Here is a 284,247-nt window from a genome sequence, read left to right as displayed (position 1 = left end):
CACTAATTATTAGAGAAATGCAAATCAAAACTACAATGAGGTACCAGCTCACACCAGTCAGAATGACCATCATTAAAAAGTCTAAAAACAACATATGCTGGAGAGGGTGTGGAGAAAAGGGGACCCTCTTACACTGTTGGTGGGAATGTCAATTGGTGCAGCCACTATGGAGAACAGTATGCAGGTTCCTTAAAAAAACTAAAAATAGAATTATCATATGACTCAGCAATCCCACTACTGGGCATATACCCAGAGAAAACCATACTTCAGAAAGACACATGCACCCCAATGTTCACTGCAGCATTGTTTACAATAGCCAGGTCATGGAATCAACCTAAATGCCCATCAACAGATGAATGGATAAAGGAGATGTGGTACATATATACAATGGAATATAACTCAGCCATGAAAAGGAACAAAATTGGGTCATTTGTAGAGATGTGGATGGGCCTAGAGACTGTGAAGCAAGTGAGAAAGAGAAAAACAAATATATATTAAAGCATATATGGGGAATCTAGAAAAATAGTACAGTTGAACTGGTTTGCAAGGCAGAAATAGAGACACAGATGTAGAGAACAAACGTATGGACACCAAGGGGGGAAAGCGGGGGTGGGGGTGGGGTGAAATGAATTGGGAGATTGGGATTGACATGTATACACTGATATGTGGATAATAAGAACCTGCTGTATAAAAATAATAATAATAATAAATTAATAAATACAAAAAAACAGAATTATCATATGATCCAGCAATTCCACTCCTCAGCATATACCCAGACAAAACTATAATTCAAAAAGATACATGCACCCCTATGTTCATAGCAGCATTATTCACAATAGACAAGACATGGAAACAATCTAAATGTCCATTGACAGATGAATGGATAAAGAAGATATGATACACACACACACACACACACACACACACACACACACACACAATGGAATACTACTCAGCCATAAAAAAGAACAAAATAATGCCATTTGCAGCAACACAGATGCAACTACAGATTATCATACTAAGTGAAGTAAGTCAGACAGAGAAAAAGAAATATCATGATATCACTCATACATGGAATCTAAAATATGACACAAATTAACCTATTTATGAAGCACAAACAGACTCACAGACATAGAGACCAGACTTGTGGTTGCCAAGGGTGAGGGGGAGGGAAGAGATGGACTGGGAGTTTGGGGTTAGTAGATGCAAACTATTACATATAGAATGGATGGACCACAAGGTCCTACTGTATGGCACAGGGAACTATACTCAATGTCCTGGGATAAACCATAATAGAAAAGAATATAAAAAAGAATATATATATAACTGAGTCACTTTGCTGCACAGCAGAAATTAACACATTGTAAATCAACTATACTTCAATAAAATTTAAAAAAAGACAAAACAGGGCGAGTACCAGGTGGAGTTGGTCCCCTTCAATCCAATGGGTCCAGCCTCTGTTCTTCTTTTCCCCCTTCTGCACACAGGTGAGTCTGTCATTGTCCCAGATGACCAAGCTCTGCATGAGGGATGGGAGAAAATACTGGTTTGCTCTAGCAACATCCTCAGGTATTACTAGGGAAGGTGCCAAGGTAACCTTGCAAAACTAAAAGCCTGTGTCATTACTTTAATTTTTACCTTGCATTTTCTGTTATCCAGGCCTTTGTTATCCTCATCAAATTCTTCTCCAACTTTAAATTTCACAAGGTAGTTCCTGAAGCTGCTGTTCGTGTGGATGGTAAAAGAATCCCCATTCTGCTCAATCACTTTCTGTGGTTTCAGCAGCTTGGCTATCTTACGAGTGGCAAAGTCAATATCTTAAAAACAATTTTTTAGAAAGAAAAGAAGACATTTCAACATTTCCTTGAGATGCAAAAGCTAAGAATTTGGCAGCTGTCCTCAAAATCATTGCATTTGATGGCCAGTGTTGCTTTCACAACTTCAGCATCGTTTCCTGACAAAATTGCATCTACAGGGTCAGCTATCCTGGCAAATCTCCTTCCAGAGGCTGATTAAAAATCTTGAACAGGGCTTCCCTGGTGGCGCAGTGGTTGAGAATCTGCCTGCCAATGCAGGGAACACGGGTTCGAGCCCTGGTCTGGGAAGATCCCACATGCCGCGGAGCAACTGGGCCCGTGAGCCACAACTACTGAGCCTGTGCGTCTGGAGCCTGTGCTCCGCAACAAGAGAGGCCGTGATAGTGAGAGGCCCGCGCACCGCGATGAAGAGTGGCCCCCACTTGCCGCAACTAGAGAAAGCCCTCGCACAGAAACGAAGACCCAACACAGCCAAAAATAAATAAATAAATAAATATTAAAAAAAAAATCTTGAACAGCTTTCAGGAAAAGTTCATTTGGCTGGCTGTGTGTTAGGTGATGGATTTGAAGCTGGGCATGGCAGAGACAGTTCTGGGAATCCCCTCAGAGGTTGACAAGAGGACGAGGAAGCCAAGGGGGCCGGGTTCAGGCCACAGTCACAGCGATGCTGCCTTTTTCTGCTTTATACGTTTACACTTCCAATTAAGACAGCATTTGAACAGTTTCTGAACACTGGGAAAAAAACAAAACAAAACAAAGCACCTCTAACAAAAAAGAAAAACAAATAGGGAATTCCCTGGCAGTTCAGTGGTTAGGACTCGGCGCTTTCACTGCCAAGAGCCTGGGTTCGATCCCTGGTCGGGGAACTAAGATCCCGCAAGCTGTGTGGTGCAGCCAAACAAAAAATTAATAATTTAAAAAAATTTTTTTAATTTTAAAAATTAAAACAAGAAAAAAAAGAAAAAAATTAAAACGAAAAAAGAGGGGAAAAAGCACCTCAAAAAAACATTGTAATCATGCAAATACTACTATACATTGAGAAATCTTTAATAAGCTTTAAAAAAGAGTCACACACTGAAACATGGAATGCTGAGACGATCAGCGTTTTGGTATAGACAGCTCCCATTAAGTGGCTTTCAACCCATTATGTACTAGAGGTAAGGGTTGCTATTTTATTTTATTTATTTATTTATTTATTTTTAACATCTTTATTGGAGTGTAATTGTTTTACAATGGTGTGTTAGTTTCTGCTGTATAACAAAGTGAATCAGCTATATGTATACATATATCCCCATATCACCTCCCTCTTGTGTCTCCCTCCCACTCTCCCTATCCCACCCCTCTAGGTGGTCACAAAGCACCCAGCTGATCTCCCTGTGCTATGCGGCTGCTTCCCACTAGCTATCTATTTTACATTTGGTAGTATATATAAGTCCATGTCACTCTCTCACTTCATCCCAGCTAGGGGCAGGACAGGAATAAAGACGCAGATGTAGAGAATGGACTTGAGGACACAGGGTTGCTATTTTTTTTTAAATACATTTTAAAGTAATAACTAGAATTATGACTTATAACATTATACCAGAACATATAAGATTTTTAGAAATTTCATGTAATGTCTGAAACATTTATATTAACATATTTCCATACAAATAACCCAAACAGGGTTGCTTTTTTTTTTTTTTTAATTTATTTATTTTATTTATATATTTTTGGCTGTATTGGGTCTCCGTTGCTGCGCGTGGGCTTTCTCTAGTTGTGGCGAGAGGGGGCTACTCTTCGTTGCGGTGCGCGGGCTTCTCATTGCGGTGGCTTCTCTCGTTGTGGAGCACGGGCTATAGGCACACGAGCTTCAGTAGTTGTGGCATGCGGGCTCAGTAGTTGTGGCTCGTGGGCTCTAGAGTGCAGTCTCAGGAGTTGTGGCACACGGGCTTAGTTGCTCCGCGGCATGTGGGATCTTCCCGGACCAGGGCTTGAACCCGTGTCCCCTGCATTGGCAGGCGGATTCTTAACCACTGCGCCACCAGGGAAGCCCAGGGTTGCTATTTTAAATAGGGAAGCCAAGTGCCATTTCAGCCAGAGCTGAGGGAGATGACGAAGTGAGCTGTAAGCTGTGCAGATCTGGGGGGAAAGAAGTGTAAGACAGAGGTCACAAGGATCCCAGGAACGGCGTGCAGGATGGTCTCAGGAACACCCAGGAGCCTGGGGTGGCCGGAGCAGAATGAGGGGGAATGAGGAGGAGGAGGGGACCTAGAGATGAGATGCGAGGGGACAATAAGGACCATCGGACTTTAACCCAGAGCAAGATGGAGTCAGATGGGAGCCACCGGAATGTTTAGAGCAGGTGACACGATCTGACCTGATCAGGCAGCCACAGCTATATGCTGGCCCGTCACCCTGGACAACTCTATGAGTCACAGGGCATGGTGCTCCTATTTAGGGATTGTCCTATTATGTATAATAAAGTTTTAGGAATCTTCATTTCAGAGACTTACGTACCTCATTGCAGGTAGCTTGGTCCCAGAGTTGACCCTTGTTTTAATTTGTTTCCCTAACAGATTCGGTTTTTCCTGACACGACTGCCACTTGGGGTTAGCTGTGCTTCCCAGGGCCGGGCGCCTCATATTTCCATTTCCAGCCTAGAAAACATGGCCAAGCCCTGAGTAGGGGTCCTTCAGCATCTCATTAGCCCCCACCCATTTCTTTTGTCTTCTTAAAAAATTTTTCTTTTTTTGGCCTTGCCACGCGGCTTGCGGGATCCTGGTTCCGTGACCAGGGATTGAACCTGGGCAGTGACAGCACGGAGTCCTAACCACTGGACTGCCAAGGAATTCCCAGTCCCACCCATTTTTTTTTTTTTTTAATTTTATTTATTTATTTATTTATGGCTGTGTTGGGTCTTCGTTTCTGCACGAGGGCTTTCTCCAGTTGCGGCGAGCGGGGGCCACTCTTCATCGCGGTGCGTGGGCCTCTCACTATCGCGGGCTCTGTTGTTGTGGAGCACAGGCTCCAGACGCGCAGGCTCAGTAATCGTGGCTCACGGGCCTAGTTGCTCCGCGGCATGTGGGATCTTCCCAGACCAGGGCTCGAACCCGTGTCCCCTCCATCGTCAGGCAGATTCTCAACCACTGCGCCACCAGGGAAGCCCCCACCCATTTTTAAGCTCAATGATAGTGTAAATGTTTTAGAATGAAATAATGCCATTTGCAGCAACATGGATGGACCTAGAGATTATCATACTAAGTGAAGTAAGTCAGAAAGAGAAAGACACCATATGATATCACTTATACGTGGAATCTAAAATATAAATATCTACGAAACAGAAACAGACTCACAGACATAGACTCACACCTCTCTTGTGGCTGGCAAGAGGGGTGGAGTGGGGGAGGGAAGGATTGGGAGCTTGGGATTAGCAGATGCAAGCTATTATATATAGGATGGATAAACAACAAGGTCCTACTGTATAGCACAGGGAACTATATTCAATAACCTGTGATAAACCATAATGGAAAAGAATATGAAAAAGAATACATACATATAACTCAATCACTGTTTTACAGCAGAAATCAACACAACATTGTAAATCAACTATACTTCAATAAAATTTGTTTTCAAGTTTTTTTTAACCTAGAGCTCAAGTTTTTAGCACGAAATGCAAATGATCCAGTCTTTACTTGTTTTCAGCAATGTTTAAACATTGAGGCTAAACCCTTAAAATATTTATCTGATTATTAAAATGACCAAGCCAAATTTAAAATAGTTATCACTGACTTTCCTTAAACCTTATTCTGTATGTGGAACAAAAACAAACAAGAGGGCTTCCCTGGTGGCGCAGTGGTTAAGAATCCGCCTGCTAATGCAGGGGACACGGGTTCGAGCCCTGGTCCGGGAAGATCCCACATGCCGCAGAGCAACTAAGCCCGTGCGCCCCAACTACTGAGCCTGCGCTCTAGAGCCCGAGAGCCACAACTACTGAGCCTGCGTGCCACAACTACTGAAGCCCACCCGCCTAGAGCTCATGCTCCACAAGAGAAGCCACTGCAATGAGAAGCCTGCGAACCTCAACGAAGAGTAGCCCCTGCTCACCGCAACTAGAGAAAGCCCGTGCGCAGCAACGAAGACCCAATACAGCCAAAAATAAATAAATTAAAAAAAAACAAAAAAACCCCAAACAAACAAGAATCCAAACTTTAGATAATTACTTTACATCAGTTATGCTTTTACCATCAGTGAGATGATTTGTTGCTAGTAAATTTATAATTAGTACTACTGTTACTGAAAGCTCGGCCTCTCCGTGCACCGGTGCCTAATCAAATCCCGGAGACAGAGTTTTGGGTGAAGTAGAACAGGAGAGCTTTATTGCTTTGCCAGGCAAAGGGGCACACAGCGGGCTCTGGCCTCGAAAAACTGTGTGTCCCAACCCCAGAGGATTTGATGAAGGGTTTTATAATAGTGGTTCAAAGGCGGGGAAGTCTCTGACAATATTAGGGTGTGAGCAGGGCTTGTACTTGCTTAACCTCATCTCAGGTGGTCGTCTCCTCATCTTAACGAGCTTCTCTGGTCCCTGTAATCTCGCCTCAGGTGGTTTCTTGGCTGCTCCTCCCTTGACTAGCAACTTTTTGAATCTGTGCTTTGGAACTCAGGGAAGGTCATGGAGGCTGGAGTCTTGCCTACAAGAAATGGTGGACACGGACTTCGCTGGTGGCACAGTGGACTCCTCCTGCCAACGCAGGGGACACGGGTTCGAGCCCTGACCCAGGAAGATCCCACAGGCCACGGAGCTCTTAGTTAAGAGCATGCGCCACAGCTACTGAGCCTGTGCTCTAGAGCCCGCGAGACACAACTACTGAAGCCCACCCGCCCTAGAGCCCATGCTCCGCAAGAGAAGCACCGCAATGAGAAGCCCGCGCACCACAATGAAGAGTAGCCCCTGCTCGCTGCAACTAGAGAAAGCCCACGCGTAGCAGCGAAGACCCAACACAGCCAAAAATAAATAAATAAATAAATTAATTAATTTAAAAAACCGGTGGACAGGGACTTCCCTGGTGGTCCAGTGGTTAAGAATCTGCCTTCCAATGCAGGGGACTCAGGTTTGATTCCTGGTTGGGGAAATAAGATCCCACATGCTGTGGGGCATCTAAGCCCACGCACCACAACTAGAGAGGAGCCCGCACACCGCCACTAGAGAAGCCTGTGCCGCAACAAAAGATCCTGCATGCCGCAACTAAGACCCGACACAGCCAAATAAATAAATAAATATTTTTTAAAAAGAAGAAGAAATGGTGGACAAAAGAAGGCCTCCGTGCGCAGGCCCCACTCGGTTTCACTACCACACTGTAAGATTGTCACTTAACAGATTTGCAGTTGCAAGGCTGGCCTTTTTAAAGATCAAAATTTAAATTAGCTTAAGTTCTGGTCATTTTCTGCCAGGTCTACACTTACCATGACCTCAGTGGCCAAATGGCTTTAGTGCCCATAAGGCTTTTGTCTAGGTCAAACCATGCTTTTCCACACCATTAGATTTTTTTTTTAAATTTATTTTATGTATTTATTTATTGGCTGTGTTGGGTCTTCGTTTCTGTGCGAGGGATTTCTCTAGTTGCCGCAAGCAGGGGCCACTCTTCATCACGGTGCGCGGGCCTCTCACTGTCGCGGCCTCTCGTTGCGGAGCACAGGCTCCAGACGCGCAGGCTCAGTAGTTGTGGCTCACGGGCCTAGTAGCTCCGCGGCATGTGGGATCTTCCCAGACCAGGGCTCGAACCCGTGTCCCCTGCATTGGCAGGCAGATTCTCAACCACTGCGCCACCAGGGAAGCCCCACACCATTAGATTTTTTTTTTTTTTTTTAATTTTACTTATTTATTTATGGCTGTGTTGGGTCTTCGTTTCTGTGCAAGGGCTTTCTCTAGTTGTGGCAAGTGGGGGCCACTCTTCATCGCGGTGCGCGGGCCTCTCACTATCGCGGCCTCTCTTGTTGCGGAGCACAGGCTCCAGACGCGCAGGCTCAGTAATTGTGGCTCACGGGCCCAGTTGCTCCGCGGCATGTGGGATCTTCCCAGACCAGGGCTCGAACCCGTTTCCCCTGCATTGGCAGGCAGACTCTCAACCACTGCGCCACCAGGGAAGCCCCACCATTAGATTTTTAAGTAGGAAATAAGACATTCCAGCAGGCGGAAGAGACGATCTAAACGATGCACATCCTATTACAAGGATGTGTGTGAGCATACACATTTTAGGGCAGGATCTCAAAGAGGCCAACACAACATATACTTTTCTAAACTTCATCTGTTCACATTAACCCTTCATCCCAAAGCCACTTCTAATCTTGAGGCAATGTGGGTCTTGGAGCCAAGAGATACTGGTTTTAAATCCAGTTTATGTGGTGACCTTGGACAAGCTGGTAACATCCCTGCCTTCTCATGTTCATGAGATTAAAGGGGAGTCCAGACAAGACCGGTCAAGCCCTTGCAGGCATTAGCACAGCGTTCTTTCCTGCCTAGAGCTTCACACCTTGGGTCTTCCTTTGCTATTGTGGGGTCCACCAAGAACTCCCAGATCCAGAGCTAGCTCCTCCAGACTTTAGAACCCAAGCAAACTTTCTTCGATGTCCAAAGGACAAATTGCCTTTCTTCTCCCTGCAATTTGGCAGAAGCTAGGAAAGAGCAGTATCAGAGCCATGTTGGGGAGTTGCAGGATCAGCCCTAGTCAGAAAGGAGTAATTTTCCCCCTCAAAAGAGATGCTGGGGGACTTCCCTCGTGGCGCAGTGGTTAAGAATCTGCCTGCCAATGCAGGGGACACGGGTTCGAGCCCTGGTCCAGGAAGATCCCACATGCCGCAGAGCAACTAAGCCCGTGCACCACAACTACTCACAACTAGAGTGAACTTGCACTCTAGAGGTTGTGAGCGACAACTACTGAGCCCGCATGTCACAACCACTGAAGCCTGCGTGCCTAGAGCCCGTGCTCCGCAACAATAGAAGCCACCGCAATGGGAAGACTGCACACCACAAAGAAGAGTAGCCCCTGCTCGCCGCAACTAGAGAAAGCCCAACTAGAGAAAGCCCGTGTGCAGCAAGGAAGACCAAGTGCAGCCAAAAATAAGTAAATAAATTTATAAAAAAAAAAACCAACCATAAACATTTTTAAAGGGAGAATCATTTGGGGAGGGGGTCAGAGTCTTTGCTATCTTCCACAGTGCGCAGACTTTCAGGGTGGTGTTCTAGGAATCTTGTGCTCAGTCTGAAGTTACCATCCTCCACCTGGGTGGAGACCTTAGTTCCTGCATAAGAACTCAAAGGTATTGTTATGTATGTTTCTTGAGGAGGAACAAGGACCCTGCCCCAAGGCTACACTATTGTTTCTTGACTGCTCCTCCTTTGTTTCTGCGTTCCCTCCTTTCCCTGATAAGCAACTTGAATCTGATCTTTGGAACTCAGGGAAGGTCAAGGAAACTGAATGAAGCCTACTTCCTACAAATAAGAAAGGAGGGACACAGAAAGGATTTGTACCCATGAGGGCCCCACAGGATTCTACTCAGTTTCAGAATCACCTAAGAATCTGGTTGAATGCAGATTCTGATTCCATAGATCCAGGATCTGGGATGAGGCACAAGTGTCTGCATTCTAAGGAGTTCTGCTGGTCCTTGAGTAACAAGACCCTACAATCATCTGGATCTGAGCTCCTATTTTGCCCAGGAAAAATGCATTGACCCTGGAGTCTATGTTTTTACACGTGGAAGGCAGAAGAGAGTGTTTGCCACACAAATAGCCATGTGTGCCAAATCATTTTCTTCCCAGGTTTTTGGCAACTGGCAATAGGTTTCAGGCTGATTTCAGCTATTGTATAAAATGCTAATGTAAGCAGATAGGTTAGGGGGTCCCCCAGAGAAAGAGAACCAGGCATGGCTTTCTTGACATAAGAGAAACCATTTTTAGCCTTGCCATTTTTATTTTTATTATTTATTTTTTTAAAAAATTTTTTTGGTGTTGCCTTTTATTTTTATTTTTATTTTATTTTATTTTAGTTTTTGGCCATGCCATGTGGTATGTGGGGTCTTAGTTCCCCAGGGATTGAACCCACGCCCCCTGCATTGGAAGCACAGAGTCTTAATCACTGGACCGCCAGGGAAGTCCCATGGCCTAGACTTTTTGTGATCTAAACCTGGCCATATTGAGTGCCCTTGAGCAGGTCTTAGTAATTCAGGAACAAAGGAAAAGCAGTCAAGAAAAAATAGCTCAGCAATAAAACAGAGTCCTACTTCTGTAAGCAGCTATTTTGTCCCTTTCCTGCTTGCCTATTTCTGTTCCCCTTAAACCTTAATTATGACAATGAGATCACTAGGTAACATTTAACCTAACTCCTGACTTATGCTCTACTAAATGTTCACAATGCCTTGCCTAACCTGTTGATTCTTTCCCTAGATTAAAAGAAGTAGGAATGAAGAATTAAGTAAAGAATGACTAGTTTTCTACCCCCAGCAACTCCCTGAGCAAATTTACAGGCAGACCACACAGGCAAAATAGCATCCAAAGGAAGATCAGGAGAAGTCAGCAGGTTTGCAAGCAATGGAAAAATGATGAAGAATCTGACCTCCTACCTTAATAATTAACTGAGATTTTTTTTCCCCTTTTTCCCTTTAAAAACTTTCATGGCTGAGCATAATCTTTGGAGTTGGTTTTGGGACATGAGTCCACGTTCTCCCCAGATTGCCAGCTTTTCTGATTAAAGCAACTTCCCTTTCTACCAACAGTTGCCTCTTTAGTATTGGCTTTTGAGCAGGAGAAGCTGAACCTGAGTTTGGTAACAATTCCTCCTCAAGGAATATACAGAACAATCTGATACAGTCTTAGTTCCACAGGAACTAAGGCCCCCACCCAGGTGGAGGATGGAATGATGGTGTTGACCCTCCTGAGGTGAATCAACTAAAGCTTGGACTCTGCCCAATTCTATGCTGAATTCTCCTCTGCTCAAACCCCTTCATGAATATGCATATACCCTTAGCTTAAAACTTCACCAATTTTGCTATTCAGGGAGACACTGCTTTGGGAAAGATCCGCAGTGTTGTCCTTACTTGCTGCAAGAAATAATAAACCCTTTCTTCTCCTGATCTTTGGCTTGGTCACCCACCAAGAGGCGAACCCAGTTTTCAGGTAACACTAAGAGATCCCTTGGTTTGTATTTTAGACACTCTTTAGAATATCAAATCTGATCCAACCACCTCTAACAGATGAGGAATCTAAATGAACTCGGAGGTTATATGACTTTGATTCTATTACCAACAATCGGCGGCTAGTTATCTGGGTTTCCAGTTTGATGCTCTGTTATACTAACTAGCCTCTACTCCAGCATCCTTAGCACACTTATATGTCTTTTGGGAAACAGACTGCAAATAAGAGTTCATTTGTTGTCTGGATCTAGTATCTTTCTGGAACCTGAACCAAATGTAAAAAAAGGAGTAGTGATGCAGGATATTGACTCAATATTCCACGGCTTAATCCTTTGTGAAGTGGGTTGGATGATAAATGAATATAGCTAATGTAAATAAATAGCCTCTGTTGGCCTCTAGGATCTAATACAGTGGCAGATAATTGATAAGCTTCTACTGAAACCACGAAAAAGAAAGTATCAAACAAGGGGTCATAGCAGAGCGTAAAGAAAAGCAGGACAGTACTGGGGACAGGTGAAGGATTCCATGAATACACATTTGAAAAACACTAATTACAACACTCAGAAGGCTGCTTTGCGGTACGTGACAGGCTTAACAAAAGATGTCTTTGCACACTTGAAATGTTGACTCTGACTCCATTCCCTGTTTTCTTCTCTAAGAAATTTGCTCTAAAAGCCATGGAGGGCCTTCCCTGGTGGTCCAGTGGTAAAGAATCCACCTTCCAATGCTGGGGACGTGGGTCAATCCCTGGTCGGTGAACTAAGATCCCACATGCCACGGGGCAAGTAAGCCCGCACGCTGCAACTACTGAGTTCGAGCGCCTCAGCTAGAGAGGCCCCCTGCTGCAAACTACAAAGCCCAGGCCCTCTGGAGCCTGTGCGCCACAACTAGAGAGAGAAAACCTGCATGCCACAACTAGAGAGACGCCTGTGTGCTGCAACGAAGAGCCCGCACCACAACGAAAGATCCCGCATGCCGCAACGGACCCAACACAGCCAAATAAATAAATAAATAAATGCCAGCCATGGAAATGGTTAAAGAGAAAGCATAGCAAGGCAAAATTCAAAGCCATCTCCCAATCTTTAGCACTTTATCTTCCATAAAGAAGCCAGATACTAGCCAGAGAAACCAGGGAAGAAAGCACTTATGGTCACATGTCGCCACTAATTTGGGGGTGAGGAGATAAGAACATTATCAGGATTTACTGCCTTTGGGAAAAATCATCATTAATTCCTTCTTATGAATGGGAAAGAGAGGAAATGAGATTCAGGTGAAGGGTAGCAGAATATGCCACCCTCAGATATGCCACTTTGTCATACTGACTATTTTGAAATGAAGACGATTGGGAAGCAGATAGAAGAAAAACTCTCTGCCCTTCCCCCAGAAGCAGGACATAACTGTGTAAATGTGTCCCCCCCGCCTCTGTACCAGGTTGGACAGAAGTTAGGGAGACAACACTAGATTCCTATCAGCCTAGAGATGGCATCAGAATTTACATAATAAACTTTACTAACTAGCTCTCATTTTCCATTAGTTCCTCCATGTATTTATCTTCCCACAATTTGCCACCCCTAGAAAGTCAAAGCCCTTTTCTTTGTCTTGTCACTTCTCTACAAAATTATTACTCTTTGCTAAGATGCCACATAACCAAGTTCTAACCACTCTGAGATGCTCATCACTGAATGTTCCTGTGTGTATTCACCGTGCATGTGCTAACAAACTTCTCTTTGTGTCTTGTTACTCTTTTTTAAAAAAATTAATTAATTAATTAATTAATTTTTGGCTGCGTTGGGTCTTCGTTGCAGTGCTCATGCTTCTCATTGTGGTGGTTTCTCTTGTTGCAGAGCACGGGCTCTAGGCACTTGGGCTTCAGTAGTTGTGGCACGCGGGCTTCAGTAGTTGTGGCATGCGGGCTCTAGAGCGCAGGCTCAGTAGTTGTGGTGCACAGGGCTTAGCTGCTCCGCGGCTTGTGGGATCTTCCCGGACCAGGGCTCGAACCCATGTCCCCTGCATTGGCAGGCGGATTCTTAACCACTGGGCCACCAGGGAAGTCCCTACTCTGTCTTTTTTAGTCTAATTTACAGGGCCCCCAGCCAATGAACCTAAAATGGGTAGAGGAAAAATACTTTTTCCTTGCCTATGAGGTTTTGTGTCAGTATGAATCAGATTTAGCTTGAGAAGTTCCAGACTTCCCTACTTAGTGTGAGAAAGGGAGGGGAGAATCTTACCATAGGCTGGGAGATCTTAAAAACACACGGGAGGGCTTCCCAGGTGGCGCAGTGGTTGAGAGTCTGCCTGCCAATGCAGGGGACACGGGTTCGAGCCCTGGTCTGGGAAGATCCCACATGCCGCGGAGCAACTAGGCCCGTGAGCCACAACTACTGAGCCTGCGCGTCTGGAGCCTGTGCTCCGCAACGGGAGAGGCCGCGACAGTGAGAGGCCCGCGCACCGCGATGAAGAGTGGCCCCCGCTCGCCGCAACTGGAGAAAGCCCTCGCACAGAAACGAAGACCCAACACAGCCAAAAATAAAAACAAATAAATAAATTTAAAAAAAAAAAAAAACAAAAAAACACACGGGAGCCTCAGAACCGTACGTTTCAAAGTGGTTAAAATGGCCGATTTTATGATATATTTATTTTAGCACAATTAAAAGAAAAAAGAAAAAAAAATGGACCCCCCCCCCCCCGCTCAGTTTACAGATGGAGAAACTGAGGCCCAGGTCAGATAATGAGGAGGCGAGCCAGAGCAGCCCCCAGCCCCCTAGACTCCCAGCAACTCTGGCCCAGCTGTCAATAGTGCCCCTGATGGGTGTCATTTAGGCGAAAGTGCTTGGCACAGAGTAGGTGTGAACTTACTCTGAACCATCAAGTCTGAAGAATTAAACTAAGGGCAGGACGAACTAAGAATCGGTACGGAAGGGAGGCGTTCTACAGTCCCAGCAGGAAATAAACTCTTGAGGCCCTCTGGGAAGCAAGGTCATTGGCGGGGGCCCCGCCGCCCCCCTACGCACCCTGGAGGACCCCGCGTTCCCTTCCCTCCGAGCCTAGAGCGCCGGAGCCCAAGCCGGGCAGGGGGCGGTGGAAGCGACCCCTCCAGGCGCCCACCCACAGTCCTTCCGGCTGGAATTGGGCCCCGGGGTGGGGGGGACGGGGTAGTGGCCTCGAAGGGCTCTGGGTTTCTTGACCCCCCTCAAGACCTCGAGGTTAGGAGAAGCCAGAAAAGTAAAGATTTCAGACGTAGCTCCCGAACTCCACCGGGCACCAGAGTCACGTGGGGGCGCGGGCGCGGCCGGAGACCAGCTGGGGAAGGTCCTCTGGGGCCCGCGAATCCGCGTCCCGGACCAGCTCCAGGTGATGCCGGTGCTGCCGGCCGGGACCTCCCCGGGACCGCCACTGGACTCGCGGAATCCCCGGAGCCTCGCGTTAAAGCGGCTGAGCAGCGAGGTTCTCCCGGGAGGGGCTTCGGGCCGGGGCGCCCCCTCACCCGGGTGGACCCCCATCGTGTCCCCGAGCCTCCCAGCGAGGTGGGCCCATGCCACCCGCGCCCCCGCCTCCGCCTGCTTGGAAGTCCGCGATAGGACAGGAGCCTCGGCCGCGGGGTAGAGACGCACGGGGCACCGGCGGACAGACAGAAGGACACTTAGAGAGACTCGCGGACGGGGGAGAAAGGACGGGGAGCGGGTGGGCGGACGGCGGACAGGAGGGAGGACGGGAGGGACCGGCACATGGGCAGGCGGGTGGCAGGCAAGGGGATGGGGGAGACCGAAGGATGGGGGACAGCAGACCGACTGGAGGACTGACAGACGGACGAGGGTGGGAGACCGACGGTCAGACGGACGGACAGCGAGACGGAGGATGGACGGGGGTGTGGGGAAGCGGGGGAACCGGCGGATACTCAGGCAGACGGGGGGACGGACGGACGGACGGACGAGGGTGAGGGGAGACAGGGAGACTGACCCACAGGCCAGCCCGGCCTCCTCCGCCCTGAGCCGGACGCGCGGCCGGAGCCCGAGGCCCCCGCACGGCCCCCCGGCCCTACCTAGGGCCAGCATGTAGCCCTCCAAGTTGTCGCTGCTGAGCAGGTTCCAGGTGCCGCTGAGGTCGGCGGGCATGGCGGGGCTGGGGCGGCACTGGCGGTGGGCGGTGGGGACCCGGGAGGTAAATGTGTGGCCGGGGAGGCGGGACCGGGGCGGGGCCGCGCGGGAACCGCGCCGGGAGGAGCTGTGCGGGGAGCCCTCCCCACCCGAAGCCTCCTTCGCCACGCGCTCCTGGATTTCTGCTACCTCCCTTTTGGAGATAGCTCAGTTTTCCCTTGGGTTTCCTCCTCTCTGCTATAACTCCAAACCGTGATCACGGCCACACTGTTTTCTCTGCCTACACGTTACTAACCAAGGGATCTCCTTCAAAGGCATGGCATTCATTACTGTGTCAGCTGCAAATAATATGCCAATAAATCCAACTCTAGCGGTCTCAATAAATAGGGGGTTATTTCCTTACCTATCAAGCAGTCCTGGGATAAGCAGTTGCCGGTGATGATACGGCAGCTCCATTGTCACGGAAGTGGCACCTCTCTGCTTCTCCTGGCTCTGTGATTCCTGCCGGTTACCTCACTGGGATGAGTTGGCTGCTGGGTTTCCAGCCGGAACATCCACATTCAAGGTGGGAAAGAAGGGGTAGAGTACCACCTGCCATTATCCCTTCATCAGATTTCTGTTTACCCTCATTGGCCCAAACTGTGTCTTATGCTACTTTTAACTGCAAGGGAGCCGGGGGAATCTAGTATCTAGTCTTTAGCCTTGTCAGTACAGAAAGGCCAAAGAGTAAGGTGTTGGGAATGTGGACTAACCTATAATATAGCCACAAACACTCTCTCTATAGGCTGGCTCCAAGACTTATCTGTCCATTTCTTTTCTTTTTTTTCTATTTAAAAAAAATTTTTTTTATAGTATAGTTGATTTACAATGTTGTGTTAGTTTCAGGTGTACAGCTTATCTGTCCATTTCTGATCTCTCCCGTGAGCTCCAGACTCAAGTATATTAATAGCCAACATTTATTGAGTGATTACTATGTGTATTATCATTTATCACAAAATCCTACCTCTCCAATAGTTACTTTAGTATCTCCATTTGACAGAGACAAAACCTGAGACAAAGAGAGGTTAAGTAACTTGCCCAAGTTCATACAGTTGGTGGAAGAGTCTGGATTCGATCTCAGGCAGCCTGACTCCAGAGCTCATGTGTCACCTCTCACTGCTTAAGATGCCTCTCGATGTCTCCCCTTGGATGACTTAAAGGCATTCGAATGTAACATATCCAAGGCAGAAAGCATAAAACAAAATTATTCCTTGGCTTTCCTCATCTCCATAAATTGTACCACTAGTCACCCGGTTGCTTAAGCCCAAAGCCCATTTAGACACTGGAGTTCTCCCTTCTCTGCTCACCCATATCCAATCCATCAGCAAATCCTGTTGGTTCTTCCAACCTAACCCAAGCCACCATCCTGTCTTGCCTCTTCCCTGGACTTGCTGCTTCAACTCCTGATCCCACCAAACCACTCTCCATCCTGCAGTCAGGCAAGCTTTTGAGAAATGTAGTTCAGATCTTCTCACCCTCAAGCTTAAAATGCTTCAGTGTTGTCCCGCTTTTCGTAAGAGGAAATTGCACTCCCTCCCATGGTGCATAAAGCCATTGCTGATTGGGTTTCTGGATACTTCTCCTACATCATTACACTCTGTCTCCCTCGGCCTCTTCCTGGGAGGTTTTTCCTCCTGGTTTTTGCATGGTTAGCTCCTCTGGCTTCCAGTTCAAAAGTCACTATTAGAGAAACAGTCATTTTTAACCATGCTCTTCATGGAGAAGAATTTTCCCTAAACACCCTGTTTTGTTGTTTTTTTTTTCCAACCCTATTTCTTCCTCATGGAGGTGGAATGAGTTACCTGGTTGGGAGAAACTAGGGTGACCACCCATTACGGTTTCCCCAAGACTGAAGGAGTCCCAGGGCATGGAACTTTCATTACTAAAACTGGAAAAGTTCTAGGAAAACTGGAATGAGTTGCTTGCCCTACGGACAACAGCCATTGAAGAATTTTATCCACTAGGTAGTTAGTCTATCAAATATTGTAAACACAGGGTATATCAGTATTTTCTTCTCCCTTTTGACATGGACTTGAGGGTGTGTCTATTTCACAGGCCTGAACTTTCTCTCAGATAGACTGCCTAGATTGGGGGAGTTAGTATATCATTTATTCTTGCCTCTCCCAACTCAATGGCTTAAAATAATACAGGTCATTAATTGGCTCACAAATCTGCAGTCTGGGGAGGGCTCACAGGGCATGGCTCATCTCAGCTCCATGTGGCATTAGCTGGGGTACCTTGACTCCAGTTGGGAGGGCTAGAGAAGCCACCTCCCAAATGGATCCATCTCACGGCTATCTGTTGGCTGGGAGCCCAGCCAGGCCTGTGGGCTGGGGGCCAGGTTCCTTTCCATGTGGGCCTCTCCATGGGCTGCTTGGGCTCCCTCAAGCAGGGATAGCTGGGCTCTAAGAGGGAGCATCCCAAGAGAACCAGGAAGATGATGTACCATCTTGACCTAGTCTGAGAAGTCATATAACATCACTTCCACCAAAGTCCAAGGCCCACTGTGATTCAAAGGGAGGGAACATGGACCTCATCCCTCAGTGTCACACTGTAAAAGGAGCACGTGATGGGGACTTCCCTCCCTGGTGGTGCAGTGGTTAAGAATACACCTGCCAATGCCGGGGACATGGGTTCGAGACCTGATCCGGGAAGATCCCACATGCCGCGGAGCAGCTAAGCCCATGCACCACAACTACTGAGCCTGCGCTCTAGAGCCTGCGAGCCACAACTACTGAGCCTACGTGCCGCAACTACTGAAGCCCGCGCGCCTAGAGCCCGTGCTCCGCAGCAAGAGAAGCCACTGCAACGAGATGGCCGCGCACCGCAACGAAGAGTAGCCCCTGCTCGCCGCAACTAGAGAAAGCCCGCGTGCAGCAACGAAGACCCAATGCAGCCAAAAACAAATTAATTAAAAAAAAAAAAAAAAAAAAAGGAGCACGTGAGATGGGAGATTCTCGTAATAGCCATCTTGGAAAACACCATCTGTCACAGTTACCAATCCTTCTTTTGACCCTCACACTAAGCTACAACTTCTAACCTGGATTTTATCAGTCATAAGGGTGCTATTTTGGGAATTCCCTGGTGGTCCAGTGGTTAGGACTCGGCACTTTCACTGACGGGGCCCTGGTTTGACCCCTGGTTGGGGAACTAAGATCCCGCAAGCCTCGAGGTGTGGCAAAAAAGGTGCTATTTTGGTTCTCCACTTATTGTTTCTTTTGTCTTATTTTTCCATTAGTTTAGACGTTGAACAGAGAAATATTTGGATCTCTTCAAATATCTGAGTCACCTTCTCAGAACAGCCTTCTGATCTATATTTACTCTGTATCACATCTCTGCTTATATCCTTCATAATTATCATAATCCATAATTATCTTTTCTCGCTTTGTTTACTGACTACCTTTTTCATTAAAATGTCAAGGGCAGAGACCATGTTCATCTTATTCACCTCTATAGTATCCCCAGTGCCTAGTACAGTGCCTGGCAAGTGCTTAATAAATGTTTGTTGAATGAATGGCTATGACCTTTCCAAAGGAGAAATACCATTTTTATTGAGGAAACCATAGTGGCACTCACTGCCTTGCTCAGATGAGGCTATTGATTCTCCTAAGTATGAAACATTGATTCCTTTGGTGGAACATGACAGGATGATATCAAGTCCTGGGATTAGATATACTTTGCCACGTAAAGGGCACAGAACGAAGAACTCTGACCAGATTTCTGGAGCATGAAACCTGTTTAAATTCCAGATGACTAAAGGAACAGGACATGGAGAAATCACATTTCCTTCCTATCCTTAAAATCTGATTGTTCTAAATGTTGGCCTGAATATGAAAGTCACAGAAATAACTAATAATAGTTCTAGCAGTTGTGCTGGTTGGTATGGCTTTTGGCCAGCTTGAGCAAGGGCCATTTATTAGGGAGAGGGTTGAATTTTAGTTGAAGTGGACATAAGACTGGACTTGCCCATGGGAGGAGGAATCATTTTCTCCTCTGCAATTTCAAGATCTTTCTTCTAGACTGAGACCAAAGTTATCTCTGGAAAGGAAAGAGAAAGTTATCTGCCAAATTTGAGCCCTTTCTTTCCTTCTATTTGATACTGGCAAAGTAAACCATAAAATTAGAGCCAAGATGAGGTCCTAATCTGGTGTACAAGCACTGCTTCTCCTAGACAGTAATGGATGGGAATGATGAGGGACACGTGATGGAGTCTGATACTGGTCCAGCAAAGAATGGCGTGGACAGTAGTAAACTTCACCCCATCCATACCTCCCCTCCCTAATGCAAGGAGGCAACACCATCAGGAAGCTCGGTGCAGTTCCAGGGATAAGACCTGGATACACAGGGGTTCATTATACTTTTATCACTAATTCTATGTTTGAAAATTTCCCTAATGTTTTAAAATGTAATTGTCATCATGATACTCACTGGTTTGGAAAAACTTATCAGGCAGTTTAATTTGATTTGGGAAACACTGCCTGCTGTATCATTCAGACCTGTAAGACGCTTGAGGCAGAAATGGATCAGAATCCCAACACTGAAGTCCCCTCAGCAGGAGGAGGGCCATCGTCCCTCAGGAGGAGCCACAACAGAGAATGGGAATCGCCACCACACGCCGGCACCACTGCAGCAGGCCCGAAACCCCACCTGGACCCTTCCACGCTCCCCTCCTATGAGCCGCCACATCCCACCCCACACGCCTGGCCTCGGTCAGGCTGGCTTCCTTGCTAAAGCCCATGGTCACACGCCTGCTCTTCTCCATACCTCCTCTTAGGTTGTTCCTCCTGCCTAAGGTTGCTGGAGTTGGCAAAAAAACAGACCAGAAACAGGACTCCTCAAATTTCAGATAAACGACAAATAATTGGTAGTATAAGGAGTTCCACCTGGAACACCCTCTGTCCTGGTTTCCTGACTACAGGAGCCCCGGGCACTCATTTTGAGGAAGCCTTCAGGAGCGGCTCTGGAGAGTTCCCTGCTGATGCTCCAAATGCAGCATTTCTCTGCCCACCCTCCCTAACTGCCAGCAGCCTGGCGACAGAGGCTGGTGACGGGTGCTGAAGGATGCTCCCTTTAGCACCTCAAGTGATGAGTGTTCCGAGAACTGCTTCCTGGTCATGCAGAAGGGTGGGGACACGTGGTGAGAAGCCAGCGTGAGTGGCAACGCTCCATCAGGGCTACAACATTTCAGAGCCGGAAGGGGCCTCAAAAATCATTGTTTTGGGGACCTCCCTGGCAGTCCAGTGGTTAAGAATCCGTGCTTCCAATGCAGGGGACACAGGTTCGATCCCTGGTCCGGGAACTAGGATCCCACAAGCCTTGCAGTGCAGCCAAAAAAAAAAAATCATCACTTTTGTTTACAGAAAGGGAATCTGAGAGACATGTGACTGCCCCCCATCGGCTGACTGACATGCCTGGAGCTAGAAACCCGCCTCCCAGGCAGAAGCTTCTTCCGCTGACTCACAGGCAACAGTGCTGCAGGGTAACGTTCTGGTACCAGCATGGGCAGCTGGGCGCCCTTCTTCATCTTTTTGTTGGTTAAGAGTGAACTGCGGCTCATACCCCTCTTTCCTCTGACTGGGCATTCATTGCCCCAGTTCCAAGGAAATGCTAACACTGTGAATTCAACTTAGTCCATCCGTATGGGTTGAACACATCAGACATCACCATCAGACTACCATACTGTTGAAAGTTTTATTTTTTTGTACTTATCTACTTTGGGTGGATGCAAATTTCAAGATTTGGCTAAAACCTCATTCTTTGAAAAGTAATACATTACACGAGGAGTAAAGAGGTTAAGGGCACAGGTTCTGAAGACAAACTGCTCGTTCAAGCTTCAGTTTTGCCATTTACACCAGTCACCTAATTGTGCCCATTTCCCTCATGATATAAGGCACATGTTAGCACATGCCGGGCACAATTATTAAGTGCTCAATAAGTGCTGACATTATTAAGTTCAAACAGCACCACTGGTGAACTAGGTACGGATTTTAGAGATGGATACTGTCTACGCATTCTCATAGTTAGCTGGATGCTATGGTGAACATCTTAGACCAAGAGGCCTTTGGGAGCAATTATGAGAATGGTGGAGGAATGGATGTCCTGTGGCACCCAGAAATAAATGTTAAAGGAGCCCATTTCATAATACAGCAACTTCTGGGCTCCCAGAGAAGTGACCTGGAGAGGGTGGGGTAAGGATGACAGCAGCCCCACCACTGCTATGCATGCTTACCCTGGGGGGAGGCTTCCTTCTACCCTGTAGTGAGATACTCAGGGGGGCAGAAAAAGAAAGAGCATCCTTTGACGCAGGAGATGAAGCTAAATCACCCCCTTGGCTCAATCGGACTAGGCATTCAGTGCCCCAGTTCCAAGGAATGCCAACAAGTGCTGTTCACACTTGTCCACTAACCAGGCAAACAACAACACAAATCTCCCCATATGCTGTAGGCTCAACTGAATGAAGCTGCAGTAAAGGACTTCTACTGAACGTTCTTCTGCTGCTTCAAATTAGACAATGTAAGAGGTAAGGGAGTACAACACATAAAAAACACCAGCATCAAACAAAACACCAGCTCTACACATTTCCTAAACTCTTAAATTCACATTACAAGAGCCAAGTATGAAAAAGGTATGGTAGGGAACAAACAATGGCATTTTTTCCCTCTTCCTCAACAGAAGCCACAAGAGTTACTGATATTTATTCCCTTGTGAAATTCATTGTCCTATTTCATTCTCCAAAGAGGAAGTTCTGTCCTTAAGGATGCCCTCAACTACGTTATTACTTTGTGGCATTAGCAGCATCCTGATACTGGGACAAAAAGGCAAGCAGCTCCTTCCATGTACAAAGTTGTTGATCCACAAATAGCACAACAACAGGATCATTTCACTGTTACCAGGTCTCCTGGGAGGGTCCCCACATGCCTTACCCAGTGGGCCCTGAGGTCAATATACTCACAGCTAAGCAGACTGTGGGCACTTCTAGGCAGGAAGGCATCAAAGTAGAAAAGAAGTTTCTAGCACTGGAAACTTCCTGCAGTTCACACACAGTTCATATAAACTAAGTGTAGTTTTCCAGGAGAAGAAATCAAAGTTAAATTTTGATAACTTCATCTGTTTCTAGATGGTTGTTTTTCAGTACTGCTACAATTCTTAAACTCCAAAAAGCTGAGGAGCGGAAGAATGAGCCTCGTCTCTACAATCTGAGATTATAACCTTTCATTCGTTCAGCAGATAAGAGACTGAAGCTATTGGGTGCCAGGCTTTGCGCTCCTCCGTCTTTGAGAAGTCGGCACGTTGACTTTATAAGAATAAGTCACGAGTTGTAGAATTTACATTTGCCAACTTTATTTAACATTTTCCTTTTTTAAATGGTGGCTTCAGATCTGACTAGCCAACTGCACAGGTATAAGTACATTTTTTTCTTCTGCAGAGGTATAAATCCTTTAGAGTGGTGTAGGTATGAAATGTAAATTATTAGATGTAGGTATGTAAAGGTAAATTATTCTACTTTCTTCCTTTAAAATTATTATTATTATTATTATTTTTGAGGGCTGCATCGGGTCTTTGTTGCTGCTTGTGGTCTTTCTCTAGTTGCAGTGAGCGGGGGCTACTCTTCACTGCCGTGCACGGGCTTCTCACTGCGGTGCCTTCTCTTGTTGTGGAGCACAGGCTCTAGGGCACACGGGCTTCAATAGTTGTGGCACGAGGGCTCAGTAGTTGTGGCGCACAGGCTTAGTTGCTCCGCGGCATGTGGGATCTTCCCAGACCAGGGCTCGAACCCGTGTCCCCTGCACTGGCAGGTGGATTCTTAACCACTGTGCCACCAGGGAAGTCCTTATTCTACTTTCATTAGAAATTTAACTTTAGTCCTCTTTCTATCACAGAGTGATTTTCATGAACCATAAAACTATTCTAGAAAAAGCTATTTCTGGTCTTTTTGCTTTATTAATTGGTAAAACTTCCACAAAATTTTAATCAGTAGCAAACCATATAACAAGTTTGTGTTTTTAACATAACGTTATGACTTCAATTATTATTTGAGTGTTCTACTTTGGGTAAAGTTCCTACAAAAGGACAAGAAGAGAAAAAGTATAAGAAAACAGACTCTTTTTCTGCTTAAATCCACAAATGGCAGGTTCACAGTGGGCTGGAATAGAAACAGCAGGGGTCTTCAGAAACTCGAGAGTTTTAGATTGAGGCTGTGGAGATTTCTTCCACAAGCCATTCATCAGGAACCAAAATTCTGAGCTAAAGGAACTGCTGGGGGGCTTTCCTGGTGGTGCAGTGGTTGAGAATCTGCCTGCCAATGCAGGGTACATGGGTTCGAGCCCTGGTCTGGGAAGATCCTACATGCCACGGAGCAACTAAGCCCATGCAGCACAACTACTGAGCCTGTGCTCTAGAGCCTGTGTGCTGCAACTACTGAGCCTGCATGCCACAACTACTGAGCCCACGTGCCACAACTACTGAAGCCTGCGCGGCTAGAGCCCGTGCTCCGCAACAAGAGAAGCCACCACAATGAGAAGCCCGCGCGCCACAATGAAGAGTAGCCCCCGCTCGCTGCAACTAGAGAAAGCCCGTGCGCAGCAACGAAGACCCAACGCAGCCACAAAAAAAAAGAGGAACTGCTGGGCTGGTCCAGTGTGGCATTTCTCATGTCCTTTCACCATCTGATTAAGCTACCAGTAAAGGCTAAGAGCATTCACACCTCACAAAAGCCTTGAGTGAGATCTCTCATTCTCTGTGGTTCTCTCTGTTTCAGGTAGCACGACATCCCTTCTATACAGAGATGGCAGATGGCCAGGGCTGGACCACGAGCCACAACAGGGCTGTGCTAAGAGAATCTGTGCATAACATGGGGAAGGCAGAGGCTCCCTGCCTCTCAAGGGCATCAGAAACACCCGTGTACCGTTCTAAACATTCCAGGGCTCGGACCCGTCCCCCTGCCTCTACAGGTGGGGCTTCAGGCAAGCGTGCCTAGCAAAGCTTCACTGGCCTCCTGATGTGTGCTGGAGAGAACCAACTACTGGCATAGTTTCTGCCAGGACTTCACAGCCGGTATTTTGCACAGCTGGAGATCTGATCAGTGATGCATTTTACAAGATCACTATTTTAAGAATTCTTTGGCCACCCTGAGTGAGGGCTGCCCAGGAAGAAAGGCATGCATAAAATGTTCATTCCTTTCGTAACTAAAATTAGGATCTTAAATGGTCTCTTTACTTTTCATACTTCTCTTTCTGTGGTAAAGCCAGGATGTCTTTTGAATTCTTTTTGTACTTAGTTTGATTGAATGTTCTTCTACAATGTTCTTCTAATATTAGTTCTGCTACTAATCTCTTGTTTTAAAGATAAAGGGGGGACTTCCCTGGTGGCGCAGTGGTTAAGAATCCGCCTACCGAGGAAAGTCGAGGAGATCAGAGCAAGACCACTATGAAACAGACTACACGATGGGTGGCGGGTCCTGCGATAAGCTGGAGGAGGACTGATCAGGGAATATCCACCTATCACTTCAGATCAACAAAGACAACTCTGTTTCATGTTTGGTAATTGCAATCATTGTTGCTTTTGTTGTGGTCATCCATGTACAATGCTTGGTGTCAGTCTATTTATGTCTTGTAAAAATAAAATACAGTGTGTGTGTGTGTGAATTTAAGAATTCTTCCAGCTACTAGAAAAGCTTCTACCCCATTTAGTTCTTTTGAATCAACACTACCATCATGCCAGTTCTCTTATTAATGGGTTCATTAAATCTGTGCCATATACTCCTTTTAAAAAAAAAAATAAATAAAAAATAAAAAAATAAAAAATAAAAAAAAAATAAAAATAAAAAACAAAGACAACTCTGCAAGAGGAATTTTGACACTGGCCTGCAGGGATACAAGAGCTTACAAGCGGAACTTGATGAGATCAATAAAGAACTCTCTCGTCTGGATAAAGAACTGGATGACTATAGAGAAGAGAGTGAAGGATACACGGCTGCTGCTGCTGAACACAATAGACTGAAGCAAGTTAAGGGATCTGCAGATTGCAAAAGTAAGAGGAATTACTGCAAGCAGCTGAAGAGCAAATCGTCACACATTAAGAAGATGGCTGGAGATTATGATTGACGGAAAACATAGGCAGCAGATGCCACATTGTTAGGTTAAGAAGCATCTGACTGACATCTCTGCATTGTCATCAGGTGTCAGAATGACTTTGGACTCTAACCTGGGAGGCCAAATCTTTGTGATCATTACAGAGTTTTGGTAGTTTTAATATCATCAGTATTGAAGCATTTTATAAATAGCTTTTGATAATCAACTGGGCTGAACACTCCAAGTAAGGATTTTATGCTTTAAACATTGGTTCTTGTATTAAGAACTTTTGTTTGAGGTTTTTAAACCTTTAAGGAAGGTCCTGGAGTAGACTGTGCTGTGAACTTTCACACCCTAAGCAATCAGGTCTTAATACCTAAGTATGCTCATTGGGTCTTGCAGGGGATAGTTTAATTCTCCCAGAATTCTCCCTTCAGATAACTGTTACTTATAATCATTTATTTTCAGATAAGGAAACTGGGGCCCTGCAATAAAGTCTCTGAAGTGAAACTGCTTGTTGCCTAGCTTGCAGTTTTGGTTAAGTCTGTTTTATGACTCCATTGATAAAGTCCCTGGCCTTTTCCTATTTTAGCTACTACGGAAACTGAGTCCTACCAGTCTCCCTATTGATTTTTTTCTGTGTATAAATGCTTAAGAGCTTTTTATTTCATGTTATCCTGGTAATAAAGATCAGGTAAAACTTTTTTATAAAAAAAAAAAAAGAATCCGCCTACCAATGCAGGGGACATGGGTTTGAGCCCTGGCCCGGGAAGATCCCACATGCCGCAGAGCAACTAAGCCCGTGCGCCACAACTACTGAAGCCTACGCTCCAGAGCCCGCGAGCCACAACTACTGAAGCCCACGTGCCACAACTACTGAAGCCCACACGCCTACAGCCCGTGCTCTGCAACAAGAGAAGCCACCGCAATGAGAAGCCTGCGCACCGCAATGAAGAGTAGGCCTGGCTCGATGCAGCTAGAGAAAGCCCGCACACAGCAACGAAGGCCCAAAGCAGCCAAAACGCAGCCAAAGATAAATAAATAAAATAAATTTATAATAATAATAATAATAAAAAAATGATAAAGGGATTTGTATATTCAATGTTCTTCTATAATGTTTTTCTACAATTAGCTCTGCTACTAATCTCGTTTTAAAGATAAAGGGATTTATATATTCCTAAAAAAAAAATTGAAATCATTCATCTTAGTAACTTCTGATAAAAAGATAAACCTGATTTTAAATTACTACTACTACTTTTTACCAACCTTTTAAACTTTAATTTATTAAAGAGGATCACAATTCCTTCCCCCATTTACTAACACCCACACTGTTTCAAATTCCCAAAAGGGAAGTCCACAATACCATGCTGGAGAATTTCTTATGTGTCAGCTTCTGCAGTTTTTCTCTGCAAAGGAGCTAGGATCACCCCAACATTCCTCTCCTCACTCTCGGAGCTATACAAACTATGCTTTTCAATATATTCCTGGACAAGGTCTGGTACCAAGTAGCGAATGCTCTGTCCCCTTCTGAGGGCTCGCCGGATCTTTGTGGATGAGATGTCATTGGTGATCCATTCATTCACCAGGTGAATGTTGTTCTGGTGTTTCCACAGCACGTCGGATTCATAGATGAATTTCTGAGCATCATTTCCAGCCCGAGTAACACATATAAGCCCATAGTCTCCCACGATTTTGGTGATATCCTCACCCTTCCACAGATTGGGCACACCAAAAGACTCCAAGAAATCTGCTCCACACAGCAACTTCACCTTTGGCACACCTGGGAAGAAGAAGAAAACAGAGCTTCAGGGTTTGCCTTTTTTTTTTTTTTTTTAAATTGATTTATTTATTTGGTTGTGTTGGGTCTTAGTTGTGGCAGGTGGGCTCCTTAGCCGCAGCTTGCAGGATCCTTCATTGTGGCATCCAAACTCTTAGTTGCGGCATGCATCTGGGATCTAGTTCCCGGACCAGGGATCGAACCCAGGCCCCCTGCATTAGGAGTGCAGAGTCTTAACCACTGCGCCACCAAGGAAGTCCCAGGGTTTGCCTTTTTAATAACTCCCTGCATCAAAATGAATGTGTATGTGTGTTCTTCTGGCTAGAGGGGTCATAGTTTCTATCAGATTCAGATTCTCTAAAAAGAGATCCAGGATCCCTCAAAAGTTAAGGTCTACCTCCTGTAGGAGAAATAAGCTCAGGGTGCCTCTCACTCTCCCTTCCCCCCATCATAAAACTAACAAGGGGTGGGGAGTTCCCTGATGGCCTGGTGGTTAGGATTCTGGGCTTCCACTGCCATGGCCTGAGTTCAATCCCTGGTCGGGGAACTGAGATCCTGCAAGCTGTGCAGTGCAGCCAAAGGGAAAAAAGAAAAGAAAAGAAAACTAACAAGGGGCATTTTCCAGGCACCCACACATATTGAATATGAAAGTAAAATACAAAGGGGGCTTGCTCAGCCCTAGAGTCTTATCAGCTATCATTGGTAAGTCCTGGCAAAACACACAGACCTTTCGTTTTTGTTTGCTCTAGTGATTTCTTTTGACTAAAATCTTGTCTTTGTTCAGCCCACTTCCTCTTCCGTCCAGGCCTTTCCAGTACAGGTGAGTCCTGCTGGTGATCACGGCTACTGGCCTCCAGCTTCTCTTGATGGTGTCTATAAAGCAACAAAGCAACAGAACATTTCTCTTTCTCACAATGCTCAACTGAAACGTCATCCCTCTGGAGATGCCTAAGAGCCTCTGATGCAATGTTAAAGGTTGGGAGCTATTAAACACATTTAACCACAGGTACAGACAGTGCCCAACTACTCAGAATGGATGCCTTCGAATACATAGTACTGCTGGGTCAGAACGGATGCTGGCCAGGATATGGCAGCCTTGGGCTCTGGCTGTCAAGAATGGAAAGCAAGGAAAATCCTGGGAGCACAGCAAACGGTAGCTATTACTATTCTAAGCTGTATGTGTCTGTGTCATAAAAACAAGCGTTAACATTGATTACAGAAAGTAAGTCCCTTAAATACCAATGAGGTCCGTTCCGAGAGCACGTTCGTAAGTCCAACAAAGTTAGCCTAGGTACCCAACTAACACAATCGGCTATACAGTACTGTACTGTAATAGGTTTATAATACTTTTCACACAAATAATACATAAAAAACAAACAAGTAGGGCTTCCCTGGTGGCACAGTGGTTGAGAATCTGCCTGCCAGTGCAGGGGACACGGGTTTGAGCACTGGTCTGGGAAGATCCCGCGTGCCACGGAGCAACTAGGCCCGTGAGCCACAACTACTGAGCCTGCGCGTCTGGAGCCTGTGCTCCGCAACAAGAGAGGGCGCGACAGTGAGAGGCCCGCGCACCGCGATGAGGAGTGGCCCCCGCTCGCCACTACTAGAGAAAGCCCTTGCACAGAAACAAAGACCCAACACACCCAAAAACAAATTAATTAATTAATTAATTAATTTTTAAAAATTCCTATAAAAAATATTAAACAAACAAAAAAAACAAACAAGTATATACTGGACCCTGACAAGTAATCTCTTACCATGTCAGCGTGGTGGCCAGACCCTATAGACTGGGACAGTTCAAGAGCAGCATCGTTGGCAGAAGCAGGAACAGTTTCCTGAACTCCAACTGCAGCTAAGGAGGCATGACCTTGAAACAAGCCACCACTTCTACTCTTCCAGCCCTTTCCACATTTCTGCATGAGCACCTAAAATCCCTTTCTGCTTAAAATGCTCAGAGTGGTTTCTATTTCCTATCGTAACCCTAACTGATATGGTTAGAACCAGAAGGTTCGAACTCTAAGAATAGATATTAGACAGGTTTTTCCGAAAGTCCTGGTGTTCTATACTCAAGAGAACATTCAGTAATCATTAGATGTTACTCACTCTGGTTTCTGAACCCTTAAACTGGAGCTGTTTCAGAGTTCTGAGCACGGCGATTTGTGTCAACCCCCATATGCTGTCAGGGAAGCAGCTCCCAAAACCAGCTCTCTCTGTGATCAAGCATCACGGCTTCTCTTCCTTAAATTACCAGCCTCTCTCTTTTATACTTAAGAAGACTGACCACAGTAACATCATCTTACAACTTTACCTTTCTCACTTGGGGCATAGACAGGCCAGGTGTGCTTCCTCTATTCTTTAACAGGGATATACAGTTAACAAGCGTGCAAACATCTCAAAACACAGTGACAGCCATAAAGGCTGAGCACCACCCACGCCCTGTTACCGTGTGATAACCTCACACAGGAATGGCACGGCAGAGCTGACTGCACCATGAATACCTTAGCACCGTGGCAGTCTCTATCCAATCCTGTTGAAGACTTTCCCATGTATCAACTTCCAACCATTTTGAGTTCTTGGTGGCGAGTTGTGCCATGATAACTCGGTGATGGGCAGAGATGAGTCCTTTCTTCTTATATGCATCGCCGACGGGAGAAATTATGCCTTTGATAACTTCATATTTTCCTGGGTAAAGAATTAGATTTGATATGAGGTATTATAACAAATCAGATTTTATGCACAGGAAATATCATCAATATGGTTTCATAATCACAGATTCCCCCCCCTCCTCCTTTTTTCACAGGGATTCAGGTTTATTTATTTATTTTTAATTGTGGTAAAATATACATAAAATTTACCATTTAAGCTATTTTAAGTGTACAGTACTGTGACATGTTGTACGACCATCACCACCGTCCATCTCCAGAACTCTTCCAACTTCCCCAAGTGAAATTTTTGTACCCATCAAACACTGACTCCCCATTCCTCAGCAGTTTAAATTTTTTTTTTTTTTTTTTAGCAGTTTAAATTTTGATTGATATTGCCAAACCGCCTTGTAAAAAGCCTTTATCTATTTGTATATGCAAGAGCCCATTCCTTCCCAACACCTGATATTTGACATTATCAAGTTTAAAAACGTGTGTCAATGTGATGGGCAGAATATATCTCATTTTTTATTTTAGTTCCCTGATTATTAGTGAGTTTGGACACCCATCCACCTATCAGCACACAGCATGATCATTTATGTAACAAAACAAAATAAATCTGTGTGTATGTAGGGAAGAAAAAGTTTTCCTTGACCCTCTTAGGGTCCCTGGTGGGGTGTGAAACTGACAAAGATAGATTAACAGGAGAAAAGCATACAAATTTACTTAATGTAAGATTTATTATGCGACACGGGAGCCTTCATAAGGAAATGAAGACTCCAAGAAACAGTTAAACCTAAGTACAGTAAGTCCCCTACATATGAACCTTCGAGTTGCGAACTTTCAAAGATGCGAACATGTGTTCGCATGTCCAGTCACATAAGTTAGTTAACATGTCTGGTGTACATTGTCACGTGCACCACATCCTCTACAAGTGGTTGTGCTTTTGTGTACTCTACTGTACAGTACTGTAAGGGTACAGTAGTATAGTATCTTTATTTATAGCTAGATTTGCAAGAGGACGACTTCACTGAACTCCTTGCTGTGCAACACAAGGAGCTTACTAATGAAGCTGTGATGGAATTGGAGGCCCAGAGAAAGGACAGAGAGAGAGGAGAGGAAGAAGTAACTGAAGAACTGAAGAGATTCACGACGCAGGAAATGGCAAGGGGATTTTCTTTATTTGAGGCGGCACTGTTAGTTTTTGAGGCACAGGACCTGAACATAGAACGGTACATGAAGGTTGCGGCAGCCGTTCAGAATGCAATCCAGTGCTACCATGTCATCTATGATGAGAAAAAAAGAGCTACTACCCAGACATCACTGGATTGTTTTTTCAAGATGGTAGATGGAATTGAATCCAACAAGGAACCAAGGAACCAGAACCTGTGCCATCAATGTCAGGTGTGAGTGAAATTGCAGCTTGCTCTCCACCTCCTATTGCTGACCATCCTTCAGCTCTACCATCTCCCACCTCCTCTCCCTCCTCGAGTCAGTAACTCTTCTTGCCTGTTCACTTGATGCCAGCCCCTGTATACCAGCTGTTGTACTGTACTACTGTACTTTTCAAGGTACTGTACTGTAAGATTAAAAATGTTTTATTTTTTGTGTTTGTTTGTTTTTTATGTATTATTTGTGTGAAAAGTATTATAAACCTATTACAGTACAGTACTATATAGCCAATTGTGCTAGTTGGGTACCTAGGCTAACTCTGTTGAACTTACAAACAAATTGGACTTATGAACTCACTCTTGGAACGGAACTTGTTCTATATAGGGGACTTACTGTATTTTTATGCTAGGTTGGATGAAGGGTAGACAGTCATGGCGAAATATGATAGGGCAAAGAGTACAAGGTAAGTGTAGAAAACTCAGGGGAATTTAGCAAAGAATGTTTGTTTGAATTCCCTTTGTCTTCAGAGATAAGGATGCTCCTTTTCTCCCGGTTTAGCGAGAGCACCTCTCACATGAACATTTTACGATCTGCTTCAGGGAAGAGGGGTGGAGGGAGGAGGTCAGAGTGACCTTCCTGCTTCTGCTGTTTTATCAAAGTCCTTCCGCTTAAACTATCCAATAAGCCAAAGTGCTGTATTGTAGGGTAGTGCATCCTGAACCCCATCATTGCTTTTGGTTACTGTTCCTACCTGTTCCATTCATGTAGTCCTTGGCCAGCTCAAACAGCCTGAGGTGCATATTGGTGATAGGATTAAAGGAACCACAAGCAAGGAGAACCACTTCTGTCTTCTCTGAGTTTTCCATGCTGAGAATTTGAAGTTGTCGATCTAAATGGAAAACTCTGACACCTCTCTTACTGTCTACAAAGGAAAAAGAAAGTAAGTTAAGTTACAGGTCTTCTGATGTCTTTCCATGTTCTCATTCCAAATATGTGGAATAAATAGTTGGCTTCAGTGACTGTGCTGGGTGAATTGCAAAAATGGCCCCTTTTCTCCACCCTTCCTTTTCAATGTGAATTTGCAGCTTTTACCATAAAGGGATGGAACCTCCTTCGCACCCTTTGTGACTTGCTTTGGCCCAAACAATGTGGCACGTGGGAAAGTGTTCCCATTCTGAGCCTAGGCCTTCGAGGTGTTGTACACTCCCACTCTCTTTTGGACTCCTGCTCCTGACGTGAAAACAAACCCAGACTAGCCTGCTGGAGGATGACAGAACTTGCAGGACAGAGCTCCTGCTGACAGACAGCTAACCGTCAGCTATGTGGTTGAGGCCATCCTAGACCATCCAAACCCCAGACAATCTGCTTAGATGCACAAGCAAGTCCAGGTGAGATCAGCTGAGCCTGGATCAGATCAGCGAACCCACAAGCTGAGCTTAGACTCATGAGCAAAGCGAATGTTTGTTTTGCGACTGCACTATTGTCGCCGTGGTTAACAGATACAATGACATTATCACCCACCAAATATAACTCTGCAACACCCATCCTTCAAAACCGTATTTTGCCTCTTAGTCAACATGGTCATATTATCACTTTCAACTGAATAACAGTTTACAACAGACAAACTCTTTTTCATATCAATTATTCCATTTGATCCTTCCATAACCCTAATGAACTAATGCAAGGCAACTGATTTTAAAATTTTGTTAAAATTTTTTTATTAGGGCTTCCCTGGTGGCGCAGTGGTTAAGAATCCGCCTGCCAATGCAGGTTCGAGCCATGGTCTGGGAGGATCCCACATGCCACGGAGCAACTAAGCCCGTGTGCCACAACTACTGAGTCTGCGCTCTAGAGCCCGTGAGCCACAACTACTGAACCTGTGTGCCGCAACTACTGAAGTCCACGTGCCTAGAGCCCACGAGCCACAACTACTGAGCCCGCATGCCGCAACTACTGAAGCGCACGTGCCTAGAGCCCGTGCTCCGCAACAAGAGAAGCCACCACAATGAGAAGCCCGCGCACCGCAACTAAGAGTAGCCCCCGCTCACTGCAACGATAGAAAGCCCGTGGGCAGCAACGAAGACCCAATGCAGCCAAAAAATAAATTAATTAAATAAATTAAAAAAAATTTTTTTTAATTAAACAAACTCACATATATAGATTTAAAATCATAGGGTGACAAAAGGCCCATAATGGAAGCAACAGTCATTGCCCATATCTCACCCACCAACCCCTCCAACCAAATCCCTAAGAGGCGACCACTTTTAACTTTTTCAGCTATTTCTTCTGGTCGAATCTATTGTAATTCTATATTATGTGCTTATAATGTTATTTCTTAATTTATCCAAAGAGTGTCTGTTTACTTTCTCTCATGATCAAAGAAGATTAGCTCATACACCCCCATTACCCTCAGGCTATACATCTGGGAAGTTTGGGAGAGAGTTGTGAGGGTGTATGAGAGTTAATCCTCATAGATTATGTATAGGCGGGAAGAGAGAGAAAGAATCTCTAGTCTATGTTGAAAATCACCTTCTCCCACAATTCTGAAGGCATTGCTTCTAGACTTCAGTGCTAACAGTGAGAAATCCAAAGTCACTTCCAGTAATTCTGATCCTTTTAATGTGGCTTATATTATTTCTCCCTTGAAGCTTACGAGAACTCTGTCCACAAATGTTCTGAAATTTTACAGTGATGTCCTCTAGTGTGGCTCTATTTTCATCTATTGTGCTGGGCCCTGAGCAGGCCCTTTCAATCTCAGAACTCATAACCTGCAGTTCTATAAAATGTCCTTGAGTTATTTCACGGATGATTTTCTACCTTCCATTTTCTCTGTTCTCTTTGGAAATGCCTGAGTGTTAGAGCTGAAGCACCAGGACTGGTCTTCCAATTTTCTTATCCTTTCTCTTCTCTTTTCCATCTCTTACCTTCACGCTGTAATTTCTAAATATCCTCAAATTCATCCTCCAATCCACCTATTGAGGTTTTCATTTCTGCTATTATACTCAGTTGTTTTGTTTTTTTTTTTTGCCACATCTCGAGGCTTTCAGTATCTTAGTTCCCCGACCAGGAATCGAACCTGGGCCCTCGGCAGTGAAAGTGCTGAGTCCTAACCACTGGATTGCCAGGGAATTTCCAATACTCAATTTTTTAGACCTTTGTCCTCTGAATGTTCCTTTTTATGGTATTTTGTTCTTGCTTCACCAATGCATTACGCTCTCTTATTTCTCTACCAATATTAATGATATATTTTAAATTTCCTTCAAAGAGCTGATAGGAAGTTCTAAGTGGGTAGGTAGGGCTTTTGCACAGTGGGCTTCATTGTAGGGGAACTTGGCTGTATTACAGGTCTTTCTCCTGGGACTGGTCAGCGTCCACAAAAAAGTATCCTCCAACCTCCTGCCTATACAGCATAACAGTTACGAACCCCTGCTCTGAAATCAGGCTGTCCAGGTTCAAACCACAGCTCCAATACTTACATGAGCTGGATGACCTTGGGCAACCTAACCCTAGCCTAACCTTCCTTTTGCCCCAGTGTTTCTGTCTTAAAACAGAGAAAATAATATTACCTACCTCATGATTATTGTGAGAATTAAATGAGACAATACACATATGCTACATAAAGCTGCTTTTGGCAAGTAACGAACACACTATGAATACAGCAATTATTTATGCTGCATATCATGTTGCTGTAATTCAACTCTTTTTTTTAAAAAAAGTATTTATTTATTTATTTTTGTCTGCGTTGGGTCTTCATTGCTACGCGTGGGCTTTCTCTAGTTGCAGCGAGCGGGGGCTACTCTTCGTTGCGGTGCACGAGCTTCTCATTGCGGTGGCTTCTCTTGTTGCGGAGCACAGGCTCTGGGCGCTGAGGCTTCAGTAGTTGTGGCTCACGGCCTCTAGAGCACAGGCTCAGGAGTTGTGGCACACGGGCTTAGCTGCTCCGTGGCATATGGGATCTTCCCGGACCAGGGATTGAACCCGTGTCCCCTTCATTGGCAGGTGGATTCTTAACCACTGCGCCAGCAGGAAAGTCCCTCAACTCTTTCTGATCTTCAAAACAAATCAATTTCAAATGGTTCAATCAACTATTATTACTCTACTGAATCTGTTTTTTCATGGAGGCTTTTTTCCTGAAGTTCCTTCTCTAATTTGGGCTGAAAATCTCTAACCCATTTGTGCATCTGTCATTCTGAAATATGACATTTCATCTCTCTCCTAAGGGAGATCCCCTATTTCTTAGAACCATGTCATTGTCTTTCTTGTTTTACTTCCTAATTTTTCTGGAGCATATCCTCAAATAGCTTCATAATAAAGGGCAAATGGGAGATAAAATAAATCTGTCTTTATTCTTCCTTAACTGAGAGAATTCTAGGCTGGAATTTTCTTTTAAAATTATGAATGCATTCTTCATTGTTTTCTGGCACCGAACACTGCTGTTGAAAGTCTGGTGCTATTCTGATTCTTGTTCCTTTCCATGTAACCTGCTTTGTCTTTTTGGAAGATCTGAAGCATGTTCTTTTTATCCCCAATGCTCTGAAATGCCATAATGATGTGTCATAGTGGGGGTCTTTTTCATTCATTGTGCTGTGACTCAGTGAACCCATCTCTAACTCAAAGCACTCAGTTCTAATTATTTCTTTAATAAACACTCCCTATTAACTATCAATAAATAAAATACTTTCAGGAGTTCCCTGGATGCCAAATTGCTCAAAGTGTTTTGGGAACTTTTAGGGAATCACCTGCAGAGCTTGAAGTATTTTTATAATTAAAGCTGAAACATAACGAATGACAATAAAGAAACCAACATTTGGGAATTCCCTGGTGGTCCAGTGCTTAGGACTCTGAGCTCTCACTGCCGAGGGTATGGGTTCAATCCCTGGTCAGGGAACTACGATCCCACAAGCCGCATGGCACGGCCAAAAAAAGAAAAAAGGAAACTAACATTTATATGATACTTTCTAACTTACAAACTACTTTTCATGCACATTATAATTTAATTCTCACCATAAAAGAACAAAAAATGGCCAAAGACATTTAGTTTGTTCCAAATAATAATCTATTGTTAGATATTTAGTTTTTCCAGTTAGTCGTCTATCATCGGTCATTTAGATTTATCTAATTTTTCACTATTACAAATATCTCGAAGAAATAATAAGTTGAGAATGAGTTGGAAATTAAGGCTATAAAACATCTCACTGTGTACCTGTCTTGCCAACACTCAAAAGACCTGTATCAGGACCATTTATTTGTAGCCCAATTGTGTTCAGACCCAATTGCTAGTTTGACCAACTTACTTTTGCTCAGATTTTATGCTCGCATGAGACAAAGTTAGTGAGTGGCAGAACCAGGGCTAGAATTTAGGTTTCCTGACTCCTAGGTTCTCTCTCACCAAAAAAGAAAAATTCGAGATAAATTGGAGCTGTGTAGATTGGAAATGAGCCCTTCTGGCTGAGGAGTTGCAGAATGTGAACTTCAGTTCCTTAGACAACAGGAAGCTTCGAAGGTTTCTGAGCAATGGAGTGACAACAGGGCTCTAGAAAAACAATGCTCTAGAAAAATAAGGTGACATGAGTGTTTAAAATCCTTATATGGTTGTATGATCTTGACCTGATCACTTAATTCTGTGTCTTAAGTTTCCTCATCTGTAAAATAGAGATCATGATATGATACGGCAAAGTGCTTATGACAGTGCCTGGTGCAGTGTTAAAAGAAATGGTAGCTGTTATTTGTGAGGAAAGTGATAATACTGATGATGGTGATGCTATTGGATTAACTGGAAGGGGCAAAACAAGATAGGAAGGCCAGTTACAAAGTAAAGAAAGCTTCAATTTAAGTACAGTCAGTGGGAATGGAAATTAGGAAACATTTATTCAATAAATACTTGAGGTCTACTCCAAACAGTGGCAGGGATCACAGGGACACTGCTAATTGTTAATAGGAAATAAAGGAGAGAAGGGTCAATAATGCTCCACACAGCATTAAAAAAATGAGTTCACTGGTTAGAATGATTTAACTGTCCTACCTTTCAATTATCACCCCAAGGATGATACCAGGATTCACCTGGGGCTTGTTCCCCCCCTCCCACTCCTTATCTGCCCCCCAATTCCCATGCAAAGTACCTGTGGTATTATGGGGTGGCCCTGGGCCCACAGGGAAATCAGGGTATCTGGCCAGCTACTGAGCATGCTCTCAAGGACCGTGGTGGAGGGGCTTGATTCAGCTGGAGTCCAGCGTCAGTTGCAGCCCCATCCACCTCAAGTTTCAGGTACCACTCCCCAGGGAGACTAAGCTGTGAGCTGGAAGAACAGTAAGCTTGACAGCAGGAGGTACAGATCCCCTAGGGAGCTGCTGGCTGTGCAGGGAAGGATGGAACAAAGAGCTTGAAGCCCCTCCCTGACCTTGGGGGTGAGCTCAGGTTTCCAGGTCCTCCCCAAGGGAAGGGGTGGGGAAAGGGCTGGGGGAAGCTGATCACTCAGCTTAAAGGAAGCTTTCTCTCTTTTCATATTCATGACCTGTCTCAAATATCCAGCTCAGTTCTATTAATTCACTGTTAACACAGCCAGCTTTAGACTTTAGATCCTCAAAGCCATAGAAGAATTAGGTTACAGCGAGCTTCTATCATAGCTTACAGTGGCTTTCAAAGAACAAGGATCTGCCCCTCTCCATTGGAGAGTACTTCCTCCGTATCCCCGAAGGGTTCGTGTGGAGGGCAGGGGGCCTCGGCAGGGGAAGAATGAGTGCAGAAGAGGTTTGGAAGCTCTAACGGGACTGTTCTGGGTCGTCCTTGCCCTTTGCTCCAGGCGCTCAAGGACCAGGGCCACCATGATTCACTTCTGTCTGGCTCACACAGCCTACCGCTTGCACTGCTGGCTGCCGAGATCTCATCAGCTCAGGCTGTAAGTGTCCCTCCCCAGCCCACTGTGGCAAAAAGTTCGTTGCTTCCTGAGGCTGTCCTGAGGTTGAAGTAAAATTTACTTTCAACTTTAAAATCACTGACTTTAAGTTTCAAAAACATTGATGTGTAAACATTAATGAAACATTTTGTAAACATTAAGTCAGTTTTTAAAACATTAACTTAAAAGAAAAACTGTTTGGCTTTTCTTGTCACACTTCAGAATGCTCAATATAATTAAATCTATTTTGACGACTGTTAATGCAATTGCCTTGACAACTTCTCAGATTTACACCTCTAAAGGAACACTATTCCTTTTAAAATAGTAACCTTAAACATGTAACCATATTCTAGTTCTAACAATGTGCCATTGCTTTAGTCTGGGGGTATATTTTGAAATTGCTTTTTGTTTTGAGTACCTTCACTGGGGGTAAATCTTTGTCTTTGGAGGGGAGATTTAATTTCTACAAATACCCTAAAGTCGTTCAGTGCTAAATCCAATTAATAAAATAAATAATGAAGGTGAATAACAGTTTACAGTGAAAAGATAGAACTATTAGTTAATGAAGATTTTTCCTATAGGTGTGGAAACTATGTACGTGTAATCTCAAAAGAATTTCAAAACTGAGCGGCAACCACAGACCTCATTTGGTTGTGTAAGTTGTGCTAGGTATGTTAACTCACTCAGTGTGAACCACCTGGCTGGAGGGAGAGCAAGCACAGTACAGGGCCATAGGGTCCTAACCATGCTGTAGCTCTCCCTCTGCTATAGCTCTACTGCTCACTACTACTAGGTGTTTGTCCTCAGACTAGACATTTAATGCTTCTGAGCCTCAGTTTCCTCATTTATAAAATGGGAAACCACAGTCCCATTTCATAGGCTTGTGTGCATATTAAATGAGAAAGTGAATAAAAAACGTGACACATCTGTCTATTAATTATGAACATTAATAATTCTTACTATTGCTCGTGGGTTGTCTTATGGCATTGACTTACAGCCATGGTAAAGAAACAAAGGTTCTCAGGGACTTCCCTGGTGGTCCAGTGGTTAAGGTTCCATGCTCCCAATGCAGGGTGCCCAGGTTCGATCCTGGTCAGGAAACTAGATCCCACATGCTGCAACTAAGAGTTCACAGGCTGCAACTAAAGATCCCGCATGCCGTAACTAAGACCCAGCACAGCCACAAATAAATAAATAAATAAACAAATAAATAAGAAACCAAGGTTCTCAAGATTCCTTAGAGACCAGTAATCACACTGATATAGTAGGAGCTCAATAAATGGTAACTATTATTCTTACTGAAGTATTATTAGACATAATTTTGCTGTAATGGGATGGATCTCAGTTCATCTTTGCTATGTTTAAAACTTTTATTTCTGTGGTTTGATGTAACATTATCATGAAACAGAACTTGAATTTGGTTTCTTGAAGGCATTTTATCACTAAAAAAGTAATGTATAATGTAACTCACTGTGTCCCATGCAGCCAAGTGACAGTGCTCCTGTTTGGGATCACCATTCTGACCCTCCAGTTCTATGTTCTGCTGAGGTAAGTTCTTTCTCCAGCCAGCCCCCTCCCCTAGCAGCTCAGCATGCACGTCTTACCTGTGCAGATGGTTCGGGTGCCCTCTGCCATTCCTGTTATGTGTTTAATTGCATCCTGCCCCATTGTTTTGCCCCTATTATCAATGGTAGTCACATGCTTCACCTCTCTGAAGAGTCACAAATCTCAGTACAGTGAGGAGAGCTGGGATTTGGGCAGATTGAGTTTAACTTTTAATCAACAGTTATTTCTTCTAGTATAAGAAGAGGTCAAATGGGAAACAATGAGAGCACCGACGTTTCAATTTATGAATTCCCCAGAGAGCAGTCCCAACAGCCTAGCATTAGCTAACATCTGCAAGGCTGAGGGTGACACAGGCACACTCAAACAGATTATGACTTGATCTGTTATTTCAGATTCTATGTTGGAAATTAGTTTTGGCCGAAAAAGTCAGTTAATACCTTTTTCGGGCAAACAAGGCAAATGCAATTTGATACATTCAAAATAAACTGCAGTTCTAAAAATGTGAAAATTCTAAAAAAAAATCTGAAAACTTAAGTGATGGGAAAGGAATGGAAACCGTGATACTCCTTGTAATTAGCCTAATTCAAACTTGCCAGCTTCTACTATAAGAGGTTTGTGTGTGGTAGGGCATATTTCCTTACTCCAGAAGGCCAGAATTTCCACAAAATGTTTTTTCACCAAAATATCAAATTAACATGAATTAGAAAAATGGTAAACATTATTTGTCCACCAATTAAGATATTAATAACTCTTAATAATATTTTTATTAATGCTAGCATTAATTAATTTGCAGTCACAGTAAAGGAACCAAGGTTCTTAAGAGCAGTGAGTTGCCTGGAGCCAAATGAACCTAGTGCCACAATTAGAATTCAAGGGTCAGTGCCTTCTGGTGTTACACTAACAGCGTGGATTTCTTCTAATAAGTAATCAATTAATGTATGACCCAGGGTATTGATTTTTAGGCCCAGATCTTCTCGATACTGCAGTCAGCCTCTCCTCACCAACCTGGTTGGTAATATCATCTTTACTTTCTTCACAATTGGTAAGTGTGCAGTCATTCTGTCAAGCACTTATTAAGTGTCTACTATTTGCCAGACACTACTAGAATAAAAACGGGTAAGATAGGACTTCTTGCTCTTCAAGAGCTCAAAGACTGAAACCTAAGAAGAAATTCACGTTTAGAATTCAGGTGAAGGAAATTCTTTTTTTGGTTTTGGTTTCTGGCCATGCCGCATGGCATGTGGGATCTTAGTTCCCCAACCAGGGATCGAACCCGTGCCCCACTGCAGTAGAAGAGCAGAATCTTAACCACTGGACCGCCAGGGAAGTCCCTGAAGTGAATTCTTAAAAAGTTCCTTAGTATCTCTTTTAGTCATCCTACAACTTGAATATGAACCCAAATTAAATTAAATACTAATGTCTTGTTTTGATGTTATAAAATTCTTTACAGTTATAAAAATATCAGATTTATCCACTCATTCAATAAATAGTTACTAAGGAGATGATATAGGTAGAAAAACAGGGACCCCAACTAATTGAAGTCAAAAAATGACACAGAAGAGTTGGACTCTGAAATGTGCTGAAGTTTTAGGAATACCTTAAACTAATATATTTTAGTTATATTTTCCTTTGTATGTACTTTTAAGAGTGATGTGCACTTTAAATTAAGACTATGTCTAAATTTTTATAAAATGAAAAAAGTTATTGGGTGCCTTAACATGGTTCTAGAAAGAGTCTCCAGAGAATTCCCTGGTGGGAGGCCAAACAGTCATCCCACAACAGCAGGAGCTACTTCTTCTCTCTGACCTTCCTTGCCCTCATTTCTAAAACGGAGATAAAAATACCTGCTTCACAGTTTTGCTGTAAGGTTTAAATGAAATAATGGGGGAATTAAAAAAAAAAAACTCTCACAGTTATTATCACTAGCATTGCCGATAGTAAGCACATGACCTCGATTCAAAGGATAACCTTAGCCTGGCTAGGTTTTGAGCACTTTTGTTCCACAGTAGATACACGAGGAAACACCTTCTATTTAGGGCCTGCATTCAACAATATATTTCTGAATGAAATAATGCCATTTTGCAGCAACATGGATTGACCTAGAGATTATCATACTAAGAGAGGTAAGCCAGAAAAAGAAAGACAAATACTAAATGATATCACTTATATGTGGAATCGAAAATACGATACAAATGAGTATATCTACAAAACAGAAACAGGCTCACAGACATACAGGACAGACTTGTGGTTGCCAAGGAGGAGGGGGAGTGGGGGAGGGAAGGATTGGGAGTTTGGGATTAGCAGATGCAAACTATTATATATAGGATGGATCAACAAGGAACTATAATCAATATCCTGTGATAAACCATAATGGAAAAGAACATGAAACAAATATATGTATAACTGACTCACCTTGCTGTACAGTAGAAATTAACAAGACATTGTAAATCAACTATACTTCAATTAAAAAAAAAGGAATATATTTCTGAGATAATTCAACCCAGTAAACTGATGCCGTTCTGCTGTCCTTTTAGGTTTTACCGTGCTGCTTACTCAGATGGAACCGGTCCCACAGGCACTGAAGAGGATGTTTTCTGTATTTGGGGTGGGGTCCTTCAGTGAAGGGGTCTGCACCGTAGTGTTAACATTTTTGGCAACCGACTGTGTACGTTTGTAAATACTGAATTTCCAAAGGCTCATCTTAACCTGAAAGCTTGGCTGTATACAATGCACCATTAGTCTTCAACATTTATTTTCTACTTACACTAAGAATAGAGATGGAGAGATAGAGCTCCTAAGTAGACACATCACAGTTAAAACATTTCAACAGGGAAAGTTTAAAAATTCCATGAGAGATTTTTCTTTTTGTAGGGTGAAGTCTGCTTTACTAGAATTAAAAAAAAAAAGTTAAGACATTAATCAATGGTGGAAGGAACTGCTGGACGGGGTTGGCACATTAAGCAGCAAGCTTTCCATCTCCTGCTAAGTTGGTGCCTTTGTTTAAATCCTTTCAGCAAAAACATTTAAAATATGTATTGCAATTAAAAGACAAGTATTCCTGGGGCTTCCCTGGTGGCGCAGTGGTTGAGAATCTGCCTGCTAATGCAGGGGACACGGGTTCGAGCCCTGGTCTGGGAAGATCCCACATGCCGCGGAGCAACTAAGCCCGTGAGCCACAATTACTGAGCCTGCGCGTCTGGAGCCTGTGCTCCGCAACAAGAGAGGCCACGATAGTGAGAGGCCCGCGCACCGCGATGAAGAGTGGCCCCCGCTCGCCACAACTGGAGAAAGCCCTCGCACAGAAACGAAGACCCAACACAGCCAAAAATAAATTAATTAATTAATTAAAAAAAGAATCAATGTCTGATCATTGTTTAAAAAAAAAAAAAAAAAAACAAGTATTCCTAACAGTGCTTTCTTCCTCCCAAATATAGGAAAAAATGACTCCTGAACTTTACTACTTGTCTGTGATGCTTTCAGTAAGCAGCGTGGTTTCTACAGGTAAGCAAAAACTTCCCACGTAACCCATACCTATTTAAAGGCTCACCAGTCCTTCAAGGGAAGTAAATGCTCAGCTAGGATTGTTACATTGCAAGGGGAATGTATAGCTCCTCTTAAAGCAGGAGCTCCAAGAAGCTACAGAGTTTTAAGAGCAAAGAAAAAGCAGAGAGGGTTAGAATGGGATATAAAAAGCCATCCTTCTCACATTATTTCCACTCCATTTAATTAGATCCCATTCTTTATCCTACAGTGCTTTGCTCAAGCCTGGGGCTGACTTGGCTGGCCAGTGTAACCTGTCCAAGGCCAGATGCTAAATCAACAGTCTGAAGCTGACATTTGAGCCCTGCTGGTCCCCTGCCTTAGATACATGTCTTGGCAGGTTGAGCCTTTTCCAGCAGCCTTGTCATCTGACTACTGCCAGCAAACATGTGACCATCTCCACCCTGCTACTCCTAGATGAAGTGGTCAGCTGAACATCAGAGCCACGACAACAAGAAGCACATCAAAACCAGTCACTGGGAAGAAATCTGTCAGGTGACAACATTAATGAGCACTGACAATGGATAAAAAGGAATCGTTCAACCAAAATCACTGGGTCGACATCACAACCAAATTCAGCCCCAGTAAGGATCTCCTATTAGATACTTTCAAGATTGTTAGTACTTTGACTTTCTGAACCTCCTTGTTCTGTTTCAATGAAGTTAGTAGCATCAGCTGGATGGCTGCTATAAAAGTATTGAGAAGGAAAAAGAAAAATATAGATCTCAGTAATCAACAAAGGTCTAGTTTCAAAAGAACACAGTGATCCAGACTGTATATTTGAACAAGGTCAATCTATCACTTCTTTAAAAGTGCAGTGGGAGGGGCTTCCCTGGTGGCGCAGTGGTTGAGAATCTGCCTGCCAATGCAGGGGACACGGGTTCGAGCCCTGGTCCGGGAAGATCCCACATGCCGTGGAGCAACTGGGCCCGTGAGCCACAATTACTGAGCCTGTGCGTCTGGAGAGGCCGCGATAATGAGAGGCCCCGCGCACCGCGATGAAGAGTGGCCCCCACTTGCCACAACTAGAGAGGGCCCTCGCACAGAAACGAAGACCCAACACAGCCATAAGTAAATAAAATAGTGTTTAAATAAATAAAAATAAAAATAAAAAGCCAGCTTGTATATCACCTGCTCTTTAAAAAAAAAAAAAAAGTGCAGTGGGAGATTTTAGAGTAAAAATCATCACGATCTCCCCGACCTGGGCTACACCAATCTCTTGCATCATGACAGTCAACTGCTGTCTAGAGATAATAGCCAACTGACCTGCATGATGCTTTGTCTTTTGACTTGTTCTGTGTGCACAGATTCTGAGGGACTTTAAGTAGGAGCTAAATACCCACAGATGCTCTCAAAGTCTTTAGTAAGTGGAGATAATGCCATTTCTTCAGGGGAAGAACAGTATCTCTTGGCAGAAGGAACAAGTTTAATACAAACATCTCCCAACACATCTATGACAGACACAGATCTTCACAAATGGGAATGATTGTTTTCCATCTGCGTCTCTGTTCAGGTGATACTTGCTGCAGGGGAAGTTACCCACCAACACACTATCCATCCACCACACTGACATTTTCTGAGCACCTTCCACATTCCAGACATAGCGCTAAAACTTAGGAGGTAGAAATGCGAGTAACTCCTACGTTAACAGTGAAATCCCCTGAAATAATTCTATTACTATGGTTAACAGAAACTATTTAAAAATAACACAGCCTTTTACATTCTCTAGACGTCATTAACCAAATATTAACATGTCAGACGAATGTCAACTTATCTCAAGATAGGATTTTTATCAGAAGTTTCTTTTTTTCTGAACTATCTTGCCCCTCACCCCCAAACCTGATCTACTTGAAGATCTCAGCTGATGACAGCCCCATCCTTCCAGTTGCTACAGTCAAGTACCTCAAATCATCCTAAATGCATTGTTTTTCTTTCCCCACACCCCATCAGGAAGTCCTAATGGCTCCACCTTCAAAATACATACAGAATCCAACCATTTTTCGCTAGTTGGAAATTTTTAACTGACTCTTTCTAAATGCAAGAGGCTGCTTCTTAAGACCAAGGCTGCTTGGTACTTTTTTAAAAAATTAATTAATTTATTCATTTGGTTGCTCTGGGTCTTAGTTGCAGCAGGCGGGCTCGTGGGCTCCTTAGTTGCAGCACATGTGCTCCTTAGTTGTGGCTCCAGGGCTCCTTAGTTGTGGCACACGGGTCCCTTAGTTGTGGCATGTGAACTGTTAGTTGCAGTATGCATGTGGGACCTAGTTCCCTGACCAGGGATCGAACCCGGGCCCCCAGCATTGGGAGCGTGGAGTCTAACCCACTGTGCCACCAGGGAAGTCCCTGCTTGGTACTTCTGTGCCTTGAAATTACGCAACGTTCTTAACATAACTCCAGAAAACGAAATTCTGTTTCTTAATTGATAAGCATAACTCGAAGCATAATTTAACCAGCATCTTAACCCATAACCTATAAAACTGAATTTTCATGCACTTTTATGCTTTTATCATTTCCTCCAAAACCAAGTCACCAGAGTTAATTTCATTAAGAAACATTTATTTTATGCTACTGATATCATATGAAACACAAAGCATGCTCTTTCTCCACACAGGTGAAAAGTATAAAATTCTAAAACTGCTATTTTTTAGCCCCTCATAACTTATAGACAGCCATGATCAGCAATCGTCCCTCACAGACTGACAACACTTTCTGCTATAACCCATGTTTGCTCCGAGTGGAAAACTTTTGCTTAGCAACTTCGTGGGGGATGCTTTGTTTTAGCGGTTCTCAATCTGGGACCTGGGCTTCAGAGGTACAAAGTCTCTGAAGTTGTAAGCAAAATGTTGGGCATGTACACCTATGAGCAACTTTCTGGGAGAATGTCAAAGGAAGTTTGAGAAAATAAAAACATTAAGCATTACACTCATTAAATTTACTATAAGAAAAAAATTACTTGATGTTTGACATTCACTACTCTCCATTTTTTTTTTTAAATAAATTTATTTAGTTAGTTAGTTAGTTTTGGCTGCATTGGGTCTTCGTTGCTGCACGCAGGCTCTCTCTAGTTGTGGCGAGCGGGGGCTACCCTTCATTGCGGTGCGTGGGCTTCTCATTGCGGTGGCTTCTCTTGTTGTGCAGCACGGGCTCTAGGTGTGTGGGCTTCAGTAGTTGTGGGTCACGGGCTCTAGAGCGCAGGCTCAGTAGCTGTGGCACACGGGCTTAGTCGCTTGGCAGCATGTGGGATCTTCCTGGACCAGGGCTCGAACCTGTGTCCCCTGCATTGGCAGGCGGATTCTTAACCACTGCGTCACCAGGGAAGCCCACTACTCTCCATTTAAAATTTAAAAAACAAATTTAAAGTTAGTCTTCACACTACTTTTTCCACAGCTGCTAAACCCTAGAAGTGAAAACTTTCTAATTACTAATTGAATTGAATTGAATATTGAATTTCTACATGCTCACCTAACCTGAAAGCTTGGGTATATTCAATATACCATTAGTCTTCAATATATATTTTCTACTTATATTAAAAATAAAGATATGTAAAAATGGAATTCCTAATTAGACATATGTCATAGTTAAACATTTCACTGGAGAAAGGTCAAAAAATTCCACAAAGAATTCTCTTCCTTTTTCTACTTTACTATAATTCTTTTTAAGTTAATATGGAACTGTTAGAAGATTGTTTTAGGGTATCCCCACCCTCAGAGTTTGGATTTTATCCTGTAGGGAATGGGGATGTTTTAGAGGGCTTAAATAGGGAGTAATATATCAGTGCACTTTAGAAATAATTCTCAGGGCTTCCCTGGTGGTGCAGTGGTTAAGCATCCGCCTGCCAAGGCAGGGGACCTGGGGTTGAGCCCTGGTCCTGGAAGATCCCACATGCCGTGAGCAATGAAGCCTGTGCGCCACAACTACCAAGCCTGCGCTCTAGGGCCCGTGAACCACAACTACTGAGCCCATGTGCCACAACTACTGAAGCCCGCGCACCTAGAGCCCGTGCTCCGCAACAAGAGAAGCCACCGCTCACCGCAACTAGAGAAAGCCCACGTGCAGCAACGAAGACCCAACAGCCAAAAATAAAAACAAATAAATAAATAAATTTATTTTTAAAAAATGCATACGTATAATGGCATATTAACTAATGGGGCTATGAGTAAAACAAAGCAAGGCAAGAGGATAAGGAGTGTTGGAATTCTAAATAGGGTGGTCAGGAAAGGCCTCACCATGTGACATTTGAGCAAAAAATTAGAGACAAGGGAGTGAGCCATGCAGACACCTGAAGGAAAAATGTTCTAAGCAAAGGAAACAATGCAAAAGCCCTGAGGCAGAAGCATGCCTGTCCCGTTCCAGGGTCTCCAGCGAGATCAGAAGGGCTGATCAGGAGTTAACAGAGGAAAAGAGTATTGGTAGATGTCATCAGCGGTAAAAGGGAGCCACTGCAGGGTTTCTGAGCAGAGGAGTGACATGACCAAACATATTTTCAAAGGATCTCTCCGGCTGCTAAAGCTGACAACAGAATGTAGTGGGAAATAGGGTGGAAGAAAGGAGACCAGATAGGAAGCTACTGCTGTAACCCGGGTGAGAGCTGATGCTGACACGGACCAGGGTGGTAGCAGCGGAAGTGGTGAGAAGTCATTTGATTCTAGATATAAAGGTAGAGCCAATGTGATTTGCTGATGGATGGAATGTGTGCTGCGACAGAAAGAGGAGTCAAGAATGACTCCAAAAATTTTTGGCTTAAGCAACTAAAAGACTAGAGTTACCTTTAATTGAGAAGAGAAAGATGGCCATGGAATAGGTTTAGGGGAAAAGATCAGTAGTTCAGTTTATAAAGAAGTTAAGTTTGGGATGTCTATTAAATATGCAAATAGTGGGGTTAAGTAGGTAACGCAGAACAGAGCCCAGTTCAGGGGACAGGACGAGAGATTTACTAGATTTGGGGTCATCTGCATATAGATGGTATTTAAAAGTCATGAGACTGGATGACATTTACCAAGAGAGTGAGTGAGACAGAATGCAACAGCAATGTGGGCATCACTGGGGAACCGGTTAGAAATACACAACCACAGGCCCTACCCTAGGTCTACTGAATCAAAATTTGCATCTTAACAAGATCCCCAGGTGATTTGTATGCATCTTAAAGTTTGTAAAGCTCCACTGGTCCAGGTGAGAGATAATGAAGGGTAATAACAGGAGGGATGGTGTCAAGGGTTTACAAGTAGATGAGCTGAGTGAATGGAGGAGGGAAGGAGGCGAAGGGAGATTTCTGACTTAAGTGACCACTTAGATGGTGTGCCGAGAGTCAACAAAGAGATTATTAGGGGACGCACAGGTTGGGAGGTATGGAGGCAAGGCATAAAGAGACACACTACAGTTTTAAAGGTGCTGCTGAACTTGAGGTATAGACAGGACATCCGAGTAGGGAGATCTAGTAGGTAGACAGAAAAAGAGAGAGACTAGAACCTGGCAGTAAAACCCAGAGACACTAAAGACTACCTTCAAGGGGATATCATGGTTAAAAGAAAGCTGTTTATTTGATTTGACTTTTTTTTGAAGAATAGAATTAGAACGTTGGTTGGTTGAGGGAAAAGCACAATTAGGAAGCCACAGAACCTGCAAGAAAGGTAATAATTGATGGAGAAAGGTCCTTAAGGAGGCCACACAGAAAGGATTTTAGGTACAAATTAAGAGCATAGCTTAAAAATAATGGGGAGAGGGCTTCCCTGGTGGCGCAGTGGTTGAGAATCTGCCTGCCAATGCAGGGGACATGGGTTCGAGCCCTGGTCTGGGAAGATCCCACATGCCACGGAGCAACTGGGCCCATGAGCCACAATTACTGAGCCTGCGCGTCTGGAGCTTGTGCTCCGCAACAAAGAGAGGCCACGACAGTGAGAGGCCCGTGCACCGCGATGAAGAGTGGCCCCCGCTTGCCGCAACTAGAGAAAGCCCTCGCACAGAAACAAAGACCCAACACAGCCAAAAATAAATATAAATAAAATAAAAATTAAGAGCTTTGAGATATAATTAAAAAAAAAAATAATGGGGAGAAATGAAAACATACGTCTACACAAAGAATTGTATGGTTTGGCTTTATACGTAATAGCCAAAAGCTGGAAATAACTCAAATGTTAATCAAGAAATGAATGAATGAATGAATGAAGTTTATTATTATTATACTCAAATAATGGAATACTACTGAGTAATAAAAAGGAAGAAACTACTGATACAAATAACATGGATGAATCTCAGAGACATTATTTTGAGAGAAGGAAGCCAGATACAAAAAAGAACATGCTATATGATTCCAGTTATATGAAATTCTAGAAAAGAATTTAATCTATAATGACAGAAGACAGATCAGTGGTTGCCTGGGGTGGGGGAAACTGACAAAAGAAGGGCAGAAAGCTTCAGGGTTCCTGCTATGGAATCCTTATTTCTTCTCCTGTGCTCTTCACTGAATGGCAATACATTCACCCATTCTCTTTGGATGGACTTGTTTCTCATAAATAAATATCCAGTTATGCTAATGTAACTATAATGATGGTGACAACTATAACAGTAACATCCATTGAGTTCTTCCTGTGTGCCAAGCAATATACTAAGCACTCATGTGATCCTTACAACACTCCAACAAAGTAGGTACTATTATTATCTCTTTTTTTCTTCCTAACACATGAGGAAACTTAAGCTGAAGGAGGTTGATTAACTTGCTCAAGATCTCACAGCTTGTGTAACAACCTTGACTCTAAAAGTTCATGCTCTTAACCGTTACACAAGATTTACAATGGTACGTTATCTACTGGTAGACATTAGAAAGAGGTCCACGCATTCAGAGCGCCTTTGGCTCATGGTACTTCTTATTAGCCACTCAAGTTTCATCTGCCCCTGCATTTTCCCTACCTAGTTGGAGCAACTAGTGTTCTCTGGACTCCCATCCCAAGTCCAGGTTGAGGTGTCCTTAACCTTCCCAGCTGCCAAGTAGTTATTTATCTGGTTTTCCAGTTATGACTCCCAGTTCTGAGCTTCTTCCCCAATGCTCTCTCCTGTGACTACCTACCTAATATTCATTCCTCTTTTCCCAACATCTTCTCTTCCCTCCCTATTCCCCCTCCAGGCTTGGATTCTATTTTTGTTTGAGAACTGGAACCCAAACCAATTTCTCTTGTCTATGCACTAGGAATACATTTTCATTATCCATTAGCTCTAAACAGAACTCAAAGGTATGTAAGAATACTCTCAGCATAGAACCGCTGAATCAGATTGTCACCGAGAAACAGCTGGCAAATACAACGCACGTATGGTGAGGCCTTTCCTCCACCACTTCTAAGACTGTACACACTAAAACCAACATAAATGCCTAAATAGAACACCTTATTATCATCATCAAAATTAGGGGATGAACACAGTGAGAAAATGTTTATTCAGCAAGTTCTTCAAATGATGAAAGAAGTATATTTTCCAGTTTTGTTTTGTGTGGCACTGGCCCTAACTATTTGTCACTGAGAGTTCGATATTACACAAAAACGTTGACACTTCCACACATATTCACATGTCAAAAATTAGAGCTAATTATATTAACATGACAGCCACTTACTTTTACAAAGGATATTCTGTGAATCTGAAGCGTTTTGCAAGATAGGCTATTGGAACCATTCCAACTGGTGTGTCAACAGTCTTCTCTAAGTTGGATTTAGAAAAGTGGTTTCACACGCAAATTGTAACTCTGAGAAACAATTTACGGTGATAAATTAAGAAATTCTATAATTGGACAAATAATTCATTCTGGTGGAGTTCTACAGTAATCTTGGAAGTTTGTCCCGGGCAGCTGAAATAGAATTAACTTTAAAGACAACATCTGAGAAACAATTCCGCCGGAAACCCTGATGTCGTCTTGTGGACTAATGACTTCAAGGAGATGGGCTGGGAACACCTGAAAATGGTTTCCACCTAATTTCTGAGTAACTTCTAGACTGTTGCCAACGGCTAGCAGTCTCCTTCTCAAGAGGAGTGAGTGTCCGCTTCCAGGAACGTGGATCTAGTCTTTTATAGATTTGGAAATTAAGGATTTCAGAAAAAAGAGGAGTGCCCCGCCAAGCCCAAGAAGCCTCTAGAAAAAGATTTTTTTTTTTCCAGGGTGAACTCACCTGTTCCAAAGGCAAATTTACCGAGGTTTTCGGTTCCACAGAAAGAAACAGAAAGAATGAAGGGGCAAGACTCCCTGTTCCAAACTTCAATGTGACCTAGCTTCAGGGACAGTTGTACCTGACCCTCAAAGACCCTAAGCAGTCCTGAGCTGACTCCACCACAGGCGGGTTTTTCAAGAGCTCGGGGAGGGGACTTAGCCCCTCCTCAGGGCGGACGGGCCCGAGCCCTCCGAGAGACGCCCCGCAGCCCGGATGCTAATGAGGGTAACACCCGCGACCGCGCCCTCATTGGCTCCAGGAGGCCGGAAGTGCATGCGTCTGACGGAAGTGCTCCTCTTGTACGCGTCCGCCGAGCGGGGCCCCTCAGGTAGGCGGGGCCCCTGGCTCCGAACTCTGGGACCGAGTGGTGGGTGGAGGCGGAGAAGGGACCCCGAGGGCCTGAGGAGGTGGTTCGGTTTCTGGTCTGGGAAAAGCGGAAGAGTTTCGGGGGCAGCGGATTCCCGGCGACCTCTGGTGGCAGTCGGGCCTAGTCGAGCCGGCCGCCGCAGGACCCAAATACGGGAGCTTCATGTTCCCCGGTGGGAGATGGGATTTGGGGCTGTGATCGGGGCTGCTCCCTGACCGCGTCCGGATGGTTGAGGTCCAGACGCTGCTGACTTCCAGCCGGGAAAATGTATGCGCTCCTTTTCCGTGCTTTTGGATATGACAACTTCCTTCAAGGCAGATCCGGGTGCGGGGTTTTCCTGAATAACACTCTCGGCCTCACTAGAAAAATCCTCAGAAAGACTGCCAGAGGCACAGTCGAAAGGGAAAACGGGTTTCTCCTCCTCCTCCACACCCCCTCCCGCCCCTATGATGTCGTCCTAGAAAGAGAGGGTGTGTTTCAGTTGCAGGCTGCCCAAGTGGCAGTTATTGGGACTGCTTTAGGTATACGTTTATATATAGTAAATAAAACCACTTGTTAATGGTTTCCCTTTCCCCAGCCAGCTCCACCCCCAGGTGGTTTGAACTTTGAGCCTCTTATAGTCCTGATGAACAGTTCCGCTTTCCTCAAGTTTAAGACACTTGGAACTTCAAGAATTGGAGGTTTATGCAATTTGAGACCGGTCAGCACTGAGCAGAGTTCAGAGGACTAAGAGACAGGTGAGCATGAATGAGTACCTTAATTCTCAAAAATTACAGTTTTTGAGAGTAATTTTGCAGTTGCGGTAAAAGGTGCACCACCTTTATTGAATACTAGGTGGTGCCCGCGAGTTAATCTTTCTGGGATAAATCTCAAATAATGTAGCATGAGAGTGAGGTTTTTAAAGCGTCTTCATCTTCCCTGAAATTCATTTAGAATAGCTTTACCTCCTTACAGTACGTTGTGCCTTTATACAGTTCATTCAATTATCGAATATGTAGTCTGTATTAAGTGCTTGAAGAGGCTAAGAAAGAATCAGACCCATTTTCTGCTCTCAGTTTACAGTCTGGAGAGGAAGACAGACAAATAAACAACAAGCTATAATGAAATCACATATAATTCAAGGCAGACATAGGGTTAAATGGAGACTAAGATGTAGAATGCAGTGGAAAAAGCAGTCAGTTCTCATTATTCATTTACCAGTTATTTATCCAGTACCTTCTACCTGCCCAGCATTGTGCTAGACGCTGGTGTATAAAGAAAATGTAAAATCCCTACTCTTAAATAACTCACAATGTAGTGATTGGGAGGGAACCAAGGAAGGCATTATGGAGAAGGTGAAACTTGACCTTGAAGAATGGATGACTTGGCCTTGATAGGTAGAAGAAAATGCGGGCTCAAAAGAGAAGGATGAGGACTTCCCTGGTGGCGCAGTGGTTAAGAATCCGTCTGCCAATGCAGGGGACACAGGTTCGATCCCTGGTCCAGAAGATCGCACATGGCGCGGAGCAACCAAGCCTGTGCGCCACAACTACTGAGCCTGCGCGCCTAGAGCCCATGCTCCGCAACAAGAGAAGCCACCGCAATGAGAAGCCCACGCACCGCAATGAAGAGTAGCCCCCGCTTGCCACAACTAGAGTATGCCCGTGCACAGCAACAAAGACCCAACGCAGCCAAAAAAAAATAAGTAAAAATTTTTAAAAATTAAAAAAGTCTTCCCTGGTTACGCAGTGGTTGAGAATCTGCCTGCCAATGCAGGGGACACGGGTTCGAGCCCTGGTCTGGGAAGATCCCACATGCCGCGGAGCGACTAGGCCCTGAGAGCCACAATTGCTGAGCTTGCGCATCTGGAGCTTGTGCTCCACAACAAGAGAGGCCGCGATAGTGAGAGGCCCGCGCACCGCGATGAAGAGTGGCCTCCACTTGCCACAACTAGAGAAAGCCCTTGCACAGAAACGAAGACCCAACACAGCCATAAATAAATAAATAAATAAAATTTAAAAAAAAAAAAAAGATTCAACTTAAAAAAAAAAATTAAAAAAAAAGAAAACAGCCTCAGGAACACAGTTCTAGCCAGTCTTTAAAAAAAAAAAAAGAAGGATGAGCTTCTTCTCTGGTCCCTTTAATCTTGCCTCAGGTGGTTTCTTGGCTACTCCTCCCTTGATTAGCAAATGTTCGGAATCCGCCCTTTGGAAGTCAGGGAAGGTCATGGAGGCTGGAGTCTTGCCTGTAAGAAATGGTGGCTAGGGACTTCCCTGGTGGCACAGTGGTTAAGAACCTGCCTGCCAGTGCAGGGGACACGAGTTCGATCCCTGGTCCAGAAGATCCCACGTGGCGCGGAGCAGCCAAGCCTGTGGGCCACAGCTACTGAGCCTGTGCTCTAGAGTCCACGAGCCACAACTACTGAAGCCCGTGCTCCGCAACGAAGAGAAGCAACCACAATGAGAAGTCTGGGAACCCCAACAAAGAGTAGCCCCCCTTCTCCGCAAATAGAGAAAGTCTGTGCGCAGCAACGAAGACCCAACACAGCCATAAATAAATAAATTTATTTTTTAAAAAAGAAATTGTAATAACAACCCTATTTCCGATATTAACAAAAAATACAAGATATCTAAGAACATCCAATGTATAAAGCCTTTGTAAATAAAATAATACTTTTTTAAAACTAGAGATCATAAAAGAAAGCTTTGATAAGTGGAGAGATACATTGCTTGATTGGAAGTTTCAAATTTCAAGGATACAGATTTTCTCCATATTAATTTTAATGTAACCCCTGTCAAAATTTCAATTGAGGGACTCCCCTGGTGGTACAGTGGTTAAGAATTCGCCTGCCAATGCAGGGGACACGGGTTCGAGCCCTGGTCCGGGAAGCTCCCACATGCTGCGGAACGGCTAAGCCTGTGCACCACAGCTACTGAAGCCCGCGTGCCTAGAGCCCATGCTCCACAACAAGAGAAGCCACCGCAATGAGAAGCCCATGCACCACAACGAAGAGTAGCCCCCGCTCACCGCAACTAGAGAAAGCCCGCGCACAACGAAGACCCAAGAAGCCAAAAATAAATAAATAAATAAATAAAATTAAAAAAAATTTTTTTCAATTTAATTTTTTTGGGGAATTTGTCAAATTGATTCTTAAATTCATCTAGAAGGGAAAATGTACAAGAATAGTCAAGAATTTTGGGGGAAAAAAACAATAATAGAGCCAACTCCTTATCAGTCATCAGTATACACCAGCTCTAAAGCTATAATAATTAAAATAGTAAAGTAATGCCTTAGGACCAGAATATTATCAATGAAACAGACTTGAGTCTGTTTTTATTGAGTCTCAATTAAAGGTAGCATCAATAAATACTGACTAGTAAACAGTGTTGGGGCAGTTGGCTATCCATTTGAAAGAAAATAAAAGTTAGATCCCTACTTCACAGCATTAACAAAAAAATAGTATATTTTTGGGAATTCCTTGGCAGTCCAGTGGTTAGGACTTGACGCTCTCACTGCCATGGGCCTGGGTTCAATCCCTGGTCAGGGAACTAAGATCCCACAAGCCCCGCAGTGCAGCCAAAAACAAAAACAAAATAGTATATTTAAAAAAATCTTGAGATGGTCAGGGCCTGCTTTCATGGGACACAAAACTAAGAAGACATAGAGGAGAAGATAGGTTTGGCCATTAAAAATAATAATTTACCATAACAAAAAATGCCATAAATAAAATTTAAAGTCAGGAGACAAGAGGTAATATTTGCAACATAATTGCAAAGATTTTATATCTATGTTATATAAATCAGTAAGAGAAAGATAATCCAGTAGAAAAATGGGCACATTTCCAAAGAAGAAATTCATATCAAAAGTTGTTCATGCCCACAAGTCATTAGGTAAATGCGCATAAAGACCAATAAGATAATACTAGGAGTATTCTGAGTCCTGGAGTGTACTTATTAAGAATGAAAAAGAATGTCAAAATGAATCTTGTAAAGCAGAGTCACGCCTGATCTGTTTCTTTATAAATCTGTATTTTCATCTATCAAATATGTTTAAAGTAAGATAGACTAATAGTTAAAACTTCTAATTAATTTGTCAATTCAATTAAGAAGACTCCCAGGCATTTTTGTGGGGTGTTACTACTATATGCGTTTAAACTTTTATATATAAATTGAGATTTCTTTTTTTTGCACAACTATCTTCCCCACACCTGTAGCTCAGAAAGAGTATAGCCACTTTTTTTTTTGGCTGTGCCACGCAGCATGCGGGATCTTAGTTCCTAGACCAGGGATCGAACCAGCGCCCCCTGCAGGGTAAGCGCAGAGTCTTAACTACTGTACCGCCAGGGAAGTCCCCACCACTTTTTTTTTTTTTTTGAGTATAGCCTACTTTAAATTGCTTTATTGTTCTACTTAGAGAGTAAAATGGCTTCCAGAGGAAAGACAGAGACAAGCAAATTAAAGCAGAACTTAGAAGAACAGTTGGATAGACTAATGCAGCAATTACAGGACCTGGAGGAATGCAGGTAATAGTATAATTGTGTGCTGCTATACTGTAAAATGGCTTTTTTTTCTGCAGCTAGATTATAAGCTCCATGTGTGCAGGCCCATGTGTGATTTTGGTTTCCCCTGTAGTGTTCTTCACAGTGCTTTGTCTGCTGGAGAAATAAACTCAGTACTGGCTTTGGAGTTAAAAAGGCTGGGATATGAAAGTATTTAGATTAATTACAAAGTGAGTGTGAACTTGGGCTAAATATTTAACCACCTTAAGTTTCCATTTCCTTGAGTGTGAAATGGAAATAATAACACCCACCTTGTCTTCAGTATTTAAAGTAGCCCTGCCTGGTATCAAGCTGAGAAGGTACTGCTTGAACTTCTGGTGTGTCTTCAGCCTTGACTGCTCAAAGGACTAAGACTGCTCATTGCCTTTTTAACAGCCTTGAAAGATTATTGTAAATATTGCAGATGAAGGGAACAACACAGTGCTTGGCCCAAAGCAGGCACTCAATAAATGGGAGCTGTTTTGTAGTTAATGTTTAATAAATGGCTTGTTTGGAGTACTCAGATGGCAAGTACTGCATTGCTGTTGTATTTCAAGGTGCATAAAATTTTACCCACCATTAACGATAATGATGGTAATAATAACAGCTATTTATTAAGTACCTATTATATGCCAAGTACTTTCCATATTTCATTTAATGCTCATAGCAACCCTATAAAGTAGGTACTATCGTTATCTGCAGCTTATACAATAGATAAAAAAACTGAGACTTGGCTAGTTAAATATCTTGCCCAAGGTTATACCATTGATTCAGAGACTGCTTAAAAGGAAGTTATTATGTGGTTTAAGTATGTCTCATTTTGGTTTAAAAAAAAAAGAAAGTTTAATTGTCAGAATTGCAGGAAAACGCCCATACTAATATGTGAACACATCCATCATTAGTATTTTGATATTTCCTTTCAGCCTTTTTTCCCCAGGATATTTTTTGTATATATACGTATCTGAAGTCTTAGTGTATAAATACTAAGATTGTTTTTTTCTCTTGGAACTCTATATTTTTCTATATTATGTTCATTGTACTTCAGAGAGGAACTTGATACAGATGAATATGAAGAAACCAAAAAAGAAACTCTGGAGCAACTAAGTGAATTTAATGATTCACTAAAGAAAATTATGTCTGGAAATATGACTTTGGTTGATGAACTAAGTGGAATGCAACTGGTAAGCATAATTTACTTACGTTGGTGACACAGTTTGGTTTTTGTTGTTGTTTTTTTCCAGTAAGTATATTTAAGATAGAAAATGTACCTTTTTTGGGGTTTAACTTCTAGAGGAATGTCTACTTATGGATAAAACAGCATTTGCTTCCAGATCTTCATCTAGTTACATATTTGACTCCAGTGACATGCACAGAAATAGCAAATGGATACTAAAGTTGTAACACTGTTTGATGAACAAAGAAGACCTATTAAGAATTGAAGACCCATCAATCAAATATTGTAATATCTGATTTGTTGGACTATTTTGGTTAGTTTTCACCTTCTTGTATTTCTAGGCTATCCAGGCAGCTATCAGCCAGGCCTTTAAAACCCCAGAGGTCATCAGATTGTTTGCAAAGAAACAACCAGGTCAGCTTCGGACAAGGTTAGCAGAGGTAAAGTTTCTTTAAATTGATCCAGTCCCTGTATGTATTTCTTTTCTCAGCCCAAGAATTTGCTCATGTTATTCTGCTCATGTTATTGCTTATGTTATTCTGAAGTTTAAAAATTGGTCATTTGAAAATGTACAACACCAAGAGTGAACCCTAGGGACTTCCCTGGCGGTCCAGTGGTTAATACTCTGCGCTCCCAACGCAGGGGGCCCGGGTTCGATCCCTGGTCAGGGAACTAGATCCTGCGTGCCGCAACTAAAAGAGCCCACACGCCGCAACGAAGACCCGGCGGAGCCAAATAAATAAATAAATGATTTTTAAAAATAAATTAATTTAATTAAATTAGAAAAAAAAAGAGTGAACCCTAATGTAAAGTATGGACTTTGGGTGATTATGATGTGTCAGTGTAGGTTCATCAGTTGGAACAAATGTACCACTCTGGTGGGGATGTTTATAATGGGGATACTATGCATGAATGGGGACAAGGGGTGTATGAGGAATCTCTGTACCATTTGCTCAATTTACTGTGAACCTAAAACTGCTCTAAAAAATAGTCTATTTCAAAAAAACTGGTCAGTTGACTTTAGAGCCACAACCCACAACTAGGTTTCTGACAAAATTAGTCCTTTGAGCAGTTGTTGTTGATAACGAATGTAGAGGTTTAACCAGCATATGGCAGTTTAAATTGCTACTGACTGCTTGTGCTACGACTCTACATTCAAAGTTTTACTATTTATTTCTGGAGCTCTGAATTGAAATCCCATCTAGCATTCATTAGCAGCCATGCTTTATGCATGTGCGGCCTTTCCCATCTAAGAATTTCAAACATCTTTATAAACCTGACACTTGAGGAAGTCTGTTTATAGACTTGAATATAGTTAAGACATTAATAAGTTATTTGCAGCCATTGGTAATTTAATAGCATAGTGGTTAAGAGCATGGAGTCTGGATTTGTACCCCTGTTCTACTATGGACGTATGTGATGTTGGGGGAGTTATTTTCTTCAACCTCTTTTTTTTTTTCTTCTTCTTTTTTCTTTTTTCTTTCTTCGGCCGCACCACGCGGCATGTGGGATCTTAGTTCCCCGACCAGGGATCGATCCCGCGTCCCCTGCATTGGAAGGCGGATTCTTTACTACTGGACCACCAGGGAAGTCCTTCTTCAACCTCTTTTTGTGCCTGTTTCCCCATTTGTAAAAAGGCAATAATGATAGTCCCTACCTCTTATGGTTGTTATGAGGTTTAAATGGAGTAAAATGTGTAAAGCACATAGAAGAGTACCAAAGCATAGTACATGCTATCAATGTTTCTGGTGGTAGAGGTGATATTTAACCAAAGGTCCAGGAGATCTGTTACCAGCTGTCTCATTCAGGCCTTTAGACCACACTTCAGTTTAATGAAATAGAGTTCTTAGAGGATAGCTCCTCTTTAAAGAAGCTATTGACCTACTAATTCCTCAGTAGAGTTTATAACTAAGACAATGGTTATGATTAGTATCAAGATTTATTAGAACTGTGTAATAACATTTCCGTCATGTTTGCCTTGAGTTGTTTCTATAGTTCTTTATAATATTAATTGGTAGAGGACCTTTTCTTAAAAAAGTACATCTGAAAAGCTTGATTTTATGCAAAGAATGCTTTTAACTTAAATACCATATACTTTACATTCATCTATTACAGATGGATAGAGATCTCATGGTAGGAAAGCTGGAAAGAGACCTGTATACTCAGCAGAAAGTGGAGATACTAACAGCTCTCAGGAAACTTGGAGAGAAGGTACTTGTATTTAATTTAATATATTAGGTATAAAGAAAAAGTGGGAAATATTTGGTATAGAACTTCTTGATCTGTGATTTAGTTTGTGGTCCTAAGACATTCTTAACAGTGATTCCTAGAGCCACTTTGTTCACATTTGAACTCAGTCCTTTGGGCTTTGTTCTGTTCATTTAGCTGACTGCAGATGACGAGGCCTTCTTGTCAGCAAACGCAGGTGCTATACTCAGCCAGTTTGAGAAAGTCTCTACAGACCTTGGTGAGTACCCTCGTATTTCTGAAAGCTGGACATGAATTACTGCTCTAGATTGACAGATGGCACGGGTGAGATAAAATGATGGCCTTTTCTTGAGTTTAGAGGTGAAACCAGAATTGTTTTCTTTATAAACCTCTTTTTAATGGGTTTGTTTTGCAATACTATTTAATTAAAAATAATCAAGTTAATATAGCCTAATGCTTTAAAAATATTTGTCAGCTAAATGTAAATATAAAAGTAAACTAAAATGTTACATGTTCTATTTCATACCTGAATTAAAGTAAGTATTTGTAACCAGTAAACTGCCCTACGTGGCTGAGTTGTTTGTGCAGGGAAGGAAACTGTCGTGGCAGTGGGGAGGGTCAGGGATAATGCGCTGATAATAAAAGCTCGTTTCATTTTCTGTTTTATCATCTATGTGATAGATTTTCCTCTCTTTACCTGGAACTATAAATGCATTTGAAATGACATTTCTGTTTATTATGTGTCTTTCTCCTTAGGCTCTGGCGACAAAGTTCTTGCTTTGGCAAGTTTTGAGGTTGAAAAAACAAAAAAATGACATGGTGTGAAAACTTGGGACATTGATCGCATTCTTGTTGTAAATGGCATTTTTCTTCCGGGGATTTTGAGTCATGGCAAAGAAGTCAAGAGATTCATGAAATGTATTAATAACCTAAGAAAAGGTGACAGAAAAACATACTTAAGGCTTTTGTTTATGCCCTTCATCATTGTGCTTTGTGTAGGGATACCCACTTCCGTGATCCTGGACTTGTTGGGATGGAGGGGCTCACTGGACCTTATTCATTATGGTTTGTCTGTTTAAGAGAAAACAAAATAGTGTCTCTGCCTGTCTTTATTGAGCCTCCTTGTTTTTAAGTGCTGGTAGTAAATGAAAAGATGCGAACTGACGATTCTTTTCTGTTTATAATTTATCCCCACTTGTTGGAGTAAATAATGTAGCAACATCAACAGACCTCATATGTGTTCACAGAACTTTAGAGTTCTAAGTGATCTTAGAATCATTTTCATTTTACAAACAAGGAAAGTAAGGCTCAGAAAGAGCAAGTGACTTTCTTAAAGTCACATTAGAGACAGAGCTGGGGATAAGACTTAGGTGTCCTGTCAGTTTAGTGTCCATTGAGTTTTATTTCTTTATTTTGTGCTGCTTTTAAAAAATAATTCACACATATCGGTGCAAGTCCGTGTTTATGAAAATTCAGTGTCCCAAAAAAAGTTGTCACTGAGGGACCATTCCCCAGCCCGTAAGCTCTCAGTATGAATGGTGCCCATTGTATCTCTGAGTTTTGAGCTTGGAACAATGGGAGCCCTGTTGAGAGTCTCCTGAAGTAACTTAACCTCCTGCGTTGTTTCACCAGGGAAGCAATTGGAAGTGGCAGCTTGAGGCCCTCCCTGTGTGTGACCTCTTTGCTGAAACCCAGTGGGTGGTGACTGTAAACTACTATTTACTCTTCAGTTTTGGGAGAAACACAAAATAAGTTATGAGAAGAAACCGGTTTCTCTCCTGAGTGTTTACATCTCTCTGCATGCTCAGATATATAGATTTTTCCCATATGCATGTACGTCAGCTTATTTCCTAGGCTCTGGCCACTTTATATTCTTTCATATTTTTCTCAGTATTCTTTTTCTTTAGACTTTATACAAATTAAAAACATTTTTAAAGCTTCTTGTGTACTGTAAACTCTACTAGGTGCTCTGCTAACTGGACAAATTAGGGGACCTCAGCTACATTAATGCCTTACTTGGAACTTTTAATGGGTAATTTTTTATATATTGGTTTATGACGGTCACAAACTCATAAAATTGTGACAAACTAAGAAAAAGCAAATTACCTGTTATTCATCTAGGGCTTTATGGTCAATCGCCATTATTTCATTATTCTGTGTGTTTTTTTTAACTAAAGTGAAATTCACATGACCATTTAAAATTCATCATTTTAAAGTGTGCAATTCAGTGGCATTCAGTACATTCACAGTGTTGTGCAATGACCACCACTATCTAGTTGCAAAACATTTTCATCCCCCCCAAAGGAGACCCCATACTTCTTAAGCAGTCATTCCCTCCTCCTTCCAGTCCTCTAGCAACCGCTAATCTACTCTCTGTCTCTATGGATTTACCTATCAGGACATTTCATATAAATGGAATCATATAGTATGTGACCTCTTGTGTCTGGCTTCTTTCACTTGGTGTAATACTTTTTAGTTTAATCCACATTGTAGTGTGTATCAGTACTTCGTTCATTTTAATGGCTGAAAATATTCCCTTGCATGGATACCACTTGGCGTTTATCCATTTATCTCTTGATGAACATTTGGGTTTTTTCCACTTTTTGGCAATTGTGAATAGTGCTGCCGTTATGAACGTTTGTGCCTAAGTATTTGTATAAATACCCCTTTTCAATTCTTTTGGGTATATACCTAGGAACAGAATTGCTGTTTGGGTTTTGTTTTGTTTTGTTTTAATTCGTAGCAAGATTCCCTTCCAGTAGTAGTAAGACAAGGAAAATTAAGAATATTTTATATTTGAAAGAGGCCTAAATGAATCTGGAGTCCTTAACTTTGGTTTCCCTTAAACTTTCTGTAAGACTAACCTCAGTGAAATAGTTTATCATTAATCACATTAATATATTCATTTTGTAAGTGATGACTAGTACTTAATTTAAAATTAACCTTCGTTTCAAAGTTTGCAGTGCCTAGCAAGACACTGTCAGTCATGGCCGTGTGACCTTTGGTAGGTGACAATATATATATTTTTTTAATTACTTAATTTTAACATCTATTTTTAAATTTTTTAAAAAAAATTTATTAATTTATTAATTTATTTTTGGCTGCGTTGGGTCCCCGTTTCTGCGCGAGGGCCCTCTCCAGTTGCGGCAAACGGGGGGCCACTCCTCATCGCGGTACGCGGGCCTCTCACTATCGCGGCCTCTCTTGTTGCGGGGCACAGGCTCCAGACACGCAGGCTCAGCAGTTGTGGCTCACGGGCCTAGTTGCTCCGCGGCATGTGGGATCCTCCCAGACCAGGGCTCGAACCCGTGTCCCCTGCACCGGCAGGCAGACTCTCAACCACTGCGCCAGCAGGGAAGCCCTGGTGACAATATTTTTGAGCCTCATTTTCCTCATCTGTTCAGTGGGGATCATAGGAGCTAACTATGACATAGGATTACCATGCATTCCCCTCTCTTTCTTAATGTAGAAAGCTTTACAGTTGGAGGTAATCCACCATTTAATAGTTTTTTCAAGGGCCATATGATATATTTTTCACAAATTTGGTAATTTAGAAAAATAATTTGAAAAGTCTATACAACTATAGTTATTAAATGACTTGTAAACTATGTTTATGTTCATATTTTGCTATATTTAATCTTCTAGTTTTTTAGACGTCTTGGGAGGTCTCAAACCGCAATAACTAATGCTAAGGCAGCTTTTTGACATCCTTGGGTCAAGCTAATATTTTAATGAAAAGAATTCCTGCATTTTTCAAAGAACTGGGGTTTGCCGCAGAAATAAATTCCAATGATCCAGTGTCCAACCTGGCTGTTTAATGAAATCTAATAATTTAAAACAATTTCTCTTTCAGTGTTTTGCTTTGTTTTTATCCTGTGAGTGTTAAGTTAGGTAGAGGAAGAAATCAAGCAATAGAATGAGTTGTTCCCAGGAACGAGTTGGAGTTGGGACAGATGGGTTGTTAACTTTGGTCGATAGGCCTTTTATTGAAGACACTCAGCCAAAGAATGGTCATCTTAGGCAAAATAAAAGACTGTGCAAATCCACCATTGGAATAGTATCTTATTACAGTGACTGGTGGATAGTTTGAAATTATTACAGAAAAAATAAACCCAGACCATTTTGCCTAGAGCTTTTCAATCACTTTCCTGTCCACTTTTTTTTTCTTGTCTTTTCATTACTAAGACCAAAGAATACTCTTCTTTGCCTCTCAAATTGTTTTTCAGCATTAATATGTAAATTAAAACTGTCAGCATTCCCACAGAACCCCCGTGAACAAGCTGTAATTGCTTCCAGTCTGTGTGGCCCTGGAATTAAAAAGATTTAGAAACTGGGGAAACTAGTACTTAATATTTTCATTAAGTTGCAAAAAGCAGGTTAGAAATATGGCTCTACTAGATATCACCCTAGAATATGGCCTTTTGACATCCTCACTCATTTTCTTTTTGAAAGCCCTTCTCCCTGCTCACACTAATAGCAAGGTGGAAAGACTGTAATGCTGAAAGGACCTCAGACACAAGGGGTTACTGACGTTCTTAAGAGCTTACAATGCAAAGTCCATGCTGTTCCAAGCAGAGGACCAGGAAAGTTGAGCGGTTTGAGGCTGTCAGTTGGTAGCTTCCTAACACTTGGTTGTTTTCCTCTGAGAGCATCACATTCCTTACAGCCTCAGACAATGGACTACAATTAAAAATAAACAAGTAAAAAATATTTTCTATAAAGGAGGTCAAGGAGAGCCACCAATTTTCTTTTGAGTTAAGAAAGAGGAAGACAGGGACTTCCCTGGTGGCTCAGTGGTTAAGTCTGCAGGGGACACGGGTTCAATCCCTGGTCCAGGAAGATCCCACATGCTGCAGAGCAACTAAGCCCACGCGCCACAACTACTGAGCCTGCGCTCTAGAGCCCGTGAGCCACAACTACTGAGCCCACGTGCCACAACTACTGAAGCCCGCGTGCTTAGAGCCTGTGCTCCGCAACAAGAGAAGCCACTGCAATGGGAAGCCCGCACACCACAAAGAAGAGTAGCCCCCGCTTGCTGCAACTAGAGAAAGCCTGTGCACAGCAACGGAGACCCAACGCAGCCAAAAATTAATTAATTAAAGAAAAAAGGAAGGTAATGCTAGTAAGAGTCCTTTCTAAGATTATGCATCAGTTACAGGTCCTCTGCCCTCAGCTTCTGGCAACTGTGACAACTTCTGAAGCCTTCCCACAAGAACCTCTGATTTTGTGTTTCAGTCATAATTTCAATACATGGTTTAAGAGTTTGTTATCGTAATTATGTCTGTTCACTCTAAAATGTCTTAGTAGTTCAAGTACTATTTTTTTGTTGCTGCTAAATTTTCATATATATACATGGAGCTTTTCTTATAAGAAGAGTTCAGTGATTTTTTTGGCTTGTATGAAAACCTGATTCTTTTAGGCCTGGCCTTATTCCTGCAATACTCGTAAACCAGGCCAACTTGAAAACTGAGGCAGTGACCCTCGATGATAATAAAAAAAATAGGTAATTTAGGTAAAAGTAAATATTTGGCCTGGATTAGGTTGTAAGTGATTGTCTTAATCCTATGGTTGACCATGTTCTTAGAAAATGTGGTGTTTATTACTTCATCTTTAAAAAAAAATTTTTTTTTTTTGGCCACGCCACTCGGCATGCAGGATCTTAGTTCCCCGTCCAGGAATCAAACCCGTGCCCCCCTGCAGTGGAAGTGCCGAGTCCTAACCACTGGACCACCATGGAAGTCCCTTAAAAAAATTTTTTTTTTTAACTTTGTTAGCACCTCAAATTTTACATCAAGTTTATTCTAGGTCTTGGTAAATTATACCTTAGATTTGGTTTTTAAAGCTCTGAGCTTGTAAATGAACTATACTTCAATAAAAATAAATAAAATTTAAGAAAAAAGATAGCAGCCTGTAGGAGGCAATAAATCTGGCACCCTATATCAATACTTGGAAGAGAGTCACCCACCAATCAGGAAAGTCCACTTTAAACTCATAGAAGCAAGAAATAAACTTCCATTGCGTTTGAACCACCAAAACAAACAAGACCTCTGAGCTTATACTCATTTTCTTAAATATTTTGTTTCATATTTACTCAGGAGAGGAGCATTTGTAATTTTCGAGCAAACAGGCAAAATCTCAGCCCCTTAGCCTCAGCCTCGTGGCATTTCTTTTCATCCTGTCTTCCAGAACTATGAGTGGTTTATTCCTCTGCGAGAAAATACCATGAGCAAGAGTCCAAATAAAAGAGTACATGAGACATACCTAAATCTACTTTCCATTCTCAGGAAGGAAAATGTGAACTCTGTCTTTAACTTGTGAGCCTGGAGCAGAAATGAGGGATGCGAGTGTGTGCTCATTCATGTGTGTGCCTCTCTTCTGGGAGCCTGACTGCTCCCACAGTACTCTACGACCTCCCACGGTGCTGCTCTTGCCAGAGAGGGAGGTTGATTGTGCCAGGTTAATTTTGTTACAATGAAGGCACTGGACAAATTGTGTACACTAGACCCTTTTACTTTGACAAACTCAAAATGTACTTTCCCTGGTGGGGATTAGGTCTTGAAAGTGAAGAGAATGGGTTTTAGAAAAATCTTAACAGCAATTACTATGTGGAAGCAAGGAAAGCTTCTATCTGCTACCTCTTCTGATTGTGATGTCATTTATTCTTTCATCAGGCATTTATTGAGTGCTGAGATATGCCAGACACATTACTTGGCTCTTTTTGGTTAAATTTCCTAAAATGGATATTGAATAGAGTGCTTTTATTAAAAAAATAAGACTCTTAAGTGTTTATATGGTTAATAGAAGTTTAGATATCCAGCTGCATCACCAAGAGGTTTATTTCACAATGATAAAATTGTGTTTTAAATAGACCTACCCCTCCCTCCAAATCTGTCACTCCATCATAGTTAGCTGGATCCTTAGAAACATTATTTCAGATGTATATTCACATATTATAAGGAAGATTACACTTGGAAATAATTCTGATCTGTACAATTTGATCTAAATGATCTCTTTCATCTATAATTTTTTACCTCATTTTAAAATCAATCTTGTAGGAAATTCCCTGGCAGTCCAGTGGTTAGGACTTGGTGCTTTCACTGCTGTGTGCCTGGGTTCAGTCTCTGGTCGGGGAACTAAGATCCTTCAAGCCACGCAAAGTGGCCAAAAAATAAAAAAATAAATAAAATCAATATTGTAAAATGCATATCTCACTAAAATACAGTTGACCCTTGAACAACACGGGGGTTGGGGGTGCCTACCCTCTGTGCAGTTGAAAATCCATGTACAATTTGACAGCCCTTGGTATCTGTGGTTCCACATCCGTGGATTCAAACAACCACAAGTTGTGTAGTACTGTAGTATGTATTTAGTGAAAGAAATCTGGGTATAAATTGACCCACACATGCAAACCCATGTTGTTCAAGAGTCATCTGTATTTATATTATTAAGTCACTTTGGAGAATATTAAATGGAAAGAAAGTGGGAATACTCCTGTAGAGGAGGAAAGATATCTTTCCTCTTTTTGTGTTCTTAACTGGGACCCCTATAACAGAGGCAGATTAACAAGAGAAAAGCATACACATTTATTTACTGTAAGTGTTATGTGACATGGGAACCTTCATAAGGAAATGAAGACCCAGAGAAACTGTTAAATCTGAGTGCTTGTATGCTAGATTTGATGAAGGGTGGAAAGTTGTGGGAAAATGAGATAGAACAAAGGTGAGCTAAGTGTAAGAAACTGAGGGAAACTCAGCCAGATCCATTTGTTCCCATTCCTCTCTGTCTCTTCCTCGAATGTAAGGATGTTCCTTCCTTCCAGGTATTGGGGAGGGCACCTCTCACATGAGGGTTTTATGACCTGCTTCAAGGGAAGGTCGAAAGTCCTTACTACTCATGCCATTTCTCAAGTTCCATCGGCTTAAAATAGTCAATATGCCAAGGTGCCATATCGTGGGATGGTGTGTCCCCTGAACCCTGTCACTACATTTCTAATCCTAATTGTGCCACTCTTTTATACTTAATTTTGGCCTCATTTTGTCAAGTCACCTTCCAAATATTCATGTAGATATTTTGTGAAGAATAGTTATTAAATGGTTAAATGGCTTTGAAACTACAGTTTAAGGAACTGTATAAAATTAAATAATGCCACTTTCATTAAAATATTTAAAATCTTAAAATATACATTTTAAGAATACTAAATAAAATGGAGGCGTTGTGTTTGGTTTGACAAAGGGAAGCTTGTGTTCATATCTAGATATTTGAAATAACAGGAAATTAAGATCATAAAATATATTAACTAGGAGTACCTAATGTGGGGAAAAGCCTACGATTCTGTTTCTCCTGTCTTTTCGTTTCCTGGATGTGAGATTAATTTACTTTTAAATTTCCTTTAATGACATAACTTGTGCTACAGAGATCTTATAATAACCCAAGACATCCTAGTGAAAGGATGTTATTGGGTTTGTGGGAATTTGTGTGTTAATATTATAGTATGTCTCAGCAGGGTGTCATTAGCAGCAGAAATGGAAGGCAAATTAAAACTAGTCCCTTTATCTTTTGCAGACACTGCAGCCCCTTTAGCATGCTGTTTCTATGTGTCTTCTCTGAAAAGAAATTAAATGGAAATTTTCTGCTCAAAGTTGTTTTAAAGTCCCAAGTGTCGCCTGTATGCTTGCTTAAGGACTCCCTGCCTCCTCTTCTCTGTGAGCATGTCTTCTGCTTTCCTGAGAAAGCTTTTCTACTTATTAGTAAAATAAGTGTCCCTTTCTGTTCTGTCTGTACTTAGCCACCAATTAGTAAGATGAGCAGAAATGCTGCCATGCTGAGCACCGTGCTGGGGGCATGGAAGAGGCTGACGCTACTTCATGATGTGAGCTATAGGAGCGCCTTTTTATCTCCCAGGAGAGGTTCTCAATAGGTTTGGTCTGCCCCCTGGAGCCTGTAGCTATTTCAGTCTAACTACTCATTAAAGTCAATCTAAGATATTGCTAAAGCCTTTGGATTCTTCAAGTGCATTGCCTCCACTCGAATTCAGCTAAAAATAGTTCACTTTCACTCCCCAGGGCTGCTTCCAAGTTACATGAACTCTCCCCTCAGCCTCACACCCCACCAAAAATATTGATGTCCACAGCAAGACTAGCTTCTTATTAAAGACCCAGGACTATGGCTGTGAATGCATTCCTAACTGCAAGAATGGAAGAAAACAATGAATCCCAGTTAAAGCTAAGCCCAAGAATGTGAGATAAATCAGGACTTTGGGGGGAAAACAGATTTGTTTTCCTCCCAAATAATAAATTTTTAAAAAAAGAAAAGAAAAAAAAAAGCAAAAACCCCCGCCCCCCCAAAACAATAAATTAAATCTAAAAATTGATGAGAGTACATAGCACTGTGCCAGACTCATCCATCATAAATTGAATGCCTACTGTGCCATTCTAAGCTGATAATTCTAAGCTGATAATATTATACAGTTTTATATTCTATCCGGTAAAGGCTTTGGGAAAATTAAAGCAATTGTTTGGGGGCTAAAGCAAGATGGATTAGGACGAAGAAAGCAACAGACTCTACCATGTATTTATTCTCCATCAAGAATGGAATATGCCTTGATGATAGCTGCTTTGATATATTGGAGTATTACTCAACAATTATTTATTCAGACCTTCCTGCCTTGAGGTGGAATATACTTCCTTATCCCACTGTTTTGGGCCTGGCAATTAGACTGAATTTGACAAATGGGATGTTTATGGATATGATTCCTGGAGGAGTCTTCAGTGTGCTTCCACAGTTTGTCTTGGTGCTCTTGCTCTTCTGCCATTCATCATAAGAGGAATGTGCCCTTCGTGGCCTCTGGTTCAAGGAGAATGAGGACACATGGAGCAGACTTAATCCCAATGTACAGCTAAACCCTGTTGATCCCGGCCTAACCCAACAGAGTCACAGTCAACCCACAGCCTGAAGTATACCCACACCAGGCAATTTGCAGGCCCCTGAACAAAAACCACAAATGCTTGTTAAGCCACTGAGTTTCAAGGTGTTTTTTTTATGCAGCAATCACTTGCTAGTACGCAGTTCTTATCCCACTTTAGTCCATTCTCCTTGCAAAAGCCATAGTCATCTATTTAAATACAAATCCAACGATGTCATATCCTTGTTTAAACCTTTTGGTGGTTCTCATTACTTTTGGGGATAAATACTGAATGCTTAGCATGACCTATGAAGTCCTGTGTGATAGGGGCCTGACCTCTTTCCCCATCACTCTGCACTCTAGCCACCCAGCCTTCTGTCTCCATAGTTTGATCTCACCATCCTCTCTTTCCTCCTCATGGCCTTTTTATGGGCTGGTCCCACTGTGTGCTATCCTCTTCTCCCCACTCTTTGCTTAGTTAACACCTACTTATACCTTAAGTGTGAGCTTAAATATTACTTTCCCAGGGAAACTCTCCCTGACTCTAATGCAAGGTTAGGTTCCCAATTATATGGTCTCAGAGCCCATTGTGTTTCAGCTTTTAGCACTTAACTATAATTGCAATGAATTATTCAGGTGTATAATTCATTGGTGTATGTCTTATCCATCATGAGAGCAAGGACAATATGTGTCTGATTTGCTGCTTTATCCCCTGCCTAGCACAGTGACATGCGATTGGTTAAAGAGACTATGCTTGAACAAAAGCCAGGGGATACATAATAGTTCGCGTGTGAAACGTTGATGAAGTTCTGAATCAGTTCAAATGAAAGGTCCCGTAAGAACTTAGAGGAAGGTAGTGTGAATATTGCAACAAGGTCAGAAAAAGACACCTGCAAAGAAAACACAGTCTCTTGTTAGTCACAGAGCCAGGTTAGTTACAGTAATAATGAGCGTTAGATCTCTAAATGTTACTGAATTAGAAATGAAAACTCCGATTGTAAGAGGAAATGTCATTAGCTGCCAGGGGATTGACAATTTGGAAAGGTTGCACTGTAGAACTACCAATTAGTTTCAAACAAGTGGAGATTGTCTAAGAATTTAAAAATAAGATCAAACTGTGCCTCTTTTGAGCACTTAACTTTTTAAAATAGTGTCACAGCTTATGTAATAGGAAGAAACCGTTCTAGGTATCCTGATATATATATACAAAGAAAAAGTAAAACCTACCAGGAATGACACGACGTTTGAAATTTGAAGTGAAAATCTCACAAAGGTTTTAGTACAAAGCACAAAGAAAAGAAAATCAAGGTGGATGGAGCTTCAAGCGTTAGACTTCCAGTGCCCTTAGTGTGTGTGAGCAAGAAAGATGCATCTCGAGGGGAGACTTGGGACTCACAACCTCAGGGTTCACTGGAGCCTACGAAGACCTGGCTGAGCCTCCTCCTGTCACTCCCTGGCCTGCACGTGGCGTCACAGAGGGCAGCCTGTGGAAGCCATGTCATTTTCACATGCCAGTTTTTCAGCAATGGATACAAATATAGCCTAAGTTGCCTTTTTTTTTTTTTTTTTTTCTTTAGACATCTTTATTGAAGTATAATTGCCTTACAATAGTGTGTTAGCTTCTGCTTTATAACAAAGTGAATCAGTTATACATATACAATAGGTTCCCATTTCTCTTCCCTCTTGCATCTCCCTCCCTCCCACCCTCCCCATCCCACCCCTCTAGGTGGTCACAAAGCACCGAGTTGATCTCCCTGTGCTATGCGGCTGCTTCCCACTAGCTATCTATTTTACATTTGGTAGTGTATATATGTCCATGACACTCTCTTACCCTGTCCCATCTCACCCCACCCCCTCCCCATATCCTCAAGTCCATTCTCTAGTAGGTCTGTGTCTTTATTCCCGTCTTGCCACTAGGTTCTTCATGGCCTTTTTTTTTTTTAAGGGAAAAAAGTGGTAGAGGATTTTAAAAAATTCTTTAGCTGTTAAGTATCTTGGTCTATTTCCCTTGGCTCTGTAGCTTGTGTGAATTAAAATGATTTCAACAGAGGATTCTAGAGTGCAGCTTCTTTTTTTTTCCTTTTGCCGCCTGTGTTGGCTCTCATGTTCTTTGCTTAAATAATTAATAATCATTAGTATCTGTTATGCAGCGTGTGGGAGAATAGTGGATTATCTGGGATCCCAGGACATTTGCACTATGCCTGTCCCCTTTGCATAAGCTTTCATGTGAGGCTCTTCATTAGCTGGCACCAGGGTGTAGATTTGCTGCCCTCAGCCTTTAGTGTTTATTAACTATAAAAAAAGAGCCCCATCTGACTTACAACCAGCTGGGGGCAAGTACTGCTGATGGGAAGTAATTTCCTAGAAGAACAGTAATGAAGAAAGTGAGGGGAGCGGTGTGTACAGAAAACAAAGCCACAAAGTTCATTTAGATTGAGCAACCTCTGCTGGACCAAAATGCAAAATCTAAGTGTCTGTCACATTACTGCAAAGCTCGACCTCAGTCTTACAAATAGCAAATAGCTAAACATATAAATGTGGAACAGGAGGGTTTATACTCTCAGGTAGGTTTGAAAATTTCTACTCTTAGCACAGTGAAGGGTAGGAGCAAAGCTACAAATATTTAATAATAACAGGCCCCACTACTTGTTAGCAACAGTAAGCTGGTGGGCAGTGTGTCCATCAGTAGGGTGAGGAAGGAATTGCTTGTCAGGAATGGTCTTTTCAGTCTCACCTAAATACACTGGTAACATTTCAATATCTACAGATATGAAATGCATTGGTTTGTGCAGGGGGGAAAGATAGCTGTTCTGTCATTTATTCCCAGAGAGTAGAGGCTCTTTGCTTTTAGGGATGGTAATTTTTTATGCTTAATTAGACGATAACCAGCCGGGAAAAAAAAGGTGATAAACAGACTACTGTGCTTAAAGGCTAATAGGCTGAACATTTGGATCTAAATTGAGGCCTTATGTTGGTTTGTCTTTACTAGGTGAACATTTGAGGCTCACAAAGTACACTTATTAGGCATGTTGGTCAGGCTTCCCTGGTGGCGCAGTGGTTAAGAAGCCGCCTGCCAAGGCAGGGGATACAGGGTTCGAGCCCTGGTCTGGGAAGATCCCACATGCTGCGGAACAACTAAGCCCGTGCGCCACAACTACTGAGCCTGCACTCTAGAGCCTGCGAGCCACAACTCCTGAAGCCCACGCGCCTAGAGCCTGTGCTCCGCAATGAGACAAGCCACTGCAATGAGAAGCCCGCACACCGCAATGAAGAGTAGCCCCCGCTCGCTGCAACTAGAGAAAGCCTGCACGTAGCAATGAAGACCCAACGCAACCAAAAATAAATTAAAAAAAAAAAAAAGACATGTTGGTCTGTCAAAACACTCAGCCAAAGAAATGAATAATTATTTCTTTATATTGTTCCCAAGCACAGTACAAACAAGGTTCCGTGATGTAGGGAGCATGTACGTATCAGATGCTGCAGAAACCAACACTCTAGGGACAGGTTGGTGGCGAGCCAGATGTTCAAAGCTGCACATACCCCACTCATGACACAAAATAATGTATATCCACTGCTCTACAAAATGCTTTCATCATTGTGTTTAATAATTCCTTATTATCTCCAAAGTAAACTTAAATGACAAGTCACTTGCCAAGGTGAAAGAGGAGAATGGCACACGACTGCGGCATGCTTTGTCTGCTGCGCGCTTAGCCTCCGCGTCGCTGTCTATCCTCAGAGAAGTTAGAGTTGTATCACATGTAAACAGGATGACAAACATAGGGACCGATGCAAAAGACAATTTTTCGAACTTTCTATATTATTGGAAGTTATTAGTGTTTAAAATTTGGTTTTCAAAACACAAAAAGAATTGGTTCTTATTTTTTCTTTACTAAAAAAAAATCTCTTCTTTATTCAGTACAAAGTCTTTTCCTTTCTCTCCCATTCTCACCTTGTACCTGCTCAACTTGTAGGCAGGAGGCCCTCTTATAGGGTAAAATTTGAGGACCACTGTTGCCATAACTACTTCAAAATAGCTTTCCTTCCCTGCAGCCTGCTGTGGCTCCACTGTTGTTTCATACTTGGCCTGAATGTTTTACTGTTAGAGTTATCCCTTTGGTACAGAGGATAGAGATTTTTTTCCTCCAGAAAGCAACTATTTAAAGATACATATATTTCTGGGAGCACAGAGAGGCCTTCCCCAAAGCTGAAAGGGTAAAATATAGAATCATAAATTTATTGAGTGAAGAGTGAGAAGAGGGTTGGTAGCATTGGAGTTGCAGGTGGAGATGGGGAAATAGGAGTGGCTATCAATGGGAGGGAAAGTCCTGGGTTCAGTCTTTACACATTTATTTATTCATGCAGTATTTGTTGAGCATCTACACGTGTCAGCTACTATGCTAGGTGGGAGTGGTTCACAGTGACCTCCTTGCCCTCCTGGAATTTATGGCCATGTTGGGACTGGGGCTGGCCTAGCATAGGTCAAGAAAAGTCTCCTTGAGTTTGGGATTAGCAGATACAAACTACTATATATAAAATAGATAAACAACAAGGTCCTACTGTATAGCACAGGGAACTATATTCAATATGCTGTAATAAACCATAAAAGAAAAGAATATGGAAAAGAATATGTATATATATGTTAAACTGAATCATTGTGCTGTACACCAGAAACTAACACAACATTGTAAATCAACTACACTTCAGTAAAAGGAAGAGAAATGGTACTCATATGTACCAAAGCACAAAGAAGTATCCTGTGATCAAGGAATAGGGAGAGGGCCTGTGTGTGGTGGAAGCTCAGTTGGCAAAGGTAGTTCAAGGTCAGGCTGGAGCCAGATCATGCAAGGCCTTGTAGCCATGCTAAAGATTTTGAACTTCATCAGGAAAACAAAGATGAGTCATTGAATAGCAGAGGTGTGACAAGATCAGTACATTTTAAGAAGATCCCTCTAGCTGCTGTGTGGGCAATGGATTGACGGTGGTAGGGAAAGCCTGAATGAGAGCACACTTGGAAGTTAGTGCTGGAGTCATGGTGAGGGCTGATGAGGGGCTAAACTGGAGCAGAATAGTGGAGAGGGTGGGAAGTGGGGAGATTCAAGGTATGGTCTGAGGGTGGAAACAACATGGACTGAACGTGAGGGATAAAGGAGAGCGTGGTGTCAAGGATACTCTTTTAAGTTTCTGGTATAAGCAACTTGGTGGAGAGGTGCCAGCTATTGACAGAGGAAAGGCAGATTTGGGGACCTATTAAGTGTGAGATGGTTTGTGCAGAGTTGGTGCAAGGTCTACTGAAACCATGGAACACACCATGATAGTTTCTCTCCCTTTCACTTTCCCTCCCTCCAAATCTTGGTCTCTGTGTCTGTCCAGTAACATTGCCTCATTCCTTCAGAATTTTCCATGGGATGGGTGGAGGATAATGCTAACATTTTTGAGGTCACATCCTTACAGCTCTTGATCCAACAGGAAAGAAAGAGCTTCCCTTCATTTCCAATTCAGAAAGTTTCAGAGAAGAACTCCAGTTGGCTCAGCTCAGGTCACATCCTCTTCTTAGCCAATGGTCAAGAGAACGCAGCACTTAAATTGATCAAGCTTGGGTTCATGTCTCCCCTGTTTGTTTTTTTTTGTGGAGGGGAAAGGGTAGAATACTATAATTGGTAACCTCATCAGCACCTCTGGTGGTTAGAGGGTGGGGAGGAGCAGTTCCCCAAAGGGCAGAGACAGTGCTGGGCTGTCAGAATTAACAGATGTTTCCTGCCTCCTAAGCCTTCAGTGTTTCATTCTGCGTTAATCCTGCAGTAATACTGCTATCTAGAAATGCAGAATTTTCCAACTCTGAACTGATGGGGTAGTTAAGGGCCTGGCTATGTTGATGAACTCATTGTAATTTTGAACTATAAAAACAATATATTTATGAAAATTTTGAAGAAAGGAAAAGCATCCACTATTTCACACTGACACCTTTTCATTTTATGCATTCCTTTCCCACATTTATCCTTAAGCATATACCTTTCTTTTTTCTCTCCTTGCATGTGGGAATCTCAGTTCCCTGGTCTCAGTTCCCCAACCAGGGATCAAACCCGTGCCCCCTGCAGTGGAAGCGCAGAGTCTTAACCGCTGGACCACCAGGGAAGTCTCTTAATTCATTTGTTTATTATTTTTTAAAATATTTATTTATTTATTTATTTAGGTTGCGCTGGGTCTTAGTTGTGGCAGGCGGCGCCTTAGTTGCAGCTTTCCGGGCTCCTTAGTTGCGGCTTGCCGGCTCCCTAGCTGTGGCATGCGAACTCTTAGTTGTGGCATGCACGTGGGATCTAGCTCCCCGACCAGGGATCCAACCTCTGGCCCCCTGCACTGGGAGCTCGGAGTCCCAACCACTGTGCCACCAGGGAAGTCCCAATTCATTTGTTTAAACATCAATATTTACATGAAAATAACTTGAATATGTAAGTTTGTTGTATTGGTATGCGCTGGGAAACTTGAGGGACAAGCTAGTAACTGTATTGAGAAATATTGCTCGAGCTCTTGTTATGGGCATGGTAGTCTGGAAGCTGATGGAAATACAGACATCATTAAAATCTATTTCTGGCCTTTAAAAGTTCATAATCTCATGACTTTTGATAAAATTAAAGTATTCCTCAATTGTAACTAAAAAGTTATTAAATCAAAAGAGCAATATGGACATTAGAGGATATAAATACAGTAAAAAAAAAAAAAGTATCTTGTATCCTTGCATAGGGAAGGGAAAGAAAAGTGAGGGGAGTGGAAGAGGATGGGACAGAAAAGGAGTGAAAAGGCTGGGGAAAGCAGGGCAGTAAGGCCTCTAAACTGTGGTTAGTGTCACCCCATGCAATTGTTAAGTTAAATGTTGAAAGTGAGACCACACTTGAAGACACGCGTCCCTTTAAAAGGGAAGGTGGGTGTTCAGAGCAATTCTCATTTAGCCTAAAAGGGGCTTTTTCTCTCTATACTCTCTCCAGACAGAGGCATATTAGCAGACATAGTCAGACTTTCTATAGAAACATTTTAATCAAGGGCACCCTTCTCCCCAGAAAAATGCACTCACTAACAATACAAACGGTATTCTAAGTTTAACCCACAGAGGACCATCCCTGGGCTCTCTGGGCTCGGTGGATCCAGGTTAGGCCCCAGTTCGAGAGTGGGCCTAACTGCTTCAAAGGTAGCAATACTCCCAGCTCCAAGACTCAGGAAGACCACACCTCTAAATGTTTTGCAACCTCGTCCATTTCAGATTTTTCAGGGGTCCTGGGTAAATCGGTCTCACCAAGGATTCCGCCCCATCTGGCTGCTCCCATTTTTAAACACAGACCCGTGCGTGGGAGAGGCCATTATTTTTACGGGATCACGGTGATTCTGGAGCAGCTAGGGACAGGCAGAGTTGCTTTACCACAACGCCGGGTCCATCCTTAGCGCGGGCTCCGCCCTCAGGCCGCCTCCTCATCCGAGCCCCCGCCCCTCCTCCCCTGCCAACCCTCGACCCGCTCCACCCCTTTGCTCTGAGAGCCGCTCGGCCACTACCGGCGACCGGGTTCCACCCGCCCATCTCGTGGCTCCGCCCCGGGGTCACTGGTCCCGCCCCCTTCCGAGGGGGCCGATGAGCGTGCCCGAGCACTTCGCAGCCCCCCGCTCAACTGGAATCCCCGCCTTCTGGCTGAGTTAACCAATGACAGCCACAGGGTGTTCCTGGCCACGCCCACAACATCATCAGGTCACGCCCCCGGCGCGCGGCCACCCCGGGGCGTTGCCATGGCCGCGCCTCCGCCGCCCGAGCGGAGCCAGATGCCGCCCCCTCCGCCGGTCCCTCCCCCGGCGGCCTGGCGCCTCCCTCCCTCCCCGCCGCGGTGACTCACTGAGCGGGAGGCGGAGGCTGAGGCGGCCGCTCCCGCTGCTGCTGCCGTTGCTGCTGCTGCTGCTGCCGCCGCGGCTGCTCGGGCTGTGCGCGCCCCGGAACAGGCCGCCGCGCGCCGCTCTCGGACCCGCAGCCCCCGCCCGCCCGGCCGGGTCGGGCGGCCCAGGTAAGCGCCGAGGCCGGCCCTCGCCCGCAGCGCCTGGGCCCGCGCCGCGCCGGGGCTCGGGGGAGCCGCCGGCCCTTTGTCTCTCGGGGAGGGGCCGTGGAGGGCGCCCCCGACCCCGCTCGGACCCACCGGCCGGACCCCCGGCACGGCGCCCTGGTCTGGGCCGGGCCTCCTGCCCCACCTGGCCCCCGCTGCTCCTGCCGCTCGCCGCCCCCGCGGCAGACCACCATCCAGCGGTCCTCAACCCCCCTTACCCCGGGGGTCGCCTCCACAGGTGTCCGAGCCATCCACTCTGTTGCTCACCCCACCGCGTCGGCGGGGTTGTCACCGTCTATCGGCACTCCAGGTCCCGTGCCCTCTTGTCTTCCCTCACCTGCGCCCTGCTCTCAGCATCCTGACCCTCTGTATAGAGCTCTCCCATATTTTCCCAAACTAAATGCTGCCAAGGTCTGGTCACTGGGCCACGGTTCCTCTCCTTAGTCTGGTTGAACTGTCGTGTCCCCATCCCACCTCTCCTAGTGAGTGTTCCTAGACGGTGCACGTTGTAGGCATAGGTCTCACCTGTATGGCAGGCGTGTGTATGTGAACCTGCAAGGTTAACCACTCAGAGCCCCGGACTGCACTTCTCGTCTCCTTTCCATCATCCCCACCCCGACCACTTTCCTTTCTCTTGAACCTGGTAACCGAGACACTTAGGTCTGATACCCAACCTCTGTTAGGCCCCGCATGCCTGCCTCTCTCATGTGTGCTGAACTTGTCTGAGCAGTACCTGCTGTCAGGTTAGCCCCTGGGAAGGCCCAGGAGGCCTGTGTTGGCCGCAGATGAAGAGTTTTATGAATAATGAGATGTGAGGCTGGCAGCACCTCCTATCTGAGGATCTAAGTACACTATAGCTGTTAATTACTTTGTCTCCTGTCACTCACACTACTTAGGGAAGTGTGCCTGGCCGACGGCTGGGTAAATTGAGGCACCGGGTGTGTGGGCAAGGGACCTGGAGGCAAGTCAGAGTTTGTCCTGTGGTTCTGCTCCCAAGTGTCTTGGCTCTTAGCTCCCTGCTACAACTACTGGGCTCTGGTTCCTGGCTTTAGACTCTAAGTGATACTGATCTCTTGGGCCATTAAAGTGTCCAGAGAGACCAAGTTTCCTTTGATTTAAAGCAGGACTTTGAATTATAAATAAAGGTGCTGGCTGTTAAATGCCAGTGTGTCATTCATGGTTTCCTGGTGGATGAGTGGTCCTTGTATATGTGTCAGGCAGCATTCCAAGCACCGGGGGCTACAGTGGTGAAGAGAGACACAGCCCCTGCCCTCCTGTAGCTGACCTTCTGAAGAGGAGGGATTAAACAAGTTAAGTGGACAAAATAATTTTAGTCATGGTAAGTGCTGTGAAGGTGGGAAGAGCCATTTTGGATTTTATTCCAAGTGCAGTTAGAAACCACTGGAGGATTTTAAGTAAAGAGGTGATAAGATCATTCTGGCTGCTATATTGAGGCTGGATAGTAAAGAGCAGGGGTAAGAGCAGGGATACTAATTGGGAGACAGACTATTGCCGCTGCCGGGCAAGGGATGATGGTGGCTTGGACCAGAGTAGGGGTAGCAGAAGTGAAGAGGTAAAACCAGTCTGCTCCCCCTGAGAGAGGCTGAGAGCTTTAAAGCAAAACTTCAGGGAACACCAACTTCGATTTATACGTCTGGCAGAGAATTTCTAGACCTGACCATGCTCAGGTTTAGCTCAGCAAACCTTGCTCAGCACCTGCTGTGGGCCAGGTACTGTGCTAAACTCTAGAGATACTGATGTGAACAGGGTGAATAGGGAACCGTCTCCACGTTCTAACAAGGTGCTCACAGAAACGTCACCCACCCCCTCCTTGAGGGAAGAGGGTTTGTAGGCTTAAAAATCAGTTCGAGGTGGAGGAGGGCAGAACACACTGGGCTTCATTCCCACATCCGGCTGCATTATTTAAATGAGAGCATTATTGCCCTGCCTCTGCTGTAAGATGTTGCCCAAAGATATTGGGACTGATCTCATGGTGGGTGGGAGAACAGCTCAGTGGCCATGAACTTGAACCATTAACCAGAATAAAACTTGATCTCCACGCTGCTCCAAGTCTGTGCTGTCAGAACATGTCCAAGCTAAAGGACCGTGGGTCCGGGCCCCTCTTACAGTTGGGCACCTGTGGTCCCTAGAGAGTAACTCTCTTGAAATCCCGTAGCAGTTTGTACATTTGCTGACGGCACCCGTCACTTTCTACGTCTCTTTCAGCTTCATGTGCACTTGCATGACCCTAAGCTTTCTGAGGCCAGGGTCTCTATTGGATTCAGCTTTTCCATCCCTCACAGCATCTAGATCCTGCCCCGAAAGTACACTCATCAAGTACCGGTTGACTTGCCTGGGTGTCTCACAGCACCTAGAACTAGAGCCCAGGAATCCTGACCCTGTCCATGTCTTTTCATTAGATTCCTCCTCAACCAGAGTGCACCATGGGGGTGAACCCAGCAGACTCCGTGTCACTGAGCTCACAGCCCTTCCTTGATGGGTCTCCTCTCTCTCCAGCTCTGCCTACAAGGAACAGCTGCTGAGGGTGCTGACCAAGTAGTTTCTCGACACTCGGCAGATAGGAAGCATAGCTCTTAATCAGAGCATGGACTTCCTACCAAGACTATCTGGGTGTGGATCTTGGTTCTGCCATCATGAGCTTTGTGACCTTCAGCAAGTAACTTAACCTCCCTGTGCCTCAGTTTCCCCATCTATAAATATTAATACTTCCTTCATGGAGTTGTTGGGAGGCTTAAATTAAGTAATACCTATTAGATGCTTAGAACAGCACTGAGCACCGTGATGTGGCTTGGTTGAAGTCGTAGCTGTTATTTCACCATTATTTATTTATCTGCTTTTTATCTCCCATCAGAATTCAAGCTCTTTTAGGGCAGAGATTTTGTCTTTTTTTTTTTTTTTTTTGGTCTACAGTTAGACTTTGTAGGCACTCAATAAATATTTCTTAAATCGAATGGCTTATTGAACACCTATTGTGTGCCAGGCACTGTTGTAGATGCTGGGGCTATAGCCAAGAACAAGATCACCAAGTTGCGTGATCTAATGAAGTTTACATTCTAGTGGGAGAGACAGACGGTAAACAAGTATACAAGTGAACAAAATAATGTAGGATGGTGAAAAGAGATGCAGGGAGAATAAAACAAGGCAATGAGATGGAGAGTGCCTGGGTCATAACTTTAGCGAGCTCTGAGGATGTAACTTTGACTGGAGACCCAGCTGATGGGCAGAGAGGACAGTAGAAGCAAGAAGCCTATGGCGGCTGGACTTGCTGAGTGAGGAGCTGGTAGGAGTTGGATCTGTGGCCACGGTGAGGAGTTTAGATTTTACTCTTCAATTCTGAGCAGTGGGAAGTCACTGCACAGGAACCTTTCCTGGGGGTGGTCCATCCGTGGAGAAAGACCCGGACACTTGGAAGAGCAGTGAGCAGGCTCTCCTTGTCCTGGGAAGGCTTTTGGAGGGCAGCAGTGTTGCATTTATTCCCCTCAGGTTTCTCATGTCTCTGGCCTAGGTACCCAGGAGATATGGGAGCCATCAGCTAGCTTGAGGAAGGTCCAGGTGTGTGTGTCTGTGTGTCCTGCAGATTCCATCAAGCCATCTTTCTCCCCTGAGTATGTAGGTAATCGGTCAGTGTTTCTTGAGTTGAATGAATGAGCATCGCCAGCTCTTAGAATCTTGTCCTGTACAGCGGCTTGTCCTATGTTCTCTGCATAAGGAAATCTTCTTGTCATGGTAGTGACTCTGGCATAACCTTGGAGTTTTGCTGCTGTTCTTATGTGCATCAAGGACCTCCACACACCTGTATGTCACAGTGTCTTCACAGTGTTTTGTTTTGTTTTGTTTCTTTGGCTGCACCGCTCGGCTTTCAGGGTCTTAGTTCCCTGACCAGGGATTGAACCAGGCCCTCGGCAGTGAGAGCACAAGAGTCCTAACCACTGGACCGCCAGGAAATTTCCTGTCACAGTGTCTTTTTTTTTTAACATCTTTATTGGAGTATAATTGCTTTACAATGGTGTGTTAGTTTCTGCTTTATAACAAAGTGAATCAGTTATACATATACATATATCCCCATATCTCTTCCCTCTTGCATCTCCCTCCCTCCCACCCTCCCTATCCCACCCCTCTAGGTGGTCACAAAGCACCTGAGCTGATCTCCCTGTGCTATGCAGTTGCTTCCCACTAGCTATCTATTTTACGTTTGGTAGTGTATATATGTCCATGCCACTCTCTCACTTTGTCACATCTTACCCTTCCCCCTCCCCATATCCTCAAGTCCATTCTCTAGTAGGTCTGTGTCTTTATTCCCGTCTTGCTGCTAGGTTCTTCATGACCTTTTTTTTTTTTTTTTTTGATTCCATATATATGTGTTAGCATACTGTATTTGTTTTTCTCTTTCTGACTTACTTCACTCTGTATGACAGACTCTAACTCCATCCACCTCACTACAAATAACTCCATTTCGTTTCTTTTTATGGCTGAGTAATATTCCATTGTATATATGTGCCACATCTTCTTTATCCATTCATCTGTCGATGGACACTTAGGTTGCTTCCATGTCCTGGCTACTGTAAACAGAGCTGCAATGAACATTTTGGTACATGACTCTTTTTGAATGATGGTTTTCTCAGGGTGTATGTCACAGTGTCTTTATTGGAAGTGTACCAAGATTGACTGGGCAGCTTTCCTCCCCCCCGACCCCATCCCCATTTCTCCTCCAGCCCCCTGCTGAGTACCACCAGGCCACACTGTCACCTCTGAACACTTCCTGTATCATTATTTGATCTACACTCCTGCACATCACTTGATCCAAGTATGGTGGTACCTAGAAAGCATTGGCTGTCTTTAGTCTGGGCTGAGTGGAGTTGGGAAGCTCAGCAGAAATGGCATTTCAAACCCAGGAGTTCAACTCACCAGGAATCCAAAGTTGGCCTCTTCAGACTGAGGGCAGTTGGCCAGCCTTTCACATCCTCGCTCAGGCATCCCCTTGTCTGTCAGTGTCCGTGATGCCAACCTGCTCTGCTAACCTTGAGAGGCCAGTGAGAGTTGGTAGGAATCAAATAGGACTTTTGTGCTGTAAGTCACTCTCAGGGTTCTGGCGCATTTCGGTGGCCGAATCGGAAATGCTTGTTAGTCACGTGTCGCCTGTCTCCTTGTAAAAACTAAACGCGAAGTGGGTGCAACCTTTTTCTCTTGTTACTGTTTTTTTTTTTTTTTTTAATTAAGAGAGTGGTATGTACTCATTTAGAAAATGAGAAAATGAATGATGACATTTTCTATACTTTTTCTCATTTAGTCTTCACTGTAGTTTCTGAGATAAGTAGCATTATTACCATTTTGCATATTCAGAAGCTGAGGCCTGGAAAGGTTAAGTACAATAAGCTGTTTGAAGTGAAGATAGTTGGGAACAAAGTCAAGATTCAGACCCAGTCGGTGGGACTCCTGTGTGTGAGTTCTGGGCACCATATTAGATGCTGCCTTTCAGCAGAAACAACAGAGAAGAAAAGACATCTCCCCTAAGCCCAGCGTGGGTGACATTGTGAGGGTGGCCAGAGTTAGCGCACAGGCTGCTGCAAAGGTTTGAATCCTATGCCTTTTCCCTGTCTCATCTGACCTTGGGCAAACTAAGTAACCTCCCTTTGCCTTACTTTCCTCAATTGTAAATGGGGATAATGATCCTTGTGCCTTAATAGCTCCCAGGGGCATTATGATGTTTGGGCCAAAGTGCTTTTGAACTTCTGATATGAAAGGGCACTGAGCCCCAACTGCTGTTATAGTTTGTTATTAAAGACCTATTATGTTCCTGATCCTCCACAGAGCCTTGTTACAGGGGGAAGACAACAGTCCCCAGAGGGAAGGGTGTCCTTCTGTGGTGGGCATAGCTGGAACAAACATCGTTTTCCTCCTTCCAAAGTTTCTTAAGGATTGAAGGTCATGAAAGTTTCTCCATTTTTCATGTTCGTGTTGTTCTGTAGAAGCTTCTGGAAGCAGGCGTGTAAACTGCATCGTAACAGGTTCGAGGACCATTGATGGCAGGGCAGAGAGGGGGGTTATAGGGGTTGGTTTTAATCCCAGCTGTGATGTCTTTGTAATGTAAACCAAGAACACAGAAATAACAAGAAGTGATGATTATCTTCCATTCATCCTTCCTTTCCTCCTTCCTTCTGATGACTCACTGATTCAAGTAATAAATATTTACTGAACTTTTATTAGGATCTGGGCCCCTGGTAGGCCCTGGGAATACTGTGGTGAGCAGGGTAGAATTAGCTCTTATCATACAAAACTTATAGTCTAGGGCCAAGAGGCTTATTATCTAGTTGGAGTCATGTGAATAAAGCAAGAACATGTTGGTGAGTGTTCTGAACTCTCAGGAGGAGAGTCAGGATATAATTTCCAGATGTCCACATCAGCCGCATGGATACCTGCCCTGGACGGACATTACCGTGGAGGGTTGTGTGTGGCTTCCCAGAAGAGCAGGGGAAGAGTTAGTAGATTAGAGCCCTTGTGTGTCACACTTAACAAAAGCTGTGCTAGTGTGGGCATCTGTAGAAACAATTAGCACCTTGGCAGTCCCAGTTAGTAAGAACTACATTTCCACTTAAAGGCTTATTAACCCTTTGTTACCCGAGTTCAAGTCAGGGAAGAATGATCATGGCATTGAGCTCTTTCCACAGTTTTTAAAAAAATAAATTTTATTTATTTATTTATTTATTTATTTTTGGCTGCGTTGGGTCTTTGTTGCTGCGCGCGGGCTTTCTCTAGTTGCGGCGAGCGGGGGCTACTCTTCGTTGCGGTGCGTGGGCTTCTTGTTGCAGTGGCTTCTCTTGTTGCGGAGCATGGGCTCTAGGCGTGCGGGTTTCAGTAGTTGTGGCACGTGGGCTCCGTAGTTGTGGCGCACGGGCTTAGTTGCTCTGCGGCATGTGGGATCTTCCCGGAGCAGGGCTCGAACCCGTGTCCCCTGCATTGGCAGGTGGATTCTTAACCACTGTGCCACCAGGGAAGTCCGCACAGCTTTCTGAAGTTATGCCATCAATCCAGTGCCTTTCTTATGAGAAGACCATCAGCGCTTGTCTCTCCGGAGTTCCCTCTCTGCCTGACAGGTCTCCCTTGGCCAACTTTGGAAAGCAGGCATACGGCGGCAGGCAGGCTGTGGGGCTGGCTGCATCGGTGCTCTCGGCATGATGCCAGGGACACCTGTGTCTGTGAGCCCCCGTTGGGGTCAGTTTATGCAGAGTGTGGTGGGGGAGGGTTCTTTCTTCCCCAGGTTTGCCCAGCCACAGGCCTCGGGATCCCTCCAAAGAGCGCGGTCAGGGAGGCCCAGCAGTTTCTGCAAAAGCACCCAGTGTTCTTCCACTCGCCCTCAGGCCAGGGCTGGGGTGGAGAGGGCACAGGGCTGGCAGAGGTGCCTGCCCACATCCAGAGTGAGAGGAAGGTGCCAGGACAGGGCTCCGCTCCCGGGCAATGTTACTTTCACCAGCCCCTGCAGTGTCACTGCCTTCCTGGTGCTGACCAGCTGCCTCTTCAGTCTGGAGGGCCTCAGAACCATCCAGCATCCGATCAGGAGGAAAAGGCCGGCCTGGCGAGGAGACCAGGTCACTCAGTGCCCCTGGACTTGTTCATGTGTGGTCGGAGCCCACGGTGATGCTGGTTCAGCTGGGAGAATGTGACCCACTTCCATATCCTCTCCCACGTGGAGAGCTGGGTGGGAGGCTTTTGCAGACCAGCTCCAATTAAGGCTTTTTCAGCCTGAGTATCTCCTGAGTATCCAACCCACATGTTTCCTGCTGCTGGAATCCTGTGGTCCGTGTCCCTGAACTGAATAACAACTCCAAAACAGATGAAATTACCGCCTTGTTGTTCTGCAGTTCTGGCTTCCGCAAGCGGGGCTTCCTTCGGGGGTCAGGGTCCCTTTTGGATTCAGACACCTTTCACAGTGTGGGCCTTGTTCTTGTTCACAGTGTGCCACCCTTGTTCTTCCGGCTAAATCACCTGGCAAACCAGGGGCCCAGTTTCCAAAGAGATGGGTTAGCCTTGACCACCCTGCCCAGACCAAGGCCTCCCCACCCCCTGCCCCAGGCAGCCCTGGCTTCCGACCGATCCATCCTGACCCTTGTCCTCACAGTATGTCCTTCTGCTGCAGGAATATGAACTAAAATGTGTTTCGGACCCTCTAGGTTTCTTCCATTCTCTCCAGGTAGAGGACATTTGAATGATTTTCCATTTATAATTTTATGTTTCTCATGCGGCGGGGCTGGGGGGAGCGGGGGGTGGAGGAAGACAGTTTAAACACACGAGGCTGTGGGTGCTGCCAAGATAATCTGGAGATTTTTTTTTTTTTTTAAATTTTTATTTATTTATTTTTGGCTGTGTTGGGTCTTCGTTTCTGTGCGAGGGCTTTCTCTAGTGACGGCGAGCGGGGGCCACTCTTCATCGCGGTGCGCGGGCCTCTCACTGTCGCGGCCTCTCTTGTTGCGGAGCACAGGCTCCAGACGCGCAGGCTCAGCAGTTGTGACTCACGGGCCTAGTTGCTCTGCGGCATGTGGGATCTTCCCAGACCAGGGCTCGAACCCGTGTCCCCTGCATTGGCAGGCAGATTCTCAACCACTGCGCCACCAGGGAAGCCCAATTTTTTTTTTTTTTTTTGGTTGCAGGAGCTCAGTTCCCCGACCAGGGATTGAACCTGGGCCACAGCAGTGAAAGTACCGAATCTTCTTTTTTTTAATTTAATTATTTGGCTGCTCCAGGTCTTAGTTGTGGCACGTGGGATCTTTAGTTGCGGCACGTGGGATCTTTAGTTGCGGCATGCATGCGGGATCTTAGTTCCCTGACCAGGAATCGAACTCAGGCTCCCTGCATTGGGAGCATGGAGTCTTAGCCACTGAACCGCCAGGGAAGTCCCGAAAGTGCCGAATCTTAACCACTAGAGCAACAGGGAACTCCCTCTCTTTCATTGCTATTAAGAAGCAGTATTTTCCTACATGTATCTTTATGCTTTTGTCTGTTTATAGGATAAATCCCTACCGTCTTAGTTGCTACAGCAAAGGGTGCATGTGTTTAAATGTTTAGTATTTTGCCAGGTTGCCCTCCATGGACTTGGTGACCTTTTATGTGCCCACCAAAATTGTGCAAGAACACCTGTTTTCCCCCATACCTTGGCAGAAGTTGATTTGTTGCTAATCTGATAGGTGAGAAGTGGTATATCATAGTTTTAATTTGTATTTCCTGATAAGGAAATAGAGCATCATTTCACATCATTAAGAGCAATCTGTTATGTCATTTGCCCATTTCTTTCTTGGGTTGGCAGTCTTCTTCTTGTTGATCTACAGGCGTTCTTTATATATTAAGGCAGTTTGTCCCATGGCTGTGATATTTGTTGCACGTATTTCCCCAATTTGTCATTGTTCTTTCGATTATATTGTTTTATCCATGTAGAGTTTTGATTTTTATGTAATCAGATTTTAACATCTTTTATTTTGTAACTTACAGATTTCATTTCGTATTATTTCCTTCTCCCACTGTTTTCTTTTAATATACTTACTATTTTGTACTTTTAAAACTTTGCTCCATAACTGAGTGATCCACAAACCCAGCCTCACCAGAAGCAGGGCAGGTTGGCATTGTGTGCCTCCAGTGGGATGTGGACAACGTCAGCTACAATTGTTTCTCACCAAAATGTTTACCCTTACTCCATTTCTAAGGACAACCAGACTAATAGTCAATGGTCCTGGACTCTAAAAAAATGTTAATGTCGTGATAGACAAAGAAAAGCTAGTGAACACTCTAGGCTAAGGGAGAGGAAAGAGCTTGGGAACCTAGTGAAGTTGAGATCTTCAGTTGGATCCTAGATTAAAAACCGGTGCAGGCCAAAGTGAGGGGCGTGGTTGGGAAATTTGGATGTGGGCTGTACATCAGAGAACACTGCTGGGTCACTAGTAAATTCCTTGGGGCTGAAAATAGTATTGGGATAATGTCAGAGCATGGCCTTAGGAGATGCAAAGTATCTGATACCTGCAACTCGCTTTTTTTTTTTTTTTTAATAAGGGCAGCGCTTCAGCTTTCTTTTTTTTTTTTTTAATAAATTTATTTTTGGGGCTTCCCTGGTGGCTCAGTGGTTGAGAATCTGCCTGCCAATGCAGGGGACACGGGTTCGAGCCCTGGTCTGGGAAGATCCCACATGCCGCGGAGCAGCTAGGCCCGTGAGCCACAATTGCTGAGCCTGTGCGTCTGGAGCCTGTGCTCCGCAACAAGAGAGGCCGCGATAGTGAGAGGCCCGCGCACCACGATGAAGAGTGACCCCCACTCGCCGCAACTAGAGAAAGCCCTCGCACAGAAACGAAGACCCAACGCAGCCATAAATAAATAAATAAATAAATAAAATTTTAAAAACAATTTATTTTTGGCTGTATTGGGTCTTCGTTGCTGTGCGCGGGCTTTCTCTAGTTGCGGCGAGCGGGGGCCACTCTTCATTGCGGTGCGCGGGCTTCTCATTGCGGCGGCCTCCTTATTGCGGCGGCCTCTCTTGTTGCGGAGCAGAGGCTCTAGGAGCACGGGCTTCAGTAGTTGTGGCTTGCGGCTCTAGAGCGCAGGCTCAGTAGTTGTGGCGCATGGGCTTAGTTGCTCCGTGGCATGTGGGATCTTCCCAGACCAGGGCTCAAACCCGTGTCCCCTGCATTGGCAGGCGGATTCTTAACCACTGCACCACCAGGGAAGCCCACAACTTGCTTTCAAATCGCTCAGGAAAAGAAGCAGCAGACAAACCTACATCTACCCACAGCGCGGGGAGGCATGAGACAAATGTGACAAAATGTTAACAACTGGTGACTCTAGGGGCAGGGTATTGGGATGTTCCTTGCACTGTTCTTTCAGCTTATGTGTGACTTTGAAAATTTTCGAAATAAGGTGAGGAGAAAAGAGCAACAACAGCTTTGTTCCATCTGCAGTTTGTTTGGGTTGCAGTTCCCTTGGCTTTGCCTGGCTCTCCTGGGTTACTGTCCTGATTCCCGGTTTCTTTCTCCTTCTGTACAGCATGCACAGTTCTCTGTTTCCCTTTCTCGTAGGAACTTCTTCTGTTTTTTGGCTGCATTGGGTCTTCGTTGCTGCGCGCGGGATTTCTATAGTTGTGGCAAGCGGGAGCTACTCTTCGTTTCAGTGCGCAAGCTTCTCATTGCGGTGGCTTCTCTTGCTGCAGAGCACGGGCTCTAGGCGCACAGGCTTCAGTAGTTGTGGCACACGGGCTCAGTAGTTGTGGCTCATGGGCTCTAGAGTGCAGGCTCGGTAGTTGTGGCACACGGGCTTAGTTGCTCCGTGGTATGTGGGATCTTCCGGACTGGATCGAACCCGTGTCCCCTGCATTGGCATGCGGATTCTTAACCACTGTGCCACCAGGGAAGTCCTGGAACTTCTTTTTTGGGTGAGTTATTCTATTTTGGACTTGGAAGTCTTATGACTATCTTTTTGGCAGACTTACATGACTTTTCTAGAAGCAGGTAAGAACCAGTGTGCATTGGTGCCTATATTTTCTGTTTTTGTTTTGTTTTAACATTGTGTCATGTGCTCCAAGTAAATTTGCAAGGAAGTTTAGTTCTCTGAGACTTAAAGTCTTAATCCTCAGGAATACCATCAAACTAATGTGTAGTGTAACTAACCTCTCTCTCCCTAACCTCCATATAAGCTTTTTCCTCTCAGCTGAGAGTTTTTGCAAGAGGTCAGATTTTGCTTGCATTCTGTGGATATGGGCTTGTGATAGGTCCTGGGTTTCATTTTATGAAATTTGACAGTCTGGGGATTTGAATAGCTGGCCTGTAAAACCAGGAGTCTTTTTGCCAGGGGAGCGCTCGCAGGCCAGTTTTGCTGGGAGCTTCTTCTCCCTCTCTGTGACTTGGTGACTAATGGTTTCGTGGCTTTGGGGGTGGAGGATGTCATTACAAATGGATGATGGGGCTTTGGCTTCTGCACTGGATTATCTGGGCGTGCTGAGTGGGTGGGGAGCAGAATATGCCACCCCAAAATATACCACTTTGGCATATTGATTATTTTGAATTATAGTTTCTTGAGAAACAACCAGTGCAAGAAGGGCGCTCTGACCCTCCTTTATCTCCCTGAAAGCAGCAAATAAATCTCCCATGTGAAAGGTACCTTCCCTGTACCAGGGGGTAGAAGGCATCCTTATCACCAGAGACAGGAGATTCAAGGCTGAGAAGGCTGTATAAACAAACCCTGTTACTTCCTCACTAATTTACTACCCCAAGCCCAAACTTCTTTGTCTTGTCAATTCTTCACAAATTTATCATTTCTTTGTCTAAAAGATATAAAAGATGCCTGCTCTGGTCACTTCTTCAAGCCACATATCTTTGGGGCTCTCATACGTGCGAAATTAAATTTGTTTTTCTCTTGTTAATGTCTCCTGTCAATTTAATTATTAGACCAACCAAAGACCTTAAAGGGAAGAAGGGAAAAGTTTTCCTCCCCTACACTGGTCTGGGTGTTTGTGTCCAGCCCATTGGGATTGGGGGTAGTTTCTTTCTTAGAGCTTTCACACAGGCCCCTAAGGCCTCCCATCCATTTCTGTCCACTGTCCTGAGCTTTTCCACTGTGGCCCTGGCCCTGCGCAGGTGAGTGTGGGTGGATTCCTGCTGTTTGGGACGCTGTGTTTTCCCATCTCCTCAGAGCCTGTGCATTTTCCCTGATCATCCCTCCCTTCCCCTCCAGCCTCCGGCGTCCTTGTCTCCAGACTGGATGAGTTTTGTGACCCATCAGAAGTTCTCATCTTCATGCTACTTCCCCAGCAAGTTAATGGAATGAACACATGTAGATTCTGAAGTTGCCTCTGTTGAAAATCTGTTTTATTTTGATTATTAGCTTGTTAAACATTTAGGGAGGAAGGAAACTGAGTGTTCAGCAGCCTCTTAGGGGGAGGTTTCCTTCTTCCTTGGATTATTTTTTGTTCTGAGGTGGCTGGAGGGAAAGGAGAGGGAAGGTCACGGCCTGTGTCACGGAGCAGAAGCAGTTATCCAAACAAACAAACGGTGTGGCTTATGTGACATGAGGGTGTAATGAATGCTTGCAGTGTATTACAATAGTATGGATATGTTTTCGAGGTAAACAAACATAGCTTTATTTTTATGCAAATTAGCACATACCTGTATGCTGAAAGCCTATAGGAAAGAGGAGGCAGTAATCCTAAAACTTATGTTCTTAAGAGTTTATAAGAAGTTTCACCCAGGAGGCCAGACCTGGGGCCTCTCAGCTGGGTCCTGAGGACAGCCATCCCCAGAGCTGGGCAGTGAGGAGGGGGCTGGCTTTGGAGGCCACCCCAGGGAGACTGAGCCCTCGCCCTGCAAGCAACCCAATTGGTTTCATGACCTAATTCTCGCAACAGGAAGCTGGAGGTCTTTCTGGCCCCATTCTGAGGGGATGCAGTGAGCCTGGTCCGGGAAACTTTTTTATTTGAACCGATTATAGGAGACTTCAACGGAGGGAAGGGTTGGAGGGAGAGTGGGGGCAAAGGCAGAAGGGCTGGAGAGGGCGGTGGTTCTTGCCAGCCCAGCCTGCTGGCAGGCATCGAAAGACCTGGGCCGCCTTGTCTGGGCCTGCCCCTGAGAACAAGGCTTGTCCCCTTCGGCAGGAGGCTGGTGTGAACGAGCCCATGTGGCTCTGAGTGAAGGGACCTTATGTAGCTCCTGATAAATAAATAGCACTGTGTCAGTTTTTCCCCTTCCTCTTTAAAAATAAAAAACAGCCCCGCCACCAAAAAACAACAACTTTTAAATTTCCCAATTTAATTAACGTTTTAAATGGTGACCCTGCAAGAGTTGGCATAGCTGTGGGCAGTGGGGTTGATGGAGCTTCCGCGGGTTGAAATTTCCATTCTGGCCTCTTTCTCTGGAGGTGACCCAAGGTCTGTGAAACCTGGCCAGGCTCCTTCCCTGGGATTATTAGGCTTGGAACTGGTCCTTCCGGCCCAAATTTGACTTCAGCCCGATCCCTAAGAAGACTGACCAGCAATGCAAATTGAGTTTTCCCTTTGAGGGGGGTGGGGTGGTGGTAGGTTGTCAGCACGCTGGGGGCATCTCAGATGTTGATCTAGGTCACAGGAGAGAAAAAGTGTCCTTCTGCCACCAGCCTGCACAGGTGAGCTGTTGACACTGCCAGGTGCTCAGCCCGCGGTGAAGGTCGTCCAGCTTGAGAGAGCCTGCCCAGGAGTGGGAGGCGGTGCTTGCACCCTCGAGAGCCGAGAGCCGAGAGCGCCTGCCCTTACATCCACTCATAAATAGACAAGGGCTCTGGAGTCTGCATTACCCACCCCCTTGGAACCTGCAAGAGGCCAAAGGTCAGACTGAATCAGAGGAAAATCCGGAGCCGGATTTTGTAGGCGCGCTGGTTCCTGATTTCAGGTCTCAGGCTCCGGCTTGGCCAGGTTCCAGGGCTCCAGCTGTTCTCTGTGAAGGAAAAAAGAATCTCTTTTTAAATTAGGTCAGAAGATGCCTTTCTTTCCTTCTGTCCTTGTCCCCCTACTGTGCAGGAATAAAACCACCACCTGCACGTCCCTTGGTCAGAACTACAGAGCTTTAGGACTTCGCCCGGGATCGGAGTGTCCCAGTGCAGCCGAGGAAACTTCCCCCGGCTCTGCGTTCCCTTCCTGTTTGCCTTGTGCTGGCTGAACCGCAGAGGCTGTCAGAGCAGGCCTGCCAGGTACTCTTGCTTAGCTGTAAAAAGGACTTGAAGAGACAGTGAGATCTGGGTAACCTTTTCTACCAATCAGGCCAAAATCACAGGATAAAATTTTTCTTTAACCAGAAGTTTTTGTATTTATTATTATTATTATTATTGGCTGTGCCACATGCGGGATCTTAGTTCCCTGACCCAGGATCGAACCCGGGCCCCCTGCAGTGGAAGCGCAGAGTCTTAACCACTGGACCACCAGGAAGTCCCCAGAAGTTTTAAACAGACGCCTTTTACCAATCCAGTTACATCAACATTTATAGTCTGTACATGCAGGCTCCTTCAGTTCCTTGATGTCTTAGGTTCTCTGAGGTGAGGACATTCTGAGGCTGGGGGCTTCCTTCGTGGTTCCCAGGTGAATCTGAAATCTGTTCATTCACTTAACTGTGCATGGGACTCCAGATGTGACTGACAGCAGCAGGAACCCACCAGATTCCTCAGCACAGAGCCTACGGTCTTCAAGCTTTTCGAGGGTCCACAAAAATACTGGAGACCTGAAAAGAAAAAGTATCCGCTCCCTCTACTCATAGGAGTTATATGAGAATTCTATTTAATGAGAGATATGGGTCCATTGTATTATTTATTTATTTATTTATTTGGCTGCACCGTGTCTTAGCTGTGACATGCAGGATCTTTAGTTGTGGCATGCAGGATCTAGTTCCCTGACCAGGGACCGCACCTGGGCCCCCTGCATGGGGAGCGCGCGGAGTCTTAACCACTGGACCGCCAGGGAGGTCCCTGGGTCCATTGTAATATGTCTGTGAGAATAAGGCTGCCTGGGCCCACGAAGGACTTAAACCACCCTGTGGCCTGCCCTCAGAGAGCTTCCAGTTTGGAGGTGGAGATAGAGGCACAGACACCCAGGTGCAGTGCTTGGGCAGTGCTTTGAGTAGAGGAAATTTGGGTGAGTGTGCAAACACAGGCTTCAAAAAGGTAACGATCGAACAGTGAACAGTAAATAGGGAGGAACATTCTAGACTGAGGGTACAGCAGATGTGAAGGCCGTAGGTGCTGAAGGAGCCTGGTGCAAGTGGTGATGAAGGTGGCCACCCGGCAGGGCTACCCATCCTCGGCGCTGTGGGCGTGGGGCTGGGGGGACGGGGCGCGTCCCGTGCACTGTAGGTGGTTCTTCCCAGGAGCATCCTCCCAGTTGTGACAAGCGAAAATCCTCCTTTCTCCAGACATTGCCAAATGCCCCCATCTGAGAACCAGCGCCAAGCAGGGACCGTGGTGGATGGCCAGGGGCTGCCTGCGCGCCCCTGCCCGAGGGTGCAGTGGAGGGAGCCCCTTCCTGTCCAGCGTGCAGGTCTGTGCCTGCCCCCGTGTCCTCTGGTTTGTGTGACGCTCCATATGCAAGAGTGGCTGGCAGGCTCTCTCCGAGGGGAGTCAGGCCGCGGAAAGGAGGGTGCACCCCGAAGCCCCCTTCCCAGGCTGACTGTGGTTTTCTGTGCTGACGCCTTTCCCCCTGTTGTCTGGGCAGCCAGGCAGGGTGGCTGCGCTCTGGATGTTGGGCTGTTTTGAATGATGTCACGTGGATTTGATTTTAATGCTTCGAGAAGTTCACCGAAGGGCCTTCATCAGAGCGGCTCACACCTGGAAGAGAAAGTGCCCTGTTGCTGTGAAGGGGCAGGTGGCAGCTCTGAGGTAGGAGGTGTTGGGAAGGTGGGTGTTGAGAGTTCCAGAATCTCCTGTGCAGCAGACCTGTGGCTGGGGAGGAGGGCCTGTTGGTGTCTGGGCTTCCCAGCTCCTCCGCCCCGGATGAGGGCTGCCCTGGGGCCTCCAGAACAACTGCAGCCTCTCCTGCTGCGACCCCACTTCCCAGGGGCTTTTTAACGTTTTCCTGACCTTTAATTTTGATTTCAAATCTACAGAAAACTTGGAATAGTGCAGTGAACACACCTGTGCCCTTTACCTGGATTCACCAGTGTTAACCTTTGCTGTATTTGCTCACGCACTGTCTCTGTTCATAGTCACACTGACACATACTCACACACATTTCCGCATACACACACACACACACAGACACACATACACACACACACACTCTAACACAAACACATGCATATACACATACACGCTCACACACATATACACACGCGCTCACACACATATACACATACACACATACACATATATACACATACACGCACATAAACACACACACTCTAACACAAACACATGCATATACACATACACGCTCACACACATTTACACATACACACATACACATATATACACATACACACACATAAACACACACACTCTAACACAAACACATGCATATACACATACACGCTCACACACATATACACATACACACATAAACACACATATGCATATACACATACTAACACAAACACATACATATACACACTCACACGTACACACACATATACACATACACATATATACACATACACACACATAAACACATACTAACACATACAAATACACACATACACACATACACACATGCATTTACACACATACATAAACACACACACATATACATACACATACACAATAACACAAACACATACATATACACATACACGCTCACACACATATACACATACACACACACATATACACATGCACACTAATACAAACACACACATATATACACATACATATACGCATACAGCACTGACATATACACACACACACATATACATGCTCGCACATATACACATACATATACTCACACACATGCATACATATACACACACACTCATACACACACTTTTTTTCCAGAACCATTTCAGAGTAAGTTGCAAGCATTGAGACATTTCACCCTTAAATACTCAGCCTGTATCTCTCAAGAACCAGGATATTTTCCAACGTAACCACAATATATTCATCACATTCAACACATATAACATTGATACAATACTAATATCTAATAAATACTCCCTATTAAATTTTCTCCAGTTGCCCAATAGCGGCCTATGACTCCCTCACCTCTCCCCTCCCTGGATTCCATCAAGAACCATTCCCTGTATTTAGTTCTTAAACTGCCTTATTTCATTTTCTGATTAGCAGTTATTTTGGGCTCTGGCTTGCCTTTTCCCTGTAAAGTGGAAAGTTTTCATTTCAGTTTCAGTTAAAATGGCTAATGGGACTTCCCCGGCGGTCCAGTGGTTAGGACTCCGTGCTTCCAGTGCAGGGGGCACAGGTTCGATCCCTGGTTGGGGAACTAAGATCCCACATGCCATGGGGCGTGGCCAAAAAAATAAAGTAAAATGGCTAATGTTTCTATCAGCTTCTGAACTGGACGGGGCTGATAGGATGGAGAGAAAACGTGGATTTTCAAATCCAGGCTTGTCACCTGTTAGCTCCGTGGCCTTGAGCAGGTTACTTACCTTCTCTGGGCCTTGGTTGTCTCATCTATAAAATGGGACTAATTCCTGCCTCGCAGGCTTGTCGTGAGGACCCCATGTGCTGAACAGGCCTGACATTGTGCCTGGCCCTTAGGAATGCTCTAGCAACCACAGTAATTATCACTGTTGTTCTGCAACTTCGCCTGGCTTCACAGAGCAAGAAGGAGCTTTGGGGCAGGTTGGAATTTGGGTTGGTGACCTCAGGACAAATTCCTTATCCCAAGCTCATCACCTAAGAATGGTGCTGCGTCCTGCAAACTGCCTGAGCGGCGGCAGAGCCATCATTACACCTGTTTTGCTCCTGCTGGTGGAGTGCGGTTCACTAACGCCGAGCCTGGCTCTGGGTGGAGGAGGCCGAAATGTGGAATTTATTAATTAAGGTGGTTGCTCACGAGGCCCTAGAGTCTGGGAGGTTGCGGTTTAATTACTGGGAGTGGAGCTCGTGGAAGTTCTCTCTGGTGCCCCAGCTTTGGTGTCGCTGGGGGACCTGAGGTGCTGCCCCAAGTGGGACTCGCAGCCCGGGCTGCAGATGAGGCTCAGGGCTGCCTCCCTCTGCTGAGCGCGTTTCTGTCCACTTAACTTGTTTACTGGAGAGCAGTGCAGCATGGGCGGGAGCCTGGACATTCTGGGTTCGAATCCTGCCCCAGAACGGACTAGGACGGACTAGCTGGGTGAGCATAGACTAGCGCCCTCATTTGTAAAACCTTATAGGGATGCTTGTTGCAAAGACTGAATGATTCATGTACGTGGAGGGTTCAGAACAGCGCCCGGCCAACAGCAAGCCAGAATATATGTCAGCTGTTTCTTTAAAGCAGTGTTCTCACCTGGGGGGGATTTTACCCCCCAGGGAGCACATGGCAAAGTCTGGAGACATTCTTGGTTGTCACGACCAAGGGGGAGGTGCTTTTGGCTGGTAGAGCCCAGGGATGCTGCTATATAACCTCCCATGGGTGGCACAGTCACCGCGACAGAGAACGATCCCGCCCAGAACGCCACTAGCGCTGAGGCTGAGAAACCAAGGACTCCGGGCAGCACGTGCAACACGGAAGGAGGTCCTGTTCCTCACCACCCCCACCCTTATCCTTCCTTTGATCCACTCCCCTCCCCCTCCTCCCCTCGCTGGTGTCCCTCCTGCTGCGCCCAGGGCCCCAGGCCGGCTCCCCCAGGCTTCCCCTGGCTCACCCGCTCACCTGACCACTGACACCTCCTTTTCCCCTCACCCAGCTCGGGGTTTTTTATCACAGTACCTATCTCCTTCCTCCTTACTAGGTTGTTTACCCACTGATTACTTCTTGTTTATTTCATTTTGTCTGTTCTCCCTTCTCCCTAGAATGTATGTAGGGACTTTTGCCTGTTTTTGCACTGCTGTATCCCAGTCCCAGTAAGTGCTCAGAACGTCTGTTGATTGAATGAATGAATGCGTTCCCCAAAGCCACACGGCTGGTACGTGACATGCCAGGATGTCAGTTCTTCGCCGTCACCCATGTCGCTCCTTCTTCCCAAAGTGCCCCCCCAGCCCCCCACCCCATCCAGCGCAGCGTCTCCTAGAAGTGCCCCAGATGTTTCCCGGATCTGGTCAGTCACCACGATCTGACTGTCCCCAGAACACTTTGTGGATGTGCACGGTGGTACCGACTTCATCTGAAGGACGAGCCTGCCCTGTTTCCAGCCAGGGGCTTCTCTGTGGCCCTGGGAGCCCAGCCCCAGCTGTTGGCCTGTCCTCAGGGCCGTCACTAGCAGACCGGTAGCTGGCACATCACACCCACACCCCCTCCCGCAGCCGCAGTGGCAGTCCAGGCTCCGACACTGCTCCTGTCCCGCAGTTCCACCTGCCGAAGTGTCCCAAGCCCTCCCATCCTCACCGTCCCTTCTCCGTCACCCCGCAGCCCAAGCCCCGGCCCTCACCTGGCCCAGCAGGGACCTTCCCTCCAGCTCCTCCCCATCTCTCCTCCACGCCACAGCCACAGGGGTCTCAGGCGTTTCCCGACTCTCCCGCTTGAACCTCTCCTCACCCCCCTGAGACCCATGTGGTCCAGCACCTTGAGCCCCCTCACCTGCCTCCCTGGCCTCAGCTACACCTTCTTCCTCCAGTTTTTCCAAAGGCCCAGTCTCTTCCTGTTTGAGGACCTTTACACGTGTGTGTGTGTGTGTGTGTGTGTGTGTCCCAACCCAGCTCCTCCTGACCTGGGTAACAGCTCAGAAGTCACCTCCAAGGGTTCCTGCCCCCAGGGCAAGGTCAGATTCCCAGCTTCGCGTCCTAGGACACCTTGCACTTACCACCCCCGACCCCCATCATTTATCACCATCTGAGGCTCCATTTACCTGGGTGTGACTTGATTCATGCCTGTCTCCCCTGCTCACCGGGAGCCATCATCACAAGCAGACCATCCCATGCTCGCCTGTGTATCCTCAATGCCCAGCACAGGGCCTGGCATATAATAAGCTGGCATATAATAAAAGATGCTCAGTAATTGTTTGTTCAAAGAATGTCTTTTCAAAAAAAAAAAAAAAATGTCTTTTCCCTCTGCCTGCAGTGCCCTTCCCCATCTTCTCTACCAGCAAACTCCTACTCATCCTTCAAGACCCAGTTTCAGGGTCTTCTGCTGGGATCTGGTCCCTCCCCTTCCTCTGTGTTGTCACAGAGCTTTGCACATCCCCTTACGCTGCCACTTACTACACTGCGTTGAGGCCCTGGGTTTTTTCCTCTCACCTCTGAGCTGCACATGGGGAGGTGCTGGGCACGGCACATTACATGCAGTTGGCACTCTTGGAAGTGTTTGTGTTTTTAACCTGACCTATCTTTTTGGTTCATTGTTACGTATAATTTGTGTTGTTTTCCATTTGCCTTGTGCAGTGTGGTTTCCTCAGCCATTCTGGTACCTCCTGGAAGGCAGGCTTAGTGTCACAGCCCCAGCTTTGTATCTCCTGCTCCCTGAGCCTGACACAGGGCTGTGTTCACCTAGAGAGGTTTTATTTTAGTAAATCTTTCTTGAGTCCATGTCATGTCTACTTAAGGTTAAGGGCCCCTTGGCAGTTGAGAGCGCTTGACATCCTTTCCCTCATTCTGGACTGGCTAGATAGTTTGTGGCACCTGATGCAGGACCCCTTGTTAAAAAATTATTCAGAATTGTAAGACGGCGACAGGAGAGCATTCAACTAAGAGTAGGGCCCTTATGAGTGCTCGGACCTGTGCTGGTGCCCAGGCCTCACGCTCATGAAGCCAGCCCTCATCTCCTTGCGTCCTCCGAGGGAGGACACGGTAGAGGTCCTGATTTCCTTTTGACCAGCGGCAAACTGGAGGGCTCAGAGGGCAGTGACTGACCTCAGGTTGCACAGCTGACCATCGACAGAGTAGAACTGGAAACAGAGTCCAGCTCCGGGAGCGTGCTCACTGTCTCCACCGGCTCTGGGGCCCCAGGAGCTTTGGTCCTCGGTTTCCTCCTCTGTAAATTGGGAACATTGACCTGATCATCGGGTGGCAAATGGAACAGCTGGTGCGAGTCCCCAGATGGTCCCATCAGGAACCACCACGTCCCATAGGCGCCCTCTCCGTCAAGTCATGAAGCCGAGGTTCCTCTCTGCTTCTTGGACAGTCTGAGACCTGTAGACAGTAGGAGGCTAATTGGCTGTTGTGATAGTTGGAGAAATTAAACCCCCTCAGAAGTGGGAGAGGGTTGTCTCTTTTCATCTCTTTTTGAAGGAATGTGGGGACTTGGGTAGAAGGTTCCCCAGGGATCCTTGGTATTTCAGTGCTTTGATGTCTGGAGGAATAAAAGAGCAATTAATCGCTATAAATGTCTTTCCCATAGGGTAGGCTGAGGGTGGGGGAGTGGCAGTGGCGGGTGACTGCTCTTCCATCCCAGGGCCATCACTGGTCAACGGGCTCTGCAGACCAGCGACCCGGGGCCAGAGCAGCATCTCCCTGTAGGGGAGGCTTCTAAATCTCACTTCTTCTGGAAAGCACGTTTGCCTCAGCCTCTTGGGTGAGTGAGTAGCAGAGATTGCTGAAGACAGATGGGTTGCACAGCTCCCCTTGGTCCCCTAGAATAGGTTTCTCAATTATCCAAAGACATCTGTCCTCACCGCAGGGCGGAGAGCCAGGAGTCCACCTGTAAACCAAGTGCTCCGAGGCCCACGCTCCGCAGTGGAGGGGTGGCCGGGCTGCCACGGGCAGGCGAGACTCCGACCCCCTCGCGGGCACCTCCACCCGCCATCAGCAGCCTCCGTCCTGCCCGGTCAACCTGCAGGGGACCCGAGCGACGGGGGTGTGTGCGGAAGGCCAAAGAAGAGAAGAGAATGTTCTCTGATTCCTAGGAGAGGTGTGTTTGGGGCAAGCAGACCTGTGGCCAGACTAGTAGGTTGTAAATTATCTGCATCTGTGTTGTGTGTGTGTGTGTGTGTGTGTGTGTGTGTGTGTGTAAACTTATGTTTCCATATACAACTACAGATGTTCCCCAAGCACACAAACACCATGCAAGTCTGAGCACAAAGTGGGCGGAGCGCCGAGGTAGCTGTGCCTGGCTCGTCGTGTTGTTTGGTGGGTGGGACGCCTTCTCGGGCAGGTGCAGGACTTGCCCATCAGCTGCCCGGGAATGATTCACTCTGGTCCTCGACGTCTCCTAGCACGGCTCTCAATCGGCCTTGGTGACTAACCCAAGGGGAGGAGGGTGTGTGGTGACCTGCTTTGGCTGGAAATGATAGTGCATAGCTGCAGTCGGCACCTTATCCCAGGGTGCTGGTGCAAGTTCCTGGGCTGGCCAGACATACAGATACTTCTGGACCGTGCAGGACCCTTGGCCACGAGCTTCCCGCCATCCGCCTGTATCCCACAGCACCAGCCATGGGCTCCTCCTGGCTCCTCCCGTGACCTGGGTTCTGTGTTTCCACAGGGCTGCACCTTCCTCCTTCTCCCCGGCCACAACCTGCCCGTCACAGTTGAGCACGTGTTTTCCTGAAGGTGATTTCCAGAAGCAGGTAAGGACCCCAGGGGAAGGATGTCTGGTAGAGTGGCCATAGAACGGCGTTGAGGAGAGGGCCTTGGGTACCGGCTCTAGGGCTGACCGTGAAGCTAGCACATCTCATATCCTTTCTTCATCGTCCCTGATAATGCTCATTGCTTCAGCTGTGTGGGTTCTTAGAGTGAGCGTTGCGGTTCTGCTGGTGTCTTCTAGGCTGTTAAGATGTGTAAGGTCTGAATTAATATTTTATATAAGCTCTGTGAATCACACAATTATATGACATTGTATTTTCATGCAATGTGAACATTGTACAGATGAAAATGTACATTTTAAAACATGAACATTTAAAATATATCACTTTTTTTTTTTTTAATGGACAAAAGTCAAGTGCTGGGACCCATGGGGGAGAGGTGGCTTGTATACCTATAGGCCCCCCCTGTTGTCTGGCCAAGCCTGAGGTCAGGCAGCATTTACAAGCAGGTGGTAGACCACCCTGGGTATAAATGTATATTCCAATTTACATAAGTGTGGGTGTTAAACAGCATTAGCTTTAAGTTTATAAATAAAAAGGAGTGCAGGTGGCTGTGTTTGTATTTGGGTTCCCCCCACCCCGGCCCCCTGCCTGTCAAAGGGAGGCCAGCTTTCAAAGTCGTTTATCAGAATGGGTCTGACTTCTGCATGTCCTGCTCTCTGGGTCTTTCCTGCACTACCTCCCAGTTCTTCCAAAGTGAGATCAGCTGTTTCCAAGCTGGAGCTCATGTGCATAGAGATTAGGTCCCTCTAATCTCTGGGCAGGAACGTGGTATCTTACCGACGACCTCGATGCCTCCCAGAAAATGCGGTGCGGCCTCCCAGGCCACGAGCCACGTTTGGAACTTGGTATGCGTCCTTCCCAGTGGTTGGGAACCCCTTCCTCACTGTCTTTTACCTACCAACCTTCCTTCAACAGAGATGCAAGCTCAGAACCAACAGAAGTGTGTGGAAGGGGTGTGGGGGGGTGAATGCATCTGTGTGTCTGCAGTGAATGTATGGACCTCAGTTTCTCTGAAGTGCATTTGTCCCAATCAGGTGTAATTTTCTGGAATCACGCCCACTTTCGCGTAAGCCGTGGATATCTGTGGCACAACATCCACTTAGCCACAAGCCTCTCCCCTCGCCTTTCGTTTGCATAGTTGATAGTTAGTTGCCTGTTTCTTTCCATTTTCCGTTTTTTGGCTCATGTATGCCTTTCCCTGTTTAGCTTCCAGAATGTTATATCTTAAGAGAGGGAGCAGGTCTGTCTCTGACTTGGGCAGTTAACACTGAGAGATTTTCTTAGGATTTAGGATGGAAGCTCCACCATCTTAGGCGGTGGTGTGTTTATGGGGTCGCCAGGAGACCATAACCGAGAAGCAGCGTTACCTTACCTTCGGCTCTCACAGCTGAGGACTGAATGAATAATTATTGTGTCCAAATTCTTTGCAGTTTGGACTTAGGTAATTTAAACACATTTTAGTGGAGATCAGTTCTTGATCCCTACAGGGAAGAATAAGAATTCTCAAGTGAAGTTAATCTGATGTGTGTCAAAACTGTGATGAAAAGTTAACCGCATGTTCACTTGGATAGGCACCAAACTCAAACACACTGTAATACACTTGCAGCATACCAGCGACTGAAAGGTCGTTGTTTTTTGGGTTGATTGTGATGTATTCTCTTCAATTATTTCCTTCACATTGGCACTCTTGATGCAGCTTCTGTTTAGGACGGAATTATGTAAACAGGTCCCGATGTTCTTGTCCATCAGGATTGGAGCGTGGAGGGCAGGAACACGTGTTTATGCCGCAGTCGGCCCTGACCCATCCCTGGGTGTTCTTTCTGTCAAGCAGCAGGGTGGAGTCAGCTCAAACTAGAGTTCGAAGAATCCTAGAAGACTAGAATTTTTAGGAACGGCAGGAGTCCTCCCAAGGCAAGGAGAAACAGTTTAAGAACTGGTCTCTGCCAGGGAAGTGTGAACAGGGAGTGACCTGGCCCCCAAGACCCATTCAGGCACCAACGACACCCCAGGCCCATGGCTGGGTGTGTGAGGCCCCCTGGTAATCACAGTGTGAGTGTGGTGTGTCCCTGGGGATAGTGGAGCTGCAGTGGAACAGCACCGGTCTCTACGGGGCACCAAGGGTAGGATTGTTGGGAGGAGCAAAGTTCTGTGAAATAGACCCCGTGCAAAATGATTGACACGGGCACCCACACACAGTCACTCCTGTGGGTTCTGAGCCCTCATACCCCTGTTGGAGGAAGCTTGGCTGGTCAGGAAAGGACAGTGAGGAAGGGGCTCTCAACCTCTGTGAAGCCAGCATCCCGAGGTCCTGGGACGCACAGCAAAACCAGAGACATATCCTTGCCTGGGTAGAGCTGGCCCCTAAATGGGGGGATAGAGCTTGCTCTGGGACCCAGGACTGGGGGTGGTTTGTGACAGTAGGACCACTACGAAGCCTTGAACCAGGAGGGCCTTTGGGGGGCTTGTGTTGGGGGCCGAGGGGGTGGGGGGTGAGGGGGAAGTAGCGGGGAGGGGGTAGGGGAGCGGGTGGGTGTGGCCCTGGAGCTCTGGTTCTTTTGTGTGTGGCGACACCTAGTGGCCAGTCCCTTGTCTTCCACAAGGAGAGGGCCAACTGACCATTAGCCCTTGGACACAGGACGGAATCGGAAGACTTTTACCCCTGGAAGCCCTAATTCCCAGTTTGAAGGCTTCATGGAGCATTTCAGATGACCTTGGAGAACACGACAGCCCAAGGCATACAAAATAGTCAGGAATGAGTCTTTGGAAAAGCTAAATTTGGTTATGGAGACTGGATTAGGGACTTGCATTTGACCATAAGTGATGTGGAGATGGTAGGGGGTGGAAGCCCAGACCCCACAGGCTGTCTGGGTTCTCTCTTCAGCCAACTGGGCCAGGGCTGCGGGTAGACGGGGCAAGAGAAGGAGCCACGGCCCCGGCCCTCCAACAGGTGCAGGAAGACAGTGAGCGAGCACCCCGGCAGGTGCTCTAGGAAGCAGACGAGGGACTTCCCTGGTGGTCCAGTGGTTAAGATTCCATGCTCCCAATGCAGGGGGCACGGTTTCAGTCCCTGGTTGGGGAACTAAGATTTGCATGCCTCATGGTGCGGCCTAAAAATAAAACAAAAGAAAAAGAAACTGGGATGTGACCGGACCACGTGCCCAAGAGGGCCTGGGTGGGGCGCACAACCTGCTTCGGTCATGCAGTCAGGAAAGGCTCCCCAGGAAGGCATCTAAGCGAGCAGAAAAGAAGCCAGTTCCAGGCCTGGGGACCCCAGTGCAAAGGCTGCTGGGGAGGAGCTTCTTGGCAGGTCCTAGAAACAGACCGGGGGCCAGTGAGACAGAGGGGAGGAGTGGGAGCAAGAGGCAAGGCCAGCCGTGTGGGGTCCTGGCAAGGGCGTGAAGCGTATCCTGGGGTAGGTTGGAGTGGGGAGAAATGTCATCCGTTCTGGCTTTTAAAAAGATCATTCCGGTTAGATAGCCTCATCCACCAGAGGGCAGACAGCAGAAGCAAGAAGAACTACAATCCTGCAGCCTGTGGAACAAAAACCACATTCACAGAAAGATAGACAAGATGAAAAGGCAGAGGGCTATGTACCAGATGAAGGAACAAGATAAAACCCCAGAAAAACAACTAAATGAAGTGGTAGGCAACCTTCCAGAAAAAGAATTCAGAATAATGATAGTGAAGATGATCCAGGACCTCGGAAAAAGAACGGAGGCAAAGATCGAGAAGATGCAAGAAATGTTTAACAAAGACCTAGAAGAATTAAAGAACAAACAAACAGAGATGAGCAATACATTAACTGAAATGAAAACTACACTAAAAGGAATCAATAGCAGAATAACTGAGGCAGAAGAACGGATAAGTGACCTGGAAGACAGAATGGTGGAATTCACTGCTGCGGAACAGACTAAAGAAAAAAGAATGAAAAGAAATGAAGACAGCCTAAGAGACCTCTGGGACAACATTAAATGCAACAACATTCGCATTATAGGGGTCCCAGAAGAAGAGAGAGAGAAACGACCAGAGAAAATATTTGAAGAGATTATAGTCAAAAACTTCCCTAACATGGGAAAGGAAATAGCTACCCAAGTCCAGGAAGCACAGCGAGTCCCATACAGGATAAACCCAAGGAGAAACATGCCGAGACACATAGTAATCAAATTGGCAAAAATTAAAGACAGAAAAATTATTGAAAGTAGTAAGGGAAAAATGACAAATAACATACAAGGGAACTCCCATAAGGTTAACAGCTGATTTCTCAGCAGAGACTCTACAGGCCAGAAGGGAGTGGTATGATGTACTTAAAGTGATGAGAGGGAAGAACCTACAACCAAGATTACCCGGCAAGGATCTCATCCAGATTCGATGGAGAAATCAAAAGCTTTACAGACAAGCAAAAGCTAAGAGAATTCAGCACCACCAAACCAGCTCTAAAACAAATGCTGAAGGAACTTCTCTAAGTGGGAAACACAAGAGAAGAAAAGGACCTACAAAAACAAACCCAAAACAATTAAGACAATGGTCATAGGAACATACATACCGATAATTACCTTAAACGTGAATGGATTAAATGCTCCAACCAAAAGACACAGGCTCACTGAATGGATACAAAAACAAGACCCATCTATATGCTGCCTACAAGAGACCCACTTCAGACCTAGGGACACATACAGACTGAAAGTGAGGGGATGGGAAAAGATATTCCATGCAAATGGAAATCAAAAGAAAACTGGAGTAACAATACTCATATCAGATAAAATAGACTTTAAAATAAAGAATGCTACAAGAGACAAGGAAGGACACTACATAATGATCAAGGGATCAATCCAAGAAGAAGATATAACAATTATAAATATATATGCACCCAACATAGGAGCATCTCAATACATAAGGCAACTGCTAACAGCTATAAAAGAGGAAATCGACAGTAACACAATAATAGTGGGGGACTTTAACACCTCACTTACACCAGTGGACAGATCATCCAAAATGAAAATAAATAAGGAAACAGAAGCTTTAAATGACACAATAGACCAGATAGATTTAATTGATATTTATAGGACATTCCATCCAAAAACAGCAGATTACACTTTCTTCTCAAGTGCGCACAGAACATTCTCCAGGATAGATCACATCTTGGGTCACAAATCAAGCCTCAGTAAATTTAAGAAAATTGAAATCATATCAAGCATCTTTTCTGACCACAACGCTATGAGATTAGAAATGAATTACAGAGAAAAAAACGTAAAAAACACAAACACATGGAGGCTAAACACTACGTCACTAAATAACCAAGAGATCACTGAAGAAATCAAAGAGGAAATCAAAAAATACCTAGAGACAAATGACAATGAAAACACGATGATCCAAACAAAACCTATGGGATGCAGCAAAAGCAGTTCTAAGAGGGAAGTTTATAGCTATACAAGCCTACCTCAAGAAACAAGGAAAATCTCAAGTAAACAATCTAACCTTACACCTAAAAGAACTAGAGAAAGAAGAACAAACAAAACCCAAAGTTAGCAGAAGGAAAGAAATCAAAGATCAGAGCAGAAATAAATGAAATAGAAACAAAGAAAACAATAGCAAAGATCAATACAACTAAAAGCTGGTTCTTTGAGAAGATAAACAAAATTGATAAACCATTAGCCAGACTCATCAAGAAAAAGAGGGAGAGGACTCAAATCAATAAAATTAGAAATGAAAAAGGAGAAGTTACAACAGACACTGCAGAAATACAAAGCATCCTAAGAGACTACTACAAGCAACTCTATGACAATAAATTGGACAACCTGGAAGAAATGGACAAATTCTTAGAAAGGTATAACCTTCCAAGACTGAACCAGGAAGAAATAGAAAATATGAACAGACCAATCACAAGTAGTGAAATTGAAACTGTGATTAAAAATCTTCCAACAAACAAAAGTCCAGGACCAGATGGCTTCACAGGTGAATTCTATCAAACATTTAGAGAAGAGCTAACACCCATCCTTCTCAAACTCTTCCAAAAAATTGCAGAGGAAGGAACACTCCCAAACTCATTCTATGAGGCCACCATCACCCTGATACCAAAACCAAAGATACTACAAAAAAAGAGAATTACAGACCAATATCACTGATAAATATAGATGCAAAAATCCTCAACAAAATACTAGCAAACAGAATCCAAAGGATCATACACCATGATCAAGTGGGATTTATCCCAGGGATGCAAGGATTCTTCAATATATGCAAATCAATCAGTGTGATACACCATATTAACAAACTGAAGAATAAAAACCATTTGATCATCTCAATAGATGCAGAAAAAGCTTTTGACAAAATTCAACACCCATTTATGATAAAAACTCTCCAGAAAGTGGGCATAGAGGGAACCTACCGCCACATAATAAAGGTCATATATGACAAACCCACAGCAAACATCATTCTCAATGGTGAAAAACTGAAAGCATTTTCTCTAAGATCAGGAACAAGACAAGGATGTCCACTCTCACCACTATTATTCAACATAGTTTTGGAAGTCCTAACCACTGCAATCAGAGAAGAAAAAGAAATAAAAGGAATACAAATTGGAAAAGAAGAAGTAAAACTGTCACTGTTTGCAGATGACATGATACTATACATAGAGAATCCTAAAAATGCCACCAGAAAACTACTAGAGCTAATCAATGAATTTGGTAAAGTTGCAGGATACAAAATTAATGCACAGAAATCTCTTGCATTCCTATACACTAATGATGAAAAGTCTGAAAGAGAAATTAAGGAAACACTCCCATTTACCATTGCAACAAAAAGAATAAAATACCTAGGAATAAACCTACCTTGGGAGACAAAAGACCTGTATGCAGAAAACTATAAGACACTGATGAAAGAAATTAAAGATGATACCAACAGATGGAGAGAGATACCGTGTTCTTGGAATGGAAGAATCAACATTGTGAAAATGAGTATACTACCCAAAGCAATCTACAGATTCAGTGCAATCCCTATCAAATTACCAATGGCATTTTTTATGGAACTAGAACAAAAAATCTTAAAATTTGTATGGAGACACAAAAGACCCCCGAATAGCCAAAGCGGTCTTGAGGGAAAAAAACGGAGCTGGAGGAATCAGACTCCCTAACTTCAGACTATACTACAAAGCTACAGTAATCAAGACAATATGGTACTGGCACAAAAACAGAAACATCGATCAATGGAACAAGATAGAAAGCCCAGAGGTAAACCCACACACCTATGGTCAACTAATCTATGACAAAGGAGGCAAGGATATGTATACAATGGAGAAAAGACAGTCTCTTCAATAAATGGTGCTGGGAAAACTGTACAGCTACATGTAAAATAATGAAATTAGAACACTCCCTAACACCATACACAAAAATAAACTCAAAATGGATTCGAGACCTAAATGTAAGACCAGACACTATAAAACTCTTAGAGGAAAAGATAAGAAGAACACTCTTTGACATAAATCACAGCAAGATCTTTTTTGATCCACCTCCTAGAGTAATGGAAATAAAAATAAAAATAAACAAATGGGACCTAACGAAACTTAAAAGCTTTTGCATAGCAAAGGAAACCATAAACGAGACGAAAAGACAACCCTCAGAATGGGAGAAAATATTTGCAAACGAATCAACAAAGGATTAATCTTCAAAATATATAAACAGCTCATGCAGCTCAATATTAAAGAAACAACCCAATCCAAAAATGGGCAGAAGACGTAAGTAGACATTTCTCCAAAGAAGACATACAGATGGCCAAGAAGCACATGAAAAGCTGCTCAACATCATAATTATTAGAGAAATGCAAATCAAAACTACAATGAGGTACCTCACACCAGTTAGAATGGGCATCATCAGAAAATCTACAAACAACAAATACTGGAGAGGGTGTGGAGTTACTAGTTGTTAATTAGACCCTTTTCTGAGCCAGGGGGAGGTGGCAGGGGAGCAGACAGTAGAAGAGGGAGCCTGGGCTTTGGTGGTGGAAAGGAAGGCCCTGTAAGGAGACGGCACTGCATTGAGTGTACAGCTGCTACGTTTTTTGCACCTACGTATTGCTATGCAATACGCGTTTTGCCCTATTGTGCAGGCCTTTAGGGCCGGAGCCCCTGTTAGCTTCTGGGGACTGAGCGGTTGACAGGAGCCTCTAGGGAGGCTGCTGCCCAGGGCTCTGGCACCTTTCTGAGTCTGCCCTTCACCTGGGAGAGCCTGCTGGTCCAAGGCTTGCTGGACCCTGAGGGATGGATGGTGTGAGGAGTGCCCTTGGCCCGCAAGCCCGGCTCCCTTGGTCCTCCGAGCGCAGCTCCTTGGCACCAGGGCTGCCAGGGCTCCACCCCCACCAGCTGCTGCGTTATTTCTGACTCATCCAGGAGTTACAAGTGTGTAACCCAAACCCCTCCACGCCCGGCTTTCTCCCCCCGCCCCAGCTCCTCCTGGAGGGAGGAAACCCTGGGACTTCTCTCCTGGGACCTTTCTGCAGGTCGGGTCCCTGTTGCACCTGGACGCAGCTGCCGCGTGCAGGAGCCACCCTGTGACAGGTGGGTGGGCTTGTGAGGGTGGCGGCAGCGAGCCCGGGCGGGTGTCTGTGCCTGCAGCCCCGGGCTCGCCGTCCCCATCGAGGGACTCCTTGGAGCCCAGCCCAGGAGGCAGCCTCCTGAACTCGTCAGGGACTTTTGCAGAGGGAGCTGTCTTGGTGTTTGGGGGCTGGGTACTGATCCCATGGCTGCTGCAGCTACAGGCCCCAGCCGGCTGCCTCTGATCACGTCACTTTGCTCCTTATGGAAGTTGCTGGCTTTGAAAGACGGGGACACTTTGGGTTTCATGCAGCACATCTCCTGGGCTCATAGCAGGAGCCTTGCTGAGGGGTGGCTGGAAGGTATAGCTGGCCAGAAGTCTGGGTCAGCTCAGCCCCCTGGGCCTGACAGCTCCACACACAGAGGGGGCTGGCCACCAGCGCCTGCTCCGGGGAGATCCCTGCTCAGTCTGGCTGTCGGGCCAGCAGGCGTGAGGGAGGAACGGGCAACTCGCCTCCTGCTCTGGGCTCTCAGAAACGAGCCCCTGATGCAACATGGGCGGCCTGACAACTCGTGCCTGTATGCGGGTGTGTCTCGTCCTGACACCGCCCCACCCCATGCTTCTCCTTGCTCTGCAGGAGTCCCCAGAGCTGGCCAGGGGATGAACCGCGAGGGGGCCCCCGGGAAGAGTCCGGAGGAGATGTACATTCAGCAGAAGGTCCGAGTGCTGCTTATGCTGAGGAAGATGGGCTCCAACGTGAGTGCCTTTGGGGTGTCGAGCAGCAGGCCCCCCAGGGAGGGTGCCTGATGCAGGCGGGCAGAGGGGCTGTAACCACCTTCTGTAGCAGCTGTGGTCTGGGGAAGGGGATGCCAGGCCTCTGGCTTGGCTGTGGCTAATTCAGGCTCCCGGGCACAGACACCAGCATGTCCAGTTCGGCAGGCCCTGCTGGGGCAGTCTTCCCACCCCCTGTGCCAAGTTTGGGCCAAGTGGGTGAGGGTTCTAAAGGCCCTGACCTTCCTTTCCTTCCCTCTCCCAAGAGTCTTCTCCTCCAGGGGTGACCGGGGGGCAGGACAGCCACCGAGAGGGCAGCAGATGTGCAGTGGCCCTTCTCAGCAGGAGAGGGAGGGGCTCCCCAAGCAGGGCCTGCCCTACGCTGGAATCCCCGTCCCCGATCTGATCCCGGTGGCGAGGCCTGTGGGCCCCATGGACCGAGTTTCAGGGGTGGGAGCAGAGGGGAGAGGGTGCTCACCCTGGAACTAGAAGGTCAGTTCTCAACAGTAGAGGCCCAGGGAGCGGGTGCGGGCCACCCTTCACCCGGCCCTCTCGCCCTTGCAGCTGACGGCCAGCGAGGAGGAGTTCCTGCGCACCTACGCGGGGGTGGTCAGTAGCCAGCTCAGCCAGCTGCCCCAGCACTCCATCGACCAGGGTGAGTCCAGAGTCGAGGGCCCGCGTGGCCAGCGACAGCAAGCTGTGGTTCCTTTAGAAAGCGTAGCTCCAGCCCTTCCAGATGGGTGGTCCGTGAGAGAGAGATTTCGGGGCTGCGGCTGCCTCACCCACAGAGCTGAGCCCCGGGTGGCGGCAGCGTCTAGACGTGGAGCCTCCAGAGCCTCCAGGCGGTCCCTTCTCCTTCCCCAGCTGGGAGCCAAGGACCCAACCAGGTAATGGGGGGGATCCCTTTCTAGGCCTGGGGGAGGAAGAGGAAGAAATGGAGGTGTCTGGGGGCCCCAGAGCTGCAGAGGCTCTGGTGGCTGCATTTCTTTAACCTTTGCCTGGCCCCTGCCCCCTGCCCCCACCCCACCCCCGCCCCCGCCGCCAGTACCCTGTTCAGGACAAGGAAACCACCCTCGCGTGCAGGGGTCTAGGTGCGGGCTGCACGGTGGCTGCTGTGTTCCTGGCTGTGCCCGGGGAGGTGGCCCCAGTGGCCCTGGAGGTCTCCGTGTGCCCAAGGGAGTGATTTCTCTTTTGAGTACCCTCAGCCAGTTGTAATAATGGTAACACTGAGTGTTTACTGTCTAGCAGGCTCGAGCTGCCAGCTGTATTACTTCTACTTAGCAGGCAAGGAAACGGGGGTTCAGAAGCAATAAGCCACTGCAGCCAGTTACTGGGGGGCCCAGGATGCAAACCTGCAGCCCGATTGCAGGGCTGGGTTTGTCTCTGTCTGTCCTGGAGCCGCAGGAAGCTGCTGGGCACTTAATGGGCTCTCCCTTTCTGGAAGCCTTAGCCCAGGACCCTGACCACCAATTTCCAATTGCTTGGAATTCTTGGCCGTTAAATCATGCCGCCGGTGGCCTGTCTGGTGTGAGCGGGCCCCCAGGAGCAGAGTGCCGATGGGCGTGTTTGCTGACCCCTGAGGCCGGGGAGGCGAGCAGACCTGGCACACGGGACTGCTTTTCCTGAGGCTGCCCTTGTTCTCCTGGATGTCACACGCAGGGCTCTGCCCTGGCGCAGGGCCCGGTTCCCGAGCTCTGACGCTGGGCGTGACCCGGCCTGTGCGCCCAAGTCAGCAGAAATGTACAGGGTGTTCCCGTGGCCCCAGCAGCTCCCGGGGACAGCCGCTCGCCCGGGCCACCCTCGTGCCGCAGCCTGTCTGCGCCAGCTGGGCTGTCAGCCACCGCTGGGGAGAAGATAAGGGGTGTGGAGTCTGCCCCCCCCACCCAGCCCCGTCCTGGGATATTTCTTCTGGGAGAGGTCTTTTCTCCTCCAGGGCTGATCTGGGTGTTAGCGTGGCTCCCTCTCCGCTGCTCCCGAACCGTATTCACTTGAAACCCTCAGGCTTCTGAGTCCCTGGGGCATCACCTTTTCTCCCAGCCTGGTCTTGGGTCACTGGGTTACCCTGAATTTGAGCTGCAGGGGTAAGAATGCCTCTAAGTAGAAAGCTGTTAGTGGGAAAATATCAAAAGAAGCTGTAGAACTGTGTGTCAGTATAGAAAACACCACCACATACACTCCCCACCCCACCCCTGCCCATATACACACACTCACGAATGTATGTGTATAGAACAAAAGAAGCTGAAAGAATATTTACCAGGTTGTTTATAGAAAATGTTGATAGAGGGTGGAACCACATAAGGGACTTTGACTTTCCAAGTCACACATTTTTTTGTAAAACTAATTTTTTTAACATTGCACATACATTTCTTTTACAATAAGGGAAGGTTTTTTTAAGATTCTGAACGTTTTTTTGGTTTCCTATTTTTCTTTTTTCTTTTTTTTTAACTTTTTATTTTATATTGGAGTATAGTTGATTAACAATGTGTTCGTTTTAGGTGTTGGTTTTCTATTTTTCTTTTTCTTTTTTTTTTAATTGAAGTATAGTTGATTTACAATGTTGTGTTAATTTCTACTGTACAGCAAAGTGATTTAGTTATACATATATATATATATATATATATACATTCTTTTTTAAAATATTCTTTTCCATTATGGTTTATCATAGGATATTGAATATAGTTCTCTGTGCTCTACAGTAGGACCTTGTTGTTTAAAGGGGAAGTTTTAAAAAGTGTTTTTAAGAGAACTGTTTTTGTCTTGCTCAGCTAAACCAACAACTGAAAATAAAAATGAGCTCTGCTGAGTTATTTAAGGCGGTCATGGTGACCTCACCTGGCCTGAAACTGCTGAGCAGTCAGGAGTGAGCCGTGGGCATGTGGGTGTGATTTCGTGGCCCTGGAATCCGGGCCCTCCTGGGTGTGGGGCGTCCACAGACAGACAGGCTGGCCTTGGGTACTTCTCTCTCCGGGAAGCAGGCTCCTGGGAGTGAACCTGGAGCCGGGTGAGAATCTCTGGGGAGATGGTTCTCTGCTGCTGGGCTGCCCTTCAGTCTGCCCCTCGCCCCACAGTCACCTCCAGCGACAAGCCTCACAGGCATTCTGTATTTTCTTTGTGCCAACAAAACAGCAAGCAGTCCAGTCTCTCCCACTATGGAGGTTCAAGCCTGAGAGCAGGACCCTACATTTCTGCCCACGCCATGGGGCCACATGGGGCTTTGATAAAATTCTAACCCGCCCACCTTCCCCGTTGGCAGAGCCGACCTCAGCTGATGCCACAGGGCATGTTGCTGTCAGAGTCTCAGGTGCCACCCAGGTGGCAAGAGCCCTGGATCATTGCTTCCAGTGCTCAGGACCCCAGCATGAAAGGCCCAGAAAGGCCTAGGAGCATTCGGGGTGATGGGCAGGACCGTCCCATAGAAGCCTGGTGTGAGCGCCTCCTGCCACTAGGCGGCACTGTCTCTCAGCAAATGCCTGTGCTCTGCTCCGCCGGATCCCGCAACTCTGACCTATGCTGTTCCAGCTGCCCTCATTAGGGGGCCTGAGGCCGCCCCACCAATGGGTCAGTGCTTGGCCATCCGTCCCGGGGTCCTGCCCACCACCTTGGACTGGCACACGCTTCCCCTCTGGGGCTGGAGGGGTCTGGTACCGGGAGCACTGCTTGCCCTCCCCAGACCCAGGTAGGAGAGCAGCAGGCTGGGCATCCCTCAACCCACGCCTCCCGGCCGCCCCGCATCCCATTCTTCCCTCGGTGAACACGTGTTCAGTATCTGCTGGGTCCAGGTAGGTGCTGGAGACCCTGGTGCACGGGCCTGCACCATAGCGCCTCACCAAATGGTTCCAGGAGAGGGCCCCAGAGGCCCCCCAGTACTGCACTGGACAGTGGGTAGACCTGCCTGGCCTGTGCTCCTCCAAGACCACCCTCGAAAGCCTCCTTCTGGAAGCCCTCCTGTCCCTCCCTTGTCTTCCATGAGACCCCTCTCTCTCTCTCCCCCCTCCCCCATTTTCTGCCTCTCTGCTCACTGCCTCCCGCCCTCCCCCCCCCCCAGCGCCTCCTTTCCCCTCACCATGGTCATGCTGGTGTTCTCCATATTCTGTCCTCTCCTCTCAGTGTCACACACTCTCCCTGGGAGGTCACACATACTCCCGTGACTCCAACAGAGCTCTGGTCGATGCCTTTGAGATACACCCCCTCAGCCCAGACCCCCTGCTGACCCCCAGATTGATGTGCGCTCTCTACTGGCCTCTGGCTGCACACGCCCCACATTCAGCAGGTCCAGGGTCATAACCTCTCCCCGCCCCGGGATCTGTGCTCCCGCCTGTATTCTCTGTCGTGAGGACGTGCCACCCATGAACCCAGTGTCCTGGGGACCAACCACCGACTCCTGTCTTCCCCAGGTATCTAGGAGGTTACCAAGTCCTCTTGATTCTCCTGCCTTAATGCTCCTCACATCTGCTTTGTCTTCTCCATCTTGGTTTGAACCCCCATTTTGGTCTGAGCCCGTGTTAATTCTTGTCTCGATCACCACAAACAGCCCCTAACTGGCATCTCGACTTCTCGTCTTGCCCTCTCCGTGCACTTTCTACCCTGTACCCAGAGTGAGTATCGAAGGCTACATCAGCGGGTCTCTCCCCGACTTATAGTCTTTCAGTGGCTCTCTACTGCCTTGAGGATAAAATCCGAACCCCTTAGCGTGATGAGCAGGACCCCTGCCCACCGGACAGCAGGACTTCCTGCTCCACAAACAGCCACAGTGAATGGCTTTCAGCTCCCATCTCAGGCCTCGTGCGTTCACGCCTTTCCGTCCCTGCATTTGCCTCTCGGCTGCCAGGAGCCCAGCCCTGAGCCCACCCCCTCCCCTGCCTCCCACAGGCAGGGCCAGGCCCTCCTGTGATCCCCACCACACACGTGTACCTCGGCCCTGCTACTCCCCACACTGTCTCCTGGTCCATCTCTTCACCAACTCTGAGCCCCTTGTGGCTTCCCTCTTTGTATTTGTGGGGCTGGGCCCCCCAGAGCGCCAGCGTGTTCTTGGGTGAATGAGTGGACCAGGCTCTGGGTCTGGGAGCCCATAGTCCCCCGGAAAGGCAGGAACATGGAGCGCTGTCTCCTGGTCCCCAGGGTGGCCGAGCAGACCCGACATCCTCGCTGGACTGACTTTGAACCAAAGGCAATCAGTGCTTCTCTGGGAAGGTCGCCTTGCTGAGAAGCCCCAGCTGTAGGCTCGGGGGCGGAGAGCCGTAGCTTCCAAAGCAGGCTCAACAGAATGCTGAGTTCGTGCCTTTCTTGTTGTCAGTGCTGTTCTCTCCATAACATATGTCGATCGTTTTTCCTGGCTATAAAAGAATGCATAGTCATTGTGGAAAGTCATTGGGAAAGACAGAAACAGCAGAAAAGCTTAGAGGATTGACTCCTACCATGTAGCTAGAATCACTATTCCCTTGCGTTAATTTCCCAGCAGGTTTTTAAAAAAAATATGCATGTATTTTCATTACAGAGTTGAGACCACACAGTTTAAACGTTGTAATATCCATTTTAACATCCATTTTTTTTACTTATGATAATTTTACCACGTCCTCAAACGATTTTCAAGAAAACATTTTAGCAGTCGTGTGATATGCAGCCATGTGGCTGTGCTATCATTTTTTGACCGATCCTTTACCTTTTCTTTTTCTGTGGCCGCGCCGGGTCTTAGTTCCGGCACGTGGGATCTTAGTTGCGGCACACGGGATCTTTAGTTGCGGTGCACGAACTCTTAGTTGCGGCATGCATGCGGGATCTAGTTCCCCGACCAGGGATCGAGCCCAGGCCCCCTGCATTGGGAGTGAGGAGTCTTACCCACTGGACCACCAGGGAAGTCCCCTGATCCTCTACTACTCGACATTTGTTTTTCATTTTTGCTATTAATTATAATTAATTTAATTTATTGAGCTCCTCCTATGTGCCAGGTTCCATGTCAAGTAGCATATAAAGTTATCCCAGAGAATCCTCACGACAGCCCTGTGAGGCAGCTACTGTCACAGGCCCACTTCCACGATGAGAAAACAGGCCCTGAGAGGTTGAGTAAGATGCTCAAGGTCATAGAACGGGTCATGTGGGTCCAGGGTGTGGTAAACAAAGACCATCTAGGAGTGGCTTACAGGCCATGTGCATTTTTAAGCAGAACAGTGTTTTACCTGAGGAGCAGGTGTGATGTAGGCAGTTAGCATGGTATTTCAGGAGGGCATGAGAAAATTGGAAGGGTTTCCTGCTGCCTTCTTTTTCTGGGCCTTTCACCTCCACGTGCCTTTGAATGTGCTGGTTCTGTTTGAGCTCCAGGTCTCTCCCTGCCCCAGCACCACACCGGGGACGGATGCGGCAAGTGCCAGTTCCAGGCCCCTGGTGCGCACTTGGCAAAGGCCTCCTTGTGGCCAGTCGCCTGCAGACCTACCATCCTCGAGTCATGCTTCGTATAGACCCTTGTCCAGCTGTCCCGGGGCTGGAGGGACCCTGTCTTGATGTGGCGCATTTTGTTAAGGAAGCCCTCGTCCTTTCTCTTTCCCTCCTCCTGGCCCTGGAGCTGCGGTGCTGGCACGCTGGCTCCAGGCCTGTTCCAGCCTCCGTCTGATCACACTCTTTCTCGAAGAGACTTTCCAGGGAAGGTCCCCAGCCTGAGCCAGCTGGGCGGTCCCAGGGCGCTGCTGGCTTTCCCCTGCGGAAGCCAAGGCTGCGGGCTCAGGGTCCGCTGCCAGCGAGCCTAAAATAGGTCATTTGGTCTCAGGGTTACACTGAGAACCTTGTTAAAATAGCTGTGGTCATGGGCAACCCAGCAGGGAGCCAGCGGCCCAAGGGGAGGGCCCACCCGGGCCCACCCAGTGCACTGCTCTTCCAGGGACCGAGCAAGCTCACCCCGCTGCTCGTCACCCCACTTGACCCTCTCAGCGGCCCTCGGGTGGGGTGCTGGCACCATCTCCGTTTCACAGCCAGCATTCTTCCTGGAATCCTTTCCCACACCATCTGGCCTCTGCTCTTTCACTTCCTCTGTCGCCCTCTCTGCCCTTCCGGGGTCGGCCCGCTTTCCTCCTCCGGCTCCTGAACTGCCTGCGGATCTCTCCTTCCGTGTAGCGGTTATCACGTCAGGTCAGGAGCCCCGAGGGGCCAGCGCCCGTGCTGTGCTCGCAGTCTCACGTTTCCCCTTGGTCCAGCTCTGGCACAGAGTGGGGTCTGTCAGATCCCCGTGTAGACCGAGGCTCCCCCTCTGTGCGGACCGGCTGCCGGGGTCCCGGGACCCCCATCTGCTCACGCGCGGCTCTGAGGCTTCTCCCAGAGGCTCCAGGTGATAACCAACTCTGGACTGAAATTACTGTCAGGCCCCGGGAGAATTCCAGTCAGTGGGATGGGAACCTAATCTTTTTAAACTTTAATCAACACTTTCATGAGAATTACCTGTAACCTAATAATAATAAAATGAAACCCAAAAATCTCATATACGTTGAATCCGACTGAAAAATCAAACAGAAGGACTTGGTACGTGATAACATGTGTCACAGAAAAAGAAAAAAAATACCCCGTGTTGAGGGGGATGAATTGGGAGATTGGGATATACACTACTGATACCATATATACCACTATATATACACTATTGATACCATGTATAAAATAGGTAACTAATGAGAACCTACTGTACAGCACAGGGAACTCTACTCAGTGCTCTGTGCTGACCTAAATGGGAAGGAAATCCAAAAAAGAGGGGAGATATATATACGTAGGGCTGATTCACTTTGCTGTACAGCAGAAACCAACACAACATTGTAAAGCAACTATACTCCAATAAAAATTAATTTAAAAAAATAACCCCAAGAAAGGGTAAGAGCTGAAGAGCAGGGCCGGTTGCTCAGTTCGGCCTCGGGCTCTGGCCTGTGAAGGGCTGCCTTGACCCTTCTTCACCAGCGTGATGCGTTCTATTGTGTAGAGCTGAGAGCAGGGGCCTCCAAGCCCTTGTGCACCTCTGCTCCCACCTCCTGACACCCAGAAGAGGCAGACCTCTGTCCCGGAGAAGAGCATCAAGGGCCAGTTGGGCCAGCGATGGCACAGTCCCGGTCACAGTAGCCCATTGATCTGGATGCCAGGCGACTGCCCCTGGCCTCTAGCTGCCAGCCCAGCAGGGCAGACGGAAACAGGAGCAAACATGTAAAGAATTTTGGGTGCAGATCACAGGATGACTGACCCTGAGGGAAGGGAACCCCCCTAGAAAGCCCCAGAGGTAGGATGTGTGTGCTGGGCTCGGTGGGGTATGGGGGGTGAGGTGGGTTTGGGGCACGTGGGACTAGAGCAGAGCAGGTGTACTAGAACCCTGAGGGGTGACCCCACAAGACACTGTTTGTGATGCTTTATGCTGCGGACATTATCCGGGTCAGTCAGATGGGCAGGATACGTGTGTTTTGCAGGTGAGGAAACGGAGGTGGATGTGCAGGGACTTGCCCAGTATCGTGCGGGTAGGCAGTGGTCAGACCCAGGCCCAGGTACCGTGATCCACCAAGGGAGCCCAAGCCTGGGGAGGCCCTCGTTGGTCTGTCACGAGGCCCAGGACCTCTGCCAGGAGCCGCCTCACCCCTGGGCCCACATGCCTCCACTTCTGGCAGCTGGAATGCCTGGTGATGTGGTTGCCAGCCTGGAGCCCAGGAGGTGCCACCAAGCGTGGAGCCTGCTTTGGCTGCTGAGACCTTGGTGGATCCGGGGTGCTGTCCCCATGGCGACCAGTGTCGTGCTGTCACTGGGTAAAAGCCATCCTCTGGGAACTCTGGGCGGCAGAGCTGAGCTGTATAGAACCCCTGGGCTCCTAGGCCACGGCTGCTAAAAGCAGCACATGCCGCCAAGCAGGTTTGGGCTTGTCTGGGGGGAGACCTAGTCCAGGTTGGTGCCCGAGTCTCACCCCCGTGGAGCCTTTTGCCCTTGCAGGAGTGTCTGGGACCTGTTTTTCCGGGAGCCTCTCTGCCTGGCTCATCTCCCCAGAGCCGGTAGCTGAGCCGCGCAGTTTTCGGGTAGGCGGGTAGCCGAGTAGCAGATGCTGGTTGGTATGGACGGCAAGATAGTGAGCTCAGGGGGCAAAGAGGAAGTATCAAAGCCAAAAATCATGTGGTCAGACAAGGGGCAGACGTCGGGAATGGGAATCACCCTGGACGCGTTGGTGCGTGTGGCCGTGTTTCCTCTCCAGCCGGTCAGCCGTGTGCGTGGAGGACAACCCGGGCTTGGCAGGTCGGGTTCCCTGGATGGTTTTGAAGAACTTTCGCCGAAGTTAAGTCCCTATGCGAAGTTGACTTTGCCAGAGTTAACTTCCAAAGTTAACCTCCAGCAGGAATTGGGAGACTCTGGGGTGTCGGGGTCCTATTTCGGAGTTTTCCAGGCCCCAGTCATTTGCCCTCATTGGGAAGGTGTTAGGCCCATTAGGAGGTCAGGAGGTCATGAGATCCCCGAGCCCAGAATGGAGTAGTTCTGGTCAGCTCCGGCCAGGGATGGGCGTGAGGGTTTCAGAGGGGCTGGGGGGCTGCTGCCCTTGGAGGAGCCCATGACCCTGAGTCGAGTGACTTGGGTGTCCCCACCTGCGGCCGATGCTGGTGCTGGGAGTCCCCCCCTTTTCTCTGGTGACCTCTGTGCCGGGCTGTGTCCTGAACTGTGGGGCCCTGGGGCTGGCCGGCTTTGGAAGCTGGCCCAGGCTTTTGTACCTTGTGTTGGTTTCCTGGGGAGGGCTTACTCTCAGGGCTGTTGCCCCTCTCCAGCCACCTATGAGCATCCAGTCCTCCCGGCTGGACTTTGCAGGAGCTGGAAGAGCTCTCCGCAGCCTGTTCCCCCGCAGCGAGGCGCTTTGCTGGGACGTAGGCTGGACCAGCACGCTGAGCACATCCCTGCTGCCCGAGGAGGCCTCACCCCTTCCTTCCGCTGCCTGGTCTCTCTCTCCGCAGGGTCCCTCCTGGGGAGGGAGAGGTGGTGGTGTCTGGAGCAGTCCTCGTCCGCCCTGGAACCGGGCCCAGCTCCACGTGAGCTCCAGGGTCTGTGCCTTTCCTGGAAAAGGGCAAAGGGCTCCACTGGGATGTCCCCGGCCCGGTCTGAGAAATAGAGGCCGGGTGTACACTTACTCCGTCCATCACCTTAGGGCTGCAGCCATCTCCCTGTTCCTCTTTCCTGTTCTTTCTCAGTCCTGGGCCTTTCTCCAAACCACACTGCTCCCTGCCCCCTGTGCCCCAGCACCCTGTAGTGAGCTAGCTTCCCGATGGCAGCGTGCTGGTTCCCTTCGGTGAGCGGGACGTGGGCTGAGGGTGGTGCTGGTGTGTGGAGCCTGGGCTGGACTTGTGATTCTGCTGGTGTGAATTCATCCTGAGCTTGCAAACAGACCAGTGACCCCATTGTCTGTCTCCCGCCCCCAGCTAGGGGCCAGCCTCCCTTTCCTAAGCTCCTGAATATTTGTCATTTTTCTCTCCCCAGTCACTTGACTGGACTCCATTAAAGGGGCAGAGCTGGCACGGGCCATGGGGTGGGATGGCCCCCTCGGTGCCCTGCCCTGGTTCAGAGAGCTGTGCCCTCGCCAGCGCCTTGGCCCTGCTCCCCGTGGCAGGGGAGCCATGGGACTAGGGGGGCACCTGGCAGGACAATAGGCGGGGGCAGGGGGCGGGCGTCTGGGCTCCTCCCAGGTTGGCCTTCCGGATTCCATGTTGAATTTTCTCCAAGATACCCCAGGGCTGCTCTGGAGTTGCTTTATAAATCCTGGGTCTTGGTTCCATTCTAATGGGAGCAGATGGGTTACTGCAGTCTCTGCCAGGAGGCCTGAGCAGCCTCAGTGCTCAGGGTACCTGGAGCAGGACCGTTACTTCCTTTTCCTAATAGAAAACGACAAAACGTGTAGTGTAGCGTGGTCTTCGGAGTCTGTGTCGGGTCCTCCCTCTGCCTCTGATTCACCGACTTGCTTCATCTCTCTGAGGAGCTTCAGGCTCCTCACCTATAACGATTCGTCCTGTATCACTATGTTAGATGCTGTGGTCAGGGAGGGCCTGGGGAGGTGATTTTACACAGACTGGCATGAAGTGTGAGAGCTGTGAGATAGACTTGGGGGGAAGAGCATTGAGGCAAAGGAAGCCGCAGGTGCAAAGGTCCTGGGTTGCAGGTTCCTGTGCCTGAAGGACAGCCAGGAGCCCATGTGGCTGGAGCGGAGTGAGGGGTGGGAGGAGGCATATAAAAAGGGGTGAAAAGACAGTGAGGGGCCAGATCGTGTTGGGTCTTGAAGCCACGGTGTAGAGTTTGGAGTTTCCCTTGAGTATGATGAGAAATCTTATAATAAGCCACCTTTGGAGAGTTTTGAGCAAAGGAGTGGCAGGATCTGACTCATATTTTTAAGAACTTCCTTCTGACTGCTATGTGGAGAATGGACCCTCGGGGTCCAGAGAGGGGACATCCAGGAAAAGAGGGTACAGGAGGCTAGTGAGAGGGGCAGTGGTGGCTTGGACCAGGGTGGTAGTAGGGGAAATGGTAATGTATTCAGGATACATTTTAAAAGTATAGTCAGCAGGGTTTGCTGATGTGTTATACGTGGAGTGTGTGTGTGAGAGGGAATCGGGAAGACCCCAGGGTTTTTGACCTGAGCAACCAGGGGACGGAGGTGCCATCGGCTGAGATGGGGAAGGCTGCAGGTGGGGCAGGCTTGGGGCTGCACCATTTGACGTTCCACCAGCAAAGTCTGAGGGTTCAGATTTCTCCACATCCTTGCTAATGCTTGTTATCGTCTGTCTTTTTGATTCCAGCTGTCCCTTAGGTATGAAGTGGTGTCTCATTGTGGTCTTGATTTGCATTTCCATAATGACTGATGATGTTGAGCATCTTTTCATGCCCTTGTTGACCATTCATATATCTTTTCTGGAGAAATGTCTATTCGAGTTCTTTGCCCATTTTAAAAATTGAGTTGTTTGACTTTTTATTATTATTGAGTTGTGTTATTTATATATTCTAGATAGGAGTCCCTTACCAGATATATGATTTGCAGATATTTTCTCCCATTCTGTAGGTTGTCTTTTCAATTTTTTTGATAGTGTTTTTCGAAGCATAAAAGCTTTTAACTTTGGGGGCTTCCCTGGCAGTCCAGTGGTTAAGACTCCGCACTTCCAATGAAGGGGGTGCGGGTTTGATCCCTGGTCGGGGAACTAAGATCCCACATGTGGCGTGGCCAAATTGTGAAGAAAAAAAGAAAAAGAAAAAAAGGCTTTTAACTTTGATAAAGCCCAATTTATTTATTTTTTTCTTTTGTTGATGGTGCTTTGGGTGTCATATCTAAGAAACCATTTCCTAACCCAAGACTATGAAGATTTACTCCTGTGTTTTCTTCTAAGAGTTTCATAACTTCAGCTCTTATATTTAGGTCATTGCTCCATTTTGAGTTAATTTTTGTCTATGGTGCAAGCAAGGTAAGGGTTCAACTTCATCTTTTACGTGTGAGTATATCCAGTTGTCCCAGCACCATTTGTTCAGTTCTTTCCCATTGAACCCTCGGCACCTTTGTCAAAACTTAATTGACCATAAATGGGAGGGTTTATTTCCGGCTTCTCAATTCTATTCCATTGATCTATGCCAATTCCACCCAAACTTGTTTACTGTAGCTTTGTAGTAAGTTTTGAAATTCAAAAGTGTGGGTCCAACCTTGTTCTTTTTTCTCAAGATTGTTTTGGCTATTCTGGATCCTTTGCGTTTCCATATGAATTTTAGGAGCAGGTTGTCAATTTCTGCAAGAAAGGCAGCGGGGATTTGATAGAAGTTGTGTTGAATTTCGTTCAGCGATGTTTTAGACATTGATGTTTACAAATTTCATACAAATTTCATACTTCATTTGTTAAATTTATTCCTAAGTATTTTATTATTTTTGCTGCTACTGTAAATGAAATTGTTTTCTTAATTTCATTTTCAGATTATTCATTTCTAGTTTATAGAAATACAAAATGATTTTTGTACATTGACCTTATATCCTGCAACTTTAACTTGTTTATTAGTTCTAATAGTCTTTTAGTGGACTCCTTAGGATTTTCTATACGTAAGATCCATGTCATCTACAAATATAGTTTTATCAATACTTCTTTCTTTCCAATTTGGATGCCTTTTATTTCTTTTTCTTGCCAAATTGCCCTGGATAGAACCTTCAACACAGTATTGAATAGAAATGGTGAGAGTGGACATTGTTTTCTTGTTCCTAATCTTGAAGGGGGAGAGCTTTCAATCTTTCACCATTAAGTATGATAATAACTGTGGGTTTTTAATAAATGCCCTTTATCAGATTGAGGAAGTTCCCTTTTATTGCTAGTGTGTTGGGTGTTTTTATCATGAAGGGGTATTGAATTTTGTCAGATGTGTTTTCTGTGTCTATTCAGATGATTATATGGTTTTTGTCCTTTTTTCTATTGATAGGATATATTACATTAATTGATTTTTGGATATTAAACCAACCTTGCATTCCTGGGATAAATGTCACTTGGTCAGAGTATATAATCCTTTTTATATGTTGATATATTCCGTTTGCTAGTATTTTATGAGTATTTTTGCATATCATAGGTATTATGAATATCTATACTCATAAGAGAGACTGGTCTGTAGTTCTCTTTCCTTGCGATGTCTTCATCTGGTTTTGGCTTTCTTTATCTTTTAATGGGTCAGAGAGTGTGGAACAGGAGAGACTGATCATCTTCTCCCCTCCTGTGCTCACGGCATCTGGTGGGAAAGGACAAACTCTGAACCCAAGTCCAGACAGCGTCAGCAGAGGTACCAGTGGGGTGGACCAGCCTTGTTGGTAAAACGGGATAGTAAACCTAGCTGACGGCACAGAGGCAGTGGGCTTGGCCTGCTGGCTTCCTTGTAGCATCTTCCTGTTGTGAGCCCTGCCTTTCCAGGACAGTGTGAGCATCTCAGGGAGCCCCCACATCCTAGCCTTTAAGGGAGAAGGAGGGACCGTGAGGGTTAACCTTGGAGACCCCTCCTGGCTCTCAAGCTCTGAGAGCTTGAATCTTAATAACTAAGTAAGCAGCTCACCCTCCCTCTTAGGTAACTGGCCCAAGTTCCGTGGAAAAGAGGAAAGGGAAGGGCAGCATCCTCGCCTAGAGGCCTGTGGGGCTCAGGTCAGGCCCTTGTTGAATGATGAGTACCAGGCCAACCAGTGACGAGGACAGGGCAGACAACGCTCTGGAAGAGCCTGCCCCCTCTTGGGCCCCAGAGGAAAGCAGATCCCTGGTGGTGAGGCCTGGAAAACAGCAAGTCCTTCAGGAACAGCACAGGGTACGGATGGGCAGCAGCTCCGTGGGCCCTTTCCGCACCCAGCTAGCAGCAGAGTGGGAGGCTCTATAAATGGGAGCTGCAGATTCCTAGCCTTCCCCACCCCAGCCAGGGATGGGGCCACCAGCTGGTGTTGCAGCACTGCCTCAGGTGTCTTGCTAAATAGTTGTTGGAGTCCCTGCATGACCTTGAGGAGGTGACTTCTTTCTCCACCTCTCAGGGGGTAGCCCAGCTACACACACTGGGCAGCCCCTGAGTCTGGGCTCCTCCAAGGAGCCAGTGGCCATTCCCTCTGCAGACTCACTCTTCCCTCCTGGGGCAGCTGGTGCTATTTTTGTGCCTGCAGCTCAGCACAGAGGCCCAAGGTCCCTTCGAGAAAGCCCACGAGACAGGCAAGGAGAGAAGTGAGTGGGCTGTCCCTGTTCATTGCATCTTTTAGTCACAAGTCCCCTTTCGTGGTCTCTCTCCAGCCCCCTCCTGCTTAGCGAGCTGGAGAGGCGGCACTCGGGAAAAGCCGGCATCTGTTAGGTAACCAGCTCAGCTGCCATGCAGGGTATGATGTAACCTTGGATTCTGTGGTTGCTAGGAAAATTCTGCCTGCAGTGATATTGCGTGGTCCGAGGACTGAGGCGAGAACAGAATGTTCCCAGGACGACAGGGGAAGGATTGGTAGGGCTTCCCAAGCAAAGGAGCCCAATCCCGAGAAGTCGGACGATTTGAGCTCCTTTCTAGAAGCTCGTTCCCCTTTGCAGGAATAGAGGTTGTGCTGGTAACAGCAGAACCCCGTCAAGGCAGATGGGGCATGTGTGGCAGGGTTACTCCCCTGGGTAGCACCTTGGCCCTCTGGTGCCAAACTGAAGGACACGTCTGTAATGTTACATCCTTGTGGACGGGCCCTCCTTCTACAGCACCCGTGGCTGCATGCCTCCTCCGTGTGGCAGGGCAGTTAGGAAGGAGGTCAGGACGAGGCTGCCAGTGGGAAGGGGTGACTCCCTGTGGCGTGGACGGAGGTGGCCGACACCACGCCCCGGGGTGGGGGCCGGCCGTGGTGGACTCCTGCCCTCTCCCTGACTCCGTTTCACGTGTCAGCAGCTCCACCACGCCCCGCTGCCTGCGCCCCCCTCAGTGGCCTTTCCTGTTTCTGCTGCTCCGATCCTCCCCTCCCCGGGAAGAATTCCTCCAGCAGAACAGAAGAGAAGCTTGTCTGAAAGGCCATGGGCAACTGACTGTTACTTAACGTTCTGGGTGCCACCAAGAACCATCCTTTAGAAAAAGGGGAGAGCGGGACTTCCCTGGTGGTCCAGTGGTTAAGACTCCGCGTTTCCATTGCAGGGGGCATGGGTTTGATCCCCAGGGGGAAAGGGGAGAAAGTGGCAGGGCCCAGGCAGGGTCCAGGCCCAGGAGGTGGGGTGGGACCTGCGGGTCACCTCACCTGCCCTGCAGGGTCTGCCACTCAGTCCTTTCTGCCCAGCAGCTTCAGGTGCGGGAGGCAGGTCAGCATTTCAGGCTGTTTCCCTCCTCCTTCCTGCCTTTTCTGGCTGCATGTCAGAGCCTGTCTTATGGAAAACAAGACAAAGGAAGTGATTTCATGAGTGCCTGGACCAGAATCCTCAAATCCACCATTAAAAATAACAACAAAAAGATAATGGCCATTATCTGTCTCCATGGGAGCTGGGCCGACCACGGGCTGGAAATGGGCCTGGCTGCGCTCCCCTGAGCAGGTGTTGGGTTTGGGCAAAGAGGACTGGCTGTTAGAAATTATGCGCAAGATCCTCCAAAGGGATCGAAACAAGAGTCTTAAGAAGGAAGAGAGAGGTTCCCAAGGGCCCCCGGCTTTGGCGACCTTGGAGCAAGGGTCACAAGCAGAGCCCCGCTCCAGGACAGCAGCCTGGGCTCTTGGCGTGCTCACCTCTTCACCGTGTAGCCTTGAGCAAGCCTCTGAGCCTCACCCCTGCAGCCTGCAGCCCACAGCCGTGCAGCAGGGGTGCTGGCCTACCCTGGCCAGGCTGTAGGGGAGGCCCAGGCCCAGAGGGGAGGTGGGCTTCCCCAGAAGCACTTTGTTCTCGGAAAGCACCCCGCTACAGTGGACTGACTGACACTGCGTCGGGGGCCGCAGCCTCCTCGCCTTGTCCCAGGTTGCAGCCCGGGGCCAGAGGACCATCCAGCAGCAATTCTTTCGCCCTGGTCTGCAGGTGCAGAGGATGTGGTGATGGCGTTTTCCAGGTCGGAGACGGAGGACCGGAGGCAGTAGCTGCAAACCCCTTGGAATACCCTGGAGGCTGGCAAAGACCAGGAGATCTGTGTGGACCTCACTGGCTGAGTGGCAGAGGGTCACCTTCCCTACCCCGACCCCCCACCCCACCCTTTCCCGTCCTGCCCCACGGCCACTCAGCATCCTCGAGGGAGACACCAGTGGTGCAGTTACGATTGGCTTAAAGGGACAGACTCATGATTGGCTGCGGGAAGAAACCTTTTTATTTTTAAATCTCGACCAACGCAAACCTTTTTATTTTTATTTCTGACTCTTATTTTTTTTTTTAAAAAAAAATTGCGCCTCGGTGTATGGCTTCTCAGGAAGCTCTCCGAGCTCTGGTGCTTTATTTCGGTCACTTTTTAGGAATGTGAAGAGGTCCGATTGGCTGCTTAAACTGGAAAAGGATTTTTGATTGGCTGGCTAATGGGAAACGGTTTTTTTTCTTTGATTGGCTGCAGGTGTTCTGCTGATGGCAACAGCCCCTCTCTTTTGAATGTTGAAAACAGGGTTTGGGACGTTGGTTGTTATATTTGACTTGAAAAAGAAAGAAAGAAAGAAACCAAGTGCGCTTCGCAATATTTATTACACAAAGAGCTTGCTGCTGCTGCTTTGACGTGTTTTTGTTTGTGTTTGCATTTGATTGGCTTTCGATATGTGTGTTTGGTTTCCCATTGGCTCACCCATGACTCCCGTTGCCATGGGCTGCCCACCCCCCTGCTGCGTGCAGGCCCCCTCCAGCCCGGGGGTCCACCTAGAGAGTGCTTTTGCTTTAATGACCACACCAGGCTCCATCAGCAAGGGAACCCCTAGGACGCCAAGCAGGGTCCACAGCTGGAACACAGGGCCCCAAGGAGGTTTGTGTTGTCCTGAAGGAGCAGCCCAGAGCTTAGAGGTGACCATTAGCCAGGATTTACATGCATCGCTTCGTGAGCTGGCAACCACCCAGCATCCCTTGGTGAGAATGGAATCGCTCACACGCGCCATCCGGGCCTCTCCAGCCTGCCCGCGCTGAGCCATTCCCTCCATATTCTACTTCCTGAGGCCTCATCGGGGGGCCCCTCCTATAAGGGGCAGGAGCTGCTCCCAGCTCTGAGACCCCAAAACATAGCAGAGGTCTCTGCCCGAGAGCCCAGAACCCACACGAAGGCCGCAGCTTGGCTCACAAGGCCCAGGAGGCCTTTGGCGCCAAACGCACCCTCCCACCTCCCCCAGCCTCGTCCCGAGGTGTGTGCTGCCAGCGTAGTGGGTCCTGACCAGCCCTGGGAGCTCTCATCCGAGCCCGTGCCCTTCACTGCACTGCCTTCAGAAGGGTCTCTCTCCACGGCAGCCTGGAAGGGACCGTGTCATTATTTATGAAGTGCCCACTGGGACCGCTGGCTGGGTCTTCAATGAGCGAGTCCCACCAGGCTGGCCCTCAACCCCGCCCCCAGAAAGACATTGCAGAGCAGTGGTCTTTGAAGGGCTGCAGGAGCCCCAAGTCTTCCCACCTGCCCTCTTCCCCCTGGAGGTGGCCCGTCCTGCTCCCTGCATCTCTCGCAGGAGTGGAATCTGGGTGGGGAGTTGGAGGAAGATGCGGGCCTGGGGAGGGGAAGCCTCCCCACGCCCCCGCCGCGACCTCCCACCCCCACCCCGGAGGTAGTAGACGGCTGAGACCTCCTTCTCGCCCCAGGTACCCAGAGCCAGGAGAAGACGCTCAGAGCCAAACTTCCACCTTCTCAGGGCTTGGGGTTGTCGTGGAGCAAGGGAGCTGAACGCCAGCGTGTCCCGGGCCCCAGCCCCCGGGAGCCCCATGGCCCCGTGGCCATTCACACTGTGCTCTGAGCTTCCTCTGAGCCTTGCCCCAGCGGAGGACTTGACACGACCCAGACACCCCATCCTCCTGCACACATGGGCCCCCCGCCCTGGTTAGCTGGCCATTAGTCTGAAAAGGCCGTTGATCCCCAGGGGACGAGGACTGTGTGGACCCCAGCAGGGGCCCGAGAGCACCTTCCTCCAGGAGGGGCAGGGCGTGTACGCACACACGTGTGACTGTACTCATTCCCAGCTCGGCGGCCTGCAGCTCCAGCTGAGCCCCTGGGGGAAGGTGGGTTTTGTTCAGTCTCCCCCCACCACCCAGGTGGTAACGTCTGTTATCAGCTGTCATTGCCAGTGTCGCCGGCTGCCCCCTCCTTGTACCTGTAGCTCCCGTCAAGGGTCCGAGTCCTGGCTGATGGTGTGTTCCTGCCCCAGTCTGTCCTTGTCAGGGTCATGGGCCTCCCTCTTGTAACTGCGATGGCCCTGATCTGTCTCATCTTCTGCAGAAGAAAAGTGGAAATGTTACTCTGGCTTCGTATTTCAACTAAAAATATTTCTGTTGAAGAAAATAATTAACAATAAAGATTTTTAATAGTTTGGCTCGTGAGCTGATTTCCCCACATCACATGGACGCTGCTGCTGGGGCCCGCCCTCCCCAAGGAGGGGCGAAAACACCATGTTTGCTAGTTGAATTGTCTATGACCTCGAGTGGAGCTGGGGGTTTGGGAGAATTCCCAGATCTACCCACCCCAGCTGACACGTCTGTAGAAAGGGTGAGCCCCCTTTTTGACCTGGAGGTTCCCAGTATTGTCCTAGTTGGGCTGAGGTCAGTAATCCTCAGACGTGGCCTCCCCCCTCCATGCTCCTAAGCAGACACTGAGCACCCCGTCCATCCTAGACACCCCAACATCCTGTGTGATGGCAGTGGTCTTAGAATGCTTGTAACAAAAGTCCAAACAGAGCATCCATCCCGTCCATCATCCCAGAAACAGAAGATCCGTTGGTGTTCGGCTGTATATTCAAGTTCGGAAGCTAAAGTCATTTCTGCTTGAGGAATTTTTGCTTTGGAAGCATTTTCTAGAATTTTTCATTTCCACCCTTCATCGTCCCATTTTAGGTCTTTATTTTTTTTTTTTTTTCTGCTTACATGGACTCACTGCTTCTGTTTCCTTTTCAAAGAGTTTCACTGGGTGCTGAATGCTGTGAGGTTTATAGAACATGGGGACTGATGGCACGATCGACAAAATTAAATCTTAGGGTTGGAAGAGATGTTGGAGGTTGTCTGGCAGCCCATGTAGTAGCCAGATGTGTGAGTCTCCTCTGAAACATCTCAGAAAGGGCTTGTCTGGCCTTTGCTTGAATACCCTCTAGGACTGGGGAACTCACTACCTCACAAGATAGCCCATTCTACCTTCAGGTAATTTATGCTCAGCCTTATATTGAGTTGGTCTGCCCTTCTCTGTAACTTCCTTTTCCAGGAAGGAAATTACAGTTCTTGAGAGAAAGACAAAAAAAGACATCTGTGTTAGCCAAAAGCTATGTATCAAAGGACTCAGGTTAGGTAAATGATGTATAGAGTCTCCCCACCCCCAGCCGGCGTTCTGAGTGACACTGTCCGTAGCTAACCTTGGACTTAATCAGCTCTTCTAAGCTGGGCCATCGTGCAGAGGGAGGGCTTGGCTGGCCCTGGTACCACCTGCCCAGCCCCCAGCAGAGAGCCTGGCACCGGAGCTGGGAGGGAGGAGTCGCCCAGAGCTGTCTGATGGGAATTAGGCTACTTCAGCAGGGGAAGGGGGAACACTGGGGGGCAGGCCTGGGTCTCCTGGGGTCTGTCAGCCCACACAGCAGGCAACCTTCTGGGTCCACCTTCCTAGGTACAGGGGCAGGGGCCAGCAAAGACCCCGACCTCAGACTTGGGACTGCTGAGGCCTGAGACAGCTGGGGACCAGGCTGAGCCTGGGGGAGGCCAGGGTGGGCTGAGGAGGGAGGCAGGGCACCTGCACTTGCTGGTGTTTCCCAGGCCTGGGGGGAGGGTGGTGGAGAATGACTGAAGCTTTCTCCCTGGCCCTGCAGTGAACAGCACCTGTGAGTGCTATCCGGACTGCTCCTGCCTTTGAACGGGGCCCTTTGTGACAGGGAAAACGATCCCTCCTGGGCACCTGGTTCAGTGGTGGCGGCTTCCGGAGCAGGGGAGCTCTCTGGGCCCCAGGGGAACCCCCCATCACCCACCTGCCCCGCCCGCGCAGTCTCTTTCCCTCCCTCCCTCCTCTCTCTGTCTCTCTGGCTCGCTCGCTCCTGGCTGCCCACTCCTGTTTTGGAGGATGAGCTAGGCCTAGACTATCCTGAGGCCATGGTTAGAAGACACTTCTGGCAGTTACCCGGTGGTCTCGTGGTTAGGATTTCAGGCTTTCACTGCTGTGGCCTGGGTTCAATCCCTGGTTGGGGGACTGAGATCCCGCCAAAAAAAAAACCAAAAAAAAAAAAAACCCAAAAACACTCCTCCATCCAATGAAGCAACTTTCTCTTCTGCGGCAACGAGTGGTGTTTACAAGACTTGGGGGCCTGGGGCACCATGACTGCTAGTCCTAATTTAAAGAAAGTCCTCCTCAAAGGACAAGGGCAGTAAAATGCCTTTTGAGTAGCAGCCAGTGCATCGCCTTGGCTTGGAACTGAACCTCACGGCTGGTTTCCAAGCGGCAGGGGCGGAGAAGTCAGGGAAGGAGAGTGTGCAGCACGTGGCCGCCCTGTTGGCACCCCTGTGGGAGCCCCGCCGCACCTGCACAGCCCCAGAGCCTCTGAGAGTTTCCTCCTCTGGGCCCTCGGCCTTGGCCATGGAAGGAGGTGGGTTTTCGCAGACATCTTTTACGCAGGTGACACCCGCATAAAGGATTTTTTTTTTTAATCTTTTGGCCGCACGGTACGTGGGATCCTAGTTCCCCGACCAGGGATCGAACCCGCGCCCCCTGCATTGGCAGCGTGGAGGCTTAACCACTGCACCGCCAGGGAAGTCCTGGTGTCCCAGTCTTAATAACACAGTGAATGTGTCTTGGGTGGGTGTTACGTGTGCACAGGTGCATAGTACTTTATGTACACCGTCTTCAGTCATGTGTGAGCTAAGTATGTTATTATCCCCATTTTACAGATGAGGAAGTGGGGGTTACATAGTTTGCTAAAGGTTGGCATGGTACAGCCAGAACTTGGACCCAGGTTGTCTGACCCCAGACCCCATGCTTATAGCCACTACTTCCAGCTTTGACAGGAGGGGGCAGGTGGGGACTGGGGGTAAATCCTGTGTCGCCAGGCAGCCCTTTTCCCCAGGGCCATTCTGGTGCTTGCCCTTGTTCTCCAAGCCCCTCTGTGTGCGACTCTAGTAGGTTGTTAACAGGTATTTGTCAGGCGGGTTAACCCACTGCTGGGTCCTCGGTACAGCCCTCACCTCCAGGACGAAGCTGCTTCCCAACTTGTCCATTCCGACGCCTGCTCCTCACCTTTCACCCATTCTGAGGCCTCCTCGTGCGGACCTGGCAGTTCTCCAGGCTAAGCTGGTTTTTCTAGAAGAAGTTCCTCTTCCACTTTGCCCTAACTCTTCCTGTTCACAGCCCCCCGCCAGCACCTGGCAGTCCAACCTTGAAGCACACCCGTGTCCAAGTGAGGGCAGCGGGAGAGCTCTGAATCTGGGGACAATGGGCCGGGTTTGTGACCCTCTGTACCTTTGGGCAGGTCTCAGCCTGATTTTTCTCATCTGTAAAATGGCAATAATAATAGAAACTAGTGGACCTTTGACAAACTACATGGAAATGCTTTGAACCCAATAAAGCCCTGGACAAACATGGTTCTCTCCTGACCTCATTTTATGCTGTTTACTCCCATAGTATAAATCATTACGTCTTTATGTCTTTGGGAGCTGGGGAGACATTAAGCGTCCACAGCAAGAATTCTGAAGGCCACCCGGTGGGATTGAAGCAGCTGTGTGACTTGGGGCAAATTACCCACCATTGGAAAAACAGAATAAACCAGAGCATCTATTCTATGAGGCTGTTGCTGAGAATTAACGAGATAATGCACATGACAAGCTTAGCCGAGTGACCCGCCCACAGTGGGTGGTCAGCACATGTGGTCATCATTAAGTCACCGTGATGGTGTCCTCCACCCCCATCTTCCCTGCTTATAAGTCACGCAGAGCAAGGCCTTGTCTGCAGCTTCCGGCGTGCGTGGGGGGAACAAGCCTCAGGTCCAGTCAGGTGCTTGTTGAACGCTTTTCTGATGAGGATGAAAGAGCTGAGAGGCTCCCTTGTTGAGGCCAGAGCTGCCTCCTGCTCCCGCCCCCCTGGCCCTCTCCCTCTGCTAAGCAGCTTTGCACGCAGGAAGAGCTATAATTGGAGCAGAGTCCCTCAGCCTTCCGGAGCCCGCAGAGCTGAGGGGGGTCCCCCAGATGGACCTTGTCATGGCTGGACAGGCAGGGAGGGGCCTCTCGGAGCCTGGGGGTGGGCCGTTCCGCCAGGGTTCCAAGGACCCTCCTGCTCACTGGCTTGTGCTTCAACTCCAAATAGAATCAGAGGCAGCCAGGGAAGGGGATAAAATTAAATCCTTGATCATGATCAAGTGGTTAAAGAAAAGCCCATCCCAGCCAGAGGCTCCTTCCCACAGCGGCTGGCTCCGCCTGAGAGCAAACCGAAGATGGAGCCGCTGGCTGTGAGCGCCCAGCCCCCTCCTTCCCCTCCTCCCTCATCAGACATCCCCCCACGCCCCACACCCCAGGCCCGAGGTCCCCCAGCCAGAGCTGTGGAGTGGAGCAAAACCCCCATCAGTCCCTGGGGTGGCCGCTGGCAGGGGAGGCCCTCCCGGACTCTGGACTCGGGAGCTGCACAGACCCGGGCTCAAACCCAGGCTCTGCCAGTTACCAGCTGCGTGACCCAGACGAGTCACTGAAGGGTGCCAAGCCTCTGCTTCCTACTCTGGAACGTGAGGGTGATAACAGCACCTGCCTCCTGGGCTGTGGTCTGGATGCAGTGCGTGGGCACCAGCAGGGGCTGCCCAGGGTGGACCACCCGTGGGAGCAGCCTGCCTGGGGTCAGGCATGTGTTGACTAGAGGGAACTTCAAAACAGTAAAACTGGCTAAAGTTCTGGTCCGCCTTTTTTTTTTTCTTTTTGTCTCCACGCACCAGCAGCTTGACCTCCCCTCGGGCGGCCTCTTCTGAGCAGGCCGCGGGTCTGGGTGGGAGGGGACTCGGGGAGACTCTGGCTGAGATGCCACCGAGGTGATGGGCCTCCCGGGCCCGGCTCCGGGGCCCTCCGTGCACCTCCTCGGCCCCAGGGCCACCGTGGGCAGCTCAGGGCCAGCCTCCCGTCCTCACCTGCAGCCCGGCCTGCTGCGAGGGAGAGGTGATGGCTGAGCCGCCGGCACCTGGCAGTCTAGCCCGTGAGAGGAGGAGGCCCGAGGTGTACCTTGGCCGGGAGCTGGGACGCTGGGAGAGGAAACAGTGAGGCAGTAAAACTAGCCTTCGCTTCCCGAAGCCGGGGCGTCCTCCCGTGTCCTGGCTCACAAGAGGAACGCCCACCACCGCAGGGAGCCAGAGGCCCGGGCCGGGCGCGGGGAAGGGGCCCGGATGAGGGGGCGGCCGAGGGGTCCCCGGAGGCGCCAGCCTCACCCTCAGCTGTTTCCACAGACCCTCCCAGCACCCCGACGGTGCCCAAGGCAGCCTCCGCCGGGCGTCCCTGGCCTGGCGCGGCCCCTCCCGGCCAGGCCTATCGTGCAGCCCCTGCTGTGCTCCCTCAGAAACACTCTGCGCCCCTCACCCCAGACTCCAGCCCGGAGGAGGCCGGGGGCGGCCGGGGGCGGGGGGCTGGCTGCTCCTGCCCGCTTGGCCCCCTGGGAACTGGTCCAGCATCCCAGGGGAGGGTGGTCTGTGGGCTTTCCTCCGGCTGAGTCACCCGCCCATACCACGTCCGAAACTGCTGAGGCCGCAGGGAGGCCATGCGCTGGGAGCGGCAGCCTGGACTCTGGCCCCTCAAGGTTTCTATCTAGATCCTTCCTTGGTGGGTCCCACAGGTCCCCCTAGCTCAGGTGGCCAGCTTCAGAGGGGAGCCCTGAGACCTCTGGCTGGCCCCCCGGACCTCTCCAGACTTCCAGGGAGTTAACCCGGCCCAGCTGCCCCAACTGGGCCCCTGAAACACTGGCTGAGGACCTCCTGCGTGCGAGCTGGAAGGTGGCGGGTGATGAGAGGGACCCAGCCGTGCGCTGTGGTGACGGAGGAGGCCGCCCAGGCAGACTGATCTGGAAACAGGCCACAGTGCAATGTCCTGGGAGGGAGCAAAACCCTTGTCACGGAGGAGGCGGATCCGGAGCTGGCGGACTCAGGCCTGTTGCCAGGAGCCCAGGCAGTCAGAAGGGTCCCTCGGAGCTCCGGCACCTGCCCGTGGGGCTGTCCTCCTTGCCCGTTGTGTGGCTCAGGGGGCGGGGTGTGTGTGGGGGCATCAGGGCAGGGCAGTGGCAGAAGCCTGCGGGTCCACTGGGGTCACTGGTCCCTGGCTTCTCTCCGGCAGCCAGACCTAGAGAGGGCAGCTGGAGGAGCCCGGGAAACTGCTTCTGAAGGAGAAAGCGTCTGGGGGCGATGCGCCGGGGCAAGCCCGGGAGTTCAGGCTGGAGCCTGGCAGTTGCCGGAGAGCTGGCAACGCACCCTCACCGCCCTGGCCCGCCTGGCGGATTCCTGCTGCTGCTGCTGGATGGGCAGCTGCCAGCACTAGCTCGGGCCTGCTCTGGCCACCCCCTTTTCCAGGCTGTGTGATCTATTCAGGGCCCAAACATTTGTCCTGAGGGACTAGGAGGGTGAGAGGGGGTGTCCTAGTACCCTGTCCCTCCTCTGAGACATTGGGAGGATGAGCTCATGCTTGTATGTGGAGGGCACGAGCAGCTTATGAGATTAAGCTCTTAAAGGTCATTAGGCAGAAGAGGAGGCTGGGGCAGGGTGGGGAGGGGGTGGGGCATCGCAGAGAGAGCACTGGACTGTGCCTAGGGTCTGGGTGTTGTAGCTCCCTCCGCCACTAACCTTGAGTGATTCCATCCCGTGTGTCTGAGCCTCAGTTTCCCACCTGTGAAGCAGGGGCTTGTGGGAGTCATTGGTGCTGCTCCCCAAACACTCCCGAGCTCTCTCCCTTCCAGGCACACAAAAGGATTGTGTCCCCCTCGCCCTCTTTTTTCAGTTAAGTGTGGCCCTGACTTGCTTTGGCCAATGAAACGTGGGCAGAAGTGCTGGGCCATTTCAGGTGGAGGCTTTAAGAGCTGCTTGGTAATGTTCCAGAGGTGTCTGGCCTATCAGCCTGGGCCCTGGCAGAGCCCTTGTGCCAGTCTACCAATGAGGAAAGAAGTGTGTTGTTGTTTTGTGCCCTGAGGGTCTTGGGCCTGTTTGTTTCTGCAGCATCACCTGGTCTCTCCTGACCACTAGATTGCACCGGTGATCTCGAGCCTTTGAGGCTGAGTGGCATTCTGACTCTTGCTGTATCAGAGAAGGCTCTGTTCTGCTCACCGCCCAAGGGCTCCCCTGAAACCTTGTGTCTGGGAGCTGCTTGCCTTTCTGGTACCTGAGAAAACACAAGTAAGGCTGCCCGCATTCCCACCCTGTACCCTGCAAGGCAGTGGCTGCCCTTTTCACGCAGGATAAAAATCTCCCCTCCCTTGGGTAGGCAGCCCAAGGCCCTGGTGACCTGGCTCCTGCTAACCTCTGACCTCATCTCCTGCCACTCTTCCCTGCCCTCCACACCCAGCCCCTTGTCTCTTTTCATCCCCCAGACACGCTGAGCCTGCCCCCACCTCAGGGCTCGTGTGCTGGCTCTTCTTTCTACCTGCGATTCTCCTCCACGTGGCTGAATCCTCAGTTTTCAGATGTCAGCTCAAATGTCACTCCCTGTCGTAGTCTGTTCAGGCTGCTGTAACAAAATATCACAGACCGGGTGGCTTATAAACAACAGCAATTTATTTCTCACAGTTCTGGAGGCTGGAAGTCCAAGATCAGGGTGCCAGCATGGTCAGGTTCCAGTCTCACCAGCCCTTTTCTGGGATGCAGACTGCCAGCTTCTCCCGGTGTCCTCACGAGGTGGAAGTGGGGGAGGGAGCTCTGTGGGGTCTCTTTTATAAAAGCACTAATCCCATTCATGAGGGCTCCACCCTCGTGACCTAATCACCTCCCAAAAGCCCCACATCCTAACACCATCACGTTGGGTGTTAGGATTGCAACATATGAATTTTTTTTTTGTGGGGTGGGGCACAAGCATTCAGACCATAGCACCCCCTTGAAGGGTCTTCACTGACCACCCTATTTTGCTTTCTGCTCCCTGACATGCCCTATCCCATTTTTCTGTTTATTTTCTTTATCTGAAAAAGCCTTATTTATGAATTTCTTCCTTTGCTTGTTTATCTCTCATTCCTCCCGCTAGAAGGTAAGCTCGTGGGAACAGGAACCTCGTCTGACTTCTGCACTGCTCTGTCTCCAGTACCTGACATATTGTAGGCTCTCAATAAAGATTTGTTAAATGAATGAATAACCTTGACCTTGAAATAGCTCCTCTGCTGAGCCCTCTGTGACCCACAGATACAGTGACTCTATTTTCTGAACAAAAACAAAGAAATTTGGGACCTACAGAGAGAAGGGCATTGTCTGTTTCTCTGGCTGAGGCCTCAGGGCACGTCTGGGCCCTGATACCTGTGTGGCAACCCACACCCACAGCCCTGTTGGGCCTGTCTTGGCTGGTAAAGCAACTCCAGGCTCAGGGACGTGCAGTGGTCACAACCTTCTGACTTGCAGGCAGCAGAAACCCATCTCCAACTGGATCCTGTCGCTGGGGAGGCTCTGGGGGTAAGCTTGTAGGATGAAGGCAATTGCTGCAGGAACCAGGGCCTCAGGGACTGGAACTCGAGACTCAGTGCTTTTGAGGGGATTCTCCTCTTCTAGGTCCATCGCTGCTTGTTTCTGCTTCACCATTTGGTCTTATCATCTCCTTTCAGACTGACCTCCTCCTACAGCAGCCTCAGTGCCCCAAACAATCCCAGGGCAGTGTCTGATTGGCCCTGCTTGGGTAATGTGCCACCTTTGGACCAATCACAGTTGCTGGGGCCTTAGCCACATCCCCTTCCCGTGACCGGAGTGGGACAGGCTCTTGAGAGCATCATCGCCACCAGGGCCACATGCAGAACAGCAGTGGTGCCTAAAGGGCACCATTATGCTGTGTGATCGGGGACAAGCCGTCCACCACTGGGCTCTGGTGCTGGCTGAACCCCAGGGGGTGAGAAATCCCATGGTGACATCACTCCTGGGTGCTCAGCTAACCTGCCACGGGGGTAGGAAGGGGACCTGCCCCTTGAGATCAGGGTTTTCTTCTTCCCCATGTAGACCTGGTTTTGCCATCCTAGAGCAGCACTGTGGTGTCATGTAGCCCCTACCTAGGATGGCAGGTGTCCCACAAGAGTAAAAGAAGGCTGGAAAATGCTACATGCTGTACACATTCTTTTGGAGAGTCGCAGTATACTAAAGGTTCTGAGAAGTCTTGCAATGAAGACATCCATTTCATTTAGCTTTTCATCTAGTTTTTCCCTCACCTATTGGAACACAGAACTCAAGTTCTGAGCCCTGCTGCTTATGGGTTGTGTGTTACTTCTCCAAGCCTCAGTTTCCCCACCTTTGAAATGAGTGATAATACCAACCCCCATAGGGTGGTTTCAAGTATGGAATGGAAACAGGTCTTTGGTAAGTATCTTGTGAGCCTGAAAGCGCTGTGCAGACACCTGACCATTTTCGGGTTTAACCCGGGAAATAACACATACTCTGTTTACCTTACAAGGTAAGTAATCCTGAGTCATTAAGATTAGAGGATGACAAAGGGAAAGGAGGTGACGCATCCAGGATTGGCCAGACAGGTGACTAATTAGAGGTGGGTGCAGAGGAATTCCAACAGCAGTGCTGTGGAGACTAAAGGCTCAGGGGCCAGGAGAACAGAGGCCACTGTGATGGGAAACCCTGGGAAGAGGTGCTGGGCAGGAGGGAGGTGCTGGCTATTGCTGCTGAGTCTTTCTCAAGACTTCTAATCAGACGGCATCACTGGTGTCCACTCCCCAAGCCTTCCTTGTCCCCCATGGGGAACTCTGCCTAGGATAGAGGTGGGTCTATGAGTTTGCTTGGGCTGCCTTAACAAACACCATAAGTGACTTAATAGAAATTCATTTTCTAGGGAAGTCCCTGGTGGTCCAGAGGTTAGGACTCCATGCTTCCACTGCAGGGGGCATGGGTTCGATCCTTGGTCGGGAACTAAGATCCTGCAAGCCGTGCGGTGCAGCCAAAAAAAAAAAAAAAAACGAATTCGTTTTCTCACAGTTCCGGAGGCTAGATGTCCAAAATCAAGGTGTTGGCAGTGTTGGTCCTGTTGAGAACTGTGAAGGGGAAATCTGCTCCAGGCCTCTCTCCTTGGCTTGTAGATGGCTGTCTTCTCCCACGTCTCTTCACATCATCCATCTTCCCTCTATGTGGCTAAATTTCCCCTTTTTATGAGGATAGCAGTCATATTGGATTAGGGCCCACCCACAATGACATCATTTTAACTTGATTACTTCTGTCGAGACCGCCCCCCCTCCACATAAGGTCACATTCTGAGTTACTAAGGGTTAAGACTTAAACATAACGAATTTTGGAGAGACACATTCTACCGATAATGGCGGGCATTCTCCCGAGTGGGAATCTCCCTCCATCTCACCAGCCCAACTCCTTGGCCAAAAGCACGTGGATTGTGGCCTCCCGGAAGAGAGATGGAGCCCATAATTGTGTTAATTGCCACAATACCAAATCTGCAATTAATATGCCACGGGAACACAGAGCAAATGCACTAATAGCACATAATTGGACCTAAACTACACCCTCAGCAGGGCCATGCGACTGAGCTCCGCTGTTTATGCTGCTTTTCAAATTAGCAAAGACGAGCAAATTAACATCCGTTTCCCCTTCACCCTGCTCTGAGGGGAGCTGAGGGGGAAACTCGGGGAGGGGGGATGCTTGGCAGGCACCCTAGTTGGAGCCCATCCAGAGCCGGGCACCAGGCTGGCCTTTGGAGCTGTGGGCAAGATGAGGGTGTTGAAGGAGTAAGGAATCCAGAGCTTTCCACAAGTCCTGACACTGGGGCTTTGGCTGACCACCCCCCCCACTAGGATGGCAGAGAGTCTGGTGACTAGGGCATGACTCACATGCAAGTGGCAACTATTTTGGGCCTGGGGCAGGATGGGTTCGGCTTTGGAAACTTGAGGCCCGGTGTTGGGATCTCTCGTCCTTATTCCTGAGGTGGCGGTCAAGTCCGGGGGCAGGTGGCAACCCTCCTCAGAAGGGCAGATACAAGCTCCTCTGCCCTCTCCGCACGCAGGCCTGACGGCCTTGTGTCTCCTCGGCCCCAGGGACAGCTTTCTGGAGCCTCCTCTGCCCGTGCTTGTCTTCTTCAGCTGCAAGGTGCCCTGCTCGGGCCTGTTGGCAGCCAGCCGGAGCTTCTGTCCTAACACGTAGCATCCCCGGCCCAGCTGCCGCCCCGCAGAGCCTCCACCTTCTCCACCCCCCACCATGCGTCTGGGGCTCCTCGTCCTCATCCTTGGCCGCCCCATCTGCTTCTTCCTTCTTTGCAGCTCCCAGGTCTTGCCCCCGGGACACAGGAATGGACTGAGCCTGTGGCCTGCGGTTCAGGTAGTCTTCCCTCGCCCGTCTATGCGGGCTCCTAGCTGGGCCTGTGCAGCTGGGGGTCCAGGGTGGGAGCAGGATTAGCAGACTCCCCAGCTGGCCCCCTCCCCTCCCCTCCAGGCCGCTAGGGTGCCCCTGCCCCCCAGGGCCTGGGCGGAGGGCGAGGGAGGCCCTTCTCGCTCCAGCGCCTTCCTGAAATTTGCTTGCCTGCCTTTCCCAGGCTGTGCCAGGCCTCCTGCCTGCCTCCTGCTGAGCCAGCCACGGCAGGGCTCATTGAGAATTCTTGGGTCCTCTGTGCGGTTGGTCCATGGGTTGGTGTCGGGGAGACTGTCTGCCTCTGACAGTCGGCTTCCTCATTTGCATCCCCTAAATCAATGCCTTCAGATGCTGGAAGCCCAGCGCAGCAACTGAGGCCCGCAGGGGAGAGGAGAAAGGGCTTCCTGCTGCCCCTTGAGGCCCAGGGGTAACTGGAAACAAGAGGCCCCAGGGAGGGCACAAAGGGGCGGGAGCAGAAGTCCCTCCCTAGGCCTCCCCTGGTCCTTCCTGCCTGCTGAACAGAGAAGGGGGCAGCACCAGCCCTGTGGCTCGCTGTGATATTCTGGGCCCTGAAGATGCCTAGGGCTCTGACCCAGGGCCAGTCCTGACCATCCATCCACCATACCAGGAGCTCCCAGAGCTGGAAGAGGTATTGGACAGGACGGAGATCAGCCAAGCAGTTCTCCCGTCTGGATGCCCCTCTGACTTTTCCTGGTCTTGCAGAAACTTTCACCATCAGAGCAGTTTCTGGGAGCTAGTGATGCTGTGGGTAAGAGCTTCAGCTTTAGGGCCAGACAGATCTAGGTTTGAATCCTGGCTCTACCACTGAGCTTTGTGACCTTGGGGCAAATTACTTTATCTTTCTCAGCCCCAGCGTCCTCCTCTGTAAAAGCAGGATAATCATGGTATTCATTGCGCGTGATTGCTGCTAGCATTGAAACCAGATAATGCACAGAATGCTTCGTGCACAGCAAACACTCACTATGTGAGTCATGCTTGTTATTTCTTGATTTCTGGGGGTGATTAATCCCCGCTACACAGATGAGGAAGGAGGGGAAAAAGGTATCCCTGAGCATTTAAATGAGCTGGAGGCTTGAAAGAGCCAGAATTTCTGAAATCTGGCTCTTGATTTTTATTGTCATTTGCTGGTCCAGGAAAAAACACAAAAAGGCCAGAGGAACCTCTGCTAATTCTATGCTGCATGGTCTTGGCAAGTCACTCAACCTCTCTGAACTCCTGCTTCCCATCAGTTAAATAAAAACCCCTATGAGGGAGATTGTTGTGAGTCCCAAATGCATCAGATGCCCTTGAGAAAGGAAGTATGCTAAACAGATGCAAAATCTAAAGGGCTGCATGAAAGTAGTCATTATAACCATCATCAACTCCTTAGACATCTCAAGTACATTCATATACATCATCAGCACCATCGTCATCATCGTGGGAGCAGTTACCACTAACTGAGCATCTAATATGTGTCTCAGACTGAGCTAAACCCTTTATATGCATTCTCTCACTTGATCCTCACAATAATCTAAAGGAGGTATGGGACTTCCTTGGCGGTCCAGTGGTTAAGACTCTGAGCTTCCATTGCAGGGGGCATGGGTTTGATCCCTGGTCAGGGAACTAAGATCCTGCATGCTGCATGTCGTGGCCAAAAAAAAAAAAAAAAAAAAAATCTAAAGGAGGGTGATGATGATGACGATGGTGATGATGACCATTTTACAGATGAGGAAACTGAAGCTCAGAGTATCTAGGTTGTCTGGTCTTTTCTGCTAGTACTCGGAACCCAGGTATATCTGAAGTAAGACCGTGTGAGTAAGACAACCTTCCCATTTTTTTAAACCACTTTATTCTACAACCTCCCCCGTAATTCTAGGAAATATGTTGGAGCTACGGATAGAACCCAAGTTTGGTGCTGTTTCCACTGTGCCCAAACGGTGGCCGTGTTTCCTCTGGGCAGTTTCTGCCCTCGCCTTTCCTTCCTCCCTGGAAACCCAGTGTAGTCCTTTCCATCAGCGTGTTGTATGCAGACAGGGCACATCATATTTGGCTTGTGTGCCCTTAGAGGGACCACATTTGCCCATATGTGGTGTGTGTGTATAGTGCATTGGATGTATGATTGGTGCTGCAGAATAAAATAGCCACCCCCTCCTCTCCACGGCGTAGAAGTGAGTGGCACGCGTGCATCCCCTGGCAGCCCATCCAAAGAGAGGAGAAAAGGCTGTGTGTTACCTTTGGGAGTGAGGATAAGCAGGAAAGCTCAATCCCTGTCCCTGTTGGGGGTGCAAAAGTGAGCTGCCTGGCTTCTGTGTCAAGGTGAGTTTTCCTTCCCTGGAAAATTTCACCAGCCAGAGATAGCCGATGCTTCATGTGTGGGAATTCCTGGTTCCTTTGCAAATGGAGAGCTATAGAAAGCTTTGGAGAGAGTCTAACCCAAACCCACGTGCCCCAACCTGACTCCCTGGAGACCACAGGAATGCCCCTTCCTAAGTCAGGGTTTCTGCCACTGCCAGAGAGACGTAAAGCCCCGAGCCATGGACAGAAATGAATAATGATAACAGCTGATGTCGTGCGTTGGTTTTTCTATCCCTCTCATCCACCCAGGGAGGCGGGCACTGACTTATCTCCATTTTACAGATGGAGATACAGAGATTGGAGAGGTGGAGAACCTTACCCAAGGCCACAGAGGGAGAAACCAGTACAACTGGCAAAAATACAAAAAGGCTCACTGCCTCACTCTTTGTAAAAGCAAAAGACTTGAAACAACCCATAGTTAGGGGACTGATGAAATAAACTCCAGTGTGTCCGCAGGAAGGAAAACTCTCTACTCACAACACCACTTTTTTTTTTTTTTTTTTAATTTTACTTTTGGCTACATTGGGTCTTTGTTGCTGCGCACAGGCTTTCTCTAGTTGCGGCGAGCGGGGCTACTTTTCATTGTGGTGCGCAGGCTTCTCATCATGGTGGCTTCTCTTGTTGCAGAGCATGGGCTCTAGGCTTAGTGGGCTTCAGTAGTTGTGGCTCAGGGGCTTAGTTGTTCCGTGGCATGTGGGATCTTCCCAGACCAGGGCTCGAACCTGCATTGGTAGGGGGACTCTGCATTGGCAGGTGGACTCTTAACCACTGTGCCACCAGGGAAGCCCCTCTACTCACAACACTTCTGACACCAAATGTGTGGGTTTTCCACACCAAACAATTCTCTGATTCTCTATGGACATCAACTGGGTGTCCTACAAATTAACTTAATCTACTAATTACCTAGAGTTAGTGCAGACCCCATGGGTTAGGGCTCAGCCGCACCTACTTCTTTTGCAAATCGCAGGCAGTGGGTCCCCAGGTTACCCACACTTCTGTCTGACCTGGCTGTGACCCCCCCCTTCAGTTTCAATAATTTGATATAATGACCCACAGAACTCGGGGAAACACCCGACTTACCTTTCCCAGTTTATTATAAAGGATATTATAAAGGATCCAAATGAACAGCTAGATGAAAATGTACCTCCATCAAGATCTGGAAAGGTCCCAAGTACAGGAGCTGCATTCTGTCCTTGTGCAGTTGGGGTGCACCACTCTCTCAGCAGGTGAATATGTTCACTGGCCCAGAAGTTCGCCGAATCCTGTAGTTCAGGGATTTTTATGGAGGCTCCATTATGTAGGCATGATTGATTATTAACTCAATCTCCAGCCCCCTTCTCCCTGAGGTTGGGGCAGAGTGGGGCTGAAATTTCCAAGCTTCTAATCATGGCTTGGTCTTTCTGGTGACTGGCCCTCATCCTGAAACTATCCAGGAGCCCACCAAGAGTCACCTCGTTAGAACAAAAGGTGCTCCTATCACCCAGGAAATTCCAAGGGATTTAGGAGCTCTGTGCTAGGATCCAGGGACAAAGGCCAAATATGGATTTCTTATTATATTACAATATTATGCCACATGAGGGAGTACTATGCATCTATGAAAAGGAATGAAGACTCTTTGTATACTGAGATGGAACCATCTCCAGGATATTTTACTAAGTGAAAAAAAATCAAGATGCAGAACATCTGGTGCAATATGCTGCTTTTTTTTTTTTTTTTTTTTTGGCTGCACTGCATGGTATGGGGGATATTAGTTCACTGACCAGGGATTGAACCCGTGCCCCCTGCAGTGGAAGTGCAGAGCCTTAATCGCTGGGCCACCGGGGAAGTCCCGTGATAGGCTGCTTTTTTATCTAAGAAAGGGAGAGACATATTTAAATATTCACTTGCATTAAAAAAAAAAATCCCACAATAGAAGGATAAACCAAAAAAGACAAAATGGTCATATTCAAGGGGAGGAGGGGACAGGAGGGAAGAGAGACAGAAATGGAACTAGACTTCTCTGAGCATCTTGCTTTCTAGATTTGACTTCGGACCCATGCAAATATTTAATATAACCATGTAAGATTAAATGGAGGGAATTCCCTGGCGGCGCAGTGCAGGGGACATGAGTTTGAGCCCTGGTCCGGGAAGATCCCACATGCCGCGGAGCAACAAAGCCCGTGCGCCACAACTCCTGAGCCTGAGCTCTAGAGCCCGCGAGCCACAACTACTGAGCCCATGTGCCACAACTACTAGGGTGCCACGTGCCTGGAGCCTGTGCTCCACAACAAGAGAAGCCACCGCACTAAGAAGCCCGTGCAATGCAACGAAGAGCAGCCCCCGCTCGCTGCAACTAGAGAAAGCCCGTGCGCAGCAATGAAGACCCAAGGTAACCAAAAATAAATAAATTAAAAAAAAAAGATTAAATGGAAATAGTATAAAAGGGAAGGAAGTGGACAGATACGGGTTTCGCCCAGGTCTGTCCCACCAGAGTTCCCGCTCTGAAGCCCACATCGTCTCGTCCCTCATTAATTATCCCTTCTAACAGCAATGGAGTGACCTGGCCAGGCCACCAGAAGGCAGCGATGGGGCCAGACCTCCTGGCTCCCAGGGCCTCGGGAAACCCTGGTGGTGGTGCTGGGGCTGTGGTTTCAGTCCTTCAGGGAATCTGTAACCTGTAGCTCTCATCAAGATTCTCACAACCTTCTCCCGCTCAGCCCTGAAGTAGGTTTGCCCCCAAGAACATCATTAGGAGAGCGGCCACAGCGATGGCTTACCTGCCTCCAGCTGGGGTTCCGTAAACACTGGCTGAGCAGCACATGCTGTGTTAATAGTAATAACCCGCCCACCAGAGAAGGACTCGGCCTTCTGGCAAAGAGCCTTCCTGCACGAGCCTTCGTTTCATCCGTTTCTCCTCTGGACTTGGGAATGAACAACCCGGTGAGGAACGCCAGCCTGGATGAGGAACGCCTTCCGGGGCCTCGGACAGCTGGAGGGTCTGACGTGGAGGGGCATGCTGGCTCCAAGTTGTGGGATCCCGCGCAGGGCTTTTTTTTTTTTTTTTTTTTTGCATCTTGGGCGTAATTTCCTGTAGGGGCGAAGGCATCGTGTGGGCTCAGACATGAAATTGAATCCCAGGTGTCCTTCTTCCTAGCAATGAGCTGAGCAAATTTTACATTTTTCTCATCTGGAACCATAAAAGTACCTTCTGGAAAGGGTTGTTGGAGGCATAAGTGATATGTCACTTCCAGGTAAAAAGCTTAGGCTATTGTGATTAGCAAAAGCCATTTCAAAAGATGCAGCACCATGGAAATTCTGTGTCCTCTCTACTTACTGCACAGACGGGCTGACTGTACGTTCAAAAGATCAAGTCTTCCTTGCCTGGCTGACAAGGCCACCTGCTCAACCTCCCAGTTGCCGCCTAAGGATGGGCCTGGGTGGTGCCTCATTTCCCCCGCTCCAGGGCTCCCAGAGCTGCTGCTGAGTCAGCAGCTGGCTTGGCTCAGGCAAGGACCCTCTCTGCTACCCATAGCCTCAGCTTGGATCGATCCCCATCTCAGGGCCATTTTGAGGATTAACTAATCCATCACGTGGAGACTTCTGAAAAGTGCCAATATGGCTGAGGCTATTGTCAGGCCAACCAAAGAGTGAGTTCACTGGTTTCCCTGGCTTCCAACACGCTCAAGCTGAGCCTTGCAGCTGGACTAACTGTCCTGTGGGCAATATCTCAGCGTGTGCAGGATGCACTGAGCTCTGGGGCCGCCTGCCTGCCCACCTGCTGCTGGACCTGCTTAGATCTATCTCTCCGGTTCTCTAAGGGACAGAGTGGGTGAGAAGATAAAGGGATCAGGATTCCAGACACCAAAGAGCTTTAGTTTGTGTTGCTTATAGAACTGAATACATTTTCCCTCTTGGCATCAGCCTATTGACTCAAAACATAGTTCTGAGATTATGCCTTTCTGATTTTATGTTTTGTAAATCTCCAAGGTCCCTGGAAACCTACAGGCTATGTTTTTTACTCTCTGAGATGTGATCTGCATAATAATAATAAAAAACTAACACAGCAATTCATTTAGTTCATCAACGAGTGTTTATTGAGGACCTACTGTATGTTCAGCAGTACACTAGGAGCTCGAAGGAAAAGAATAAACTACCATAGGTTTAGACCTATTGTATATTAGTCTCTAGGAGGCACTTTAATTGCATCATCTCATTTAATTCTCACAACTCTAGGAAATAGGTATCATTATCCCATTTCACAGGTGAGGAAAGAGATTCAGAAGGTTCTGTAACTTGTCCAAGGTCATTCGTAGTAGCAGAAGCCAGAATTCCCATCCAGTGCTGTCTGACTGTACCATCTGGGTCCTTCCCACTAGAATAGTGTGGAGAAGAAGAGGACACACGTGGAGTAGTCAATCAACAGCAAAAGTAGCAGATTATGAAGCCTGGATTGTTGGGTTAAGAGCATGTGGGTTTGGGGAGCGAGGGCCTGATAGTCCAGAGGACTTCCTGGAGGAGGCAGCCCAGAAAGTACACTGGTAGGACCTGAGGCTCAGGGCAAAGGTTGGGGATGGTGTGCCACGTGATGCTGCCCCTGGGAAGGAATGAACTTGAACTCAGAGAGTGGTGAGACAGTGGGCCCTGAGGTCAGCTGGGTGGGGCCCAGGCATGAGGGGTGGGAAGCCCAGCAGAGCTGTCTGGGCCTGATGAGGTGGCAGCAGGGAGCCACTGGGAACCAGGAAGGCCCAGAAGCAATAGCAACATCCAGAGAGGATGACTCTGCAGTGCTGGCGAGAAGGAGTGGGGGGCATGGCTTGGAGATGGCAGGGGCTAGGCAGGTGCCGGGGGGAGGGGTCTACGCAAGGGAGTCTAGTCCTCTTGGACTCAGGGGTGGGATGGGCAGGGGGATGAGATGTGGAGTCTTCAGGCTTTGGTGGATGATGACTTTGAGGGACAAAGGACAGGGAAGAGCATATTCCATCGCAGATTGCTTTGAAACTCCCTCCAAGGTCACATCACACCTCTGTTCACTGCTGTCCAAGGTCTTCCTGTGGCCTGTAGGATTAGGTCCAAATCCCTCATCCTGACATTTAAGGCACCTCACAATGGCTTTGATCTACCTTTTTGGGCTCTTCACCCACTACTCTCCTAAATAAGTCCTCTGCTCTCCACAAACTGAGTGACTCATTCTCCTCCCAGCCTCCCAGGCTGCCTGCCCACCCTCCTTCACCCCAGCCCAAGCTGGTCTCCACAAAGCCCACCAGCCGGCCAGACCCTCTCAGCAAACAGGGCCAGGACGATCACTGTGTGGTGAATCACCTTTAATAGCTCTTCCAGCAGTCTTGAATAATTAACATTTTATCGTTGTTTAACCTTTGCTGTGGGTGTCTCCTTAATGCCAGCCCTATCCTTGAGGGCTGAGCTTTTTGCAGTATTTGTTTCAGCTAGGGAAGTCATTTCGCCTTAGTTTCCTTCTCTGCAAAATGAAGCCAATAAAGTCGGCTCATAGGGCACGGTGCCTGGCACTCAGGAGACCATCCATGACTGTTCTGGTCCTTTCCGCTAGTGTGAGGCGCCCCCAGGGGTCGGGGGGGAGGCAGGGACCCCAGGACAGGAAGAAAAGAGGAGGACCCAAGAGCCCTGAAGGGACCCTTCTTCATCCATTTGGATTTCTGCATTTCTAAGGGACCGTTAGCATCACACTAAGATCTAGAAAGGGTCACCTGCACAACCCGCGTTTAAAAAGCCACAAACGGATTTCTTCAGCAAATGGAGGAATCTTGAGTTACAAATTCAGGACGGACTTGGGACAAGCAAGCTCCCTCCCAGCGCTGGAACCACTGCAGCACGTGCTGCGCAGCCCTTGATTGTTTACAAAGCGCGTTTCGCTAACCTCGTCGCCTTGAATACCTTTCACGACCCCGCAAGCTCCCTCTCATCACCGCCACTTGGCAGAAGAGGGCACCGAGGTTCTGGGAGGCGACGTGACTTGCTCGAAGTGGCGCAGGGTGTTGGCGCTCAGCGGCCCTGGGCTGCACCCTCCAGCGGGGTCTGCACTCCTTGGGGTGGGGTTGGGAAGGGGAGAAAGGGGAGGCACGGGCCCCAGGGTAGCTCTCGCTCGGCTCCGGGGCCTGTGAGCGCGCGTGGGGATGAGGAGTTGATGCCCTCGGCTGCGGCAGCCGACAGGGGGGGTGCAGCCCCCGGGGCCTCTCCCAGCCTCTCTCGAGCGCAACCCCCGGCGCGGCCCCGCCGGCGGGTTCGGAGGCCCGCGCGCCCCGCCCCCACCCCACGCCCCGCGCGCTCCCCGGGGCGCCGCGCGCGCGCCTCGCCGTCGCTCCCCTCCCCGCCCCTCCCGCCGCCACCCCGCCCCCGGCCGGGTACCCTCGCCGGACCCGAGAGAGAGCGCCGCCGCCATCTTAGTTGCTGCTGCTGCCTCCAGCGAAGCGCTCCCTGCGCCGAGGGGAGGGCGCGCGCGGCCCAGCGTCACGGCGGCGGCGCCTCCTCGGACCCCGGTGCTCGCCGCGGCGCCAAGCAGCCGGCCCCGGGCCGCGAGAGCCCCGCTCGGCGCCCCGCGCGCGTCCCTGCCGCTCCCGCCTCGGGCGGGCCGCGGCGCCGGGAGCCGGAGCGATGCTGCGCCGCCCTGCTCCCGCGCTGGCCCCGGCCGCCTGGCTGCTGCTGGCCGGGCTGCTGTGCGGCGGCGGGGTCTGGGCCGCGCGAGGTAAGCGTCGGGGCCGGGTAGGGACGCGGGGGCTGATCGCCGGGAGCCGGGTCGGGACGCGGGGTTCGGGGTCCGGCGCGCGGCTCTGGGTCGGGGCGCAAGAGGCTGTGGGCGCGCGCTGCAGGCGCCGGGGGGAAGCTGGCCGCCCCCATCGCACCCTCGCCGGGTTGGTGGCTGCGCGGATGTGGGGGGACGTGCAGAAGGGCCGAAGCGTCGGTCAGTCTTCCTCGGCAGCGCCCGCAGGCTGGGGCGGCATCCCTGGGGTGAGATACCGGGTACGTGTGTTGTGTGCCGAGATGTGCATCAGGCCGGGGGTGCACGCACAATTTTTGGTGTGCGCTTACATAAGAGCCCACTCCTCCGCGTCCTTTTCCCAGATCCCGATTATCTGCTGCTGCTCTACCGCGGACGCGGCGTCTTCGCCCTTTTCCGCCTCCTTCCAGGGTCTTTTAAACGTCTGTTTTCGAACGAGCCGAGGCTGAAACTTCTGGCTCCCCTCCCACCTTTCACCCAGAGGTGAAATTGTGATGAGGTTTACGACCGTCGTCTCACCCGGTGTCAGAAATCTTCCTCTCCTCCACCCCCGACGCCTTGGTGCAGTTTTTCTGACAGTAATTTAGGTCGTGCAGAAACGAGAAACCCCTCTTTGATTCCTTAGGGCCGAAATTATTTTATGGTTACTTGGCAAAAACATATTTCTTAGTGAATCGATTGTTTTGTTGTTGTTTTAACCTTCAACCGCTTAATCTTTTCAGCGTTACACGCTCTCTGATATTGACTGATCTTGCCAACGAAAAGCTTACGCATTGCAGATATATGCTTCCGAGTGGATCTTGGAATCATAAACATTTTCCTCGGCCTTGGAGCAAAGTAATCTAGGTGTAGTCTATAGAGTACTTGGATCTATCCTTCTGATTTTTTAAATCAAAAAATTTGAGAGAGAGAGGGTTGATGGAAGGCCAAATGAAATGGTCATATTTCAATTTAGCAAAGCTTTTTAAAGAATTACCATTTTCTCTTTCTGGGCATGACATATCAAGAGAAGTATGGTGTTCACAAATGAAAGGGCAGGAGAGGCAAGTGCATCTTTTGTTGTATGTTCCTTTCTTCACATCCAGGATGATAAACTTTGAATACTTCTTTCATTTATTTCATTTCTAACATTCTTTCGACTCTGTCAAATTCAGGTCTCAGTCACTAAGTATCTAATTGCTCTCAGTTTGATTTTACATCAAGGTAAGTTTGGAATGTTCTTTCCAGATGTGGGATGGAGGTTTGTAAGTCTAATATATCCAAGAAAAAATGTCAAAGTTTGCTTCTCTTGGGGAAAACCCACACAGCTTAAAAATATGTGCTTGGATTGGGTATTTTGGGAACAGTTCAAATATATTTAGTTTAGTCAGTGATAATATTTCTTGTTAAAATCCACATTTTCTTAAGTTTGTCCATTCACCTACATTTGGTGTTCATTATTGAATTAGCAAATGGGCTAATTAATTAGCCCATTAGCATTACTGAAGATTTCAGCTATCAAATGTCTTCATTCTGGCAGACTAACAGAAATCTTATGTGAAAGACGTGTTGAGGGCTTGAGTCCTTTGTAATTTGCTAACTTCCTCTAAGCTTTTCTTGGTGCATTTATAATGCTTAAGAATCTTAGTCTTCCAAATAAAAACACATTTTAAACATCAGTTATTCTATTGCATTTGTTGTTTTTTTTCCAGCTTGCAGGTTAGAAAACGTCTCATGAATGTTCCATGAAATGCTAATAAAACGATTTCATTTTGAGATGTTACAAATAAATTTTGTATTTAAATAGGCAGTTTGTGGAGACACTTTCTGTGGGCTAATTGTAAAAGATGATCGTTTCAACTAATACCTGAATTTTTAATCCTGCAAGACAGTGTGACATTAGTAACTGCTGTTCATTCATACTGTAGCTACCTCTAAAAATAATGGGGGAAAGATAACGTATAAACAAGGAGAGAATGTGAGGTTTTGTAATATAAATTCCATTTTGACTATTAATTCGTTGTTTTATGGAGAACCCTAAATTTCACTTTAATTGTAGCTGTAGTTCTCAAAAAAAATCAAGTAAACTAAAATATTAGGAGAAATTTCCTTGGCATGCCCTATACTGCCTTCCTTCTCTCCAGTCCGTCAGTGATCAGGAAGTAGAAAACTGAAATAGAGAAAATAGAAAGCTTATATGAATATTAAATAAAAATAAATGCAATCTTTTTTTTTTATTTTATTTATTTATTTTTGGCTGTGTTGGGTCTTCGTTGCTGCACGCGGGCTTCTCATTGCAGTGGCTTCTCTTGTTGAGAAGCACGGGCTCTAGGCGCGTAGGCTTTAGTAGATGTGGCACGCGGGCTCAGCAGTTGTGGCTCACGGGCTTAGTTGCTCCGCAGCATGTGGGATCTTCCCGGACCAGGGCTCGAACCCGTGTCCCCTGCCTTGGCAGGCGGATTCTCAACCACTGTGCCACCAGGGAAGCCCAATAAATGCAATCTTGTAATGCATTTCAAAACCAAATAAAATTCATTGTTACTTTTCTGTTTGCACACAAACCTCTCAGTGGAGCCTCTCCTCACCATCCTGGTTGAAATTTCATCTCTCTGAACCCCTGAATCCTCCCTCCCCTGCTTCACTTTTTCTTTTCTCCATAGCACTTACCCCATTCTAACACGCTCTGTTATTTACTTATTCTGTTGATTGCCTGTCTCCCCTCACTGGAACATAAGCCCCAAAGTGGAAGGGTATTTTGGTCTGTGTTGTTCACATATGTATCCGCACACAGTAGGCACTCAGTGTTTTGTGAATGAATGTATAACTGTGTTCCAGTTTAGGCAGCATAGTGTTTTTACATCCTGATTTTTACCTGACAGATAAGTGTTACGTACTGAGAAAAGCATCACAGACAGAGTATAAAGGAACTTGAATTCTACAACACGGATATAAGACTTCATTAGTAGATAATTTTTCAAGGATTCATTATGTTGGTTGCAGCATTGGAGTATTAGATCATAAAAGTCTGTATCAGCCTTTGATGGCTGTAGCTCTGTGGCTACCACTTGGAGTTCATTTTTCAAAAAAACTGTAATCCTCAGGTTTTGGGGAAAGCTTAATTTTTTACCTTGTTTTTCACAAGCAACTTTGAGGAAAGATAATTTTATTGTAGACCTAAATATTACACTTAATTTAACATTTTTATTGCTGAAAGTAAATTTATTTCATGAGACCTATAACTGCTAAAGAAATAATAAAATATTAATAATCCTGAATGTATTCCGATTTAAGAGCTGTGACTCGATTAACTGGAGCCCTCAGTTAACTGGAATCCAGCTTTTGGCTGCATACTACTTTCAGGAAAGAAAGCATAAAACCAAACAGTTTCCTAGAAATTCTTTTTAAAAAGGAAGTTTTAGGCATTCATGTAATACATTATCTGGGTCAGTACTATTTGATTTTTGAGCCAAAAAAAGCAGTTAATTAAGTTTTAGGTATGAGGAATATGACCAATAAATGAATTTTTAATGAAATATGATAACATTATTTTTGTATTGGAATTAGAAAATGCTATAATTCCATGATACCAGTTTTAGGACTTGGTTAAGCTTACTAAACCAATTCTTAACGTTTAAAATGAGGAACCTGAAGGATATTAAATATTTAAGACATGAAAGAAAAGGATTGAATTATTTTCGTTACTGCTTTCTAAGATAGAAAAATGTAATTTTTTGGATAGAGTTTTCACTTATAAGAGTTGAAACAAAATAGGAGATTTGGTTATTCTGAAAATCATCGAGTTTTATTTCTCACCCCTTCTGATTAATTGAGGTTTTAGATCATTACGTTCTTAAAAATATACTTCGGTCATGATTTGGTACGAGCAGGGGTACTTAAGAAATTTATCTTTTATAATTGAAATTTAAGATATTGATTTGTGATATTAGATTTTAGTAGAGCTATTCTATCTCCAGAATGTAGATTCAAAGTTGGTGGAAATGATTTATGCAGTGTCATGTTCTTGCGCTGTTTAAAAAACCTCGAACCCTCAGAAGTGACATTTTGACACCAGTAGAGGCTATGCAAAGGCCAGAGTTAGGAACCTTCAGACTATGACAGTCCTGCCCTGCCCGCATGTCAGCCTGATGCAAGGTGCCCGTTTTTCCATAGAGTCACCACCACCTAGGAGTTGGGGCACAGCATCCAGTTGTCCCCTGTTTGATAGGTCCTTTCTTCCCTATGTTTTAGAGAGATTTTTGTTCATTTTCTCATTTAGCTGTAGGATGATATTAGATTAAAAACTTCCACAAGATCTGTTGCTAAGGCTTTTTTATTTTTAAAGTTCTAGGCAAAGATTCAATTACTTCAAAGTCATGGAATTTAGAACTTCTTAAAAACCAGTAAGATATATCTGAAAGTTAACCTCCTTCTATTCCAGAACCCCAGTGAGAAGTATGCGGTGGCATGGTAGAGGAAGAAGCGTGTGTTTCTTTTTTACCTTTGGTCGGACATGAATTTTTTTTTTCCTGGAATTTTTCTTTGCAGCAGTTACGTCTGAATTTTATTTTATTTTTTATAATTTTTGGCTGCGTTGGGTCTTCGTTGCTGCATGCGGGCTTTCTCTAGTTGCGGGGGGCGGGGTACTCTTCGGTGCGGTGCACGGGCTTCTCATTGCGGTGGCTTCTCTTGTTGCAGAGCACGGGCTCTAGGCATGCGGGCTTCAGTAGTTGTGGCTTGTGGGCTCTAGAGCACCGGCTCAGTAGTTGTGGCGCACAGGCTTAGTTGCTCCGCAGCATGTGGGATCTTCCCGGACCAGGGCTCGAACCCGTGTCCCCTGCATTGGCAGGTGGTTTCTTAATCACCGCGCCACCAGGGAAGCCCACGAATATGTTTTGAACCGGTCTCATTCTCTCGTGACAAGAACTGTTCTATCAAGTCTGCTACTCTTCAAGTCTACCTTGATCTGTACTTTCTGGAACTTATTGTTTTAGGGCAAAAGAAGACTTTCCTTTCCTGTATCCACTCTTTTTTAATTTGAAAAACAGGTTTATTGAAATATAATTCACATACCATAAAATTCACCCTTTTAAAGTATGCAGTTCAGTGATTTTAGTATATTCACAAAGTTGTGCAACCATCCCCAGTATCTAATTGCAGCACATTTTCATCACCCCCAAAAGAAATCCCATATCCCTTAGCAATCACTCCAAATTCCCCTTTTTCCCATTCCCCCCTGGCAACCATTAATCTACTTTCTATCTCTGTGGATTTGCCTGTTCTGGACATTTCATGTCAGTGGAATCATTATAATATGTGGCCTTTGTGACTAGCTTCTTTCAATTAGCATGATGTTTTCAGGATCTATCCATGTTGTAGTGGGTATCAGTGCTTTATTCCATCTTATGGCTGAATAATATTTGCTATAGACTGAATGTTTGTCTCCCTCCAAAATTCGTATGTTGAAACCTAATCCCCAATGTGATGGTATTTTGAGGTGGGGGCTTTGGGGAAGTGATTAGATCATGAGGGTGGAGCCCTCACGAATGGGATCAGTGCCCCTGTGCAAGAGACCCCAGAGAGCTCCCTTGCCTCTTCTGCCACCGGCGGATACAATGGGAAGATGGCTATGAACCAGGAAATGGGCACTCACCAGACACTGCATCTGCTGGCACCTTGATCTTGGGTTTCCCAGCCTCCAGGACTGTGAGAAATAAATTTCTGTTGTGTATAAGCCACCCAGTCTATGGTATTTTGTTATAGAGCCCAGAGCGACTAAGACAATATTCCATACTATGTGGATAAACCACGTTTTATTTATATATCCATTCATCAGTTGATGGACATTTGGGTTGTTTTCCACTTCGTGGCTACTATGAATAATGCTGCTGTGAACATGCATGTGCAGTTCTCTTGGACATATATTTGTGTGGACATACATTTTCAGTTCTCTTGGGTGTATAACTGGAGTGGAATTGCTGAGTCTTATAACTATGTTTAACATTTTGAGGAGGTACCAAACTGTTTTCCAGAGTAGCTGCACCATTCTACATTCACTCTTGACCTCCATAATCACTCCCAGGAGCATCTTTTTAATTAGATACATATTTCACAGTTGTCTAAGTGTTTTCTTATGACAGTTTTAAGTTGCTGATTTTTTTTCCTACTCTCGGGATAAATTGGCATTTCATCCAACCAACTCCTTCCTTCACCCCCATCTCCCATATCATTTCTACCCAGGACCTTAGACTTTGAGTTGAAAGGAGCTTTGAAAGGTCCATCCTCTGCACTTAAGTAGCCTTCCCTGTAAAAGAGACGTTTCTTCACACGTCCCTGACAGTTGATCATTCAGCCTGGGCACTTGCTAGCTCACAAAGAAACCGTTTTCTTCAAAACATTGTTTGGGACTTCAGTCAGCTTTCCTTAGGACTAAATCTTATCAATCCCTCAAACCTTTGCAGGCACCCAGCCATGCAGCTCTTTGTTTTTGTCACCTCTCACCTGAAGAAAGGCTGAGAGCATCTGTGGCCAAGCATCCATCCCCCAGGCCCTGATTTCTGCCCGTGGTCTGAGGAATGAGCTAGTACAATGCTGCAGACCCAGTGATTGGGGGACACCCTAGTCACAGCAGAGTAAATATCTAGGGCTTAACTTTATGAAAGGAATTGTAAGAAACACTAGAATTCTTAAACTATGACTAGTTTAGAAAATGACATTTCTTCATTCATTACATTTTTGTTAATACTAATTGGCTAAAAAGTACTTTGTTAAAGTAAATTAGTTTGTCTGGTCCTTTGATTTATTCTTTAATTAAACTGTTTGTTATTTACCCAATCTTCAATTCATAGTATAAAACACTTAGAAATGTCTTTAGATTGCAAGTGGATTTTAAAACAGGAAAAATGAATGTCATCTTTAATACCTGCTTAAAGTATAGTGAAGACATATTTATTCTGAGCTCTTCCTAAATCTTAAAAGTATTAATACAGTACTTTCATTTTAAGGACCACCAAGAAAAAAAAAATTGAAGGTCATAAACTCAAATTGTACATAGTGTAAAACTTGAGAATGATTTGTATGAGGTTGTCTAATAAGTGGCTTTTAAAGAGCAAAATTTATTCCATCTGAAATGCAGAATCCAGTCACATTTAATTTTGTGTGTCTCAGACGTAGTTAATGACGAATACTGATAGGACCAGCTGTGTAGTCAAAGTGTGGGGCTCCTTTGTTCAAAAATTATTAGGAATTTCAAGATGGCAGCAGAGCATTAAACCAAGCATGGGGCCCGGCACGCCCAGGAAACTGGTCCTGAGTATTGATAGACTTAATGTGGCCAGAGTATTAATAGAATGTGGGCCTGACCATGAGATTTTAGCCAGAGCCCTTGGTCCTCTGGGCACCTCTCAGATGAAGCAGCTGAGGCCCAGCCCTCAGCGGCACCTCCCCGCTGATGCACCCCCTCCCGCCACCGGAAGACTTAATCACTGGTGGCCTCGGGGTGGAGACTGCACCCTGTGCTCTGTCCCCCAGCACCTGGCGAAGGACAGCGCATACTCAGTTCACAATAGACAGTGCGAGCACATGGGAGGTAGAGGCTAATTGAGGAACGGGGTAGCTTTTGATTTGGGGGATTAAAGCCTTTCTGTCAAGCAGATTATATTTACCTTTAAAAAACCTTGACTAATTCATGCCAGTTTCCTATTACTCATGGAATTAGTAACAAGGATAACGGAAATAATTAAAATTCTTGGGTAATCCCTAATCTTTTTTTTTTTTGCCATGCGTTTCACGTGTTTATCAGAGTAGCTAGTAAGTAGCAAAATGCACTGGCTTGAATTTAATTTTCTCCCCAGGCCGCTCTCACTTTGGGCCACAGTCATGAAGAACGGTGGTGGGAGGACTGAAAGGTAGGCAGCAACCATTCTCAGCCTTTGAGCACCTCATGTGCTAGTGCTGTGTTAATGGTAGGGTCGCTTGATAATCCCTCAGCCTGAATTATAAAGCCCCAAGTTGGCAACGTTTCTGATCTTGCTTCTGAGTTGTTTGTAAATATCCATTAATATCTGCACATGATTCCTGAATACAACACTTTCATTTGGCAGGGGTTTTAAAAGGTCCATGCCCAAGTGTACGAAGCCTTCTCTTGCTTAATTAAGGGAAGCAACTTGTATCTTAGAAACATTCAAAGCCTAGAATGGAAAATGAATTAAATGCTTTTTGATATGAAATCTGACGTTTTAAAACCTTTTCTAATTGGAGGAAGATGTACCAGTGGGGTAATTTAATAACATAGCCTCTCCCCCAATGGTGACTTCAGTTAATAATAACTGCAACATTAATACTTGTTTGATGAAATGTTTTAGAAAGGTCATAAATGCCAGTAATTAATATATATTTGCTTATTCAATTAATAAAGTTTACTGACCCTATTTTTTCTAGAATTAGTCCTTTCTGAGTATTGAAAGGTTTGATATATTTATCACTACTTTAAAAAATAATGCATAAGGCAAGTATGTCTTCACTGCATTTTTTTCTTTTCTATTAAAATGGTGTATGCTTATGTGGTTTTCAGTGCTGACGGACAGAGTGAACCAGGGGCGATGAGAAAGCAAACATGGGCCACTCAGGCCAGGCTTCGGTTGTTTAAGCCTGAAGGGAGAAGGCTAAAAGGGTTTCCTGAAGTTTCTGTTTTATCTAGAAACTCATCTCAGGGGTATAGGAGAGCCGATGGGGATTTGGAGCAGAAGCTTTGCCTTGGAATAGAGCAGTCCTGACTGCACCTGCTTATCTTTTGGAAACCCAAGTACAGGTAAACTGAGGCAAGCTGGTGCAGTGGGCGGTGGTGGAACCCTGGCACCTGAGGAAACCCCCAGTGGCGGCTAACAAAAGTCTGTCCGTGTCTGGTTCTGGTCAGATTGAAATCTTGTCTCCTGAAATGCTCAGGCACATTTTATTTCTCTGAGCTCAGGTTGCCTGGGTCAGGGGAACTCAGCCCAGGTGAGACTACCCCAGCTCTGTGCTGTCTTCTAGTGCCTGTTCTTCAGCTGCCTTAACCTGGCTTTGTGTTGATGTATTGTTTCCTGGGACCCATTTCTGATTCCCAGATGACCTGAAAAGGCGATTCATATCACTCTATTAGGAATTCAGATTGGAACTCAAGTTATATTTTCCCCTGGAATTCAGATTGGAATTAGGAATTCAGATTGGAACTCAAGTTATATTTTCCCCTGGAAACATTGTTACAAACTGCTTAAAGCTCCAAAAGTGATGGTCAGAAACCAGTTTACCCATTACGAGTTGAAAATCAGGCAAATTTGCAGTAAAACACAGCCCACACACAGCATTATAATATTAATCATTATATAAACCAACGAAATGCTGGTTCCCGTTTCGTGGTAAGTAGGTCTTGGAGTAGTAGAGCAGCTTCAAAGAATGTGTGAGGCGTGTTGGCTTAGGCCTGGAATGCAGAGCCTCCAGGAAGAGAAAGGTCGAGGACTAGGAGCCCGATGATCTGAGTGGCCCAGCCTGTGCGAGGAAACCGAGGGAGTGAGGCCTGTTCATTGCGATCCCAAAAAAGAAAGAGAGGCAGTGGAAGAGAGGAGACCCGGGCCAGCAAGCCCCCTGGTGCCCAGGTGGCAGCACTGCCTGGGGTGGCCGGGGTGGAGGAGAGGCAGGGGTGTAGCAGGCCCTCAGCAGGCGGAGTGTCAGCCTGTATGTGCAGGTCACCCCTTCGAGAGAATACTCACTGATGTGCATCGTTTAAACGAATGACTTACGGTCCGACGTACTGAATGTTTTTCATCAAAGAAAATTTTACTTAAGAATTGCTGTTTAAAACCTTTCCGGGGCTTCCCTGGTGGCGCAGTGGTTAAGAATCCGCCTGCCAATGCAGGGGACACGGGTTCGAGCCCTGGTCCGGGAAGATCCCACATGCTGTGGAGCAACTCAGCCCCTGCGCCACAACTACTGAGCCTGTGCTCTAGAGCCTGCGAGCCAAAACTACTGAGCCCGCCTGCTACAATTACTGAAGCCCGTGTGCCTAGAGCCTCTGCTCTGCAACAAGAGAAGCCACTGCAGCGAGCAGCCAACGCACCGCAACAAAGAGTAGCCCCCGCTCGCCGCAACTAGAGAAAGCTTGCACGCAGCAGCGAAGACCCAATGCAGCCATAAATGAATGAATGAATGAATGAATGGAATTGTAATGGTTGGGTTCCTTTGAAAAAAAAAAATAAAACCTTTCCTTGGGACTTCCCTGGTGTTCCAGTGGTTAGGACTCTGTGCTTCCACTGCAGGGGGTACAGGTTCGATCCCTGGTTGGGGAATTAAGATCCCGCGTGTCATGCAGTGTGGCCAAAAAAAATAAATAAATAATAAAACCTTTCCTTGAATTTTTCAAGTCCCTGAATCTATATGAATTAAATTTATACCTTCGTAGAATTATTTTACTAAAACAAATGTAAAAAAATATATTTGACATAACCCCCCAAATTCTCAATTGGATTTGTAGGTGTCATGTACTAGAGGTCATCCTTTCTAAATAATGGTGACATGGTGATTTCTAACAGTAATGATAAAGGATCAGTTGTAGGCTTCCTCTTCAAACTGTTATATAGGATACGTTGATTGCTAAGGCAGTGTTTCCCTAAGGACGTTACATGGATAGGTGTTATTTGGTAAAAGGTGTCTGTTGGTCACCTAAGTTTGGGAAATGCTGTTAAACAGGTTTCATTACTGTAGGACTTCTCAGAACCTTTAGTGTAGTTGTGTGTGTGGAAGAATCGCTGCGCAGGGGTATAATCAGCATTTATCCAGGTGAGTTGACCGTGGACTCTGCCCGGAGCGTGCTCTGGCGCTGGCGTTCCATAGAACACACTTCGGGAGATGCTACTCCAGGTTGTCCCCCCACCCACTGTAATACAATTTAGTACGAAAAAGAAAAAGTTAAAATGACTGAAAATACTGCCTTTGAGATCCTTAGTCTTAACACTTTTGTACATATCTCTAGTTTTTTTCCCCCTTGTAAAAATTTATCTACGTAGCCAAAGTTTTAAACAAAATGAGTTTATTTTATTCAGAGTGTTTCATAACTCTCTCAGTGTCATTCATTAAACATTTGTCCTAGGTATGGTGGGTATAATAATCCATTAGAGGGATATAGTGGGATCTATTTAACTAGTCCTTTAGGAGTTCCAGACTGTTTAGACTCAGGACCCCCATGCTCTCAGAAATTACTGAGGACCTCAAAGAGCTTGTGTTTATGTGAGTTTTATCTATCAATATTACTCTATCAGAAATTAAACTGAGAACCTATTAAAATATTTAATTATTAATTTAAAATAGCAGTAATAACTCATTAGATGGTAACAACATATTTTTGATTAAAAATAACAACATATTCCAAAACAAAAAACAATTTAGTAAAAAGACTGGCATTGCTTTACATTTTTGTTATCTCAACGTGGGCTTAAGAGAAGGCAGTGGGATTCTTTTTTTTTTTTTTGGTGGGGGCTGTGTTGGGTCTTTGTTGCTGTGCACGGGCTTTTCTGTAATTGTGGCGAGTGGGAGCTACTCTTCATTGCGGTGGCTTCTCTTGTTGCAGAGCACCCGATCTAGGCGCCCGGGCTTCAGTAGTTGCAGCACGTGGGCTCAGTAGTTGTGGCTTGCAGGCTCTAGAGCGCAGGCTCAGTAGTTGTGGTGCACGGGCTTAGTTGCTCCATGGCATGTGGGACCTTCTTGGACCAGGGATTGAACCCGTGTCCCCTGCATTGGCAGGCGGATTCTTAACCACAGGCAGTGGGATTCTGCATTCAACCTGTTGCTGCCTGATGATTGGTTGAAGTAGGTGAAGAAAATCTGGCCTCACAAAGACACGTAGCTGGAAGAGGGAGGCTTGCCCCCCCTCCGCCCGCAAGAGTCTTCAGACCACATTCTGATAACTGCTGCTCTAGGGCAGTGGTTGATGTCAGTGTCAAAATACAGGTGGGGAATATGTCAACAGTATTTTGCTTCTAAATAATATTTGAAGCAACAAAGCAAAGCTTGCAAATGATGTACTTTAAGAAAGAGTAATTAGAGTTAATTCACTTACTCCTATAATCCTGTCTCTTATTTACATTGTCACTTGCTTTCTTGAGTGTGGAAGATGGGATTGGAGTTACAGCCCTCATTATAGACCTGGATTTGCCTATTGTGTGCAGCACATTCCGCAGCCAGCAAGGGACTCTTATAAGTGGGCAGTCAGTATTGAATCAGCATCTTGTGTGCTTGTGGATTATTACGTTGGTTTTCTTTTTAATTTCACTGTAGGACACGTTTTTAATGAGGGAGAAGGCAAGAATAGGTGACAAAGTATAAGTAGATGTTAAAATCAGATTTATTTGGGCTTTTTCTTTGGTAGTGTACAATTACTCATTAGTATTTTCTGTAGGATGAGATCTGGGGAAAAATTACCTTTTTAAAAAAGATGCAATACTTAAAAAAAGAGATTACTATCTTTGTTTTTCCTCACATGATGGCCCTTTTGAGACCTTTAAATGGCTGATTTTATTGTAAAAATGTTTTTTATAACTACAACAATAGAAGAAGTCTGATTTATTTTCCTGAAAAATCTTTTGGTGTTTTCTCAGAATCTGGAGTGAGTTGTGCATGGGCGTGTACGTGTCCTGTTTGTCTTGGTGGGGAATGGTTGGTTGGTTGTTTCTGCATTTCCCTTGGTGACCAGTGAGCTAGTTCTTAGCTAGACTACATTCCATAAATTCGGTTTCCTCTTGAGAGGTCGTCTCCCCTTTTATGATAAAGTCCTTTACTTTTAAAATCTGGCAATTTGTCTTTCCACTTAAATAATGTCTGGTTACTTGAATATCATTGCATTAGAACGTTAAGTACTTTTAAACCACTAAATTTAAAAAAATCTCCTAATCTATCTTAAAAAATCAGTTTCTGCATTAATATGGCTAGAATTCTAGAAAGGAAGGTATTTTAGAAATCTAATTTCATTTAGCTTAATCAACCCATTTTACCATAGAGGAAACGAGTGAAGTTGTTATTGTTATTATCAGTATGATATTTTTATAGCTCAGAATATGAAAAGTAGGAAACATAGTGGAGGCCAGCCAAGAGTATCTTTAACCCTGTTTCTCTCTATAATAAATAATATTCAGAAAGCATAAATTTGGGTGATTTGTTATGAACGTTTCATGTGCAGTTGAGTCAGGGTAGATGATAAAATTGGACTAGAGTTTTAAAAATTCTGAAGAAAGGGTACATTGTATTGACAAAGTTACACTTTTAAATTTTGTATCACTTTTTTATGCAAATATCTCAGAAATCTATCTGCACACTGTGCTGGAATCAGTCTTGGATATGACGGGAGCTTTAGAAATGATCTCGTGCAGCTTTGGATGTGATCCTCTCTGTCTGAGCACTGACATCAGTTGACCAGTCCCCGCTGGAACTCATCTAATCGGGGAACTCCTTCCATTTTGGAGGGCAGCCTTCCGTGTCAGAAAGACCTTGGTATTGGTTCTGCCTCTGGATCCCCACAGAATAAGTGCTGGCGCCCTAGGAGTGTCGTGGAATGGCGAAGAACATGGACTCTCCAGCCAACTACTGGGGTTCACATCCCAGCTCTGCTATTCCCGTGCTGGGTGCCCACCAACAGGCTCCTTAATCTCTGTGTGCCTGAGTTTCTTCCTCTGTAAAAGGCAGATAATAGTACCTAAACTCAGGCACACAGAGATAAGGAGCCTGTTGGTGTTTATATGTTTAACCCTTATGTATTTAACCCTATAAGATTAAACAGATTTTGCCAGTGTTTAGAACACTAGAGTATACTTTATGTGTTTGCTGTTTTATTAATTCAAATCCATAGAACTCTCCCCTCCCTTTTTAAAATATGAGGTGAAATTCCCATAGCATAAAATGAACATAGCATTTTTAAAAAATTATTATTTATTTATTTTTATTTATTTATTTGGCTGTGTTGGGTCTTTGTTTCTGTGCGAGGGCTTCCTCTAGTTGCGGCAAGCGGGGGCCACTCTTCATTGCGGTGCGCGGGCCTCTCACTATCGCGGCCTCTCTTGTTGCAGAGCACAGGCTCCAGACGCGCAGGCTCAGTAGTTGTGGCTCACGGGCCTAGTTGCTCCGCGGCATGTGGGATCTTCCCAGACCAGGGCTTGAACCCGTGTCCCCTGCATTAGCAGGCAGATTCTCAACCACTGCACCACCAGGGAAGCCCCCTGAACATAGCATTTTTAAAAATTAATAAACTTTTTTGGTTATATTTTAATGGACTCAAAGAGAATGTATAACAAGTGTGCCATGTGGAGAGTTAACAGTGGCCTTGCAGATAAGCCTAGAGGTTTTTGTCACCCTGAACTCCAACCTGAATAGCATTTGATATAAAATAAATGAAGTCAGCCTTCTTCAGTATTGACCCAACCTAAGTGATTATTATTACTGCATCTCATTAGCCTTCAATTCAGCCAGAAGGTCTCTTCTGCTTGAATGTTTGAGTCTGGAACCCTTCCCTTTTAGCCTTAACTCACATCCTGAATGTATCTCTATTCATTGTCTGCTCCAGAGCTTCTTGAACTTTCTTTGTTCACAGTACCTTGGGTGCCTCAGTAATCTTTTCACAGAGCCTTCAGGCTAAAGGAAATGCCCAGCAATTCTGTTTAATTAACTCCTTAGGTCCAAACAGCTAAATATGTATATCCTAACATCTTAATATTTATATCCTAATAACTTAGTAGCTGTTTAAAAAAACACAAATTGAAAGAAAAAATAATATAATAATACTTTTAATTCATCTTAAAATAATCACAGGAACTTACTCATGGGATATGTGCTCCTGTTGAGCACAGCAACAACTTCTCAAAGCTTGAAGTAAGATCGGACATGGATGCCTTCTTTTCTAGTCTGTGTTGATTTTCACAGGCCACTTCCTTGGGTCACAGCAACTGCTAAAAACTCAGCCTTGCAAAGCTGTGACACCATAAAAAGGAATGCATTGCAATCTAATGTTGAGCTGTGAACTACCTCGAACTAGCAGTTTGTCTGGTACCTGACAGACTCAAAGTATCACTTGTTTCCTTCAAATTTAAAATATCCTGTCTCCCCTGTATGTTTGCAGGGATGCCTTGGTGCATAAGTTTAGGGAACATGGATCTACTTAGAAGCACAGAATTAATTAAATGCTAAGATGCTTCGAGAATCCACTGCATTCAAAAAAAAATAATAAAAATTAATAAACTATATTTTTTAGAACAGTTTTAGGTTCATAGCAAAATTGAATGGAAAGTACAGAGAGTTTCCTTATACCCCAGTCCCCATACATGTACGACCTCCCCCATTATTAATATCCTGCACCATAGGGTATGTTTATTTCAATTGAGGAACATTGACACAGTGTCAATGTCCATAGTTTAAGATTCACTCTTAGTGTTGTGCATTCTGTGGTTTTTGACAAATGTATAATGACATGTATCTACCATTGTAGTATCATACAAAGTAATTTCACTGCCCTAAATCTTCTGTGCTCATCTGTTCATCCCTCCATCCCCATGAACTCCTAGTGACCACTGATCCTTTTACTGTCTCTGTAGTTTTGCTTTGTTTTTTAAGAGAAAGTTTTTATTTATTTATTTATTTGCACTGCATCTTAGTTGAGGCACGTGGGCTCCTTAGTTGCGGCTCACCAGCTCCTTAGTTGCAGCACACGAACTCTTAATTGCAGCATGCATGTGGGATGTAATTCCCCGACCAGGGATCGAACCCGTGCCTCCCACAGTGGAAGCTCAGAGCCCTAACCACTGGACCGCCAGGGAAGTCCCATCCTTAGTTTTGCTTTTTCCAGAATGTCCTATAGCTGGAATTGTACAGCATGTAGCCTTTTCAGATTGGCTTCTGTCACTCAGTAATGCATTTAAGTTTCCTCCATGTCTTTTCATGGCTTGATAGCTCATTTCTGTTTAGTGCTGAGTAATATTCCATTGTCTGGATGCACCACAGTTTATCCATTCACATACTGAAGCACATCTTGGTTACTTCCAAGTTTTGGGCAATTATGGATAAAGCCGCTATAAACGTCCGTGTGCAGGTTTTTGTGTGGACCTAAGTTTTCCACTCATTTAGGTAAATACCAAGGAGCACGATTGCTGGATCACATGATAAGCATATGTTTAGTTTTATAAGAAACTGCCAAACTGTCTTCCAGAGTGTCTGTACCATTTTGCATTCCCTCCGGCAGTGAATGACAGTTCCTGTTGTTTTACATTCTTGCCCGCATTTGGTGTTACCAGTGTTCTGGAATTTGGCCATTCTAATAGGTGTGTGGTGGTATCATGGTTGTTTTAATTTGCAGTTCCTTAATGACATATGATGTTGAACATCTTTTCATTACTTTCTTTCTGTCTGTATATCTTTATTGATGAGGTGTATGTTCACATCTTTTGCCCATTTAAAAAATTGTATTGTTTGTTTTCTTATTGTTGAGTTTTAAGAGTTTTTTTGGTGTGTTTCAGATAACAGTCCTTTATCAGACGTGTCTTTGCAAATATTTTCTTTTAATTAGTGTTAACAGTATATCTTTCTCCATCCCTTTACTTTTTTCTTTTTTTTTTTAAGCATCCAAAATCTTTTTAATAACAAGGTAGGATCTGGGGTTAGTTCTTATAGCCACGGCTGGCCTGTCGGCCTCTGGCGCGCTCGAACTTGCGGCCCTTGGAGCGTACGTAGGGTTTGGTGTGGCTGTGCGGGGTTCCTGCGTGTACACCTCTCGGCCGTTGCGAGGACCGGAGAGGAGGACAGTGCCACAGCCCTTGGGGGAGTCCAGGGCCAGCTGGTCGAAGGTGAGGATCTTGCCCCCGACCTTGAGGATGAGGCTCCGGGCGCAGCTGCTCGCTCGAAGAGAACACGCCTTCGGTTTGGGCACCTCCTGGACACGCACGTCATTGATTATGGTCCCCACCGCCACAGCTGTCTTGCTTTCCCGGCTAGGAAGCTTCATCTTCCGAATCATCTGGGAAGGGGACAGAGGTGGCCGGTTGGTGTGGCTCATGACCAACCTCTTCAGTACAACTTGATTGAAGGTGAAGTTGGTTCGTCTGGCCAGAAACCTGTACAGCTTGACCAACAGCTTTAAGTAGATGTCCTGCCTCTTGGGCTCCTTGCGTCGAACGTTTCGGTCCTTGTTGTGGCGGATGTCAACGCCCATGATGGCGCCTCCTCCTTGGCCAGGTCCGGAAAGCATCCCTTTACTTTTGATCTATATGTGTCTTTATATGTAAAGTGGGTTTCTTGTAGAAAACACATAGTTGGGTCTTGTTTTTTTTTTTTTTTCTAATCTGACAATCTCTTTTAATTGGTATATTTAGACCTTTGATGTTTAAGGCGATTGTTGATATAGCTGGTTTAATATCTACCATATTTGTTACTGTTTGTTGCACTTGCTCTTTGTTCCTCTTTATGTTTTCCATGTTTTTTTGCCTTTTTTGTGGTGTTAATGAGTATTTTATGTGACTCCATTTTCTCTCTTTTCTTAACATATCAATTATACTTCTTTTTCTTACTTTTTTTCATGGTTGCCCTAGAGTTTCCACTGGACATTTACAACTTATCTACAAGTCCACTTTCAGATAACACTATTACTGCTTCACAGGTAGGGCAAGTACCTTTTAATGACAAAATATTCCTGGTTCTTCCCTCCTATCCCTTGTATCATTGTTGTCATTGAGTCAGTTATATACATAAGCCTTCAAGAACATATATATGCACATAAGTATACATTATCAAGTACATTGTTGCTGTTATTATTTTGAACAAACTTATCTGTTAGATCAATTAAGAATAAGGAAAACTAAAAATAAGAAAAATATTTTATCCTCACTTATTCATACTCCAGTGCTCTTCTTTATGGAGATCTGAGTTTCTGACATGATTTTCCTTCTTACTGGTAACAGATTCCCTCAATTTTTGTTTGTCTGAGAAAGTCTTTAATTCTTCTTCAATTTTGAAGGATAATTTTGCAGGATACAGAATTCTAGGCTGGCATTTTTTTTTTTTTCTCAACGCTTTAAATATTTCACTTTGTTCTCTTCTTGCTTGTATGGATTCTGAGAAGTCAGATGTAATTCTTATATTTGCTCCTTGGTAGGTAAGGTATTTTTCCCCACTCTGGCTTCTTTCAAGATTTTTTCTTTAACTTTCATTTTCTGCAGTTTGAGTATGATATGCCTAGGTGTAGTTTTTGTTTGTTTGCTTTGCATTTATCCTGGTAGGTGTTCTCTGAGCTTCTTAGATCTGTGGTTTGGTGTCTGATATTCATTTGAGGGCAGTTCTTTCATTGTTGCTTCACTCTGTTCCTTCCTTCTCCTTCAGGTATTCCCATTTATGCATTGTTATACCTCTTGTAGTTGTACAAGTTCCCACAGTTCTTGGATTTTCTGTTCTGGGTTTTTTGTTTTGTTTTGTTTTTCAGTCTCTTCTCTCTTTGCTTTTCAGTTTTGGGAGTTTCTGTTGTCATATTCTCACACTCAAAGAGTGTTTCCTCAGCTGTGTTCAGTCTCCTAATGAGCCCCTCAGAGGCATTCTTCATTTCTGTTAGAGTTCTTGATCTTTAGCATTTCTTTTTTATTCTTTCTTAGAACGTTCATCTGTTTACATTATCCCTCTGTTCTTGCATGTTAGTTTTTCCATTAAAGCTCTTACCATATTAATCATAGTTTTGTTTTTTTTTTTTAATTCCTGGTCTGATAATTCCTACTTTCCTACCATATGTGATTCTGGTTCTGATGCTTGTTCAGTCTCTTAAAAGTGTGTTTTTGCTTTTTGGTATGCCTTGTAATTTTTTTTTTTTTTTTTTTTTTTTGCCTTGTGGCTTGTGGGATCTTAGTTCCCCAACCAGGGATTGAACCCAGGCCATGGCAATGAAAGCACTGAGTCCTAACCACTGGACTGCCAGGGATCCCCTGCCTTGTAATTTTTTGTTGCAAGGTGGACATGATGTACTGGGTGGAAGGAACTGTGGTAAAGCGGCCTTCAGTGATACAGCAGTAAAGCTGTGGGAGAGGCAGTGTTCTAGAGTCCTGTGATTAGGTCCTGGTCTTTCAGTGAACCTGTGCCCTTGGTCTGTGAACTTCACCAGGGCTTCTCAGGCCCCCTCCCATCCTTAAGTGGGACAGGATAGCTAGAGTGGGCTGGATTTGTGTATTTCCCTTCCCCCAGGTAGGTTAGGCTCTGATACAACCCCAGCAGGTTAGTTAGGCGCTGGTTAAATAGCTAACCTGTTGAGAAGAACAGAATGCTCTGGCTTATTTCAGAATGGTTCCTTTTCCCCTCCCCCTGCTGGAGGCACAAGGGGACTTTTCCCCTGATATTCACTGTAAGGACCTGGCAGGGCTCCTGGAGGTAAAACAAAAGTGTGGGGGACCCCGGATGACTAGGTCCCCCTGGAGGTTTTAGCCCTCAGAGTTGTCCATGGTATCCTCCAGCAATTCATCAGTTTACAGTTTGCATTTTCCTCCCCTGGCACTGGTTTCCTGGAGGATTCTGCCCATGGGTTTCTGCTCTGGTAAGTTGTGATTCTCTGTGTAGTTCTGCTGTCTGTCTCTGCCATTTTGGGGGCAGCAGTTTGCCCTGGGACCTCACTTCTCTGATGGATCTAAGAAGAGTTGTTGATGTTTCAGTTCAACTTTTCCCTTGTTAGCACGGAGTGACGACTTTTTTTTCTTAATATATTAAAATTTTTTTAAATTTTATTTATTTTTGGCTGCATTGGGTCTTTGTTGCTGCGCGTGGGCTTTCTCTAGTTGCGGCGAGCGGGGGGCTACTCTTTGTTGCCGTACGTGGGCTTCTCATTGCGGTGCCTTCTCTTGTTGCAGAGCACGGGCTCTAGGTGCGCGGGCTTCAGTAGTTGTGGCATATGGGCTCAGTAGTTGTGGCACATGGGCTCAGTAGTTGTGGCGCACGGGCTTAGTTGCTCCACAGCATGTGGGATCTTCCCGGACCAGGGCTCGAACCCGTGTCCCCTGCATTGGCAGGCGGATTCTTAACCACTGCGCCGCCAGGGAAGCCGCAGAGTGGTGACTTCTAAGCTCCTTACATGCTGGACCAGAAACTGCGAATTCTCAACATAACATTTTAAAGCGTGTAGGTAATTCAGTGGCATATAGTGTATTCACAGTGTTGTGTAGCCACCACCTCTGGGTCATTCCAAAACATTTCGTCACCCCAAAGAAAACCTTATATCCTTTAAACAGTCACTCCCCATTCACCTCTCCCCCCAGTCCCAGGCAGCCACTCCTCTGCTTTCTGTCTCTATGGATTTAATTATTCTGAATATTTCATGTAAGTGGATTTAATTATTCTGAATATTTCATGAGACCTTTTATGTATGACTTCTTACACTTAACGTAATGTTTTTGAGGTTCATCCCCATTGCAGCATGTATCAGTACTCCATTCCTTTTTATGGGTGAATAATATTCCATCGTATGTATATACCACATTTTGTTTATCCATTCATCTGTTGATGGACATTTTGGATTGTTTCCACCTGTTAGCTGTCATGAATAGCACTGTTATGAATATGCACACATGGGTAATTGTTTGAGTACCTGTTTTAAATTCTTAGGGGTTTATACTTAGGAGTGGGATTATTGGGTCATATGGTAATTTTGTTTAGTTTATTGAGGAACCACCAAACAGTGGCTGAACCATTTTGCATCCCCGCCCGCAAGGGGAGTTACCATCCCCTCCCCTTCTGACTTTTTATATACCAACTTGTTCTTCATGTGATGTATTTCCAAAATCTCTCTGCCAGCCTGCCTGGTTTCTTTGTCCTTGGGTGCTCCATGGTGTAGACACCACCTTTCAGACAGGGCAGAAGGTTTAATAGAGTTCCACCCACAGGAGCAGAGTTGGGGTGGTGTGTAGCTAGTACCCCTTGTCTAAGCTTCTCAGCTGCCCCCTCACACCGACTTTATTAACCTGAACCCCAGGACCCCCCACTTTGGTGCTGAACCCTAACCGGATGCTCTGCACTGGTGCAGGTGTTCACATTCGTCTTCGTTACATTTCTTCTTGCTGCACGTGACCCGCCTCTCCATGCTGTCAGGTAATTGTGAATCCTGACTCCACAGTTTCTATCTGTCCATTCTAGCTTCTTGTGATTTTCAACTTTGATATAAAGGATGAAGAGCACCAACCAAGAATGAGCCTTTGAAAGATTACCAGAGTCTGGTCCAGGTTTCCTGGGTGCATTATTCAGTGACCATTTGGGATGGCCATTGTAAATCCACCCACTTTTATTTCCATTCAGTTTCCACCTTGCCACTCAAAAGGAAATGAGGAGAGGCCTCGTCAAATGCCTTTTCAAGGTTTAATACACTATTGCTAGAGTTTCACATGGGTCTTGGTAAGTAAAGTTTTTATCAAGGCGCTTTGGAAATTGAAGCCGATGTTATTTTTCCAGCTTTCCTGCGACTTTCCTAATAACCCTCTCAAAAGAGAAAATGTTTAATACCTTGTTCTTGTGAATAATGTCACCAGCTCTTTGTGATTTTTCTTTCCTTCTCTAAAGGCACAGAAACCAATCTAGAATTTTTTCCATGGTCAGTGTCAAACTCACCGAAGCATAGCTAAAAATGTCCATCTTCTGCCCATTCTTGAACCAGGTATCATCTTTCACAGATTCCTTAAATATCAACCATAGTATGGGAATTCCCTGGTGGGCCAGTGGTTAGGACTCTGCGCTTCCACTGCAGGGGGCCTGGGTTTGATCCCTGGTCGGGGAGCTAGGATCCCACAAGCCGTGTGGCATGGCCAAAAATTTAAAAAAAAAAAAAAAAAAAGATCAGCCATAGTGTAGGTTCGAAATTCTTCCCCCCACCCGGCCCCCCCGCAATTCTATCTATAAGTTTTCTCACTGTCCTGGGGTTTGAAACACCCAGAATAACTTAGGGAAATTATGTCCTTGTCGTCTTCCTTCATGTCTTCCCCAGTCTTGGACTTTAACTGTCTCATCATTATATTGATTCTGCTCTTCTTTTTTTTTTTTTTTAATATTTATTTATTTTATTTATTTATTATGCTGCGCCAGGTCTTAGCCATGGCACTCGGGATCTTTTAGTTGTGGCACGTGGGATCTAGTTCCCTGACCAGGGCTCAAACCCAGGCCCCCTGCATTGGGAGCGCAGAGTCTTAACCACTGGACCACCAGGGAAGTCCCGATTTTGCTTTTCTTCACGTAAATGTGCTTCTTGAGAGACTCGGTGGCAAAATAAGATTGAGCTGTTTCATTTTCTGTGTTGATCACAAAACCTTTACATTTATTTTAAATAGGGTAAGAATTCTATGGAAAAGCATTTATCTTGTTATCGTTGGTATTGTAGGAATGTAAGTTAATAAAGGAGCAAAAAATCAGGGAGCAAGGACAGGATTTTTATATTTTTGTGGTCAGCTATCATGGGTTTTTTAGGCAATTCTAGTTAATGACAGTACTTTGGGTAACAGCTGTGAAGAATGTTGTATTGATAGTGAATGTCAGAAGGTCTTGAACACTGTGTGGCCTTTTCTGAACTATATATGATAAAGTTTTCCATTGTATATGAAGGTCAGGAGACTAAAAAAACACACAGAACTTGGAAATTGCCACCGGACTATTATGTTACGATTCAGGACAGCGCCCTGTCCTATTTTAATTCAAGACAAATGTGATAACGATAAAGAAGAAAGAAAAGGGCAAACCCGGCCTGTATTTTCTGGTAACATAGCAAAAAAAGGAAATTTAAGGAAATCATGACAGGTGCTTTTTTGCATAACTAGATTTCTGATTGACTTGCGTTGTAAGCGTTAATTGAAAAATGGATGTGTACAAATCACCAACTTGAAATGCTCTAACAGTGGTTTGGCAGTAGATTTGTTCCTGTCATGCTATATATTTAATTCTATAGGAAACTGCATAAAAGTATATGTGCTCTGAATAACTTCCATGCACTTAAGATATGAACTGAGAGGTGTTAAAGGGCTCTGTTCCAAAAATATTTTCCTCCACCAGCTGGCAGGGCGCCTGCGTTTCTTACCTTAGTTTCTACTTTTGTATTAAATCATTGAAATCCTTGGCACAGGATTTCAGTGTGGGTATCTTGTCATTATCCTTCATTTGCACCCAACTCAAATTAGTTTCTCAGACTAGCAGGCCAGTCCTAGCAGGATTGTGAGGAAGTGGAAAGTTGGAGCAGGTAAGTTTAGATTTGGTACAAATGAAGAGGTCAGGAAAATCTGGAAGCACACACTGATGGGGGTGGCTGGGGGGTGGGGAGGGAGGCAGGTATGTATGTTGGTAACCCTGCGTGTGCAGAAAGGCAGTGGAGTGACCTGAAGATAAAGTTCACAATTTTGCATGGCATCGCCTGTGAAAAATGCTGTCTGTTACATCTCAGCGAATTAAGTCATGCATGAGATGCTTTTGCTTAAGGAGGGCTCTTGTGCTAAGGCAAAACCAGTGGCCATAGGTGGTACCAGTTGTAAGTATCCTAGAAGAGCGAATCCGAAGACAGGTGCCTCCCCAAATAGCTCTCTGGGGGTGGGGATGGGTTGGGGTAGAGGTGCATACAGAGGGCAGGAAAGCATTTAAGGGAGCAAAAGTGGAAATTGCCCAGTTTCTCTTAAAGAGAACTCTCCAAAGGCCTCTGTTCATGAGCCTCGCATGATACGTTCGTTCATTGTTGGGGATTGCAGCAGAATCTCCCGGAGACCGTCCCGTTCCAAACCTGCCCAGCCCCAGGTCAGTCTGACTGGCTCAGATTCCAGGGTGCAGCCCAGGAGACAAGGTCTGGAAGATATGGCCCGCACCCTGGTTATGGAGCACTGCTGTGGTGCATGAAGTCAGTGTATTCTTTGCCCTCTGTGGTTTGAGCTCCCCTCCTCTGTTAGGATACAAATTTTAAGGAGTTTCTCCAGTTTCCCACCTCTTCTTCCCGTCACAAAGCCGCGTTCTGAGATATCTCAATAATAGTGCACGAATAGCCACCACCAGAGGGAACAGAGCATGAGAAAAGCTCATAGGGCCCCCTGAACCTAACCCGAGCACCCACCACGCTGGTCAGAGAAGATCCCCAGGTTTCCTGGGGTTGTCGGCCTGCAGACTGCCCACCTGTGGGGTATTGTGGGACTCGGGCCGGGTGCCTCGTCCGTTCCCAGGGATGCCGCAGCTGACGGCAGGGCTCCCCGCACAAGGGGCTGCAGAGTATTCATGACCAGGACCCTGGCGGAATCCTGTGAGCCCAGAGCACTTCCGCCTGGACCCCTCCCAACGCAAACACTGAGGGAGACCCCTGACCTCCCGGAAGTTTGAGGGCTGTCTGCCCTGTGCATCTCGCCCGTCACCTGGAACTTCTGGAGGAGTCGGGCAAGAGCTTTTGCCGTTGGAAATGGTGTTGCAGCTGAACGCGAGGCTCCCACGCTGGAGTGGCTGCCGCGTCACGTTTGTGACATTCAAGAGAGGCTCTCAGCACGTGGGATAGTTGTCCATGAAGCTCAGGCTCTCAGCACGTGGGATAGTTGTCCATGAAGCTCAGGAGACAACAGTGGAACACAGGCATTACAGTTAGACCTGTGGGTTATGTTTTAGGTTGGTACCTGGCCTGTTCATGTGATGGGGTAAATCTCAATATTGAGTAAAACAGAATTTTATTAGAAAAGTAATTGATTTCACTTCTTGTTAGGGAAGTGTTTTCATTTGCTTACTAGAAAATCTGTGAATGTGATATTGTTACTTTGGAGCGTTAAATCCAACTTACTATGGAAATCAGAGTGCTAGAAAAATGAGATAATGGGCAACTGAAGGGTAGGTAGCCTCATATTTATTTATTTATTTATTTGGCCGCGCTGTGCGGCATGTGGGATCTTATTAGTTCCCCGACCAGGGATCGAACCTGTGCTCCCTGCATTGGAAGCGCGGAGTCTTAACCACTGGACCACCAGGGAAGTCCCTAGGTAGCCTATTTAAACGTTAAAAAAATATTTGTTGGAGGCTGCTTTAAAATATTCACATTTTCCTGATAATTGTGAGTAAAATATGCTAAATACCTCCCTTAATGGCTTCGGATCGGTTATTATACGGTGTTGTGGATGGTACATGTAGGTCTTCGTGGACCCATCTAGAGAGCAGACCTGGAACTTGTTTAAAGAAGGATATCCTTATTCTATTGCCTATCCATCCATCTGCCCATCTGCCCATCCACCCACCCAGTTTCCTTTTCATCTTTCTCATAACAGTGAAGTAAGAATGTTTAATTATGTAACCTTCTGACTAGTGTAACAAAGATGCTCTTCTATAAAATTAATTAGGGGAACAAGATGGAAGCAGCCCTCTTGGAAGTTGATTTTTTTTTTTATTATTCTCAATAAAAGCGTAAGGCTTCTGTCTTTATCACTTGGGCTTTTCACCATTATTCAAAGCATGCTCTATCATTTCAGCTTCAAATTAACTTCTTTATTACTTTCAGCCTGTCTGTGTCACTAGCCTTTACTTTCTTTAAAAATGTGGCAAGTCGTCTTTCCTAATTTGTATTTCTTCCTTGGCTCTCTCCTGGGGTCATGTGGGGAAGTCGCCATGAACTATTAAGATATTGCTGCTGAAGACTGTGAAATACAATTTGAGAACCACAGCATAAAAGACATGTAGTTTTACAGTTTGATTTCCAGTTACATCGAGGTGCTAGGTGAAGACGCCAGGTTTCTGAGGGTCAGCTAATAGAGATTTCACTGTGTTTGGGAACGATTCTTACCAGAACTGGTGTCAGCAGGCGTATGAAGCCCCTAAAACCTCCTGCCACGTGCCACGTGTGTTTTTGCATTTTTACCTTGGGAGGGGGTTCGTGGCTTTCATTAGATTCTCAGAAGAGTCCATGATCTGAAAAGGTCCTGAACGTTGTTTTAGGAGGACCTTCCTCTTTACTAACAGACCTTCAGTTATTTGTCTCTTAGGTGTGTGGGGATGCTATGTTTAAGCCAGACTTAATATCAGAAATTCCACTTGGCTTTTTTTTAATCCTAATTTTTTAAAAGCACAGTTGAGATCATCCCACCCTGATTGCTCAAAAACAGCATTGTGACTGTTGCTGTCTCCTGCCCCATTGTGTAGCTACATCTTTTAGGAAATCAATCTCAGTGGTGAGTAAAATTGAGCATATACAGTGCCCGGCACATAGTCAGTGCTCAGGAAATATGTGTTGTACTTGATGTTGAATCTACAAAACTAGATATATTCAAGCCAGTAGAATTTTCAGGTCAAAACAGAAGCAAATTGAAATATATTGATGAAAAAAAATTTTAATGACAGTCTCAATAAACATCAACAAATACAAAATAAAATTCCTCTGTACAACATCAGCAAATCAAATCCAACAGTATATCAATAAAAAAAAATTATACACCATGACCAAATGGGATTTATTCTATGTGTACAAGGCTGTTTCAGCATTAAAAAATCAGTAATCCACCATATCAACAGGTTAAAAAAAAATCATGATCATATAAATCAATGCAGAAATAGCATTTGACAAAATCCAACACTCGTTCATGGTAAAAACTCCAGCAAGTTAGGAATAGAGGGGAACTCTCTCAACCTGATAACATCTACAATAAAACCTACTTAGTAAACATACTTAATGGTGAAACAAAAATGGGGAGGTTGTGGAAACCATTAAAGCTTTATTGTTTAAGGATGATCAATGGTTTAAAGTTTTTTTCTTTCATAGCAGTCAAATTCATGATGAAACATCACAGACAGAGAGATGTATTGAGTTAAATTATTTGATATACCAAAACAGATTAGTATGAATCCTGACTGGATATTTGATGATATTAAGTAATTACTGTGAATTTTTAGGTGATAGTGCCATTATGGTTGGTTTCCAAAAGAGTCATCTTTTAGAGATGTATGTTGAAGTATTGAGGGGTGAAGTTATACGATGTCTGGGATATGTGTCAAAATATTTGAAATTGGTGATAGGAATGGGGGTGTATAAATCAAATGAGATTGGCCCTTTGTTGATAACTGTAGTGGTTGAATCATGGTTCCGTGGGGCTCATTATTCTAGTCTGTCTACTTTTATATCTTACATAATATAAAAAGATAAAATTACATGATATAGAACTTGTTTGGTCTCACCCATTAGGATGGCTACTATTAAAAACCAGAAAGTAACAAGTGTTGGTGAGTATGTGGAGAAATTGGAACCTGTGCACTGCTGGTGGGAATGTAAAATAATGCAGCCACTATGGAAAACAGGATGGCAGTTCCTCAAAAAATTAAAAATAGAATTACTGTATGATCCATCAATCCCACTTCCGGGTATGTAGCAAAAAGAATTGAAAGCAGGGTCTCGATACATGTACACATATGTTCATGACAGCATTATTCACAGTAGCCAAAAGATGGTAGCAACCCAAGTGTCCATTGATGGATGAATGGATAAACAAAATGTGGTATATACATACAGTGGAATATTATTCAGCCTTAAAAAGGAAGGGAATTCTGGGCTTCCCTGATGGCGCAGTGGTTGAGAATCTGCCTGCCAATGCAGGGGACACGGGTTCGAGCCCTGGTCTGGGAAGATCCCACATGCCGCGGAGCAACTAGGCCCGTGAGCCACAACTACTGAGCCTGCGCGACTGGAGCCTGTGCTCCACAACAAGAGAGGCCGCGATAGTGAGAGGCCCGCACACCGCGATGAATAGTGGCCCCCACTCGCTGCAACTAGAGAAAGCCCTCGCACAGAAACGAAGACCCAACACAGCCAAAAATAAATAAATAAATAAATAAAATTAAAAAAAAAAAAAAAAGGAAGGGAATTCTGACACGTGCTATAACATCAGTGAACCTCGAGGACATTATGCTGATTGATGTAAATCAGTCATAAAAGGACAAATATCCTTTTATGTGAGATCCCTAGAGTAGTCAAATTCATAAGAGACAGAAAGTAGACTTTTATTTGCCGGGGGCTGGAATGAGGACGATGGAGAATCATTGTTTAATGGGGACAGAGTTCCAGTTTTGCAGGATGAAAACGGTTCTGGAGATGAATGTACTTAATGCCATAGAGTGGTACACTTAAAAAGGTTAAGATGGTAAATTTTAAGTTGTGTATTTTACAACAATTAAAAAAATTTGGAATTTGGAGGAGTAAATAGAAGGCTCCCTTTAAGCTTGGAAAAGTTGGAATTGTAGAAAATGTGATTTTGCTCCCTATGAATTCTTTTTCAGCATGTACTTAAAACTTATCAACCATAACATAAGCTCTACAGGGGGCAGGGAGTGTTGTCTTCGCTATTATTTCCTCAGCACTTGGAAGACTACCTGGGGCTCAATAAAGATGGATGGATGGGATGATGGATGGGTGGATGGATGGTGCATAGCTGGATGATGGATGGATGGACTGTGGATGGATGGATGGACGGTGGATGGATGATGGATGGACGGTGGATGGATGGATGATGGATGGATGGATGGTGGATGGATGAACGATGGATGGATGGACGGTGGATGGATGGATGGACGGTGGATGGATGGATGATGGATGAATGGATGGTGGATGGATGAACGATGGATGGATGATGGATGGACGGTGGATGGATGGATGATGGATGAATGGATGGTGGATGGATGAACGATGGATGGATGATGGATGGACGGTGGATGGATGGATGATGGATGAATGGATGGTGGATGGATGAACGATGGATGGATGATGGATGGGTGGATGGTGGACAGATGGGTGATGGATGGATGGACAATGGATGATGGATGGATGGACTGTGGATAGAAAGAAGGGAAAAGAAAGAAGCGCCTTTTGCTGGATTCTCCCCAGCCTGTTGTCTCTCCTTAACTCTCAGTCCAGGATGGGAACAGCTGTCCCATCAACCGTGTGCTATGGAAGCCTAGACACCAAACCACAGTCTTGGGTCAGCCCCTTCAGCCATTTACTGTTTCTTATCTTGTCCTGACATCCTTTACTGATTTCTCTGATTCCAATCTTGCCCCTTCCTGTCACCTCCACCCTGAGGCAGGTGGTCTTCCCTCAGGCGCCCCATCAGGTCTCTCCTTTGCTTCCATCTGCATTGGCTCCACCCATTCACATTGATGTAATACACATAAATTATAAAATTATAAAATACACAAATTATAAAAAATAATTCAGATTATTTTTGAAGTCCTCAAATGATTTTAATGTGGAAGACCCTGGTTTTCCTTAAGGTGGTGGATCTAAGTCAGTGGCTCTAGGGCAGCTGGGGAGGGCGTTTGCATTTTGAACTTGGGAGAAGGGCACCCAGGCTCCTCCCTGTTCCACTCTTCCTTACTCTTTGGTCTCACCTAGTGACACGCATCCTGTTCCCTGACACGTGGAACTACGGGTACCATGGGCAGGTCACCAGCCTCCCCTCATAAAATGGTACCGCTTAACACGTAGGGCTGCATGTTCATGGTAGGTGAAATGTGAATAAACACAAGCAACGTTTCACTGTACCGTCAAAAAGGTTGTTTGTTTGCTTAATTTAAGGATTTATTTTCACTGAAATGTGATTTTATTTTAAAAATGAACTTCATATTGATGTAATACACAAATTATAAAAAATAATTCAAATTATTTTTGAAGTCCTCAAATGATTTTAATATGGAAAACCTTGGTTTTCCTTAAGGTGGTGGATCTAAGTCAATGGCTCTAGGGCAGCTGGGGAGGGCGTTTGCCCCCAGTGGAGTCTTGGCAGAGTCTGAAGACATTTTTGGTTGTCACAGCTGGGGAGGTGCTACTGGCATCTAGTGGATAGAGGCCAGGGATTCTGCTAACCATCCTGCAGTGCACAGGATGGGCCACAGCTAAAAATTATCTGGCTCCGAATATCAGCAGTGCTGAGGTTGAGAAACCCTGATCTAAACAATATCTAATGCATATAGATTTTTCCAACACTCTGACATTAAATTTATTTGGGATTGTGATGAAGAGGCCCTTAAGACTGCTTACAGAATTTGTCTAGAGATCCTTTGGACATGCTCAGTTTCAATTATTTATTTATTTAAAAAATATTTTATTGGCGTATAGTCGATTTACACTGTTGTGTTTCTGTTGTACAGCAAAGTAAATCAGTTATACGTATACATATATCCGCTCTTCTTAAAATTCTTTTCCCACATAGGTCATTACAGAATATTGAGTAGAGTTTCCTGTGCTATACAGTAGGTCCTTATTAGTTATCTATTTTTAAGAGAGAAATCTTTTTTTTTTTTTTTTTAACAGCTAACATTATTTATTTATTTATTTATTTATGGCTGTGTTGGGTCTTCGTTTCTGTGCGAGGGCTTTCTCTAGTTGTGGCAAGCGGGGGCCACTCTTCATCGCGGTGCGCGGGCCTCTCACTATCGCGGCCTCTCTTGTTGCGGAGCACAGGCTCCAGACGCGCAGGCTCAGTAGTTGTGGCTCACGGGCCCAGCCGCTCTGCGGCATGTGGGATCTTCCCAGACCAGGGCTCGAACCCAGACCAGGGCTCGAACCCAGACCAGGGCTCGAACCCAGACCAGGGCTCGAACCCGTGTGCCCTGCATTGGCAGGCAGATTCTCAACCACTGCGCCACCAGGGAAGCCCTAGTTATCTATTTTATATATAGTAGTGTGCGTATGTCAATCCCAATCTTCCAATTTATTCCCCTCCCCCATTTTCCCCCTGGTAACCATAAGTTTGTTTTTACATCTGTGACTCTATTTCCGTTTTGTAAATAAGTTCATTTGTACCATTTTTTTAGATTCCGCATATAAGTACTATCATGATATTTGTCTTTGTCTGACTTACTTCACTCAGTATGACAGTCTCTGGGTCCATCCATGTTGCTGTAAATGGCATTATTTCGTTCTTTTTTTATGGCTGAGTAATATTCCATTGTATATATATACCGCATCTTCTTTATTCATTCTTCTGTCAGTGGACATTTAGGTTGCTTCCATTTCCTGGCTATTGTAAATAGTGCTGCAGTGAACATTGGGGTGCATGTGTCTTTTCAAATTATGGTTTTCTCCAGAGACTATTCAGTTTTAGAAAAAAATTAAGAGTAATACAAAATATATTTTACAAAGTCAGAGGAAACTAATGCTGTATTAGCTAAAACCATTACCAGGAATAACCTCAGCTGAAAAGGAGAGCTGTGTATAAATTTCATGCAGTGTAACTTTGGTTGATTAAAAAGTTTCCTTTTTTGGTTAAAAAAGCCAGGTTTTTTTTGGTTTGCTTTTTGTTTTACAATTAACAGTATGTATCACTCTGTATAATGCTACTTCTCTCTTTTCTTTTGCCAAATAAAGAGGATAAAATTAGGCCAATGCAGGGTCTGAGGCTGTAGGGATTTCCTTTTGCTGTAGGTTGTATTCAGGAAGAGGATGATAGGGAGGTCGTCATGGAAACACCTCCCGAGTCTCCTAAGCTCTGGTCTTTCTGCCCTCTCAGTTATTTCTAAAACATAGCTATTGCTTATGATTAACTTATCAACAAGTATTTGTTGAACGCCCGTGTGTCAGGCATAGAGTGGGCCCTTCACTTACCTCATTTATAATCCTCCAAACAAGGTTATGGAAGGTGGTCTCATCCCCCACTTAGGATGAAGAAGTAGGCACAGAATGGTTAAATAATCTGCCCCTAGTTACAGAGGGCGTGAGAAACAGAATTTATTCATTAACTAAGTTCTGTCTGATCCCAAAGTTCCTGCCTTTTCTACCAGACCACATTGTTTCTAGCTTTTAACAGCTTCTTACTGTCTAAAGAATCGAGAGAGCTCATTGGTGTAGCACAGAAGAGGGATGCTTCCCATGTTACCCTAGAATCACAGACCAAGCCCCCCTCCAGCTGCACCTCCTTATACGCTTAGAGCCATGCGTTCATCACAATCTTGCTAGCCCCAGAAGGAGCCACATCTTTCTCTACCTTTCTACCTTATATGTATTTTTTATAACTATTTTTAAATCGAAGTATAGTTAATTTACAATGTTGTGTTAGTTTCAGGTATACAGCAAAGTGATTCAGTTATACATACATATATATGTGTGTGTGTGTATATATATATATATATATATATATGTTCTTTTTCAGATTCTTTTCCATTATAAGTTATTACAAGATATTGAATATAGTTCCCTGTGCTATATAGTAGGTCCTTGTTGTTTATCTATTTTATATATAGTAGTGTGTATCTGTTAATCCCAAGCTCCTAATTTATCCCTCCCCTCTTTCCCCTGTGGTGTAACCATAAGTTTGTTTTCTATGTCTGTGAGTCTATTTCTGTTTTATAAATAAGTTCATTTGTATAATTTTTTTAGATTCCACATATAAGCGATAGCATATACTTGTCTTTGTCTGAGTTACTTCACTTAATATGATAATCTCTAGGTTCATCTATGTTGCTGCAAGTGGCATTATTTCATTCTTTTTTATGGCTGAGTAATATTCCATTGTATATATACACCACATCTTCTTTATCCATTCACATATCCATGGACATTTAGGTTGCTTCCATGTCTTGGCTATTGTAAATAGTGACCCTGTGAACATTGATATGCCTGTATCTTTTCAAATTATAGTTTTCTCTGGATATATGCCCAGGAGTGGGATTGCTGGATCATATGGCAACTTTCTTTTTAGCTTTTTAAGAAACGCTTATATGTATTCTTATTCTGTTTAAAATACTCCCTCACAGCTGAGAAACCTCACTTACCCTTTTAGGGATGTCCCTGGGGCTGTCTCCACTTGTACTTCTGGCAGTCCCTAGAGTTGACCTCAGATATTTCCAGCTCTCTTTCCAGACACGTAGAATGGCACTTCCCCACCCTGGGGAATTTGGGTGAGGCTGTGTGACTAGTTCTGGCCATGAATTAGGAGCAAAAGTGACTTGTGTCCCTTTTGGGTGGAAGGTTCAGCTCCCACTGGGAGACCCTCCAGAGCTCTCTCTTTCCCTCTGGCAAGGGGCGTGGCCACATTTGGGATGGTGGCTCCTTGGTCATCTTGGTCCCTGCTGATTGATGAAGTTCCTGGCACACCTCATAACCCCTTAGTTGTAGCCGCATCATTTAGAATGTAGACGGTCTTTGACATGTTTGTGTTCTCCAGAGATTGTGCCTTGATTCCCCAAGAGCCCAGCACCTTGCTGTGTGCTTATGCATAGCAGGTGTTCAGGGAAGATCTCTTGGAACAAACTCCAAGTCAGTGGTGATGTGAAGCTGAAAGACCTTTGATGTTAAGCTGCTTTGAAGAATCAGGGATGGTCTGATCTAAATAAGAGTATTCAACTGGGACAGTACTGAGAGAGTCCCAGAGAATGTATGCCTTTTTATATTTTGCTTTGGGCGCTATGAATATTTCATTATGGTTTTCGAGAAAAAAATCATCTGGAGATTTTATACGCGTATAATTTAAGACACTTTTCTATACATATCATCTTTAACAAAGGGCCTGCTAACTCAGATTACATGCTGCTCCTTTGGTAAGTAAAGAGCTAGATTTTTAATCAAAGCCTGGTAATTTGCAGCATGGAATCGGAGGCACCTGTCGCCACCTAGTGTCAGTGTTCCTTAATTGCAGATTGAGGTTAAACACTGAATCTGCAAACAAAACATGTAACAGCATCTAAGATATACCAGCAAAATGCCTATAATCCCTTAAAACTAAGTCACCTGTCATTATTTATTATGATATCAATATTGGCCTGATATGACCAAGCTAAGTGTTCTGGAATGCGGAGTGGCAAACTGGATTGATGTCAAGGCCACTGCACACAGGCTTTGGAACCACCTTGCCTGAGTCTGTGATTTGTGTGTACTGGGTAAGGGGCCATCCTGTCTTTAGTCCAGAGAGTTGGGATGTACTTAGGGAGATGAAAGTTTTATATTTCAAGTTAATCCTGAAATTGACTCTTATATTCTTTTCATTTTGATTTTTAAATTGGTGGCAATTTCTAATGATTAAAGTCTACCACAGCCACCGAAACTAGCCATGTCCTAAAATGATAGGTGTGTTCCCCAGGTATAGCCTACATTTATAGGGTTGATTGCTAGCCTTGCTAATTTGATAGGGATGCATTGAATCTGTAGACTGCCTTGGATAGTAGAGTCATTTTGACAATATTGAATCCTCCAATCCAAGAACATGGTATGTCTCTCCATCTGTTTGTGTCATCTTCAATGTCTTTCATCAGTGTCTTTTAGTTTTCTGAGTACAGGTCTTTTGCCTCCTTAGGTAGGTTTATTCCTAGGTATTTTATTCTTTTTGATGCAGTGGTAAATGGGAGTGTTTCCTTAATTTCTCTTTCTGTTCTTTTGTTGTGAGTGTATAGAAATGCAACAGATTTCTGTGTATTAATTTTGTATCCAGCAACTTTACGAAATTCATTGATGAGCTCTAGTAGTTTTCTGGTAGTGTCTTCAGGATTTTCTATGTATAGTATCATGTCATCTGCAAACAGTGACAGTGTTACTTCTTTTCCAATTTGGATTCCTTTTATTTCTTTTTCTTCTTTGATTGCCGAGGCTAGGACTTCCAAAGCTATGTTGGATAAGAGTGGCGAGAGTGGACATACTTGTCTTGTTCCTGATCTTAGTGGAAATGCTTTCAGTTTTTCACCATTGAGTATGATGTTTGCTGTGGGTTTGTCATATATGGCCTTTATTATGTGGTGGTAGGTTCCCTCTCTGCCCACTTTCTGGAGAGGTTTTTTTTTTTTTAATTTTAATTTTTATTTATTTTTGGCTGTGTTGGGTCTTCACTGCTGTGCGTGGGCTTTCTCTAGTTGCGGCGAGCGGGGGCTACTCTGTTGCGGTGCACAGGCTTCACTGTGGTGGCTTCTTTTGTTGCGGAGCATGGGCTCTAGGCGTGCGGGCTTCAGTAGTTGTGGCACGCAGGCTCAGTAGTTGTGTCTCGCGGGCTCTAGAGCACAGGCTCAGTAGTTGTAGCGCATGGGCTTAGTTGCTCCGCGGCATGTGGGATCTTCCCGGACCAGGGCTCGAACCCGTGTCCCCTGCATTGGCAGGCAGATTCTTAACCACTGCACCACCAGGGAAGCCCTCTGGAGAGTTTTTATCATAAATGGATGTTGAATTTTATCAAAAGCTTTGTCTGCATCTACTGAGATGATCATATGGTTTAGCCTTGCTATTCTGTGATTTTGGTTAATGCTATGCCATTCAAAATTTAGTTGGCTTTTTTATGATCTAGAATGTAATGAAATGAATCGGGTAAAGACTCTGAACATGGGTGACCTGCTCCTAGACTTATGGCCAGTAGTCTCATGTCTTTCTTTATGACTTTTTTGGGTTGATTACAGAAACATCAGTCATTTGTTTCCATAAATGTTTTATAATGCCAATTGAATGTGATGAAATATTAAAAATATCATTTATTAAATATTTAAAAGCTCAGTCAATGGAACTGGCCAAATCTCTTCATTCTACTGTCAGCTTAAGGAGCAATTTAGAAATTTTGGGTTATAAAATTAGAATAGTGGGGAAAAATAAAAGAACGGGGACTAGCTATTCAAGTATTATATTCCCCCTGAACCATTAGCCATTTTCAGCTGCAGGCCTTTCCATTAGCATAGGCAGAAAGCCATCACAGGTTTTCTGCAGTTCGCTTTGCCTAGTATTTTTTACTTTCCTACTGGACTAAATAAATCCACTTAGTTTAAGTCTCAGGGGTTTTATGGACTCACATATTGGAATAGTCTTCTTCAGTTTTATTTGCTGTGCTTATAATTTTATTAATAAAATCTTAAATGTGAAAATAAATTGGAATTGAATACTGCCGTTAATAGTACATTATCATTAGTGAATTGAACTAATAGCCTCTGTGTTTCAAAATGAGAGATTAGTGACAAACGATGGAGGTTTTGGAGTACTTTCTTTGATGGTCTTTTTTTTTTTTTTTTCCACAACTCACACACACACACACACACACACACACACACTGTATTTTATTTTTACAAGAGATAAATAAACTGACACCAAGCATTGAAAATAGATGACCACAACAAAAGCAACAGTGATTGCAATTACCAAACACGAAACACACTCGTACTATGTCATAATATTGACATTCAGTCCAGTAATCCTCCACTGTAACAGCTCCTTTACTTTTGGAGTACCTTCTTTAAAATGGCCTGTTTATCTGTATGAGGTCTGTAACTCCAGCCTCTCTCGTAGGATAGTTTACCAAGACCTGGAGAGGACGGGGACTTCAGCAGTTAGGGAAAACATTCAGCCTGATTGCAAAGCGAGGCTCTTTTCTGTGCTGCCTGGAGCCCTCTCCGCTCAAAGGCTGCAGCCAGCTGTGCGGCCCGCGCGGAGCACTGTGCCAGTTAACTTGCCGCTGGCCTGGGCGGTATTTCTGGAGGAGAAGGGCAGGTGTACCACAACCAGCTGAACTCTCTCCACCAAATCTCTTGTCCCGGGAGCAGCTCTTGTGAGGGGAGATGTTTTCCAGAGGCACTATGAACTTTTGGCCTTTGTGACCTGGATTTGGGCTCGGCTTACCTTCCAGGCAGACCCCTCGGTATTTTGATGTATGCGATGCCTCCGGATTCTTGTCTCCTTTGCTTAGAACATCCACCTTCCAGAAACAAAAAATAACATCTTCCCAATGTCTAAAACACCAAATCGTACCTTTTTTTTTTTTTTTTTTTAAATCCTCAGCACCAAAACTTTCTTCTCTATGAGAGAATTTATAAACCAGGGCACTGATTTTATTTGTACTCTACATGGGGTTCCTTATATACTCACTTACCAACTAGTTCCTGAGGAGTGAGATGTTATTGCGGCCCGAGGTACTGGGAATTAGCAGAGAACAAAGGTCACGCCCTCCCGGAATCTCTGGTTTTGTACGGGTATGTGTGCAGGAGAAGTAACAACAACACAACCCCTTTGTGGCATCTACTGAGTGCCTGACACTGTCCTGAGCATTTTACACATGACTGGTTTGATCACACAGGAACCCACCAGGTGGGTACTGTTGCTGTCCCCAGTTTACGGATGAGGAAACTGAGGCCGAGGGAAGCCAGGTAATCTGCTCCACGTCCCAGGCTGACTGCCCGTGGTCGGGAGGAGTAGCAGAGAAAAGAAGAAGGAAGTGGGGGGCTAGAGGGCAGAGCAGCAGATGCAGTTATAATTGGAGGAGGAAACATTTGAACAGAGGTCTGAAGCGAGGGACCTTGTCAGGGCATTTGAGAGGTCAAAACTGTTTTAATTATATTAAGATACGACTTGCCTTTTCCTCGTTTTCTCACGAGTGCGCAGCGGAGTTCTCTAGAGGCTGCATGACGCGTAATAAGCAGCCTATTGGCTGCAGGAGCGGCGGTGAGAACCCAGCTGTCTTCTGCTAAGCCAGAAGGTGAAAGGGTTTGCAAAAGTATAAAACATTGCCAGTCTTCTTAGTAAACTCTGTTTTAAAAAATACAGTTATTTTCATTAAAATATTATTTATGATAACTTACAATGGGTTTTTTTTTTAATGACTTAATAAACACTAACATTTTTCTTGGTTTTAACTTCCAGCACAGTAAATACTGATAGATAGATGGGCCCCACCTAAGCCAAAGCCGTTTGAGGTCCTCAGTACCTTTGGTGTAGACAGGTTCTGAGAGCACAGGCTTTGAGCCACCCCCGTGTGAGAAGCGGTCCCCCGGCCACCGTGGGAAGGAAGAGTCAGTGCAGGAGGCAAGGATACTTGGCTTTTGTAGTAGATCTAAGTGGGCAGCAGAGAGGATGAGAAATGGCTGCGTCTGGGTTCATTTTGTGGGTGTGGATTTTTAAAGAATGTGGAAAAATACCCGTAACATAAAATTTCCCATTATAACCATTTTTAAGTGTGCAAGTCAGTAGTGTTGAGTTTGTTCTTTCATACTGTTGTGCAACCAACCCCTGGAACTCTTTTCATCTTGCAAAACCGAAACTCTATACCCTTTAACCAACTCCCCGTGGGTCTGGGTTTACTTTGAAGATGAAGGCAGAGGGATTTGCTCTTGGTTTGGATGCAGCATGTGTAAAATGCCTGGTGGATGCGTCATTAAGTAGAGAGGTGGTAGCTTTTCTCCCCCCTTGCAGACATAGGCCTGCACACGCCTCCTCATTTGGAATCTCACCTGTGAGCACACTGGTCCTCCAGTAGGTCTCGAGGGAGTTAAGTGCAGGTGAGGCTCAGGTGCTTTTGACCCGCACTTTCTCCCATCATCACACAACAGCGAAAAAAGTAGTATCTCATCATGGTCACATTGTATTAAACATGGTTAAACATTTAAATTTATTTTCAGTTACTTCTGGGTTGACTTAAACTTACGGAAGAGAATCTGGGTAGTTCATTCAAGAAATAGGCACCAACTGCATGGAAATAAAGTTTCATAACATTCCTTTTAATCAGATCAGCTTCAGGAGTCATTCCATGGTTAATTATACATCCTGAGGTTATAATGTGAACATTCAGAAGGTGGAAGTAAAAGGAAAATTGAAAGGTTCCAACTGTGAGATGAGCCCAAAACAAGCTGGTGGAGATAGGAACCCGGGGAGGGGCTTGGTGTCCACAACCAGGGAAAGTTGCAGCACAGACCTCCCTGGGGGCAAAGCCCGGGGCAGAACGAAATGGACAGAAACTACATATTCATTTTCTCAGGTAAGCGGACTGCCAGAGCAGATGTTCTTACCTTAAAAACAAAAGTAGCAGTGCTAGTGCCTAATTGAGTAGGAAAAACACTGCTTCTCCAATTATCCACCCCAGCCCTGTGGGTTGTGGGGTGTCCCTGGTTCATAAAAGAGGAAATTGAGATCAGGAGAGGTCAGCTATTATGCTCCAGGTCACACAGCAAATAACAGAGGAGAACTGGACTCTGAGTCCAGGCTGGCCCGATCCCAAAGGGCTTTTTTTGGCTGCGCTGGGTCTTCGTTGCTGCGTGCAGGCTTTCTCTAGTTGCGGCGAGCGGGGGCTACACTTCGTTGCGGTGCACGGGCTTCTCAGTGCGGTGGCTTCTCTTATTGCGGAGCACGGGCTCTAGGCATGCGGGGGCTTCAGTAGTTGTAGCACGTGGGTCAGTAGTTGTGGCTCGCGGGCTCTGGAGCGCAGGCTCAGTAGTTGTGGTGCACGGGCTTAGTTGCTCCGCAGCATGTGGGATCTTCCCGGAGCAGGGCTCGAACCCGTGTTTCTTGCATTGGCACGTGGATTCTTAACCACTGTGCCACCAGGGAAATCCCGAAAGGGGTTTTTTCTTGAACACTGTGTTTTCAGTCAAGTTTTTCAGAAATTTTGCATTTCATTTTCTTTTAATACCTCATATTTGTAATTTTATATTCATAAGTCTTATTTCACCTCTTTTATGTTTTTGTTTGTAATGCTAATTTTAAATAAATAATGTATTATTATTGTCATAAAGAAATAACATTTTAAAATTGAAGTATAGTTGATTTACAATATTAGTTTCAGGTGTATAACATAGCGGTTCAGTATTTTTTAGATTATACTCCTTTAAAGTTATTACCTAGGGACTTCTCTGATGGCACAGTGGTTAAGAGTCTGCCTGCCAATGCAGGGGACACGGGTTCGAGCCCTGGTCCGGGAAGATCCCATATGCTGTGGAGCAACTAAGCCCGTGTGCCACAACTACTGAGCCTGTGCTCTAGAGCCTGTGAGCCACAACTGCTGAGCCCGTGCTCCACAACAAGAGAAGCCACTGCAGTGAGAAGCCCATGCACCGCAACGAAGAATAGCCCCTGCTTGCCACAATTAGAGAAAGCCTGCGCGCAGCAACGAAGACCCCAAAGCAGCCAAAAATAAATAAATACATTTTAAAAAATTAGAAAAATAAAGTTATTACCTAATAATGGCTATATTTCTCTGTGCTGTACAATATATTCTTGTTGCATATCTATTTTATACGTAGTAGTTTGTCTTTAAAATTTTTTTTTTGAAGTATGGTTGATTTACAATGTGTTAGTTTCTGGTATACAGCAAAGTGATTCTGTCTTTTTATATATATAAAAAATATATGTGTATATATATTCTTTTATATATATATTCTTTATATATTGGGTTGGCCAAAAAGTTCATTCGGGGTTTTCCATAACATCTTACAGAAAAATCCATACAAACTTTTTGTCCTACCAAATATATATTCTTTCTCAGATTCTTTTCCATTATAGTTTATTAGAAGATACTGAATATAGTGCCCTGTGCTATGCAGTAGGACCTTGTTTAGTTTGTATCTCTTAATCCAAGAATCAACATATTTTATTTGTAACTTTTCTAAGAGAGGCTGAAAACAGAGGTAGTAAGATATGATAACGTCCATAACCATCAATCTTTTTTCTTTCTTTCAATTTCTAGAGCAATTTATTTCTTATTTTTGGTTGCTTCATGGCCTCAGATAATTTCTACATCACTTTAGAATTTAGGATTTCATCCCATTTGGGCGTTGATACCAAACTTTGCCACAAAAAAAATAGTAGCGTGGCCTTCCAAACTCATGAGAGTTTTATTGTTTTAATAATGGATGTGTGTCTTCAAAAGCAGTCGAGTTGAAAATAATAATTCTAACCTGGCCTATGTCCTTTCTCCTTTTTCTGTTTTTGAACACAGTCAACAAGCACAAGCCATGGCTGGAGCCCACGTATCACGGCTTAGTTACGGAGAGTGACAGCACCGTGCTCCTCGACCCGCCCCTGATCGCCCTGGACAAAGATGCACCTCTGCGCTTTGCAGGTACCGGCGTGTCTTTGTTCACTCCCCATGAGTTTGGGCTTGTGGGAAGCATTTCACACGTCCCCTTTGGGTTGTTTCTGAGCCCTTCTGAGAATGTCTTGATAGCTAAGGGTTGTGTGTGGCCCCCATGTACCATTTTTTTTCCTTTTAATTTTAAGAGTTGGGCGTACCTGACCCCCCCCAAAAGCCTGTACTTGTTGAAAAGCAAAATATTTAATTGCATCACTGCGTTCCTTGTCTGGATGTAACCAGAGAGAGAGCATCGAGACCAGTGCATCTCAGACTTTAGCATTCATGCAGAGCACAGGGATCGTGTTAAATGCAACCTTAAAAAAAAAAAAAAAATGGAAGCTTAGATAACAGTGGGTCTGGGAGGACCTGGGATTCTGCCTTTCTAACCTGTTCCCTGGTGCTACTGGTCCATGCACGGCAAGGATCTAGGTAATTACGGCTCAAGATTTTCCTTGCACTGCCTAGGTTTCAGTTACCTGAAAAGACTTATTTAAAGACATTGAGCAATCTTTTATAAATGAATTCTTTTGGCTTAGATTTTACTTTCAGTAAATTTTTAACTTGAGTTACTTCATAAGATTGTCAGCTAAGTGTTTATAGGGACAAATCTCTAGGGTTGCTTTGGAGATTTGCTGCTTTGCTAACATTCAGTAGCACTTTGCAAATCAGAACTGTCCTTGCTTTACGTCAGGGCCATAGTAACTTCCTTAACTTGTGGAGGAACGGGCTGCTTCACCCTTTCTTTGCCTCATAGTCAGAATTGACATCGTGAAGTTAATTTTTAAAGAGCAGTTTCAGCATGATGTTTTTCCAGAACAAAATTTCTGTTTGTTCTGTTTGCCTCGGGACAAATGAGAAAAATTCAGTAGCTCGTGTAGATCATTCCATACATTAAATTTAGTATGGTAAATGGCGGCAGTGAATGCGAGGCTGCCTCTGAAGAGCTATTTAAAAAATGAGTTTGTTCTTCTTTCTGTTCAAGTGCCACATCCCATTTCCAGGAAAGTAACCCGAGAAGCAGCTTATGGTATTGGAGTCAGTGGCAGAGACAGACCTTTACAGTTAGTTTTACTTGTTTATTGGTTTTTAGACAGAAATCCAGTTAGATGGATGGTAGAGGAAGCGCTCTGTGCTAGGCGTACAGTATCTGTCTGGTAGCCAAGGGGATTTTTTTGTTTGTTTGTTCCTCCCCGCCCCCGATTTAAAATCATTTTTAGCATTACCTAGTGGTTTCCTCTGTGAATAGCTAGATTTTTGAGTGTTTGCATATACATATATACACACACTTTGCATGCAACACCTTTGGTTATTATATGCAGTTCCTCCTTATGGGTGTGACGTTTCAGTGCCTTGTAAATAACCTTAATAGGGTTATCTAGCTCATGTTTCTGAGGGGACTTGTACATCTCTGACATCTCATGCATTCTGAGAAGTGATTGCAGTCAGGAGTTCTGTATTTACTCCCCCAGGCCTCTCTTTATGAATTCTCACCCGTGTCCAGTCCTGTTGCTGGTGGAGCTCTGTCCCATTACATCGCTCGTGATACATAACACTTATAAAGCATTTCGTGTCCCAGGCACTGTTGTAAGTGCTTTACAAATACGCATTTGTGTTTAATCCACAACAACCTTTTGAGGTAAGTATGCTTCCTGCCACCCCTGTTTTAAAAAGAGGAAGCCGAGGCACAGAGCAGCTAGCTTACCTGCTCTGGGTCACACAGCCAGTGTGTGGCAGAGGTCAGACTCCAACCCAGGCAGGACGGCTCTTCACTATGACGCTGTATGTGGCACCACAGGAAGGCACAAAGGAAGGGAGGTAGGAAGTGAAGTGTACATTGAATACTAACTTTGAAGTCATATTAATAAAGTTACTTATTTCTTCTTTCTTGTTGGATTTAATTTTATTGGGTCATTTTTCAAAACTTAATGTGTTATTGTGAATGAAATAACACTTATAAAGTTTTATGTTTTTAGAGATCCTCAGGTATTTTTTTATTGATGTGCCAAAGTTATATATTGGGATTTTAAAAAACTATATAGAGAAGCACTTTAGAGCCAAGTATAGTGGTAACTTGATTGTATTTGCCATAGTGGACAGAAAAAGTAAGTATTTTCCTTCTGGAGATTTTCACAGGGGAGCACAGTTGCTCTTACAGTCTTTTTTTAAAAATACAATTCATGTACCATAATGTATACAGCTTTTAAAGTATACAGTTCACTGGTTTTTTAATATATTCATAAGATTGTCCAACCATCAGCCACTGTCTAGTTCCACAACATTTCATCTCCCCAAAAAGAAACCCTTGCACCTGCTAGCAATCACTCCCCTTGGCAACCACTAGTCTACTACTTGTTTATGGATTTGCCTATTCTGGATATTTCATATAAATACAACATGTGGCTTTTTGTGACTAGCGTCTTTCACTTAGCGTGATGATTTGAAGGTTCACCCGTGTTGTGGCATGTCCTTCATTCCTTTTTATTGCCAAATAATATTTCGATGTACGGATGGACCACATTTCATTCATTCATCCATCAGTAATGGGCATCAGAATTGTTTCCACTTTGTGGTGATTGTGAATAATGCTGCTGTGAACATTCGTGTACGAGTTTCTGTGTGGACGTCAGTTTTCAGTTTTCTTGGTTATACACCCAGGGGTGGAATTGATGCTCATCTACTCTTCCTGAAGCATGGTCCTCATCCTACCAAAGTGAGTAGCTGCACAGCCCAGGGAAGGGAACACCTGTCTCCTTCCCTCTTCTGTTGCCATGGTACCCATCCAACTACCCATCAAGCTGCTATACAGAACACTGCCCCCACGAGGCTGTAGTGGACGGGTACGTAGGAAAACAAACCCTAGAGCCAGCAGCCTGTGCTTGAATCCTGGCTCTGAAACTTACTGGCTGTGTGGCTTTGGGCAAATTACGTAACATCTCTGTGCCTCACTTTTCATCACTTGTAAAATGAGGATAATATCACATACCTTACAGGGTTTGGGGAATATTAACTTATTTATGTATAAATATGAAGAGCTTAAAACAATGCCTGCTATGTAATAGGTGCTGTGTACAGTGTTTGCTGCTGCTGTTATGAATCTTTTAAAAATAGTTCTTTACTTAACATTCTGTGAGAACTGTTTTTCCATCTTTCTCTAATAGTCTTCATAGTGTTCCATTTTCTCACTGATTTCTTAAATAACTTTTGGGTAAAGCGGAGGCTAGGTCTGGAGCCTTATTTTCATCTTAGGTTGGTTTTGGTGGTGACGTTGAGTTTATTTTGTGGTGACGTTGAGTTTATTTTGACACCATGATGATGGTGGTTGTGGAGGCAGCGGGCACATCTGACATTTACTGAGCTCTTCAGTGTGGCCGAGGGTGTTCTCAGGGCTCTACACAGTTACTTTGTCTGATTCTTTCCAGCAATCTCATGCGGTGGGTACTCTCATGCCCCCATTTTCCATATGAAGAAACGGAGACTCAGAGCATGTCTGTCAGCAGCATGACTACCGTATTCTCCATTTAATCCCCGGTCCCTAGACCAGCACCTGGGACTAGTTGACGCTTCCATAAATATTTGTAGAAGGAAGGAGTGAGTTTTCCCAAGATCACACAGCTCACAAACAGCCGCGCTGCCTTCGAGCTAGGCGGTCTGACTGCAGCGTGATTCTTAGTTCCACCGGGTCAGCTCTCATGATATTGACTTTACAACGTTGTAAACATTCTGGTCCACAGTCTCATCCCATCACAGGACCTGTGTGTGGGTAACCACTGGAGATTACTTGTGCAGCCTCCGAAATAAATACCTGTGTAATGTGGGAAGCCTAGTCACCAAAGTGTGTTGTAAATTGTCACTCATCAGACATTCATGTGGAGCGCATAGGGTCTGGCCCACGTTGTTTTCTTGGGGGTGAAACTAAGAGAATAAAGTCTTGGTATTTGTCATGTATTTTAGGAAATCGAAACGACTTAATTCCTTATTCAGCCCCTTTTCCTTAATCTGCTGAAAGCCTGAGTAGAGGTGAGGGTAAGAACATGTATTGTACGTTTTATATATTTAATGGGGAGTTAAAAGCTGGGACCACTTCACAGGCCACGTTGTTGCTGTTTTGACGGTTACCCCTTCTTCACTGCCTGTATCGGAAGCTGAACACCCTGCACCCCCCGCCCCCCTTTTTGAAGCTCTTCCCTTTAGTAGGTGGTTCCAGAAGCATTCTTTTTCCTGCCCTCCCGGACTGAGTACAGACATTCTACAAGATTAGTTAAAACAATTATGATACTAATGGAATCCAAAAGAAATTTCAGGGCAAGAACAGGAACTTTACTTTTGTTGATGTTAGAACCAACTCAGATCTGTGCTACTTTTCTCCATAGGGCTTCACTACCACACATCTCTGCCCAGTTTTGCTTTTTCAGCATGTGCAACTGGGCTGGCATTGTGTTTGCAGCAATGAGTTGGATGTGTTAGGTTAAGCCACATGAAAATGCCATTTTTGTATGTTGAAAATGTCAAAATATTTGAAAAAATGGAATGTCAGAAATTTTATGTGATTCAGCCTAGCATAAGGCAATAATCAGTTGAGTAGCCGTTTTAAATAGGTAAGGATCCGGATGTCAGGACGGAAACTTCCTATTAACAGTTACTGACTGGAGTGAACTCATGTTGGATGCATTTGCCTCCAGGAAAGGTTTGAGATCAATAATCATTAAATATGAGGTAGCTTTGCTAAGTCTTCCAGAGAATGCAAAAAAGCATTTCTCAAAACACTGATCATCTAGGTGGGAAGGCAAAACCAGCATTGTCAGAGAGTTAAGCAGGGTTGCCAGGATGTTTATAGTTCAGTGTCAGGTGAGAGAGGCAGTGCGGTGTGGACTGGAGTTCATGAAAAGGCAAGGTGATGGGGGTTAAAAAAGGAAAGGGGGGCTTCCCCAGTGGCACAGTGGTTGAGAACCTGCCTGCCAATGCGGGGGACACGGGTTCGAGCCCTGGTCTGGGAGGATCCCACATGCCGCGGAGCAGCTGGGCCCGTGCGCCACAACTACTGAGCCTGCGCGTCTGGAGCCTGTGCTCCGCAACAAGAGAGGCCGCGATAGTGAGAGGCCCGCGCACTGCGATGAAGAGTGGCCCCTGTTCGCCGCAACTAGAGAAAGCCCTCACACAGAAACGAAAGACTCAACACAGCCAAAAATAAATAAATAAATTAAAAAAAAAAAAAAGGAAAGGAGGTGATTTCCAAAGGCAGGCTTGAGCTCCTGTCAAGGATGGGAAGGAGGTCCATGGGCAGTGAAGGGCGGAGGGGAGGCTGGGGCAGAGGTGGGAGCTGGCAGGGCTTCCAAAGAGGTGGGTGAGTAGTTAGCTCGTGTGGCTTGTGGAGGAGCAGGGGGTTGGGAGTGAGCTCAGGGCTGCACAGTTTGTGTTGTTAAGCTGAATGGATGGGGTGTTACCTTGCACGTGGTTTTCTAATCAAGTTTCTGTCCTGACATCCGGATCCTGACTTATTTAAAACAGCTACTCAGCTGATTACTGCCTTATACTAGGCTGAATCATATAAAATTTCTGACATTCCATTTTTTCAAATATTTTGACATTTTCAACATACAAAAATGGCATTTTCGTGTGGCTTAACCTAATACATTCATCCAGATGGTGCTGGGGCCCATCCGTAGAGTGCAGGTTCCCCTGTTCTACTCTTGCCTGTGTGAGTCTGTACTTGAAGGAGCACAGTTTAGAAATCTGTAACCAGCCCGTGAGGTTTGGAAACCACAGATGGGCCAGTCTCTCAAGTTCACACTGCAGCCCATCTGCATTGGAGCCACCTGGCAGCGCTTGTTAGATTACTGAGCTCTGCCCCAGAGCTGCTGAGTCAGAAGCTCTGGGAATGGGGCTTGGCAGACTACATTTTCAACGAGCTTCTCAGGCAGTTCTTGGCGCACTGAAATTTGAGAGCCATTGCGGTAGTCTGAAGAGCTTGGAGGACATAACCCTTGCGTGTATGCTTTTTGTACTTTTAAGGTATCTTGAAAAACTGTTCTGATTAGAGCCACACATGAGCTTGTTCTAGAAACTAGCCTGGACCAGTAAGCAAGGAAGTCAAAAGTCGCCATAAATAAGAGTCAGCCTGGATGTCCAGCTGGTGGGTGTGGAGAGACGCCAAGGAGAGAGAAGTGGGTTAAGGAGGAGAGTTGGATTAGCAGAGACGTTGTAGTGGACACTTGCTGCTCAGGAAATGTCCATTTTCCCTTAACAGCCCCTGGTCTCTTTCCTGTTGGGTCCAGATTGGTGGGTCTACAACCCATTACCCTGCTTTCCCCAGCCAGGCACATGCATGACCCTAGCAGGGCTGACCAGATGCTCCCTCTTGGAATGTGAATATCAAGCAGAGGGACAAAGGCGCTGATACCAGGTGTGGTCACATTCATTCCTGTCCAGACCATTTTGCTCTGGGACTGTTGTGGCTCCTCTTTGCTGGTCTCTCAAGCTGCCTTGGTTTCTGACAGTGTCCTAAGTCCCTTTCTCTGGCCTGCAGTCAATTCCATGAGTTCCCAGTGGCTCTTCAGTGAAGGCCCTTTCGCTGAGTTAGCTGGAATGGATATCTGTTGCCACCAGAGGACCCAAGTGGGTTTTCTTTTTTTTCCCCCACGTCACGGCTTGTGGGATCTTAGTTCCCTGCCCAGGGACCAAACCTGTTTTCCCCTGCAGTGAAAGCGTGGAGTCCTAACCACTGGACCGCCAGGGACTTCCCCGAGCCGTAAGTGTTGGAGCTGGCGCCCATGATCTCCATTAGCAGTGTGGTGTGAGGGCAGGACGGCACCAGAGCTAGTGAGGCCACAGGAGAGGCTCTAGAGACACCCCTCTCATTTGGGGAAGAGTTTGAGACCAAATTCAGATTTGGAAGAAGACGGAGAAAGAATGCCAGGCCAGCCAGGAACCAAAGGGACAGAAGAGAAAACACTGTCAGCCAAGAACCTGGATGCAGCTGGGTAGCGAGAAGTCATATCTCTACTTTGCTGGGTTCATCCGTTGTTATATTTTTATGTTTTGCTTTTTAAAAATTCTTTTGACTATTTTAGATGATCTTAAGGGAATGAAGAGTGGAGAGAGACAGGGGAGGGTTTGGTCCATTCTGAGGCCATCATAGCTAGAGGGGTCGTCCAGGAAACCTGGTGGGGCATTTCAGATATGACGGGAGCAGGGTTGTAGGTAGATTTATCTAGCGGAGCAATGGTGCGTGGTGTGGATTGAGTGGGAAGGAACAGGACAGAAAGAAAACAGAATACGAGAGGTGATTTTGAGGGGTCCTTCTTCGCTGAGGTTGGGAGAAGGCTGAGTCTGGGAGAGCAGCCTGAGGATGCAAAGGGCAGAGGTGCGCTTTCTGTGTCATCGCCATGGTGCAGCTCCACCTGATACGTGCGGCTCCTGCGTAACCACATGTATGTAACGGTCATATGTGTGTCACTAGGAGAACTGTACACACAAGTGTGAGGGAGAGGGGAGAAGAATGAATCAACGACCACTTGAAAGTTTAGAAAGATCAGCTCCCAGGAGACTTATTGACAGAAATTGGTCCCTGGTTTGGAGGAGGAAAATGATAAACTGAATGAGAGGCAGTAGGATACTCCCTATGAAAATATCCAACGGATTATTGTTCATTTTGTTGGCTGTGTAATGTGACTGTAGTTATGTTAAAGAGAAAGGTCTTTATCTGCATCCAGTGAATTTTGTATGGATGAAAGAGATTAATGTGGGGCTTTAAAATCCTCCAACAAACAAACTAGCAAGAAGTTTGCTTGGGATAAACAGGCCAAACACCTTTTTCGTGAATCTTTTCCTCTTTTCTCTGCACCTCAGTTCCCTAAAGGGCACCATCAGCTGAAAACCCGGACGTTCCTCCCAACCCTTTCACCCTCTCTGCCCAGTGGGTTGGAAAGTCCTGTCGATCCTCCTAAAATCCCTTAAATATTTCCTGCTGACACCGCCTCAGTCTAGCCCTCACCAGATCTCATCTGAAATACTGCGGTCGCTTTAACTCATTCACTCGCCCCTCGCCTGCTCCAGTAGGATCCGTCTTCCTCATTAGAATCGGGGTCCCCGGTTGGACGAGTAGATGGACCCCGAGAAGTGCGTGTACTGGCCAGTCTGCAGACAATGGCTTAGAAGACCCAGCAGAGACACGGAGGCCACGCAGGTGGTACGGAAAGCCCGGGTCTGCCCGGGGTGAACTTCGTGCTGCCCCTGCTGCGTCGAGCTGCCGGCCGGCGAGATGGTTTTTAAGTCATTCCAGGCGAAAGGACGCAGTTGACCTAGCTGTGTAATGAGCACCATGGATCTGAGGCACCAGATCCTAATGATGTAGCCCATTTGAGTAGTGACTTAGGTACAATCGGTGGGGTATGTGGGGAAGATAACACGTGTACGTTTTTGCTGTTCTCATTGTAAATAGATCCTGTCTTCTAGAGAGCAGCCTGGAAATACATGAGTTTCAAAATAACGTCTCTTCTTAGATTTGATAATCATCCGTTTGAGGTGTTATTCCGTAACAAATTGTAGTAGAGGTACATGTTCAAAGCTGAAGTACAAACTCCCATTCCTCCCTCCAGACCTTCCTTCCGTGGTTTCTCCCATGTCGGCTGAAGGCAACTTCATCCTTTGCAGTTTCTCACTCAGAATCCCTCGGCCTTGGCCTTACTTTCAAAACCCACCTGACCACTTCCCACCGTCCCATGTTCTTCCTGGTCTGTCCTTCAGCATCTCTGCCTGGGTCACTCCAGTATCCACCTTTGCCCTCTGACAGACTTATCTTCAGCACAGCAGTCAGGTGGATTCTTTCAGACTATGAGCCGTATTTATTTATTTCTCTGCTCAAAACTCTCCAGTCATGCCCTCCTCCCTTGGGGGAGAAGCTGCAATTGTGTAGTAACTGCCGTAGCTTCAAGTTGCTTGTCTGTATCTCACCTCATCTTTTGTCCTCCCCTGTGCTCGGCCACTGAGCAGCACACGCCTCCTTGTTCCTGAGCCAGGCCAGGCCCAGGTCTGCCTCAGGACCTTTGCACTCGCTGTTCCCTCTGTGTGGAACTCTTCCCCAGATGAGCATGTGGTTTGCTCCCTTAGTTTCCTCTGGTTTCTACTCTGACGTTACCTTATCAATGCAGCCTTCCCCGGACACCTGAAGTATAGACTGGAAACACCCCAGTGCCTTCCTACCCTCGAGGTCCTCCCTCCCCCTCCTCCTAGCCTGATAGCCCCAAGGAGTGACTGAGGGAGTTTCAGCTTTTGGCAAACAGTTCCACTCTCCTCGTAATCTCAGAAACAGTCTCAAGGACATTGCCTGAATGATGAGTGTCGTTAAACTCTTACTCAGCAATGCACCAAGTGGGCGGCATCACCCAGGTCAGACGCTTCATCCCAGGGTCTTAAATCTCACTTGCCTACACAGCTGCCTTGTCGGGAAAGCACATGCTGTCACGGTGAGTGATGTGAGACGGCCTCACCATTTTCTCTTCAGAACAGCAAACTCCAAGTCAAAAACCGAGACGTTACCTCTGAATTAAAGCAGGGCAACTTGATTTATCTTAACATGTACTGTGCTGTATTGGTATGCACCCAAAAAGTGTGAATGTAATCTAGTGACTGAGCATTCTGGAAAACAGTTGGACACAGCTGGTACCCAGCAGTTCTGCTCATGGTGGATTCTAGAGCAGTGGTCAGCCAGCCTTTCTGTAAAAAGCTGGTAGTGAGAGTTTGAGGCTTTGCAGCCTGCAGGGTCTCTGCGGCAGTGACCCAACTGTGCCACTATCGGGGGAGGGGAAAGCGGCCCTAGACAAGACATTAGCAGGTCTGTGTCCTGATAAAACATCACTTATGGACAATGAAGTTTGAATTTCATGTAAGTTTCTTGTGTCATGAAGTGATAACACAGAAGCCATTTTCAGCTCGCAGGCTGTTCAAAATCATGCCCTGGCTGGACTTGACCTGCGGGTTTGCCCCCACCACTCTGAGCAGCGCTGGCCCGTCGAGCTTGCGATGGTGGTGGAATGCCCTGTCCATGTCCCCATTCAGTGGTTACTAGTCATGCGTGGCTGTTGAGCCCTTGAAATGCAGCCACTGCGACCGAGGAACTGAGTTTTTAATATCACGCACTAAAATATGAATTTTAGTTCAATTTTTAGCAGCCCCATGTGGCTAGGGGCTCCTGTACCGGGCAGCACAGATCTGGAGAGAGCCTGCGTATGTGCCCAGGAGGCAGGACAGAAGGACCCACCGTAGCCTTGTTCATACACAGCAAAACACTGGAGTTACGGTGTGTTCACACAATGGGAAATAATTACAGTGACAGCAAACGTTCACGGAGCGCTTTCTTTGTGCCGGGCAATGTTTTAAGCGCTTATGTTTTAACTCATTGGGTTCTCCCTGTGCGTGCTCTTGAGAGTGAATGAACTATGTGACTGCATATGCCAACAAGGACGAAGGCATCTCAGACACACACGGTTGGAACAGGTCGAGTGAAAAAGCAAGTCACAAAAATTGCACACCGTATGATGGCCATGTTTTGAAACTCAAAAATAAACAACACTGTTGAGGGATATGCAAATATGTGGTAAAACCATTAAAAAAAAAAAAGGCAGGGAATTGAGGCTGTGTAACCTCTGGGGGGAGGGACGGTTTCCCCAGCGAGGCCACGCTGAGTCCGGGGAGAGGGACTCCTGATCTTCTCGTGTCTGCTCTGTAGGGGTCGTAGGGTGAGGTGAGCAGCATTTATATTGACTTGGGAGAACAGCTGTTTTCACGAAATAAAAGCCGTGATTGTTGTGGCATCGCTGCAGTTAGTACGGAATCTGGTTTCAGTTCGCATTTAAGTGTATGTTCCATTGGAAGAGGGCTTTGTATTTGTTGCCTTGGTTGGGTACTTTAGGTGAGAACACATTATTATTCAGCTCAAGAACAAAGGGTTAAAATAAAACCCTTTCCTCCAACTGTTTTGTTAAATCTAACGACGAGTTGAATGTTACCAGAATCTAGCCACTGAGAACTTAGCTTGAAAATGAAAATCCGAAAACTGTAAAATAACAAGTAGACTTACTTAGAAACCGTTATCATCAAAGCAGTCATGATGAGAAAAATCCTCATGACACCTGAGGATGTGAAGAGACTTGATAGCAGTATTTCATCACTAGGCTAGTGTAATCTGTGGTAAGTTGGATTCATAGAGATGTTTTGTTACTGAAGATGCAGTTTTGCTAAAGCTGGCTACTGAATTTGTTGTTAAATTATGTCAACCTTTTCTATGTAATATGTGCATCTTTGACTATTTTTTTCCTTATTGTTTCGGCTTTCTTCTTTCCTGTGTTACTGACATGGGTTTATCTTTTCTCCCTTTAGAGAGTTTTGAGGTGACAGTCACCAAAGAAGGTGATAAAGGGTTCTTTCTATGCCTCTTATGAACATTAACCCACTAACTTTGTTTATAAAATTGGGAATCAGCCCTTAAACAGAAGAAATGTCATGTTCTCTTACCCCTATTTATTCTCCTACTTTGTTTCTATTTTTAAGTATATTGATGGAAATTGTATGTAACCAAACCCTTGGTTAGAAATATCTGGAAATCAGACATCCATTTGAACTATATGGATAATCCTGTTCCTTTTTTTAAAATTGGATTTAAGAGATTCACTTTGTAACCATTTTCTACTAGTTGTAATTTTGGAAGAGTTCAGTTTTATTTTTATGTGAAATATACTCTCTGAAGTTTTATACATACATCAAAGTATTTATATGTATTCTCCCATAGACCAGAATGGAAACCTAGATTTTAACTCCTAATTAAGCTTGTAGACCAACTTGGAGGTGCTTACGTTCCCAGGCAGGCTTCTTTTTCAGGTCTGATAGGATAAAGTCTGAAACAAAGGCAAGTCTAGCAAATCCCTCCCGAGAATGGAAACTGTATCTTAATCGTAGCTGATAGCTGTTGAAATGGATGCCTGAAAAGTTGGTATTTCTACCTTTTTCTCATTCAATAGTTTGTTTTGATTCCCTAATTTTAGCCAGGCTCATTGCACAGGAAGACTTGTTTCTTCGATACATATATTTTTTTTTTTTTGACAGACTTTCTGTAATAATGGTGCTGAACCTATGCCTCACGCTTCTTCCTCTCTCAACACTTAACTGTGCCTTCTACCTCCTCTCTGGTCCAAATCAAAATAGCTGCCCAGCCCTGCCAGGTAGCTGGGCAGTTTCTCCGTGTTATCAGGCCTTGGCTGTTTGCTAATGAAACTACTTTGCCCTGGAGCTCTCTTAAGTACTCCTGTGAAATGCCTGTCTATATTTTTTCTCTTTCTCTCTTTTGTATTCCTGCATGAATGGATGCAAAGTTTAAACAAGTTGCTTGGAAAGCCAGAACATGCTTCTTTTTACTAAAGCCCCGGAACTTACCCCCCGTCCAAGCACAAGTGCCCTTGCTTTGTTCACAGACCCCCTAAACCCCTGGCTGCCAAATTGTTGTTGTTTATTTTCTTTGGGGGAGGAGGGGAGCGTGCCCGGGGTTTGTGTGGCGGAAATTCTAACCCATGCTGTTTTGACTCCCTAGGTGAGATTTGTGGATTTAAAATTCATGGGCAGAATGTCCCCTTTGATGCGGTAGTGGTGGATAAATCCACTGGCGAGGGAATCATTCGCTCAAAAGAGAAACTGGACTGTGAACTCCAGAAAGACTACACATTCACCATCCAGGCCTACGACTGCGGCAAGGGGCCCGATGGGGCCAACGTGAAGAAGTCTCATAAGTAAGTGAGCTGGACAAAGAGCGTGTGTGTGTAAGGAAAGTGGTGACAGTTGCCGCTGCCCCAAGACTTCTTGTTTTTGAAACATGAGGCAGAGGCTAGTTTCCAGTTGTCCCCAGTGAGATTGTAAGCTCTTTGAGGGCAGGTATCCTGTTTACCCTTGTGTATGGCTCCCAGCAAGTGCCTGGCACATAGTAGGTGTTGAATAAATGAACAAATGAGTAATTTTATCCCACCAGATACTCTAGTAAAGAAACTAGGGCCTTACATTGAAAATTCAAAAAGCCTACTTTTTCCCAGAGGAAGATATTTTGTTGTTACGTGTATCTTTTTTTTTCTGTAAATTTAAAGGGCATGAAACGCTTTTGAGCTGGTGGAAGAAAGCTGACTTCTGCACCCCATCCTGGGTGTGTTCACATCGTTCCTGCCAGTTGAGAACTACTGGTGTAACGGAGAACATTGAACAAGACTTGGATTTAGCCTTTTTCTAGTCTTTTCTCCGCCACTTACTAGCCCTTCGACATTAGGCAAATTTAATTTTGTCGTGTCTCAGTTTCTCCTTAGTGTGTTGGCTAAGGAAGGAGGATACATAGGTGAGGTGAGGTCGCGTAACCCATTGTGAGGGTCAGGACGGATGGGTAGCTTTGGGGTGTGGAGGGCCTTGGTGAACAGTGCGAGTGCTGCATGCCATTGAATCATGCCTCATCCTTTTTACAAAATGTGATATTATCATTTTCCTTGAAAAAGACCTCATTTCAGTCAGGGACCTCGTCTGATTCAGAAACGTGCCCTGGTCAGTAGCACATGAGACTGACAGTTTTCTGTTTGTAGCCTGGTCTGATGATGCCCTAGTTTTCTTGTGCCCAGGCTGGGGAGATGGAACATGGAACCAGGAAGGGCAAGTAGAGGTCCTTCATTTGTTGGGTCAGCAGTGGATGCCATCCCAGCAGTGGGTTCCTGATGGTCTCTATTCCTTAGAAGCAGGGCAGAACTTGCCTTAATGCTTATCATTTCCCATCTTCTATCTGTACTTCTTAACCCTTCTTCCTAATTTTTTTCTGGATTTTGCAACAAAATATTTTTAACTATTTGATTGGAGAGCAAACAGATGTCTGATATAGTTTTATCTCCCTTCTGCCAGCCCTGCCACACATTGTCAAGAAAATCCCAAGTCTCTTATTTCCTATTACTGCCTTTTTACCAGCTCTCTCACTCACTAGGACTTGGAAGAATCAACCAGATTCTTATTTTAACTTTAAAAGTTAAAGGAAATTTAAGAATAGGGCGGAATTTTATTCTTGGGGTAAAAAAACAAGCAAAACACACAGCCTTTCCCCTCCCCGCTTCTTCCAGAGCAACTGTCCATATTCAGGTGAATGACGTGAACGAATATGCACCTGTGTTCAAGGAGAAGTCCTACAAAGCCACGGTGGTAGAGGGGAAGCAGTATGACAGCGTCCTGAGGGTGGAGGCGGCGGACGCAGACTGCTCGCCCCAGTTCAGCCAGATTTGCAGCTATGAAATCGTCACCCCGGATGTGCCATTCGCTGTCGACAAAGATGGTGAGCACCCAGGAGCGTTCTTTCCTCACTGCGGGGGAGATGGGGTAGGCAGCCCCTCTATGCCAGTCGGCTTCAAACCCAAACTTTGTCTGCACTTCGGTGAAACTCACAGTTAGTCCGTTCAGGCTGCTCTAACAAAATACCATAAACTTGGGGAGCCAAACAGCGGACACTTAACTTTTCACAGTTCTGGAGGCTGAGAAGTCCACGATCAAGGTGCCGAACGTCGATGAGGACCTGCTTCTTGCTGTGTCCTCTCGTGGCAGGGAGAAAGCTCTAGTCTCTTTCTCTTGTAAGGACACTAGGCCCGTCATGAGGGCTCCACCCTCATGACCTCGTCTAAACCTCACCACCTCCCAGAGGCCCCACCTCCTACTACCATCACATTGAGAGTCAAGAGTTCAACATAAGAATCTGGGGGGACACACACATTCAGTCCATAGCAAGACCTAACTTGGTGTGTCTGTCTCACATTTAAGTTTTTTTGTTTTTTAATTAAAGTGTAGTTGATTTACAGTGTTGTGTTAGTTTCAGGCGTACTGCAAAGTGATTCAGTTTTATATATATATATATATTTTTTTTTAGATTCTTTTCCCTTATATGTTATTACAAAATATTGACTATAGTTCCCTGTGCTATACAGTAGGTCTTTGTTGGTTATCTATTTTTTTTAAAACTTTTTTTTTTGAATTAATTTATTTATTTTTGGCTACGTTGGGTCTTCGTAGTTGCTCACAGGCTTTCTCTAGTTGCGGTGAGCAGGGGCTACTCTTCGTTGCGGTGCGCGGCCTTCTCGTTGCAGTGGCTTCTCTTGTTGTGGAGCACGGGCTCTAGGCGCACAGGCTTCAGTAGTTGTGGCACGTGGGCTCAGTGGTTGTGGCTCATGGGCTCTAGAGCGCAGGCTCAGTAGTTGTGGCGCATGGGCTTAGTTGCTCCGTGGCACGTGGGATGTTCCCGGACCAGGGCTTGAACCCTTGCCCCCTGCACTGGCAGGCTGATTCTTAACCACTGCGCCACCAGGGAGGCCCTATTTTATATATAGTAGTATGTGTATGTTTATCCCAATCTCCTAATTTATTTCCCCCCCTTCCCCTTTGGTAACCATAAGTTTGTTTTCTATGTCTATGGGTCTATTTCTGTTTTGTATGTAAGCTCATTTGTATAATTTTTTTTAAACATTCCACATTTAAGGGATATCATGATGTTTGTCTTTCTCTGTCTGGCTTACTTCACTTAGTATGATAACTGCTAGGTCCATCCATGTTGCTGCAAATGGCATTATTTCATTCTTTTTTATGGCTGAATAATATTCCATTGTACACATATACCACATCTTTATCCATTCATCTGTCGATGGACATTTAGGTTGCTTCCATGTCCTGGCTATTGTAAACAGTGTTGCAATGAACATTGGGGTGCACTGTATCTTTTTGAATTGTGGTTTTCTCCAGATATATGCCTAGGAGTGGGATTGCTGGATCATATGGTAGCTCTATTTTTAGTTTTTTAAGGACCCTCCATACTGTTCTTCATAGTGGCTGCACCAATTTACATTCCCAGCAACAGTGTAGGAGGGTTCCCTTTTCTCCACACCCTCTCCAGCATTTATTATTTGTAGACTTTTTGATGATGGCCATTCTGACTGATGTGAGGTGATACCTCATTGTAGTTTTGATTTCCATTTCTCTAATAATTAGCGATGTTAAGCATCTTTTCATGCATGTACCTTTTGGCCATCTATATCTGGAGAAATGTCTATTTAGGTCACGTTTAAGTTTTTACTCTGTCCCCTGAAAGCCTCTTTTCTGGCACCAAATCTTGTGTTCTCTTATAGGGTGATCCTCTTTTTCCTTTCCCACCAAAATCTAATAAAAATCCCCCACCTAAGGTGTTTTTATTTTTTTATCTCCCTACCTTTCAGTCAGCGTGCGTCCGAATGAGACTGCCTCTTGGTCAGTTTCGTTTTCTGTTCTCCATCAGATTTGACTTTTCTGCCTCGTCTTGAAGATGAAGGTTGATACCTCGCTGCCAGACACCCCGCCATCCTTAGTAATTGACTAGAATTAACTTATTCTGGAGCACAGCTTCTTTATTAGGTTATGGCTTCTTGATGATGCCATGGTGTCTCCATTGTTAATGCATAGTCCAGAATCTTCGATGAAATGATGGACATCGCAAACACTTTGCAGACATTTGCACTCATGTTCAAAAAGCAGGCTTCTGTTCTACTGGCTGAGGGTAGGAAATCTCTCTCTAACAAAGTAAATCTTTTAGCAAGAAGTATTTAATGCAGCTCCATCTTGTATTTTTATAAATTTATTTATTTGTTTTTATTTTTGGCTGTGTTGGGTCTTCGTTGCTGTGCGCGGGCTTTCTCTAGTTGCGGCGAGCAGGGGCTACTCTTCATTGCGGTGCGCAGGTTTCTCATTGCAGTGGCTTCTCTTGTTGCGGAGCATGGGCTCTAGGTGCACAGGCTTCGGTAGTTGTGGCACGTGGGCGTTAGAGCGCAGGCTTAGCAGTTGTGGCGCACGGGCTTAGTTGCTGCGCGGCACGTGGGATCTTCCCGGACCAGGGCTCGAACCTGTGTCCCCTGCATCGGCAGGCGGATTCTTAACCACTGTGCCACCAGGGAAGCCCTCCATCTTGTATTTAATATTTGAAATACTTGAATTATTTTGTCTCTTTTATTCTCTTACATGTTAACTCTTAAATCTTAAATATAAAACCAAATACAACTATAAGAATAAATGGAGGCTGAATTCTGTAGACTCATTCCTCTGCTTAAACAATCCTTCAAGGTGGATTTAGTGTGTGTTCAAGCTCAGGAAAGCATGAATGTTAATTATCTCAAGCATCAGTTTATTTCTATGTCAGTGTTTCCAGGGCTGAAAGCATGTGCATTTTGTGTTTCAGCATAGGACGACAGAAGTCAAAAACAGTGGGTTTGAAAATAATCGGGAAAATATATATATGTATCTGAATCACTTTGCTGTACACCTGAAACTGACACAATCAACTATACGTCAATTTAAAAAAAAAAGTCAGAAGAGAGAAGCAGAATGGGTTTGGGTTCTCACTGTTGTTTTTCCTCCTGGCAGGTTATATAAAAAACACAGAGAAGCTGAGCTACAGGAAAGCACAGCAGTACAAGCTGACAGTCACGGCCTACGACTGCGGGAAGAAGAGGGCAACAGAAGATGTTTTGGTGAAGATCAGCATCAAGCCCACCTGCACCCCTGGGTGGCAAGGTGAGCCGCACTGTCTCTCTGCTGCTATCACACCTGCTCTGAAAACTTGTTCACCACGGAGACCTAACAGGAGTTTTCTTCCCCCCCACCGCCCATGTGTGGGCCCACACAGGATGGAACAACAGGGTCGAGTACGAGCCTGGCACCGGTGCTTTGGCGCTCTTCCCAAACGTCCACCTGGAGACATGTGACGAATCGGTGGCCTCAGTGCAGGTGACGGTGGAGCTGGAGACCAGCCACATAGGGAAGGGCTGTGACCGCGACACCTACTCCGAGAAGTCCCTTCACCGGCTCTGTGGTAAGGAGGCGAGAGAGGGACCCTGAACCCCCTAGAAGTCTGTTCAGAAGTGTGTGTGTGTGTTTGTGGGTGTCTGTGCATTTTAAGAACCACTGATTTGAAGCAAGTATTTCTCTAACGTGCATTGAGAATCATCAAAATAGGCATTCTATAAGTGGAGTGAGCTTTAAATGAAATGAGACGTTTATGTAAGGACTGAAGGAAAAAAAAAGCTATAGGTAATGCAATAGCTTTTGGCAAACGTGAAGTAGAAAATGAAAACTAAGGAAACCTGCATCGAATTTATAGTCTTTATGTCCCACAAACAATGTGTGGAGCAGCTGAGAGACAGAATGATCGCAAATCTGACCCAAGGCTAGTTCTCCATCTTCACCGTCAGTTTGGATATTTTTCTGGTTTGTCTGAATGAGGTAAAGGTGAGGTATGGATGTCTCTCGGGGAAAATGCTGAGGAGGAATGTTCCACTTGGCCGGTGGTAAAACACCAGTAACTTCAGTGGCCTCTTGATGCTTGGAAGGGCCTTTTGTAGGGAGCATTTTCCAGTACTCATCTGTCTTTTCACTAAGTGATAACGACAGTTAGATTTAGGCAACCAGTTTTCTTTCATAATTGGAAATTGTCATATGAAGAATAAGCAAAAGAGAAAAAGTATATTCTCTGCTGGCTCGTCCTGATTCTGAATCCAAATATTCATAATCATGTACCTAAATGTATGTAAGTAAAGAGGTCTGGAATATTTTCTATTTTATACTATGTAAGTATAGTGTAAAAAACGTACTTTCTCATAATGCCATTATTTTTTATGGTATTAAATGAACATTCTCTCAGCAGAACAGTTTGAAGGTAGAAAGAATTTTCTATTTGAGTGCTTACTGTACGCTAGGTCCTTCCACATGTGTTATTTCATTTAATCTTCCCATCAGGCCTACAAAGGTGGTAACATTGGCCTCGTCTTTACAGAAGAATTAGTGGAGACCGAGGGAGGCTGAGTCGCTTGCCCAAGGTCACACTTTTAGGAAGTGGCCGAGCTGGGATTTGGACCAAGATCATATGATACTCAAAAGACCAGGCTGTCCCAGCCAAGTCATGCTGCTGCTAGGAATAGAGAAGTCAAGGGCCCAGTGGCTGTGAAAGGTTGCAGAATCCTCTGTGGATGAATTTAAAAGAAAATCGAGCCTGGCAATGTGTAACAAAAGTTGTGAAAATGTTTCATGTTCTTTGGCTTAGTATCCCATTTCTAGGAATTTATCCTAAGGGAATAATCATGGAGACACACTGAAGTCCTCATCAAGGCAAGGTTTGTCACAGAGAAAAAATAGGGACAACTCCGTGTGCATAGGACAGATCAGTTAAATATATCACAGCACAAATTCTATACAATGAAATGCTATTCAGACATTTTAAATTATGCTGTAAAGAATATCACTGGGAATATATGTAGGTATGTACATAGCAGGACTCCATTTTTTTTTTTATAAATGGAAGTGTGCCCTCTAGTAGACTGGGATTTGGGCTTTTTTTTTTTTTTTTTAAACCTATGGGTTTCTGCTTACTTTTTTTTTTTTTTTTTTTGATTTATTTATTGATTGATTGATTGCTATGTTGGGTCTTCGTTTCTGTGCTAGGGCTTTCTCTAGTTGCGGCAAGCGGGGGCCACTCTTCATCGCGGTGCGCGGGCCTCTCACTATCGTGGCCTCTCTTGTTGTGGAGCACAGGCTTCAGACGCGCAGGCTCAGTAGTTGTGGCTCACGGGCCTAGTTGCTCCGCGGCATGTGGGATCTTCCCAGACCAGGGCTCGAACCCGTGTCCCCTGCATTAGCAGGCAGATTCTCAACCACTGCACCACCAGGGAAGCCCAGGACTCCATTTTTATAATATATTCATATTATACATATTTTATAACATATATTCATACATATTATACATATTTTAATAATATGTGTACATTCATAAAGAAAGGACTGGAAGTGTTTATACCCAGATGTTAATAGTGGATATATTGGGGTGGGATCACAAGTAATGCTTCTTTTTTTTTCCTCTTTTCTTTATTTTTTTATTGAAGTATAGTTGCTGTACAACATAGTGATTCACAGTTTTTAAAGGTTATACTCCTCTTTTTTTCTTCCTTTAAAAAAAAATCCATAGTTATTATTTATGAATCTTTTTAATAATAAAAACCCTTATTTTTGAGGAGAAGTAAACTGGAACTAGCAAACTGTATAACCATTAAGATAAAAGCGGTGCCTTAATACATGCACCCCAGTGTTCATAGCAGCTCTGTTTACAATAACCAAGACATGGAAGTCACCTAAGTGTCCATTGACATATGAATGGGTAAAGAAGATATGTATATATAATGTGTGTGTATATATGTATACACACGCACACACACACACACAGTGGAATATTACTCAGCCATAAAAAAGAATGAGATATTGCCATTTGCAGCAACATGGGTGGACCTAGAGATTGTCATATTAAGTGAAGTAAGTCAGACAAAGACACATATCATATGCTATCACTTATATGTGGAATCTAAAAAAAATTATACAAATGAACTTATTTATAAAACAGAAATAGACTCACAGACACAGAAAACAAACTTATGGTTACCAAAGGGGGGGAGGGAGAGATAAATTAGGACTTTGGGATAAATATATACACACTACCCTATATAAAATAGATAAACAAGGACCTACTGTATAGCACAGGGAACTATACTCAATATCTTGTACTAACCTATAACAGAAGAGAATGTAAAAAAAAGAATACATGTATTTATATATGTATGTATAGCTGAATCACTTTGCTGTACACCTGAAACTAACACAACATTGTAAATCAACTCTAGTTCAATTAAAAAAACAAACAAACAAAGACAGTACCTTAGTGTGGCTTTGAAATGCTTATCCCTTTTGAGTTCGTCGCATGATGCCTAGTGAGCGTCTCCATGTTGCTTAGGCGCTGCGTCTGGCACAGCTGAGCTGCTCCCTTCCCCGGGCGGCTCCTTGAACTGGACCATCGGCCTCCCCACTGACAATGGCCACGACAGCGACCAGGTCTTCGAGTTCAATGGCACTCAAGGGGTGAGGGTCCCAGATGGCATCGTTTCCGTCAACCCCACGGAGCCTTTTACGATCTCTGTGTGGATGAGGCACGGGCCGTTTGGCAGGAAGAAGGAGACAGTCCTTTGCAGCTCAGACAAAACAGGTGGGTGAACTTCGCTGTAAGGGGCGCCCGCTGCAGTGGTGCCTGGAGGTGGGCACCTTATTCTAACCCTAAAGGCTCCCACACGCTCTTGGTGACACACGTTGTTCTGTGCTCAAGACACTGCGCTGGTCTCTGGGCGTTTGTTAGCTTTACTCAGTGGATTGGGCCCCTCTTCTCAGTAAAGGCCAAGCGTATTTTTTCCTAAACCCTGCCTTGGCCCACCATGGAGAGTTCATCCATGCTGATAAAAACTGTGTCTTCAAGATCCATTGAAGAAATAGCTTTTATTTCTCCTTTGGGTCTTAAGTCGGCAGTTTACTAGTAGAATTACTCTTCGCAGATATGAACCGACACCATTATTCACTCTATGTCCACGGCTGCCGGCTTATTTTCCTCCTCCGTCAGGATCCTTCAGAAGAGAAGAAATACAAACCTGCAGAATTCCACTGGAAGTTGAATCAGGTGAGCGCATGGAAAACTCACTGCTATGGATGTTTTTCAGAGAGATTAAATGGGCATTGCGACCGTGAACAGGACCGGCTGTTTATGGGCAGGGTTTATTTAAGATTTTATGATTTCTGTGTCTGTGGGTAATAGGACAGCAAATTAAATCCACTGAACTCCCTTTTACTGAAAGCCTAAGTTTGTTTTTTTACATGTACGTGTTTTATACATAAAATACTAATACAGGCGTACCTCATTTTATTGCACTTCACAGATATTGCAGTTTTTATAAATTGAAGGCTTGTGGCAACCCTGCATTGTCAGATAATGTTAGCATTTTTTAGCAGTATTTTTTTTTTCTTTTTTCACACACACACACTGTATTTTATTTTTACAAGAGAGCAGTATTTTTTAATTAAGGTATGCACACTTATTTTTTAGACATAATGCAGTTGCACACTTAATAGACCACAGTATAGTGTAAACATAAATTTATATGCACTGGGAAACCAAAATAAATTCGTAAGACTCGCTTTATTGTGATACTCGATTTATTGGTGTGGTCTGGAACCAAACCTGTGATATCTCCAAGGTGTGCCTGTATAAAGAAATGATATGTTTTAAATCCCAAATATCGTGTTATAACTTACTGAGATAAGCAGTACTTGCTTAAAAATTGGGATTGAGGTCCTTGTATTTGTTTATTATTTAAGGCCTTGGCTCCCCAGTTGTGCCAAGGACCCTGGGTGCCTCAGCAAATTCGGGGGTGTGATGGGATATTTTAAATATTCAAGGAACCAGCAATCTTGACATCTTTCAGACATCACATGAACTATTAGCTCGTGGGAATTTATAGTTTCAACATTAGAGCACATTATACTTCTTGTGATGATGTCATATCTTTGCAAAGCTGATTTCCTAACAGTTGCTGTGATAAAAATCAAGTGTCATGTGCAAAGATTCAGTGTGTTACAGGAAATGAGGAGATGCTGTAAACTGAGAAAGCCTTTTCATTAAAATCACAGCAGGTCGTTTCCTCTTGTGATTTAGAGTTGGAACAAGAAGGAAACCTGAGCTTAATTTATTTGCCTCATGGAGTTTGTGGATAAGAGCTGACATAGTGTTATATGTGCCTGTAGTTGGTAAAATATAACATTGTCTGAAACAGTTGCAAGATAGATAGATACATAAGAGCACATATGAGAAAGGAAAAAAGTATGTGATGGTGGAAAGATGAAGTGACTGTCCAGTTGGCAGTGTTCATCTCTTACTGTTGTAATTTTTATTTACATAGATCATTTCTTTCTCGGAAACTTTTGTCATCAGTTTTTTCAAGAAACTAAGAAAGGTATCATCCAGAAAAAAATTTTGCAATGTAGGTAGACATTTTAGGTATAGTTCTGTTTTAGTAACCACAGTCTACATTCATATATTCAGTTTCTTCTGATTACATGTTTTAGAAACTTTATCGTGGAAAATTTCACACATAGGTAAAAGTGGACAGATGAGTGTAAGGAACAACTCCACACACTCTGGCTTCAGTAATTATCAGCTCTTGGTCAACCTTGTTTCATTGTTACCTCCACTATTAATAATTTTTTGTTCAAATTGTCTCATAGATGTTTTCTTGTTTACAAATTTGTTTGTTTGAATCAGGATCCAAATAAGGGGCCATACGCTGGGATTGGCTGATAGACCTTTTGAGTTTATTTTAATCTGTAGACTTTCCTCTTCTCTCTTGGAATTTCTTTGGTGACAAAACACGCTCCTGTCTCTTCCTTATACCCTGTAAATTGGGACAGGGCTCTAAAGGCTTGATCAGAATGGGGTTTGTATATTTCTGATCTGTTTAAGCTCCGTCGGGTTGTTTCTCTTTGTGATTTAAGCAGCCGTCAGTGGTCAGTGTCACCACCCTTGTGGCACTTGATTTCTGGTCACTTGGGTCATAGGAAGTGTGTTCTCAGGAAGGGCTCATGGGAACAGTTAATTCCTGAGTTCTTACATGTTGTTTTAATAGTTTGTCTGTGGCCTTTATACTGAAGGTCACTTTGGCTGGATATAACATCTCTGGCTCCAATGTAAGATTTCCAAGAACAGAAAATCTGTTTCTCCATTGAGTTCTGATGTAAAATGTTGCTGTTAAAACCTGACAACAACCTGACTTTCTTTCCTTTATAAAACACTCAGTCTTTTTGTTTGGATGACCATGGGATGTGTTTTTTTTTCTTTTTCCTTCTTTTTTTTAAGGTCATTTAATTTTACGAATATGTCTTGGTTGTTTTAGGTCTGTTTTCCCAAATATGTGGTATGCCTTTTAGTATCTAGTTTCAGACATTTTGGTATTTCAGGAAAGTTTTTGTTATAGTTTTTAGTATTCTCTTCTATTGCTTTGGTTTTCCTCTCTGGGGCTCCTCTTATCTTTTGTTGATATTCTTTACCCATTTTCTGTATCTTTCCCTTTTGTTTAAATCATTCCTGTGCTTTGTCACCTCATTTCTGAGTTGCTCTAATTACAAACTATGTTCTTCTGTTTTGTCATTTTCCTCATGTCTTTTAGCGTGTTTTGAAATAACAGATTATCATTTTCATCTCTTTGGTTAGGTATGTCTTTCAGGTATGGTTTCATTCTCTGAAGGGAGGTTATTCCCTTTGGTTGTCGTGTTTTTTTTCTTTTAAAAACTTTTTGGGATTGAGTCGTGATCATTTTTCCCTCCTCAGTTTTACATGAAATTAGCTTTCCTACACTTTGAAAAGCATGACTTTTTTTTTTTTTTTTTTCCCTAGCTTTAGGGTTTGATCTGTCCCTTCTGTTGTTTTCAATAAAGTATTTTTTTAAAAATGTGGCTTCACACGCTCTGGTATCACCTGGATCAGAAGCCCTGTTGCTTCGCTCCACCCGCCTTGTTTCAGCATTCGTGTAGTCACTTAGTCACCAGTATTGTCGTGGGTGTTGTCTGTGGTTTGGGGTTTTGCTACCCTAATCACCGTGTTTTCAAGGAAATTAAAAAATTATACTAATTCTCCTACTCTCTTCTCAGAATATGCTCATGGTATTTCCCAAGAAACCTGTACTATTTTAAAAACGGGGTGTAATATAAATTACTTTCTGAAGCAGCATATATTACAGAACTTGTTTTAAATAAAGAAACTAAAATTAAGATCTTATCTGTCTCAAAAGTGAGTTACTGTGCAATTTCTTTATTTAGAAATCTGTGATTATACACACATACATTATGCATATATAATAAACATATATACAATATGAGAGATTTTAATTGTTTCCTCAGACTTATCAAGAGCAGCTGCTTTTCTTTTGGGGGTAATCTTTGGTAATTTCTTCATTTATTTTGATGTTTCTGGTCTGTTTTAGCTCTTGATTTCTCCTTGGTTCAGTTTCTTAGAATTTAAAGGTAAATTGGGCAAGCTTTTTATTTATTTATTTATTTATTTATTTATTTATTTATTTATTTATTATTTCTAAATATTTATTTTTGGCTACATCGGGTCTTAGTTGTGGCACGCGGGCTATTCGTTGCGGCACATGGGCTTCTCTCTAGTTGTGACGCAGGGGCTTCTTTCTAGTTGCGGTGTGTGGGCTCAGTAGTTGTGGTGTGCGGGCTTAGTTGCCCTGCTGCATGTGGGATCTTAGTTCCCCAACCAGGGATCAAACTCATGTCCCCTGCATTGGAAGGCAGATTTCTTAACCACTGGACCACACAGGGAAGTCCCTGGGCAGGCTTTTTAAAAATACAGTTTTAGAAATTTCATCCCATAGCATCTCCTTCTCCGCCTGTCCCTGTTCTTGCATGTACGCCTCTTCCTCTAAAGCCAGAAATCAGGGAATGCCAGACCAGCCAGGCCTTGGAGACCGCAGACCAGCACCCCACGTGACAACAGGGGAGATATTGGGGAGCTGGTCCTCCATGATAGGAGAGGAGCTCAGTTGAATTTGGCCATCTGAGCTGTATGTTCGTATTTATTTAGACCAGCACCTTTGAACCGAAAAAGAAAACACATGTGCTGTAGTGGGCCTCGTTCAGAAACTGGAGGCATTTTTCATTTTTTAAAAAAAATTTATTTATTTATTTATTTTTGGCTCTGTTGGGTCTTCGTTGCTGCACACGGGCTTTCTCTAGTTGCGGCAAGCAGGGGCTACTCTTCGTTGTGGTGCGTGGGCTTCTCTTGTTGCGGAGCACGGGCTCTAGGTGCGCTGGCTTCAGTAGTTGCAGCACGTGGGCTCAGTAGTTGTGGCTCACGGGCTCTAGGGCGCAGGCTTAGTAGTTGTGGCACACGGGCTTAGTTGCTCCGTGGCATGTGGGATCTTTCTGGACCAGGGCTCGAACCCGTGGCCCCTGCATTGGCAGGCGGATTCTTAACCACTGCGCCACCAGGGAAGTGCCACATTTTTCATTTTGATCCGGAAAAGGAATGGCCAGCCCCCTGGGTGGTGTCCATACTGCCGATACTAGAATTTCCTGGTGTCATGCTCTTGGCAGAAGGGAATCGGGCAGCTCCCTGCCTGGGGTCCTGTCACATGACGAATGAGTAGCGCCCCCAAGTCTGAAGTGTCCTAGAGATGGTAGTGTCACCTTGACCTTTTGGGGTGAGATGCGGTGGGATGAGACGTATTTTGTTGTTGTCATTTTAAGTCTTTTCCTTTTTAAGAAGACAGAGGTTCATTCTGGGTGACTTGTTCTCGTGTCCAGTTGTATCCCTCTCATGGCTGCGTCTTTGGGTGAGCGGGAAGGTGGACATTTCACACTTAACCACCCACCCCCTTGGCCTCGTAGGTCTGTGACGAGGAATGGCATCACTATGTCCTCAACGTGGAAATCCCCAACGTGACTCTTTATGTGGACGGCGTCTCTCACGAGCCCTTCTCTGTGACCGAAGACTATCCGCTTCATGCATCCAAGATCGAAACCCAGCTCATGGTTGGAGCTTGCTGGCAAGGTAACGGTCATCGGCACCCCGTTCCCTCCAGGCTTTGAGAATTCAGTGCTTCTTCTCTGCTCTGTTGGTGGAAACAGGCTGCTCTCAGCGTCTCACATCCCTTACTGTCCTCTCCTTTCTCTTTTCGTTTCTTTGCCCGGTGTAGCCTTTCTGGGGGGCACGGCTGCTGCCAGGCTCCAGGAGGGCTCTATTTACGATGCTTGATGAAGGCGTTAAAGGATGGGAACTCCTTTCCTGGGGGTCCAGGAGGAGGTATGCAGAGGGAGAGTGTCATTGAGGGCCTTGTTTATAAATTATTTATAAATTAACCTGTTCGTTGGAAAGTTTACAAAAACAGAGAGGCAACCATCAGGCACAGACATGTGAGTTGCTTCGGCCAGGAGGGCTCGTCAGAGTGATTAGCACTTGATAACCTGGCGGGAGCACCTTCAGTGAGGATTGGGGGAGAGTCCGTGGGCGTCTCTGCTGGAAGACCAGCACGGGATGTGATGACAGCCACCAGCAAGACGATACCTTTTATTCTTGTTTTCTGAGTGGCAGGCTGTGTGCCAGTGGCTTCACATGCATTATCTCATTAATCCTAATAATATATTTGCAGGGCAGAAGCTCTTTTTATCCCTATTTCAAAGCTGAAAAACCGGGGCTCAGAGAAGTAGTGAGCTGTGTCACCAGCTGGTTACGTGGTGCTAGGATTTGAACCGCTGGAGCCAGTGCACTCAGGCCCAGCGTTCTGACCCACCAAACCAGGGGTGCTAACCTTTTCTGTGCCACGGAGTCCTTTGGTGGTCTGTGAAGCCTATGGACCTTTCTCAGGATAATTTTTTATTAGTCTGTAAAACAAAATAAAATACATAGGATTTCAAAGGCGACCAATTAAACTGAAATACAGTTATCAAAGTACTAAAAGGATAAATTTGTAAAGTAGTAACACCTGTGCCGCTTTATTAACTCATGAAGATCAGGCACCTCCATTAACTGCCAGGAGTCAGAGCAGGAGGGGCTTTGTAACCATGCTGTGTATCTACAACAGAGCAGCTGGTAGGACATGATATCTCTCGGCACAGTCATAGTTTTTTCTGATATTCCTGTGATTTGTAGCTGACGTTTATAACCAAGGGGAAAACTAAATTTTAGAAGTTAGTAAAAATTAAGCATGTGATTTTTCCCAGACCCATTGGTCTGCTCTCAAGGTTCATGGGCCCCCCCTCCAACTTTGCCCCTGGCTCTGTGTTGTCACTTCAGGGTGTCATCATCCCTACATGTACCTGCTAAATAGGCCTTCTTTTTCCTTCCCTTTGGAAACGTTGTACCTTGAGTTAGGTTAGAAATTTATGAAAGAGCCTAACTGCCAAGACAGCTTTGCTGCTTTTAGGAGAATTTGAATTTTGTAATTTTCCTGCAGATCCTTTCAGGTGAAAAAGAATAAGACAGTATTTCACGGTGAACTTCTTCAGCAAATTCCCAGATTTATTACTGGTGACAATCCATCTGTGAGAAAGTAGAACGTGAGACCAAGGAATGAGGAATAAATTATTAGAAAGTTTTTAGTTGTTACCCTTAAAATTTCAGGAAGTTTTTAGTTGTTACTCTTAAAAATTTAGTTCAAACTTCCCAAATTAAACAATAATTTCTGAGTAATGATTTTAAAAATAAGAATAAGAATACAAGGGATTTCCCTGGATGTCCAGTGGTTAAGACTCCGCACTTCCACTGCAGGGGGCGCGGGTTTGACCCCTGGTCAGGGAACTAAGTAAGATCCCACATGCTGCACGGCGCGGCCAAAAAAAACAAAGAATAAGAACACAAGTGTGGGGACTTCCCTGGTGGCGCAGTGGTTAAGAATCTGCCTGCCAGTGCAGGGGACACGGGTTCAAGCCCTGGTCCAGGAAGATCCCACGTGCCGCGGAGCAACTAAGCCCGTGCGCCACAACTACTGAGCCCACGCTCTAGGGCCCGCGAGCCATAACTACTGAGCCTGCGCTCTAGAGCCCGCGAGCCACAATTAATGAAGTCTGCGCGCCTAGAGCCTGTGCTCCGCAACAAGAGAAGCCACCGCAATGAGAAGCCCGCGCACCACAAGGAAGAGTAGCCCCCGCTCGCCACAACTAAAGAAAGCCCACGCTCAGCAACGATAAATAAATAAATAAATAAATAAATAAATAAATAGGCATGATATTTACATATTAAAAAAAAAAAAGAAAGAATACAAGTGTGAACCTAAATGTTATTTTGTATTCTGGGAACTTTGTTACATGGGTTAAAATACCACCCGCCCCCCCACCCCATCCCACCCTGCCTTCCTCTTCATGTCACGGTGTCGCTGCCATCGGATGGCAATCACTTTTCATCCTTTCTCATCTCTTTCTACCTCAGCCCTCAGCATCCTCAGCCAGAAGAATCTGCCTCAATTTCCAAACCAAACACAAGTTTTAAAAATTTTAGTTAATGGGGGAAGAAGATCTCCTTTCTTCCCTTCAGGGGATTTGAAGTCCCTTTCCCTTCAAGTTCATTGTGCGGAGCCTGGGCTGGAGGCCCGCCTCGTGGGATTAACGGAAACGTCAGTTGTAACTGTGTGTTAGGGGGACGTAGGAGCTGTGTGGGCTCCGGGGCTCACCTGTGCACACCTGGCCTCGTCCCCGTGTGGCCACAGCAGGAAAGGCGGTGAGGCCTGCACCGTGGGGTGGGGCGGGGAGAGGGAAGCCGTGCACCCACCGCGTGGTCTGGAGAGTGGAAATTCTGTCCTCCGTCGCTGGGCGGGTGCCTCGACCCAGAATGCTGGGCGGGAACCACAGCCGCCGTCCCCAGGCCCGGCACCGATTATGTTTCTCTGGGTGAGTTCCTTAACCTCTGACTCTCCCTTTCTGTTCAGAGAAACTGGTTAAAAATGCCTTCTTTCCTCTGTCACTTGGAAGTCAAAGTCTAAACCGATGTGAGCTCCTTTTGAGCTTTCAAAAAAGACATACATGTTCACTACATACCGGGCTTTGGATGCTGCCACGTGTCTTCCCCGTTAAAAAGGCCGGCGCTGTGGTCCAGGGTGGGTGCCTTTCACACCAGGTACGTCTCTGCCGTCAGCGCCAGCTGCCACCTCGCAGTGTCCTGCCTGGACAGGTTGAGGAGATCAGTGAATTCAGTGCACAGCTTTTACTCATCTCATTGTGAATCCAACCTGTGTTTTGGCAAGGAGGCTGCGGGAAGGTGGAATAAAAGAATGGAAAGAGATAAACAACAAGGTCCTACTGTATAGCACAGGGAACTACAATGTATTCAATATCATGTGATAAACCATAATGGAAAAGAATATGAAAAAGAATATATACGTATAATTGAATCGCTTTGCTGTAAAATTAACACAATATTGTAAATCAACTATACTTAAATAAAATAAATTAAAAAAAAAAAAAGAATGGAAAGAAGCACGGGGGTGGTAAATATCCCTTTGGGAAAAGGTGACCAAGTACAGGTTTCATCCAGGTGTGGAGTGTGTCCCCAAGAGGGATGGGAGGGGAATTTTTCTCTTTGTGTTTGTGTTTGGTAGCTTTTCAAAACTAATTTTCAAGGTCCAGTTTGAAGAGCCTAACCTCTTGGTCCTTTTCTATTGTCTGTCTTGCTTTTCTACAGAGTATTCAGGAGTTGAAAATGACAATGAAACTGAGCCTGTGCCTATGGCCTCTGCAGGTTGCTGGACTTTCTTGCCTACGGTTCACTATTGTGTTTCATTTAAAGTCGAGACATCAATTCATTGTGCATTTCGCATGAGACGCCCAAGTTGCATTTTGGTCCCAGACACTATTTGAGCTGCTGCTTTGCCTTATGCTACCCCACTGCATCATGGGATTTCCCTTTTCTGCCCATTCTGATCCCAGTTGAAGTGAGAGCAAATGACTCATTAATGCAGTGTACTAATGGGAATTTTTTTTTTTCCTCATCAAATTTTACCCCATCCCACTGCGTGAGGCGCCCCGCTGAAATCTCACAGGCTAAGTTTGCTTGGGAGGCCACCTCCTGCTTCTCGTGTGTCTGAAACAGGAGACAGGAAAAGGCTCGTGTCTAGATATTCTGTCCTGACTGATAATAAGTTTTAAATAATGTTTCTTAGAAATCTCGATATCCCTAGTGACGATTTAGTGTCTAACGTCCCTTATCCGGAGTGAGGCATGCTACTGACAATTGGTCTCTCCTCCTTCTTCAGTGTAAGAACAGGGTTTAGTACCTCCTGGTTTTGGCTCTTTGTTACCGTCTGTCAAGGGCCACCTTCTGGCTTTTTCTTGTAACATCTTCACTCTTCCCAGTTGTCCTCAGTAGTAGGAGACAAGCACACTGGGACTCAACAAAATAGCCGTGTAGGCAGCCTTGATACTAGGCTTTGTGCAGGGTGGGATTTTAGCATTCCTTTTATCTTTCTACTCCTGCCTGTGTACATTCATCCCCGAGTTTGTATGTATTCCCTGAGTATGCTCAGTTAGAAAAAGCAACCCAGGGGAATTACCTGGCAGTCCAGTGGTTAGGACTTGGCGCTTTCAGTGCAGGAACAGGGGTTTGATCCCTGGTCGCGGCGCAGCCAAAAAAAAAAAAGAAAAGAAAAAAAAAAAACCCAGCGCCTGATCCAGCTGATTGAGAAGGCAGTGGTTGAAGAGGCTGGCGCTGGTAGGACATCACTTGTGAACCATGATGACGGGTGCAGCGAGGGCCACCCTTACCAGGAAGTGGCCGCATGTGTGGGGACACTCACAGGACCTCTTGGCTTCTGGGCTTCGGGGGAGGGACCCCCAGCTCCTCTCTTCTCCGGGCCACATGCATGATCATAAACCATTTAATTTCCTCATTGTGCTTCCATGTCGATTGCAAGGCTAACAGGATCTGGTAGGAACTAACCCGCATGTCCACCCATCAGGCTGCCACCACCGATAACATCGCATTGAAAAGTGAAGCAGGAGGCCCTGGGCTGCACTCACAACTTCTGCTTTTCCACCCCCGTGTTCTGCAGGTGGTGACCTGCACATGACTCAGTTTTTCCGAGGTAATCTGGCTGGCCTGACGATCCGTTCTGGGAAACTCGCAGATAAGAAAGTGATTGACTGTCTGTATACCTGCAAAGAGGGGCTAGACCTGCACGTCCCCGAAGACAGCGGCAGCGGTGTCAAGGTAACACCAGCACCCACCTGCACGGCACCCACGGCTTCCTCAAGCACAAGTGCGGAGGCTGTTGGCATAAGGATTGATCGGTGATTGGTCCTGAGCTGCTTTTACTCACAGCATCTCCGACACCACACGCATCGGGTGTCTTTCTCACACCAGTTCTCCAGCTCCTGGACCCCAACTCCCCAGGCGTCCTGTAATCCAGTTCAGTCCTGACACTAACTGGGCACCAGGCCCCAGTGCCCCCCACATGCCTGCTCCTCTGGTGCCAGCTGCAAGGATCTGGGCCTCCGGTACCCACACTTGGCTGAAAAAAGTCGAGGGTTCCTAACAATCCCTCGCCCTTTTCAGGTTCAGTAATTTGCTAGAACTGCTCAGAAAACAGTTCACGTACTATTACTGGTTTATTATGAAGGACACAACTCAGGAACAAGCAGGTGGAAGAGAGGCACAGGACCAGGAGTGGAGGAGGGTGCACGGGCCTTCCACGCCCCCTCCAGGTGCACCACCCTTCCGGCACCTCGCTGTGTCCACCAGCCCAGAAGCTCTCCAGACCCTGTTGTTTAGAAGTTTTTGTGGAGGGTCTGTTATGTAGGTATGATTGATCAAATCGTTGACGACTGTTGATTAATTAACTCAATCTCCAGTCTCTCTCCCCTCCTCCAGAGTTTAGAGGTGAGGCTGAAGGTCCAATGTAATCACGTGGTTGGTTTCTTTGGCAACCAGCCTGCATCCAAGAGTCACCTCATTAAGGTAAATTCTGGGGTGGCTGAAAGGGGCTTATTAGGAATAAAAAAAGATGCCGCCATCCCTCAGGAAATTCCAAAAGTTTTAGGAGCTCTATGCCAGAAACCAGGGACAAAGACCAAATATATATGTCCTATTATATCACAGATCTGTCTGTGCCTTAGATATTTACCATCATATAATAGGGTCACGGTCACTGGAATTACGTGAGCTTTTCTTCTCCAAGTCACCAATCCAAATCAATCCCAAGCTAATCCTCTTTGTCGAAGTGTTCGTGGTTTCAGCTTCTTGCAGTTGGAACCTTATTCTGTTCCTGTCTCTCTGTTTTGGTGCCATTTCAGATCCAAGCCAACCCCAGTCAGTCAGTGTTGACCTTGGAGGGAGAGGATGTAGGGGAGTTGGATAAGGCCATGCAGCACATTTCCTACCTGAATTCACGACAGTTCCCCACACCCGGGATCCGAAGACTCAAAATCACCAGCATGGTCAAGTATGTGCTGACTTTTAACAATAAACCTGTCTGCTCAGTGACCCTTGAGAAGAAAATGTGTGTATTTAGGTTTTTAAGTCAACCCAGCCTCCCTTCTGTAAGGAAAGGTGATCCGTCCCTCGTTACCAGAAAGTTTGAGTGATGTGTGGAAGCACATTCTGGGAGTGGCCGGCGTCTTGTCCCCTAGGTGGTTGTGGAATCCTGTGGTCCACCTCCGAGCGCCTTTGTCTGTGTGGCTTGAGAAGCCGCCTCTTAAATCCCTGACCCTTCCGTCCCCTTCCTTGTTGGCAGGTGTTTTAACGAGGCCACCTGCCTCTCAGTCCCCCCGTTGGACGGCTACGTGATGGTTTTGCAGCCGGAAGAGCCCAAGATCAGTCTGAGTGGCATCCACCATTTTGCTCGGGCAGCTTCCGAATTTGAAAGTTCGGAGGGGGTCTTCCTTTTCCCCGAGCTTCGGATCATCAGCACCATCACGAGAGAGGTGGAGCCCGAAGGAGAAGGGGACGAGGACCCCACAGGTAACAGCCTAGACCAGTCGCCCAAAAGTGGGCGGCTGAAACCCCACTGCCGCTACTTATTTCTTGGCCCTTTTCCTCTGTGATTTTGTAGACTTGAATGTTTTAATGCTGTTCTTGGGTCTGCTTCTGGAATCTGACCCGTGGGCTAGAGCGCATTATGATCTTTGGAAACCCACCTGGAGGGTCCTTTCATCTTTTTTCCAGCTTGACGTCAGAATCTGGGATGGCTCTTGTGGGTTGGGAGGATGGAGACCAGGGCAGGGGTTGCTGCTGTAGGGGTGCTCCTGCTGGCTGGCCCCCCACTCTCGGGCCTTCCTGGTGGCCAGTCCTCCTAGACACATAAAGCACTCCCCATTCTTGAAAATGACTGTCCCGTACCGCCGTCCGTGGTCCCTGAAAGGCCTCTGTGAGTTTGAGGAGGAGCAGACGGGCCGTCGCTGTGAGCACCTCCCTGGGCTCCACAGCCTCTGCTATTTCCGGTTGGGCCGTTTTTGCAGTTCAAGAGTCACTGGTGTCGGAGGAGATTGTCCACGACCTAGACACCTGCGAGGTCACGGTGGAGGGAGAGGAACTGAACCAAGAGCAGGAGAGCCTAGAAGTGGACGCGGCCCGCCTGCAGCAGAAGGGCATCGAAATGAGCAGCTCTGACCTGGGCGTGGTCTTCACAGGTGAGAGGCCAGACCCCAGACCGGGAGAGTGAAGGCTCAGAGCTCAGCGCCCACCTCCTCCCAGCTCAGCAGCTGGAGAGAGTCCTGGAGGAGGTGGGAAAGGATGAGCGGTGGCCACACACCTTCTCCCAGACGGGAAGGGAAGCACAGCTCTGCCTGGTGTCCCGTCCTCATAACGGGTAGAAGCTTGGGCGCGTGTGGCGCCTGCCCCTCAGCAGCGGACGACGCCCCCGCAGTTGGCAAGCCAGACGCGCGGCCGGGTGGCTCTGGGGCCCGCCTGCAGCCTGCCTTTGCCCTCGGCCCGTGTCCCTAAGCTCAGCCGCCGCCGTCTTCCCCGCAGGTGTCGACACCATGGCCAGCTACGAGGAGGTCTTGCACCTCCTGCGCTACCGGAACTGGCACGCCAGGTCCTTGCTTGACCGGAAGTTCAAGCTCGTGTGCTCCGAGCTGAATGGTCGCTACGTCAGCAACGAGTTCCAGGTGGAGGTGGGTGCCGGGCTGTGCCGAGCAGGGCCAGCAGCGTGGTCACCGGGCGCCTCGCTCACGGCCCTGATGTTGGCAGATGCCGATTTTTAGAGCACTCGTGGTGGCAGCTGTTTGGGTTCATCCTGGGGTGGGTCGCCTTTCCCAGCCGGGGGGCTGCTCCCCGTTAGACCTGCAGAGGTTTGGGGGGACAGGTTATACACGGGCTGGGCTGGGGCACAGCACGGTGCCCCCCTTCACAGGCTGCCTTAGCCCGAGAGTCGGAGGGGCCTCTGGAGGGAGGTGGTCAGGACCGAGTGGCGGTCCGTGCCTCGGGCTGAGGGGCAAGGTTGTTTCTCGAGATTTGACACTGCTTTTGCCGGGGGAGCCGGGGCTTCTTTGCAGGTGGCTGGCCCTGCCGTGAGTAGATCCTTGGCCCAGGGCGAGGGTTGCCGCCAGCGCCGGCAGGGCTGCTCTCCGCTGAACGTGGTCGTGGGGACTCAGGCCGCAGTGGCCAGAGGGCACTCGTCCTGCTCGGACACCTTTCGTGTCACTCAGAGCTTCTGTGCCCTGGAGAAATGGACCCAAAGTTACTCTCAGCAATTGAACGCTTCCGTTGTGACCCCGTAGCAGCAGAATTAAACTCACAGGGCTGAAGAGCCCATGAGTGTTTTCTTTGAGCCAAAGGGTAGCAGACTGGAAAGGAAATAAAGGCTCTGATTTGTGCTCTCTGTCACGTGGCTGTAGTTTTGGGAAAAGAGGGGCAGTGTCGTGCGCCCGGGCTTCTCGAACCACCCGTGGTGAAGGGCCGGCGGTGGTGCTGTGTCTTCTCCTCCAGTCTGTGGTGGATGAATTATTTTATTAGATACAATAAAAGTGAGTTATTCCAACAGCAGGATGTTCTTGGCTGTGTGACAGCATCACATGGTTACGGCAGCCTCCTTGGCTGCCTCTGTTCTTCTCTCCGCCCACCAGCACCGGTCCAGGGCCCACTTCGGTGGTGCTGGTCAAGTGCATGTCCATTCCACGCGCGGACACGTCCGGGCTGCCTTGTGTCTCCGCTGCAGGTGAACGTCATCCACACGGCCAACCCCGTGGAGCACGCCAGCCACATGGCCGCGCAGCCGCAGTTCGTCCACCCCGAGCACCGCTCCTTCATTGACCTCTCAGGTCACAACCTGGCCAACCCCCACCCGTTCGCAGGTAGGCCTGGGACGCCCCTCCCCGCCTCCTGCCGTGAGCTCAGCGCCCCCTTCCCCCACCGCCGCTCAGAACAGCCGCCGGCCGGCCTGGCTGTTACTCCACGTCACACGAGGAAACCGGAGCACGGACGGGGCAGCGAGGGGCCGAACCCAGACTTGAACCCGTGCTGAGCCTTTGCTCGGAGCGAGCAGTGGAGGCCAAGGGCACACGGTGGGCCGGGCCGGGTCTCGTCATCACAGCCGTCCTGTCTCCTCTTCCCCGCAGTCGTCCCCAGCACCGCAACCGTCGTCATCGTGGTGTGTGTCAGCTTCCTGGTTTTCATGATCGTCCTGGGAGTGTTCCGGATCCGGGCCGCTCACCAGAGAACCATGCGGGACCAGGACGGCGGCAAAGAGAACGAGATGGATTGGGACGACTCTGCCCTGACCATCACCGTGAACCCCATGGAGGTGGGTGAGGGCGGTGGCGCCCCGACTGAGAACCCCGCAGGCCAGGGCCCCAGGGAGGCTCAACTCACCCTCACGCTCACGTGCTTTGCGTGGTCCGCACCGTGACCCTGCGTGGGTAAACTGAGGCCTGGGGGGCCTGCTTTAGGGTCGTGGTCCCGCTGTGGGTGGCGACCGGAGCTCTGTTTCCCTTCATCTTTGGTGAGGAGCCTAGTCAGCCCCTCTTGCTGGGTCGTGGGATGTGGCCTCTGGCGGGTGGACGAAGCCTGGGTCACAGGCTGGGGCGGGGGGAGGGGGCTGGCTTCAGCGCCTAGTCGGGCTGTCTGTTTGTCAGACGTATGAGGACCAGCACAGCAGTGAGGAGGAGGAGGAGGAGGAGGAGGAGAGCGAGGACGGGGACGAGGAGGATGACATCACCAGCGCCGAGTCGGAGAGCAGCGAGGAGGAGGAGGGGGAGCACGGGGACCAGCAGACTGCGAACAGGCAGCAGCAGCTCGAGTGGGACGACTCCACCCTCAGCTACTGAGCCGCGGCCGCGCCCTCCGCCGCCTTCTTTCTGCTTCAGGAGACTCTGCTGTCATCTCTGTGCCCGCCCCGAGGGTCCACGATGTACAAAGTCATTCTGGCCAGTAGGTCTGCAGACCCTCCCGGTCGCCGATCTCTGCCCGTGCTTGGTGTATAGGACCATAGGCTCCCCCTTGCCCCCTCCCGTCGTCCGCCCTGCTCGCTCTTAAGTTATGTGTGAGCTGACGCTCGCTCTGCAGCTGATGTCGACTCCAGAAAAGCCGCAGTGACTGGACTCCTTGACAGAGGGTTAGGGTTGCTCACTCCTACCTGGTAATCCTCTTCTTTTTTTTTTTTTTTTTTAAAAAAGTTTTTATTTTTTCCAAACTAGTGCATGTATAAAATGGCAGAATGGGGTTAATATGTAGATGATGAACTGACTTTTTAATATTTTGTAAATAAATTGGGATTCCTCGTGTCTTTTGTGCTAGCATAATCCGGGGCTGGATGCAAAGTGGAGTGGAGACACTGAGCGTGGGAGGGGAGGGACCGAAGACCCATTCCCCCCCTCCCCCAAGATGAGGAGAAAGGAGCACAGACATTGCTCTGCTGCCCGGCAGGAGGGGACCGGATCAGGGACCCCTCCTTGGAGGCTGGAAACGGCCAGGTCTTTTCTTTGGGATTCTACCCATTGAGGGCTGCGGGGAGCTGGGGTCCCTGGCCATGTTTGCTCCCTTCTCCAAGGACCGGCAGCTCCTCATGCAGGAACCTGGACTCAGGTGCAGCCATGGGGTCCATACTGAATAGATGCAGGTTTCCTTGCTGGTGAGAGCATGTTTCGATCATGTGGATGGTGCACACCCTCTGACCACTTGGTCTGGAGACAGCAACAGGCCTGGGGGCTCTGTACTCAGAACCTGGCTGAAATGACGCCCAGTGGCCTGAAGGCAAGTGCTCGATTCCCCGAGCACCTGCGCCCCTCCTCCCCAGAGCCCCCGGGGGTGAAACCCATGTCCAGTAGGTGGTGAAGGGAGAGAACCGCAGTCAGGAGTGAAAACCCCTACAGCACGTGGTTTTTAATTTACATGTAAATTTTTAGATTTCTAAAACTGGGGGAAAATAATTTTGAACACTGTTCTGTGATCCTAAGTGCTAGTCTCGAGGACACTGCCAGCTGTCCTGTGTCGTGTGTGGCCACCCCTCCGTGTACTGCCACTGTCGCTGCTCTGTTTGGACCGTGGATAGACGCTAACGCGTGGACGGGACGCTCCGCGCTGTCTGTAGCCGCCGTGGTATCACTTTTCAGATGTGTATATTGATGATAGGTCAGAAAGTGTATACATACAATAAAGTCTGTTCTAACTCCAGTGGGAGAGTGGGTTGTTTCTGGTCTCGTTTTCATCTTAATCCTGCATTCTCTTGTTTCTTTCTGAGCCAAGAACATAACATACCAAGGCTTTTATTTCTTTTAATCTGTTTTTACCTCTCATTTCAAGGTTTCAGACTGTTGAACCTACATCAGTTACGCTGAACTCACCTTCCCCATACAGAAACATCAAATGATTTAAAAAAAATAGAAAATACTCTTCTTGTCAGGCACACAGGCCGTGCACCCAACCAGCTATTGCTGTGTATATGCAGTGTGCTGCCCACACCAGGAAGCACAGACTCGTTCAAATAAATAACAAGTAGACATACACTCGGCTTTTCCTATTTCCAAACAGGTGGGTGGGTCTGATGAATTCAGCACTTAGTTGGGAACCAGAGTCTGGTCAGTGGGGCTCTGTGGGTGGCACGGATTGCTATGGGCAGTGCCTCTCGGCCACCTCTTGTGAACCAAGAAACAGAGTTGGCACCTGGGCTCTTCTGGAAGCCGTGCACCTGGGCTGCTGAGAGGGCAGCTACTTCTGGCTCTGCTGAGCCGTGCAAAGCCTTTGAGAGGTAAGTGGTGTCGCCCCTGTGAGTCCCGAGTCGGCTGCTAATACATGAAGCTCGCCTGTGGGCTTCCAGAAGCCCAGATTCTTAGCCCCACCTCCAGAGTTGGCTCCAGAAGGCTGAGGGAGGCCCGGGAACCTGCATTTCTTGAACTCCTCAGATGCACCTAAGGCCGAGCCCGAATCATTTCAAGCTAAGTACCGTTGGAGGAAAAGATGCCACCACACCCTTAACTCTCACGCTTCTGCTGCCTGGGTACCGGGAGCAGGTTCTCAAAGGTGAGCGTTCTGGAGAGGAGATCAGGTCCTTCACGACCTAAAACCTGCTTTAGGAGGAGGGAGGTTACATATAATTGCACAAAGTACTCGCACCTGCTTGCGTCTTGAACCATGACCAGGATGAGCTAAATCAAGCTCAGACCTTTTTAAAGTGTCTCGAGGACCAGCGTGCGCTATACGTGATGGGCGCTGGGGCCTTTCTCCCGAGCCATAGAGGTTCAGTAAAGTAGTTGGGCTATTTTTTTTCTCACCCGCAAACAAAATCGCTTTACAGCAGAGATGAGAGAATTCCCGTACCCAGGAGTCGCTTTAAAAGTGGAAAGCAATCATCCCTGAATCTAGAGGGTACCCAGGCCTCCTCTGGGGGCTGCCCAGAACTCAGCCAATGGAGGGCACGCAGGTGGAGGGGGTGAACAGGCGTGGGTGCCCTGTCTGGACAGCAGGCACCGGGTCACTGCCAGGCACCAAGGCCGGTGCAGCATGGCGGGAGCCTGGGGAGAAGGCAGCTCCCGCATGGGAGAATCGTCTCTGCCGGCTCCAGACCCCCCAGCTGGAAGACTTGAGGTCACAGATCCTCGGCGAGATGCGGCCTCGAGGTGCCGGGCTCACAGTGTCTTCCCATCAAAGCCCAGGGCTCGGATGGGGAAGCGGGAGGACGGTGCCCCTCCCCACATTAGGGTGCATTTCCATGTATGGCTGTTTAGTTCCCGAAACATTTCAAGTCATAAATAAATAACCAGTGTAAACAAAAGGCAGTTGTGTAGGTTCTTTCCCAAGGATGCCGTCCAGCCTTTCAGGCCCCGGAGGGTGGCCGAGGGTGCCCGGCTCCCAAGACTGACAGCTCGGTTGTCTCCAGGCCCGGGGCTTGCACGGGCTGCTATTGCCTGTTGTCTTTGGACACGTTGTGGGCCAGCCAGTTGACTTTGGTTTTCCAGCTCTCCCGGAGGGCTTCGTTAAACTTCACCCGGAAGTGCTTCAGGGCCTCCTCCTCCGTCTTCCCCAACGCCAGAGAATCCTGAGGCAAGATCGAAGCAATGGGCGTCCCACGGAGGGGCCTGGGCCCTGCTCAGCAGGGAGCCCGGTCTCCCTGCACCTCCGCCCTCTCTGGGCAGGTAACGCTCCCTCCTCAGAGAACTGCACCAAGGGAGCCAGGAGGGCGCCACCCACACTTCCCCTGGGAAGAGCTCTTCGTTCCCACCCCAACCAAGGCGGCCCCCGCCCCGCCCCATCCTCAAAATAAGATGCCAACTCAAGCCGGGAGGTCTTGGCCCTGAAGGCAGGTGGCCTGGCCTTCTCCACTGGAAGCTGGCAGGAGGAAGAAGGGAGGGAGCAGCTTCTTCCCAGGAACTCGGGGGCCATGGCCCACCCCCCTCACTCCCCGCCCCAGCATCTTATAAACTGAAAAGACGCAGGAAGGAAAGACAGTTTTTAACCATGGAGGGAACCCTCTTGTACAAGTGGAAACAGCCGCAGCCTGCGGAGGACGGGAGGGTGGGCCAGAGCCGGTGGCTTTCCGCCAGACCCGGGTCCCAGGCCGGTGTGAGCACACGCGAGTCAGGAGGGCCCTGTGGGTCCACCACGCTCGGGGGTTGGGGGGGGCTGCCTCGAGGAGCCTGGGGCTCCCTGGTCTCCTGCCGGGCGGGGCCCTGCCCTGGCGTTTACCTTGAGGTACTGGATGTCTTTGGCGCAGCTGAGCTCAGGCAGGCCTGCCGCCCGCATCAGGGCGAAGAGGTGGAGAAAGAGCAGCCCGTGGCGCCGCAGGATGGTGTAGGCCCTTTCACAGTAGCCCCGGAACCTGCAGTGGGAGGTCAGGGAGGGGGCCCTGGGTCCTCCCGTCCGCCCGCACCCCAGCCAGCCGGCCAGCCCGCCCTCACCCTGGAAGGAGCCGTGCCCACAAAGCCCCAGCGTCCTCTGACTGACCGCCCCCAGTGCACCCCGCCTGGGGCCCCCAGCACCAAGGGGCATCTCGGGGGTCTGAGGCACCCTCACCTTTCAAATTTCTCACTATTATTCGTCTTCCCCTGCTGGATCACGTGGACAAAGTCATAGGTGAGGATGAACGGGACTCGCTCACGGTTGATTCCAAACTTGGTCTTGAAATTCCCCAGAAAGTGGCCAAAATCAATGTGGAACAGCTGAGGGGAGGGAAGAGCAAAGACCCAAAAGGAGTCAAAAAGGAGGGTGCCTCACCCAGAGGAGCCTGGGGAGGGAGAGGGAGCTGGAAGGGCTTGGATAGGGGGCTCCGCCAGCAGCCGTGTGCAGAGCAGAACGGCCAGCGGGCCAGCACCGGGCGGCAGGCACCATGCTCATGGCAGCCCCACACCACCCCTACCTGCCCGTTCTCTCGGATCATGATGTTGTCGCTGTGCCGATCGCCGATGCCCAGCACGTATGTGGCCACACAGTAGCCAGCGCAGGAGAGGGTGAACTCCTCAATGGCTCGATCCAGGGCCTCCCTGGGGGGTAGGGATGGAAACCACAGCCACACCATTTAGCAGCTCCTTCTACCAAGGGGCGGGGTCTATGTCCCCTGCCCTTGACTCTGGCCTTGTGACTTGCTTGGACCAACAGAACATGGAGGAAGTGATGCTGGGCTCCTTCCAGAGCCTGGGCCTTAAGACACCTTGCAGTTCCTGAACCTTCCCTACTGCCATGGAAGGAAGCTGAGGCTAGAATGAGAGGCCACATGGAGAGAAGCCCCAGAGGTGCAACCCTCCAGGCCCAGTCAAACTACCAGATGAGAGCAGTTGCATGAGTGATTAAAGCAGAAGAACTACTCAGCTGAGCCAGCTCAAGTTGCAGATTTGTGATTTAGGCCCCTAAGTTCGGGGTGGTTGTTATGCGGCAATAACTAACTGATACATGTGGGAACAGAGACCTGACCCACTCCCCCACCACCCCACCCCACAGCATCTATGGGATGGTCCTCGGCTGAGCCAAGAAGCCACAGAGACTGTCAAAGACCCTCCTCCTTGCCTTTGATTCCCAAAGTCTGCCTCTTGGGAAGGAGAGGGCGTCTGTCCCTTGGGCCCGAAACCTACCCAGGGTTCTTGGACTTGAGCCAGTTGAGCAGAGCATCCTTGTTGAAGGCAGCCGTGGCCACCATGTTGCTCTTGTTCAGCTGGATGTTGGCGATGGTGTCTGAGTGAAGCACCACCTCGATGAGGCCTGTGTGGTCCCCGGTGGAGAGGCAGCCATAAGGGGTCATCCTAGCCAGGTGGGAGGAGGGGCAGGTGGACACAGTGGTCAAGGGCTGTCCCAGGGGCTTCTTGACCCCGAGGAGCTTAACCCAAAAAGGCTGCAGGAGATGCTACTCAAGTTGCTGAAAAGAGGAGGCAGGTACTGGGGGCGAGCCCTTGACTCCCAGGGCTCCAGGGAAGGTTCCTTGGAGAGGTCACACCAGCACCCAAGATGCAGAGAGGAAGAGTCGGCACCTTGGCTGAACTCATGTTTGCTCAGAGAGAAAAATCCAGGTGGCTCGGAAGAAGATGGGGCAGGAAGCCAGGGATGCTTGAGGCAAAGGGACCAATGGAGGGAGACAGTGCAAAGGGCCAGGGCTGGCCTTCTCCATCCTCATCCTGCGGCCCTATCGCCTCCCTGACCCCGAGTTTCAAACTGGTCCCTGCTCTTCTTAGAAGAGACTGTCTTTTTTCCAGCTGAGGTGGTAATGTCAGCTTTGACAGGGGACCCCTCCAATGGGGTACAGTCCTAGGCCTGGTGCAGGCACAAGTGGATGATGGGAGGGCCTCTCACCTCAGGTCCAAGCCCTCCTGCTTCCACAGAACGTCCATCAGCTGGATCATCTGCAGGGTCAGCATGTCCTGGCGGAGGTCTGCGCAGCCGCCCCCGGGGAGGAAAGGCACGAGTTTCTGGTGGGTTCTCCAATCCCAGCCATGCCCAGGCCCCAGAGTCCCAAGACTCTGTCTTTTCATCAGCTCACCCTCCAGGAGACCCGCCCCCGACCCCCACCGCAAGGTGTGCCCGCCGAGGGTAGTATGGCAGGGCGAGGGGAAGCCAAGGCCTCAGCGGGTCCCTCCCCGGGGCCCGGCCTGCTCACCGTCCCCGTTCTTAAAGATGATGCCCACGGTGCCATCGCTGCCCGCCTCCTCATTGCTGTACATGACCCACAGGGGCTTCATCTTGGAGTCCATGAAGGTGCACTGCTCCACGCTGCCGGACCAGAGAGCGGTCAGCAGCGGGCCCTCCTCAGGGCCTGGGGGGAGGGGAGGAGGTGGGGAGGCCCCGCCTGGGGCCTGGGGCTCACCAGACTTCAGCCAGCAGGGTGCTGGGGTCGAGCGGGGACTGCAGGTGGGAGAGGGCCTCCAGGTAGGTCTCCTGGCGCATGCACAGGTGCATCAGCTCCTTGGTCTGCGGCTTGGTGGTCTTCTGGGAGCTCACTTTGACGACGTCGTTCAGGGCCTTCAGTTTGCTCAGCGCTTCCCCCTGGCCAGGAGGATGGGAGGGCAGCGTGGGCAGGCCGGGAGGGGCAGGCTCCGAGCCTCGGCCTGGCCCACGCGGTTCTACAGGGGCCCGGGCAACTCTGCCCCAAAGCAGAGCCCAGGCAGGGGTGCGGGGGCCCCGCGCCTCACCTGCTTCATCAGCACCTTCATGTGATGGGTGCTGCCCCTGCAGTAGGCCTCCATGATGAGGCCGAAGCGCAGGGCCACCGAGGGCACGTGCATCTCGGAGCTGGGGGAGGAAGAAGGGGCTGAGCCTCGCCTCGCCTCGCCAGGCGGGGCCACACAGCCCCTCCCAGCCCGGCAGGACCCAGCCACCGAGGACACCCGGGCTGGCCGGCGGGAAACGCGAGGCCCGCAGGCAAGAGGCCCCTCCTCCCCGTGGCCTTCCAGGTGAGTCCAGCTACCGCAGGTGCCAGAAGAGGAAGTGGCCGATCTTGCGATTGGCCAGGGCCCGGTCCAGCAGGAATTTGGTCAGCTCGCAGTCGAGGTAGGACTCGTACTTGAGCACCTGCACCAGCTGCAGCAGGTACTGGAAAAGCTCGTCGTCCCTGCAGAGAAGGGAGGCTGGCTGGGGCCCGGAGCTTCACGGCTCGGGAGAGGGTCTGCAGCTGGCGAGGGGGCAGGGTAGGTGCGGGAGGCCAGCCTCACCTGAGCAGGCCCCCAGGAGAGGTCCCCAGCCAGCGCCTAGACCCGGGCCATTGGGGCAAAGCCGCCCTCTGAAGATGAGGAAGCCCGCGGGACTCACGTCAGTTTCCGCAGGGACTTGATGGCAAAGGAGCCCACGTGGCGGTCAGGGAAGCTGAAGTCCAGCAGCTCCAGGGCGCTCAGGACGGGCAGCTCGGGCCAGGAGCACAGCAGGTAGAGCATCTGGGGGGTGCTGGTGGTCAGGGCAGGGGGCGCAGGCTGCGGTCTGGCTCCAGACTCTGCCCCCTCCCCCGGCCCCGGCCCCGCCGCCCACCTGGGCCACGTCCTCGTGCTTGTTCCACTTGGTGACCAGCAGCAACCGGGCCAGCGCCTCGGGGAAGTGCTCCTGGATCTCGTGCCGCATCTTCCACACCAGGTCCTTCTCGTGCTCGTATAGCTCCCCGGACCCCCGGCGCTCCAGGATCTCCCGCAGCTGCAGCTGCTGAGGGGCACAGGTGGAGGTGGGGGGGCGGTGAGGGCTGCAGCCAGGTCCACGCCCCACCGCCCACGGCCCCCAGCTCACCTCCTCCTCCGTGAAGCGCCCGTGCTCCCCATGCCGCCCCAGCTCTAGGATCTGCAAGAGCGACCCTGCTGTCAGCGGCAACCCCGGGGCCTGGGCCAGCCTGGCGGGGGGGGCCCCGGGGCGGGTGTCAACACCTCGGCACTGCCGACCTTGTGCGCCAGTGACTCTCAGTGCTGGGGACTCTCCCGCGTGCTGTAGGGCGTTTAGCAGCACTCCTGACCTCCACCCATGAGATGCCAGGCGCATCTCTCCCACTAGTCGTGACAACCAAAAATGTCTTTGGACATTGCCCAAAGTCCCCTGGGGGGCAAAGCGGCCCCTGGTTGAGAATCGCTGCTCTAGGACACACGAGGATTCCAGAGAGTCCAGGAAGCCCCCAAGCGTGTGTGGGCACCCAGCCCCCAGCCCCGGGCAACTCACGGGGTGCAGGGACCATGTCCTGGGGAGCCCCAGAGGCAGGGTCAGGACAGTTAACCTTTAGCTTCGAGGTTTCTGGGCAGGGTGGGTCCTGGACCCCAAATGGCGAGGGCCCCTCACTGACCTTGTCCAGGGCAGGGTAGTATACAGGGTGGGGGGCCACCTCAGGGAGAAAGATGACCAGGGCGGCCGCGCTCTCAGTGTTGGGGTTACTCCGCACGGTCCCACAGGGGTTCAGTAGCTCCCCTTTCTCGTCTGGATACAAGGACAGACGGAGTTGCAAGGGGAATGTCATCACGTGTGGGACCCACCTCCCCAGCCCCCCGGCCTCTGCCCCGCCCTCTTGGCCTGGGCCAACCTGGGACGGAGGGCCACATGTAGAGGCAGCGCTCGCCGGTCTTGAGCTGGTCCTTGTAATCAAACAGCATGAGGTTGGCCCAGGCGATGGGGCAGTCCTGGGAGAGAAACCGGGCAGGTCACAGCCAGCCGCCAGAAAGCCTCCGTTTGCCCTCCTGCAGGACGGGCCCAGCCAGACCGCGCTTCCCACCCTCGCCCAGACTCCCTCTGAAGCAGCTGGCAGAGTCAGTCACCCCTCGGCTCAGCTCAGCTACGAGTGAGTCAGGGTGGCTCGGTGGTCAGTCACATCCTGGGCCCAGTGACTCAGTGCTCGACCACCACTCTGTCTCTAACTGGCTGCTGACTCAGGCCACCCTGCTCCCTGCAAGGACACTGCATTTGTCCTTCCAGAGCAGGGAGCTCCCTCCGGGTTCCTGCAAGGACCAAAGGCCCAGGCCCAGATATTCCGAGTCACTGTGCTCATAAGCCCAGGAACCCAGCACCATCACGTGGCAGGCAGGGGTGGTGGCCAGCGTGTGTGTGTGTGTGTGTGTGTGTGTGTGTGTGTCTGTTGTGTGTGCGCGCGCGCGCGGTGTGGAGAGGCTGGGGTTCACAGGCCCTCCTGGACCCCATCCCCAGACTGTGTGCCAGCTGGGATGCTGGGAACGGGATGAGCAGTGGCCCCGGGGCTGCGGGACGGGACTGGGCCCATCACAGAGTGCCTCCCGACCGGCCCCACCCACCGCCTTCTTGGACTTCTTCTTGGTGGAGCGAGCCTTCTTGGCCTTCTCGATCACGGCGTAGAGCGCAAAGCAGAGGCGGGCCATGCGCGGCAGGTCGCAGACGTTGATGTCGAACTCCAGCCGCTGCTTCCACACAGGCTCCGAGCACACGCTCACCTCCGAGCTGGACACCGTCTTGCACAGCGTCTCGTTGCCGTGGAAGAGGCCGGCCTGCACCACCAGCTGGGGAAGGCGCGGTGCGGGTGGCAGGCGGCAGAGGCCCAGCCTCCCTCTCCCTCCTGGGTGTCCCTCCCACCTAAGGCTCGAATCTCCTCCTGAAAGGTCCTCATTTCACGAGGGTCTGAACCCTCCCCCACCAGGTGCTTGAAGGTGGTCTGGAAAAGGGAGGGCTGGCTGCCAGAGGGGGAGGAGTGGCCCTGGCGGGGAGGGGAAGGTGGCGTGGGCTGTGCTCCCCACTGACTGCGGGACCCCAGGGCGTGTCGGTTTCCTGCTCTGGGCCTCAGCTTCCCCATTGGGGCTCGGGAACTCCAGGGGTCCTTCTAGCTCAAGCACCCAAGGGTGCCCCCACTGCTCAGAATGGTGTGAGCCCCTGTCGGCAGGGAAGGACTTAATGCCGCCTGCACATCTCGCCCTGCCTCTTCATCGCCCGGCCAGAAAGCTGCCCCATCCACCCCTCCAGGATTCATCCACGGGAGCCCACGCCTGCCCTGCTTGTGAAATTACCCCAACCAAAAAGTGCTCCCCAAAGAGCCCCAACCTCCTTGGACCCGGGTTTCCTGTCCTGCAAATGGGACGAGAAAACCTGCACCTCACAGGGCTGTCCTGAGGCCAGAGGAGGTGGGCATGTGAACGACCCAGAGGTGGGCTTGGCCCCGGCCCAGCTGGAGCGGCTTCCCTTCTGCGCCTGTCACCTCCCAGGCTCTGCGGTTCCTCTATCCCTGGGCTGGGCCTGGCGCCACTACCTCCACCAAAGTCAATACCCAGAACTCGCTGGGCCCGGTTTCTCCGAATTGTCCTCTCTGGCCGGCCGGCCCGCTCCCCTCCCCCCTTCCTGTTTTGAAGCAGCTCACAACCACCCCCGGCAGGGATGCTGGGTAATGTGGTCGGGTCGGGTGGCTTTCGTGTGACCCCCCCCCCTTCTTCCTCCGCCACCCCTCCAGGCCACAGCCACCGTGTTTGTGCAAAAAACACACACTCCCCGGGCCCTTCCCGGCCCAGGAGCCCCTACCTTCATCCGCTCATCGGCATTCACTTTGCTGCCCTGGATCAGCTCGATGCAGAAAGGCTGCTCTAGGGACCACAGGGACACCGAGGCGGGCTGGGCGGGGCGGAGGGGAGAAGCGGGGGCATTAAAGCAGAGGAATTCAGGGGAGGCTCGCGCTCCCAGCTGCTGTCAGGGCGCGTGGCCACCGCGGCGGCAAGGGTGTTGCAGGTTTCTGGCAGGGCTCAGGTTCCTGCCCGCAACGCCATCCTTTACCAGAAAACCTGCCGCGGGCACCCCAGGGGGCGCAAGACCCCCGAGCGCTGCAGGGCATGGAGTTCTGCCTACAGCACGGGAGACAGGAGGGGCAGGCGGCCCGAGCGCCAGGCCTGGAGGCTGCCCCGGGAGTACAGACAGGAGTCCACCCCAGCCCAGAGGCCCAACTCTCAACCCCGAGCAACCAAAAGGCATGAGACAAGGGGCCCCTGGACCTATGGCTGGTCCAGGGCGATGACCAATAGGCTCCAGGGCTGGACCACAGGTGGGAAGGAGGGCTGCAGGGCAGGGTAAGCGCAAGGCGCCGGCTCACCTTCTTCAGAGGAATGGGGGGCGGTTTGGCGCGCGGCTTTTGGACTTGGGGGGCGGGGTTGCTCTGCTCGTCCCGCATGGCGAGGATGGAAGAGGAGTGCACCATGGTCAGGTGGGGGGTCAGCCCGCTGTGCAGGCAGCTGCAGATGTACTGAGATGGGGGGCGGGGTGAGCGGCTCCACGGTTCCCTGGACGACCGGCTACCCAGGGATGCCCCATGTTGACCCCTGCCCACGCCAGGCTTTCTGGGGCCTCTCCTGCTGGCCCTTCCTGCCGCCGCCCACCTCCCTGTGCTCACGGGGAGAGCCAGCCCAGCAAGGGGGCACTCTCACCATGACCCCCAAGGTCTGGCTTGTCGGGGTCGAGAGGGGCCGAGGACCAGCTCCCCCCACCCCGCCAGGCCCCAGGCCAGGACTGCAGGGAACCCAGGAACCCCTCCCGGACCCCAGCCCTCACCTGGAACTGGCAGAGGGGGTAGCTGCCGTACAGGTACTCGTGCTTCCCGTTCACCTGCAGCGCGTAGTCCTCGGGCTGCTCCACCAGCGGCTGCCGGAACACCGTGGCCTTCTTCCGGAGCGCGCAGGCCATCAGTGCCAGGGGCACATCCTTGGTGGACACCTGGAAGGTGAAGCTCTCCTAGGGGGAGGAGGGAGGGTCAGCCCTCCACGCCTGCGAAGAGCCCACGGGGTTCTGGGGCACAGCGGGTGGGCTGGCCCATCTGCAAGTATTAGGCGCCCCCTGGCCCCCCGAACATGGGCTCCACGACGGCAGGCTCTGATGACGGCACGTGGCCGATGCCAGGAAATACCTGTTGGATGCATGAGCGGACCAAGGACCAAAGCCTCTTGGTCACTCTGCCTTGTGGAACTCGTCTGGTGGGACGTTCGGCCAAGCCCCTCGTATACAATGGACACCCTACAAATACCACCCGATGTTGCTGGGAGGAGGATGAACTGGGGAGGCCTGTGGGTGACCGGGAGTCTCACAGGGGAAGTGTCCCCCGTGGACACGGCAGCCTGCATGCAGCACACGGGCCGGCGTGAGCCACCGCTTACCTCGCTGCCCTCGAACTTGACGTTGACGAGCAGGGCCCGGTTGGGGACGCGCAGGGTGCCCGGCCCCCAGCTCCGCGCCGACGGCTCCAGCTGCAGGGGGAAGCTGTACTGCAGCCAGGCCTCCCAGCCCAGCTGCTGCCGGTGCGCGGCCACCTCCTCGCAGAACTGGCGCATCTTGGCTCGGAAGTCATTCACCTCCGGGTCTTGCAAGGAGTCGAACTCGTGGAGGCCTGAAGGGCAGGGCAGCCGGGTGAGCGTGGGGTTCGGGGGCGGGGCGGGGGGCAGGCCCAGAGGAGGTAGGACGGCCTGGCCCCAGCAGGGCACCTTTGCCGATGAGCAGGCTGATCTGCGAGTTGATGAGCTTCTTCACGCGGTCACCCTCGCGGGCCACCAGGCGCAGGACGGGCAGGAAGGGCTGGATGTCGCACAGCCGCCTCTGCTCGTCCTCCAGCTCCTGCTGCTCCGCGGTCTGGTTGACGCAGGTGAACACGTAGGCCTCGGGGTCGCTGAGCATGTGGAAGAGCGGCTCATACTGGGCTCGGTGCCACAACACCTGGGAGGGAAAGTGGCCGCTCAGCGCCTCCCCTAAGGTGGGCGGGGCCACAGGGAGCCGGGAGGCGGATGGAGGCTGGTCTCACGACCCTGACAAGGGGGCAAAGGCAAGATCCCAGGACCACTACGCTCTCCATCCCTTGAGCCTTGACCACAGGGTCACCGGGAGTCTCCGTCCCTGCCCTTCTATGAAGGGGGCCAGGTAGGTGCTAAATCTGGAGCGGAGCGGTGGGTCCTACGGTCGCCCCTGTAGGCTACCCTGAGAGATGGCCAGCCAGACTTGACCTCCAGGCACCCAGCTAATCGTTCCTGGTTCATCACCCTGATCTTTAAATGGTGGCAAGTAATTCAGAAAAGTTTCACACACCGAGGGGGCCGTAAACGCCTCTGCGGGCTGTGTCCAGTGTGTGGCCTCGGGGTGAGGAGTCCCCAGGGATCATAGGAGCGCCACTGGGGCACCAAGTTTTAGTGCAAAGGTGCTCACCGCTGAGTCACAGAGAAGATGGAAAAGGAGAGAACAGCTCTATTTTTCTTCCACAGGGGATGGATAATTACGGTCCATCAGTGCAAAGGGATAGCACAGGCATGTGACCCAGAATCTAAGGATACCTGTACCAACGCACACAGGGCTCCCAGATACAGCATTAAGTGGGAAAAGACCCCAAGCTGTAGAACAGCAGGTGTAATTCAAGCCCATTCCCATAAAAACGATGATGAACGTATTAACTACTGCAAGCTACAGTCTGCCAAGTTCCTGGAAGACAGACACACCCATTCACTTACACACCGTCTATGGCAGCTTCAGCCCTACAATGGCAGAGTTGAGTAGTTGTGACAAACACCATACGACCAGCAAAGCCTAGCATATTAACTGTCTGGTCCCTGGTATAAATTAAAATATTAAGAAATTGAAACTGGGGACTTCCCTGACGGTCCAGTGGTTAACACTTTGCCTTCCGATGCAGGGGGTGGGTTCGATCCCTGGTCGGGGAACTAAGATCCCACATGCCTCTCGGCCAAAAAACCAAAAACATAAAAACAGAAGCAATACTGTAACAAATTCAACAAAGACTTTAAAAATGGTCCACATCACAAAAAAAAAAAATCTTAAAAAAAAAAAAGAAATTGAAATTGAACTGGGATATGAGGTGAGACTGCTGAGACCGAAGTGTTTTATATTTCTGTGGTATTTGGAATTTTAATAATATGCATGTAGAGCCCTGTAAGCAAAAAAAAAAAAAAGATTAAAATATTTACACAAGGTTAATAACATGAAAAGGATGTTATAATGTTAACTCAGAAAAAAGATATAAAAATTCATAATCAGAACTATCACAAAAAAACACTACATAGAAGAGAAAATAGGAAACAGCCAAAGTGTTAACTGTGGTTGTCTCATATGGCTGGATCATGGGTGATTTTTTCCTTCTACTTTTTCTTATTCTCCTAAATTTCAATGTGTCCATAGTACTTTTTTTTTTTTAATTTTTATTTATTTATTTATGGCTGTGTTGGGTCTTCGTTTCTGTGCGAGGGCTTTCTCTAGTTGCGGCAAGTGGGGGCCACCCTTCATCGCGGTGCGCGGGCCTCTCACTGTCGCAGCCTCTCTTGTTGCGGAGCACAGGCTCCAGACGCGCAGGCTCAGTAATTGTGGCTCACGGGCCCAGTTGCTCCGCAGCATGTGGGATCTTCCCAGACCAGGGCTCGAACCCGTGTCCCCTGCATTGGCAGGCAGATTCTCAACCACTGCGCCACCAGGGAAGCCCCATAGTACTTTTGAAATGGAAAAAAAAAGAAATTTCATTTTTAAAGAAACACCCAGGAAGGGAAGATTAAAAAACAAAACAAAACAAAACAAAACTCAAGGATGGTCCATTGCTTCTCTCCTTTTTTTTCTGCTCCCTAGTACAGCTTTTCAAATTCCAGGCTAAGGCCTTGTCCTCTGCCATGACCCATTAAATCCCACACTTTGCAAGTGGGATAAGCCCTTTGAAAGGTCACAAGACAAGATCTACCAAATACCATCCAGATATTTCATCCTTTGACTCAGTAATCCACGCTGAAAATTATTCAACAAAGTCAAAAACCATTTCCAAAGATGATGTTGACTATGACGACAGCTCTGAAGACAAAAGACCGGTAGAACTCTTAAGCGGCCGTGGATGGGGTGTGGTTTCAAACATGATGGCACGGTCACGGAGAGGATGAAAGGCCACCATGGGAACCAGCACCCTGACGCCTTCACAGGAATCTAGGGAGGGTAAACGTGCCATGATAAAGGCAGGAGCTGAATTTGGAAAGCTAGGTGGATTTCAACTGTGAGTTTTTAAACAATTCTTGGACATTATTTTTATCTTTTAATTTTTTTCTTTGGCCGCACCACGCTGCTTGTGGGATCTTAGTTCCCTGACCAGGGCTTGAACCTGGGCCCCGGGCAGTGAAAGCGTGGAGTCCTAACCACTGAACCGCCAGGGAATTCCCATATCTTTTTTTTTTTTAATTTACTTGTTTTATTATTTATTTTATTTTTTAAGATTCTTGGCTGTGTTGGGTCTTCGTTGCTACACGCGGGCTTTCGCTAGTTGCCACGAGTAGGGGCTACTCTTCGTTGCGGTGCACGGGCTTCTCATTGCGGTGGCTTCTCGTGTTGCGGAGCACGGGCTCTAGGCGTGCAGGCTTCAGTAGCTGTGGCTCGCGGGCTCTAGAGCACAGGCTCAGTAGTTGTGGCGCACAGGCTTAGTTGCTCCGCGGCAAGTGGGATCTTCCTGGACCAGGGCTTGAACCCATGTCCCCTGCATTGGCAGGTGGATTCTTAACCACTGTGCCACCAGGGAAGCCCCCCCATATCTTTTAAAATTCATAGCTAAGGATCTCAAATCTGAGAGTTGCAAGAGTCCATCTGTCTGTTTCTCTGAGTTCCAAGTTCTGAGGATTAAGTTTTAAGGTCAAGATCGTACCTTCTTGATGGTGCTGAGGTTGGCATTTCGGGACACAGGGAAGTTCAGATAGACCCCCGTGGGCAGCAAGAAATCAACGGCCACGCTCTGATTCTCCTCCTTGGTCCAGAATTCCATGGGGCAGTCAACCCCGGGGGGCATCCTGCTCTTTTAATTCTCGGATACCAATCGTCCTGCAAAGGAAGCAAAGGCAAAGTGAGGCCCTAAGGTGTGCTGGGTGAGTCCTTTAATAGGACCCTTTGGAAAACAGGATGTCAGGACTTTTGTCAGCAGGAAGCTTGGGATGGAGTCGAGCCGGGAGGTGGCTTGTGGCTCCTGCTGCCCCAGGTCACTGTCTAGGCTGAGCTGCAGGCACTCTGTCTGCATCCTTCACGGCAGTGCCCCCAGTTTAAAACACCAACAAACCCATGCCAAATCATTTTTTCTCAGGAACACACACACGTGGGAGACCTCACCATGGCCACCAGCCGGCAAAGATGGAAAATGGCAGGATCACTGGGCAGACAACCCCAGACTTGAGAGGGATCGAAGGCTGAAGTTCTTTGAAACTTTTTGACCAGAAACCAAATGGCTTTAAAATGGCTTTAGCCATCAAACAAGCTGTTGAAATATCTCAGCCATACCAAACCCACTGCCTGGTAAGTAACAAAATGTTACAGACACAATAAGAGATCTTTGAGTCTCTCTCCCACTCAGGGTTACCACCACCTGGATTCTGGTTGTTTATAGTTTCCATGCATGTTTTTATCCTTTTATTATACTAAAATGTATCCGCAAACAATTCCTAATATTTTTCTATGCTTTAAAGCATTGTATGATTAGTGAGTCTTCTGCGACTTGTTTTTGCCACTCAACGCTGCAATCTAGATTTATCCATGCTGATACGTGTAGCTCTACTTCATTCATTTTAACTCTTGGGAGATATTTCACTGTGTAAATAAACCACAATTTATTTACCCCCTTTTCTTGTTAAGGAACCTCAAGGTTTGTGTCTACTCATTTTGGTTATTACAAATGATGCTACAACGTATATTCTTGCACACATCTCCTTGTGTACAAGTGAGAGTCTTGGTGAACACTGTCTAAGAGAAATATAATGTGAGCCACATGTGTAATGTCAAAGTTACCAGTAGCCACATTTTTAAAAAGTAAAAAGACACAGATAAAATTAAGTTAGTAATCTATTTTATTTAACTCAATATATCCGAACTGTGGTCATTTCAATGTTATCAGTACAGAAAAATTACTAACAAGATATTTTACATTTTTTTGGTGTTAAGTCTTGGAAATCTGGTGTGTACTTTACACTTACAGGACAATTCGGACGCTAGGTTTTCATCAGAAGTATTGCATCTTATGTAGATTTCATACAATTAACAGGCTAAAAAAGTAGGTTCACAGACTCAAGTTGTTCCAAATATACTTAAAAGTTTCCCAATAACCAAATCGAGTGTGAATTCTTACGTTTAAATGAATTAAAATTAAATAAAATGTTTAAAAATCCCATTCCTCAATCATACTGTCCACATTTCAAGTGCTCAAGAAATACATGTGGCTGGTGGCTGCCACACTGGCAGTGCAGGTAGAGGGTACATGCCTAAGAGTGGAATTGTCAGATCATAAGTATAACCTACGACAGGTATAACCACATCCTTAACTTTTTTTTTAAATAAATTTATTTATTTATTTATTTTTGGCTGTGTTGGGTCGTCATTTCTGTGCGAGGGCTTTCTCCAGTTGCGGCGAGCGGGGGCCACTCTTCATCGTGGTGCGCAGGCCTCTCACTGTCGCGGCCTCTCCCGTTGCGGAGCACAGGCTCCAGACGCGCAGGCTCAGTAGTTGTGGCTCACGGGCTTAGTTGCTCCGCGGCATGTGGGATCTTCCCAGACCAGGGCTCGAACCTGTGTCCCCTGCATTGGCAGGCAGATTCTTAACCACTGCGCCACCAGGGAAGCCCCATCCTTAACTTTTTAATCTCCGTATCTTTGCCAGCAGTTGGTACTGTCAAATTTACTCATTTCTGCCTATCTGGTGGGCGCGAAATGCTCTCGTTTTAATTTGCATTTCTCTGATTATCCATAAAATGTTTACCTTCTGCAAATATCCAGCTTATAAACTTTGCCCATTTTTTCTGTGCGGTTGTCTTTTCCTTACTGCTTTGCAGGGTTTCTTACTTTCTCTAGATCAGTTCTTTTGTTGCTTGAGTGAGTTGGCAATATCTGATTCGAGTCATCTTTTTGCTTTGTTTATGTGTCTTTTTAAGGAGCAGAAGTTTTGAATGTTGATGTAGTCAAATCTTTTTCCTTCATGTTTTATCATTTTTATTCTTTAGACAAATACTTCCTTACCCTAGGGTCACATCCTCCGAGATTTAGATGACTTTTAAAAATAGTTGAAAGGAAGTGTTTAGTTTGAGAGAGATGTTCTTCTGGTGGCTCTGCCAGCTGGCCCCAGGCCTCACCCTTGGTTAGATGCAGAAGCTGCTCTGAGCAGCAGGACAGCATGTCACCCTGTGCTACCATGTTACCACTGTTGGGATCCACTTCCTCTGATTGTAAAAGCACATCGTACTTTGGGTTCCTCTTTCTGAGAACGGCCAGACCAAAGGCTTTTTTTTTGACTCAAAACGTGGAGGACAGTCAGGAATTCTGGAAAATCCATTTACAATGCTTTGGCCAAGCTCAGGAAGGCATCTTTGGCCACTTGGTCCTGAGGCTAAGATGAGCTCATGCAGCAGGAACTCCCCAGGACTCTAGCCAAAGGGATGGATGGGGCTACCTCGGCGCTGTGGAAATGAAGCCTTCCACTACACTCATCCATCTGGGATGCAGGGAAACACTTTGATATTAAAAACTCATTCCTAAAAGAGGAAGACTCAGGATAGTGTGGGCAGGACAGAATCAAATGCCAGAGAGGGGACAGGAGAAAGATGGGAACTCTTTCCCTCTTTGTGGGCCCAGGACCCAGGATGCAGCTGCTAACAAGCCCCAACTCTCCGTGAAGCCCAGACCTGTCGCTCTCAGTAGGTATGGGACACAGATGTCAGCTAATCCCGAGGCTTTAGAACTGCTCCAAGAATGTGGATTGGTACAACCACTTTGGAAAACCGTTTAGCAGTATCTACTAAAGGTGAACACATATGCCCTATGACCCAGCAATTAATTCCACTTCTAGGGATACACTCACCAGAAATGCCAGCACATGTGCGCCAGAAGCATACAAGAGTATAGCATCGCTATTCATAATAGTCCCCAGACGGAAACTTCCCAAGTGCTCATCAGCAGGTGAATGGAAAAATAAACTGTGGTTTCCTCTCCCGATGGAATGTTATATTAGCAGTGAGAGTGGATGATCTATCAATTCAACAATATAAATGAATCTCACACATATAAAGCTGAGCGAAAGACGTCAGGCACAAAAGAGTATGTGCTCGGGCTTCCCTGGTGGCACAGTGGTTGAGAATCTGCCTGCCAATGCAGGGAACAGGGGTTCGAGCCCTGGTCTGGGAAGATCCCACATGCCTCGGAGCAACTAGGCCCGTGGGCCACAACTACTGAGCCTGCGCGTCCGGAGCTTGTGCTCCGCAACAAGAGAGGCCGCGACAGTGAGAGGCCGCGCACTGCGATGAAGAGTGGCCCCCGCTCGCCGCAACTAGAGAAAGCCCACGCACAGAAACGAAAACCCAACACAGCCAAAAATAAATAAATAAATTAAATTAAAAATTAAAAAAAGAAACAATTCTTAAAAAAAAAAAAAAAAAAAAAGAGTATGTGCTCAAGATCCCATTTATATCGAGAACACGCACCGGTGGAACTAGTCTGTGTTGGCAGAAGGAGAGATGGGGGTTACCTCGGGTGGAAGGCAGTTTACCCTGGGGGAAAGCGGCACCCGGGCGCTGGTAACTTTCGGTTTCTTGATCTGGGAACTGGGGACCTTCCACAAACTCATTCCACCCTCAGTCCAAGTGGCTCAGATGGGTTGACTTCTCTCCTGGCTCCCGGAGTGGCCTGAGACCCAGGCCCAGCCTATCAGAGCCCTGCATTTCCCCTGGCCACAGGGACTGGGTTGGAAGCAGGAACGGGACGTAGCCCCAGCCAATTGTCGTACCTCTCTGGCTACAGTGATTCTAGGATGGGCATGTGACTATCAAGTCAATCCCATGGGTTTTGACATCTGGACTTCTTTGGGGACTTTCTCCTGGGAGAACAGAGAAGATAGAAAATCCACCAAGAGCTGCTGGTGACCACCCGCTGCTCTGAGGGGTGGAACCTGAGAAAGGACCAACGTGGAGGAAAGCAGAGCTCAGTGTGGAAAGTGAAGCAGGGTCCTGAGGACAGCCTTTGATTCCCTGGATCCAGCCATGCCTGAAGCTACACTTTACCCCTAGAATTTTCAGTTCTATCAGCCAAAAAATCCGCCCCACCCCCGCCTTTTTGCTGTTAACTTAGAGCAGTTTGAGTTGGATTTTCTGTCACTTGCAGCTGAAAGTATTTATTTCCATTAATAGAGCAGCACATTCCATTTTTGGAAGCTTCTAGTGTTTAGAAATTTCTTCCCTTGGACACTGGCCCACCTCTAAGAGCCAGCCCCGTCCTTTGTGCTGCCACCTAGAGGCACATGGAGTTGTTACCTGATGGTTCTTCTGCTGGATGGTGGCCCCAGCACCTCTGTTCTCCCTACAGAGTAGATTTAGACTCTTTTGCCAAAGTTTGGCACTCCAAGAAAACAAGATGCTCCAGATGGGGCCTGGCAGGCCAATTGTAGAAGAATGTTCTAGTCACCAAACTCCCGTTTGGCCTAAAAGTGTATCAGGCTCCCCTCCCCCGCCTCCCCTTCCCACCGAAAGTTCTTTGGTGGCCACATCACCAAGTTTGCTGGCTGCCAACCCTCCAGATATTTCTCACAGTAAGCCAGGATCTCCCAGTCTGTACAGGAACACTAACTTCCTGAATCTAAACGCAGGGACTCACAATTATTCTTGGTAATTTCATCTCACGGCAATAATCAGCACTCATGTATTATTGGATTTGACATTTTGTATATATCACTCAGTCTGAGATATTTTAGTTTATTCGACTAGTATTTATTAAGTGCCAGGAATCGTGCGAGGCGCTGGGAACACAGTGGTGAATGAGACAAAGGGTCCCTTCCCAGAAGGCACTTACACACCAGTAGGGGAGACACAGTAGACAAGAAGGATGTTCCCGCGTTATATCAATGCGGTGAAGGACAGAGTGTCTAGTGATGATGTGATGGAGGACAGCAGGAGGGGCTACTGCATACAGCGAGGCCGAGAAAGGCCCCTCTGAGGGGAGGACACTGGGGCAGAGGGCCAGCGTGAGCCATCACGTCCTGAGCCGACGGAAGGCGGGCCCTTGCCGCTGGAGCGTAGGGGAGGGTGGGGGATGAGATGGGCTGAGGGGGTCAGCAGGGACCAGTCCTGCAGAGCCTTTGCAGGGGAAGCACCTGGCTTTCACTCTAGGAGCGATGCAGTGAGTGCACAGCCCTAGAGCGTTTTAGGAAAGGGAGCCACCGGATCCTATTTGCATCTGAAATGATGCTGGAGGGTTGCAAGCATGCAGGCGAGAATGTAGGGCAGCTCGTGCCACAGATGACTGTGGCTTGATCCTGGAGGAGGAGATGGAACTGGAGAGGGAGGGAATCAAGGTGTATCTACGAGCTGGTGGCGGGGTGGGCGGTGCGGGGGTGGGGAGGTCAGATGGGGGACAGTGAGGGAAGGAACAAGGATGACAGGCAGGTTTGGGCTTGGGAGACTGCATGGCTGGTGGATATTTACTGAGATGGGAAAGTATAAGGGAGAAAGATTTGCGGGGAATCGAAACAGCAAGAGCTCCATTTCAGACATACTGAATCTGAGCTGCTTACTGAACATCCCAGTGGAGAGAGCCAAGGGGCAACGTCCCAGTTTGGAGCCCAGGGGAGAGGTCTTTGGGGTCACAGAGATATCATTTGGGATCAGTAGATTGCACACAGATGTGGAGCCATGGGGCCAGGAAGGTAAGTAAGGGTCACGACCACCCTCAAGGCACTAAAGTGGGATGGACCAAAGAAGAACCATGAACAATCCTTCTCACTCTGTCATCCAGAATCTTGAGAGAGGCTTTCTCTGTCCGTCCACATCTGAATCGTTAATAAAATAGTAAAGAAGACTGGGCAAGAAGGAGCTCGCTTCCTTTCACCTTCCCACTTCCGGCCCCCACAATCCACAGAACAGCTGCGCGGCAGCAGTCATCCTGGCTGAGGGGGGGTGGGTCTCTGTCACCAGCCCTCTGCGAGCTGTTCCTAGACATTCCCAGGTAGATGCACCTTCTCTGGCCTGAGGTTGAAGAACAGTTTCTCAGCTGTGAAGGTCTGAGGGGTCTGACCTCCTGAGTCCTGAGCGGCCGGCAGAGGAGTTTCTCTAAAGATTTCGATAAAAGGACATCTGCCACCACCATCCTTCCCCACTGGCAGCAGGGAACGCCTCAGGGGGCCCTAAGTTATTTCTAAGGGAAAAGGGCAAGCAAGGGATGTAGAATCCCAGATGCAGAATCCTGCAAATGCTTCTTCGGGACTAGGAGTGACCTTGCAGCCTATATAGTCCCCCTGGGCTGGCAGACCAGCTGGCTGAAGGCTTGTCCCAAGCTCAGGACTGCCGAAGGATCCCTTTCATTCCTGTTGAAACTCCACCACTTTGGGGCTCTGGGCTGGCGTCTCCTGAGTCTGTTAGACTTCTGCCTCTTCCCAGTGGCCGTCACAAATGTGGCTGACGCACTGACCGGGAGATACTGCCCAGCCTTTGTCAATGTAAAGACAGGCTTTTTGGCGCCTGGGGAGCAATCACATGCCCTGGGGAACAGCCTCCCAAGGGAACACATGAGTCGCTCTCAGCAGGGGACAGGCAGTGGGAAAAGAAGGGAAGTTGTGTCTTGCTTGTCTGAGCGATAAACCTCCTCCTCCCTGAGGGGTGCCCTGGGCGAAACGTGCCCTGTACCTTCGGATGTTATTCTAAAGCAAGAGTCTAGAGGTCCCCCTGGACGGCTCCTATGAACCTGTATAGAGAGAGATGTTCATGTCCTTAACCTGGGGACAAAACATCTGTCCAACGCCTGGATTTCAGAGCCCAAAGTTACAACCTAGTTAGCCCAAGGGAAGGAGCCTCAGTCACAGAAAGTTGTAGAAGGTAGTTACGCACACCGTCTAAGTATCTACCATCCACCCAGGCTGGGAGGATGCGAGACCAGCAGCCACGTGACAAGGAGCAGGGGGCCCCAGGGGCCGGCCTTCCACATCACGCTGAACAGAGCAGAGTTCACACTGGGCCTCTTGACCCGGGTTTATTTTCAGGACTTCTCAGCCTCAAAAAGGCCTTCTAATCAAGTGTTGTTTCCAGTCAGTCTCCCACGGAGAATGAAATGGACTTTTCCTGTTGCCCAACTTAGGTGGAAAGTGAGAGCAAGTGAGCGCTTTAGAAGCAGAGTGGAAGATGCTTTACCTGGAGGGCCCACCACCTGGTGAATCTCCTGGATGTTTACCCCGGAGGAGCTTTCCAGAAACCACCACCCTGCTCTGGCTGCCAGGAGATCCTTCAACCACCACATCCTCCTGGAGACCCTCAGGAAAAAGAATGAGGGGCCCCTCCTTGACCCAGAAGGCTGAAGGTCCCAAGTCCTATTCATTCATTCACTCGCTCATTCACTCATTCAGCAAATATTTATTTGATCGCCTTCTAAGTGTCCATCAGGGAATGGGACAGGCACCATCCCTGCTCTTACTGAGTTTTTAGTCTAACAGGAAAAGACAAAAACAAAAAAAAAAAGAGAAAAGAAACAACTGAATAAACAAGATGATTTCAGAGAGTATAGGATTAGAATGTGATAAAACGGGTTTGCAGGGAGCATCTCCTTTGGATGGCAGGTCAGATAAGGGTCCTCAGGTGAGATATTGCAAATGAGGCCCAAATGACGAGAAGGATCCAGCAAAGATCTATGAAATAGGATTCCAGGCAGCTGGAATGGGAAGTGCAAAGGCCCTGAGGCAGAAGACCAGGTAATGGGAGTCACAGCAGAAGGGAGACTGGGGCAACTAAGTCCCAGTGGCTGATCCTGCATGGCCTTGGAGCCTCGGTGAGGAGCCAGGCTTTGTCACCACTGCAGTGGGAAGTCACCGGGGGGTTTTAAGCAGGGGACGGAGACGGCCTGCTTTTACGCTTTACGAAGAAGACTGCTTTGCTTTGGCTGCTGTGAGGAAAATGGAAGGAAGGGAGGCAAGAATGGAGCGGGGAAAGCAATGAGGCCAGGGCCCCAGGTCAGAGCTGGCAGAGCAGATGAATGAGGGAAGGCGTTGGGCCCTACAGGCCACAAAACACCCCAATCCTCTGCTCTTAAGGAGCTGAGGAGCAGGCATCCCAGCAGCCCAACCTCGAAGCCTGCGTCCTTCACCTCTTGAAAAGAATGAGGCCATAGGCCAGAGGGAACTGCATGGCCCAGGGCCCTCAACAGGTACAGTTTTAGGATAGATGTGCTATTCTTCCAAGATACAAATGCTTTCTTTTTTTGTTTTTGTTTTTGTTTTAGTCCAGGCAAGTAGGACATCCTGAAGACCATCCCAGGAAGAGGAAGGATGGGCTTGTCTGGAGGGCTGTCTGACACCCCAGCTCCTGCCACCTGGAGAAAGAGAGGTCAGAGGGGTGAAGGATGGGATTGGACAAAATAACAAAGTCATGTGACACCATGCAGAAGAAGGCATCCCAATGTCTGCCTGGAAGGTAAGCTGAGGACATGAACTACCTTTCTCCCTGGTTTCCTAGTCTACCCACTTCTGCCTCCCTCACTTCTTTTTTTTTTTTCCTTCTCCTTCTTCTTTTATTTTTTCACTCTCTCCCATTTTAAATGTGTCTCCTTTGAGTCCATATTATTCAATAGGACAGTAACTTCTAATTTGAATATTTTAAAAAGGAAAAAAAATCCTCAGTGGGGGAAAACCAAGACAGACATCAGAGAAACAGAGGTGTAGGTCTTTGGAAATTCTGTTCTATATGGGAAAAAAAAAAAAAAAGAGAGAGACTGACTCCTGCTACTGCCATCAGAAAAAAAAATAAGCCAACTACCCTACAAAAAGTTCTATCCCAATGATCTCCTATGATGCTCAGTTCATGGTGTACCCAGGGGGGGCCTTGGGCCTGCAACCATGCAGGGTCCCCCAATACTACACAGCAAAATCAAGAGAAAGATCCATGGTCTCATATCTGGTAATTTGGGGAATTTGGAAACTGTCTTAAGGAAGCAATTCAAAAGTGAAAAAGAAAAAGCTATATGCACAAAGATATTGATTGTGGTATTGTCTGTGAAACTCATAAATCAAAAATGATAAAGAAATGTCTAAGTAAATGATAACACAAACAACAAGAGTGAATGTAGTCGTTAGAATGACACGGCACTGCAAATAGTCCCCACATTAAATGAAACCAATAATGCACATATATTTATCATGGCAACATGTGTTTGTGGACAAAACATTTCAGAAAGCATAGAGAAAATGAAAACAGCTATATTATGGGTGGATGTGGCCATAATACTAATGACTTTTAAATTTTAATATCTGTGAAAGTCATGCAAGCACATAATTTTAAAAATTAATTAAAACTAAAATGCTTGCAGCAAAAAATTAGCAGTCCCTTGACCTCCATATCCAAACAAACCACCCCCAATTTCAGTTGTATCTTTTGGTATTTGTCTCTGCATTTCTAAATAATAGGTTTATACTGATATTTCTTGATCTTCAACTTTTAACTTCTTACCTGAGAAGATGAGTTTGTGCTTTCCTGCACATACACACATGCATGGATCCTCTCCCCCATTTCCTGGATATAGTTATGTGATCACTTTTTGTTAATCAAACTTTAGTGCTTCCATTATTATAACTAGGTAAATATTGTTCAAAGCTAGGCCACATACTACACTATGGTTTCCTTTCTTGTTCAACTTTCTGTTACTCCTACAGTTGCCTTGGTTTTAATTTTCTTTGTTTTCTATGTGTGAATATGTAATTCTTCCTCAAACTCTCTAACAGAACTATAAAATCCTCATAATACAGCAAATATGTCAGATAATCCATCAGCTCCATTTTTTTTCTTAGAGATTCCTCCTGGGGCCCTCAGCCATCTTGCTCCAAACTGGGCTAGTTGCTCTCTAGACCAGCTGCACAACTGTGATATTGGAACTTCTCTTCACTATCATTATGGGAATTCCCTTCACCTTCTCTCCACCAGTCAGGGTTCTTGGTTGCAAGTAAAGAAGCTGACTCTCACCGATTAAGCAGGGAAGGAGCTGACAGGTTGTCTGACATATTTGCTGCATTGTGAGGGGTTTAATAGTTCTGTTGGAGAGTTTGAGGAAGAATTAGTGATTAGTACATTGAAAACAAAGCAAATAAAAATATGAGGCAACTATCAACTCCAGGAAAAGCAAAAAGTTGAACAAGAAAGGAAATATAACTGTAGTACACTATGTGGACTCCATGATACAGAATCATGTCTGATGACAAAATTGCTGGTATTGCCACTGAGTACTGGGTGCTACTTTGTACCCCTGCCACTTCTGTGCCAAGAACTCAACCTTGCAGCCCATCCCCGCTATCACCACCATAACCATGGAAACAACACACGTTTCATCCCTCTCTTCTCTGTCAAAATATAACATAGGTACATTTCATCAGTGGAGCCCACATCACAGGTGCTGGCTGCAGGGGAGGCTTGGAAGAGAGTATTTTTCAGTTCCCATGGTGGGGTAGGTGTTTTTTTCCCTCCCCACTCCCAAGGCTCAAAGTAAGACAACAGCTGAAATACAGAAAGTCATTGGGTGGCTGAGACAAATGAGAAACAAGAGACAACTGCATATTGTACCACTTGTTCCTCTTTCTTGGTTTACGCTCTCATTTTAGTAGAGCACATCCTCTAGTAGCTTCCTTGAAAAGGGATACAAAGAGTGGGGGTGTGTGTGTGAAGTTTTTGAAAAATGGCATGTCTGAAAAATGTCTTCATCCTATTATTTTGCTTGAATGATGATTACAGAATTCTGGGTTGGGAATTAATTTCCCTCAGAAATTTGAAAGAGTTGCTCCACTGTCTTGTAGCTTCTGGTGTTGATTTTGTAAAGTCCAATGCCATTCTGTTCTCTGATCTTCTGTATGTGGCCCCTTTTCCCTGTGCTGGCTTTTAGTAACTTCTCTCTATCTCTGGACTTTTGGAAGTTCATGTTGATGTCCCATAGAACATCTTTTACTTTGATGTAGTGTATCTTTTAAAAAATATATATTTATTTATTTTTATTTTTGGCTGCATTGGGTCTTCATTGAGGCACGCAGAATCTTTTTGTTGCAGTGCATGGGCTTCTCTCTAGTTGTAGCTTGTGGGTTTTCTCTCTCTAGTTGTGGTGCGTGGGCTCCAGAGCGCGTGGGCTCTGTAGTTGCGGCACGCGGGCACTCTAGTTGAAGCGCACGGGCTCAGTAGTTGTGGTGCATGTGCTTAGTTGCCCCACGGCATGTGGGATCTTAGTTCCCTGACCAGGGATTGAACCCACGTCCCCTGCATTGGAAGGCAGATTCCTTACCACTGGACCAGCGGGGAAGTCCCTGATGTAGTGTATCTTATTATTAGTTGGGCTGAGTGCTACACAGAGATTCTTAATGCAAACTCTTGAGTTCTAGATTTTTTTTTTTCCTGGAGTTTAATAACTTTTCCTTCTCCATTTCTCTCCCTTGAGCTCCTATGAGATGGATACTGGGCCTCCCAAACTGCTCTAATTTTCTTATCTTCTCTTTCTTATTTTCCGTCCCTCAAGTCTTTTTGTCTTACTTTCTAGAAATTCACTGTTCAATCTTCTTACTCTATTCTATTGAAATTTCTACTTCCACTATCCTAGTTTTGATATCCAAGGGCTTATTATTGTTTTATAAATATGCCTTTTTTTAAAACAACCATGTTTATGACTTCTGGGTCTCTGTCTTTCACGTTAGAGGACTCATTCGGCGTGTGACGATCCAGGCTGCCCATTCAAATTTAAGAGAGAGGCACTGAAAGGTGCTTGCGCAGGGCTGGTTGCTTGGTAGGTGTCGCTGAGAAGCAGCGTTTTTTCATATGAGGTTGGGTTCCTTAGAGAGAAGTTCAAGGCCCCTGCCTGGAAGATGGGTAGAAGCCAGGCTGCCATGTTCTGGGAACCAGCTAGGAGAGGGTCTGTCTATTCAGCATGCAAACTTTCACTGAATCTTCCTGTTCTCAATACAGAGCCTCCCCTGCCCTCTGCTGCTCTGGTTCAATACTGCCTGCAGGAAACCAGCCATCTGCTGCGGGTGGAGGAGGGAGCTGCCCGGCTGTGTGGCCTGAGAGAGGGGTCTGTGGCTCTAACACACGCTTTAAACCAATATTCCTGCTCCAGCCCCGCTCCCCGCCCCCATCGTTGGGAACACTCTGTGGCCCCCATTCTTTAGCCTTTGGTGGGTCGTGTGTACAAGCCAGCTTGCTTCCCTCACAGCCAGGACATTCAACATTCTAAGCTTTGCTTTTCTTTCACCCACCTGCTTCCCACCTTTCAAAAGTTTTGCTCATATCCCTCCCCCTCTATCATCATTTTCTGTTTTCTTAAGGATTTATACCTTTTTATTCCTCTACTCTCATTTTAGTGGGCTTCTGAAACAGAGCAGAGATAAACACATGCATTCAGTTATGTTTTTGTGGAAGTTCATGATAGTATTTACCTAGAAATAAAAATCAAGTTTCCAAAGATACACACACAGAAGACTCTCCGGGGAGGATACTCCAACAAGGAAACAATGGTTCTTTCGGGAGGGGGGGGGGGTAGGATTATAGAAGAGTGATGCTTGTAATTTTTTTGTATTTTGTAAACTTTCGACAGTAAATAGGTATTCTTTACAAATCAAAAAGTAGGAGGGTTAAAAATCATTATTTAAAGGCATCTTCTGAAACACAAATCAAGATAGTGTAAACAGGTGTGTAGCAGAAAAAGAAACTCTAATTCCTCTACACGGGTCTACATAATCCATGGTTTTTGCCTATGTGCCAGGGAGTCCTGGGGTTCCACAGAAGCACCCCAAAGGCCTTCAGAGGGTGGCAGGAGTAGGACAGGTGCTCAGTGGGAAGAGTTCTGGGCCAGTCTCTACTTGTACCACAGTGGCACTCTTTTAATCTGCTTTATAGGTTAAAATTCTGCTTAATACTTTGATCTTTTTAAAAAGGTCCACACTAACAAAGAAGTTTGGAAAGTACCGATGAAGACCTAGAAGAAATGAGGTGGGTTTGGGGGAAAGCCTCCAAGGATGACATCATGTAACCTCGTGCCCTACCTGAACCATCAGAAATGACAGTAGCTGCTCGAGCATCCGTATAAGGAAGATGGTGCTGTGCACCCACAGGATACATATGTACCCACACGGCTTGCAAATGGGACCAATCGGCACACTTGCTAATCATACCCAGCTACCCCCAGATACCAAAGGCAGGTGTTCAGCCAAGGCTCGGTCAGTGTCAGTCTCTGACCTCAATTTCTTTGCACAGTGAAGGGACTACATTCAGCTTCCAAGCTAATGTCCCAGAAGTTCCAAGGAGCATACTCTTACTGATACAGTGACTGCCAGCTCTCTAGAGAAACAGAATGTCCCCACCTAAGGACTCCTTGAGAAGCAATATCAAGTTATGAAAATCCAATCCACTTCCTTCGGAAGAAGGTTTTAATTTTTCTCTCACCAAATAGGTCAGCCCAGCTCCATCATGAACGCAGCAAGTCAAATACCAAATGCTGCAGTTTAATAATGGGCTCCAGGGCTCCTCGGAGCACAGTCATCCCTTCCTTCCCAGGTAGCAGCAACCCTCTCTTGGGAAGCTGGCTGGGGTCTAGTTCACATCCCCCTTCATCGGCTCTGAGCACAAATTTGGGTCACTCTCTTCCTTTTAGCATTCTAGTCCTAAAGAGAAGTTCTCCTTTGGCTAGATAGTCAGGGAGGGTGGATTCCATTCAAATTCTTAACCTATCTACAAAATAACATCTCTTCTTCCCCCACACGCTTGTTGCCTTTGCCCAACCTACCTCTCTGGAATGGTCCAAGAAAGACCAGCAGCAAAGGCCCCTCTGCCTGGCAGATTAAAGATGCTTTGGCATCAATGAGCGTCATTCCGCCCTTGCCTGACTCTGAGCTCCTTATGTGTCTGAAAAAAAAAGAAAAAGAAAGAGAAAGAAAGAAATCTTTAAAAAGAGAAAGTCTCAGAAAACTTCTGTGCATTCTCTTAGAGGACTTTAGCTCAAAAGCAACTCTTTCACCAAGGTTTCCTTTTTGCAAACCAGTCACATTGTGCTTGATGGGCCTTTTTCACCATCTGTGTCAATGCCACCCCCAGCTCCCTTTGGTGGTACTGAAGCAAACCACAGGAACATTTCCAGTGCCCGAAGCAGGAATTCATATACATACAGATGACTCAGATCATTTTTAGAGTTGTTTGTTGTTTTGTTTGGTTTTTGAAAGCAAAGTAAGTGATCTGAGACAAGCCTGGGTTCAAGTTCCATTCAATGGCTGCAAAAAGCGGGTCTGTGAACTTGAGGTCCCCATTCAAGACCCAAATTGCATCATAAAGGAAGATTCATCCCTGCTTGCTGGAGATGAAAAGGAAGGGTGTGTGGGGCGGGGTCGCCCCACTCACTGCATCTGTGGTGCTTCTTTCCCTACTGTGGGCGGCTCCTGGAAATAATCTGACCCCAGAGACAGAAAGACACCTGAGTTCCGGGAGCCCAGGCGGCGGGGTTCCAGCAGCAGGACCTGGCCCCCCACACTTCCCCCCAGCTACCTCCACAGCAGGATTCTCCTGCCTGGAACCCACTGGGCTCCTGAAGAGCAGGAAACCTAAACCACTGGTTTCTCCATGAGACAAAAAGCCCAGTCCTAGGAAGCCGTTGGAAAAGGTGCCATTCCAAGAAGACATTTCCCAAGGTCCAAGCTGGAATTCTCCCGGCTGCCAGCCTAATCCCTGGAAGGATACCCCATGGACCCTGCTGCAGGAGCCCAGGAACATGGGCTTGGATGGTCCCTCCATTTAGCATCCAGGTGAGGATGGCAAGGCACTTCCCAAGGCACTGTCACCAGAGAAACGGGAGGTCAGCGACAAGAGCTAAGAAAGAAATAACTTCCATTCTGACCAAGGGAGTTAATTAACAAGAGGACAAAAAACAACAGCTCAGTCACAGGGAAATGAGACAGGAACGTAGAGAAAGCACTTTCGAAATAAGGAAAGACGAAGCAAAAAGAGTGATGGAGCCGAGAGAATGAAAGGTTAGAGAAAAATTAGTCCTTAGGAATTCAGGTCAGGAAATAGGGAGCCGGGACAGAATTCACAAGAGGGGGCCAGGGAGGACGTCTTTTGCTCTGGCCCTCACGCTGGCCGGGACCTCAGGAGCTGGGTCTACCGCCCTCTAGCCCTCTGGGTTCAAGGGCAAAGCTTTGGGAGGCAACGCTAGGAATGGCCAGAGCGCAGGATGCTCGGTCCCGAATCGGGGGCAGGGGGAGGGGAGGGCGCGCGCGGCAACTGCTCGGTCCCTGACAAGTAAACAGCTTGCCCCGAACAGGCGCGCGTCCTCGTCCGGAGCCCGGCTGAGGGCCCTGCTCATTCCCATCTAGGGCGGTAGCGGGACACCCCGGATTCCCCCCCGGAGGCATAAAAGGGATGCAACGAGATCAGAAAAGGAGAGCATGAACCAGCCCACACCAGAGAATCACATCGCGAGAGCGGCCCGCTGCCTCGGCCTCCCCAACGGGGTCCGGGCCGCCCCGGGAACGCGCCTCCTCCCCCAGACCCCACGCGCCCCCGGGCCCCAGATCGCCCCAGGCGGACAAAGCCCGGCGCTGGGCGGGGCGGGGCGGGGCGGGGCGTGCGCGGTGTGGGGGGTGCACTGGGACCCCGCAGACGCCCGCACAGGTGGGCTCCGTACCGGGTGTCGGTGCCGGGGGCGGGGCCCGGTCTCCCTGGAGACGGTTGCCCAGGGGACGCGGCGGGCGGGTCCCGGAGCGACGGGAGGGCGCGAGCCTCTGGGCGGCGGCGCGGAGCCCGCGGGGGCCTGAGGGCAGGCCCGCGGCGCGGAGCGGGTGAGCGGGGCATCCGCTGAGGGGCGCGGTCCTGGGCGGGGCCCGGACAACGGGCCGACGCGGGCAGGGCCAGGGGGCGGGGCGTCCCCGGGGCTGGGGCGGGGCCAGCGGCGGCGCGGGCACCGTCGGCAAATTCTCACAGCCCCAGCCAGGCGAAGCTCTGGAGAGGAGGCGTCCGCTGCGCGCCTCGTGGACGCCGCTGCAAATCCTCCCGGACCCCCGCTGCTCCCTGCTGGCGGGTGGGGTTGCGCCTGGAGTCGGGAACCTCAGTCGCCGCTGGACCCCGGACGGCTTGCGCACGCTGGCCCTGGCCCCCCTTCTGCCTTGTAACCAGAGGATAGAAAACGCCACCTGCCAAGTGAGCCAGGGCCGGTCGTCCGCCAAACTGCTTTCCGCTCCCGGGTTCCCAGGGAATCACCAGAAAGGGCGGGGCAAGGGGCCAGTGTCACTTGTCGGGAGCCGGGGTCACCCGAGTAATTGGCCAGCCCTGGCTCTGTGCTCAAATCCAGTGTGCGGGCCGTTCCCCAGCCGCTGGGCCTCCCTCTCCATCGGAGTTCCCCTCACATGTCGGATTTAGAAAATAAATGGGTTAACCCGGGACTTTCACGATACACCTATTCATTACAATGAACTATGCGTGCTAGCATAGGGTGCGTGCAATAGCGCGGTCATCCCCCTGCACTTTGCTCCAGTTTTTATCCAGGCATCACACTGTAAAGTGGGTATTGTTCTCCCTTGGGTTGTAAATGAAGCCGAAGCTCAGAGGGCAAGGAACTCACACACACACAGACACACACACGTCCGCACCCGATCCCACAGCCTCTTAGCAGCAGAGCTAGCTTGGAAGCACTTTGGACTGGTACCGGGGCCACACGCTTCTTGCCCTGCAACGTCCCAGGTCCCATCGAATGTTCTTTCGGGTCCACAGCCGTACTTCAATCTGTCACAGTGGAGCGCAAGAGGAGGAAGGGAGTGCGAGGTCCAGAGTGACCCCAGGGGGTCCCACCCGGGCGGGGCAGACGCGGGGCAGAACAAAAGTGGCCTGAGACACAGCCCTCGGTGGTCCCAACTGCTCCGCCCGTCTCCGCCTCCAGCGAGGGTTCCAGGTGAGGCGCCCAAGGCAGGGCCCGCCCATCCGAGCCCAAAGAGCCTCCCTCCGCCCCAGCGTCGCCTAGAGCCTGCGAAGAGGGCAGGAGAAAAACTCGGCCAGGAGCTCCCGGGAATGTGGAAGAAGCCTGGGATGCGCAGACCAGGCGGCCCGGCCGTGGGAGGTCCCGGGACCCTCGATGAGCTCTGCGTCGCCAACCCCAGCACCCCTGTCAGGGCCGGGGTTCCGGGCGCCCCGGCCACCTCGAGGAGAAGAGAGAGGGGGTTCAGGATGGGAGGATCCTCCTCCGTATCCCGTCCCCGGATGTCACACACAGACACACTCACAAAAACATACACTAGCATGCACGTTCACACACACACACGCACTCGGGCAGTTACGTAAATTGACACAATGACGCACAAAGTCACACACTCCCGCACAGGTACTCAGACACAGAGACCGAAGACACACACACACACTCTATGTAAACACACAATGACACAGACGCCGAGACCACAGACACAGACGCACTCTTGCGCATTCACACTCAACCTTACTCTCTACCCGCACAGCGCAGCGGGCTGTGCACTTTGCCGACCATCTCTGGAGAAGGCGGAGCCTGGCCACTGGGTGGGAACCGCCCCGCACCCAACCCAGGGCTCCACCAGCTGGCTTCCTCCACCCCCACCTTCACTCCTGGGGACGCTGGCGGCTCGAACCCGGACTCAGCCCGGGTAGGGAGGGGAACCTCGGGGTCGGGGGCGGGGGCAGGACCGCCCTTGACCCACAGGAAGGGGGTTTCCCAGGATGAAAAATAAGCCTCAGGGTCACAGCTGGACCTTGGATGGGCAGACAGAGGCTGGGAGGGGTTCTCTGACTGCCATCCTGACTGGGGAGGGGTTGTATCCCTAACAACCCCCAACCAGGAAGGGATAATGACCCCTCAGGGCCAGGCCACCAAAGAGATTTTCCAAGGGGCAGACAGGCTTTGGCTGTTCCCATCTCCGTAGGTGGGTGCCCTTCTCCCCAGGCCCCCTATCCTGCAGACTTCCTTTCTCTTCAGCCTGGGTCTGGTTGAAAGTCAAGCTCAAAGACAAGGTCCCCATTAGCAATGTTCAAATTGGGGTATTATTCTCCTCTGGAGCCAAGAGAAAAACCCAAGATTCTTTGAAATGGCAAAAGCCACAGAAGTCATCCTGCGTGTATTCACAGATGTAGTGGAACTGCACTGACAAATTCCCAAAAGATACATAATGTAATCAGTTGTTTGGGAGAGAATTAGTGAATTAATACAGACACATGGAAAGTCTCTAGAACAGTGTCGGGTGTGTATACTAACCACTGAGAAGTGTTTGCTCTCACAGATGGGAAAGACACAAAGAGATGCAGCAACCTGGCAGAGAGGGAAGAAAAATCAAAGTCTCCTGATCTCCTCGTTCCAAGCTAAGGGATCTTAAGTCCTTTCTGAAATACTAGTGAGGGTATAAAGAAATTAGTTTAGTGGATAAATAAATTAGTTTCACCATTGTTAGAAAGAATAGGGAAATTAGATCCCCAGTCCTCTACGAGCGACTGCCAGAAGGAGTGGATCCTCTTTATAAGCTCCCGAGCTTGAGGCAAGAAATCCGAAGAGCCTCTGCTCGCACCCATGAGAACCCTTGGTACATTCATCAGACCTGTAAGAGGGAAGTTGATCTGCTCCATGAGGCACTCCTTCTTCTCCCCATCCCGACACTTCCGCGTGAGCTCGCTGTGATGAAATGTCAGCTTCTCTCTGCTGCCCACACCAATATCCCAGCCTCCAACCTTCCTGGAATTCTGCTTGGCTCTTCGTATTCAAACCTGGCACTCAGCATTGCAGGGGGTCAGAATATGTCAACCCTAAATACGCCACTTTGGCATATTGATTATTTTGAATGAAAAGGAGCTGATAAACAGCCAGTGCACAAAGGACACTCTGAACCTTCTTTATCCCCTAAAAGCAGGAAGTAAATCTCCCATGTGAAAGGGATCTTCCCTGTTCCGGGAGGAAGAAGGCATCCCTAACCACCAGAGACAGGGAGTTTAGGGCCAAGGAGGCTGTGTAAACAAACCTGGTTAACTTCCTTTTTTTTTTTTTTTTGAAGAAATTTATTTATTTTTGGCTGCGTTGGGTCTTCATTGCTGCTCTCAGGGCTTTCTCTAGTTGCGGCGAGCGGGGGCTACTCTTCCTTGCGGTGCGCGGGCTTCTCATTGTGGTGGCTTCTCTTGTTGCGGAGCACGGGCTCTAGGCACATGGGCTTCAGTAGTTGTGGCTCACGGGTTCTAGAGCGCAGGCTCAGTAGTTGTGGCACACGGGCTCAGTTGCTCCGCGGCGTGTGGGATCTTCCTGGACCAGGGATCGAACCCGTGTCCCCTGCATTGGCAGGCGGATTCTTAACCATTGCGCCACCAGGGAAGTCCCAAACCTTGTTAACTTCTTCACCATCTTACTACCCCTAGCCCAAACCCCTTGTCTTTTCAATTCTTCACAAATTGTTTGTCTAAAAGATACAAAAGCTTTCTGCTCTGGTGACTTCTTTGAGTCTCATATCTTTGGGGGGCTTCCATTCATATGTATGTGTTTAAATTTGTTATTCTTCTGTTACTCTGTCTTTTTATTATGGGGCAGGTGTGGGAAGGTCTCAGGGGAGAACTTAGAAGGGTAGAAGGAAAATCATTTTTCTTTCTCTATAGCATTTTTAGGTGTGGTCAGGTAAGAAAGCTGAGTAGGGACAAGACTAAAAAGGCTACAGTTGAAAAAAAAAAGATGAAACTAACAACAACTAAAAAAACAAAAAACAAACAGTTAAATGTTTGTTTTAACTTCTATTGGGAAAAACAGGAAGACTCTGAAAAATAATCCTCCTCAAAGGCGGAAGACAGTTACCACAGTTATTCACATAATTCCCCTGTCCTTTTGTTCCCTTGATCTTTTTACTCTCAAGGCACAAGGATGAGGGAACCTAATTACAGGAGTGTCTGGCTCCTGCTTGCCTGCCATCTTTACATATTTTCATTAATCTTTGAGACTCTCACCCCCAGGTAACTCAAAAAGTGGCTCATCTGTAGTTAAAAAGCAAAGTTAATTAGAATCTGGAGCTTCCTTCTTTCTTTTGCCAATTCCCCAAGCTTAGACCAAAAAAGTCTGTCTGAACTGAGGCTTCCAGAGTTTGTGATCTGGGGGTGGGGGAGGGGAGGCACAGATTTAAAAAGTGATGCTCAAGTCTGCAATGCAACATGTCAACCCAAAAGCACGCGTGGTTGCAGGGAATCTCCCCAGGAAAGGAAGGAGCACCAGCCCTGGAGTTAGATCTGCCTTCGGATGACTGTCTTGATCTCTCCAGAGCCATATCCTCCCCTGTAAAAGAGCCACCAGACATCGCCGACTTGGCCAGTAGAGGTAAGGAGCAATGGGACAGCACAGGTAGGGGGCTTCCAGCCGGACCTCGCGGTGGGGCACCTGGTTATATCCTGCATTCCACCACGGTTTCCTGTGAGTCTTAGGTTTTCAATTCTAGCATGTGATCCTTGTGGGAGGACATGATGTCTTAGACTTTTTTATACATTTTAGAGAAGAAAAGCTATTCCTCTGTTTCTGGAAAAGGTCAATTGTGAATTTTTATTCTGAGAAAATTAGAGTAAGGGGATAAAAAGGGTGCCTGGAACATCAGGGGACTGTGTGAATCACACATCAAAGCTCACGAAAGATACCCCGGGGGACTCGGGAAACTGACCTTCTTCTCCTTGTGAAAACCTCTAGATGTGTTTGAGAAGCCGTTGAGGGTAAGGAAATTCAACTAAGGGCTAGGAAATTTTTAAAAGTTGGGTCCAAACTTGAAGAAGGTAAAAAGAATGAATCTGGCAATATTAGACTAAACATATTTACTGAGCTGCAGCTTAAAGATCATTTAGTTAAGACGGGGGCAGGGGGCTTGTGTAAGTCACACAATCAGATCCACAGCAGTCAGTACCTGGGAGCTACCAAAGTGCACAGCACCTAGTGGCAGGGCAGGAATAAAGATGCAGACGTAGAGAATGGACTTGAGGACACGGCGGGGGGGGGGGGGAAGGGGAAGCTGGGATGAAGTGAGAGAGTAGCATGGACATATATACACTACCAAATGTAAAATAGATAGCTAGTGGGCAGCTGCTGCATAGCACAGGGAGATCAACTCGATGCTTTGTGATGACCTAGAGGGGTGGGATAGGGAGGGTGGGAGGGAGGCTCAAGACGGAGGGGATATGGGGATATATGAATACATATAGCTGATTCACTTTGTTGTACAGCAGAAATTAACACAACATTGTAAAGCATTTATACTCCAATAAAGATGTGAAAAAAAAAAAAAAGTGGGCAGCAGCAGAGGGAACGGCAGCTAACATGTTCTGCCCCATACAACATGGCAGTCATCATGCTAAATGTTTTTACATTTATCATGAAGGCTTTAAAACATGGTGGCCAATTCTCATAGAAAAGGCATCTATGTCTCCTCCCCTTAAATCTGGGTGGGCTTTTGACCTCCTTGACTAAGAGAGTATAGCAGGAGTGGTGCTAAGTGACTTGAGAGTTTAGGTCATAAAAGGTCATACAGCTTCCACTTTGGTTTGGAACCAAGCACCAATGCTTGTTGTTGGAGTTCTGGCATCAAGAAAGTGTGACCCAGAGCCGCCATGCTGTGAGGAAGCCCAAGCCAGAAAAAGAAGCCAGTGTAGGCACTCAGGTTGACGGTCCCCTCTGAGCCCAGCCTTTGAGTCATCCCTGCCCAGGCAACTAGAAAAGTGAAGAAACTTCCAGGTGATTCCAGCACCCCCCCCCAACCCGATGTTCAAGTAATCCGCAGCCCTTTGAGAGTCTTCCCTGCTGACCCCAGACACCACAGAACACAGCCAAGCTGTCCTGTCCAGCCCTGTCTGAGTTCCTGGCCCACGGAATCCATGCCCATAATAAAAACACTTGTTGCTTGGTATCTCTAAGTTTGGTGTGGTTTGTGCAGCAGTACATACCTGGGACTTTATCTTATCAAATCATCAAAACAACCCCACAAGGTAGGTATTATCATCATCTCCTTAAGGAAACTGAGGCCCAAGACTTACCCAAAGTTACACAATAAGTGGCTGAGCAGGGATCAGAGCCCACATCTACCAACAACTAAAACTGCTTCTAACAATGAATCATCCACCTCCTGTAGGGCACAAGAGTCGCTTTTTTTGTGCATGATATATGCTCATTTTATCATGACCCAGTCCTGCCCCTCAAGACAATCTTATGGACCACTTGGAAAAGGAGGGGTCTCCGGAGACTCTGTTAGATGATGTGACCAGGTGCCCTGGTGGGAAATGGTCAAAACCACCGGGATGAGTCCTGGGCCTGTTCTAGTCAATACCCTTCTTGACGACGGGAATGAAAGGAAATTCAAAAACTGGCTCACCCATTCGATAGAAATGCAAACAGAATTTACAAATACCTGGAGAAAGAATCTGTAAAAATTATTCTAACAGAAGTGGGTAAATCTGGTAGAACCAAGTTCAAGGCTATAGATAATTACATGTCAAGCTCCCTAATTACAAATACAGAGTAGGGGGAGAGGGAAGAGGCCTCAATAGAGCATGGAGCCCAGAGAACTCAGAGCTGACCCAAAGCTCATTCAGAGGCAGCACCGTAAGCCCTTCATGAACGAGCCTGCTGGGTCCTGGATCTCATAAGGACCATTCTCTATAGGAAACTATATCCAGGTACTTGCCTTTCCTGGTAGTCACACCTTTGTGCACCTCCCCCACCCACATTATAGCAGGGTTGTGACCAAAAGAATATGGCAGAGTGATGCCAGGTCACCTTCTAGATTAGGTTATAAAAGACCGTGGGGCTTCGGTCTTGGGCAATCTTTGTCTCTTTCTCTCATCTATTTTTCTCTTTCTCTCATCTATTTTTCTCTTTCTCTCATCTATTTTTCTCTTTCTCTCATCTATTTTGTTTTCTCTTTTCTCTTTCTCTCATCTTTAACTCTGGGCTAAGCCAGCAGCCATGTTGTAAGGACACTCAAGCTGCCCTATGAAGAAGCCCACATGGCAAGGAACCGACACATCAAAACCTTGGCAGGTACCTCCAGCCACATACACCTGCAGCCCCAGCTGCTCCCAGATTCTGACCCAAAGAAACCGAGATGGTAAGTGTTTGTTGTTTAAGCTAAGTTTTGGGATAACTTGTTACCTAGCAATAGATAACTAATACACTAATGGCTGCCGTGTTCCTTGCTGTGTGGCCCAGCACCTGCTCCAGGCTTAGTATAGCAGAGGCTCTGTCCAATGCCTGCGACTGAATAAACAGTCAGTACAAACAACTCCTCCACTGTAATTATGAGTCAGACACGTTCCTAAAGAATCAGCAACAGGCCGAGTGAAAGAAGCCAGCCACAGAAGACCACATCCTGTATGATTCCATGAGTATGAAATGCCCAGAACAGGCAAGTCCATAGAAACAGAAAGTAGACCAGTGGTTGCCTAGGGCAGGGGGGGTTGGGGAGAACTGGGGAGTGACTGCTAGTGAGTACAAGGTTTCTTTTTTGAGTGATGAACACGTTCTAAAATAGATTATGGTGATGGTTGCACAATTCTGTGAGTATATTAAGAAACCACTGAATTGTGAATTTTATGGCATGTGAATTATATCTCAATAAAGCTTGTTGTCTTAGAAAAGGGGGAGAGGAGGGCCTCCTTGGTGGTGCAGTGGTTACGAATCCACCTGCCCACGCAGGGGACATGGGTTCGAGCCCTGGTCCGGGAAGATCCCACATGCTGCGGAGCAACTAAGCCCGTGCGCCACAACTACTGAGCCTGCGCTCCAGAGCCCGCGAGCCACAACTACTGAGCCCGTGCGCTATAACTACTGAAGCCCCCGCACCTAGAGCCCGTGCTCCGCAACAAGAGAAGCCACCACAATGAGAAGCCCGCGCACCGCAAGGAAGAGTAGCCCCCGCTCACCGCAACCAGAGAAAGCCCACGCGCAGCAACGAAGACCCAACTCAGCCAAAAATAAATAAATACATACATAAATAATAAATAATTTTTTAAAAAAAAGAAAAAGGGGAGAGGAAACCAGGCGAGGTCACTGTCCAAAATGGGAAGTGGCACCAAGGGAGGCTGGTTCCCCACAGGACTAGGAAAAGCCTTGGGCTTCTCAAAAGTGGAGGGCCCCCTCCCCCATGCCTGGAGCAGAGCACATGCTAAGGTCTCAGGGAGGCGAACCAACGCCTCGGGCACCATGGGGTGGGGTGGTCTGCGCCAGCCCACCCACTCAGTGAAAGGGGGTCTGTGTGCTCATCATACAGGGTCTCAAGCCGCCTGGAGCTCAGCATGCAAGGCCTGGACATGTCCCTGACTTCCCATCCCCCAGAGACCATTCCACCCACCCATGGTCGACACCCAGCTCTCCTGGGCTGGCTTTTCCACCTGCCCAAGCCAAGGCCCTTCACGCAGAAGAGGGGGGGCCACAAACCCACAGGCTGCAACTGTCCCAAAGGACAGGCGGGCTCCGCAAATGAGCCGATCCTACAGGGGTGTCACCCAATGATGCAGGAAAGCCGGTCCTGGCTGAAAGCCCCCAGAAGGAGCAGTGAATTTAGGGCAAAGAAAAGGACTTGAACGACACAGAGCACACTTGTACATCATATCTAAGAGGTGGTCAAGACTGGAAACAGAAACAGCTTCAAAGCAGACTTTGAACAAGTGTGTCTCACAGAGGCCTTGGGGTGGTCAGACTCTTCCGTCTCTCTCTAGCCTCTGAGGTTGGTTTCGGAGTCAAGAGTCTCACAATGTGAAGAAGCCAGCGGTCGGACCCAAAGAGCTCTTCACTGCACCCTCCCAGAGTCTAGGGTGAGCCTGGGGGCCCGGGGAACCTAATGAAAGTATACACACAAATGTTCTCCTAAGAACATTTTCTGGGGAGAAGGTCTGAGATTTTTCAGCGGATTTTCCTTTCTTTTCTTTTCTTTTTTTAAGTTGCAGCATGCGGGATCTTTAGTTGCGGCATGTGAACTCTTTAGTTGCAGCATGCGAGATCTAGTTCCCTGACCAGGGATCGAACCCGGGCCCCCTGCATTGGGAGCACGGAGCCTTAGCCACTGGACCACCAGGGAAGCCCCAGCAGATTTTCAAAAGGATTTAAAATCTGAAAAAGGTTAGAAACCATTGAGTGGTGGATTTCTAGGGCAGGTGGATGATAGATTTTTTTTTCTTCCTTTGGCAAATCTGTATTTTTAACAAACTTTTCATAACTAGCTTGTATTGATTCTGTACAATTAAATCTATATAGTATACACACACACACTTATAAAACATATAGCACATATATTAAAAACATGCGCATGCATGATCTAGGAAAATCACAGCCTATGACACCTGGAAGATGTAGACCACCCCAATCTCAAGACCCCCAAGAAATTAATATCTTTTAAAGCTACAAACTCGACTTCCTCTCTTCTCTCCTGATCCCAAACAAGTCACACACACACACACACACACATTCAGGGTGGCAATGGAGATGGGTGCCCCTCATAAGGGTCTCAGCTACTTGGCAGTTTACTCCATTCTCCTGGGTACCCCCTTCCCAGGCTCAGCCTCCAGCCTCCTTCTCCACCCAGCCATGGGCTTACATGTCCTTCTCTCCTGTTGTCATGAAACCCTAGATCTGCAGACAATCTGTAAGCCTTGGGGATGACACAGAACTCTGAACGTCTCATTCCATCAGCCATCACCTGGTCCGTCTCTCCTTGGCAGGTGGCCCCGTGCCTCCTCCTTCCACTCCCAGGTCTCCAGGCTGCTCCTGCCCTGGGAGCCTCTGGGATAAGTTCAGAACAACAGCCTCTTCATCAGTCATCAGGCCCGTCTTTGGGGCTACAGCAAGCAGCTCCCATCACTGAGCGTCTACCACAATCAGGCACATTTTAGGTGCCTTATGTCCATTTTCGAATTTAATGATCACAAGTAGCCCTGAAGGCAGACCCTCTGTTTCACAAAGGATGAGGGTGGGGCTCAAGGAGGTTACGCTGCACAGCTAGTGATGGGAGAGGCAGATGTGAACCAGGTTGACCCCAGAGCCCTGCTCTTACCAGTGTACCACACTGCCTTTCCTGGGTCAGTGCAAAGGAACCAGACTGGGGCCACTTGGTCAAGAAGACACCTGAGTCCCGATGCCCTGACTGTGTCACCCATTAGCTTGAGGACCCTTAGGTGGACTTCCCACAAAAGGTTCAAGAGTTGGGGAAAGGAAGCAGTTGAGATTTCAGAGGCCAGGCCCTGCTTCCTCTGTACAGAGGGGGAGAATGGGCGCCACCTGGGCAGGCTGGGGCCAAGCTGGGTACCGGAAGCTGCATCCTCCTGGCACTTCTCTGTAGAGGAACAGATCCCAGGAAGACACTCCACCAGACAAAGGACCAGCAAGAAGAGAAAGGCTGCCTGGACCCCAGCTCCTCCGCACAGCCAATGGACTCCCAGAGGCCTCAGCCCTCCTCCCACCTGGGATCCAGATTCCCCTGCCCCAAATAAATGCTTCCTCCTGGGAAATAGGTGGCCACATTTGGAGACAGTACAGGACAGGGGTTAGGAACAGGCTCTGCCACTTCCTAGGGCAATACCCAGGAAGTGCCTAGGTAATACCTAGGCACTTCCTGGGTCATACCTACGGAAGTTACTAAACCTTTCTGTGCCTCAGTTTCCCCTTCTGTAAAACAGAGATCGCAATAGTGCTTAAAAGAATAAATTAGTATTTTCAAAGTGCCCAGAACACTGCCTAGCAGAGTGGGTGGCTACAGAAGTGTCTGTGTTGTTATTATTATTAGACAAAGACAGAGCAAGTTAGAGCAATGAAGGTGGCAATTCAGAGCTGGCCAATAGCAAGGTTCATTAGTACAAATGCTGCTGATTGGATCTGCAGAAAAAGAAACTGGTGTGAAAGGCCTCCCTTCTAGAGCTTGCTGTGCTCGTCTCAGAGTGAGGGGCTGGTGTCGTTGAGATGGGAGTTCTAAGTCAAACCCCGCCCCTCGCCCAGGCTCTGTGATTCCAACGTCTTACCTGACCTCTCCCTAGCAGAATCAGGGGAACCATGCCCTGCATTTGCTCTTGAAGACATCCTGACCACTCATGATGACCACTCGGGGTGCCAGGCTGCCAGGTCCTGGTCTCTGCAAGAGCTGGCTGTGATTGTGCCCAGATATACCCATGCCAGCTGTTCACCTTTGTAATGACACAACGTGGTAAGTGGATAAGTGGATGAAATCCGGGTGTGTAAAAAGAAAGAGTTGTTTCCATGAAGACGGAACTGACTGCTTTAGAAATAATAAAGACAAGTCACTAAAACAAAAGTTTCCGTTGAATGAGACTGAGCAAAGCAACTGTAAAAGATAGCGGAGAGGGACTTCCCTGGTGGTCCAGTGGTTAAGACTCCACACTCCCAATACAGGGGGCCCAGGTTCGATCCCTGGTCAGAGAGCTAGATCCCGTGTGCCGCAACTAAGACCCGGTGCAGACAAATAAATAAATAAATAATAAAAAAAGGAGAGAGAGATAGGGGAGAAGAATAAAAATTGACAAGGTCGATACGCCTTACATAAGAATGATGAACCGATGAAACAAAAGCTCTTGGCCTTACATCAGTACATCAACGTACATCGATGATTTAAGTTAAAATAAAATGCTTAGATTCGAGGTGTAGCATGTTAATTAGGTACATAAACCAAAGTTGCAGTTACTCAACCAATGAATCACGTAGGATAAAAGGGCTCTTATGAAGCTAGACATTTCTTGTCACAGTTGCGTCTAATCTAATCGCTATTTTGCCTTAATCTATGTTTTTCAAGCTATAGTTGAAGGCACTGGGCTGGGAGTAGCGGAAGCCGCAGGAAAAACATAAACATCTTCCCAGAGAATCCATCTGACTCAAGTAAGGGAGAAATAGTCCTCATAGCAAAACAAACATGGATTATCATGGAATAGAATGTAAAATTAATGTTAGTGTTAAAAATAAAACTTGAAGCTTCAAAGCAAGGTCACAGTTGGGGTGGGTTGCTGCAGGCTAGGGTCGGAATCCCATCTCCTCTGGCAGGAAGAGCGGGTGGGAAAGTTGGAGAAGCACAGTCCGTGAGGGTCAAGGTCACTGCCAGCTGCCCAGCCATCTCCCAACCACTTTCCCACAAACCTGCAGCACAAGGGCTTCTGGGACAGCTGCCTCCAGAGCAGCTTGCCCACTTGGGCACCCCTGTCTCGCTGCTGCAGCTTGCAGGTGACAGGGCCAAGCCAGAGCCCACTGCCATGGCCAAGGCCACCTGATGGCAGACCTCACTAGAAGACCTCACCTGCACCCTCCTCAGCCCCTGTCCTCCAAGCTCCTTCAGACCTTGAAGGGTGAGAAAAAGCTGAAAAAACTAAACCTTCTGGTTTTGGCACATCTGAGAGGAACAGGCTGATAACAAAGGACAAAGCGATTCCAACCTTTATCTGTAAAATGGCGGTATTTATTAATACACAACCTGTGCATTCCAAAAAGATCATTCATGGGAGGGTCAGATAAGATAGTGGTTGAATAAACCTCAGCATGCAAGCAAACCTCAATGACTTATGACAAAGATACCTGTCATTTAAAATCCATTCACTCCTACAGCGTGGGCTGCAAAGATTCATTCATCCACTGGCAAAAACAGCAACTTTTGGATGCCCATTACCAAGTACAGGCTTTTCTTTATTTCTAATCCTCACGACAATCCAGTAAAAGAGCTACTGTTATCCCAATTTTCAGGTGAAAACCTGGAGGCTCAGAGAGGTTAAGCAACTCGTCCAGGTCACTATGTGTTAGGGGTCAAAGCCAAGATCTGAACTTCTGTCCAATTTTAAAGCTCGGCTTTTTTTTTTTTTTTTTTTTTAATTGGCTGAGTGGCACTTGGGACCTTAGTTCCCTGACCAGGGATCGAACCCGTGCCCCCTGCAGTGGAAGCACCGAGTCTTAACCACTGGACCGCCAGGGAAGTCCCAAAGTTCTTGCTTCAGATGCGAACATAAGGCTTCCTTTCTACCCATTCTCAAAACACTGTGCCTCCCACTGTGCTTCCCGCTGGAAATATGAAGCCACACACATCTTACAAAGCTGCCACATATTAGATGTGCTGCTGCACTTAATTTAAAAATAGACCACGCTTCATTACTGGTTTCCCAATGACAGTAGATGACCTGTAGTATTCAAATATTCGTCACACCACACAATAGGGAAAAAAGATTCATGACCCAGTGAGCCGGCTTTTGGACCCAAGAGCCATCAGAAACAGGAGGAGTGGTTTTGCTCACCTTTTCATTGGCTCTGAACATGAGAAATGTTTTTTAATGGAGTTTTTTGAGAGGGACAGATAAAGGGGAAAGTTAGGGGTTTTCTTGTGTTTTTTCCCCTTTGAAGAAATTTCTCACGAAGCTGTTTATTTGAGACCAAGACCCTGGTTTTATTAACTTCCTCCTCAGACACAGATCAGCAGCAAAGAGGAAAATGCATGCATTAAAATGGATAAATAATCTGTTTGCTGGACTTACATCCCCCCTCACCTGAGGCTACCTGATGCCCCCTTGAGAGGAGCATGGAGGCCTCTTTACTCCAAGGGGCTGCAAAAGCCTGCTTCATGGGCAGCAACCCAAGCTGGTGCCAAAGCCCCCAGAGTCCCACACCTGAAACACCTGCCTCAGTTTCCCAAACTGCATGAAGGGGCATCAGGATGTGGATGCAGAACAGTCACCAAGATGAATTCTGGACTCCACCATTTGTAAGCCTTTACCCCCACTTCCACGCTATGGAGGCAACAGTACCGTAGAGCACAGGGTCCTGCAGCCCCCCACAGCCCCGCCTTTCAGCGAGGTTAAGCATCACCTGGCATCGGTTCATGTATTTGCCCCAGGGAGGCTCACACCCAAATGCAGCCAGCCAGACAGCCAGCGAAAGGATCCATTTCGACAGAGAGCGGCTGTCAGCTTCCTCCTAGGATCGGCTACCTTTACAGCAGAAAAATGGATCCCTTTGGCTTAAATGTGAACCGTCTCTCCTTGCAGAAACAAGGTGAATCGTGAGAGTGAATGGGACTTGTTAAAATAATGATAATAACGAAAACAGCTAGTGTTTACTGAGTATCAGCTATGTGCTAGGTGATGTTCATTATCTAGTTTATCTCACTTAATCCTTAACACAACCCTAAGAATAGATCCCTTTAGCTTCACTTTATAGAAGAGGAAACCGAGGATCAGAGAAGGTAAGTAATCTACTCAAGGTCACACAGCAGGGTTGTGGAGAAACTACAGTTTAAATTCCAGAGTTCCATCCAATTCCAGAGTTCAAGGGTTTAACTACTGTATTACACTGCAGCAAACCTCATGCTGTACAAACAGCTAGCAACCAAAAAGAAAGCTATTTAGTCTCATTGCAAAAACAAACAAACAAAAAAAGAGAAAGAAAACAAAGCACATTTAAGATGACTAACTTTTAGGTCTATTAGTAAAACATTTTTTTCCAATATTATTTTAAATGCCAGCAAGAGTGTCATGAAACTATTATATATCACTGGGATAAACTGGTCCTATCTTTCTTGGAAAAACATTTAGCTTCAGGAGCCATAAAAATGGGCAATGCCTTTAATGTGATAATTTGTGAAAATGGTCAATGCCTTTAATGTGATAATTCATGAAAACTCAGATACCTAAAAATATCCGTTACAGTATTTCAAAAGTGGGGTGTGTGTGTGTGTGTGTGTGTGTGTCTGGAAGCAACATAAATGTCCCACAATGGAGGATGACCAAGAAAATGATGGTGTCCCTGCATTAGGACACTTATACTGTCAATAAAAGGACGGCCAGGTGATGAAGCAATGTGGAAAAATGCTAATGTGCCCATGTTAAGTGAAAAAGCAAGTTACAAAAGCACATGCTTTGCCCCTCAAAAAATTAAGTATAGGATTACCATATGAGCCAGCAATTACACTTCTGGTTATATATGCAAAAGAATTCAAAGCAAGGACCCAAACAGATATCTGTATTTCCACGTTCAAAGTGGCATTATTCACGATAACCCCACAGTGGAAGCAACCCAAGTGTTCATTGATAGATGACTGGATAAGCAAAATGTGGTCCATCCATACAATGGAATATTATTCAGCCCTAAAAAAGAAGGGGATCCTGACACATGCTGCAACGTGGATGAATCTAGAGGCTATTATGCCAAGTGAAATAAGCCAGTCACAAAAGGACAAATACTGTGCAATTCCACTTAGATACCAAGAGTTGTCAAATTCAGAGACAGGAGGTTGAATGGTGGTTTCCAGGGGCTGGGTGGAAAGGGGTATAGGGAATTAGGGTTTAAGGGGTAAAGAGTTTCAATTTTGCAAGACAAGAGAATTCTGGAGATGGATGGTAGTGATGGTTCATAACAAGGTGAATGTACGTCAAAATAGTGAATTTTATATATATTTTACCACAATTGAAACATAAAAATTAAGATAAAAAAGCACATGCCTACTAGTCACAATTAAAAATGCACATTTTAAAAAAGGAAAAGATACCCAAATTGGCAGTGGCTACGTTGGGATAGTGGGAAAATAATAAATCACTTACTGATCACCTTCTACACACCAGCTCCTTTACAGACGTTATGTGTTTCACTGTGTGCTTGGCACTTCACCCATGAATATATGAAATCTTTAAGACTGGCGGTAATATTGCTATTTCAATGTTAACAACTGGGGATTCTGAGGCTTGCGATTTCCCCCAAAGAGAGTGAAACAGAAGCGAACTGAAATACCACTTTAGAAACAGCCACACCCATCACTCCCAACACTCCCTCTTGGCTCAGAAAGTAGGTGGGCTTGGAAAGCACCCATTTCTAGGAGAAGCTCAGAGAGCCTTCTCTGAATGGGTGAGGTCACCACTTCTGGGGCGGGAGTGGAGGGTTCTCCTACACACCAAGCTGGTGCAGCGCCAACCTCAGGCCCCAGGGACTGGGCCGACCCGCAGGGAGGGGAGAGTGGGCCATATTTTGGAACGACCCAAAGAGAGTCAGTGTTTGTCTGCAAGGAGAGAGTGAGGAGGGAGGTTCCCGGGCTTTTAAATTTTTTTTTTTTTTTTCCATCTTGAAATTGGCAGCATTTCTGATATGATTGCAGGGGATTTCCACCAACCAAATAGAAAATTCAGTTTTAGCATTAACTGTAAGGAGAGAGGAGTTTTGCAACCTTTGTCATTTTTGAAACGCTGGCAGTGGCACCAAGACGAGAATGTTTTCCTCCCTCTCAAATCAGTCAGGCTCCAGCCATCCTTGGCTGGTGGTTAATTACCACACGCGTCTCACTCCCAGACAGCAGGGCACTGACACTCCCTGACCCGCCCAGAGCGCTGCCCTCCCGACCTGCCCCTCCGACAGCTTGGCTGGGAAACGTGTTGGCTCCCTGGAGAGTGGCTGAAAGAGCTCTTCTGAGGCCCCACGGTAAGGAAACATTTGATGGGGCCCCAAGCCCCATGGTCAGACCCACAGAAGCAGCTGGAGGGAGGAAACTGCTCTCTAAACAAAAATGGTTTTGAAAAATAAGCCAGCCAAAGGGGAATTGCTTCATAAGTTGCACATTCACTTCTCCCTTTAACTGTGCAATTGAAGAAAAACAAGGTGAAGCAGGAACTAACCCCTCACATCCCCCCATTCACCCCCACCCCCACCACCACTATCTCCCTTTACCAGGCACAAAGGCTAACTGGGTCTGAGGCTGGTCTCTATTTGTGGATTGTCTGTGCCGTGTAAGCTCCCCCGGGGGCTGGTACCCGCCCTGCCTGCCTGCCTTGTTGTTAGCACAACCCCTTGGCCCGCCCCCCGCCCCCCCTCCACCCCGGGGGATCACGGTAAACACTTGCTAAACGTAATAAAGCAAGAGAAGGGATGGAGCCCGCAGCATCATGCAAAGATATGCTTTATGTGCCCTCCCCGGGCATGGACCGAGGCTGCAGAAATGCAGCTTATCCTGCTGGGAAAGGGCATTGGCATGGCCGGGAGGGCCTCTGGGGCAGTTGCCCTAATTGCAGAAACAGCTATATTCGTGGAGTGGCCAGCGTTGTTTCCAAACATGGGTGGAGAAGGTGAGGGGAGTGGAGCTCAGAAGGAGGTAAGCTTGGCTGTCTTTAGAGCTGGCAACTGCCGACTAGGTTTTGAGAGCACACCCCATCCTCCCACCCAATCCCCACACTCCAGGGTGTCTTCCATTACTTTGGTGAAAGCACCAAAAGAGAATCAACCTCAACATGTGCTAGGCAGTTCTCTCATGAGCCAGGATGGACAGAGTCTCAAAGTCAAGAAATCAAGCCACAGCAGGGCATGGAAAGGCTAAAGGGTTGGCAATTTCTGCTCTAGAGAGAGCAGAAGAGAAAGCTCTGTTCCTGTCTCCTTGTGTTTGGTGACAGCCTGCTAAATCAGAAGAATCTTCGTCCCCACTTGTCACATCAATCAAACCGGGTGGGCAACGGTAGTAGGGTTTTACAGGAGAGTATCCAGGTGGCTCTGAAAGGACACCCCGAGTCCCCCGTCCCCACAACAAGAGAACTACTAGCAAACATTCTCCTTCATCTGCAAGCAGCTACACCATCAGATGATTAAACGCTTTGGCATCTGAAGGAACCGGAATTCTGGATCAGCTAATTGTAAACGTGTGGGTCGGGAAGTTATTTAACTTTTCTGAGCCTTCCTTTCCTCCGGTGAAAATGGAGACATCATTCAGCTCCTATGGTTAACCGAAAACCATCTGTAAAAACGGTCAGTTCTTTGGAGGGGAAGAGTCCCCTGTGGTACCATTCACTTGACAAGAACACCAAGGCACTGTCAGTCACTCCAGGGGTGCGCACCCCTTCGGGAAGTGCTCGGTGGGATTAGTCCTCGGTTTCAAAGTCCCTTTGGAGCAGTGAACCTTTCGCTCCGAGATTCCTGGGGAAGGAACCCGCTCCCGGCCCCAAGGCACAACCGCCCCGCACACACACGTGACCGTGCAGGACATTTCTCAGGGTGGCGTCCACTGGGGCTCTGCAGGAGCCCGCGGGAAGAAGCCCCACTTGATGGTACGGTGGGGTTCGAGACCCCACAGGTCCCTCCTTCCAGGGGACACCTGAACGAAGTGAAAGCCGCTCAATCATCCGAGGGCGCCAAAGCGCTCCATCTGCAAACTGGGGGGATCCCAAGGGTGCTGCGCGAGAACCTGGTACGTGGGCCGCCCCAGGCCGCCCCCCACTCCGACCCCGGAAATCCCATCCCCACCCGCTTCCCCTCCGGGAGCGCGCTTTTCGGGGCCTCCTATCAGTCCTCTCCTGGCCCCCTGGACCTCCATCTCCCCACCGGAGCAGGGAGCAGACGGCAAAGCAGTGCCCCCCATCCTGGTCCCCAAGAAAGTTCTCCCTGTTCCCCTCTCCTCGATCTCAAAGAAAGGGGTGCAGAAGGCGAAGCCTAAATAAAAACAGGAAACGCGATTTAAAAAAAAAGAAGAAGCCTCATTCAGGCTGAATTACGGGTAAGAGTATTTAAAAGAAGAAAGAAAAAAAAGAGTCCGGAAATGCAAAGCTGAAGGCGGTTTTGCCGCCGTAACCCGGGCCCAGCCGCAGATCCGGGGGCTGATCTCCGCCGCGCGGCTCTAGTAAACACGCGGTGAGCGGCGCCCGCGGCCGGAGCCCGGCCGGGGCGGGCCGGAGAGGGACCGGCCGCGCGTCCACGCGCCCGGCAACGTCCTCCCCGGCCGCTCTCCAGCCCAGGGCCCCGCTCACCAGAGCTGGGGAGGGCGCGCCGGGCCAGGGCGCCGGGGACGTGTGCGCACCCCTCTCCCCGCCGCTCGACGGGAGCAGGGGGGCGGCACCACCGTTAAGGAGAGTAGCCTGCACCCCGCGGCGCGGCCGGGGCGCCCTGGGGTCCCGCTCGCCAGCGCCCGGGACAGGGCGCACGCGGCTGAGCGCTGTCCGTCTCCCCGCGCCTCGGCGGGTGCATGCGAGGCCGCACCGCCGCTGGGAGCGCAGCCCGCACCCCGCCGCCGGGCCCGGGAGCTCCCCCGTCCCGCTCCGCGGGGCAAGCAGTCCAGGCGCAGGGGAGCTGGGCGCACCCCTCTCGGCGGACGCTCAGGGGGCGGCCCCGACCCCGCGCACAGCCTTGGCCCAGGTCCCGGGCTCGCTGGACGCGGGCGGGCGCACAGAGCCGGGCGCACGGGCTGTACGCGCCGGGAGAAGTCCGCAAGCCGGTCCCGCGGCTCCCCGGGGTCCCCCGATGTCCCCGGCCCCGGTCCTCTCCCCCACCTCGCAGACGCAGCCAGAGGCGAGCGCTTACCGGTCCCGGCGCGGCTGGCAGGGGCTGGGGCGGCTCGGGCCGGCGGCCGCTGGGAGCGACGGCGCTGGGCGCGAGTGAGCCTCGAGGGAGGGAGGCGGGGCGCGGTACGGGCGCCCCGCCTGCTGACAGCCCGCACACTCCACTTCCCACTTTGTTTCCTTTTTACTTGCAACAGGAAAAACAACAGGTCCTCCCGCCGCTTCTCCTGCCGCTGCGCCCTCCCCTCCCGCCCCCCAAGTCCCCACCCCGTCTGCGGGTGGAGGGGCATCATTCCAGGGCCTCTGGAAGCTGCACCTTGACCTTCTTCAAAACAAGTTTATATGTATTTATATATAAAAGAAAACAACCAAATAAAGGTCCTAAGAACCCATAAGAGCCCCACGCCTTCCACATTCACACACTAAAGAGTTTCAACAGTGGCGGGAGAAAAGCTGGAGGCAGCCAGGAGCGCCCCCAAAGACAAGTGCAGGGAACTGGGCAGGAGGGAGGGTAAGTGGGGCGGGGCTTGGAGCTCAAAGTCCCACTCCGTTCAGCCCTGGAGGGAAACGGTGGCCTCCAGGCTTTGATGGGTAGAGAGCATGGGGGTTGGGGGTCAACGCCCCCCCCCCCGCCCCGCCCCGCCCCAGATTACAATAGTGGCTTCAGATCCTTCTAGGATGTGATGGGGGATGAGCCAGTCAATAGCTTAATCAAATGACTTAAAGGACCCTCCCCAACCCAGCCTGGGAGGTAAAGCACCTGTTTGGTTCCCTTGGACAGATGAGGACACTGAGGCTTGGGAAGAGGCTCTTTCTATCCAAGAGATTCCCTGGCCTCTCAGGACCATCTTGGGCTCAGTGCTGGCTACAGCAACGGAAGCAGCAGGCGGTTCTGTGTCTAGCCAGGAAAGGGGAGAGAATTTGGGCAACAAGAGTGGGTTACTAAGTGGTCCCAGTTTTCTGAGATCTAGGCTGCAGGCTCTGATCTCTCAACTGGATGATACCTGTGGAGGAACCAGGAGGGACCATGGGTCTCTTTGGCAGAGAATGTTGGGTCTGTCCCCAGGAGTGTACATCCTTCCCAACAGAACATCTGAGGCTCACAGCCTCACTCCTACCCCAGGCCAGGACCACTCCAGGGCGATACTGTCAAAAGCCGGAAGAGAAATGGACATTTCAGAGAGAAAATCTGATGGCAGGTTTGGATGTTTCCGAATATCTGTCCTAGCCCTGCTTTTGCCTGGTTGCAATTTAAACACTGCTTACTGATTTTCAGAGCTGGTCGTAAGAAACAGTCAGATGAGGAACGCTTTTGCATCATCCAAAGGAACTCTTTGTTGAATACGTATTTGCTGACAGCCAGTCAGATCATGCTTTGTAATATGCAAGACGGGAGACCTGCCAAGTGCTCAGATGTGCTTCACACGCTGTTATCTCTGATCTCGACAATAGCCTCCCAAGAGAAATCTTATCATCCCCACTTGAGAGATACGAAAACTGAGGCTCAGGAAGGTTGAATCCTTTTGAGGGGCCACACAGTCAGTGTCTAGCTGCTTCCAGATCCTCGATTATTTGCCCATGCCACACTGCTTATGCCCCAGTCCAAGAAGAAGTTTCACTTTCCTGAAACCCCAATGCACTTCCTTTTAGAAACCAAACCATAGGACTTATCCCCCTCTTTTGCCTGGGGTACCAGGAAAGTCAAGTTAACTGTGGCATCAAGTACAGTCAATATGGCCCCTCAAGTTCCCGGTAGACTTCTGCCTTCCTCTCTACAATTTCTGATCTCTCTCTCACTTTATTTTTAACTGTTGTCATGTGTGTTTTGGAGGAAGCTACTTCAAGTTCCTTTTGAATTGTAAGTGAAATGGACCCGCCAAGGTGGAGAATTTATAGCAGTCCTAGAAGAAAAGTGGCACTTGGGCTGTAAGGAAGTCAACACGTGTTACTCCCGTGACCTCCTGACTGGGAAAGACTTTGGTCCCATTTTATGGAAGGGAAAAGAGATCTTGGGTATTAAGGGGGCAGCTGGTCGGTGGAGAACAGCTCGGATGGACAGGAGGCACCCCGCGAGCCGCTCAGAGGAGCACACAGAGCCCTCCAGACCAGTTTCCTTCTGGGCCTGCCACCTTGTCCTGCAGAACTTCCCCCTCCAAAAGCCAAGCCAGCCTCCACAGCTTCTCACGGATGCAGTAAGCATCTTTGCTCTGTTCAACCTCGAGTGCTTTCACCACCGCCACCCACACATGCCTGCAGCAGGCTTAACTCAGTGCAGCCAGAGCCAAGACGAGCACCCGGCTGCAGGGGTACAAGTGAGCAGCCCACTTCCTCAGCCCCTCCACAAAGTGCTCCAGACACCTGCCTCCATGCCCCGTCCTGGCACGAAGCCCTCTTTGCTGAGGGGCCTTTCCTTCCAGGCAGGGCAAAAATTATCCAGCTCAAACCCTTGCCCATTTGCCTTGGCCAAGGAAAGTGTGGTGAAGATTCACAATGAAGAGACCCTTCCCTGCAGCCAAAGTGCCTGGCATTGCCACTGTGGAGCTGTGTGACCTCAGGTGAGTGGCTTAAGCTCTCTGTGCCTCCATTTCCTCATCTGAAAAACACGGATGCTGATACTGGCTTTCAACGTTTAGAATTGTTGTTAGGATTAAATGAGTTAATACATGTAAAGTGCTCCTAAGAGTACCTGACACAGAGTGAACCCCCAGAAAATAACCCCCAGTTATTGAGTTATTCCAGAACAGCATCTTTGTGCTTTGTGGGATTGGATGTTTCTGCTCTAGGACAATATTTTTCAATAGCAGTAACAGCAGGTTGTGACATATTAACACATTAGTGTACTGGAAATCCATTCAGCAGGTCAAGTTTATAAAAATGCAACAGAATAAACAATACTAGATTGTACTCCACATAGCAAGGGTGGTGTCCCTCCCTGAGGCTTTTTGTCCCATTTATAGGTATGTGTGGGGGACCATTAAGTCAAGATGTAAAATGCATCCTCACTGCAGGTCCCTGTCAACACCACTAGGAAGCTGCTGCCTTCTGGGGACAACCCCATAACGGTGGTGGCAATGCAAGGGCAGTGCAGATGGGTAGAGAACTCGGCCAAGGTCAGGCTTGATTCCCGGGAAGTCTGACTTTTGAGCACACAGGCTCCAGCGAGTGCAGAGAGGCGGCCAGGGGGGAAATACCTGAGGAAGAGAAGCTGGGGCTCCAGGCTGTGCTGGCCATGTGGGGAATGACCCAGGGGTGGATGGTTTGTGCCCTCGCACTTCATTCATCTCAGGTCAGAGCTGAACCGAAGGGCCCAGGAAGACCCAGACAACTCAGAGGTGGCCCAGATGAACCTGGCTCCTGTGGGACCAGGGCTGAACTGATGGGGACTGAGTTTCTGGGCCCACCTGGATGGGAGCTCCAAACAGAAACTGAGTTATCCTTTTTGTAAAACACGCACACTCGGGAATTCCCCGGTGGCGCAGTGGTTAAGAATCCGCCTGCCAATGCAGGGGACACGGGTTCGAGCCCTGGTCTGGGAAGATTCCCACATGCCGCGGAGCAACTAAGCCTGTGCGCCACAACTACTGAGCCTGCGCTCTAGAGCCCACGAACCACAGCTATTGAGCCCACGTGCTGCAACTACTGAAGCCCGCGTGCTAGAGCCCGAGTACCACAACTACTGAAGCCCGTGCGCCTAGAGCCCATGCTCTGCAACAAGAGAAGCCATTGCAATGAGAAGCCCGCGCACCACAACGAAGAGTAGCCCACGCTCGCCGCAACTAGAGAAAGCCCGCGCGCAGCAACGAAAACCCAACACAGCCAAAAATAAATAAAAAATTAAATCTTAAAAAAAAAACAAAACACTCACACTCAAAACCCAGGCTTCCTGGGTTCAAATCCCAGCCGTGCAAGCCTGGGGTAGTCACTTCAGCACCTCCTGACCCTGCGCTGGAGAGGGTTCCCTGAGTGAATAATCCTGCCCCTAGCACAGTCAATGTTCCAGAAACAGCAGTTGGCTTTAAACAAATCCTCTAAAGCTCTTCCTAGACCAGGGTGTGGGGGAAATGTGGAAAGGGGAGGAGGGGAGTAGCGGGGTTTGGGGTCATGAGGCTGGATCCAACCCCAGCACCTCCACACACTGGGGGTGACCCAGGTTTTGCAACACTGATTCATTTGACAAGTTCTGGGCTTTGGGATACAGCACCGTATGAGACAAAGACCTGCCCTCCTGGGGCTTACACTCCAGTGAGAAGAGAAACTATGAAGAATGAGAATAAGATACAGTGTCATGAACTACTAAGTGCTGCAAAGAAATATGCAGCAGGTTAGGAGGGGAGAGGGGTGGGGGAGGGGACACTGGAGGTCAGGACCTTCCAGCAGAGCGAGGATATGAATGAGGTGAGGGAAGGGCCCTGCTGGTATCGGAGGGAAGAGCATCCCCGGCGGAGGGAACAGCCAGTGCAAATGTGCTGAGCACGTTGGAGGACCAGGAAGGAAGCCAGGGAAGCTGGAGGTGGGGTGGGTGCAAACAGCAAAGGGAAGGATCTGGGGAGGGGCAGCGGGGTATTTGGGATTTGGCTGAAAGAGTGATGAGAAGCAGAGGGAGGGTTCTAAGCTGAGCTGGGGAAGGGCGGGCTGTGATTTACATGTTAAAAAGTCTACAATATACACGTATATACTTCCTTGCTCTGCCAACCCTAAAGTTCTAGAAACAGTAACCCCCAAGAAGCAACGAGCACACAGCCAGCACCCAGATCTGGGTCTCTAATCCCACTCTGCTCAATAAAAAAGACCAGGACTCCTTGGAGAAATGGCTGATTCTTTGATGAGGACAGGAAATAGACAAGATGAGCCTGGAGCATCTCACAGTGGCAGAAAGAGAAGAACTCCGCAAAAACAACAAAACAAAACGCCACAGTGGTGGGGTTAGGGGCACGGCAGTGAACTGAACAGGCTTCTAATGGCCAATGAGGGGACAGTTTGAGCAACAAAATAAAGCATTATTGGCTTAGAACCCAAGGTATAAAATCTGTACCCAGCTCTTTCCCTATGGACATATTATGGGGTGTTAATAATCAGCCATGAGACTACAGCCCTCAGGAGAGTGTAACTCTCCTGCAGAGCTACAGCCATTTGCCTGGAGTGTTGCCACCATAAAAGATTAATTCACATCTCCCATATTATTAATACTACAGCTGTAAACTTCTAAGAAACAAATGAATACTTCTACAAAATAAATCTGGGAAGAGAAGTTAGGAAATTAAATTTAAAACTAATAGTATTTTAATCATAATAAGCAGGAAAGATTGAGAATTTAAATTCTTTGAAGGCAGAGATCATTTTTTATTTATCTTTACTATCAGAACAGTTGTCATTATATTTAATTCAATAAATTATTTTTAAAGTGAATGACAAAAAAAAAAAAAGAGCCCAAGGTATAAAATAAATATCTGTGAGTCCAGACTGATATAAATAAATGATTGAATAAATAAATAAACACGGGAGACTAATCTCCTGCACAGAAGAACACCAGATAATTTGGGAAGAGGCTTCACCTGCCCTCACGGAGGAGGAGCTGAACTCATCACCCCTTCAGTGTAGGCTTGTGACTTCTTCCAAAGAGGACACAAGGGAAGGGGGGACAAAGATGGCCTTCCCAGTGGAGACACCTGGCAGCCACCGCCACAGCCAGGTGATCAAGTTTCCCGTCATCAGTGGTAAGTATGTTGACAGCAGGCACCCTTGATGTGATGTGATGAGAATGACACTTTGCTCTGTGGTCTTCCCCCCAAGAGCCCATAAACACCAGTCTAGTCATGAGAAAAAAAAACAAAACAAAAAACCCCAAAACCACCATGCAAACCCAAATGAGGGAACGGTCTACAAAAATACCTGACCAGTCCTCCTCATAACTGTCAAGATTATCAAAGACGAGGAAAATCTGAGAAACTGTCACAGCCAAGAGCAGCCTAAGGTGACATGACAACGAAATGTCATGTGATGTTCTGGGTGGGATCTTGGAACAGAAAAAGGACATTAGGTAAAAACTAAGGTAGTCTGGGGCTTCCATGGTGGCGCAGTGGTTAAGAATCCGCCTGCCCATGCAGGGGACACGCGTTCGAGCCCTGGTTCAGGAAGATCCCACATGCCGCGGAGCAACTAAGCCCGTGAGCCACAACTACTGAGCCCACGTGCCACAACTACTGAAGCCTGCGCACCTAGAACCCGTGCTCTGCAGCAAGAGTAGCCACCACTCTCCACAACTAGAGAAAGTCTGCGCGCAGTAACAAAGACCCAAAGCAGCCAAAAATAAATAAACAAACAAACAAAAAAAAAAAACTAAGGTAGTCTGGATGAAGTATGAACTTTAGCTAATAGTCATGTACTTGTGACAAAAGTACCATCACAATGTAAGATGTTAGCAATGGAGAAACTAGGTGTGGAATATATGAGAACTCCCTATACTATCTTTGCAACTTCTCTGTAAATCTGAAACTATTCTAAAATTTAAAATTTATTTATGGGACTTCCCTGGAGGTCCAGTGGTTAAGATTCCATGCTTCC

At 47.3% G+C, this 284,247-nt stretch overlaps 6 protein-coding genes, 2 long non-coding RNA genes and 1 pseudogene across 17 annotated transcripts in view; 3 read left to right on the top strand and 6 right to left on the bottom strand.

The window, feature by feature from the left end:
• RBP7 (retinol binding protein 7) overlaps window positions 1–15,149 on the bottom strand; it is a 19,999-nt gene extending 4,850 nt beyond the window's left edge. Inside the window, exons 1-3 of the mRNA XM_036869279.1 lie at window positions 15,022–15,149; window positions 1,639–1,817; window positions 1,418–1,519 (exon numbers count right to left, since the gene is read on the bottom strand). Coding sequence (XP_036725174.1) covers window positions 1,418–1,519; window positions 1,639–1,817; window positions 15,022–15,094 — 354 coding nt within the window. The 5' untranslated portion in view covers window positions 15,095–15,149. The remainder of the gene's footprint in view (window positions 1–1,417; window positions 1,520–1,638; window positions 1,818–15,021) is intronic.
• An 11,296-nt stretch (window positions 15,150–26,445) lies between these two features.
• Window positions 26,446–51,398, bottom strand: NMNAT1 (nicotinamide nucleotide adenylyltransferase 1). 2 transcript variants are annotated; one of them, XM_036835238.1, is made up of 6 exons: window positions 51,143–51,389; window positions 36,291–36,529; window positions 31,748–31,918; window positions 29,461–29,644; window positions 27,690–27,835; window positions 26,446–26,965 (listed from the first exon to the last, which is right to left on the bottom strand). In XM_036835238.1, the coding sequence occupies exons 3-6, from the start codon at window positions 31,860–31,862 to the stop codon at window positions 26,565–26,567; spliced, it is 846 nt and encodes a 281-aa protein (XP_036691133.1). In that variant the 5' UTR covers window positions 31,863–31,918; window positions 36,291–36,529; window positions 51,143–51,389; the 3' UTR covers window positions 26,446–26,564. The 2 variants fall into 2 exon arrangements, with proteins under 2 accessions (XP_036691133.1, XP_036691142.1); XM_036835247.1 differs by lacking the exon at window positions 36,291–36,529 and having other exon boundaries at window positions 51,143–51,398.
• Window positions 51,399–51,462: 64 nt separating this feature from the next.
• LZIC (leucine zipper and CTNNBIP1 domain containing) lies at window positions 51,463–61,537 on the top strand. The gene is made up of 8 exons (XM_036825512.1): window positions 51,463–51,509; window positions 52,126–52,285; window positions 55,943–56,049; window positions 57,110–57,245; window positions 57,580–57,678; window positions 59,354–59,449; window positions 59,624–59,705; window positions 60,203–61,537. The coding sequence occupies exons 3-8, from the start codon at window positions 55,949–55,951 to the stop codon at window positions 60,259–60,261; spliced, it is 573 nt and encodes a 190-aa protein (XP_036681407.1). The 5' UTR covers window positions 51,463–51,509; window positions 52,126–52,285; window positions 55,943–55,948; the 3' UTR covers window positions 60,262–61,537.
• Window positions 61,538–77,154: 15,617 nt separating this feature from the next.
• On the top strand, window positions 77,155–126,905 carry CTNNBIP1 (catenin beta interacting protein 1). 2 transcript variants are annotated; one of them, XM_036827168.1, is made up of 6 exons: window positions 77,204–77,383; window positions 99,621–99,851; window positions 100,422–100,506; window positions 109,684–109,802; window positions 110,382–110,472; window positions 126,281–126,620. In XM_036827168.1, exons 4-6 carry the CDS (start codon window positions 109,707–109,709, stop codon window positions 126,337–126,339), a joined length of 246 nt encoding a protein of 81 aa, XP_036683063.1. In that variant the 5' UTR covers window positions 77,204–77,383; window positions 99,621–99,851; window positions 100,422–100,506; window positions 109,684–109,706; the 3' UTR covers window positions 126,340–126,620. The 2 variants fall into 2 exon arrangements, with proteins under 2 accessions (XP_036683056.1, XP_036683063.1); XM_036827161.1 differs by lacking the exon at window positions 99,621–99,851 and having other exon boundaries at window positions 77,155–77,383; window positions 126,281–126,905.
• Window positions 126,906–142,911: 16,006 nt separating this feature from the next.
• Window positions 142,912–145,230, bottom strand: LOC118890900. Its single transcript, XR_005018899.1, has 3 exons — window positions 144,984–145,230; window positions 143,372–143,489; window positions 142,912–142,949 (listed from the first exon to the last, which is right to left on the bottom strand). It is a non-coding gene; the product is annotated as an uncharacterized LOC118890900 (long non-coding RNA).
• A 1,066-nt stretch (window positions 145,231–146,296) lies between these two features.
• On the bottom strand, window positions 146,297–148,477 carry LOC118892222. The gene is made up of 3 exons (XR_005019261.1): window positions 148,100–148,477; window positions 147,526–147,682; window positions 146,297–147,261 (listed from the first exon to the last, which is right to left on the bottom strand). It is a non-coding gene; the product is annotated as an uncharacterized LOC118892222 (long non-coding RNA).
• A 158-nt stretch (window positions 148,478–148,635) lies between these two features.
• On the top strand, window positions 148,636–227,749 carry CLSTN1 (calsyntenin 1). 4 transcript variants are annotated; one of them, XM_036846539.1, is made up of 19 exons: window positions 148,636–148,924; window positions 189,580–189,702; window positions 201,088–201,117; window positions 202,292–202,487; window positions 203,838–204,046; window positions 207,145–207,294; window positions 207,407–207,592; window positions 210,554–210,802; window positions 211,143–211,264; window positions 216,037–216,199; window positions 219,821–219,877; window positions 221,187–221,344; window positions 222,427–222,575; window positions 222,867–223,093; window positions 223,591–223,761; window positions 224,102–224,247; window positions 225,291–225,426; window positions 225,691–225,875; window positions 226,207–227,749. In XM_036846539.1, exons 1-19 carry the CDS (start codon window positions 148,834–148,836, stop codon window positions 226,396–226,398), a joined length of 2,940 nt encoding a protein of 979 aa, XP_036702434.1. In that variant the 5' UTR covers window positions 148,636–148,833; the 3' UTR covers window positions 226,399–227,749. The 4 variants fall into 4 exon arrangements, with proteins under 4 accessions (XP_036702434.1, XP_036702409.1, XP_036702417.1 ...); XM_036846514.1 differs by lacking the exon at window positions 201,088–201,117 and having other exon boundaries at window positions 148,643–148,924; XM_036846522.1 differs by lacking the exon at window positions 219,821–219,877 and having other exon boundaries at window positions 148,643–148,924.
• On the bottom strand, window positions 165,565–166,179 carry LOC118892214 (annotated as a pseudogene).
• An 81-nt stretch (window positions 227,750–227,830) lies between the features above and the next one.
• On the bottom strand, window positions 227,831–277,771 carry PIK3CD (phosphatidylinositol-4,5-bisphosphate 3-kinase catalytic subunit delta). Of its 5 annotated transcripts, none has more exons than XM_036846471.1 (24): window positions 277,709–277,771; window positions 256,205–256,323; window positions 242,106–242,278; window positions 238,921–239,149; window positions 238,597–238,826; window positions 237,998–238,177; window positions 237,543–237,692; window positions 236,981–237,070; window positions 235,753–235,974; window positions 235,032–235,128; window positions 234,798–234,928; window positions 234,257–234,307; window positions 234,008–234,175; window positions 233,795–233,916; window positions 233,454–233,597; window positions 233,179–233,278; window positions 232,854–233,032; window positions 232,647–232,759; window positions 232,343–232,421; window positions 231,631–231,798; window positions 230,922–231,045; window positions 230,579–230,724; window positions 230,252–230,384; window positions 227,831–229,604 (listed from the first exon to the last, which is right to left on the bottom strand). In XM_036846471.1, the coding sequence occupies exons 3-24, from the start codon at window positions 242,244–242,246 to the stop codon at window positions 229,467–229,469; spliced, it is 3,135 nt and encodes a 1,044-aa protein (XP_036702366.1). In that variant the 5' UTR covers window positions 242,247–242,278; window positions 256,205–256,323; window positions 277,709–277,771; the 3' UTR covers window positions 227,831–229,466. The 5 variants fall into 5 exon arrangements, with proteins under 5 accessions (XP_036702366.1, XP_036702377.1, XP_036702357.1 ...); XM_036846482.1 differs by lacking the exon at window positions 277,709–277,771 and adding an exon at window positions 261,015–261,130; XM_036846462.1 differs by lacking the exon at window positions 277,709–277,771 and adding an exon at window positions 258,095–258,223.
• Window positions 277,772–284,247: the final 6,476 nt, after the last annotated feature.

Source organism: Balaenoptera musculus, chromosome 1 (genome assembly GCF_009873245.2).
Source record: "Balaenoptera musculus isolate JJ_BM4_2016_0621 chromosome 1, mBalMus1.pri.v3, whole genome shotgun sequence".
NCBI lineage: Eukaryota > Metazoa > Chordata > Mammalia > Artiodactyla > Balaenopteridae > Balaenoptera > Balaenoptera musculus.
This window is presented reverse-complemented; position numbering and strand designations above follow the sequence as displayed.

What these genes read in the sequence shown, in the direction of transcription:
- NMNAT1 (XM_036835247.1), bottom strand. Translation starts at nt 31,862, where the DNA reads ATGGAAAACTCAGAGAAGACAGAAGTGGTTCTCCTTGCTTGTGGTTCC. An exon ending in GGACTACATGAATGGAACAG is followed by an intron (nt 29,645 to 31,747) that starts GTAGGAACAGTA and finishes TTCTTTACCCAG; the next exon opens with GAAAATATGAAGTTATCAAA. An exon ending in AGAGCAAACAAAAACGAAAG is followed by an intron (nt 26,966 to 27,689) that starts GTCTGTGTGTTT and finishes TCTTCTTCCCAG; the next exon opens with GTGTGCCAAAGGTGAAGTTG.
- LZIC (XM_036825512.1), top strand. Translation starts at nt 55,949, where the DNA reads ATGGCTTCCAGAGGAAAGACAGAGACAAGCAAATTAAAGCAGAACTTA. An exon ending in CAGGACCTGGAGGAATGCAG is followed by an intron (nt 56,050 to 57,109) that starts GTAATAGTATAA and finishes ATTGTACTTCAG; the next exon opens with AGAGGAACTTGATACAGATG. An exon ending in TCAGGAAACTTGGAGAGAAG is followed by an intron (nt 59,450 to 59,623) that starts GTACTTGTATTT and finishes CTGTTCATTTAG; the next exon opens with CTGACTGCAGATGACGAGGC.
- CTNNBIP1 (XM_036827161.1), top strand. Translation starts at nt 109,707, where the DNA reads ATGAACCGCGAGGGGGCCCCCGGGAAGAGTCCGGAGGAGATGTACATT. An exon ending in TGAGGAAGATGGGCTCCAAC is followed by an intron (nt 109,803 to 110,381) that starts GTGAGTGCCTTT and finishes TCGCCCTTGCAG; the next exon opens with CTGACGGCCAGCGAGGAGGA. An exon ending in CCAGCACTCCATCGACCAGG is followed by an intron (nt 110,473 to 126,280) that starts GTGAGTCCAGAG and finishes CCTGGTCTGCAG; the next exon opens with GTGCAGAGGATGTGGTGATG.
- CLSTN1 (XM_036846539.1), top strand. Translation starts at nt 148,834, where the DNA reads ATGCTGCGCCGCCCTGCTCCCGCGCTGGCCCCGGCCGCCTGGCTGCTG. An exon ending in ATTCGCTGTCGACAAAGATG is followed by an intron (nt 204,047 to 207,144) that starts GTGAGCACCCAG and finishes TCCTCCTGGCAG; the next exon opens with GTTATATAAAAAACACAGAG. An exon ending in GCAACGAGTTCCAGGTGGAG is followed by an intron (nt 224,248 to 225,290) that starts GTGGGTGCCGGG and finishes TCTCCGCTGCAG; the next exon opens with GTGAACGTCATCCACACGGC.
- PIK3CD (XM_036846471.1), bottom strand. Translation starts at nt 242,246, where the DNA reads ATGCCCCCCGGGGTTGACTGCCCCATGGAATTCTGGACCAAGGAGGAG. An exon ending in ACCCCCTCTGCCAGTTCCAG is followed by an intron (nt 237,693 to 237,997) that starts GTGAGGGCTGGG and finishes CCCCCATCTCAG; the next exon opens with TACATCTGCAGCTGCCTGCA. An exon ending in GGCGCTTCACGGAGGAGGAG is followed by an intron (nt 234,176 to 234,256) that starts GTGAGCTGGGGG and finishes TGTGCCCCTCAG; the next exon opens with CAGCTGCAGCTGCGGGAGAT.